Source organism: Strix uralensis, chromosome 16 (genome assembly GCF_047716275.1).
Source record: "Strix uralensis isolate ZFMK-TIS-50842 chromosome 16, bStrUra1, whole genome shotgun sequence".
Lineage (NCBI taxonomy): Eukaryota > Metazoa > Chordata > Aves > Strigiformes > Strigidae > Strix > Strix uralensis.
In genome coordinates, this window is record NC_133987.1 from 16,986,015 (window position 1) to 17,274,372 (window position 288,358).

The 288,358-nt window shown below is 42.3% G+C and overlaps 7 protein-coding genes across 21 annotated transcripts; 3 read left to right on the forward strand and 4 right to left on the reverse strand.

The window, feature by feature from the left end:
• Positions 1-3,544: 3,544 nt before the first annotated feature.
• On the forward strand, positions 3,545-76,821 carry CARHSP1 (calcium regulated heat stable protein 1). Of its 7 annotated transcripts, XM_074886147.1 has the most exons (11): positions 3,545-4,014; positions 4,564-4,640; positions 7,616-7,788; positions 19,356-19,533; positions 29,636-29,704; positions 30,267-30,518; positions 38,575-38,816; positions 39,828-39,936; positions 58,841-59,033; positions 61,747-61,869; positions 75,383-76,821. In XM_074886147.1, the coding sequence occupies exons 9-11, from the start codon at positions 58,861-58,863 to the stop codon at positions 75,543-75,545; spliced, it is 459 nt and encodes a 152-aa protein (XP_074742248.1). In that variant the 5' UTR covers positions 3,545-4,014; positions 4,564-4,640; positions 7,616-7,788; positions 19,356-19,533; positions 29,636-29,704; positions 30,267-30,518; positions 38,575-38,816; positions 39,828-39,936; positions 58,841-58,860; the 3' UTR covers positions 75,546-76,821. The 7 variants fall into 7 exon arrangements, with proteins under 7 accessions (XP_074742248.1, XP_074742250.1, XP_074742249.1 ...); XM_074886149.1 differs by lacking the exons at positions 3,545-4,014; positions 7,616-7,788 and having other exon boundaries at positions 4,606-4,640; XM_074886148.1 differs by lacking the exons at positions 3,545-4,014; positions 4,564-4,640; positions 7,616-7,788; ... (3 more) ...; positions 38,575-38,816; positions 39,828-39,936 and adding an exon at positions 40,593-40,701.
• On the reverse strand, positions 5,018-17,388 carry LITAFD (LITAF domain containing). The gene is made up of 5 exons (XM_074886155.1): positions 17,318-17,388; positions 9,176-9,294; positions 6,885-6,950; positions 5,599-5,758; positions 5,018-5,126 (listed from the first exon to the last, which is right to left on the reverse strand). Exons 2-5 carry the CDS (start codon positions 9,279-9,281, stop codon positions 5,018-5,020), a joined length of 441 nt encoding a protein of 146 aa, XP_074742256.1. The 5' UTR covers positions 9,282-9,294; positions 17,318-17,388.
• Positions 76,822-78,266: 1,445 nt separating the features above from the next.
• On the reverse strand, positions 78,267-87,059 carry PMM2 (phosphomannomutase 2). Its single transcript, XM_074886440.1, has 8 exons — positions 86,953-87,059; positions 86,489-86,600; positions 85,474-85,550; positions 84,443-84,534; positions 83,629-83,728; positions 82,551-82,626; positions 81,282-81,397; positions 78,267-79,387 (listed from the first exon to the last, which is right to left on the reverse strand). The coding sequence occupies exons 1-8, from the start codon at positions 87,016-87,018 to the stop codon at positions 79,283-79,285; spliced, it is 744 nt and encodes a 247-aa protein (XP_074742541.1). The 5' UTR covers positions 87,019-87,059; the 3' UTR covers positions 78,267-79,282.
• Positions 87,060-87,108: 49 nt separating this feature from the next.
• On the forward strand, positions 87,109-90,981 carry TMEM186 (transmembrane protein 186). Of its 2 annotated transcripts, XR_012631204.1 has the most exons (3): positions 87,109-87,191; positions 88,131-89,517; positions 90,248-90,981. XR_012631204.1 is itself a non-coding variant. In XM_074886439.1 (2 exons), exons 1-2 carry the CDS (start codon positions 87,183-87,185, stop codon positions 88,866-88,868), a joined length of 747 nt encoding a protein of 248 aa, XP_074742540.1. In that variant the 5' UTR covers positions 87,109-87,182; the 3' UTR covers positions 88,869-89,788. The 2 variants fall into 2 exon arrangements, 1 of the variants encoding a protein (XP_074742540.1); XM_074886439.1 differs by lacking the exon at positions 90,248-90,981 and having other exon boundaries at positions 88,131-89,788.
• On the reverse strand, positions 90,672-148,685 carry ABAT (4-aminobutyrate aminotransferase). 2 transcript variants are annotated; one of them, XM_074886437.1, is made up of 16 exons: positions 148,569-148,685; positions 126,122-126,250; positions 114,952-115,049; positions 114,101-114,130; positions 113,416-113,533; positions 107,444-107,493; positions 103,019-103,099; positions 102,413-102,505; positions 101,958-102,020; positions 100,216-100,279; positions 99,378-99,526; positions 97,716-97,853; positions 96,218-96,385; positions 95,366-95,512; positions 94,113-94,224; positions 90,672-92,849 (listed from the first exon to the last, which is right to left on the reverse strand). In XM_074886437.1, the coding sequence occupies exons 2-16, from the start codon at positions 126,189-126,191 to the stop codon at positions 92,728-92,730; spliced, it is 1,503 nt and encodes a 500-aa protein (XP_074742538.1). In that variant the 5' UTR covers positions 126,192-126,250; positions 148,569-148,685; the 3' UTR covers positions 90,672-92,727. The 2 variants fall into 2 exon arrangements, with proteins under 2 accessions (XP_074742538.1, XP_074742539.1); XM_074886438.1 differs by lacking the exon at positions 148,569-148,685 and adding an exon at positions 134,692-134,944.
• A 7,072-nt stretch (positions 148,686-155,757) lies between these two features.
• On the reverse strand, positions 155,758-181,073 carry METTL22 (methyltransferase 22, Kin17 lysine). Of its 4 annotated transcripts, none has more exons than XM_074886115.1 (12): positions 180,974-181,073; positions 180,065-180,352; positions 166,857-167,206; positions 164,811-165,161; positions 164,387-164,427; positions 164,157-164,301; positions 163,605-163,676; positions 162,942-162,995; positions 161,661-161,741; positions 160,559-160,661; positions 159,558-159,726; positions 155,758-158,050 (listed from the first exon to the last, which is right to left on the reverse strand). In XM_074886115.1, the coding sequence occupies exons 3-12, from the start codon at positions 166,984-166,986 to the stop codon at positions 158,015-158,017; spliced, it is 1,182 nt and encodes a 393-aa protein (XP_074742216.1). In that variant the 5' UTR covers positions 166,987-167,206; positions 180,065-180,352; positions 180,974-181,073; the 3' UTR covers positions 155,758-158,014. The 4 variants fall into 4 exon arrangements, with proteins under 4 accessions (XP_074742216.1, XP_074742214.1, XP_074742212.1 ...); XM_074886113.1 differs by lacking the exons at positions 180,065-180,352; positions 180,974-181,073 and adding exons at positions 167,599-167,822; positions 168,580-168,618; XM_074886111.1 differs by lacking the exons at positions 180,065-180,352; positions 180,974-181,073 and adding an exon at positions 168,580-168,634.
• Positions 180,962-198,102, forward strand: TMEM114 (transmembrane protein 114). 4 transcript variants are annotated; one of them, XM_074886119.1, is made up of 7 exons: positions 180,962-181,145; positions 182,252-182,332; positions 191,599-191,736; positions 194,394-194,474; positions 194,550-194,633; positions 197,087-197,136; positions 198,072-198,102. In XM_074886119.1, exons 1-5 carry the CDS (start codon positions 180,962-180,964, stop codon positions 194,624-194,626), a joined length of 561 nt encoding a protein of 186 aa, XP_074742220.1. In that variant the 3' UTR covers positions 194,627-194,633; positions 197,087-197,136; positions 198,072-198,102. The 4 variants fall into 4 exon arrangements, with proteins under 4 accessions (XP_074742220.1, XP_074742217.1, XP_074742219.1 ...); XM_074886116.1 differs by having other exon boundaries at positions 194,394-194,633; XM_074886118.1 differs by having other exon boundaries at positions 194,439-194,633.
• The last annotated feature ends 90,256 nt before the right edge of the window (positions 198,103-288,358 follow it).

Genomic DNA, 288,358 nt, shown 5'->3' on the forward strand with positions numbered 1-288,358 from the left:
ACCAGTTGTTTACTCTTTTTTTTCTTTTGATCATCTGAGTGCATAGGTTACAGGTAGAGGGAGATGCTTAAATGGCATGCCTTAAGTGGATAAAGTTTTCCTTTGATTTATATTTGCATTGAACTGGTGAGAATTACACCACCATCCAGGTGGTGTTTTTACTAGTACTTGGATTGTCTCTACAGGCTTTTTGTCAGGATTTGTATTCAAAATTTTTCTGTAAAATCAGAGATTTTACTGGTCAGCAGCAGTAAGCCCTAATTATATTTTGTGAATTTAATGTTGTGGTAGACTGATATAAAATTGACCTTGTATCTGAATGTCACTAAGTTTTCACATTAATTTATGGGATGTTGTCAGCTTTTAGGAGATACCTTAAGAAATCACCATGCTTCCTATTTCAGAAGAAAATCACGCTAACAAAGTAAATTTTGGGTGCCTTTTGATTTTTAGGTGACTGGTTTTTACATGCTTCAGTATTTGTGCTATTCCCACGCTAGTTTTGAAAGAGGATTCATTAAGGCATTCCATATGCAGTTTTCAATAACTAAAGTTTTATATGAAATTTTTTTTTGGAGCACAAGTAACTTGTTACTCAAATGTGGAAACATACACCTATGAAGAGAAGAGGAAGACAGGAGGTTTTCTCAGGTGCAGTATGTTTAGTTCATTCTAAAAAATTTTCAAGAACAAGAGTCTTCAAAATCACCATGCTTTCCATTTCTTACTCAAATTTTGGAATTATCTGGATAATAGTGAATGCATTAAATTAAGTTAATGGTAATATAAGTGTTAAGCAATAAGGATGTAATTTCATGGTACAGAGCATCAGGGCAACATGATGTTAATGGCCCATCTGAATTCTCCCTACGAAAATAGCAAGCGTTGTTCCTGTAGATTTACATAGTGCCTTTTATCCTAAAGGAGTCCAAAGCATTCTGTGAAATCTAAGCAAATCACACCAGTGACATAGTTGCTGACTAGAGAGTGACAGCCAACAAAAACACCCTTTATACGAGAAGGCTTGCTTAGCAACACCAGGACAAATGCAAGACGCGTCGGAGGGATCGGGCCGATGTCGTGCCGCAGGACGTGCCGAGCGTGCAGTGCCTCCCGCGTACTGGATCTACCTCAGCGGCTGCCCCTCCGGAGCTGGCACCCAGCATCCCGCCCCGGCATCCGCACCGGCACCCCGCCGGAGCTTGGACCAGCCTGTCCTGCGGGCTCTGGGCTGGCTGCAGGCGTCAGTGCCCAGATCTAAGCTACGCCGTGTTTTTGCTATTTAATATCCTTTGTGAGAAATCGTTTTCTGTAGGAACTGTATATATTGTAAATAAAATAGACTAGGATAAACGCTGGATTGGTGTCTTGTCAGTTCATTTTAGAAAAGATTGAGAGCGAAAGCTAACGGGTCGCTCAGGGTGATTTTGGTTAGATCAAAGAGATAAATTTTGCAAAATTCAGCCAAATTATGTGTCAAGAGTGACATTCATAGCATAGGGAGAGCTGGCCAGAAGGTAAATGCTGACTTCTGTGGCAATTTCCAGGTTTTGAACTCTTGTTTTTTCTCAAACAAACTAAACAAGCATTTGGATATTGAGGTGGAGAGTGCCAGTGTTTGGTGTGAGAGCACTGTGGTGTCACTTACACACCAGCCTGGTCTTCAGGGTCAGAAAAAGGGGCAAATGTTCACTTGTAATATGCCTGAATCTGGCTTCAAATCTGTGTTCAACTTCATTTCTGACCCAGATGATGTTGAAGTTAGACGTGTACCAAGCGTGGCAGGAAATTAAATTTGCTAAGCCTCAGGCGGTAGCTGGAATCCTTTATTTTTCATGAAATACTTGTGTAAACTATTGTGCCTCCAAATGCTGGTGTAAAAATGCTCTAAGTACTTCTGTTAAATGTCTCCTACACATCTTAAATAATATAATTTCTTTGTTATGTACATATTCATGTGGTTTTGGTTTTTGCACCTTTCTTCCTAAATGTTACCGGCTTGATGTGTTATTTACCACTACTTAACAGCAAAGCTTGCTGTTTCACAGCCAGATTTTAAAACGGACAAAAATGTTAACATTTTAAAAAATACGTGAAACAGCATGAAACCTGTTGGGCTGACGTCTGCATGGCTGCTTGTGGATTTAATTGTTGTGGTATTATTTTCCATTCAGTCAAAGAAGGTTGGGACACCAGAGGATGTAGAGTTACTGACCTGGGTACCGAGTGGAAGTTGGGGCAGCTGCTCCTGGAGTTGCCTTTGTTGCACCACAGGGCTGAGAAGGCTTTGGGGTGTGGGCTCGGGGCTTCATGCAGGGCTCTGGAGGCATCGTAAAAGCTCCTTTATAGAAACGCCTCACTTGAGAAATTGCACTACCAAGCCTGTATTCCTCTTAGGGGTTGTGAGTTTCTACATCTATAAAATATAAAAATACTTCAAACACAGATAACGGGCAGTTTGTTTCCAAGTGGCTTGCTTTGGCCACCCGCTGTGCCCAGGCCCTGAGGAAGGCCAGGTTTGTTAATGGGATCCTTCTGGCACCAGGTCCTGATTCAGGCTCAGTGATGCTGATCAGCATCAATTTGGGCCTTACAGCTGGAGATGTGTGGAACGCTGCATCACACTGCGCTGGCTCTAAAAAACGAGTTTCTGCTTGGTTTCTAGCAAGAGTTTTCAGCAGTATCTCTTGGCTTTGCTGTTTTCCTCTTCAGTGGAGCAATGTGGCTTCAGTTGGTGGGGTCTGCCAGGCTGAGAGGCCAGCCGCCTGCTCTAGCACACGCTCTGTGCCTTGGTTTGCCTTGAAAAGAGCTGCTCAACAGTTTTTACTCACAAGTGTACTTTTTTCACATCTTGTACTCTTGAACCAAGTAACAAGCGATAGGACAAGAGGTAATGGCCTCAGGTTGTGCCAGGGAAGGTTTAGACAGGCTCTTAGGAAGCATTTCTTTCCAGAATGGGTTGTCAGGCGTTGGAATGGGCTGCCCAGGGCGGTGGTGGAGTCCCCATCCCTGGAGGGGTTTAAGAGTAGGATTGACCCAGTGCTGAGGGATCTGGTGGAGTTGAGAACTGTCAGTGTGAGGTTCATGGTTGGACTAGAGGATCTTCAAGGTCCTTTCCAACCTTGATGATTCTGTGAGTCTGTGCCAGACTTGTTGAAGAAGCAGGCCCTGCACAGGCCTGGCCTAGGTTAGCTAAGGCCATTTTAAAACGTGCTCCCAGCTCAACGGACGCTGTTTGTGTTGCCGGCGAGCTCCGGGCCGCTGGAGCTGGCTGGGCGGTGGGGACCGCCGGTGCGGGAAGGCCGTGGTGTGCCCCGCTCCTCGCCGAGCGCTGCCGCCGCCCTCAGCGGGGCGGGGCGGGCGGCGGGAGCGCGCCTCGAGCCCCGCCAGGGGGCGGGCGCGGGCAGGGCGGCGCGCGCTGTGTGTGTCTCCCTCCGCCGCCCGGCCCGGCCGCGCGGAGGGGGCGCTGCGGCCCGGTGGGCTCTGAGGCTGCGGGGTGTCCCTGACGGTGTGTGGGAGCTGCCGGGAAGGGCGCGGGGGAGCGACGCCTTGCTCCGGAGGGAGAACGAGCAACGGCTCTGGGCTGCGCGCTGCCCGCCGACCCTCCCTGGAGCGGCGCGGAGGGTCCCGGCCGCGGGCGGGCTCTGGCGGGGCGGCCGGTAGCGCCCGGCTGCTCCTCTGGCGGCTCCCTTAGGGCTGGGCGGGACGGGCCCGGCGTCGTCAGACCGCTCCCACGGCTCAGCGCGGCCTCCAGGACCCCCGGGATGCTGGGGCTGCTAAACAGCTCTTTAGGGTCACACCCTTCTTCTTCCGGCTCAAATTGACCAAACCGCTAAAACAAAGAGTGCGCTCAAACTTAACGTCAGGTTAAGTGGGAACTTTGAAAGTTCTTTTAGCTCTGTGGTATCTCCAGACCCTTCAGCGCGCGGGCAGGGCACCTCAGCCACGATAAACCGCGGCGGTGGGGGAGCAGCCCGAGTGCCGTGTGCCACGCATCCCAGTTTCCCACAACAGGTACGGTACTAATGTGAAATTATTGGTGTTAAATGGTTGAAATATAGGGGTTTTTTCTATCCTGTTTATCATTCCAGCCAGCAGTGAACAGCAGCAAGTGCTGCTGCTGTCAGTGCCGAGGAGGGTCTAGGCACCAAGTAATTACGGAGATTGGATTTTACAAGTGACTTTGGATGAAAACTGGAAGAGTTCTCTGTACAGTGTACAGCCTAGTTAAGTCCTTGTTTGGGAGATGATGCCCTGCCTGTGGGAAGGCAGAGGGGTAAAATGAGGGCCTTGTGTTGTGCTTTTGGTGACTTTTTTCAAGCTGCGCTTGCTGATTTTTCTTTATACATTTGCCCTTTGGTTCTTGGTTTGTTCATGTAAAGGAGGTGCCCCAGTCTGACCTGCGTCTCTGCTCTGGATGCAACAGGCAATGCAGACAGGAGATATGTTGCCAGTATTAACAATAACAGGTTTATTTTCTTAACTCATATATAACACAGTAAAGACAATCTCATAACTTAGTATTTCATTAATAAATAATCAGCTGTGCTGTACCACCCACAGCCCTGCAGGGGTAGGTCCCATATGAAGAAGAGCAGAGAGCAATGAAATCCCGACCAGTCAGTTCAAGTGCATAGAAGGTAAGTGCTTCCCTAAAATGTGCATGTCCAAACCTTTTGGTTACTGATGGGTTGAAAAGTTCAGAAGAGTGTGTCCCAGCAGGGTTGGAGATTTAAGAGGAGGAGTACTGAAGTACTCACTAGCTGGTCATTTCACAGCTCAGGACAACGATTCAAATAGAGGATGAATTCAAGTGACACTGTAAATTAGTCTTTGAGGCTTTTTGTTTTAAAGTCAGTCCAACCACGTGATGGTAAACTCCAGGTGGATTCACCAGCCAGGGAGCTGCAGAACCTAGGCCTACTCCTATACGTTTCTTAGCAGTAGTTTTATGTGTAGAATCTTATGCCATTAAGAAACAGAGATTTGACATCATCTGGTTGCATAAACTATGTTTCTATAGTCTTTTGTATCTATAAATATGAAATTGGCAGCATGGGCAGTAATGGTCTGCATCCTTGAAGATCCTCACGAAGAAAGGTACGAAGCAGCATCCAAAACAGCACCTACACCCAAAGAGGAGATGGACATGCATGGAATGATTTACTGACTTTTCTTTCTGCTGATTACACCTGTGCTTTTTCTCTGCCTTATTTTGCCTGCCTTTTCACTGCATGAGTCCAGTTCTTTACCAAGTCTTCTAATGTTTAAAGTGTCTTCCAAAAATTAAGTGTCTTCGCTGCTAACCTCTTATGCGTTAGTCTGATTCTGAGCTTGATTCTAAATTACGGTAGGGAAGTAGGCAATCTTGTACTAATTTTTGCTTGTCTTATGAAAAGTAATAACATGGTTAAAATTAGTAAGTTTTCATCCTCTGTAGCCATGATGATACTGTATCTAGAATGGACAGAATGACTTCTTACCAAGTAGAGAAGAGCAAACTGTCTATATAAACACTATCTAGAACTTTTTATTTTTTTAATGACTCTTTTTAACCTTCTGCTATGAAGAATCTTCCAAGCATACACGAAAGCTTACCCAACCATACACAAGGTGGTGCACAGAAGGTAGGACAGTCTGCCCAGTCTGTAGGTGACCTGTGTGGTGATGTGCTGGCGGCAGGAAGGGCATATTGTGGATGTTGGTTTGCTTGAGAAGATTCCTGCTACGATGATCGGAGGCTGAGACACCATGTAAACTGAGTTCAAAAGGAAATGAGAAGCAGCAAAATCAGAAGCACGGGAAATCTTTGACAAGTTATGAAGTCTTAATTGGAGAATGTAGGTTCTTAACATGGCTGATCTATGTTACTGTTATTGATTTCAGGTGTATTAATAAGAACCACTGTACTGCTTGTTCTGTGTACCCCAGTATGTTGCTTCTACTAGCAGCTGGTACTTACTCAGATAAGGACATATACGGGGAATTGCCAGTGGGATAATCCCCATAGTGAGGCAGTCTCCACCACTGGCAGGCGTACTCTGACATTGAGAATTTATCTCCTGATATTGAAAATAATATGAAAAAGCATGTTTTCCCTAAAGAAGAGATTTGAAGCATATAGAAGAGCTTCCTGGATCAACTTCTCAGTGGTTAAAGGAAATTCATTGAAGTAATTAACATACAAATGTCATCAGTTGGATGCTGGTGCTGTCCCCAGTTAGTAGAGTCTGTAGCTTCCCTCATGATTTTTCAGTCTGGAGCTGACTACCATACTCCTTGAGGGGCATGCCCCTTGTAGGTACATGAAAGGTATTTTTTCAGAACTGTTCTCAGTAAAAAATACTGTTTTAAGCATCCTAAAACAAGTTAAGGGTACAGTGACACTGTAGCATGAAGCAAAACTTCAGGAGTAGGAAGGTATTGTCTTTTAGATAGGATATAACATATCTGAGTTTAATTGCTTTCTGGTCTTAGGGATTTTAAAAAATGTATGTGTCTCCTTCCCTCCTGTAAGAGATATTATTTGACTGTTCTTTGAGGCCTTTCCTCAAAGTCTCCTTTGACCTTCTCCACTTCCGTAAAGGTGACTAGAACAGGAAGAGGAAAATCCACTGGACTTGAAATTATTTGTTCTGAAAGTTGTAGCTCCTAGCTGCTTTTAAAAAAAGTGGGTACTTCTGTAGATTGGCTAATGCTGGAGAAACAAGTCTGAGTCTCTCAGTTTATCTTTCAACATTTCTAGGGAAATTTTCTAGCCTCTTAGATTGTGATTGGGTCGGAAAACTCCATCTTCTCTGTTGATTTTAAAACTAAAAACATTTCACTTTTCTTAGCACATAGAACTACAAACATTGTTAGAAACACAGTCCCCTGGCACTTACCTGGTTGCTCAAGGGTGGCTGTTTCTCGACAGGAATAAGGTGGGGGAGAAGGATACTCATAAACCCCTATGCAAAGAAAAACAGGGTAAAACGTGAAAATCCATACAGCTTCTGCCTCCTGAAAGCCCTGTTCAGAGTCTGATGAGAAACTGCGTGGGGAGGTGCCTCGCAGGGGAGGCCTGACATGGCTCAGTGAAGTACAAGACAGGATAAAAATGCTACTGGATTGGTTCATATATTTTTTGAAGTCAAAAGAGCCCACAGTGACTAGCTAGTCTCACTTTCTACACAGTGTAAGCTGAGAAACCAAATCCTTTTTTCAACACAAAAGCAGTAACTACATCTATTCCAGCATAACATTGGACTGATATTTGGACTTAAATTAAGGACTCCATTGATAAAGGATTCACAGTACCTCTAACTAATTTCAGTGATTACTCTCCTTACTATTAGTATTTAGAACCTTTTTTCTAGTCTGAATTTTATCTTCCTTCAGCTTCCAGCCAAGTAATTTAATCATACCCTTTGTTCTAGAAAAAAGTTAAAGATCTTTTTCCTTTTGTTGTGGAGAAGGGAAGCTGGTGACTAAGACACCTCATGCTTTTTTAGTTCTTTTACTAATCTTACAAATTAAGAATGCAATCAGCCTACCTGAGCATTAAATAAATGAATGTATTAAAAAATACATTCATGAATACTTTCAAAATAAATTCACGTATAAAACTTTACAGCTAGCTAGCATGGATGTGGATCAAACTACCAGACTGGCCTGCAGCAGGAGGACAGTCCCTGTGAGAAGTCTTGTTTGGTCAAGCCCACACAGCATCAGAGAAGCCCTCACCCTCAAGCAGAGCAGCCCTGACGTGGGAGTCCAACCTGCACCACTGAGCCTTTCAGAAACAATGTGAGTCCAACCAGGGAATAAGCCCACAGGGGTACAAAATGGGACACAAACCTGGAATTTTCCAGAGTGAGACAAAATACAGTGGCAAAGTTGAAAAAATGTTAGCAATATTTCCTTGAATGGCTTGCCAAAAGTGAGAGAGATTTGCAATGGCATTTGGGTTTAATGGTGGTTGTGGTGTGTTTAGTTTTTGGGTTTTCCTTTTGTTTTGGAGGGGGGGTTATTTGTGGTAAAACAGCTCTGTAAAAAATTAAAAAGTAAAGAGTTTCCTTCTGATCTAGAAAAGGAACGTGCTTAGTACAAGTGAGTTATCACTTGGTGTGTTTTTTTGAAGGACCTGCTTCCTGTGCAAGGACAGGACCCTGCAACTTGGTGTTAGATGTGCTGAGTGCCTGTCCCTCGGTTGAGTAGCTCACAAGTGAGACTTTTTCTCTCCAACCTCTTCCAAGCTCTTCTGACTTTAGAAGGAGGCCAGAGAGGTCCTTGAAGACAAAAATATTTAGAGAGAGAGCTGATCAGAGTAAAATGCTCTGAAAATGAGTCAAGTTTAGAGGCCCAGTACTGACACATCTAGACTTATTAATCACCTTCTGACCTGCCATTCTGGTTTCTGCTCCAGTCCTGTCTGAATGGCAATTTCCTCAATAGCAGGAAGATAACAAAGGTAAAATCACTGATATCTCAGTGTGTCTTTCAATGAGCGTGGGCTCGAACAGGCAGAAGACAAAGGAGTGTTGTGAGATACTGGTGTAGGCGTGCGAGCAATGCCTAGTTTCAGAGGGAAAAAGCCAACCCAGCAGAGCAGCAGCTGTCGGTGCCCACTTGCAGTTGTTGAGTTGAATTGCCAGCACTTCAGTCATGACGTTTCACCATGAGACAGCAATGGGTAGAGGTTGTTCATCCCTATAGAATCTGGCTGCAGAACTGACTCATCTAGGGAGGGCAGCTCAGGGCAGCAGGAGCATTTGGGAAAAGGCCCGTCCTCTGCAAAACTAAATTACAGTTTAAGCAAGACATAGCCTGTCCGTGTACAAAGTTTGCTGGCTGAACATTTGCTCATTAGGAATATGAAATTATTGCAATTTCATATTCCTAATGCAATTACTGCAATTCCTTTTCCAATAAAGCATGTGTGTTTTTTTAAAAAACTAAACAAAAATATTTTTTGCCATTTTAAGTGATGTTTCTATTAGGAGATCCTACCAACTTGCCTACCCCAACCCTGGGTTTTGTATGCTGGCACAGGCGCTTTCTAAACTCATCATGTCCTGGCAAAGCTTGGTCCTTTATGAGCTCGCTCAGCTACACTCTGGAAACCAAGCAGCGTTTGCCACACAACCGTCACGAGGGTGCTCTTTCCAAAACCCTCCTGGTGAATTCTGCTTACCCCCTTGGCTGCAGTACTCTGGTGCGGAGGGTTCTTGCATGTAGGGTTCATGGTGCGGTTCATACATAATCATAGGAATTTCCACGCGTCCCTTCTCACTAGGCATCTCCGCAGTTTACCTGCCAAAAGTAGTGCAAAATAAAATCTACTGTAAGTGACTTTCAGTGCCCTGTATTTGTCAATGCCTGCTTCTAATTCATAGTTCTCACACTCAGATTTTACTTAGAGGAAAATCAGCAGTTCTCATATTCTGCCTTTTTTATAGACTGAAGCGCAGTCAGTTCCTGTTACACTTCATGATGAGGAAGATGGGATGGGAGAGCAGAAAATACCATCTTTACATACTTCTTTGTGCTGGAAAGCTAAAAATGTTCCCCCAGAAAACACGCCATTCAAAGTGTGTAAACTCGTGACTGAAAGTGTTACCTTTACAGAAAAGTTAACCTAATTTTTTTCTATGGATTGTCAAAATAATCAAGGAGGGGAAGGGCAGGCTTTGGAGCACCTGTGAAAAACCTTCATCTGTCATTAAGTCAGAGCCTACAACAGTGCAACCAGTGGCAATTTGGATCTGTCTTTCATCGGGTTATTGTGCAACCTTATCATCACCATTACTGTGACCAGTTTTGTACTGTGAAACTATCGTCTCATCACTAGTGTGACACACTTTTGTTGGGCAAGATCATTATTAAATATGACTGCGCTGCCTGAGGCTCTGAACAAGATCAGGTCATGAAATATAGGTGTTTTGCAGGTGTTAGCAAGAACTGTTCCTCACAATAAAGGAGAGTGGGAGTAATAGGACACAGCTGGAGATGTGTGTTTGTATTACTGTAAATGGAATGATGTTAATTATTCCTAGCTGTGCCTTGAACTAGTATTAACTGGTTGATTTCCTACTAACGTTAACCACAGGAGTCCTTTGCAGAAGAAAGTTACAGGCTTTTGCATAGGTCAGCAAAGAAGGGCAGTTTGGGGGGAAAGAGGAGCAAAGATGTTTGTGAGGAGCTGCTAAATTAGTTTGGTGCAGGTTCGCTGGCTGCTTAGGTAACTCCACGTAGCTCCTTGCATTCCAGCTACATGTCCTGTGTCACTGTTCAGACGCCTTCCCTGGTTTGGATCAGGACTGTGCCTACACACTGGTGATGCAAAAGTGAGGGGTCATATTGTTAAGATAAGTAAACAGAGACTGAGAAATGTAACATTTGGCAAGTCAGCACAAGGTGCCTGAATATGTGTGGTCAAACCAGAGTAGGATAGAAATTGCTGAACAAGGCAAGCTGCTCAACAGGTCTGTTTTTAAGGTGTGTTAGAGGACAATATGTATGGGGGAGATCAAAAGAGGAGGGATTAGTAGTGCTGAGCTAAAGCATCAGTCCTTTTAGGGAGGAAGAAAAGAAGGAATTTGAAAATATTACTAAGGAAGAAGTGATGTAATTTTCACAAATCTGAATGAATGGGAAGTGATATAGAAAATGGTAGCAGAATGAATAATAAAGGGACTAGGTAGGATGGTGTGGGAAAAAATGAAAAATACAGCATTGGCCATGTTAAGGCCAAAGATGCTGGAGAAAATTGCTAATGTATGGATTGGAGAGGAGGGATGGAGAAAGGTATACCTTCGTATACTTGTTATAAAGAAGCTCAAACAGGTGATTGGGGGTGTCAGAGGTATTAATAGGCCATTATTGAAGCTTCACGAAGATTCCACTGAGAAGAAAAAAGATGAGAATCAAGATGAAGCTGAGAGCCAAGGGAGAGTAATGATCTACAGAGAAGAAAGACAGTGTGTCAATAGTAACTGGGGGTTCGGGAGTGTGATGATAGACAATATTGCATTAGCCAGTGGTGATCAAGGGCTGTTTCCTTGGCACAAGGATCAGCGGGCAAAATTATAGGGAGTCTCTTCAAGTTTTTGGCCTATTGCTGTCTTGGTACTTAAACACCATGTACGAAATACTGGGTGTTGTCAGTTTGTGACACTTCTGATGAATTCATTTCACTCACTGTGAAACAGGAAAAAGAAGAAACAGCTTTTGAATTTCATCCAGTGACTATAGGTCCAGGCAAAAGGCCTGTCATGAGGCACAGAGTAGGAGGGAATAATAATGGTTAACATAGTGAGAGCATTGCAAGTTAACAGCTGAATGCAGGCAAACACCGACTAATCCTTGCTCCACCCAGTGAGGTATTAGTGTAATATCCCCAGTTAAACGTCTTATAGGACAAGAGATGCAGAAGTGAATCAGCAGCAGAGCCAGGAGTAGTGTGGGAGTCCCACTGGACCGGGTTGAGTTTGATGTACTAGAGCCAGGAAGCACAGAGGCTGTGGACCATAGGCTGTTGATAAAGTTGGTACCCTGGGTTTGCTCACTTTCAGTGTCTTGTTATGTGCCTCTGATAGTGCTGCCAGTAGCTCTGTGTGTTGTGAGGGAGGACCTGCCCCAGAGCAGATGAGCTGGGAGAACTGGATGGGCAGCTGGGCCTCAGCTTCTGCACGAGTTTCTTCAGCCTACCTGGGAGAAAGTACCAGGGGTTTAGATACCCTCTGGGCCGGAATGCTGCAAGGAAAGGCATTCTCGAGGGTGTTTTATGCAACTCAGTAGATCCTTTCATTTGGCCTATAAGTGGTTACTCTCTGTTCTTGGTTGCAACCATGCCTGTGATGCCCGAGAGCTCTTGGGGCTGTGACCCCCAAACTTGTAAGTGTTATTGCTATAGATGAGAGCTAGAGACTGTCAGATGTGATTATCTGCTGGATAGGAAGGTATGGGAGAGAACAGACAGTGCTAGTAACCCTGTAGGAAAAAGTCGTAAGAAGAAATATCAGGCAGCAGTTCCTGAAGCATAGGAAAATGTCCTATAAACTCCCTTCCAGAAACCAGTAACATCTAGGAGGCCCACGCTTAATAGCTGGGGAGGTGATGTAAGTTGTCTTCTCTGCAGTCACACTGAGCAAATGGAGTTCTCTGTGAGGGCAGAGCAGACCCTTGTGCACTCCTGAAGTGGGGGCTTGGTTTATCTGTATAGTCCCAGGGACACCAAAGCAAGTCTGTGCCTTCTCTCCTCTGAAGTCTCAGTCTTTTCTATGTAAGGGTATAATCAGTTTGCACTGGAAAATAAAGCTCACTGAGTCCTGTGGAAATTAGTATTAAAAAAAAAAAAGCAAATCACACCCTGAGGCATATACACAAAGAGCCAGTTCAGGGAAAGGAAGGTGGAAATGACAAAGCCTTTATGTTCCAGGAAGGACATATCCTAGGGGAGAATGGGCAACTGCAGTTTCCATCATCTTCCTCTGGATTTGCTCCAGGCACTTGTGTTCTGGTGTGAAGAGCAGTTGTCATGCGGCCAAGCAAAGCTGCTGAACTGCAAAATTCCACGGCAGGGCCCCACTCTCCAGCTCTCACCAGCACCTCTGCACGTTCCCTCCCAAATGTCCCTGCTAGCTAAATAATCCCACAGATGAGAATAGCTTGACGTGTGCCTGCAAAGAGTCACAGGCACTGCCGTTTGTGCTTTGTAAAGGGGAAACCGAGACACATGGTGGACAGTGTTTTCAGGAGTCCTGACAGAGTTCTTATTTGGCCTCCCATGTATGGTTCAAATACTTGCAAAGAGAATGATGACACTCCTTCCCTCTTTGTGGTATTTTTCAGAAAGGTTTTTCAGGTGCTGCGTGTTTGCAGTGGTGGACAGAGAGACAGCCCTGTCTATGTAAATAATTTTTCACCTTTCAGAAATACTTTTTCCAGTTTGATTTCAAATTCGTTGGAAATATGCTTTTCCCACAAACACTTCTTCAAAGATGACATTGTAGTATTTGAAATAGAAGCGTTCATGAGCCTGGAGAGTCCTGTGGGATTCGTGTCAGTTTTGACCTAGGTACAGCTCAGCAGAACACAAACTGGGAGCTACTCGACAGTTATTTCAGAAATGTCATTACTTGAGTGCTGATGCATCTTTGTTTTAGTCTTGTGAGCCTGTGCCAATGAAGTATTTACGATTTCATTTGAAAATAGAAGTTCACTGCAGTACTTTCTTCTCAATTCAGATTCAGAAATTATAGTGTGAAAAGGAGAGGAGGCAGATGGAATTTGGCAGATGTATGTGTATCAGAGTCCAGGTAACATTTCCCTTACCTTGGTATTCTGTTCTGTTGCAGTTCTTCCTCAGAAGTAGATTGACCTAGTTAAAAAAATGATGTGGTACATCTGTGAAAGCTGATCAAGATTTACAGATTTTTTTTTTTTTTTTTTATTTAACTGAAGCTTGTTTTAGCAAGAATGTTAATTGTTGGCCTCGTACTGCAGACTCCAAATGAAGTTTCTAAAAAGTTTTCAGAAGTGCTTGGCACTGGCCTGTCTTCTATTACAGTTGAAGCAGTGGAGTCACTCCCAGGACCTGGATATGGATGTAACAGCATAAAATACCTAGCACTTCTGGGAGCAGAGGAGAAAAGGGAGGGACAGCTTGGATATGTGAGAGGGGGACTAAAGTTGCAAAGGGCTGTCTCTGTGCCCTGTCTGTTCTACAGCTGGCAATAAGGGCTGGATCATGTCATCTGGCAGGAGGTTATCGTATTTGGCTATCGCGTCATGTACCAGGATGGCATTCAGAATCTTGGGCAGGACAGGAGGCAGTGACTTTATAGGAAAAGTGTTTAATCTCCATTCCAGCTCCAGCTGATATCAGTGTGGGATTTGCCATTGACTTCAGTAAGAGCAGGTTCAGAGACAGAAAAAGGGAACATGGATTTTAGGAGAAAACATTAAGTGATTCAGGTATTTGAAGAAGATAGGGTAATACATTCAAAAGTTTTGTATTTTGGAAGATTAACACTGAAACTTTATAGTAACTGATCTTCAGATGTCGTGGACATTTGGAGATAGAGCAGTTTTCACCAGTGATCTGTTGGCTTGTAGGATACTAGTCCAAAGGCTTTCAGTTTGCTGTAATGTGTTCTTGTTCTCCTGTCATCACTAGTTTAATGTTTTCTTGGGCATTTAGCCCTTCCAGCTGTGTTTATAAGACAAGTTCAATTTCTGCTATTTTAAAGAGTGACCATAAAATGCCATTGCTGGCATGCAATTACATCTGTGGCTTGAACAATATGGAGTGCCTCTGTTTTACTTTATTGAAGCAATTAATGCTAGTTTTTTGGCTAACAATGAAACACTGAATTCCTCAGTGGAGAGATTTTTTCCCTTTAGCCCTGAGTTGGTCGTTTATGGCAACATTCACAATGTGCTGAGGCTTTTCAGATGTTCAGGAAGGAATAGCTCCAGCTCTAATACAGATAAAGAGTTGGGGAGCAGGATTCAGGTATTTGTTTATTCTTATCCTTAAAATAGAGGATAAAGGAGGTGACTGCTGGCAGCAAATTAAAAGTTGGACAGTAAAATGTATTCAGGATGTGTGAAGTAGACAACATTTTCAATGAGATGAAGGATGCTCTGCCAATTCCCTGTTCTTTACTCCTGAATTTAATGTTAATCCTACAGTTATTCTAGCTTTGAAGCCTGTATCAGGCTACCATCTTCCGTTCTCAAATGGAGAGGATGTAGCTATGGGGGATTCAACTGAACATGAACTGTACTTCTTGCAAACTCTTCACCTGGTTCCCTTGGCTTGTCTGTTGACTGCACTGACTCACTAGCCAATATGTAAGGTCACTGCTTGAAGTGGTCAGTGGAAGAAATTGGTGGTTCATCTGTTGAAGTCATCAGGATGTCATTGAGCCAGGGAGCTGGGCAGAACCCTGAAAGTCATTGTGTAGATACTGCTTCTCTTCCTCTCATGTGGGAAGAGAGAGACTTATGTGTAATCCAGGTTCCCCTGGCTTACATGGAAGTTTAGAGTAAAACAAGCATAACTTGTTCACAAAATCAGGAGGGAGAATATACTAAAGAGTGAAATGTTGGTGAACTGAGCTCTACTGAGGAAGAAAGAGCTCTTTGCTTTTTCCATTCTGGAGAAAACCTTTTCTCCTTCATGATATTGTAAATGGTGACACAGACACAAAGAGACTTGGAAGGTTTGGGGGGTTGTTTTTGGTTTGTTTTCGAGAGTGCAACCCAGTGTTCATTTGCCGTGATGGGTGCCCAGAGGGCTGGCTGCCTGGTTACTGGGCTTGCGCAGGCACCCGCAGTACTTGTGCATGCAGATGGAGCCTGGCCCTGCCTATGTGGACTGCTGGATAAGCAGGGACTCCCTGGATCTTCCAGTCCTGTCCCAGGTCAGACATTTATGTCAGGTTATTCCTTCATGAAGGCAGCTCCAGTCTATAATTTAGTACATTTACTGCTCCTGTTGCTCTCACCTCTAAAGCAGTTCAAAATACTGTAAACTTTCACAAACCTTTGAGCCTAAAATTATTCATGGTAGTTCATTGCTGTTTGTTATTGTACCAGCATCATGTTTTTATAGAAAAACCTTCTCCTCCCAAGCCAGCCCAGAGAACATTTCTGTCTGTGCAGCCTTTCCTTCACAGGGCTAAGCAATCTTGCTGAGTCCTTCTCATTTCTGTACAGTGAATTCATCCTTCTTGAGCTCTGTCCTCAGCCTATATAATGGTATGAATGTCATCTTATATTTAATGGAAATGCTGTCTTTAGAATAATCCAGTAGCACTTTTTTCTTTTCCACAGCCGTATCGTGCTGATGGTTTGTATTTATGCTGTCGTTAACCAGCAGTAGGTCTTTCTCCTCCAATGTCATTTTGTACTAATGAACTCCCAGCTTGTAGCTGAAATTCCTGATATAATTTTCTAAATGGACTGCTTTGTAGCATTATAATACATATGAATTCTGTCACAGCAGTTCTCTAGGCTTTCTCATTCTGTGTAATAGATTTTCTGCTTCCATAATTTGTTTCTTCATTCATACATTTTATTAGCCACTCCTATATTTCTGTCAAAGTTATTAATTAAAATACTGAATAAGCTTCATCACTGATTTCTGCCTTAACCTTTGATACAAACCAGATCTATCTCTTGAATCTTGTTCCTTAATTTACTGTTTGAGGTAGAATCCTTTGGTTCCTTTCAGATGACCAACTTCACTCACATTTAAAGGGCCCTTATTCTGAAGGATGAGCACAACTGGGCCCTGGGATTGTGTAAGAACTTGTCCCTCCCTAATTATCATTCAAAAAATAGAGCACTAACCACTAAAAGGAAGTATTGTCCAGTGGTTTGTGCATTAACCTGGACTGGAGAGGGAAAAATGTTGGGCTCAGTTCCTGTTCTGCAACAGTGATGATGAGCAAATTAGTCTTGATTTTGCTCAGCTCTTGTATACAGAGACACTGTATCAGGGAGACACTGCGACCTTTCTGCAGTGACATGGTCCACATTTGGTTATGCCTCATCTTAAAGCTTGAGCAAACAACAGAAGATAGGAAATGACGAGTTTAGATTCAGCCTTTGTCCTCTATTGACACAATTTTGTCTTTCATGTTCCTGTCAGCTGTCGGAATTGAGGGCAGTCTTATGCAATTGCTTCCAGCACTTCATCATTACCTTAAAATGTGATGTTTGCCATCTTTTCATTTAATTCTTTTATGGATTAACATTCCCTTACTGACAGCATTGAAACATGGGTAGCCAGCATTTCATTTATACCCATGTAAAAATAATGTCTATAACTTGTCCTTCAATTGAAAACTGATAGAACCGCTCAAGTAATGTGTCATGTAGCATCTGGACCTGGTTTAGCAACTCTTAACAAAGTTATTATGTTAGTCAAACATTCATTTGAAGGAAGCAGGTGTGTGTGCCCTGCTTTTATGCATGAGCTAAGTGCTTTCCTATGGTGCATTCATTTGACTTTCCATTCTTATTACTGTTCTCATCTTCACCTTATCAGAAAGCTTGTTTTCCTATTTTCCATCTCTGGTCTGTTCTAGGAGAAAGTTAAAATATCCTGAGAAGAGTCTTAGCCTCCAGATTTTAGGGACATTAGAGAGAGCTTGCAGATTTTGAAAGCTTGACAATTTAATCATAAAGAGTTAACATTTACAACCAAGAGCCACAGCTGTCATACTCCTCGAGCTGTCTGTTTTAGTCCTTGCCACCTCCCTTTCCTTATTTCCTAAGGAGTAAACATAGTATTGATCCCAAGTAATTTGAAAGCTCTTACCTTTAGGTAGCTCTGGTAAATCTGGGGAGCAAAAGTGCTTCAAAAGTTGATCACTTCATCCATGTCTTTGGAATGCAGCTGTGTCTAGGAAAGAAAGCAGCACCCATGAGCAGTGACATGACCTGCTGTCATGCCTCAGTAGCTTATCCAGTTGAAGACGCGAGCGAGTCAGGTGGGTAGAGTATATAATTACCCCAGTTCACCAGCAGTCCCAGCCTACTGCTCACACCTGCTCTGCAGGAAAAGGAATGTTGTGTGACAGGCTTGCATCAGAGTTTTTTCACGGATAGTTTTCCAATATCCCAGAAATTTTACTTCATGGTAACCTGAAAGCTACATGAAGACAATCAGAAGAAGCATGGGAATAACAGGACAACCTAAGCCATTGTGCTTCTATACACACCATCACAGAAAATGATGAAAAGTACAGTTGTATATGGGGTTCTGATATTTTGTTATCAAAGTCGATGATTCTTTGATTTTGTTATCAAAGTCAAAGTTAATGATTCCTGACCAATTAAATTTTTGTGCTTAGATCAACAAATATATCTGTGCAAGGTGGTAACCATGGACATTATAGCTAGAATATTCTTGGTAACTAGGTTTGTAGCTAAACTGGACTTTTGGTTAAATAGATGCTTTGTCTCTGTGGTGGGTTGACCTTGGCCAACTGCTGGATGCCCACTCAAACACTGTCAGTCTCCTCCTCAACAGTACAGGGGATGAAAATAAGATGGAATTGTTCTTCAGTTGAGATAAAGGTCACTTATCAATTACCATACTGGGCAAAATAGACTTGACTTGGGGAAAGTTGGTTTAATTTATTGCCAATTAAAATATATTTGGATGGTGAGAAACAAAGACAAAAACTAAAACACCTTCCCCAGATGCACAGATTTGGCATCTCCAAGTGTAACGGTGGCCACATGAACTTCTTAGTAAGGACCGTTCTTGCTTCATCCAAACCCACTGTGAAACTGTCCCGTGCAGACTGTTCTCCACATCAGGAACCCATCTGCAGTGCTCCTGACAAGGAGAGAGCATGATGCATCGGGTTTGCCTAGGGGCCTCACTTCGCCCGTCCAAAACCTGCTGTTCACTCAGCTCCTGGGCAAACAAAGGCTTACTCAAGAAAGGGCTGCAGCAGTGCAGGAAGCCCCTGACCTTGAGAGGTCAGGATTGCACAATAATTAGCAAAATAGTAAGGTACAGCTGAGAAACTGTCAGTGGGTAAAGGAAGAAGAATGTGAACAGTTGAGCACTCCAAGTTTTTATGTTTCTTTTGTCACCATAATTTGCAAAACTCTTTGAAACAGAGATTTTTGTTGTTAATGGATAGTTTCATGTTAATGGTGAAAGCACATCACCTGCAAGCACATGGAATCATCCGGACTTGAAGGACCAGGTACGGAGCACTTGCTCAGATTCGCCTCACCGGCAAGAATGGAGACTCAGCACATGTGCTATGACTTACATTCAACCACCATCAAAGTAGTTGTGGACTCCCCTGACAAGAGACACATCTCTAGGCTAAAATAAAAATATGAAAAGATGGCTGACAGTAACCGTGGCTGATCCTATTTTTGCATTTCAAATCTATGCTCTTTCACAGGTTTCCTGTGTGATATTGGGCAAGTTTTCCACTCCTCCGTGTTCTCTCTGTGTAAAGGGAGTAATAGACTGATCAGAATATTATTACACAACTTAATTTTAATAGAGATGTTAAAACGCTGCTTTACTGAAGCTGAAATTCTTTGGGGAGATATATTATTTTGACATTTTCTCAGGAAAGGGTTTATTTCTGAGGGTTCACTGGTCATTTCTGATGAGGATCACTCCCATGTACATGGCTAAATATGGTAGGATACTGACGATATTTGATGATGTTAAAAGTCAAGAGGTATAGCTATGGTGTTTAAATACAACAGGTAGTAAGAAGGTGTTGAAGAGGCTGAAATATGGGATAAGTCAAAGAAATGAGACTATACTGGGGAGCCACAGATACCAAAAAGTGCGTATGTTTCTCTCTGTTTTCAAGTTAAGTGTCCACAGCATGTGAGACTGGGAAGAGGAATGGCTACCAAGATGTGTGCCACAGGGGCCGTCTGTGCAGGATTGCCTCCCTCCCCTTTCTGCTCCTGCCCAGCAACATGGGGAACCGGGTGGATACTTGGCACAGACTGGATTTTCTTGTCTTCGTGGAATCACTTGATAAGGTAGGTTAAAGATAGATTTTAGGATGGCTGTGGTTGCATATCAGATTAATATTTCTTTGTGGCAGGATATTGTGAGACTATGTATTTTTAATGAAGTATTTTTTTTCTGAACATACACTGGGTGTTCTGGAGGGCACAGTTTAGACTCAGCCACAGTTCCCCTCTTCCATGATGATATATAAAAGTAATTATGTATATTGTTTATGTTGTGAAGATGATAATCACTAGCCCTGAAATCTTTCACTCCTTGCTTTTCAGTGACTGTAACGTTGCAATCAGAGACACTGCCATTAAGCAGGAAATGAATCCGTGGAAGAAAGGGCCCATTTCTTTGGGGAGGGGTGTCTTTTTTTTTTTTTTTTTTTTCCCCTGAAGAGTAGAGGAAAAACAGTGATGAAACCATGAGTGCATCCAAAAGTGTTCATGCACGAGAAATTCTTGCTGTGGTGTAGGGCGGCTTAAGTGCTTAAATATTTACAACAGCTTTAATATGCTTAACATACTGCCAAGTTGACACTCATAAAAGAACCAGAAGTTGTTTCAGCTCCTAGGGCTGTTTACAGGCGTACAGGAGGCAGGCACTCACTTGAGAGGCAGCTCTGTTTCACCTGTTCCAAGTGGCACTGGGCATGCACATGTTCTCACATCTTCAGCCTTTATTATAGGTGAGATGAGAGGATGCAAATATCTTTTTGTCTCCTGCCATACATGCTTTTCTCCCTGCTGTGGTCACCCACCAACCTCACCGTGATTCTTCAGCCTGCAGGGGAAGTGAGTGATTTTATACTTCTGTTTACATGTGTATCACTGGCTTTCTTTTGCAATCTTAATTACACTGTTTGCTCTAAGAGGAACAGTGTGATACTTAGCAAAGAGAAAGATTATATCCATCCCCTTGAATCATTATATCAGTCCCCTGAATATCATGTATGCTATCAGAGAAAAACAAGGGTGTAATAATCATTATAAATGAGTCCATCAAGACCTGATTGCTTTTACTATCATCACAAAAGATAGCCTCTTCTTGTGTGTAGGAGCTACACTGACAATTATTTTGGGGCTTCTTTCTTATTTTTGCTTACAGTCTCTCATACGTGGGACAACTGGATTAAAGATTTTTTTTTTCCTGTGTATAGTTGATAGGCCTAGTTCTGACTGTGGATGCTGTAACCATGGTGTTAAGATCAGAAGGATCACTGTGTATGATAAAGAGTGTAAAACCTCACCTGGGGATTCCTGCATAGCTGCTGGTGGAGCCAGAGCACTTTTGGCTATCGAGCCCTACACAGGCCCATATGTAAAGCAGTATCATAGGGAAGCTGTCCCAGTGAAAGCTCTGGGAGGTTTGGAGCCTGGCCTAGAACCAAGAGCATCCTGAGGATGCACCCGGCAGGGCAGCGCACACGGCAGGGCAGCTCTCCTCCTTGTCCAGGCCTTGTTCACACCACGTATGAGGGTGGAACGGAACACAGTGGAGTTTTCTATATCTCTCCATTGACTTTAGGGGGGACTCAGCCAATTGGCTCATGGTGTGATTCTAACTTGTAGGTAGATGAAACTGTGAGATGTGTTCCTCCCTTTGCTCCCTTTTAAATAGCTCATATGTTATTTGAAGCATGATTGTCTCTTTCTTGCTGTTTTGTGTTCAAGGTCTAGCCCAGTTGACTGAAACCTTTGTTAAAGCATGACAAAAATAAAGTTGAATGGAGATTTTATTACATATAACCCGTATTTTGATATAGCTTCTCTGCTACTGGAAAACTAACAATGAATAAAGGTCCTTTCCTTGGAGGAAAATCTGAACCATCCTTCCAGTTCTAAAAAGCAGAGACCTTGTGCATACAATTCCACTCCTGTTTACACCAGCAGGTATTTGCAGTCAGTGGTACCTGGAGCTGGAATTGTTTTGTAATTCAGGAAACCTCAATGTCTGTGAATATCCCTGCTATTGTCTGCCATAAATATAGTGCAGGCAGAAAAAATTCCTCTCCCAATTAAAACGCCAGTTTACTATAACTGAGCCTACATCTTATTGACTGGGAACTTGCCTGTCCTGTTTGGTATCTGAATGCAACATATTTCTTAGAGCACTGATTACACAGGAAGGATAAGAGTGACTCAAATATGAAACATCATTCTTTTCAGATAAGATCTAGAGATGAGTTGTTTTAATATGCAAAGTAAATATTTGAGTGACACGTGGCACATAGCTCAAACCAAAGCAGAAACCACTTATTTGCAATGGTTTCCAAATGAAAAATGATCTCCAATATGAAAAATTTTCCGTAGGCTTTTTCTAGTAATTTGCCTGTTGAAAAAAGATGTAGAAAAGAGAACCAGCCACGTGCCATGCAGAAATTGAAAAATCACTGTATGCTCTGCAACTAATCTGATCTGAAAGCCCAACCTGCTATAGCTGGATTGTGTGCCTACCCACAGTGGGGAGCATTACTTAGTATTGTTAGTAGCACAAAAGTAATTATTTTAATTTCATTTTTTGTCCTTTTAATATAACAGTTCTAAAAACTCTGAACCTGGTGTCAGAAAGATGGTTGTAGCATTCACATAGTCTTACTCATTGATGATGTAAGGCAGAAAAAGCTTAACAGTTTAATTCAAAGTTAATCACTGAATCAAAGAAAAATTAGTGAACATTTGTTTTGGTTTGCAAGGAATACCTTTATGAAAAATGCTTTATTGTTTCTTTTTTTTAGATGTTAAAAAATATCAACAATCCTAAATTGGTATTTGAAAATCATATTTTTGAAACAGTACATGGAAAAAGTCAGTGAGAACATTTCAAAATTGATGGAGAATTTATTTAAAGTATGTTGTTAATTTTTGCTCTTTTTGACCAGCTTGGCTCTTAATGGTTTTCAAGGTTTTCTGTCCTGTTAGCTCAGAAGTCAAGTCCTCATATTCACAACATGTGAATATTCTACTTTCATGCTAATACATCCTTGCTACCAGCAGTAATATTTGTGCTTCCAACCTGGCACCACACAGTTCGGCTTGGACAAGGCCGGCAAGGCTCCAGGAAGTCAGCTGGGAGCTGCAAGATTACTGCTGAGCTCTTCATGCCTTGGAGTAATGGACCACAGCATGAAACAATACAACAGAGAAATCCTGCTATAAGAATGAAATTGCATCTACTGGTTATTATCACACCTTAACAACTGCTAGAGCCAGAACCATGAAGGGGTAGACTCACAGACTGGAAAAAAATACAGAATCAAGAAATTTCATGCAGAGAGGACAAAGCCCATTCTGCTGGCATGAATGTGGTGCTGACACTGGTGATTATACAGTTGGGCTGTGTTTGACATGTCCAAGAGTTGTAAAATTTTCTGCTTGAATTAATGGGCTTTCTGACTTCTCTAGACAATGGCATTCAACAGGATTTCCATCTACGTGATGCGTATGACAAAACCACCTTATAGATCATCATACTGATCTCAGAAGGAAGAGGGCTGGACCATTAGCCCTCAGGGTCATTTTGAAAATTTTGTTATCCACAACCAAGTAATTAACTTCAATGGTAAGGGCTGAGATGCTGGAAAGAGCTGATCGCTAGAGCTGGCTTGCAAGCCTGAGATGTTCCTGATGTAAGAAAGAGTATGTGGTCAGATGACTGAATTATTATCTAATTACAAACTTTGGTGCAGTCAGGAGAGTAAGTATCTCAGTATTCCAGTTGTCCCTAGAACTCCACTTTTTTTTAGTTATAAAAGTGGAAAAGAGATTGAACATAGTTTAAATAGGCCAAAAATACCTGTTCCTTTGCAAAGAGTGTGCTGACTTTGCACAGGCTTTGCAAGCAATAGTTCCGAGTGCAGTCAAAATATTTTAGAGGTTGCTCCCCCCTCAGGGGAGCCTGCCAGACACAAAAAGGTCAATGTGCACCCATCTGGTACTACAAGGGAAAAGGACATGAAAGGCACAAGTACACAGAATCCCACTGCCTGCTGTCTCTCATGAAGAGGGGCTTCAGGTCCCTGCAGCCAGGAGGAGTCCGAGGTAAGGGAGGTGCTGCAGGGTCCAGTGCCTGCCTGGGGGAGGCTCCCAGAGGCTCTTGAGTCCCCTGATGAACTGGGACAATAATTAGCCTTAGTCCCAGTGCGGGGCGCTGCACTGCCAAATGCACCCTTTTGTCAATTTTCAGCATGTATAACTTATGACCACGTGTAGATTTTTTTCTTTTTTTTTTAGACCTGTGTTTAGTTTTAGGTAGTCCTGTGAGGAGCAGGGAATTGGATTGGATCCTTATGGGTCTCTTCCAACTTGAGATATTCTATGATTGTGTGATACTAATAGTTTCAGCTTCTTGGAAGCAAATAAAATGACCTGAAACTGATTTTTTTTTTCTTCCCTAAGAGAAGAATATAACTTCAAACATTTAATTCCTGTACCTTCCTTCAATTTCTTAACTTGAAAGAAGAGGTATGTTAGAGCATGATATCTAAAAGGAAAAACATGGAGAGAGCCCAGCACAGCTGATATTAGTTGTGGTTGGTTTATGGCTGAACTACTGACATAATCAAAGATACAAATGGTGATCGGTTAACTTGGGGAAATTCTAAGCATTCTTGAAATTCCTATGCTGAGATTTTCTTGGAAGATGACTTTGATTGCTTGGTAAGTAGCGAATGACATTGTATAGGAGAACATATATTCCCTTTTTACAGTAGATGATCACGTCTTTTTTACACCTTTCCCTTGATTGAGCTTCCAAAGCACTTAACAAAAATCTGCCAGAAAAGAGGTTTCACTTAGGGAGAACAGCATTCCCTGTACCTCTGTACTTGGCAGGAAGGATAAAACAGCTTTTCTGTGTGGCTGGTGTGTTGATAAAGACGGCCTTGGGCAAAGAGTAATTTATACAAGTTACCTGTGAAGTATGCAACTACAGTTATACGACAATGTGACAATAATATGTAGAAAGCAAAGTCATAAAGGTCAAAAACTAAAATACAGAACAATGATACATTAATTAGTAGAATCAATACTCTATTAACATGGAAAATTCAGCCTGAAATTGTACAGATACCAAAGCACTCGCAGTAGAGGAGGACATGGATTCAAAACCAACAAACCCCATTACTGGCTTTCATCTGGGCTCAGCTCACCCTGCAACTGGGTTACTGCATGCTGCCACCTGCAGGCTGTGTTGGTCCGGATCTCTCTGATTGTCACTGACAAAACAAATACAAATCTGTCAGGTCTCTTTCTCACTTCTAAAAGCCTCATGTTTAAATGTATTCATATTTGCTATCCTGAAATGTCTGCTTCTAAGTGATTTTACAGAATAATTAACAAAATTGCAGAATTACAAAAACAAACAAAACTCCAAAAAGCCCACAAAACCCCAGAGCCATCTACTTAGATCTTTTACCATTCATTCCATCAAAAATATAAGAAGTAACAGTATTGCTTATTAATGGTCACTCACAAATAGTCTTTAATCCAGTATCTTGTTTCACTATGTGTTACATGAAGACTACCATTTGAAAGCTATGAATCCTTTCCACTGCTGAGTTCAAAATACGCCATTCAAATATCTGTATTGGGACAGAATGAAGGGGTTTTTTTTCCTGACCGAATTTGGGGCTGGGGCCTACAGTCCTCCATAATCCTGTTCCTTATAATTTACATACCTTTAAAGCTATTTTTGGACTTGCTCCCACAGCCCTCTCACATCTCAATGAGCCTATCCTTGAGCCTTGAGCAGCGGCTGAGGTATCGAGTCCTTACTAATGAAAATGATCCCATCTACTTTATATGCAGTGCTTTTCTTGATGGAAACAAAAGACGTGCTAGGTCACTGTAGAGGAAGTTAGAGTCCTCTGCCTCAAATGATTTCCTGAAACCGTTGTCCAGCAATGTTCAAATGTTTATCAGTCTCTATCTGGAACTATGCCAAGAGGAACTTAGAGAGTTAAAGGTGTGCAGAAGTAGTACAGGAGATCAGAGAGGGAATTATCCTGAAATCAGCTGTAAGTAGGATGGTTGTTAAGGTACTTGCTGTACTGTAGAACTTGCTTAACGCTCTCCTGTCAGGCTGTGAAAACACGTCCTTACGTTGGTGTATGTCCCTCCTGAATTTACAAGTCATTTGTGCTCAGTGGAGTAATTTAAAGCAATTTTCTGCTATTTCGGGTTTCAATCCTATTTAACTGCTAAAATTCTACCCTTTTTAATGCAATCCTTATTCTGCAGGCATGATGACATGAAAAAGAAGTCATGTACCCTGGAGAGGTTACTAGTTGTGATCACTATGGTAAAGTAAAAACCATACTGATACACTTTCTTTTTTGGCATGAAGTGACAAGTATTCTGCCTGTGCACAGTGTACCATCCTTGGTACCTAGCTGGCTGGGCTACCATGTCATTCACTTGAACAGTAAACTGTTCTGGCTTACTGAGAGCACCATTAAACATCCCTTTGTTTGGTGATAGTAAAAGAATTGAAAACTGCCACCTAATGACCAGCATTGACCAACAGTTAGTCCAGTAAGTGCAGGAACTGGGAATCATCCTGGTTGTCTCTGTGTGTGCATTTGTATAGAAAGAAAAAGAGAAGATAAAAAATAAGCCAAAGAAAATGTCATTGTGCTCTAAACTCCTTGTTTCTTTTCCTGGTGAGTCTTTCAGCAGATGGAGGTAACACCAGCATAGCACAACAAAAACTAGTTGTTTTGCATGAGTGTTGTTAGGAGGCAGTATCAGAGAGATGAAGATGTCTTTTTACCAGCATAGGGTACCTTGAACACAAGCTGAGTATTCCAGTCATGCGCTTTAGCTTAGTTTTGAAGTCTCTGAAGCTCTGTAATGTCATTTTTATTTTTTAAGTGTTTTTGAGTTGTTAGGCTGAAAAAAGAAGACACAGGGAACTGCTTCAGCATGAAATGCTGACATGAGTCAGCTGCAGCAAGTTGTGCTACGCTGGAGTTTGAAGCTGTTACTCAGGAGTGATTTGAGTTGAAGCAGAGTCCTGAGGAGGGCTCCCTGGCTTTGAGTCACGGCTGAGCAGCCCAGTCCCACTCCCAACACCTGTCTTCAGTCCTCTTCTGATCCCTCTTCAGCTAAAAACGAAATGCTTAGGTAATGGTCCCAGTATACACACACCTGCCCCCTGCTTTAACTGGGAAGTAGTCACTAATTAATGATCATTCCAGAGAGCAGTATTTTCTATGCAGAAAATCAATCAAGAATGTCTCTGCTGCCTGCCTTACATCTGTGGGCAAATAAGGATTGTGAGCAGAGGGATATGGCAAAATCTTTTACTAGGCACTGGTTTTAAGAGGATTTCACTACTGTACATGAGGTGATCTATTTGCTTCTTGTATTTCTGACAGACAAGATGCTCAGTGATTATGTACTGAAGGATCAAAAGACACACTGGTGCTCCTAACCAAATGGTTTCACTTTTGGAGCATAAGGAATTCATGCAAGTGACAGATCAGAGAGCAGGTTAATTTGAACACAGCATGCTTCTCTCAAGCAGCCCTGGCTGGAGTGGGAGTGTTTCTTCTCAAAAAATAATAATTAAGCAAGAGTAAGTTAGATTATGTACCTGTGGAAATACTTTGCACTGTTCTGTCTCTCATTAACTCTTGCAAATTAATTTTATTTCTCAAGAAATGGTCAAATGAATGATTAATAGATCAGCCAGTGTCATTGTTGTGAAATACAGTTTTTTCTGCAGAGTAAATACAAGTATTTCTCTTGCTGTGCTGCTGTTTGAGTGCTGCTCTCAGTGGCTTGTAGTAAAATGGCTAATAATTTCCTGTAGCAGTCAGACAGGCCAGTGCAATGAGAAGCCCAGAAATACTACTTTTTCTTTTCTCTCTTTTTTTTTTTTTTCCCATCTGTCAGCTGTGACACTTTCCCATCTGCCCTTGCAACCTGTCTCTGGATTGTTGTAATGGCATTAATCAGCAGAATCGACAAAAACCAAATTACATGACTGACAGCAGAGAAAGCCCCAGATGTTACCTCATCAGTGCTTTTGCATGGGCTGATCAGCCACATCCTGTCTGATCTCGTCAGCTCACTGCTCTGCTCTTTAACAGTGTTCTTGCATTGGGCCACGGCACAGGGCTTTGGCAGGGAAAAGCAGAGTGTGGAGGGCAGGAAGAGAGAAAGAGAGACTAAGAAAATGAAGAGCAGCTTTACAGATCCGAACAGCCTACTGTTAGATCTTCATGTTTACAGTTTAGGAAGGTACTTCTGGATATTTCAATAGTTCTGTGAGGGAGGAGACACCGGAGTGATCCAGAGTTGGAGCATTCAGATTTGGATCCTCCCTCTGATTCTCTAATAAGGAAAGACTGTAATGAGATCTGATGGAAGGAGGTGTGTTCCTAGCATATGTCTGTCTATGCAGGGGAAGTAGTGAAACTAAACCAGCATGTACTCAAAACACACAAGTGTGAAAAATTATGTCCTTCTCAGTTAATCTGGAAGGATGGTTTATCAGTACCCTGTCCTGCTGTCATCCTTGGAGAGCAAAAGTCACTTTTAAGGCAAAGCCAGGAAGTGTTGACTTAGGCCTTTTACACATACTCCTGACAAAGTCACTCACTGTGACCATAAAAACAAGGCTGATGCAGAAGGAAAATGCAAAGATGGGTTTCTACATTGCTGGGAACCCTGTACCACCAGTCTCCCTTCTGAGCTAGCTAGTAGTAGTGCAGCCTTTCCGGCTTAAATTTGGAACAGGATTTAAAATCTTTTGGACCATTTCTTGAGTAATGTCATTGTACTGTGTTTTAGAATCTGCAGCATCTACTCCTGTCCACCACTTAAATTTAAAAGGGGTTTTAGGTGTAGAGCTGCAACATTCTAATCACTGAGGGATGGCTTGTGTCTAGAACAGACAACACTAAAAGCAAAAGGCAGTTTCTAATGATGATGTACAATAGATAATGTGTTTAGCCTTAATTGTGTTTACTGTAAGTGGAGCCCCTAAGGGAAAACCAACGGAAGCAGTTTCTCAGTCCAAAATGGAGCCACAAGATAGGCATGTTTAAACAAAAGTCACTGCCTGCTAGTGAGCTTTTAAATCTTTTAGAAGGCGGGAACATGGTGTGTGATAGTTGCAGAGTAAATGTTTACCTGGTCCGGTGATGCTGACTACGAAAGGCCTGACAGTAGTACAGAGCATCAGCAGAAATTGAGATGTCCTGGCCTGGTGGCTTCCCAGTTCTTGTGACTGGGAGATCACTGAGCTCTTGGCCCTGGGACAGTGAATTTGCACTAACTGACAATATCTTACTTTTCTCTGTTACTTTAAGAAATAGTCCATAGTATCTCAGCAGGCCACAGACTGAAGAACACTGGTATAGACTAGACTTACAGAGCAACATGAGAAGCCCAAAAATAATACCAAGGCTGCTCTAGTGCAAGAGTGTTTTTCAGGCTCTGTGGAAAGAGTAGCCATGTAGTTAATTAAAAAGAGAAAAGGAGAGAGAGGAAACATCAAAGCTGTGAAGCTGCCTTGTCAAAGGGACATTACTCCTGTGCTCTCTCTCGCTCTCCTTTTCTCCACAGAAAACATACTGATTCTTTTACTCTCTGTACCAAATAACTGGCAGCACCCAGATCTTCTGCTCCAGCAAGAGCACAGTACTTAAAGAGCAGAGAAATGTGGGTAGTTTGAGAAGATGGAAAAACCGCATCAGTCTGTGGCCTGGGATGCGAAGAGAAGGAGTCTTGTATGTTCAGCATGGCTGTTGTTCACATAATGAGCTGTGAGCTGGCCAATTCAAACTCTTCTGCTATTTAAGCTGAAAGATCTTCCTTCTGAGTTCTCCCACATGATGGTCTGAAAAGCTGGAATACACACTGAATATCTTTACCAAATTAAGGAAAATTAGGAGAGTGAATGCTGCAACCCATGACCATACAATGTTTCTGTTGATTCCTAGTTTTAAAGAACAGGTGTTGATAGGGTATCTAAACACTGTCAAGTTTAAATTTCTTTATTTGTAAGTCAGTTTTGTCAGCACATTTTGCTTTGTTATGAAAGCGCATGAGTAAATAATTGTGAACTTGAAAATGCAATTAATATCTGGGGTTTTTTTCTTTTTGTCATGAATAGATTGTGAATAACTTCAAACAACAGTGAAATTTGAGACTCGCCAATTTCTTCAAAAGAATAACTGAGTCTGTAAGCCATCAGTGAACAATTTGGTACCTGGCAACAGAGTGGTAAGGCTGAAGGGCTGTTTTTTCAATAGCATGGACAAAGTGAAAAATTGAAAACAATTTTACTTTGAATCAGCTCAAAACAAACATGAACTGAATTGAAAAATATAGATTGCACCAAATGGAACATTGTATTTGGCATAAAACATCTTTGTCATGATGCAGAATTTAAGATACAAACTATTAACAGTAATTAAACTAAGCTGTCTAAACCTATTACTGAGGTGGTATTGCCAGAGGCTGTTGAATGACAGCATTGGTGCAATTGCAGCCGGTTTAACATCAGAGTGGGAAATCACCTCATTGCTCACTGTAATGACTTCAGTGAGCACTTCATTCTGTGTCAGCCTTAAGATTTTGTCTGTCATGCCCACTGAAACATTTATGTGGCTGGGCTAAATATTGCACCACATACAAAGATTTATATGATTAATAAAAGCATCCTTCATACAGCAAATTCTAGTCTGTCAGTCTGGCATTTGAGGCTGCAGGTGGAGGATTAATGGAAAAACTACTGTCTTTAGCAGGAGAATATTTTAAAAAGAAGCAAAGAGGAGTACTGCATTACTGTTGTCACCTGGATACACCTCTGATACATAGCGGAACACTAGAGAAGAACAGGAGCCCTGTTCTTTCTTTGGTGCTTTTTATGTGTGACATTGATTCTTCTGGTGAGAACACGCCTGTTTACTTCAGCTGAAACTGGAGTAAGTCCTGGGATCATCTTAATCCATAATTGAACTGAATACAGTGTCATTCTGAAAAAATCATAGCTGGTAAGTGTTTCTGCTTCATGTGTATTTTCTCTGTTTTCTTGAGGTTTAAGGTTGTAAAACATCTCTCTTGAAGCTGTCTTCATCATTAATGCATATAAAACTGAGTATGTATGCCTATGGGGTTATTGTTCTTGAACATTATCGTACAGGAGTGCCTATCTATAGACTTACTGTGAAATCTTTTCCAGAGTCGAAAGATATTTAGAGATTAACAGAAAGGAATTAAACACCTGCAAACAGCTATATGGCTGTAAAATGAGATGGATGGGGTGGAAACTGACCTGATGAACTAGTAGGAAGTGTTCAGTTGATTTCCTTTTAAAAAATATAATTTAATTCAAACAATGTATCTGGGAATTTGTTATACTTTCTCACTGATTTTTTTTTCCCCCCTGAGGAAATATGAGTGGTGGAAGGAGAGTAAGTATAGAAAATTCCCTGATCAGAGTACCCTTATCTTGGCCTTTTCCTTGTCAGCTGCCATGATGTTGGCATAAAAAAAATGCAATATTCCCTAAGAAAAGAACAAAGACGTGACATTTCTGCACCACAGTTTCCACCTACTTGAAGCTCATCATAAGCAGAAACCACAACCATTTTTAGGCTACCAGCTTTGTGCAAAGATCTTTCTTATTTTCCCATTTCATACGCTAGTGTGATACAAACACAAAATCCTCCTGTCCTGACATTTATTGTACAAACAGGAATTCATCCTTTTTTTTTTTTTTTTAATGTTGCATTAATGCCTCCAAATTTTCTGAAAACAACGGGAAATTTTTGGCCTGCGTGAAATTCTTTGGGTTTTTTTCAAAAATACAGAGCCAGGGGTTAACTCTCCTCAAATAACTAATGGAATCAGGCACCTGGAATTGTCAGTTTAAAGAACAAAAAAAATACTACTGTGATGTCTGCACCTGCATCCCCAGTTCCCCCTGACAAAGGACCCCAGGCTGTCACTACAGAGAGAATTCTCATGAACTATTTCTCTGTGCTATGAAAAATAGCCCTTAGTTAAAAGGAAGGAAAGGCAGTAACTAAAAGAAGCAGATGTTGTGAACACTCTTGCTTTAATCCTCCTTTTCCTGCTGCCCTTTCCCCCACCATGGGGGTAGGAGGAGGGAGGAGCCAGTGAGATACAGAAGGCTCAAGCTGCCTGTGTAAGCGAAAGCTGAACTTTTGAAGAAGCAATTTTCTTAAACAGTTCTCTCCCAAAATAGGCATAGGCAGGAAGTAGTGAAGTGGATGGCAAAAGACTGGGAGCAAGGTAGCTGAGTACTTCTTGTTTGCTGTATCTGTTCAAAACAAAAGGGTTGGAAAGTATTTCCTCTTGATGATGAGATCATGGTCATTGTTGGGAAATGTGGTATGTTTAACATCATCACAAGGGCCTATCTGGCTAATCAGAGCCGAGAATAACTGTAATCAGCCCACTCTTCTGAAAAATAGTAGCTCATTGGTGCTGTAATAGCTTCTGCAGAAACAAGGTCATACTAACACAGTGCAACTTAGTAAGTACTGACCTTAGGAGGCACCAATTCAAGTAACTGATTAGTTTTCTGGATGAGCCACAGCAGCCTCACAGTTGTTCTAGATCCTTCCCCCAGTAATGACTGTGGGGCAGTCACTACTCCCTTTATCCTTCAGATTTGTACAGAAGATTTTGATTTGTTCTTGGCCCCTCCACCCCCAACATTTTTGAGCAGTTTTTCCAGTATTTGATCTCAGGATGAAGATTCAAATTTAGATGGATGCTTTTTATTCACTTTTCTAATTGTCAAGTTCTCTGTCAGCGTTGTCTTATCCAGTACACAGTCTTGCAGAAAGTACATTGAATTCTTTGCACCGTGGATTGTTTACATTTTCCTGTACCTTATATGAATGTTTCTGCTGACATGAAATACAGAAAGTAAACACATCTGTACTCACTCAGTGCATTACCTGTGCAGTGCAGTACTCCCGTGCATTCAACTAACTATTGACTTACAAGCTTAGATGGTTTGTTATATTGGGACACTCTTCATACAATGATTGGAAAGATTTCCTCCACGGTGGATGCAGCAGCAGTTTAAATGGCGAAGTGTGCAGTTATACAAGAACATGACTGCTAATGTCCCCATGCATTTTCCATCCCAATAAACTAATACCTACTTTCTTATCAGGTATCTGATCTCTAAAAGCACTCTCTGAGGACTGTACATTCATATTTAAGCATGTTCACCTTTATCAGCTCATCCTATTCATCTCCTTGCAAAAAGAGGACATCAGTTGTCACTGTCCTGGACTTAAACCAAAGGACTGTATAATAGTCTTTATTGTACAGCACTCTGAAATAAAGCACAGCTATGTTTTTTCCTAGTCTTTATTCTGTTGTGCAGTAGAGAAATATGAAGTGCCATAAAAAGAACCTGTGAACATTATGGAAAGCATAAACAAGCTTCTTTCATAAGGACAAGTGCAGTTAAAAAAAACAACAGCACCACTGTTTATTGGGTGGGTATAATAAGCCAGATCAATCCTGTTGCTCTGTAAAGAGAGGTTTTCATCCTTGTATACATCATTCACCTCTTCCTGCAAAACAGAATTCTTTCAAACCAATTTTTGATGCCCTTTGAGTCATCACAGAATAAACCCCTTCTATTGTTTAGACATGAATATTTGCATCATGATCTAAGTGTCAAGTACAGAGTATAAAACTCTGGGCCCAAAGGAAAGCTGTGCTAATGAGCTATCAATCACAGTTCAACTTACATCCATGGGGCCCATAAAAGAAATGCAAGGGTAGAGAGCATCATTATCTGTTAACATTGCCATCCTCACAAATTTTTTTCTCTAGCTGTTGAATTCATTATTAGCCTTGCTTGGATCTCATTGAGAGACAATAGAAATTTTATTATTGGCTTCAGTCAGAGCAAAATAATTTCCTAGGAACTATTCTCTGCAATAAAAGATGTCAGCACTTCACCAAAGATATGGGAGAAGTAGGGTTTAGTCCATTCCCTCTGTCTGAACTGATTTGAGCCTACATCTGGCATGTGTGTCTCTTGTGGATCTATGTGGTCTTCAGTCTTGGAGCTCTTTGTTGATGCAGTTCCTTTTGCTAAGAATAATATGATTTTTATGAATCCAGTTGTGAAGGAATTACAGTATCGGTCTACTGATAAGGGGAATTTTCTTGATGAGGGGAGTCCAGTACTCAAGATGACTTGCACAGTCTATTTGGGCCAACAGAGACCAGTTGAGAGACTGGTCTTGTCTCCTCTGGGAATCACCTTAGTTGGAGGTTCCCACGTTCAGCTTGAGTGTCCTGTCCCTTCAGCTACTAAATAAGGGAGAAACACCAACCTTCCTCTGGCTATTGTTTTACAGAAAGGAATGGGATAAATATTGGGCTCCTGAAGGGAGGGAGGGTTAGGAACCCCAATCAGGAAAGGAGAAGCATTTGGCTGAAAATACTCAAGTCCTTCAGGTGACTTCAGACACACTTTTCTGACTTTCTGTCACTTATATTTCTTATATTACATCAGCCCACACATACTCCATGTGGTTCTAAAACAAATGGTGTAGCCTACTGCCTGGCCAAACCCAAACCCCATGCATACTTCTACATGCATCCACTGCCTGGTTTGTATGTGCCAGGTCTGTAAGCAGACATCTCTTTAATGTTCTTCTGCACATGTGGAACTTATACCTGTTCACTGCCTTCCAAGAAAGAATTTTGCCTATTTCAACTTTGTAAAAGTTTCCATTTCATTTAATTCTAAGTAAAAAATGCCACCAACATGAAAGACATAAAGAAAAGGCTTTATAAAAGCCAATTTCTTTCAAGGCAATCTACCCCTTTTATGGCTTCATTGTGCCTCTAATGGAACAGGGCAGAGAATTCTGCCTCCCCTATTCATTTCCTAGCAAGTGTAGCTATTTAGTGTTTGGTGTGAGAAGCCTCTGCAGGTCTCCAGCACTGCCTGATTGCACTTTCTGAGACTCTTCAGACTTGTATCTAAAAAAAGTATTGATTAGGAGGATGAATGCCATGTCTAATCATTAAATATTTAAACCTGGCAGACTTTCAAGAGTGGCAGCCTTGCTAGCCTGTGAAAACACCCTTGTTTCACCAGATCTAACTTGCCATTGTTAGTTTTCAGAAAACTTGAGATAATGTATACATGAGATTTTATATCCATTGTTTTTTAAGAGAAAACGAGGACAGAGATGCAGACAAGGAGTGTGCCTTTAGTTGTGTCTTGTAGATTGGAACAAGTAATCATACATTAAGAAATGTAGCTGGGAGAATGCATTTTTCTCTCCCTGGTGTAGGAAATAGTATCTCGTTACATGGACTGTTTCCACTGCAAATTTCTGTATATAGAAGTACAGAGAATCCTCTAGATGCTAGAACTTTGGAGTCTTGTACTGATCTCTCTCCATCATATTCTTTTCCATCTCTGTTTTCTTTCACTTAATAGTTCTAGCACCATGGGAATTTTTATCTGATAATTTTTTCACTAAAAAAAATCCAGTTGTTGACAGTTTTTTCTTGCGGTGCAGGATGTTGCATTTACAAGCATTTTGGAAGAATCTAGCTGTCCAGGCAATTCATGCAGCTAGTAAGAGCCAGTCTTTTTCCAAAAGAGATAGTAATCTCAGCCCTAGGGATGTAAAGATATTTATACCAGTTTAATCACAGCTATCACACAGGTATAAAGATATTTATACCAGTTTTATCACAGAGAATCAACTGATCATGAACAGAGCTCTTTGCAGGATGTAAAGTTTAAGCACAGACATGACCTCTGTGTGCAGTTTGAGATCTAAACAGAATAAACGAACTGGGAAAAGAGGAGAATGGTGTGTATTCTGAAGACGGGCAGATAGTGAGGGAATAAGGAACATATTACCATAAGCTGCCCATGAAAATCGCCAGCCTTTGTATTTCAGCTCCTGACAGCTACAGTTGTCATGCGTTCAGGTTGCTGCTGTCCACACACTCGATGTTTGTGGTTTTCCTCCAGGCAGTTGCCATCTATTGAGGCAGGTCATGAAAACAACTTGTGTGATAGAATTGTTTTGTAGGCTCTTTTTCACAATAAAGATTTTGCTCCGTGTTCATTTGGAGAGACCATAGCTTCCGTTTTCGTTTTTTTGCTATAACTATCTATCAGCATGTCATAATTATGAATTATGTGATCATTATCATCATTATTCATCCTTGTGAATGATGAATATTATCATCCAGTGTGTGGTAAAACAAATGTATTTAAATAACAGCAGATAACACAACATGATATATATGCTACATTTGTCAAAGACTGGCTTAGTAGTCTGACTGGTTAACTAGCAGCCATCTTTTGATCATGACATTTGTCAGAAATAGTAAAATATGAGTCAGTTTGATCTCCGTTCCACTTTAAAATTGGAAATCTGTATAAATGCCATAGTAATATGTTTGTTAAGCAGCTGCTTTTATATTTTGTATTCCAAAAAGTAGTTTCCCAGTTCAATGCTGTATGCTAGTGAGGCGTAGTGCGTTGGTGTCTCTGGTGGCATGCTGTAGTTTGTACACTCACAAGGGTAACCACTGTTCAGTGCTTAATGATTGCTTTGTGCCCTGCATCGCTCTTGTGGATTAACTTCTCCGTAATACACTGTACCTTAGAAAGGAAACTTCAGCTGTGATGCTGCATCTTGTCTTCAAATGTTAATGCTCTTTGCATATCAGTTCCTGGCCTGACCCTCCAGCATGCATAATGCAAAACTTGGCACAAGCTCACATGTGGATCCCTGTAAAGAACAGAAATGAAGCTGGCTTCTTGACTTCTTATGGCAAATAGGCCTGATGGTGAATGCAATGCTGAGTCTGCTAGGGCATCAACTGAAAATATAGGTGAAGCTTTCAGGGAGGACAGAGGCTGAGGCAGCTTGAGGATGTGAGTCTTCATGGAGCAGCTGGGCAAATAGAGTGGTCAGTGAGGCAACATGTGATAACGATTGAGAGTAAATGATAACAGGAGTAAGTGATAGAAGTTGCTAACTGAAGAGGGAGCAGAAGAGAATATTTCTGATAGGTTGTCAGTATTTACAAAATAAAAAGCAAATGACAGAGTAAACAGTTCTTCTTTAAGGCCTTGTTTTCCTACTAGAATGGGGTTTGGGTTATTTTAAGGATGCCTATTGCATGTGAAGTAAAAACACACAGAAGACATGCTGGTCTTAAAACACCACAATTTCAATGGAGCTTACCTTGCTGAAAAGCTCAGCTTTTCTGTGTTTCCACTTCAGCACAATCCATACACATTATTTTTCCTGAAGTAAAAAAATATGCTTTTGACTGGGAAGACGAGTGATCTGAAAGAACAGGTTTGAGAGCTGAATATTAGGTGACTGGCTTGGGACCAATGGACAGACAACCTGACTGACCCTAAAATATTTGGTAACTGTCTAGCCTCTGTCTGATTTCATGCATTAAAAGATTCCTCTGCTTATTATAAGCATAATCTTTCTTTAGAAGGAGTGGAACCTGAAGACATGCTAGTCAAGAGAAAAAATTATCTTCAGTGACTAGATGGATTATGCCTTCTGCCAAACTGTTCACGGGTGATTCCTGCACTGGTATGAAGTCCATTGCTTCCTAATAAAGACAACTAAATTTCACCTAAATCATGGGAGGAGATAAGAAGATAAGCCTGCTAAAGGCCAGCTCATGACAGCTCTCAGTGTATCACTAGCCAAGTGAAATAGCCAGCTGGCCAAATTAAGAGTTAAACAATACCTGTTTGTTAGGGTTTTGGTACACCTTCTAGGAGTACAAAATGGGAGGTGATTACAACCTGGAGCTGACTTCTCCTTGTCCATGACATAGTGTCCCAAGTTTGGCTGTGAGGCTCTGGAACTCATTTCTCACCCTACTCTACTGTTGAGAATGCTCTGTTTGATAACTAAGTCTGGGGGCTAAATCTTCCCCCTGAGGGAAAGATGGAAAGATATTTGATGCAGTTCTTGTTGAGAAGGTTGTGTTAGTGCTACTTTTACTACACTGCGTTAATGATGACTATATGGCGATTTGGGACTTTGTTTTTATTATTTCAAATCTCTGTAAAGTATTTGCAAGGTTATTTGTATCTGTAATTAGCATTAACTGAATTCTAAACCCTAACCACAGAGGGAGATTTGTTTGTTTATGACCATTTGTTTTTCCCCTGGTCTTGCTGCTATGATTTATCTGAGAACGGCAAAGATGTCCTCAATTCCTATGCTTTGCAAACTGAACAGAACTCATCTGAAGTATGATTCAAAATTACAGATGATTAAGATAGTGAGGGCACACAATAACTTGTCAGATACGTGGTATGAAAAAATTGATCTTATAAAATAGAATGACTGTATCTTGTATAGTAAACAGCTTTAAGTGAAAGGCAGATCACAGGCTTTTGGTTTGGCACATTGGTGTTGCATTGCTTGATTTCCAGTCAGGATTGCGACTGGACATGAGAACATAAAGTGCAGTGGAGCACTCTGGACTGAAGCATACTTAATATGCCACATATTCAAGGAGTTAAGGGTATTTTTCCTCCTATTATTCTCTGCTACAATCTCATTTCTCTAATCACTAAGTGCCTGCTTCTAATTTCCAGGCACAGTTCATTCATGTCCAGCCTACGCTCTTTGTGCTTGTGCCAACCATATCTTTTAGATTAAATAGTTCCAAAAGCCAGTCCAGAAGCCAAAATTGGTAATCAGGATTGCCTTTGCCATGTGTGGAGCTGCCCTAGACTAATTCATGCCTTTCTAATAGACATGGGCAGTATTTGCCCTATGTCGAGTACCAGCACCCATCTAATTATTTAAGTGGTGTTCAAGCCACCTCATCCTTGCTGCTGCGCAGGATTGTGTATCACCCACCGTTACTAATGAATCACGTTAGCTGATACATTTCCCCCCTACACGCTCATTTCCTTGACTCAAATTGTGTAAGTAATTGTACTTTCAATACTTTAAATGAATGAAAAGTTGTATGATGATGCTATGCTATCAAGAAATCCTTCTGTTTTTTCCCTGTCAGGACTTCAACAGCCCAGAGCTGTGTCTGAGTAAGCAGGGGACCAGCCAGCAGGAAAGGGGAGAGGCAGGAGAGCCCCGCACTCTGGACCACTCCTGCCCTCCTCCCACCTGTGAGGTGCCCCTTGCTGGCCCAACCCAACAACAGTGGCCTTGAGGAGGCTTCCCAGCCCGGCCCGCATCCTGGGAAGGAGCCGATGCCACCCTGCTGCCGGCCACCCTGCGCCAGGGGACAGAGAGGGCAAGGTAGGCACATGTGCTGAAGATGATTAACTGGGCATGAGTAATTGTGCTGAGGGAAAGGAGGGGAGGGAGGCAACTTGGAATTTAGGGGGAGGCTGGAACCTCTCTTGTCTCCAGCAGCTGGTGAAAAAAGCAGCAGGCAAAATCACATTTCCTAACTGTGATACCAGGGGACACACACGCCCACTCCCATGGACAGTTCCCCAAGCCCATGGTCTAGTGTTGAAAACCAGCCTCATGACTGTGGACATGCCTTGTCATGTATCTCCCATAGGGTGTGCATTTCTGTTTGGGAAGAGGGAGAGAGGGGAAGAGGGATGGTGACTCATGAGTGCTGAATTTTTAAGGAAAGCACAGCTGTAATCCCAGACCATGTGAACGGGGAGATTGCTCTGAACACTGTTTACTTATGTAGTGCTTTTCCTTCATCCTCCTCCACCTCGAAAAAACAGTCAGTTTTGCCACACAAAGCGAAAGAGAAAAGATTTCCAGGAATAAAATTAATATTTGAAGCAGGAGAAGTCATCAATCCTATTGCTGTGTACCTTACAAAGTGGTAGGATCTTGTGTGGAACAGAGAGGTAAGGTACTTTGGAAGGTGACCATGGGGTTGATGTAGAAAGCCGGTTACTTCATATTGTGTGACCTCTTCTAGATCCCCTCTGTCTCAGATCAAACACTGTGTTATAGGGATTCTGTTTCTTTTTCCTCATGAAAAAAAGCCCTGCTGAAATCTGTTTCTGGCAATTTTACCAGAAGTTGCACAGTGCTGTTTCTTACATGATTATGGCTGGCTAAAAGAGCGTATACTTCTGTATACACTCTTTGTATACATTTATATTTATATTATACATTATACATTTTACATTTATATTGTATACATGTATATTTACCTTTGTAATGGTATGAGGACATGCTCGTCTGGTACCTGTGACTGGAAAAGAACCAGAAAGAATTCAGTGCCTAAGCTATGTTTTCAAAACTATGTTCTAAAATCCTGTGGTTTATTACCAGATAGGAGAATTGCACACAGATGAAAGCATTGCTAAAATTCCGCTGACTGGATACTGGATGAAGACAGCTCTCTCAGCCCTAACATCTCTCAGTGATTCACCCGTTCCTGGTAAGGTCCGTGCCAATTAACCAAGAGTTTGCCCTCATCACTGTCCTGTACTGTCTCACCAGTTGTCCTGCTGCAGCTTCCACTTCAGGCCCTGTTGTGGCAGCTCTGGCTTACGCAGGAGATGCCAAACACATGCCGATGATGGAGCACATGCCTGGGCTTTCTCATCACCTTGTGCTGCAGCTCAGTTCCTCGTCCTTCCTCATTGCAAAATTCGGGAAAATTTACCAGCAGTATTCTTCTGTAACTTCAGCTGGTTTTACTGAGCTCTCTGACCACGCCATCCCTTCTTCAACCACCGTTTTCACTTGGCCAGCGTAATTTTGGTTTTTGACGGAGGGGCTCTGGGCCGACCCTGGGGGTCTCTGCGGCGGTTACTAGGAGACGAGCTGTGTGCCGCGCCTGTGCCCTCCGCCGGGGGAACTGCGTGGGGAGGGGGAATAAAATTAAACACAGAAAAGCGAAGCTCTGCAGTTAGTAGCGGCTAATCGCTACCGCGGCTCGGCGCCCCCAGCCCCGCGCTGCCCGCCGCCGGGGACCGCTCCCCGGCCCGGGGCCGCCCGGAGAGGCGGTGGCTGGGGCGGAGCGGGGCTGCCGGGGCGGAGCGGGGCTACCGGGGCTGCCGGCCCGGCCCACCCGCCTTATAGCGCGGGGCGCGCCGCGGCAGCGCCAGCGCCGCCCGCCAGCCCGGCCCGCCGCGGCCGTCGCGCTGCCCTGCCTGCCCTGCCCGGCCCTGCCTGCCCTGCCCGGCCCTGCCTGCCCGAGGTGAGCGGGGCCGCGCCGGGCCGCTGCGGCTGCTGGTTGCGGTTCTTCCCGGGGGGACGCGGGGCCGGGGGTCGGGCAGGGCCGGTGGGACAGCGCGGCTCGGGCCGAGAGCCCGGCACGGGAGCAGAGCCGGCTGCGCCCGCTCTCGCCTCTTCCGTCTCGGTGGGTTTATTTCAGATACCAGGGCTAGTTTGGTTGCTTATTTTTTTTTTTTTTCAACACTTATCTGTGCTTTATTTATTTATTTTTTCATTTAGGAAGTGGGGATGTGTCATTTGTTACACTCAGAATTGCTTCTTTTATAAATCACGAGAAAGACAAAACATGCTAAACAAGAGCTTTCTCCCACTAGGAATAAAAAGGTCTAACAGCACTGGTTGCTTAGAGGGATACTTCAAAACTTTGTAGAGAGTCTTGCTAGAGAGTCTGTTGCGGCGTGCACAGTTTGCTTTTATAGTCAGCACCTCTATTCATTAAAACTGGGAAAACAACTCTTATTTTGTGTTCTTTCTGCCTGTTGGATGTGTGTGCGTGTCACTTCTGCCTTTGTAGAGAAGCCTCTGAGCTTAATTTTTGGCTATGTGCCTCTGAATTTGGCTTTTAGGGAGGGGATTTGAAGTTCTTTTTCTGACTGTTTTTGCTAGAACCAAGAGCTACTTCTGAGAAATGTTTGCAAAACCTTCTGTGATGCTAGATTTGATTTCTTGGAGAGTCTGAGAAAATTTTAAGGCTGCTCTGACGTCACCCTCCTGATCATTATTTTTTGTGAGGTTGAGAAGGGGTTTTTTGAACTGCTGTTCTTAACCTTTACCTTCTGATTATTATATTGTTTTGCAGATGCATAATATGTTTGGGAAACATTTTGTTTCCTTCTGTTGATTATTTATAATAGAACGTAGCAAGTGCCATGAATGTAGCTGAGAGGGCTTGCACTTTCACAAATGCAGCTTAGTATCTTGTTAAATCTGAAGAGGCTTAACTAACATGTAGTAGGAATTTTTTTTAAGTATGCATATATGAAGACTTTGTGTGTTTACAGAAGAAAATTGTGTGTGCCAAAGAAAATGTAGGAAAGATGTGACTGTTGGCAATGGGTACATTTTCACATGCTATGTGGGGGTGTAAAAGAAGAGAAAACACATTTCTTGAGAGTGGCCCTTTGCAAGGGCAGAGCTGAGGCTGGAGCTCATCCCACAGGCCTGTGTGCGTTGTGACACCCACATGTGACGTGACCAACCTCGTGGTTGTGCTGCCTCGCAGTCCCCCGTGTCCTGCACACCTGCGTCTGGCTACAGCCACGCTCTCGGCTGCCCTGAGCTTCTGTCACCAGGATCATCCCCTCCTGTACTTGCATGCATGTAAGCACAGAAATATTTGCATACAAGTAATTTGAAAGTAGCCAGATAAGGCCAGGTAATGCTGACTTCTGTCTTCTCTTATGATTGTTATTTTTTGTGTAGTAATGGTGTACTTTTGGTGAATCCAGTCTTTATATACACTTGAAGAGCTAAACACACTGTGAATGTGAGCATCTACTGCTAGTAAAGCTCCCTTACAGCAAACCGCCAGACCATGCTGGTATTACACTACATGAAATATAGTTCTTTGGATGAAATATGGTCTGGGGGGTTATTTCTGGGTGATGGGACCAGCGGGCAATGGCCAGGGTTGTTCTTGGTGCTAAGCCTGGCAGTGGCAGAAGTACGGAAATCCTTCCCCTGCTTCCATTTCACAGTAGGTGGGTTGTGGGGTGCAGAAGCACCTGACTGTAGCTAGGGTAGCTTCAGGTTGAAAGCTGTTGCTGATTTCACCTTTTCATCTATTTTTGACTCATGTTTCTATCAAGAACTGGTTTTGGATCACTGCCCATGGGTTAGACTTGGCAGGGATGGGAACTGCTTGAAACTTGGAAGAAGGCTGTTCAGGATCATCATTAGCAAAATGTAATGAGATTGTAGCTGTTCAAGTCTATGCTGATAAATATTCTAGATGTTGGTGGCGAGAGCTGATGGCTAATCTGCCCCTCATCTGGAAGGTTTCTAACAGAGACTAAGGAGAGGAACTGAGTTTGAAAAGTGCAAAACCCATCAACTTCCGCCTTGGAGCAGGGGAGGGGGGTGAGTCCCTGACAGTGGGGACAACATCCCTTCCCTGGGGTGGGGAGCTGCCTTCATCCCTTTTCCTGGGGGCTGGCAGGCAGTGGGGCTGGGAACAGCACTGCACAGCAATCTTTGAGGAGGAAAAGGAGTGAAATGGCATATTTGGGTTTTTTTCTGCACAACAGTTTTAAAAAGCCAAACCTCAAATCCTGCTTTTTGCAACAGGTTGATGTGGAGAACCAAATAAAAAGAAACAGCTGAAACACTGTGTAGAGAAACGAGCGATGCAGAGTGGTGATTTGCGTTTGCATGATGTGTCACTCCCCAGCGTAGTTCCGATAAAATGAGAAGGAGAAAGCTTTCATCTGACTAACCGCTTTCTCTTTTCTCTCAGGGCAGGGTAAAGACAGTTGTTTTGATTCCTTCTATCTCAGTCTAATATTGCCTTTTCCTCGTGTCCGAGGCAGCCCCTGGACACATCACTGATCTTCATCTCCTCTGCCTCCCGCACCCATCTCCGACCGTGTCTGTCGCTCTGTCCGGATGGTCTCAGGGGGCTGCGGGGGTCGCTCACTCAGAGCCGTTGCTGTGCGCTGCTCTCTGCCCTTTCAGTTCTGTAACTGTGTTCCTCTGAGCCAACCTCTGTTAGCTAGGTAGCAGTTTCAGGATTTTTGTTTGTGCCTGTTCTCCTTTTTTGTGACATGGGTGTGGATGTAGCTTGTGTGGTAGAGCTGACGCTGTCAGGGAGAGCACGGAAGGAGGCAGCGAGTGGTGGCTGTGCAGCTATCGCACACAGTGCTGCACGCAGGGTGTGGATCTCCCTGCTGCTGCATTGCTTCTTGCACAGTCTTCCCTTTCTGTGAATAAACAGCTGCCTCTTGGTTTTTGTAAACAGGAACGGCTGAGATCACTTTGAAGGAAGACTTTGCTTTTTTCCCCTCAGCTTGGTTACTAAGAAAAAAAAACCATTAAGGAACAGAAGATGCAGGGATGGGAACCACTCTGTCATGAGGTGGCACCTCAGAGCACCGTCCCCGCCTCTGTGGCAGCTGTGAGGTGCGTCTGGGAGAGGAACCAAACCGACACTTTCTTTGTCTCTGTGTGGTGCAGAAAGACACTTACTTAGCTTTCATTTCTGTCTTTTTTGGGGGCATGTGGAGTACATTAAAGTGGTGCTTCTGTTGTTTGCTCTCCCCCAGGGAAGCTGTAAAATACCATGCGAGTCAAGTCGTATCTGCTGAGGCTTGGCCGTAGGGCTTACGGGTAAATTGGGTGTGGGTTCTGCCCTGGGAGCCTGACCTCGTGCTAATGGACAGGGCTTCAACAGCCTGCAAACCCCCCTCCCACTTCCCTTAAGTCAGGTTTCATTTGTGTGGTTCCTGTGATGCTACTGTCTTACTGATTTCAGAGGTTTACTGGTTCTTTGTTTGCCGTTGGTTTGAGGCTGTTGCACAGCTGCTTTTTTCATTGGGTCAATTTAAAATATAGATAAATGAAGTAACCTATGAAATCCTTTTTAGATAACGATTATCTTGGGGGTAATGACACTCACATTAAGAGGTTGCTGCATTATTAATGTAATTTGGAAACTGAATAGAAGTCTAAAGGAAACGAACATTAAATTTTTGACCCATTATCCGTGGTGTGAGTGTTAGGCTCTGCAGGCTAATCTAGCACTTGCCTTGAATTCTGCATTCCTCCAGGGAGGAGCTGGAGATAGGGTGAAGGTCTCAACAGATGTTTAAATATAGGGTGTTTCAAGGACAGCAAATGTGAATTTAGCCTTTAGGTTCTCGCTGAGCTGGTTGGGCAATAATTCTGTTTGGTGCCTTGTGACCACACATTTCGCCTTGCAACAGGGTCTGGGAAGTTAAACTTGGGGTTGAGCTGCAGCCTCCCTTTGAAAGGTGATCAGATAGTGGAGGGATAAAGGCACAGAGAAAACAAACTAACTTGCAGTTAAATCCCTGGGTGGTTTTCCACTGCGAACAGCACTGCTGGGAAAGGCTCTATTACAGTTTTCTGGAAAAAGCAAGTAAGCCTGCGTGCACCATGTTGCACGACCGTGTTCCTTACCCTGATGGCTCTGTGCCTGATCTGATCACAGACCGCTTTGTGCGGAACGAAGGAAAACAGAGAACATTGACCTGGTAGTTTCTCTTGAATATTAAACCACGCTGGTCCTTTGCCATGCCTCATGAGCAGCATATGACTTCGGAAGTGGCAGAGCATTAAGAGCTAAGGTTGATCCCAAGAAGGAAAGCAAAGTACGTGTTGGTGCTACTTTGAGTGGGAGCTTGTGAGCTAATGCGCTGGGGACTGCTGTGAAAGTGGGGTGGGAAGCCAAGCTGGATTGAGCGTTGATGATGCTGCAGCCATGAGACACCGCTGAGCTGTAGGAGCCTGTAGCAATGGGTCTCTGTCTTGCTCAGCTGTGTGTAACGTGCTACATGTCACATCAGCAGTGGTGTATTTGTCCCGTGGTGGAGGACAGGCTGCCAGTTGGCGTGGAGACACAGCTGCCTGCTGCAGTTGCAGTGTTTTGATGACTAACAGTAAGAAAAGAAATAAAATTTTCTGAGAATCAGAGTGTGAGCCTCTGCTTCCAAAGGGCTGTTTGTGCAGTTGACTGTTGGGATAAGGAGTAAAGAGGTTTGTAGTCAACCCATCATCTGATGTTCACCTTGCCTGCCCAGTGCTGGTTTTGGGCAGGGTGGGAAGGATGGTGTATTCTGTCGTGGCCGCTCTGCTATGGGGAGTCACACTGCTTTCCTTCAGGCACAACTCTGCATCTTAAAACTTTTCCAGGAGCAATGCTTTTCCCAAGCTTTCACATTCTTTGCCATTTGCTATTTAAGAGACTGTCCAGACAAAGAGTAGTCTCTGTCCAGGAAATAAACATTTGATCTTGCCTGTCCAGTTGGGGAGGAGTTTTCTTTTTATGTTAGTACTCATTTAATGTTTGGTTTGTTTGCAATGTGCAGGCAGTCAGGTTGGCCAAGGCACTCTAGTGATGTAAACTATACTGTTTTATGAGCTCCTGCCTTCTCAGTGATTACTGTTTGGTGACTTTCTCTTCATGATATGGTTTCAGAATGCTGGTCAAAGGCATTTGCTTGTTTTCAGTTATGTCAGTTACTTGATTAAATCATGGTCACTATTGCAACTTCTTGACAATTACTTAAAAGTGTAAATGAAACTGCCAACCTAAAAGAATTTACTGTTTACAAAATTTACACCTATTACTACATTGTAAATAAATGATTCAGATCTCTTCACCCAGCTCAGCAAGGCAGTGCCTGTCTGTGCAGTGGCATGTCCAGACCAGGAGCTCTGCTGACAGCAGCCAGGAAAGGCAGAATTTACTTGGCTGCGTAGACTGTGACTCTTATTTCCTCCAATATCTAGAGAAAATCTAGCAGTGGGGATTATGAAATGTGATGATAGCCTTTTCATAGAGCCTCTTTGTGATGGAGACTGGTGGGAGGAGTTCTTAAAGTATTTCATGTGGTGTGTTTTTCATTCTACAGGCAGGGGAGAGAGTAAATAGAGTGAATGTTTGTGTTCACTTTCTGCTTTATGGTGGTATGGAAAGTGCATCTGAAAAGTGATCTTACACAAGTCTCAGTTTCTGAATAAACATGTGCTTTGTTTCCATGCAGAAAGGCTGCTTTTCCCTTTCCCAGGAACTCTGGCAGAGTCTTAAAAATTATTCTCACTGATGTTTAGAAAACACAGGTTCCAGAGGAGAAAAATGTATCTTTATATATATATATCTGTGCAGCTCCACTGCCTTCTGATACATTATTTTTTTAAATTTTATTTTTACTTTTCCTTAATACCAGGTTTAGGCAAGAAAGGTCTCTCTCCCTGCGGACATGAGATGTACTGCAGTGTCTTTTACCCACAGTAGAAGGGACTTCAGGAAGGAAATTCACTGCTGGAACTGGGCCAGGCTGAATCTGGCAGAGCTGCTGCGCAGGCACTGCCGGCAGCATCCTGGGGTCATGATGTCAACATACTGCTGCCTGCACTGTCAGTTTTTCACACACTGACCTTTCCCACCCTTCCATCCCTCAGGTTTTTCATGTAGACAAACCTCTCCTGAAAATCCTCCCAGAACAATAAAATAAGAAACAAAGGTAGTGTAGAGCTGTCTTGGTGTTTATCACAGCCTCATGGGGAGAAATGTGTTTTTGCTGGACACTTGCTAGGCTGGTATAATTGGGGCCTGGGATGCTAACTGAATTTGATTTTAAACATTTTAGTGTGGCTGGGTTGCAGAGTTGCCTCTTCTGTGGCACAGATCCTGAGGATGACTCCCTCTCTCTGGAGCCCCACCGATGTGAAGCCATGCAGCCTGGGATCTCCTGGCCACCAAGACCAGGGTGAACCCACCAGACGTGCACGTACCTGGTTTCCCAGTGCCATGACATGACTTGTTCCGGACTTATGGCTTGCTCCTGAGGCAGGGAGACGTGCAAGCTTACCTGAGGTTTCTTAGGGGTGTAACACCAGGTTTCATACAAAACTTTGGTCTAGATAAAAGTAACAAAGGCACTGTTACACATTTCCCTGTCTTTTTCTCGCTGATCTCGAATTATCTCTTGAATGTGAGTCAGTTCCATCTTCGTGTCACTCCTGCACAGGCCCTTTGTGCGTTGTGTTAAATCCTCGTGGGAAGGACTGTACCCCAGTGCATGGGGCTACTGTAGGAAAGAGGACCCCAGCAGCCCTTTCCTCCTGGCTGCAAGTGTGACTCCTGCCTGCTTTTGGCAGGAGAAACGGTGGGTCCCAGCTCGCAGGGTAGGGTGTTGGGCTGCGGATCTTGGATGTATGAAAACGCTTCCCTGGAGAGCCCTGTGTGAGACGCATTGAAGATGCATGTCCATCCTCGGCGTGTCCCGTGGTATGTGCTCAGGGCTTGTTCCCAGCTGGGCTGCTTGCCCTGCGCTCTGGGTGTCTGTGGCAGGCAGAAGCCCAGCCTGCTTTTGGGTTTCATCCGTCCCTGTCAAGGCTGCCAGCTGGCTCTTGGTGCCCCCCCTGCTTGCCAACTCCCAGCCCTCAGTACATATGGTTTTCTAGGTTTGGCTGTTTTCTTAGCTCCTTCCACCAGGCTTCATACTGGAGCCCTGGCACTAGCAAGTAGGTCTGGTTACCCTGTTGTGCTGCTGGTGTGTGGCTACGTGCATTGTGGGAGGCTACTATCAGCTCCCAGTGAGCAAATCTGGAAAATGTTAACTTCTTAAGCTCAGGTAATTGTTAGCACGTGACCAAACAGGTAAATTGAATCAAAATGATCTTTCATGAAGGTACTCACCGCCATTGCTGTGTGCAGTGTTTGTTCTGCTTGTGTGTCCCATTCCCTCTGGGCTTGCAATTGAAGTAGATACAGCTCTTTGGGGTAGTGACTGCTGTAATAAAATGCTTAGTACAATTTTCTATTAAACAAGTGCTTCTATATTGATTTTTAGTTTATACCTGAAGAACATACATGCCTCAGGATTCATCTGCTGTTTTTCAACTGTGTTTTTAGCTTCCCTGAAAAGCTTGTGTTGCCTTTTCCTTTGCTTTGGCCTGTGTTTGCTTTTGAGCATTAACACATAGACATAAATAACAGCAACAGCATCTGTGATTCTGGACAGCTCTGTCCTGTTCCGTACACTTCCAGCACATCACTGGAGCCATGGCTCTCGAAATCACAGCGTGGTAAATAGTTTTGTTGACGTGTAAGTAGGCACGAAATCCAGCCTCGCACATGTGCCCATGCTGGCGCTGCAGTTTTGCAGGCAGTAAAACACAATATGACTCCTTTTGCCATTTAACTGGCTCTGAACACAGAGAGTGGATGTGCTGAGCAAGAAAGACTAGTTTGTGCACACATGGTAATCGGGGAAAGCAATCAAACTCCCTGTAGGTCCATTTTCTCATTAGTTGGCTAAGAACAATGCATTGCCTACAGTAGACTTGCTGGACTATTTGTATTTTAAGCCATTTTTTGAGACTAAAAAGAACTTTTTTCCTAAAAGTCTAAAGCTTATTATCAGTGATGTTTTCCAGACTGTCACACAAGAGGACGTGATGGAGGGTTTGTATGATGTGTAGTTTCCAAAGGGTTCAGAGTGTTCACTGAAGTGGCTGCTGTCCCTGAAGCAGTTCTGGAGGCTGTGAGCAGTGGGAGTGTGCTTTGGCTGTATTACTATTCACGCAATCACAGATTTGATTACACCATATAGGGACGACCTGTTTGTCAGTGCAGTAGACCACACAGATCCATCTAAAGCTGCAGCTCGCAGTGGGGATAGTTGTGCTGCCAGGACTGCGCTGAGGAGAGGTCTAACGAGACGTAAGGTAAAATAGCAACATTTTCTATTTTGCAAGTAGTTTGGTTGTGTGTGCTTGCTTATGTTTTCTGTTTTGCAAGTAGTTTGGTTATATAAGAAAAAACAGATTTGTGCAATATTGTATTTACGTGGTGCTTGTCCTATAGGCTTTAGTTAAATTAAGAGAATTTCAGTTTAAGAGTCAAGGACTAACCATTAATTTTGTGGATGAAACACTTTCCTCCCAGTGGAGCGTGAGTATGACTTTTGCTTGTGAGTGGCATTCACAAATGCAGAGCGTGAAGAACCTTTGCCTCAATCTCCTTTTCACCAAAAGCAGAATGGGATTTCTTGCAGAGAGGTTTTTTTGCTCTTGGGACAGGCACCTTGGCGGTGGGTGTGCTGCACTCTGCTTGCTGCTGCAGGACAGAGACGTCGGCCTCAAGAAGGGCAGGTGCTGGGATGGGCTCAGCAGTAATGAAGCCTTGCCACAATCCAGACACAGGCTGAGGAGGCACAGCACACTTCCCGCTGGCGGAGAAAGGTGAGGGAGCGTTACCTCCCTCTGTTAAGCTGGTTTGCAAGAAGTCTGTTTTCAGGTCTGGTTCCTCTGCAGCGGTGTGATCCAGACTGGAGTGAGACTGACCCTGGCTTTGAGCAGGGAACCAAGGCTGGCTATCATCAGCCTGATGAACCTCTGCGGCTCAGTCAGGGTTTTGTATGCAAAGTACAGACACAGCTGGTCCTCACCGTGCTGCTACAAAGGAGGTTGTTATCTTTGCTTTAGAGCTGAAGAAATGAGGACGCTGAGGGGAAGGTCTCAGGGTCACAAGCACAAGCTTGCGTACAGCATGGTGAGATATATTGTAAATTGGGTTGAGAAATAGGGTGGAGAGAAGGAAAACAGAAATGCAGTTGTTAAATGGGCCAGTGATCTATAAGCACATACATATATATATATATATGAACCTTCTCCATTAAAATTTAGGCCTGTCAACCCATCTCCTCTCTTTAAGTGTGTATGTATGTGTGTAAAAATATTCCCTTTTGTTTGATTTTAATGGAATGTGCATTTCTGCACCTCTGAGTGCTCTGTCAGCACAGGCTGAATATGTTTCATCAAGCTGTCTTTGGAGTGATGAAGCCTGTTGTTAACCTTTTTATGCAGGTGGAACGTAGTTTTAAAACTTTGCTGTGGTAGAAAAACCTATTGCGGGTGCAGCTGCTTATGTAGGGAAGCAGTTGTGCCGCTGAAGCCTGGGAAGTAGGATGCAGGTAGGAGTCTGTGGGACAGGATAGAAAGGAGGCGGCTTTAATGGAAATCAAGAGCATTTCTTTGTTCCTCAACAGAAGGTGAGAATTTTCTTCACTCTTGTGTCAGATACAGAGGATTTTCTGTTTCCTAAAGTATTTCAGTAAATTGTATATCTGTCGCTCATTAATTGATATTGATGCAGGTTCCTAATGACATCTCAATCACAAACCTTTTGTTTAATTGATTTCTGAGAAATCTAATTGAAATATACTGGGGTTATTAGACTAGGATGCTTAAAAATATGCATAGGTGTCAGGCAGCGAGACTGGGAGATGGCCTGTGCATTGGGATAGCCAGAAAATAGAGCCGGGCCTGGCAAAAAGGAGTCTGGGGTCTATGGGTGCCTCATGGTACTGGTGTAAGGATCAAGTTATTTGTGAGCGGTTTCTGACTCTGCGCCCTGCCATCTGCATCTTGCTGTAATGCTGACAGATGAAATATCCTTGGAGGATTATTTTTTCCTTTGCCAGTACTTGTATGCCTCATAAATTTCCATGGTTATAGATCTCCGTAATGTGAACTGTTTTTCTTTATTGAAAATGTTGATTAGGGAGGAAACACAGTGAACTAATTGTTCTGAGTAACACTTGAGCCACATAAATATTTCAGGGGATTTCAGTAGCCTTAAAAGGCTCAAAGTTGCACATGAACAAACTTACCCATAATTGTGGCTGAAGTTTTGTGATGTGAGAGGAGGCTGAAAAAGGGAGAACTTCTCAAAAGTGCCTAGAGATTTACATATGTATAACTACTCTTCATAATAGTATGACCCTGTATAAGCCCATTTGCCTTGTAGATGAGCCCTAAGACGTTTAGACACAAGACACATGAAATATTTCTCGTGTTTTGGTATAAATATTTTCTGCCAAAACGAAATAAATTCTGGAATAAATTCACATGGGATGTGCCAGCATGGAAATAATGGCAGAGGGAGAGCTTCAGACTTGCAAAAGCACTGAAGGAAGAGCTGAGTTGCAGAGCTTGAGAGCAAGTGCTGGAAGGGACAGTTTGTTCCCTGTTCAGTACTTGATATGGGAAATACGTAAGTTTACTGTGATTGAGCGTGTTTAGCAAGAATAGGATGAGATGTATTAAATGTTGCCTCTGCTATCCAAGAAGAGAGTTCCCAGCCTTGGCTAATGGAGGAATGATGAAGGAACAGGAGTCTGGAGTGATCAGAAACAACAGGGTTTGTGGACTGGTAGCTCATGCAGAAAGCAGTTTGCAGACTGAAAGCAAGGCAAGATGCTGGGCGTCACCCCCCAGGCTTGTGCTGGCTCAGCATAGTGATCTTGCTGGTCCCGGAGTGATGATTCATGATCTGCCTGGAGCCGTGCCTGGGGCTGGCTCAGGTCTGGGCAGTTAGCTGCCCAGCAGCCTGTGGATGGGTGTAACAGCTCTTTCCCACCGTGTTTGGTAGGTGAGAGGCTGTTGTGTCCTGCCCAGCCAGGTACAGGCAATCAGTGCAGGGGCTGGTGGGCAGCTCTGTCTCCCAGACTTACATCAAGCCTGGTGCTCTGTAACCTGTGGATTTGCATGAGCAAGAAATTGAAGCTGTGTGCACAATCTTTAGACTTATTGTGGGCTTACATTTCAGGTAAGGTTACATCTCCACTATAGAGTGTGTCTTGGTGCTGGAGGGGCTGCGCTTGCCCCACCGGAGTGGGGCACAGGACAGGCCAACGCTGTGCAGACAGCAGCTCCGATGCAGAGCACAGCTCCGTCCCTTCCAGCCTTTAGCCTTGGCAATGCTGTGGGCCCGCTCTTCACAGCACCATGGACTTTCCCCCCCACTGATAAGGTAGGGTTTCCCAGTGCCACTACAACAGCACTTCGGCCATGTTTCCATGCCCTTCTCATACTGTTCTCATGGCCTTATGCCTGCAGCCGTGATAGTGTGGGCATGGTGGGTGCTTGTGAGAATCCGCCCCTCTTCCTGCTGTCCCTGTCATGTGGACGTTTTGGTTTGTACTAGAGATAACCAAAGCAGAGTGAACAGCATTGTGGGTGATGGTCATTTAAATACTTGATTGCATTAGCCAATAATATATGTGCACAGGAACTTAAGTCACTGGGCAACAGTTGGACCTGATTAGATGCACTAATTATCATCATCATCTTCAACCATCATCTTCATCATTGCTTGGGAAGAGCTCCCAGAGGATACTTGCCTGGGACCTGTTATTGCTTGTCCAGGCTCACTGTGAGCTGGGAGAGTTTTCCATCTCTTTTAATCTGTTCTTTAAACAAAAAGAGTTAGATAAAGCGAGATTTTGTAAGCAGGTTGAAGTCTTGGGCTTTTGCTGTGACAGAGTGTGAGGGGAGGCGTGCTGGTCTCGGGATAGCTCTGTGCTCTTCCCGGCTCAGCAATTGCTGCCCACCATCATCCCAAGGAAGTTACCTTACCACTGGGTGCTGTTGGGTTCTGCTCCCACTGAAATACTTTTTGACAAGATGCAAGATGAAATACGGTTGTCCTCATATTGTTATGCACACTCTCTCTTTAGGCAAATCCTAGTGAGTGCTATCACCTGGGGCAGCCAACACACTACAGCTGGTTACAGCCACCTGTGGTTGCTTACAAGCGAAGGACCCTGGCTAACTGTTCTGGGCAATTGGGAGCTAGAAGTTTATGCAGCATCAATTGCGGCAAATACCGGATCTCCAATGAGAGAGGATCTTGATTCCTTTGTATTTTCCATGAACCACAGGATATCACCTTATATCCTTAAGTATAACCATAAACCAGTTGAAACGTACCTAATCTGTCCACTCTGTTCCTTAACCTAAATGCATTTTTTTAAGTGCATCTGGCAGCTTACATGAACAGTGGAAAACACAGGACTGTAAGAAATCCTCACCTTTATCAATGTACTATACAGGCTGCTGCTGACTGAGTTCCCCTCCCACCCCTTTCTGTGGTCTCTGCCGTGCAGGGCTGTTTGTGCTGCTCGAGCAGCTTTGCTTTCAGACGCAGCAGGCTGCTCACTAGAGGAGCAGAGGGGCAGCCACAGCGTTTGGGGAAAAGGTGTTCACTGCTCAGACTGTGTGGAAATAGCTGTTGCTGCTTAAACTCAAGCCTGTTTTAATCCAAATTAATTTGTATGCACAGACAAGCAATAGGAATTTTCCTTGTTGTATTTTGCTTACCTTATAATTAGGCTTTTACTGGGCATGGGAATGGTTGGGCAATGTCCTGGTCTCCATTAACTGCCAAATGGCTACAGTGTGTGGGCACACCTCTGCAGCCTCCAGGAGCGTAATGTTTATACCGTAATCCTTTGTGTTGACACGTCACATGCATGTTGCAACTCCTCTGAGTTTCAGTATTAATTGAAATACCAGTATTAATTGTGGAAAGTTAGTCATGCAAACTAAGCTGGAAGGGGAAGCTTTTTGAATCAGCTGTTTGGTGGTTGTGTGCGTTTTGTAAGTGCTTGACGCAGGAGGAGTGCTGTGATGCTCTGTGGTGCTGGGATCCTTGTGGACACTGGGGTCCGAGTGCCAGAAAGTGCTTTGGAAAGAAACTGCAGGTGGGGGCAGTACTGTGGCCTGGTGCTCAGGTGCCTCAGAGAGCTGCCAGGGAGCTGGGAGCTTCTAGAAGAACTGGGGGCACCCTTGGGAGCCAGGCACCCAGTGCCTCTCCTTCAGGGCCAGGTAAGTAATGCGTGGAGCAGAGGGTCCTGGTGTCTTCACTTTCTCAGTAGATGAGAGCAAGGGACACAATGTTGGGAGAGGGCACTTTGGAGCAGTATCAGTGTCTAGTGCTCAGCGTGTGCCATCGAGCCGTGTTTTTTCTCTCGCTGAAAGAGCTTGTAGCTGTCAGCAGAAGAGCAGGCAAAGCTCAGGGGTTTATCTGCATGGCTTCCTTAGAGAAGGAAAGAAATGTGGCTGTGTAGAATAAATTTGGAAACCAGGAGATTTCAAAGTGAATCACTTAAAAAGAATTCTTGACATTGTTTCTAAATTCAAGGAAAGCCCAGAAAACAAACATTTTCAGATGTCCACATTCCTCGTAGAGGTTGAAATGGAAGAGCTAACTTCCAGAAGAATCCAGCTGAAAGCAGCTGCTCTCGGGGTACAGAAACCTCACTCTCCCTTTGAGGAAAGGTCTGGGTTTCCAGGCATGCATGGCCAGTGCTGTCCTGTTCATAGACTGTCATGGTACCTTCTGAAAGCAGCTCCTCCAGACAGTGTCTTCCAGGCTAAGGAGGCTAGAAAGCTTTTTCTCTGTGCTGGAGCACTGAAACATGCAGAGCATTTCCTGGGGATGAGCTCTGTGCCTGCTGGAGATATTGCAGTGTCTGTTGTGTGAAAAAGAAACTGTTCATAGACAGAGAGTTTTCCTGGAGTCTGTCACCCTGCCCTGTCTGTTTGGACTTTTCTCCAGGCATTTTCTTTAATTAAAAGTGAGGCTAGGTTTTTGTGGTAGTGTTGTGCTGGTCAGGATGGATAACTTCCCCAAAGCTGCTATTTTTTTTATGGTATTTTTAGTGGTATGGGGTAGACTTGAAGAATGGAAAAAGAGTGTATAGATATATAGAGAAATGATGGTACCACTTACATACCCCCAACCTTAATGACCTCAGTAGATTTTTTTGCGTAGTATTTTATGGAGAATTTCAGAAACTTCTGCATATATTGCACTCTGTGCTTTATAGGTCACCTGTTACAGATGACATTTTGGGGTCTCTTTTGTGTACACATTGGCCAATTGTTCTGAAAAAAATATGGTAGAAGAAGTATATCTTTTTTGCTTTGAAATGTTAAATTAGTCTATTGTTTCCATGATGCTTCTGTGATTTATTTATATTTCAGTTTGGTGCACACTTACAGTTGAAAAAAAAAAAAATCACATTGGTTAAAGATAGATGATTCATGTTAAAATATGGCCAGACTTAAGGGTAATGTAGTACGTGGTTCGAGTTTCCTGAAGAGCCTGAAAATATCACCACCTTGCATCCTGTTACATTCATTCTGTAAATACCAGGCAGCAAATATTTTGCTGGCTCAAGCAGAAGAGAGACTGTTTTGTCCCTCATCTCTGTTGTAGTTGGTATCTCATGCTGCTGGACTTTTTGTAGCTATGATTTGCTGCTGTGAAGTCCTGGCTGCCTTCACAAGGCACAGCAAGCGGGATGCTGGGGGGGAGCTCAGGGCAGGGTGCTCTGTTAGTGCTGTCTGGGGTTCGTGTGATGCCTTCCTTGCCATGGGGAGGTGGAGAGTGGTGGCTGGACTGGAGACAGGGGAAAACTAATGGAAACAGGCTGGGACATGGTGGGCTTGTGTAAGAAAGTAGGTTTGTCCAGCTAATCACAAAGAGGCGAAGGTATTTGTGGCTGCTGAGGAAGGGCTGGTAGGCAGCTGTCTGAGTCCCAAGGGTGATTCTTGATTTGCAGAGGGTCAGTTCAGAACACAGGATAACATCTGAAAAGCATCTTTGAAGACTGCCAGTAACTGCATTAGGAAAGCAAAACTTGTGTGAAGGGGAAGGCTGGGAGGGCTGGAGGCGTGGGATTTCAGTTTGAGTGTTTGCTGTAGGCTTCCTGCATAAGCACTGCCCAGGCTCCGAGTGCCTCCAGCTGTGCGTACAAGTGGGGACGGCGTTCTGCTCCTTCAAGCGTGCTGCCAGTGGAAATGAGTTAATCCCTGTATGAACAACGTCAAGTCAGTGGCCACATCAGAACAAACTGAAATAGCTAAACTCCACCTTTGTCTTCAGAAAGGTTCAGATGAAGTGATCTTCTGCACTGAGAAAGCTGAGCGGAGGTTCGCAGGAGGCAGGAGCTGCTGTCATCCCACTGTACGCAGTGCACACGGTAAAACTTGGTAATTCAGTGTCCAATCTTTTTTATTGCATCTGATTTTTATGATTGTCGGAGAAGCCCAAGAGGCAAACGGATGTGCCGGTGCGCTTGCCCATGCAGTGGTACAACATCCATGCCCATATGGGCTGTTGCTGAGCTGTAGTGTAGCCACAGGCTTCCTATCGCTCGTTTACATCCACTCCTCTTCTCAGCTGTGCTTGTTTGCTGCAGCGGGTGTGAAGTCGAGCATAGCTGCTCCTGGCTGCCTCCAGCTGTGTGCATTTGTGTGTGAGCTCTCACCGAGCTCTGATCGCGATTTAGGACTTGTGTAATAGAAATTATGAGAGGCAAGGCCATTCATCCACTTTGCCCGTGGGCAGAGAACAAAAAGGGTATTTGTACAGTGAAATGGCACTGAATGTTCTACATCACTATTTTATTTTATGTTTACAGAGCAGAGGGCACAAAAATAGCATAAATGGGAACAATAACGTATGTTAGCACACTTCTAGCTCCATTTAGCCTTCTTTATTTGTAACTATTTTTGTGGTTCATCTGTGTTTTAAAGAAAGGAGGGAAAATTCTCCTGCCTCTCTACCCTTGTTTGAGGAAGGGGATGGGCAGTACTTTGTGGTTGGCTCTGCTGCATTGCTGTGGATGGGTGAATAGCTCTGCATTTTGCTTGTCACCTGACAAGCTGGTTTATATTTAGATTATGCGAGAAAGAGTGTGATTCTGAAAGCTGCATTTTCACTTGTGCAAAGGCCAGACCATGCGTGCTGAGTTACCGGGATAAGATTTTAATTGTTTGCACTTATTTTTCCTTTATTATAGTCCCGCTATGTCAAACATGCATTCCTGGAAAGCAAGACACCCAAGGGAGAAGTCTTTCAAAATCCGAGGAGACTTCCTCAGTACCAGCCAGCACAGCAGATCTCTGGAGGAACAGGAAGTTTGGAAAACCCTGTCCCTTTGGTGTCCCATCTCAGTCTCAGCTGAACACTGTGCCATGGTGCTGATCCGGGCATTAGCTCGTGCGTGGCAAACACCAACCATAAAGCTGTGGTTTTGTTTTCAGCTGAGTTGTTGCTCTTCAGAACAGTGTGGAAAGCTCAAGCTGGTACATGAGGGAATATAACTATCCACTTCTACCTTCTCAGCACCCTGAGCAATTAAACACAAAAGCTTTTGTTCCCTAGTGACTTCATTCTTAAGAGGCCTTTTTTAATTTTAGTCCTTAGTTTCGGGAAGAAATAATGGGAATTTGTCATTGACAAGAAGGCTGCATCTCTCAAATGTCATGTGAAGGATCCACTCCATAATTCATGGGCTGGGGAGTGTGGGTGTCAAAAGGAGGGTGCATAATGGATATGAGAGATTTCAGTTCAATTAAACTATTGATCTTAAAGGCAGCTTTTCTTGCCATCATGATATTTTCTTGACCCAGATCGCCGCACTTTTTGCTAACTCCAGATATCCAGATAACCAGATATTTTTAGATTTTCTGAAGTAAGCGTGGTGGGTTATTGGTTGATTTCGTACAGCTTGTTCCCTTTCCAATGTGGATGGGGACTTGCACAGGAGTACCAGAGCAGTGCTGATTGATTTATCTTCTTTCTGTCACTGCTGCACCTGTAGGCCATGCCTTTGTGTGTGTAGAAGTGCTGCTGTTTCTTATCAGTCCTTCTCTTTTTGTGGATTCTGTGAGTTTTGCTTGTTGTGTGATGTGTGTTGCTGTTGGTGTGCTGAGAAAGGGACCTTCTGCCTCCTCTGCTGTAGGGGGTGAATAACAGCAAATCTGACTTGGGCAGCAGGGGATCTGAACGCAAATGAGGACTATTTTGCTTCCTAGTTGCTGGAAGATTGTAGCAGACTCAGATCTACCAACGGGGGCTGCTGGGTCTGCCAGATCTTTACAGGCTGGAGGGGCCACCTCCATGCAGTCAGCCACTGCCTCCCAGCTTTGTCCATGTTTCTGTCCTTGGCAGAGTCAGACAGTTAATTTACGCTGTCTAAAGTGAATTAAGGAGGACTTGTATGATTTTCTTCTTGCAGTCAAGCAGAAGGTGTTACAAACTCTGACAGAGCTGTGCTAATAGCTGAGCAGCAGCAACGAAGTTAGCGTTGGTGATTGCGCCGCGAAACTAACCTCCAGCAGTGGAGGTGCAGCCTTTATTTCAGTATTTCTTCTTCTAGTGTTTCTTTCCTGTAACATGTGTTTGTGTGCAGATGCAGGAGACTCCTCTGTGCTGTCAGTGGTCAAACCCCATCTGCCTGGGAGCTGCATGGGGCACACTGATATCTGGTATTGGGGCTGAGCTCTGCTTCAGGAGCCATTGCCTGTGAGTGAGGCAGGAGTAAGCAAATAAGTGTTAGTTGTGGAGTAATCTGTTTTCAGTGGAGCTTCCTAGAACAGCTTACAAAAGCTGTGAGATTTAAAAATTAACTCAGTGACACAGAGCTTTTGGTGCAACTGTGTCCGTGTGTACGTCTGCAGGAAGTGAGTCGTATTCTTACAAAATCATCAGCTGAAGAATTTGTGACTTCTGCGACAGTTCCCATTTTGGGCTAAGTCAGATGTCTTCCTCTCTCTAGGCTTTTCTTAGGCATCAGGAATGTCTTCTGAGCCCACTTCCTCCGCCTCGCAGCAGACCCCCACCTCTCCATCCTCACCCAGTTCTCTCCATTTGCCTGAAAACCGCAGGGCAAGAGATCGCTCCCCGTCGCCCATGAGAGGGTACCTCATCCCCAGTCCGCTGCCCACCCGACGGACCAGGACATTTTCAGCGTGAGTACTGGGAAACCTGCATTTCATAGTCACAACCAAACGTTTGCCTTTGGGCAGAATGATCAGCCCCTGCCGAGGTGAAGGGAGTTGGGGCGGGGGGGTGTGTGTGTGTGGTTGTATCTGGAAGTTTATTTGGTATTTTACTGTTATCTCTTCTCCAATAAATTCTGATGCCACTAGACTTTTAGTCCAAATTGCCTGTAGTTTTTCAATGCTCTGTTTGCATAAAGGCTGTTCAAAGTCCTTTCCATTCTTTAAGACCAGCGTTTTACAGGGAGGGGAAAATACACTGAGATTTTTTCAAAACAGAGTTTCTTGTCTGAAGCTTTGCTTCACTTTAGACACTGGGTTGTGGCTTTCAGGACAAGTTCCTGTTGGTCTTTCTTCCTCAGCTCCACCTCCTCTTTTGGCATGACCTCTCTTCTCACTGCCCCTGGAGCACTGGACCAGACCTTACTGGAGGTTTTAGTTCTTTCAGTCCTGACACCTATGCTACCATCAGCTAGGTTACATTTTAGGGATGGTCCATGACCCTGTCACTTTTCAGAGGACTTGTTTCCTTTTCCTATTCAAGCTTTCTTATCTCCATCTTAAGATTGCTCAAATAGACCTGTAAAAGAGTATGTTGATTTTCAAGGTATAAACTCTAATCTCTGATTCTCCAAGGTTATATGAGTTTTTCCATAAAATTGCTATTTGTACTTGAGGTAGTGATCCTACAGCAGAGCTGTCTTTCCCTGAGCTTTCCTGTCGTGCTGTGCAGGCTCCTGGAAGCCCCCCACTCCCCAAAGGGACTCCTCCACAGCCAAGGATGGTGTTGCAAGGTTTGGCCATTGCAAGAAGTTCCCAGTGCCTGTGATAGGCCTCCCAGTGAGGTGCTGACCTGCAGAAGGCAATGCAGGCTTCTTTGTTAATCTCAGTGGCCTTTGAATAAGTGTCTGAGGGTGTAACTTGTTACTGTGGTCAATCTATTGCATTTCTGCCACAGTCTTGCAATTACTTCTGTGTAAGTGAGGTCTGGCAGTGCTGAGTGAAACATTGTGGAAATAAAATCTCAAGCCTGCAGCTAGCCTATTTTGTGCCACTTAATCTAGTTGGCATGCTTTTTCCTTTTTGCTTCTTACAATGTTACCCAGAGCTCTTTTCTTCAAGAGTTAATCCATGCAGATTTAAATAGCATCAATCTCGATGATGCTTCATATTATTACTTCTTTATTCAAAACGAGGCAAAAAAGAACAGCAGCAGAAGAAAAATTTATATGTTGTCAGTTCCAAAAGCCTTCAAATGCCCTAAAGTTTGTAATGGAAGTAGATTGCTAAAAGGATCATAATTGACTTGATAATTGGCATTGCCCTTGAAAAGCAATTCCAAGATAGCTTGCCTCAGTGCTGTGTTAATAATGAACTCTTTGTAATGCTCAACTGTTAATCCTAGTCTGGTTCTTACAAAACTAAAGAATTTATTATTTGTCTTCCAGAGGTCTTTAATCGTTAATTAGTGTAGGAATCTTGCTGTATTTGTTTGCCCTGAAAATCAAAATTGCTTAAATTTTTACTTTTTTGTTTTTTGTTTTTTTTTTTTTTTTAGTTAGTGTCCTCTTTAATCAAGAGGAGCTCTAGGTGAGCTCTGGCCCCACAGTTGTATACAAAAGATGGATGTGACAGGCAGGGGCTTGTTCAGTGGGATTATTTAACTTTAGTTCATTGAAAGTATGGGGCCTTATCCCCTACAGTGCTTTATCTCCTTGAAAGACACAATTGAACTTTAATGGCTTATTTAGGGCAGTGAGAGCTTTTCTGTGTAACAAGCACTTGTGGGGTCAGGTGTGTCAACAGCTTTACAGAGCTGGAAATTAAGTGATTTAATGGAGACTTCTTCTTTCTTTAACACTTTCAACTGTATTTCCTTAGTGTTAGTTTGACTTAAGGACAGAGCTAAGGAACAGAGCTGTTACCACATATTTTAATGATTTTATTTAGACTTCAGTAAACTTCTAAACATTTGGGAAAGCAGTGTCAAAGTTGCCATGATGCATGTAACCAAATGGCAACACAATCACTGAGTTTGAAGAATTGCATCAAAATCCTCTTCTAACATGGAAGCAACCTACTGGATAGTCATCGGCATGAGAAGGTCCTGATCTAGTAACTCCTCTGTGTAAACCCCATAAGGTGTCTAAGAGGTGAAATACTGGCTTCACTGGATCCTACTCTGGCAGGATAATGATAGACATGCATGCAGAAGGGGTGTGTGTATATGTATAAACCTACATATTTATACATGTCTTCATGCACTGCATTCTCTCAATACCTCGTGCACACGCTTACTGTTAAATTTGTGCAAGCACATACAACACCTAGCTGTACACTGGTACTCCTGAACTCATGAAAGGTATAAGATGCTTACATTTGATATAGTGTCCAAAAGAAAATTTGGCAGGGTGATACAGCAGATGGATTAAAGATGGCAACTGATGGTTTATAATGCCAGCAAACATCTTCATCATCTTTATCTCCCTTAAAAAGGCTACAGGCAAAACATGTGCAGTGTATGAAACTGGGTATTAAGCAGTTGCTACAGAGGAGTATAGTCACTGGGAGTGAGTATTTGGACCATTGTGCCCATTTGCTTAGTGTGCTCTGGCTGACACACCTGGAAGCGGTCACATCTGTGCTCAGCAATGAACCCCTCTTTTTGTGCTTTCTTTTGCAGAACCGTGAGAGCATCGGAGGGTCCCATCTACAAAGGTGTCTGTAAATGCTTCTGTCGCTCCAAAGGCCATGGCTTCATTACCCCTGCAGATGGAGGGCCTGACATCTTCGTACATATCTCTGAGTAAGTCGTCTGGGTGGCCAAGGAAGGCTGGAGGTTTGGTTTGCCTTAATTACTGAATGCTTTTGACATTTCAGATACAAGAATGGTTTATCATCTGTCACCCTTATCTCAGCAAAGAGTTATGCAGATGTTACTGGCAGCAATAGATTATGCTGTTCTTTTCCTGTTATACTATAAATCTGTTGAGTTAAAAACTAGATGATCCTGTCAAACCTTAGTATAAGTTGTGCAGTTTCACCCAGACCCAGAAACTTGCATTTACCTGAAACAAATCTATGCAGTATTCAGTTTTAATTTAAAGATTTATAACACTGAAAATTCACCACTTTTACTTTGCACTGCTTGTACCAAAGGTTAATTACCTTTACTGTTAAGAAAAGTTGCACTTTGTTACTTCCTTGAATTTATCTGGCTTCAGTTTTGAGCAGTTTATAACTAAAGCTTTCTCTCTTAAAGGGTTCATTAGTACCTCCACTTTTTTGCCTTGAACACACTGAGAACCATCACCTCTGAATCTGCCTTTTGATAAACTAAACAGATTAACCTCTTCAGGTCCCTCACTGAGAATTTTTTCTCCAGTCTAAAAGAGTCTTTCTAGTCTCTTTTCTAAGTGTGCTGTAGAATTTAAATATAATTTTAAAACAATAAACTGCACACATACTTTCAGTATATAGAGATAAAATCTCCTCTGGATTCCCACTCTTATTTCTCTTTCTGTACATCCCATAATCGCATTAGCCCTCTCGTCCCTAGTCCTTTGCTGAGTTGTTTATCTGCTCTGACCTCGGCATCCTTTGCAGCGTCAGAGTTTGGTGCAGTCCCAGATACAGTCTGGCATCCCCGACAGCAGCGTTTGCATTCCTAGATGTATGACTTCATATTTGGTTGCACTGCAGCACGTCTTCCTTGAACAGGCCCTGCCTGCCAGGGGATCCAGATCACGCTCCGTGACTGCACTGTCTTTGTTATTTATTGCTTGGCTAATCTGCAAGGTTTAATAGCCAATTTTGTATTTGTTTCTAGATTGAGATGTCGACCAGCATTGGGGCTGAAACTGGTCTCTGAGGGCATGTATTAAGATTGCTCGATGTTTATTCTCGAATAATCTCTTTTAGATCTGTCACCAGTTTTTAGTCTACATATTGTTTACAGTGTTGAAGCTGTATAATCCTTATTTGTTGTTTGGAGTCGTTATCCAGTGACAAGTCAACAAAAGTCTTACCAAAGTTACTGACATTGCCCCAGTTCTCTTTCCTGCTTGTGTGTGTAGCGTGTGTCCTTGGAGAAGGAGTACATTGGCCTTCTGTCCAGTTTTATGAAATGTTACTGCATGATGGGTGTTGGCAAGTCAAAGCTTTTTAGGTCTCATGGGTGCAAGTGGGCTGAGTGGTCTGACTTACGTGTTCAACTCAAGGAAATGTTATTTAACATCTTTTTCTTTCATCTAATACAAATGCACAATTTCTTCTTACTTCCTGCATAACTTAAACATAACGCTTCTTATATCACAATTTAAAAATTCTACTGTGAACATCTAGTCTGACCTGACCTATACAGTTACTGATTAGCAAGGGTTTAGTTAAAACAGCCCTCTCACAGAAACATGAATTCGCAGCCCTCTAATGAATTCTTTTTAAAGAACTGTCTATTTTCTGTCTTGTTTTTTTTCCTCTACATTTTCTCTTCTAATTAGTTTGGTAAAATTTTCTTCAGTTATGTGAAATTAACCCTTTTAAAACCCTGGAGATAACTTTTTGATTGGGGCTGCCCTTTGTCTGTACAAAATGTGAACTAATCTTTCAGGTGTTCCCCAATTCCTATCCTATGGCCCAACACATCTTTCTGGGCCCAAACTGCAGTACTTGATACTGGATGCACTAACTGCTCCAACCCCCCTCCAATCGGCGATAATTCTTAGAAACTCCAGTGGTGTTTTTCTGTTTGGCTATTTAAGACTCCCATTTGTCTCCTATACTGAAATCCTTTATCACATTATGAAGAACATTTTTTTGGTCTGCTGTGATTTTGGTGGTTGGTGCCAGAGGCTCCCTCTCACAGGAGTCCCCTCTCATGGACTGTGCTAGTTATTGTATCGATCCCGTATGCTTTCAGAATGCTTTACCTGTGAGCCATCAATAAGGTGTATTTGAGTAATTGTGCCCTGAGTGTGGCATGCCGCCCTCCTCTTTCTTCCACGCACTCAATCTATCCTAAAAACACTATTGAATATGTCACCAAGGTTGTAAAAGTTCATGGGCAACCACACTCCTTGATGTATTTTCAGTGTGTTTATTTTGCTGAGGTGTGTCCGGTTCTCTGCTTGCTCTGGCCCTCACCCAGCCGTGCCTTCAGGCCACCCCTGCACGGGAAGGCTTCAGCAGAGAAAGGGTGAGAGCCCCTGCGTGGGCTCTGGCCCGCCCAGGTACAAGCTCCAGCTTGAGCCCCAGCTTCCCAGGTCTCAACTTAGTGCCCTACCTGCTGGACCAGGCTGCTGCTCTTCATTTTTAGTTTCTTCATTTCAGGCTGAGGCGGGTGGGGAGCTGTCTCTGTACGCCGTGCTGCAGTACGCCGCAGTCTTCCTCCAGCACGGCAGCTGACTTAAGTTCACTGTAGATGAGAAGGTGGGAGAGGCTCTGCTCTGCCCTGTCTGCTGCTGGAAGGCACCTGTGCCTTTCTGGCAGATGCTTTACCCAATGCACTCTTGACAATTTGAGTGCTGGGGATCCACTGCCTCCCTGGGCAATCTCTTCCTGTAATGAACACACCTGGCTTTTATTTGTTTCTGATATTTAACTGAGATCTCCCTCGCTTTCAATATGGCCCTTTGCTCCTTCTTCCATCTCTGCAGCAGGTAAATGAAGTCTTTCCTCTTTTTAAGCTTATCATTTATCTGCTCAAATCTGTTTTTCTTGCTCTTTCAGAAATATTTTAGCAAGATTAGTTCGTATCAGTTTTGTAGGACTGACAGATGTGCTTTATGCAGCTTGTCTAGCCTCAAGTCTGCTCCTTTGAAGCCAACAGGATTTTTTTTTTTTTTTTTTTTCCTGTAGAACCAGGACTGGGCGACTGTTTTAAATGTTTCTTACATAGGTACTGTCTTGGAACTTAAATTCAGAAATAGCTGATGTTTCTGCCTCAACCTGTTAGTAAAAAGTGCTATTACTGAAGTACTGAAGGTTTCAGCACCTCGTGTTCTTTAACTACTCTGAGTGTTGGAATGGGCTGCCCAGGGCAGGGGAGGAGTCCCCATCCCTGGAGGGGTTTAAGAGTCGGGTTGACCCAGCGCTGAGGGATCTGGTGGAGTTGAGAATGGTCAGTATGAGGTTAATGGTTGGACTAGATGCTTGATGATTCTGTGATTCTGTGTTTGAGTTGTTGGAAACGTTTTTTTAGTGCTAGAGGGTGATGGCATCACTGTCTTAATTCTGATGCAAGGCAGCACTGGAAAGACAAATTAGTAATGCCTTTCATTTCAGTTTATTTCACAGTGAATTAGAAACATTGCTCTTTATTAACAGGAATTGCTTATTGCAGCAGCATTCTGTAACCATCACTGTGGCTCAGGGGACTCCAATGACTGGTTTGTGTAGTGTGAGTTTTGAGATACTGCCTATCTTTATCATGTGATTCTTTTCTACCTATTTTACTCAGTTAAACCTGGATGTGAGAGAGACATCAATCTGTTCACTGTCTCAGTGCAGTATAGGCATCCATTTGTGAAATGAAAGAGGATTGCTTCTCTTGAATCAGTTTTGCCTGAAAGCTAGGATTTCAGGAACGTGGATAAAATGGTACACTAGTTTGGATTCAGCAAGATAGACTGTTCCTCTGTGTTCATCATTAAGCTGTGATAATTAGTGAAGGTTTTGCGTATTGGGACCAGTTGCCTATCTTGCAGATGAATATGATTTTAAACATAAAAATTTAATTTGTGGAATTAATTTTCTTTTTTCCCTAAGCATTGGGGAGCTGTAAGGTGACACTTCAATGAAAATGTCTTCTGTAAAAGGGGATGTATGTTTCCCATACCTCTCCATTTGTTTTTGTAAGATAGTAACACTTAGAATGGTGTTTCCATTTCCATAAGTGAGCATTAGCCTAAAAATAAGGTCAAACATATGTGGCATTCAAAAGCTGCTTCACTTGACATCCATAAAACTTTAGATTTCAGTATCTGTGTGAGAGTTTAAGGTGAATGCGGGCATGTGGACGTGTTTGGAACTTGCAGCAAAGCTGCATTACTGTGAAACTGAACTTGTCAGGTATGGGTATACAGTATAATAAATGCTAGTGTGAAATGCAGGTTTTAAAAGTGGTTTTTGTCTGTGTGGCTTTGTCCGTTTTAACGAGTGGCTCTGAAGACTGCAGAGAAGATTTGGTTTGGGTTTTGATAACACTTGTGTGGAGCCAATTCTCGTTTTTAACTGATGAGCTACAAATGTACAAAACTGTACAATTAACCAGGGCAGCCTGGAGTTCTCTGGAAATGCTGACACTGATAGGTGGTAGTGTTTCTTTCTTTTTGAGCTGTCCTTGTGGGGCAGGTAGAGGCATGGTGGCAGCTCTGGTGGCAGTCACCACAGGTGGCAGCAGTTTTCTGACAGTGCTCATGGCACCTTCTTGGGTCAGTCTGCAGGTAAAGCTGTTGTGGTTTGAGTCCAGAGGGCAAGTGAGCACCATGCAGCTGGTCATTCACCTCTTCCGCCTCAGGAATGGGAATGAAAAAATAAAGCAAAAGGCTTGGGAACCAAGATAAGGGCAGGGAGGGATGACTCGCCCATTGCAGTCATGGGCAAAAGACAGACTCATTAGGAGAAGAAAACATAAGTTTAATTCAAACGCTAACACCACCACCACTCAACAGAGTAGGACAGTGAGAAGCATTATTGCTTCTTAAAAACACCTTCCCCCACCTCTCCCCTCTTCCTGGGCTCAGCTTTGATTTCTCTACCTCCTCCCCCTCAGCAGTGCAGGGGGCAGGGAATGGGGGGGGTGCAGTCAGTCCCCCCACTCCTTCCTCCTCAGGGGGAGGGCTCCTCACACTCTTCCCCTGCTCCAGCGTGGGGTCCCTCTCACGGGAGACAGTCCTCCATGAACTTCTCCAACACGAGTCCTTCCCACAGGCCGCAGCCCTTCCCGAGCTGCTCCAGTGTGGGTCCCTCCCACGTGTTGCAGTCCTCGCAGCACTGAACTACAGTGGTGGGTCTGACTTGCAGCCAGGGGAGCTTCAAGAAGCTTCTCACAAGGGGCCACCACCATAACTCCTTCCCCCACTACCAAAAACCCCACCACGCACAAACCCAGCACAAAAGCATCTGCGGCTGAAACCCTGTACCACAACTGCAATGCCATCAGTGCTCGAGCTGGACGGGTTAGAGCCAGCTCACACACACCGACCTGAGTGGCTGTTCCTGCCTGCAGACACGTGGCCTGGCGCAGTGAGGAGGCTGTCACACCCTGGCCACCCCGCCGAAGGCACCGGCCACAGGCTCACTGCTGCTTTCCACGTTGCATGCACAGCGAGTCCTGCTTCCTTGTCTTTATTGGAAACACTTCTCAAGTTGGTATAAACAATAGTACTAGGAAAACATTATGGCTCGTTGAATGTGGTGAGATTTTGTTTTTCTCAGTTTAATACTTCGCCCTTCTCCAGAACAGAAAACAAAATGTGCTTGCTAGTAGAGAGTGTAAAACCCTAGTTGGCAAGCACCGGGATGGGGGAGTTGCTGAGATGGTAATTCCACATAATGTCTATGGAAAGCTGGAAGCAAATGCAAATTTATTTGCCTGGAGTGAAATTTTTTTAAAAGCCCTTGATTACCTTTTTAATAGTGACGTGTACTGTTAATGCTTTCATTTCCACCAGCCTGTATCATGATCCACTGTCACCAAATTGATGGTGTTATTGTAGGATCCATTCTGAGGACTGTATCCTTCTCGTTATCTTACCTCCTCCGCTGTTGTTTCACAGCAGGAGTAAGTCAACTCTCACAAATACGGGCTGGTTTGGTTGTTACTCAAATGTACAACTCTGGTGGCTTCAGTTTCGCTCTTGCCACTCTTCCTGTAGACGTGACACATTCCCAGAGCGGATGGGGAATCCCTGCCGTTCTGGGTGCTGAGGTCCCCTGCCTTGTGCGGGGGGCTGCTGTCTGTACAGCCAGGTTCATATCAGCCTTCCAAAGGGGGTCCTGAGGGCACGGACCAAGGAGGGGGGGTGTGTGCCTGCCTGTAGCAGCAGATCAAATGATGTGCTTTAGAGCACTGCCTAAGAATCCCACTCTTCTGCTTTCCCAGTGTGTTTGGGAGTGGCACACTCTGGGCATTTGCATTTGATTGGGATTTGGCCTGAAGCCTGTGTAGCTGCAAGGGCAAGGCAAGGAGGTAGTTCACCGGAGAGCAGTGACAAATGACCGACCACACTTTTTTTTTTTTTCTTTAAAAAGATTTTATTTTGCAAAAGCAGCTGATTTAATGGAACAGAAAAAACATGGGCAGTGCTTGTGGGTTTTCTGCAGTTTGCTAGTACTTGGCTCTGAAGGGGAAAACGCTGCATTGCAGAGGCCTTGAGGCTGTTGTTCAGGCTGGATTCCTGACGCTGTGCTTAAAGATGGCTTTGGAGAATTGATGCTATACTTCCTGTGGGAGGTTGACACACAGCACCCTTGGGTCCCTGGAGTTTGCTTTGCTTTGCTTGTGCGTTGTGTTGTGATCTTGGGAGATTATAGTGCCTGTAACTCAGGAGTACTGAACAGAGGTGGTCTCTCAGTGGGCTCCTGGGTGGGGATATGGTCCCGTTCTGCTGTTGCATCTCAGTTTCTGACTATGCTGGAGGTGCCCCATCAGCTGCAGGGAGGAATCCAGCTGCGTCCCTGCCACTGTCCTGCTGCACTGAGGAGCTGGCTTTGAGCTTTTCATGTCTGTTGAGAGATCATCTTTTCACACTCCTTTCTTTCCTCTGATTTTCTGCCAGGTTACTATGTTTAATGCAAAGCATTAATGCCACGTCTCTTCTTCTGGCTCTTCTGTGATGCTCTTCTTCTGGTGGACTGTAAAAATATGGGTTGGAAATGAACTGATAATTATAAACAGAGAGCTGAATCTGAGGTGAGAGAATGAACCTTGCGGCCTCTCTGCCTTTTCTGTGAACTAGCAGCAAAAGAGAGTCTGCAACTGACTGGTGCTGGGAAGCCAAATCTGAGCTTTCTGATTTCCTTCAAAATGCTTAAACTTCTTGACGACATACCTGCTTTGGGCTGCACACTTCCTTCCTGACGTGCTCTCTTTCTGGTGCCTTTCTGCATCTGTTGAAGTGTCTGAAATAAGTAGATTATCTGGCGTGGGGGGGAGGAGAGGCAGCAGAATAACAGATCTTACTTGAGAGGAGTTTGGAAATGAATAGGACATGAATAGCCTTTCCTAAGGGTTCCTCACACCCCCCCCGAGCTGGCTCAGAAAACTCACATTGCACTGGTGCATGCGGGAGACCCCGCTTGCTGTGGTCGTGACTGTAGCAAAACCTTCCCAGAATCTCCACCTAAATGGTATAAACAGATCAAAACCAAGACTTACACTCTACCTGCAAGCCAGGCAGTGGGCATTGGAAAAGACTCTGGCCACCTGAGGATGGATGTTCTTTGTGGTTAGTGAGCACAGAACATAACTGTCCTGGGCTTTGGTTTCCAGATGCAAACAGTAGGTATTATCGTGACAGGATTCAAGTTGGATGCTTGCAGGAACAAGCATTTTCTGTACCTCTGACTGAGTCCACACAGGCATCATTGGAAAGCTCTGCCTCTTGTGATGACCAGTTTCTTCCTCATGGTGTGTGGTGTGCTGCTTGGTGTTGAACTAGCTGTTGAAAGTGGATATAGAGCCATAACTATCCCTGGATATGGACTAAAGACCCAAGACTAGGCATCTCAGTAGAGAACTGGGCAAGAGGATGATGCATCCCCTATACTAGGAGGGAAGCGCAGCTTCTGTCCTAGACAAGGCAGCTTCTGGGAAGATCTCTCTGCAATGGCACAGAGACCGGGGCAGTCCCGTAGCAGAGAGCTTGGATATTAACAGCTAGCATTCTTCCTTGTTCAGACCTCTTTCACACTTGTCTGTCCCAGTTACGAGTGTGACTGGTGGGTGAGAGGCAGCCCTGGTTCTGCTTTGCCTTACCAGCTGGCTTGGTAAGGTCATCGCTGGCTTTGCTGATGAATGCTGGAGCTGTCAGCTTACCCTGGGACTGCATGGGAGGGCATTCAGGATTAGTAACTCATAATAGTTCGTTACTCTGTCGTGTCCTGCTGTTTAATAAAAATACAGGTTTCCTGGGAGGTGTGTTGAGGTGTTAAATGAGCTTTGAGAAGCCCACAAGATAATATGGCCCATTGATCCATGGGAAGCAGCTACATGGTGTGATTGTAGCAGGCTTGTTGACCAGCAAGGCTCTGAATTCACTGAAAACTCTTGTTCAGAAATGTTTCCATGTGACTTAGTTTTTGTCTCAAGAGGTTTAACTAGAGCCCTGGAATATGAATAGCAGCTGTGAGAAGGAAGAACTAGAACATTCCTTATTTAGGTAATTTCCTAATAACCTCCCAGTGCCCTAAAAATAGTGCAGGATAAATGCTCCACTGTACCCGACTGGCGCTGAGCTGGGAAATGGGAGTTGCTGGATAATCTAAAACTCACTCTATTGTGTCTCACTCCGACACTAACATCAGGAAAGCATTTATTTTTAGCTTAATTTGTTGAAGTGTCTTAAAGTTCCTGGATACATAGATACCCGTTATTTTGAATAGAACATGCATACAAGTCTCTTAAATAGCAGTGAAAATCTTCACTTTTCTCTAGATCAACATTTAATATATAGTTAGGGTAAAACTAAAAAATACAGATCTAAAAATATTTAATCAATGTATAACATTAAAAAAGTCCGTATTTAACTTCCTCCACCAAATTATCAAGGTAACTTATACTGTATACAGCGTGGCTGTTGTAGGCTGAATCTGTTCCAAGATCTCTGTTTACTGTCTCAGATCTTTTCCAGTTCATTTCCCTCCCAGCGCTTAAGGCAATTGCTTCCTGATGGAGGATCTTCCCGCAGCTTTGTGTAGGGCTCTGCCTCCAGTGCCATATCATCTCATCATCTTTCGAGTGTCATTATATTGTGCTTTCTTGACACCACCAGAAGTACTGCACGATCTGGATGTTGTTTGTTCCTGCTTCCAAGCATCGTGTAGTGATAACAATGCTGGAGTAAGGCTGCATCTATGCCAGAAGTAGCATTTGGTGGGCAAACACTATGCTGGGAACACTGTTCGCAACAGGTTTACTCAGGCTGCAAACTAAGACCTTTGTCCCCTTGCTTTTCATGTGCACTGGGGGCAATGAGTTAATAGTCTCCTATTCAGTAGGCACCAAGAATAACTGGTAATCAGAAAGCTGCCGGGAAGAAAAGAATATCTGATCTGTGGGAGAAAAGTTTAAAGGCCAAAAGCAGAAAATGAAATTCAAGCTGTTTGTGGCCACAACCTTTTTACACAGCTATGCAAAGAACAGGCCTGGTCTTGATGGGGTAAGGTCACCTCAACAAGCAGGGAAAGAAATAAGACAAACTAGGGCATGACAAGAAGCCATTATTGGGGTTGAATGAGGTTTTATCACAAGCTTCAGTCTCTTTTAGTTAGTTTGGTTAAGGAAAGAAACCAAGAAAGCATCTGATGCTGTCAGCGTGATGCTCAGCCCTGTAGGAAGTGCTTTCTGGTGGAGAAAAGTATAATTTTATGAGTAATGTTTAGGGCTTAGCAGACTTTAGGGCTAATGTGATCTGTTTAGTGGAAAGGACAGGAGTAATTAACCTCATGATTCAAGTCTAAGAAATTTGGGTCAGCAAATGTTTTGGGTTTGGTTTTTTTTTCCCCCCTCTGTGCAGACCCTAGCCAGTACCCTGAACAGTCATCTAACAAGTGCTGAGGGATGCAGTGGCTTTCAGTGATAGCTGAGACTCCTCCAGTGTGGGCTAGTCTCTTTGCTTCTCCTCTCTCTGACTGCAGCCTGTCATACATTAGGCATACCATTTCTGTGTGTATTGATGCAGTTGTTCTTAATTTCTTGGAAAAACAGGACTGCTTTGGTTACCAGTACATCTACAACCCCCTTCTTACCAGAACTCATCCAGGTATATATTCATATTTCAATTTTAAACCAAACTCACCCCAACAAAATGCTCATCCTTTTTTTAGCACTTAAGCTGTACTTCTCACTTGAATGTGAAGATTCAAGTGATACCTAATTTATCTCTGTTTTTCAGGAGATTAAAACCCTGCCTTTGTTGCTTCAGGAGACAGTGTGAATCCACTTTCCTTCTACATTGACCATACCCACTGATATCTTTTGCAGATTTCGATGTTTATTTCGCTAACTGCATCTCATCCTGTTTTACCGGAGCGTTTAAAGAACACGTAAGGTTCCTGTTTGTTAGAAAAAACCTTTCAGCCAAACATGAGATCCCTTCCTGGGCAGGGCATCCGTTTCATTTGATGCCGGCAGAGTGGTGACTCTGAGCTTACCGCTCACTGTGCGTGTTCAGCCTCTGTGCAGGGATCAAAGGCAGTACCTGGGGCTGTGAAGTGGGTGGCTATAATGTCAAGAGGAGATGCTGCCTTAGTTGCAGCCCCATGTAACTACTCTGCCTGGGCTCCCCAAAACACTGTCTGCAGCTGGTCCCAGTGCTTGAGGCCACATGAAGAAACATGTTTCATTACGACTTGTTTTGGTGGCTCAGCTGTACTTGAGTCAGTGTAGACTTTCCGCTTCAGCTGGTATTGTCTACATTCATTACATCTGAGCTGGGAGATGTTTCTGCTCACTGTGTTTTGCTAGTCCTGTGTTCCTTTGTACGGATAAAATGCCTGTTGCTGTATTGCCTTCCACTGAAGGAGGCGGTCTTGCTCAGGTGGACTGACATCCTGCATGGCTTGTGTTGTGAGTTAGCGCTCATGGCAATGTGGTTTTAGCTCAATAGCAACAATTTTTTTGGCATCATGGGATCATTCAAGAGATTCAAGTTGGAAAAATGTCTTTTTTTTTTTTTACATGGCATTCCTATTTTCCCTCGTGGTTTGACCCTCTCCTGTGTTTCTTCTTGGGCCTTCATGTTCACTTGTCAGGCTCTGTGACAGTACAAGTAGCATCTTCTCATCCTTGCTTGAAATCTTCTGTTTCAAAGTTAAGATAAACTGCAGAGAATTTGGTGGCAATACAGTAAGTATTAAATCTGTTAAAAATGGGGGAAGTGGAATATAAATGAAGGCAATAACTGAAGAGGACAGCCACAGCAAGAGTATAGATGTGGGAGCTTGAACATAGTCTGTCCAGTGTGATGCAGGGCTGGGCTGACAGGTTGGCCTGGAGACTTTGAAAGTAAATAAGGGTCAGTCTGATCAGCCTGTGTGGGGAGGAGAGGGCTGTCAGATCTGATAAAGGAGGCTTTATCTTGACTTCTCTGTAAATATTTTTTCGGCCTTCCATTTACTGCCATTTTCCCAGGCACTGCTCTGAAGAGTTCAGCTTGGGACATGCCCTCTTGGGTCTGATTCCTGCAGTCACAGGCAGCGCTGGAGTAGGGGTTTAGCCCAGGGAAATAAAGCCTGAAGGACATGTTTCAAGTCCCAGGCCTTGGGAATGCTTTTAACTCCGCTTAGCAGGTTTTAGATCCATATTTAGATACAGGAGCATTTTCAATATCATGTTGATACAATCAGTTAGCAAACAATGACTTTTCTTCTGAATTTCCCATGGGAGAAGTTATAATTTATGGGTCAGTTTTAGCTTCCCTTGTACATGTGTGCTTACCCTGTCTCACCCCTGAGTACAGGCTGCTTCTGCTCAGCTGCAGCCCGGTGCATCAGCTCCCTGAGCAGCAGTCGTGATGCACAAGTCCAAGGGGAGCAGAAGCTGAGGCAGCCCTCAAAGGGGGAATGGTGGGGGAGAGGGAGTGCAGGAGATGAAGCTGAAGAAGTTCTGCATAACTGGGGGGGGAAACAAAATGTGGTATGAAGTTACAACTGGCAGTAAGGGCCAGTATATTTACTTGCTGTCAGTCCTACCAGTCTTTCCTGCAGTAGAGAAGCTGTAGCAGTAATGGATCAAAACATAAGAGTGGATATGAAGGGCACTGCTAAAATCTTGCAATTAACAGAAACGTGTAGGGTAAAATTCCTGGGTGGTGTATGTTCCCAGTATGCTCTCAACAAAGGCAAATAACAAACCCAACGGTGCGTGCCAAATTTCTGACCTGGAAGACTTCCCCGCCCTGCCCCCTGAACCCAAGTCTTACCCCCAGTGTAATATGAGTACACAAGCAAGTCATACCAATTAGGCATCCGGTAGAATTTATAATTAGCATTTATCTGTTCACAAATACAAAGGCTGATGAAAAACACTGGAAAAAAAACCCCCTCAAACAAGAAATCTAGAGCCTAGGAGGTTGTCAGAGCAGGGGAACCTGAGCATGGGATTTTGTAGGTATATTTAAAGAAAGGTGAAGTAGCATCCTTTCAACTGTCAGAGAATCTTGGTAATGCAGGTTGGAAGGCATCGCTACCTGTCTTCATTGCTGCATGCTGGGATGTTTATTAAAAAGCTTTGATCTTGAACACAGTGGTAGAGGCGAGGAAGGCTGTTGCCCTTTGCAGTTCTCTGTTTCATCAGTACATCATTCTGAACAGAAGGTGACAGCCCTTTTGCCGTTTCCCAGTGTTTCCAGAGAAGGACTCGCATCCCACGTCATCACGCTGATAGAGGCTAGGTAGGAGTGAGCGACTCTTGGAAATATTCCTGATTGCTGGATGAGTTTCTGTGACCCTGATGCGTTACACTGCAGAACTCTCTTTTCACAGCAAGTAATTTTGAAATATTTGACACTGTGTCTTACTGGGGCTCTTTTTTTTCATACCACAGACAAACTGTGTTATGGTGGAGTAACATAAAGGTAAAAATCAATGACTGGCATGATATAATCCTTCTTTAAAAAAAAAGAAAAAAACCCCACTCAAACTTCAAAAGCTTAAGTGAGAGGAGATTTAAAAAAAAAAAAAAACAACACAACTTCTTATAGTTTAAAAAAACAAATCCCCAAATGAAGTGCTGAAGAGTGTCAGCCCTGCCCTCTAGTGCTGCCAGTGAGCAAGAGGTTATGGCATGGTTCACAGCAATGTTGTCCAAGGCTGGGCTCACCTGATTAATTTTTAAGGCATATTAGAGAGTGAGTTTTTTGTATTTGTTTTTTTTTTTTTTTTTTTCTGGTTGGTTAATATTTTAGCGTGGTGGTGGTGTTTATAGTGTTTTCCATGGATTTTTCTGCAAGACAAGTGCTTTGGTGGATGATGGGCTCTATAAACAAACTTGGAGTATCTTGAGCACCTAAGATAATCATTATGATAAAAATTTTAAAAAGCTGCAAAAGAGTAAGTGTTTATGTGATTTATGATTAACTGAAGCTTCCCATCCACAGTATTGAAGGCGAATATGTTCCTGTGGCAGGCGACGAGGTCACCTACAAGATGTGCACCATCCCTCCGAAGAACGAGAAGCTGCAGGCGGTGGAGGTGGTGATTACCCATCTAGCTCCTGGAACCAAGCACGAGACCTGGTCGGGGCATGTCGTCAGCTCCTGAGGCGTCCCAGAGGGAGCGCGGCTGCTGCCTGCGTGGTCACTGCTTAACAACTGGCTGCGGGGGACTTGTCCTAAGAATATTCTACGTATTGTGTGGGAGGAAATACTGCATTGTCAATAAAGCAGAAGCAGGCCAAAATTACCATTTTTACAGCTGGCCTGGAAAAAAAAAAAAGGCAATTCAAATGCTAATGAAAAAAATCTAGCGTAATGTGTTTACAAAAAATGTATTTTAAAGAGACCTAGTTTGTGTGCTCGGTGGAGGAGGGGAGGTTTGGTGTTGTTTTTTTATCTTGTGAACTGATTCCAGGAAATGCCCAGGGGAATCAGGGAGAGGTGTGAAGGAGAGCTCTTCTAGCGCAGACAGCCATAGCAGAGGCACAACTCCAAGGCCCTGGCGGTGTGTGAACACTGTGTTCCCTTGAGCTGCTCTTCTCTAAGGGTTGGAGTACGCTTTCTGCCGATAACAGTGCCTGAATGCCTTGCCTTGGGAGAGAGAAAGCGTGTTCGTTGCTGCCATTTGTTTTCCTCGTGGAAGGAAGTTCACAAACAGAGCAGCTGCCGCAGGGTGTAAAATCTCCATCTGGTGGTTACGCTCGGATGGCCACGGCTGGGTGCCCTTCAGGTACACCGTTTGCAAACGGCATGTCTGCGGATGTGTGGAATACTGTGGTTTTAAAGCCTGGATTGTTTGTGAATTTACTTAGGTGCCTTGATGGTTGATTAGCAACAGATTTTATAGGCCAGTATTTAAAAAAAAAAAAAAAAAAAGGCAAAAAGCAAACCAAAATTTAAAAAATGTGCTTCAAGGTAAGTCGTAGAAAGCTGTAGAGTAGTAGAGTGGATACTTCATAGCCTCTGACTGTGTCTGAATTTAGACAAAGCTGAAGATGACCTTCTTGATTGCATATAGTTGAATGTCTGCTATGGTATTCCACTGGGCAGGCAGTGTAACTGTGCTTCTGAAAAGCAAGTTGTATGCTGTTCAGATGACTGTGTATAAAATACTGTGTGTTACTTAGTAGGCTCAGCTGTCTCAGTGAAGTAGCTTCTCCAGCTGTTTCCCTGGAAAACTTGCTTGGTAGGATGTGATATGGTCACCCTTGCTCTGACTCTTCTCTGCCTGCAAGATTTTGTGTAGTTGTAGTGCAACTAACTTAGCTCTGTTCCTATTTGCTTTCCACATCTTTTTTTCAAATGAAGTGTTTTTCTCTATGTTCCTAACTGGATTTTTATTGACTTTGCAAATAAAAAACAATAAAAAAGATGGCATGATACTTTTCTGTTAGTTGTCTGAAACAGTATAATTTCAGTTGCCTATTTGCAGTGCTCGCTGCCATGAAATGTGTTTAAGGCTCTTTCATGGCAGATGATCTGTTCCGAGCTCTGACCTGGGGAGAGCACAGATGTACCGAGGCTGGTGACTGCTGCCATGGCTTGTTTTACCTTAGCTGTACCTGTATTACACCATAGTGTGCTATAATGACCAGCCTGTAGTGGGGTTTTGGGGTTTTGTTTGGTTTTTATTAACCGTAAGACTTAGTAGTGGTGGATTTAACACTATCCAGCTTGTTGAAATATCACACACTGCTTTCTTTAAAATAAATGCGACCATTATAATGCTTTAACGTACGTCTTCAGTCTGCTCTCTGCGCAGTTTGGCATTGAAGATGATTAGCATTGAAGACGGGAGAATGCAGGTTCCTGCATATGCACACGTGTATGATGATATTGAGTGTTTTAAAAAGGATTCTGGTATCAACTGACTGGCATTTCCAGAACTATTATGGAGTAATTCAGCAAGTTCTCTAGCTGCTTAATAGGTTAGTGTGTAATATATACTACTACTTCTGTACATTTACTTTCATTATATAACATTTAATATTGGCTATTACTTGTATTAGCATGTAGCAGGGGGGAACAGGGAGGTGTAGCATAGCCTGGTCATTTCAGCTGAAACTCTGGGAAGGGAGGCCAGAACATTTCAGAAGGGGCTCCCCTGAGAGAGCAGCCAGCAGTCGAAACTCACAGCAGAGATTTAGCTGGGCCTCAGGGGAGGGGACCCAGGCAGAGGCTGCCCAAGGCAGGAAGGGCTGTGCCTGCCCCTGGTTTAAACTCCTGCTAGAGACGGTAAGAGGGGAGCCAGGGACTAGGCACTGTGGGTTGCTTTGCTTTGTTGTCTGGTTTTTCTCGCCTCAGAGACAGAAAGTTTGCTCGTCCTCTGCTGGCATGAGATGCAGGAGATAAACCTTAGCTCTTGGCAGTGGCTGCGCAAGGCTGACCAGCAGGCTTTTAAGACGGGAACGTATGCAGGTATGTGCATGCAGGTGTTTGTTTGAGGCTGAAAACAATCTGGGTTTGGTCTGGCACAGCGTGTTCTGCACAGGGAGCTTTCTGCTAATACATGCAACAGCCATGCAGGACAGTAACCAAACACTCGGGTACCTCTGGTGTGTGCACCCAGAGCCCCAGCTCTGACAGCCTGGCACCTTCCGCTGGCTCTGCCCCGTCACCCTGTGGAAGCAGGCACAGCAGGACTGCTGGAAAATGAGAGTCCTGATGCATCACAGCTCCCCCTCCTTCTTCAGAAGCCCTTTTAGGGATTTCAGTTTGTACACAAAAAGGGATTCTCCCCTTTTTACTGTGTGAGTATCACATAAACTTGGAATTGGAAAGATTTGAGTCAGTCATTTCCTTGTAGAGACAGGCAGCATACAACAGGTCTGGTTTATGTATTTTATTTGCCAAAATGACACATTGAAGTAGTAGTTTTTCCATGATGAGATTATTTTTCTTTACTGTATTAAACTGTTCATACACAAGATTACTTTCCTAATGCCAGATGAGAAAAGTAACATTAAGTTACACTGATTTTCATGCTTCAACTTGAATTTTAATAGAAACATAGTTTAGGTCATTTTCCTTAGTACTTAAAATCTCATCTACCCTTCATGTCTTACCAGGAAAATCAGAAATGGAATTAGTGACAAATACATTTTGCTACTGTGCTCAAGTTGTTTTAATTTTTATAAATTTATTTTTTAGAATTAAAAAGCCTGCAAAAAGTGCAGGTACTATGAACTGTACTGTGTATTGGCACCTCATCTGTACCGAGGAGGTAACTTTGGCACCAGCTGGCCCAGCCTCTCCTGTGGTGGGAGACTCTGAGCATGCACTGGAACAGGGGTGAGGTCAGGGACTTCTGGCTCAGTTCCATCTTCCCACCCCTAGAAGGAAATAAAACCTGCCTCTTTTACTCATCTTCCAGTTTTAAACAAGAAAATCCCAACTGTCTTATAATTAATTCATGTCTTTGTAGCACAAGGTACGATTTTGAAAAAAACGGCTCTTAAAACGTTCATCTTCTGAATAGCAGCTTCAAAATAAAAACTAGGTACAGAGCCTTGCAGGCCAATTTTGAGACCGTAAGTCATGTAATTAATTAGCTAAGGAATGTTACTGATGACTTAAAAACCAACCCAAAAAATACAACCAACTAAAAAGAAAACAAAGTACTTGTGTGAATGGAAACAGTGAAGGACAGTGCTAAATGAGTTCTGCTGTATTCCATGGTCAGCAAGGTTCTCTTCAATTAAAACGTTTCCCTTCAGTAATGACTGACCTGCAAAGCACTTGCTATTCATGACCAATTACAAAAACCAATACAGAATGAAGGAAGATGTTTTGAGTTATAAAGCTGTCTTAACCGTTTTGTAAGTGTGAATTCTAAAAAGTCTTTTATTTAAAAAATAGCTCTTCACAGATTCTTCTTGTATCCTGTGGGGATGTGACGCTGTGGCCTTCTGTTCTGGAGTCTGTGAAAATTTCATAGTCATTCCCTCCCTGAAAACAGAAAAGGAAAAAAGCAGAAGAGAATTTTATTTAACTTAAGGTATAGTCACAGTCTTGGAGTGGAAGAGGGACACACAAAGGAAATTACAGAAAGAAGGGACATAACAGTTACAGAAAGAAGGGATTTTTCACAAGGGCATGTAGTGATAGGATGCGGAGTAGGGGTTTTAAACTGACAGAGGGTAGATTTAGATTAGATACGAGGAAGAAATTCTTCCCTGTGAGGGTGGTGAGACACTGGCACAGGTTGCCCAGAGAAGCTGTGGCTGCCCCCTCCCTGGAAGGGTTCAAGGCCAGGTTGGACGAGGCTTTGAGCAACCTGGGCTAGTGGAAGGTGTCCCTGCCCACGGCAGGGGGGTGGAACTAGATGAGCTTTAAGGTCCCTTCTAACCCAAACCATTCTGTGGTAACACAATCATGTCTAAGATGTCTTCCAAAAAGCTAAAAAAACGGGAACCACCATTTTGAGATTTTGCATAATGTGTTTCTATTCTAGCACACCTGTACTGAAACTTCTGCTGAACACCACAACCACATGCATGAGAACTTCCTGACCCACACGGCAGTGGTGGTAATGAAGGAGTAGAGCTCTCAGTGTAAGTTTAGCCATGTTCCTAGTTTTGTATAGCAACCCAGTACTGACTTTTAAAAGTTGTTTACTTGTTAATATTAGGGAGTAAAGCTTGTTACAGAACACTACACCAGCACGTGGTATTTGTAACTCACTTGCATTACCCTCTTCCTTCCAACTTGGTTTTCTTTCCTTTTAGTTAAATCATTAAGACTGTCGCTCCTTCAGTACTGCACTAGTGTTTTGGTCTTGCTAGCTACTGGTCTGATGTGACATTTGTAACTGGTTTCTAATCACAGGAGAGCAATGAAAGATCCTTTCACAGCTGGCTCAGGGAACAAAGGTGCTGCCACCTGCGTGAGCAGAGATCCCCGAAAGCCACAGCTTCGTGCACTACAGGAAGCAGTTATCTGCTTTTTGTAGGTTGCTTGCCATGCTGCCTTCCAGTGAGTCAGCAGCGACTCCTGCTACTTCAAAACCCTGAAAATGCTGCACTGCCAATTACAGGGTTTAAAATCAACTGTCCGTAAACTCTATGCCAGAGGGACTGGTGATTACAACAGGTGATTACTTCTGCAGCTGGTGTCAAGGGGGGAAAAAACACTTTAATTTAAAGCCTGTCTTTTTCTTATAAAACTTGGCCTTTTTAAATTTATTAAGCAATAGTTTTTTGTAATTTATAAAACTGTAAGTTCCTATAAAACTAAGCCTATTCATGTAAAACTTAGCCTGACACCGTCCCTTGGCCATGTTCAGACAGCTTTGATTTCCTCCAAGTCCGTGTGCTTGGAGCTCTGGTCAGGTCTCTGCTCAGTGTGTTCAAAAGCCTCTGAATCACCCACCCTGTGGAGTTGTTTAGCTGTGACACAGGACAGGGATTACGTACAACTCCAGCTCCTCAACATGGAGACAGAGTGGTTAGCAAAAGAACAGTATTAAATCCAATGGAAAACAAATACATTTAATAAACACCAGCCACCAAGAAGCATCAATCTACAGTAACCAAACAGGATAATCAGTTTTATGTAGTCACATCACCTAGGTTTCTAATATAATTACAGAAGTTCAGTTTAAAAACACGCTCTATCAAGTCTGTCAGGAACACTGTGTTCACGTCAGGAAGCAGAATAAAAATCTGTGCTCGTGGCTATGTCCCAGCATTACGCTGACCAGTAACACACAGCCACTTAAACACGGACACGTAGTATGGTCTGACTTCAATTCTTGTCAGGCAGAAGGCGACTGTTTAGAACCTAGAGTGCTTGTGGTTTAAAACTGAAGCTCTGAAATGTATATACAAAACAACGTACTCACTGGCATAGTCTTATCTCCAAAGAAATAAATAGTCTTGTATCCATCATCGGCAATGACTCCTAAGCAGTACCTCTTATCCCAGCCATCTGGGAACACATCGAAGCTTATCTGGCCTCCTAGGATAGACATGAACCAAGCAAACTTTGTTTTATTGTAAGAACATATTTCTGAGGGGAGAGTAAGTGAGAAAACCTAAACTGGGTAAGATTTTTGGTAGAGGGAGCTTTGCAGAAGTCACAGAAATGTTACGAGACCCTGGAGTTAAGCCTTACGAGTACAGAAAGTGTTTTATTGGGTATCAGTTATTGCAGTTGTGATTTACAGATTATTATTTACCCATTAAACAAATGTGAAAGTCTAAGCATGCTCCCAAACACTCACTGCTCTCAAACGGAACCTATTTTTAAAAATTACACTTAATCTTTCTACTTTTAGAAAGAAACTACATGAATGAATACAGGCATCAGTGTATGTACAGCCATAAAGTCTTATGCAAAGACTTTCTAAAGCTTTCAGAACAGAAAAAGGAGGAAATCAGCCTTTTTAACACAGCCTAACAGGAGTTGTCCTGTTCCAGTTCTGATCCTTGGACTTCACTGATACACAAAAACGTGATTCCCAGTTGAAGCGGGTGTCAAAAAGGTATTTACAACATGCTTTAGGAGAGCCATAGCGCAGTTCATTCCTGCTTAGTGCCTCAATACCACAGCACTAACAGCAACCATGCTTGTTTATAATTCTGAAAAATAATAAAAGGCAAGAATGCAGTAATATATTGGGGGAGAGGGGAAAAAAATACATGGAAAATTAATTCCCCCTTATTATCACTTTTCTCTTTAAGCTTGCGCTTGCTTTTGGATTTTCTTTCCTTCCTCCCACACAATGCAGCTAGAGAGCTGAAGAACCAAGGGAACAGTACTGATGTAGTATTTCTGATCAAAATTGATTCGCAGGAACAACTCTTGACTAATCAGAAGCATGTAATATGTTTCAGAATGAGCAGAATCAGTCACACAACTGACATTAAAGGACAATTGAACTGAAGACAAGCAATGAAGTTCTCTTTGTTGATGGATTTCAATTAAAATGTACCAAATGAAAGCCTAAGAGGAAAGAAGAGGCTTAGTCCTGCATGCAATGTCTGCAACCACCCCCAGAGAGATAACTGTCACACAAAGGAGATAGGACATGTCATAGCTGTAAGAGGATATGACTTAAGTAAAATTTAAATTAAATGATGTTTAAAATTAAATTCTTTTAATGTGATACCTATAGAAAATGTGAGGCCTTTTCCTGCAAATTCTCTTCGTAAATCAGCTACAAATTTCTCTCTTATATGTTCCTTCTGTTAAAAAAAAAACCAAAACCAAAACAAAACACCAGTTACATGCTGTGTTAATTCATCAATAAAAAGATAACCTAAAAAAAAAATCCAAAGGTCTAAGTACCAGGACTAGGGTGACATAGATACATTTTATTATTACTGAAAGCATGCTGAGAATATTTCCACTTTAATGTGTTACTGACTTGTAAAAATGAGAGCAAGACTTCACATACATCTGCTTTTCTATCTGAAAATCTTAGAATACTAAGGAAGTATGCTTCAACTCCTGGTAAAATTCAGTTTGACAAATGGGGAGACTGAGCCATAGAAGAATCTCAAAACCGGTACCCATCTTCTGATGCCATATACTCCAGAAAGGGTATTTTCAGAATGCCTTGGGCCTAGCTATCTTTCAGCATCCGTTAACTGAGTCACAGAAAAAAGTTGCTTTTGAGGAATTAGATTTCAGTTTTTCTATCAGGTCAGAAACAGTTGTTATGGTATAGCAGGGAACAGAACTCTGATACCATGGCTCAGATTCTGAACAGTCTCGCACATTTAGCTGTGTACCAATGAAAATAAATGGTGGATAGTTTGACCTCAGTTTTTAAATTCTGCTTTAAAAGGCTTTAAAAGAGTTGACAAGAAAAGGAATATTTTTTTGTTGATTTGAACGGATAGAGGCTGGTATACTGAAAAGCACCCAAGTGTGGTTTTATCTACAACAGGGTTTTTCAGGAACCCCATGTATAGAGGGTAGGATGGTCAGTACTCTGGATATAGGGTTAAAAGAAACATGAGCCAAACCCACCCCTTCTGCAAGTAATCATCCTTAGCTATTGCAACAAAAAAACCCCTATTATATATTTCCTGAAGTCTGAATGAAGAAGTTTTAGTTAAACCACATGGAAGTGATTAAAACGAGAAAAACTGCACAATGTATAGAAGCTTTTTAAAATTCATAACCTGGCCATAACTGCCTCTTCCAGAAGAGTTGGATAGTTTTCAAGAGTTGTAACTCACTTTATCAAGTTCATAGAACTCAACTCGTTCTTCCTGGCTGCAGCTTCTTCCAATGGGGGACACATTTAACATCCCGTTTCGGAACTCAATGAAAGTGCCCCTGAAAAAGAATCGATTAATGAAACAGAAAACAATGAAAAATTGCTCAAAATACTATCACAATGAATTTTCATTTAATTCTGAAGACAATGGGCATCAGATGTCTCCTTCAGCCTCATTGTATGCAAAAACCCCCAAACACATAGGAACCTCTGGCATCAAGGAGTCTTTTGGACTTTTATTTGAATCTGGCAACGTCAACATCATCCTTACCGCCTTTTAAAAGTATGATTTGGTTTTAAAAGTATGACTGGAGCATCCTGTCAACCCGATTCTCAGACCCTGACAAGCCAGCCTGTCAGCTTTGGGGTGAAGCAGCGAAATGGAGAGCGACCTTGGCGGTGTTTCTAGGTGGCCTGGCAGACAGTCCGTGTCAACCGCATTAATGTCTTGTGCAGCTGCACCCTCTCGTGTCACATAATGCTGAGCTGACTGCACACTCCTCATCTCTGGAAAACGTTATGCTGCTGAATTCCAAACACGCCAAGGAAATACTCCTGCTTCAAAACTGAACTTCCTTCCCTCTTAAATAAAAATGCTGAATCAGTATTTCAAACCCTGTGCTCCAGCTGGGATCTTGTCTTTGTATGCCTAGACTGAGCTGTTTCACGTATACAGTGTTCCTAAAACACGAATTACTCGGTTTCTGCTGAGCAGATGCTCAACACTACAACATGGAGAATATGGTGACACCGAGATGTGTGTATGCACAGACCTTTTCTTTGGCAGTTTAATCTTCGCAATGTAACTCAGGCAGTAGTTGATTACATCTTGAAGTATGTCCTCGCCCAGGTAGCCCTGAATGTTCTAACAAAATAAACAGCATTCAACCAAAGGTCCAAAATTTGAGATTCTAAAAACAAGTCACAAGGAAAACACCAACAGTGGATAATCAGGCATAGGTAGTACCACAAAGAAACATGCCTTCAGGAAGTAACTCGCAGTGGATGCACACATGGTACTAACTAAAGGCTCTCATTTTTAATTTTGTTTACTTTGGGTTTTTTAAACCGTAACTCCAAACTCTCATTTAATAAGCTCCCTACTAGTACCTGCTTTAGAAGGAAACAGTGTGGCCCAAAGACAGCAGACCTAAACAAAAAACTGCAGTTAATGTCTACCGTAGCCAAGCGTGAAGAAATGGAGATCATTACTGCAGTAAACTGGAAACCACTGCTCAAATCAGCAATTTCAGCCAGGTTCTCTTATATTTTTAATCATCTCCATTACTTATGTTGAACCAATGAAGATGATTAGGGTATCTAGAATCAGATGTATATTAATTTAGAGTATTTACCTTCTAGCTTATACAACACATCACAGTGTGCACCCTGAATTAATACTAAAAAGCAGCTACAAGAGATCTACCATAAACTTCTGAACCCTAAGGCCCAACAGACATCAGCTGTGAAATGCCATATTCCACAGGACCTCCAGGAGCAGAGGGCTTGGCCACATTTCCTAGGGGTAAGCTGAGGGAAAGGCTGTTCCAGGATTTTCACTGTTCTTTTTTGATCAGACACTCCAATAGCTTTTGGTTTGGAGAATACCCCAAAGAATAAAGCCCAAGGTGCAGATTGTCATTACATGAATCAGAGCGCCAAATGAATGATCTGCTACAGAAGTAACCCATGAAAACAGCAGCAATTAGTTAGAAGGGTGATCACAGAGGACTGCAGTATAGTGACAAAGCAAAATCTTGTTTAGAAAACTTCTCTTTCACATTACTGGAAATTTCACACTTACCTGCTTGCTCAAGAATTTCCCATCTTTGTAAGCTACAAGACCGTTTTCTGGGAAAACGTAGTCAAATTTTTCAACCACTACAACCAAACAAAAAGACAGTAACTAGTAACTTCCCCTGTATGTTAAATGCAGAATTAGGTTAAAAGACAGCAAACATTACATCATAAAGCATGAAAGATTCAGCAGCATAACACCGAGCACAAGATCAAAGCCACTCTCATTTCTCTCCAAGATTAACACACACCTCAAATCACATGAAGTCTTTCCATTAAGTTATCTTTTTGCTTAAAGGCTCCTCCTCTCCTGCAAGTACATCTTTACATTAAATGTAAGGAAGTGACCGGACACTTCAAATGTACAAAAACCTGGCACACAGCCTGGCTAGAGAGCAAATCAAATACCACCACTGTAGGTTGGTTTTCTCGATGTTACTAATCTACAGTAGATGTATGAGAGTTGTGAGACTCTTAGCGCAATGCGAGATGATGTGGCTTACTGGAGACCACCTGTAAGCCAAACAAATTGTGAGTTATTTGGGCATTACAGAAGGCTAGCAGTGGCATCAATTAAGTAAAGACCATTAAAGATAGCTTTTTATACAGAAAAGGAAATGCCTCTCAAAGGACTAAAGCAAGAGTCCATCTCTGCATTGTAACCCCAGTTAATAAGATCCTTCAGGGATGCGCTTGACAGCTGAGCAGCCTGCACACCTATCTTATGTACAGAATTCCATTTTAAAAAGACAATGTTAAAATGCCCTCCTTCACAAAGTCGGGATTTCACTTTAATAACTTCACGTTAATAAGACACCGAGATATCTGTAAAACGCAAACACGGGTTGCAGTTTCTAAATGCTTGTAAAAACCTTTTAATAGATTGAGTGCAACAACAAAAACAGGGGAAAAGTTAAAAAGCAAGGAAGGAGGAGAACAAACAGGGTTTAACCTACATTTACCCTTCACAACTTCCTGGTAAGCAATTCAGTGCAAGGGATTGCATCAGCTGCTGTCCTTACCGTCATCGCCAAGCTGCTCCTTAATCTTTTCAAAATCTGAACCACCCACGACTCCAACTTTCACCTTCTGACGCAACTTCTGCAGAAACGCGGCCATCTCTGCCGTGATTTTCTGGATTCCAAAATAAAATAATTAGCCTTGTCAGCATTCTAATCAGGAGACCAGCATCTCTATTCCGCAGTCATTATTACAGACCAGCCGTTCTGTGCAGATCTTTAAGAAAAGGGGAGGAATTTTTTTTGCCTTAAACGGCAAAGTTTGCACATCAAGCATCGCGGAAACGGATGGGGAATCCGCCGCGCCGGCTAACAGCCCGTAACGCGGGCCTGTGCCGCTCAGTGCCGGGCCGCGCTCCGGGCCCGGGCCGCCGGCACCAACACCCCTGGACTAGGCCCCGCCCGCCGAGAGCCGCCCCTCAGCACCCCGCAGCCCCGGCCCCGGCCCCGCCGCCCCCGGGACCGGCCTGTCGCGGGGCGGTGAGGGTCCCGTCCACGTCGAAGAGGCAGAGCGCGGCGCGCGGCGGCGCCATGGCGCCCGCCCGGGGCAGCGGAAGCGGGGCCGCGCGCTCCCGCCGCGGGGGACGCCGGGAAGAGGGAGGGGTGGGGTTCGCCCCCTGCCGCCGGGCCGCGCGGGGGCGCTCGCGGGAGGCGCCGCGCGGCGGCTGGAGGTGGCGGCGCGGAGGCCGGCGGGGCCATGGCGATGGTGAGCGGCGCGGGCGCGGCGCCGGGGGGGGCCCTGCCGCCGGGGGGGGGCTGCCCCCGCCTTCCCCTCCTTCCCCTCCTTCCCCTCCTTCCCCTCCTTCCCCTCCTTCCCCTCCTCTTCCCGTGCGCCGGGGCCGCCCGTGGGGCGCCGGCAGCACGTGTGGGCCGCGAGCGGCTGCGGCCGCCTCTGTGGGGAGCTGCGGGCCCCGCGCGCGGCGCGTAACGGCCGAGCGAGGGCCTCGGGGAGGGCGGGCGGCGCCCGCGGCAGCGCCGTGTCGGCGGCGGGGCCGGGAGCTGGCGAGCCCGTGCGCCGCGTTCGCCGTCCCGCCAGGCCCGGCGCTGGCCCCCGGCGGGCTCCCGAGCGGTGGCTCCCGGGCCGTGAGCGCCGCCGCCCGCGGCAGGGCTTGGCCTCGCACCGCCCGGCGGCGGCGGGTGTGCTGCAGCGGGCCGGCAGCGCGCGGCTCCCCACTGCCTGCTGCCCGCTCTCCTGCTTCGGGTTGCTCACGCTCTCCTCCCCTTCATCGGGCTTAGTCCACTTCTTTCCGTTTCCCTGAAATTGTCACGGAGGCGGTTATGTAACGTTTCGCTGCCTAGCAGCCCCAGGCTCTCTTCCCCTCTTCACTTAGAAGTAACCTGTGGTGCTGCTGCGTTTGCGTCGATGCTGCCCCGAAGGAGGCAGGGGATGCCGCAAGGCTGCGTTCAGTAAGCCGGCTGTGCTCTCATCAGCTGTGTTATCAGAAGTATTTTCCCTCTTCGTCTGCAGGGAGGGATGCGAGCACGAATACCAGTTTCCTAATGTAACACTAGTTTTAAGTATAAGGTTACAGTGAGCTGGGGCTTATGCTTCCTGTCTTTAAGTGCCTAAGGAACAGTCTGAGTTTAATGTGATTCAGTTATAAAGAACACTCAAGTGATGACCTGTGGGAATATTTCCTTATAGGCTAGGCTCTGCAGAATTCGGACTAAAGTCTGCTTGGCACCATCTTTTGGGAGATGTCTACAAAAGGAGCTCTGGACAAGGCCATGGATAAAGGAAGATGTTCGCCCACCCTGTTCTTTGGGTACATGGGAGTGTTTGCAGTCACAAAGCCAGCGAGTTAATGGTGTTCATAATCATCTCAGGAGACAGCGAGAGCCATCTGTGCGTCTGTGCCATTCAGCCCCTGCTGCTGTGGTCCAACAAAAGGCTGTAGATGAGAAAACAGAAGAGTTCAAGCTGGTCTACAGGTTTCCGGGGATTAAGTACTGCCGGGTACTGTCCAGGCTGAAGCTGTTACAGACTGCCACCACCATGGTCATGCTGCCACCCATCTGCTACCTCTATCTGCAAGACCAGGTTTCTCTGAATATCTTCTTATATACAACTGGCATTGCGGTCTTTGCTGGTGCAATGCTGTATGGTATGAGCTACTTTTTCAGACGAATTATTGGATTAATCTACTTAAATGAAACTGGCCGTACTGTCAAAGTGGCTCACTTGACATTTTGGGGAAGACGGAACGACATTTACTGCCCCACAGAGTCAGTGATGACTTTGGATGAAGTTGGAGATAGCAAGAGGGAGCTACTTCTTCAGTTCAAACGCTATAATAGTACAGATATTTTATATTTTACAATTAAGTTTGGCCAGATTGTAGACAGACAGAAGTTTAGTCAAATATTTGGAGAACTTGAGTGATACAGCAGCTAATTTCAAGTGATTTTCCATGTTGCATGTTCATTGTGCTTATTGTGTGACATTTAATTAGTTTACCAAACTGACATACTTCTGTCATTTTACTATGCAAAGCCTGCCAGTAAGTGCACTCAGTGTAGAACATAAAAATGGTAAAGAACAATCCAACAGACTAAATGTCTTTGCAGCTTAAGGTGCGAGCAGTGTCTGTTCCGTGTCGCAGTCAGTGATGTGCATGGTACAGTGTCACCAGCAGCTCTGAGACTGAACTGTCCCCCTGGGAAGGTGCAGTAGGAGGCCGAGTTACCGATGCTGACCCTGACTGCTTCAGCTGGCCTCTTAGATTGTTTTGAAACAGGAAGAACTCTTGGAGTGACATGCACTAACTCTACCAGAGCATGCTCACTTTAAATTAATTGTTTCTTTTAGTGAATTTTAGGTTGACTGGGAAGCCTTTCGAAATTGAAACTTGTCTTATACCTACATATAATAACGCTGGATATGAGAGACATGCTCATGCATTAATGGAATCAAGATAACTGGCAAGAAGGTATAAAAGGCGTGAGGTGTGTGGGGTCTCTTGGCAAGGACTTCCAGGATGTGAACCTAACGGAGCAAAGCAAGGGTCCATGTTGACAGTTCAGCTGTAAGGGTAAGTTAGAGACTGGGACAGCATTTCAGGAGCCTCTCATAGAAATTGCTTTCCCATTGGAAAAGGAAAAACATACCTAAACGATGGTGCTGTGAATTACAGGGACAGTCTGTGATCCTTGGTCAGTTTGGATCCTAATGATCATCTGAAAATTTGGAACTACTTGTCCTTCTTGGCATATATTCGTGTTTGTTTTGTATGTGCAAAATGATGTTTAATCAATGCTGTAACACTTGAGTTGCAAAAGCTTCAGTAAACGTTACCAAAATTATCTTAGGCTATGTGAATTAAACTGTCTTCTGTGAAGATTACCATATAGCCTGGGAAACAAGTCATCTGTGTCCCTTGGTGTGTTTACTGATTTGAGCATATTTGAACATCAAAAGCTCTGTTGCCAACTACACTTTCCACTCCCCACTCCTCCAATCTGGGTTTACCTAGAATGAAAAAAGGTAAGACATCTAAAAGCTGTGTTGAATTAAGGCTGAAAATATGTGTACTTTGTATTCTGTTGAACTTGCAGGGTTGGCCACCTCAGCACCCATGTCTGTGAAGGACAGTGGTCTTAGCTGAGGTGTTAGTGTGACTCATTCTTTTCTAAAACCAAAACCTCAGTAGAAAGGAAGAGCAGGATTTAAACCCGGGAAAGAATCAAACCTGATCACTTGTAACATGTAAAACTTTTTTTGAATTGTCAGAAGCAAGTTAACTCCTTACACTGCTCTTCTAGCTGCTGCTTCATTTGAAACTGGCGAATAAACTGACCCCCACCAGTAGAGGTTTGGAGTGTTCTTCTCCCTGTTTCTTCCTCACGTGTATTGAAACCTCTGTCTCTTGGCAGAGCAGCAGATGCAGGTAAGTAAAGTCGCTGTTTAAGTGCACGGGCTAATAACCCTGATTTACTATTTATTCGTGTTGAACTTTTCCTAATGGGGGCTCCACTAGTTTAAATTTTGGCCGATAGTGTGTGGTACAGCAATATCGAAAGGAAAAGAGAAATGGTCCTTGGCTTAAACACTACGGCAGCAAAATACAGTGGACTGTATGCATACACCATGTTTTTTGGAGGCTTATCTTCATAAGAATGTATTTAATATGCACTAATGATTCAGTTTAGACATGTACTAGGTGTAAAATAAAAAGCCCTGGAGAAGTTCAATTATAAATATTTTATTTAATAATATTGATTACACATGAGATGTCATTCGTTATGAATCTGTGTACAGTTACTAGTTACACCATGACGTGTAGTTAAGTATTTGTTTAAACATTTATTTGGCACTGTCCACAGTATGCTGTAAACAATATTAACTTTATATGCTTCGGCTGCAGTGCTTTCTATGTATTCTCTAACATGATTTCATCAACATGTTGTACACAATTATACAGTTACTGAGTGTCAGTAAAAATTATAAAAACACCTAGAGTATTCATAATAAAAGTGAAGATGTGGTAAGACTTCAACTTACTGGACCTTTGCTTCTGTAAAAGTACAAGACTTGCTAGAGACATTTACTAAAACTACTGCACTGATATGTTGAACAAAGTAATTCCCAAAATGCTGTCGGATACAGTTCTTGGTTTGACTCTCCTCTTGCTGATAATACGCTTAGGAGGACAGCGATGACAGTGAGGTTTTGTTGAACACCAGTTTACCAGTCCTTCCCCCCAACTTCTACAGCCTCTGTTCAAAAACCTGCTCAGGTTCTGACCAGCTGGTACCAGAATTCTGGTTTCTGTAGAGAGGTTTACAGAGGTATTATTTTTAAGCTAGCAGAAGTGAGCGTACTTGAGTTTCCCAATACCAGCACTCAAGTTGGGAAAAACATGATTAACACTTCTCAAAGCAGGTAAGAAACCTTTCACATTTTGGTAGCTGTGCTCTGTCTCTTATTATGTACTTAAAAATTGTGGTCAGATCCTAATAGGGCGACTGTAAAGTCCACTGTGGTCCCTGGTTTTTGGTGCACAACATAAAGTTAAACTTAGTAAGCAAAATTCAGATGCTTGCTAGCCAAGAAAAAAAAAAAGGCACCAGACCTAGTTCAAGTCAGCCTTAAGCAAACAGCAAAGAGCACATAGTAAAGAGATGTCTCAATTCTCTGAAGAGAAACAAATTAATGAACTATTGACACTTTTTGATCCTGTGGCTTTCTAGAAGATCTCTGAAATGTCAATGATTTAGAATAAACTATTAGAACAAAAATAGAATTACTTTGCATTATAAGTGTGCAATTAGAACTAGGCCTTCACTGTAGCGGCTCTGATGTCAGGTAATGGCTAAGGTCAAGCAGTTCTGCTGTAGTTTTACAAAATACCTCAGTATTCATGTAGAACTTGTAATAGATAAATTAATGGCTATTGTGTGTTACAGGCAGATGGTAAAACATCAAATCATCCTAGATGGCTGACAGGTGGAAATAATGTGCTTCACATGATTCTCTAAGCTCTGTCAAGTTACATACTTCAGGGTATAATTTTCTCTGTACAAGTCTGATTGTAAGAGAAGTCAAAAGTTTTAAAATCCAGGATGAGGAAAAAAGTACTTCAGTTCCACTTAGAGCGCTGCACCTGTGGCTGGGTGCATTAGTGCCTCTGAAGCAGGGTGGGAGGCTGAAGGCTGGGCACAGAGTAGCTGATGGCATCCTGATCCAGTTGGTGGGGCAGACGTCTGTATTCAAGGGAATACAGCTGGAAGTTATTCTGTAAAATACCATACATGGCAGTGGTGGAAAGCAGAGCTTTCCTTGAAACACCGATTTTATTCCAGCTACCATTAGAGAGTGGCACGTTCTGTATGGCAGGTGTGTGGCTGTAAGTGTTATGCTGTACTTGTTGCTGCTTCTGGACACGAGAGTAAATCCGCTGGGATTACCTGTGAAAACAGACTGTACCAGGTCATATTTAGACAATCAGATAGTCAGGGCCATGAATGTAGAGAGGACTCTGCAATTGATATGGCCCAAGCCAGAAGATGGAGGGCCACAGCTCCTACAAATGCACAGTGTGGGACAGCTGTGGGTACCTGCTGGTGACCAGTACCACCGCTCTGCCTGGGTCGAGTTTGCATGGAGCAGCTTGCCTTGGGCAGGATTACAGACAGAACACAAACCTTAGTCTATGACTTTACAGTTATCTTTTAAGTAGAGAAGACATGAATTAATGCAAACTAATTTCATAATCAGCTGTTCAGTGTGAGGGAACTGCTTTTTACTTGAAGTTTGCTAAGATGTCACTGAAAATGTTCAGAAAGAGGTGTGCGTGATGATCCTTGAAGATCAGTGTTGGACGAAAACGAATTGATCTGTCGCCGCAGCCTCCCAGCACAACACCTAAAACGAGAACAGAACACGTCCTCTAGTCATTGCCATCTTTGACAAATATCCAGATAACGCAGGTCTCCAAATGAGGCTCACTCACTGCGGAGGGGCAGCAGAAGCTCCCCAAATCAGTGCTAACCACACAGTGATGCAGCACTGCTCAGTGGTGCCAAGGGGCCTCAAGCCTCCCAGCAGCTCAGAGGAACACTGCCGGTGCCTGCAGCTGTCCTCTGAAACAGGGGAATGCTGGGACTAACCCCAACGCCAGTGGAAAGACTCCACCCAGCGCAGAGCTCAAAGAGCATCCGAAAAGCTGCAACACTCGACTGGTTAAGTACCTCAGTGCCAGAACAAGACACAGTAGTTTCTTTGCAATTTTGTTTTTAAACCACTTCAGTTTTAATTACAAAAAGTTAAAATATCTCAGTGCTGGCAGACTTCTTCCTGCAGTACTTTAAATGCATGGTATTATTTTTATGCCTTAATCAATTATTTCTTTGAAACGTCTGTGGTCAACGAAGATCTGTACTATTGAGCTGAGCTTACTTTGCCTCTAAGCATAGCCTCAGTTTACCATGAAACAAACTGCTTGCCTTCTCTCCCTGCTGGCTCAGTTTCCAAGAACAAAAAATATCAATGTCTTTTACATTCTAAAATTTTGGATTCACTATAGTTTGGATGCATCATGCCTGCTTCTTTCAAGAGATACGAGTAATGACAAAAGCTGACAGCAGCAAACCCAGGGCCCACACAGTTAAATTCCCCTCCTGATGCCTGAACTTGTTACAGCAAGAGTTCTGCAGTAAAAGAGGGATGATGTAGATCTGGGCCAATTTTAGGCAACTCATTATAGTTCACTATTAGGTATTCCATAAAACTCATAGTTTTTCTCCCTGTTTTCCTGAGTGACAGTTACATTAACTTTCCTCTAATTTCCCTGATCTGTTCCTGAAGTAAACCATCCCTAGGTGCACCTGAGGTTACTGCAGGGCAGTATGAATGTGATGTCACAAAAACTCATGCCCTACGTAGATCTCTTCCAGTAATGTTACACCCACAGAGAAAGGTAGATGTACACACCGTGCAACGGAATGGTCTGATGTCTCTGAAAACACAAGTATTTCCAGAGAAGTCTAAATCCATCTTTGTTCATCATTTCATTTCTGTCCTCTGGTATTGTAGTACACATACACCATACGAAAAAGGAAAAGTTAAAGCATCACATATGCTACTGTTTGTCATTTGAAGCTAATCCACACACGCAGACCTTCTTACCTTTGTTTCTGGCTATTGTAATTAACTTGTTTCTAGTTGCATCACTTGGAGTGTCAAATGAACAGAATGTTCCTCTTCCTCTCACTCTGCTGATAAGATGGGGGTAACGAGCCTGCAAAGAGAGGAGGAAGTGTGCACGGGGCCGCTGCACCAGAGGGCCCCTGGTGCCCAGCTCCGCTCTGCCCGGCCGGGCATTCTGCCGTGTGGAAACCTGCTGGAGCAGGGCTGTTGCACAGGCTGGATTTCCCACATAACCTGGTGTCCTGCTCACCCCTTGCTGACCAAGGTCTGCCCAGCCACAGACTGCAGAGCCCAACAGCAGGCTGGGTCTCTCCCTCACAAAGCAGATAAACCTTTGAGCAGGAAGTGAGAATGAATTTGCACCCCTGAGCTGGGTCAAGTAGAATCTTACTTGGCACTTCCTGAAGCGAGCGTTAAGCACCTTACATCTAAAATTCACTCCAGGAAAACCTGAGCATAAATAGTCTGGAATGGGGCTAGATAGCATCTCATTCTTATGCTGTATAAGACCCTTGCTAGTAGTACCTGCTTCACTTACTACCAATTACAATCCTCATCGTATATAAGAGCAACCTTCGGATAGTACTAGTTGTATTCTGGCCCTCCACAAAGTACGAGTAATACAATTTGTTGTGTTCTCCTGCCTGCTATGCCTTGAGATTGTGGAGAGAGCAGAGACTGTGTGTGGGTTTATCCTGCACAAAATGCCTTTTGGGAGGCGAGCATCTGCAAGCCTACCCTTAAATGCCTGTCTGACTTTCCTTCTCATGTGCAGCTCTGTAGTTGAAGCTGTGAGGAATCTCCCTTAGTCAAGGGAAAGCTACAGGTTTCTTGTTTCAACAGCCCAGTGGAATTGTAACAAAATATGAAGGCACTTTCCTTTAAAAAGAACTTTTGGGCAAATGAAATACTAGCTACTTGTGGTAACAGAGACTTCTAGCAAAATTTAACTAGCTGCAGTTCATACCTTCAAATATTTTGGGGGGTCACCCTTTATATTGCATTAAGGTACATTAAACCAGCATTCTTAAGTCAGTAAAAGAAAGTGTACTTCAATTCCAATGGGACACAGTTATTCAAGGCTTGCATAGAAGTACCTAAACCAGCAAGTTATGATTATGGTTTAGTCCCCAGCTGGAGTTCCTCAGTCCAAGTATTTAAACTGGATGAGGTCAGATCCTACCTGATGAGCAAATTTCCCCTTCTTATCTATAATCCTTCCAGATGTTTACCTGTAAATCCAGCAGCCCAGTCAGTAGTGCTTTCCCAGCATGGGTTGCATTGTTTAGAAGGTCTTCTCTTTTAATAACCTTAATGACTTCAGCAAGCATAAGGTTCTTGGATGGATCTCCAAGCCAGGTATTAAAAATCCGATAGGGCTTGGGAAAGCATGGGAAGAGAGTTGTGGAACATGTTAGCAGACAAACCACTATAATAAAGAGCAGCAAGCCATCAAACCAGTAATGCAAACTGGTGTATGAAAAAGCATGCACTGATCTCACCAACCCCCTTTTTTTGTTGTAAGAGCAAAATACAGCTGCCCTGCTGAGCAGAAACAAAGGGCAACTACTTCATGCCACAAATTTAGTGCATTCTGCCTTGCTGCTCTGACATCTCATTGAAACACGGCAACAGATGACATGGAAACCAGCATCATCTATACAGGTTTTACATTCGAGCTTTATGTTCTCCCCCTTAATTTTTTTTTTCATTTATTACATCTGTCATTAATATGAAGAAGAAATCTTGCTGACAGAATCTGTAATTCTGACATACAAGCTCTAAAGATACCAAGTTGTCCTACGGAAAAAGGTGTCAGTGGTTGGATTTTGTACTGAGGGTCAGTTCATTAGGCGAAACCCAGTTCTCCACTCCCACCAGCTTTATGACCTTTGTGACTGACAGCAACTGGAGTAACAGTGAAGAAGTGACAACAACTCTTGTGTAAGCATGAATCAAGTATCTATGAACTGGCAGCTCCATCTGGCTGAACCTGCATTACCGAAGGAAAGCTCTTCCATGGACATGACAGTTCCTCATGGGTCACCACTAACACAGAGTTCAAGTTTCATTGAAAATCTTACAGCATTTGGCCTGAACTCCTCTTTGTGGAAAAATCCTCCTGTCATCATCTTCTTACTGAATGTCACCACATCAGCTGGGTCATCCAGGCCCCAGTGTTCATGTGCCCAGAATTTTCCTGTGCAGCCACCTCCTGTCTGCACCTCGTCCACCAAGAACGCGCAGCCATGCTGCAGAGACAGATGTAAGGAGCGGGGAGTGTGAGCCCTCATTTCCAAAACAAAAATACCTCTCTTAGTGAACAGATAAATAAAAGCCAATTACATGCACCACCCCTCCTTCCTCTCCCTTCACTGCTCCAGATCTCCCCTCCTCAACCCCCGTACCAATGCCACTGACTGCGCGTTAGATTTCACAGTGAAAAATTCAGCTATTTTTTCAGAAAGGTGCTAGAAATGTATTTTCTACCTAAATTCACAAAGCATGGTTTTTATATAGTCTTCAACATTTTTACAGATACCTAAAAACATCTGGGAGGAGTCTAGGTGGGATTTTCAAAGCCCCTGAGGAAAGTAGAACATCATTTCTGGGAGTTTTGTTAGTTTTAAATAAGCAGTGTCTGTCTTCAATCTGAGTCAGGCATTTGTGGCACAAAGGCAATACCAGCAAGCATGACCTGTTCAGTCTAGGGGCCTAAAATGATCCTGGAGGAGCCGCCTTTTCAGATGAGTCTGCTGAAAGAGCTACTCATTTTAGCTGGCAACATGGTTTTGTTATGTGAAGGACTATTTTGTTGAAACTTTCGGACAGGGAGATCAAGCTATACCATGATACTGTAATTAAAAACGATTGGTAAGTACTTTTGGCAGCATCTTGTTTTAGACAAGGCAAACCTTTTCATTTCACTTTTACTGTATCACCCTTGCACGAGCAGCTGTTAACAATGGAAAAAGCTGCTTTTTCTCATGGCAGAACAGTTTTCCAAATGTCACCTGCGTGCTTCTCTGCAAGCACACAAATGTTTTGAGGGTGAAAAAAGCACAGAGCAGGTCTTATTGAGGGTCATCACTTCTAAACGGGTAACTTCACATTCCAAGTATCAAGACATCTGTCCTTTTCATTGTTTCACTGGAACATCAGCACTACAGTTGGACTCAATTTGTGTTTCAGCTTTTTTTTTTTACAATTAAAAACAAGTATTTCAACAAAAAATTACCCTTTTCCAAACCTGCCTCTTTGTTTGAACCCCCTCAACAAATTGGTATTATCATTTAAAGAACAGTACTGCAAAATCCATAGTTAATGAATCAGAGTGATTTCTCTCTCAGACATCAGAAGATTTATTGGACTGAGGAGACAACTAGGCGTGCATTGAATGGAAAATACTGTGCTGACAGGGGATTGCTTGTATCTGAATACATGTACATGACTACCCCAGCTGCTACTAAGGAGGCCTGTGAAGGTCTCAAAGTGCCTGGGGCAGGGGGAAGGCCTTTGGAGACACCAGGAAGTATTTGCATGTTTAGCTACCACTGAGTAAACAGTGAAATATTTTATTACCTTTCTGGCAATGTCTCGTAGCTTTCTGAAGAAGTCATCTGAAGCATGGTTGTCCCCACCCTCTGACTGTATTGGTTCTATAATGATTCCAGCCACAATCTTCTTCTTTTTCCTGTACTTTACAATCAGGTCTTCCACCTATAAATCAAACATTTATGGTACATTCTCCCTTCAGGACATTTGCACATTTCCTCCCAAAAAGATTAAATCTCAGCTACAGAACTTCAACTTTTCACAGACACTCCTGGCTATAAAGGTGTCAGGAAGCGCAAGGAATTAACAAGTACTTTCTCCTGCATTTAACATTGCCCTCTTGTTCCTGAATAATGCCTAAGTCATACCCTAAACACATTATAACTACTTGCACGTTTACCTACAATGGTGTGAAAGCTCTAGCAAATTTCAGCTGTAAGTATGGTGGAAAGCACTGTAGCTTACTATGCCTTTGCTGTCATTCCACCTAAGCAATACAGAAGAAAACAGATTTTGTGTCAGAAAACAAAACTCAGCTAATGTATTAAGGTAATCCAGTAAATTTGCTTTTTCTGGTCACCCACTTGAGATACCTTAAAATTAATCAGATGAAATAGTGCAGAAATCCTGTTGCTGATAAGGGGCTCACAAGAGAAGTTTTAATTAACCTTGTAGTGCCAGTTGCTGCGATTAGTAGTGTCATTTGTACCTGAAATACCCCTTACAGCTTTCAGGGCCCACAACCCGTGTAGGCTGTATAAAGCACTGGTTTCCAAAGGGTGCCAGTAAGCCAATGCACAGACTTTCACAGAACCTTCAGCTTTTTATGCTTCAGGTCTGTGGATTGATTTTTTGCATCACAATTCCCTCATCCCAGGCTATTGTGGAGCAAACCCAGGGAAGCGATTTGCTAAGCATTTTTGTTTTCTCTGAGGTTAGGCAGGTTTGAGTAGGAAGTCCCTTGGATCCAGCTCTGCGCAGCCATCCAGGGTGCTGCTGTGCTCCGTCCAGCACACCACGGGCCCCTCCTCTGCAGTTGGTTATGATGCTCCGAACCCTGCACTGCTTCGGTTCCAGTCACAGGACACACCATGCCTTGCTCCCCACCACCGTCTCAGGAGTGAGCCCTTGCAAGTGACAGATCCTGGATCCCACCGAGCCCAACAGGAAGTCTCATGGTTCTGGTACCTGGAGACAGTTTTCCTCCCTTAAACTGTTCTGCCCACCTTTCCTTTCTCCTGGGCCAGGGAAGGCACAGAGTCCCTGCCCACTCACTCCCCGCAGCCACAGGCAGGATCAGAGCTTTATGGCAGAAGACTACCCCAGAAAAGCTGCAAAACCTGAAATAGCATTACAGGTTCTCTTTGCAGAGGATTATACACACTGTGCTCTCTCTTAGTCCATGTCCCTTTGCAAGATCTGGCAGACAAGTTCACTGTGATATAACGAACTTCTCTTGAATGTGAAATTTCACTTTGGTATGATTCATGTAGACCTGTAATTCACAGTAAGCTGGCTGTTCTGAAAGGCAGGGACAAACTTCTGACCGTAAACAACAGTGAATGCTGTTTTAATCACATGCTGTTCCAATCCCTGAAAACACTGCTTTAGTGAAAAGCAGCTAATCCTACTAACACTATTCATTATTTCAAACCAAAGCCAACAGAAAGCTGCCAGCAAATTTTTTACCTCCTCTAAACAGCGGGCTTCTTCCTGTTGATTCTCTTTCACAAAGTCTTCCAGAGGATACTTTAGCCTTGGAAATGGAGCAATAGGCCAGTCCAGCGATGGAATGTCCAATTTGTGAACTGCTTTAGAGTGAGTTGTAGCTAAGCAACCTAAACCCAGAAAAGCAAAAATTGAAATAATACTTGTCTAGTAACAATACAGGGAAAAAACTATGAAGTGGTGAAAAATTGCCTGTCACCAGGACTGTAGAATTCTCTTAACTGCTCTATGTTCTTACTTTATTTTCTGCAATACTGGGTAATTGGATTTCGTCAGGCTTAAGTGGATTGCTCTAGCTTTTAAGCATCAGTTTCCACATGCACTGTTCCAGGAGAACAGGGGAACCTCTGTCAATCGAAAGAGGTTGCTCAGACAAGATGGGTTTCACCTGTCCAAAGCTGCTCACAAAGCTCAGAATTGCAGCACTCTTGGGTAACATGTTTAGAAGAGGATTGAGCCAATATGAAATGGTAAAAATGAGTGACATCTTGTTTGTATATTGTGGTGATTTTACCCCAGGAGTTAGATTTTTACTAGCATAGACAGGAAACCTTGGATTCAGAATGAAAGTAAGAGACCTTCTGAGAATATATTTTTAAAAAATGTAAAATGAATTCCCACTGTCACTCAATATTGGTGGGGCTTCCAAGGCAAACCTTCAATAAACCTACAGCTGCTCCACTGGTACCATTTGTCTAAGGAAAAAACCACTTTTCAGAAACTCCAGTGAGAAGACAGTTACTGCTGCAGCCGAGAGGAGGGAAAGCAAGGGATGTGTTGCCGGCAGTGCTTTTCTTACCCAGGGTCCTTCCGTGGAAGCCGCCCATGAAGGAGAGCATGGCGTAGTCGGGGCAGCCGGGGGGCTGCAAGCAGAGCAGACAGCGGGCAGTCAGCGTGCGGCGCGCGGCAGGCGGCCCTGCCGCCACCCCGCCACGAGCCCACGGCCAGAGCACAGCGGGGTGGCTGCTCCAAGCTGCTGCCTCTCGCAGCATGCTGGTCGCTTTCCTCTTCAACCATCAGGCACCACAAATTGTTACATTTACCCATTTAAACAAATACATTTGCCATCCCCTAAGAACTGCCTAAAATACATCATTAATGCTAATGAATACTTGGCAATTTATACTGTATCATAGTATCACTCCACACATGAGCTCACACAAGGGCTGATCATTGAGTACGATCAGCCCCTTTTTGTACAAACTCGGAGCACATGTGTAGGGGGTGGCCGTGCCCAGGTGCGGCACCAGGGGCTGCGGTGCAGCACTGGGGGCTCTGTGAGGAGAGCCAGGGCTGCCCATGACGGACACCCCGTGTGTTTCTGATGGGTCACTGTACCAAGGATGAGCAGGAACCATGACAAAAGACATGCAAACTGTAAACTATCTGGAATTTAATAAAAGGATATACTTGGGGTAAGACCCCACCCTGTCTAAAAACACAAATTCTCTTTCTTTATGCCTCTCTCTTATCCTGCAAGTGAGAGAGGACTGTCACCACTTACTCCATTTACACCTTTAGTCTTGTACCCTACACTCAGCTACAGTGTGACTGAATTCTGGAGGATCCCCCCCAAAAGGGGGATGGAGTTGCCTTCTCAAATCTGTCCCCTCCCCCAACTGTACAAAGAACTCAGACAATTAGCTCAAAGAGGAATCCTACTGTTTAGATAGCTGAACTTGGACAAAAAGTGATCATTAGTTTTACAAGTCTTTGGTCATCTTATAAATTTCCTGCTCCTTCAGGTCACGATGTGCCATCCTCTTATTTGTGGTGTCACAGCCACCTGTCTGACCATGCTGTAAGCATCACCTCAGAACTTAGAAAATAATTCTGAAGACAAACAAAACAAAACAACCCTATAAGAACCCTCCTCATTTTTAAAGCCAAATGAGTTCCTTAATCCCATGTGAATGAATTGAATGCTCATCACTACAGAAGTACCAAAGATCAGGCTGGGACCAGCAGGTTATTAATTTCTAACATGTTTATCTCGAAGAGATAAAATATTCTGTTTTCTGCTATTGTTGTATGTTAAGATTTGTGACTGGCAAGAGGAAGACCACCTCAACTGAAGGTGAATAGGACTTCAGAGGTTTATCAGCTGCATCTCAATTTCCTCATCCTGCCTGTTGTTAACGTTTAGTTGGACAAATTTTAACCAACCCTTTGATCAGTTCTAAGCCATAAAATCACAACTTCTGAAAAAAAAAATCAGAAGGTCTGTTGTTATTATTTGTAAACTTTTCCATGTGTTAATGATCTCCATGGACCCATCCATCATATGGACCCCTCTCTAGCAAATGATATGTCAAGAAAAAAAGGGAGATCTTCCCAAGATCCACAATCTGGGAAGGATGCAAAAGAATACAAGCAGCAGGTCTTGATATATGCTGGGAGCAGTTTGTATTTCACCATTTCCTAAATTTACAAAACCAAGATTCCACTGCAGAGACAGTAAAGCCAATTTTTCCTCCCAATCTTCCCTTAGAAACCCAAGCCAATGGTACATCTGTAGGTGTGGTAAAGAACAAATGTTACCTGGTTAATCATGCAAGATTCCAGTTCCTCTTTTGTGACATTATTATGGCCCCTCTCCTTGTTCTGGGGAAAAAAACCAACACAACCCAACAGATCATTTTCCTGTAATTGTAACCAATTCATTTATGGCCGAACCACAAATTAGTAATGCTGGTATTCCAAATTAGAGCCTGACTGTGGCTCTTACGTACTGACTGCGGCTCTTACGTACTGACTGCAATCTGAATTTTACTTCCTTTTCTTTATAATTTCTAGTGTTGTGTCAATATAAAGTGAAAGCTTAGATGAAGACTTTTTAATAAAGATTTTATACTAGGTTGAATATAAATAACATCATACAAGACAACCTCCAAGCCTTACTTTGTTTTACAGTAACACTTCTGATGATGAACAAATATTCATTTCTACATCTAAATCTAAAAAAAAAAATCAAAAAATCTTAGTATTTTACTCACTCTGTACCACATAAATATTGCTTTAAAGGCATTTTCATTAGAGCAGGATCCGCAAGACATGGTGATCACTTGTGGCAGGCCCTTAGGAGCCACCTGTCAATGAAGACAGAAAATTACTCCAAAATATTAAGCACAAGTATAGTGCAAAGTGATGATAATACTGATCAGTCCTTAACATCATCAGCTTCAGTGTAAGGGAGACTGGCCGTGCCTAGGATGAAGAAAGCCAATTTCAACTGCAGATGAGAAGACTCAACTCAGTTTCTGTCCCAAGGATCTTCAAATTTAAATCAAGACAAACAGAAGCCACTCATTCCACTATCTCTTATGAAAGCACAGTGAACAGAAGTTAGTGAAAATGCATTTTCTCATCAGTTCCTGAACCCAGAATGAAAGAGGCAGTATCTGTGTAGAGCAGACACGTCACCCTCGCACATTCAGCTGTCAAGTTAGGGAAAAAGGTTCAATCTCATTACTTGCAGCGGGGAGGCAGGAGGACAAACACCTAATCCATAATGTTCCCTATTAAAATCCCTAACATCCTTTGATGTGCCCATGTCCCTAAACACAGAACATGGTAACTCGTCACTCCTATCTCAAACTTACTGATAACAGAGATTCCTTCAGTCTTTCTGCAAAGTTCTCTGGAGGTAAAATCCCTAGGGCAGGTCTGTTGATAAAAGTGCTCTACAAAGACAAAGGAAGAAAAATTGTTAGATTTTACCATCACATGAAAAATATCATCTTGATATCAAGGCAGTTACATTTTATTCTAATTACAAATACCAGCCAGAAATTTGTAATCATGGCACAAGGAGCTTTAAAACCAGGGAATAATATTCATGTCTTAGAATATGTTTTTCTGTCTAATCCTTAATACTTTATTGTTGCAGAACACCTTAGAAAAAGTGCATGCTAACTGGCACTGACACTTCCTCTTCGATATTGCCATTTTAGTTGCTCAATCTCAATTTTCCTTATACACAGGAAATACACTTTAATATCTTAATTACTTGCCTTCAGTTTGAGTAGCTAAATCTAAATTCAATAAAGATAGCAGCACTTTCTTCCTTACTGAGTTTCAAGACAGACTATTTCAGAACGCTGTGGTTGTAAACATCCTCCAGATACTATTACGATGGGGTTTGGGGGAACAAGGCAAAGGTAAACTTAAAGGATAAGGGCTACATCTGAGAAAGATAACACACATGCAAGGATCAGCAACAGAATGCTACAATAAAATAGATTTCTGACAAAAAAACTTGTGCACACAGGCATGCTGTCTCCCTTCTAGACTCCCCTGGCATGTACAGTAATGGGCAGTGCAGCAAGGAAACCAGTGAGAAGCTACCCTGCATGTTACTACCTCACTACTCAGCAACATGCATTCAATCAAGCTCAAGAACATTGACTATGATATATCCAGAGATGTTGGTGAAATTCCTTTTCAACCATGAACTGTTTTCATGAAGCTTGCTGATTTGCAGGTAAATATTTCCTGTTCTAGGGCCTTCAGTTTGTACTGTCACCCTTCTCAGTGTCTCCTGAATTATAGGTACATTCTTCATTGTGCATTACAACAGCAGATTCCTAGCTTCCCAGTTTTCTCCTTTCCATTTCCTGATAGAGGTCTGACATGAACCAAGAGCCACTCATGCGGAAATAGTCTGGGGATGCAATGCGATCTCCTAACTTGAATTCCACAGCCTTCTGGGAAGCTACCTGGCTGAACTCCTGTCTGCTTTCCAGATTCCTTTCTCCAACCATTCCCCTTCCCTGGCTGTCAGCAGAGCTGAGCCTGTGCTGCTGCAAGAGCCCTGGTAATCCCAGAAGTGACTACAAGAATGCAGCTTCCCCATACCTGTGTGGAGGTTGCTGAGAAGATGGAGCCATGCTCCAGGCTCTTCAGTGGGAAGATGAGAAGCAATAGGCATAAATCAAAACACAAGAGGTACTGATTTGGGTATAAGGAAAAGCTTTTTCACCAAGGGAACAGCAAAGCAGTGGAACAGGTTGCCCCAAGAGGTCGTGCAGCCTCCCTCCCTGGAGGTTTTCAACACCCCAGAGAAAGCCCTGAGCAACCTGGTCTGATCTCACAGCTGACCCTCTCCGAGCAAGAGGCTGGGCAAGAGACCACCTGAGCTCCCTTCCAACTTCAGCGGTCCCATCGGTCCTATGAACTGGCCACACCAGGATTCACACCGTTGAGAAAGGTAATTTTGGTGTCAGTGAACAGCAGCTGGTGGGAAAGTTGAGCCTGCTGCCCACCCAGGTGTTTCTAATGAGCAGCTCTGGAAAAACCCCCCTCAGTCTCCCCAGTCTATGTTTATGCGATTAATTTAAATTAAGTGTCATGGATTAAAATTGATTCATCATTGCTCTTAGTCTTTGTAGGTAATCTTAGTTGATTCACAATATGCTACTTTTAATTTTAAATTAAATTTGCTCAGAAAATGACAAGCTCAATAAATTTGACAACTGCGAGGCACCATTATTTGCTTTTTTGCTTGTTTGGTTGTTGTTTTTATTGTTGTTGTAACAAGTCATCATTGAAATCAAAGGCTGAGCTTTGATGACTTAAGTCTTTATGGGTCTCCAGAGGGGACAGACTGCCTCCCCCAAAACATTCGTATTTTCAGTACAACTCAAGCTTGCACATTTATCAGCATCCTTCCGTCTTTTTCCTCAATACAAGTACTCATTTATTCAGATGTGTGGACCACAGCAAGAGGTGTGAGTGGTCACACTGTACCTGTAAGAACACTTAATCAGAATTCTTAGGGAAAACCAAATTTCACACAAGATATAACAGAGTATAAGATAGGACTTTGTAACTTGTACAAGTGTGTTATTTCCAGAACAATGTTTGTTTCAACAGACCCAAACTTAAAAAAAAAAACTAAGTAAGGATGTTACTGACAGATTAATACAGTTTTTGTTTAGTATATATGAGAAATCTTATTTATATCAGTTTAGAAGTAAATTTTCATATAAAGTTAGAGATACAAGACCGTAAATTTGTTGTGAATTTGATTATGCACTGTCACAGTCAATTGACATTTGCCATTAAGCAGAAAAGTGTATTTTTCCTTTGTTGTTAATGAGATACTCAGTACTGAGAAAAACAGAACATTGACATCAAGCTGCTATGGTCTCAAATGAACAGATGCATATTCTGTTCTTTATAGCCGGCTATAAAGAGGGTACATGGAGCATTACAAACAAACCAAACAAAAAAATCCCTACAAGAAAACACTGATCCCATCGTTAACATTAAACAAGGGCCCTACTTCAGTGTGTATTACTCAAAAAAAGTACTTTCACAATAAAGCTGGCACTTTATCTGCAGTCAGACCCCAGCACACACTCCTGTCTGCTGTGAGGTTTGCACAAGTCCTGGCTCTTCACAGCTCTCTGGCCTTCACAGTGCAAAACTGACATCCTACCTGCACCGTGCCCAGGCCAAAGCCTGACAGAAATCCCAAGTGCACAGTCAGGTGCAGACTAATAGGGTTAGTGCCACCCGCTCCTCTGAATTAGTGCAGGTTTCAGAAATCAGAACAGGGTACCAGAAACATCTGCGATGCTTGTATCTGGGACAGATGGGGCCTGGTTGCACCACTCATTTTGGATTCTGGAGGCAGGTCCTTTTACTGCAGGCTTCTAGCTGGCAGCCTGTTAACTTCCCTTTTCCAGTGGACAAATTAGCAACTGCCACCAAAAAAAAGGTTTTTTGGTTTTGTTTTGTTGTTGGTTTTGGGGTTTGTTTGTTTTTTAAATCTGACTTTGCCTACTGCTGCATTATAATGAAGGTATTGTTACCTCCTCAGAAATCATTTTTATGAGTTAATATAAGTATTTAGAAATATTAGTGCTTCTGTAATATCTGGATCTGCCTTTGAGAACTCCAGCATTTCTAGCCCTGGTGATTTTTTAAAAAACTTTAAGTATTTTAGCTCTGGGGAAGGCAGAATTTCTCATCCTGAAGAAATGAGGACTCCATAAAGCAAATCAGCTCAGGGAACTCAAAACTTCTTTGACATGCTGGCTCAGGATTTACACTGCTGGAGTGAGCCAGCAGGCTCTTTTGGAAGGGAAACGCAGGTATGAGAGGGAACTGGCCCACACCTGAGCTATGCTCTTGCAGGCAGCAGGGACACCCACTACTAGTTTGCAGAAACAGTGGCTCAAGTCACTGAAGACAGTACAACCAACAGGGATCTACTGATGTGCAGTCAAAAGCCAGTGAGCACAGTTTATTCATGTACTATACACATGAACTATTGTGCCAAAAGAAAAGTTAACAGTTTTAGAAATTGCACAAAATCATTATGGAATCCAAAACAACTGCCCAAGCAGTGAAAAAAATGAAGCTTTGAAATAGAATGCAATTTCATTTCAACAATTTCCATCATTTGATCCAGTTTATTTCCAATCACTATCAGTATACCGCTAGGGAAAAGAGGAAGATACTTCATTTAAGAAGCATATACTCTGTTTTGAAATAATCCTGTTGCTCTAGTCTAATGATTTTAATTTTTCAAGGACATTGTCAGTGGTTTAGTCAACTCTGTACTTAAGAGATGGGAACCAGCCACTACCTACCCCCTGCCAAAAATCCCAAACAAACGCACCCACAGCATTCCAGATTTAGAGCACCATTTTCATATTCAGAAGATTATATTCTCTCTCAAGGACTGTGCTTGCTTTCACACTCAAAAATCTTCACTCAAGAACGCTGCTACAATGGTTAATTGGAAACACTGTGCTTGAACTATGATTTAAAACTGGATGCAAACATATCAAGTGCTTGCATCACCTGAATGTTTACTTCTTGTAAAGCTTCACAGAGGTTTTGGTGTCGTCTTAAATATTACCAAGCTCTTTTCATCTAGTGAGAAATAAAGAAAGCAGATCCTATCATACTTTAAATTGAGTCATTAAGCATCCATTATCAGTTTAAGAAAAAATAAGACAGACTGCCACAAGGAGGGGGAGGACTTCAAGTACTTAATGTTTTAATTCACTTACCAAGTTTTGTGGCTGCTGTAGAAGCTTTATCAGAGAAGGATGGCTGTAACCTAATTAAAAAGAACAAAGAAAGAGAACAGTTACTTCTGTCTGGTTTCAATAAACTAACCGAAAATAACCTTAACTTAATGCTTGACTGTTTCTGTGTAACTTGTGTATGTTTTAACTAGTAATAACAGAACTTATTTCAAAGTAGGAGAAACTTCTCTTTTACAAAACATTATCTGGAACTTTGGTACAAATTTTGTGTCAGGCAACAGCAAAACATATTTTAGTAGTGAAAGTTAAAAACTGAACACAAAAATTAATGAACATGGCATGGAACTTTTGCCTGGTTAGGGCCTGATTAAAGCATCATAGTTTCTACCAGGTACTGCAGGATTGACATTATTAAATGCTTGCTCGCTCTCCTTCCTAGGTTTCCCACGTGTATTTGGTTTCTCTAGAGCACCACATGCGAACCTCTCCTCTTCCTCAATTCAGAGCAGAAATCACGTTCTGCCAACGCAGCCCACAAGCTGTTGTTTCTGTAGTCACCATTTAGCTGCGGTATAGAAGCGTCTCCAGTTTCTCCTGCCTGAAGCAGGCTGCTTACCGTAACCCCGATCTGCTCGACTTACGTGGCCCTTGCTGAGCACTGACCGCCCACCACGCATTTCAGAAACGGCTTCTGACTCCCTGAACCACAGAGGGAAGCTCCCCACGCAGCTCTGTCCATTTACAGTAGCCAGTGCTACACTTGTAGTCTCATAGCAATTTTTGCCCTCCCTGAATATCAGACTGATTATTTCTAGCACAGTAACAGAGCTTTCCCCCCCGCCCCCCTGTGCTTTTTAACTTATTGGATTTTTCCTCACTGTAAAATCAACTTAGAAACATATTCCCTCCTTTATGCTTTTCTTCCGTGAAGTTCCCCAGTCTTTGCCCGCTGACCATAAGAAACTGACAAGCAAAAATCCACATATTTACCCATTTCCCAAAGAAAGCTCATTTAGCAATTGTAATTTCAGTGCATTGTAATGTACTAACAGAACACCAGCAAGGGCTTTTTGTCCCTCAGCAGATACAGCCGGATGGTGACCTTACTAGCACAGCAGTGCTGCTCTCCGAGATGGTTTTTCATTGCTGATGCGTGCAATGAGCACATGTTATGGCAGACCCAGCAGGGATAAGCCCTGGGACTCCAGCAGAATTTTGCCAATGGCTTGACAGCACTCCTTGACATCTGTCGCAGTTGGATGGCATTCATCAGCACTATCCCCTGCAAGGCCGTGTAAGCACTCTCTCTGTGCAAGATGCTGCCAAACTTGGTTTTGAGATGTGCACGTACTGGCCTCCACATTAGCTAGGGTTTGACATATACATACACTCACATTTATTTGCGCACGTGAAGATGCATATTCCACCCCTGCATACAGCAGACATTCATGCATGATCAGTACCAACCCTACCAGAAGGAAGAGGCTGTTTACACAGATAGCCATACACTTAAAACTCATGGACTAAAAAGCACCCAAATCTCCAACCTACCACAAGCCATTAGCTATTCCAAGACACGTCTGGAAATCTTTCCGTCTCAGTCGTAGATTTACATACCTCAGCTGTGCATCCCATAAAAAAAATCTGTTTGATAAATTGGTGTCTCATATTAAAGGAGATTCTGCACTTTTCACTTTCTCTCATGACCAGCTTTTTTTTCCTTCCCGCTTTCCTTACTTTGACAAACATTTATTTGGGAAAAGATGCAACAATTTGTCCTTTTTACTGAGAAACATCAAGATACCAAGGATGCTTTGGGTTTAACACAATAAAGGTGCTTAATTCATACCCATTGTCGTTCTACAGATTAGCTTACTTGCTTACAGGTAAACCAACGTATCTGATGTAAAAAAAAAAAAAACCATCACCAAAGGAGCCCAGAAAATTCCATTTCAAGCCTTATTTCTAATGTATGAAATGCCAAAGCCAGAGATTAACATCATCTTTTATATTCCCTTGTAGAAGCAGTTGGAAACCTCATCTTCCCTACTGCTCAAGAAGTCAGACCACTCTGATTTTATTACAAAAGCTTATCATGCTTCTGAACTCCGCAGTCTAGTTGAATGACAATAGCCTTGATTATTCTGTCTGAGTAATGGAGCATTAGGCTACTGTGTTAAGAAATCAATTATAAATTCTGTTTTGAATATTTTAGTTTTAACTGCATGTCATGCTGCAAAGAATCTACTAAAATTATTATGAAGATAATCCAAGTGGTTATTTGGGACACAGACAACTAAATCTGCATTGCATCTGCTGTCATGGGAAGAATTCTTGTTAGGCTAGAGGGAATGACACAGTTGAAAGTTGTGTCACTGAGAGCTGTAGCTGTGGCTACCGCTGAGAGCACCTTTGAGAGTATATCTAATGTTTTAGAAATCTCTGAACTAAACCTTAAAGTTTGTTATAAATAGCTTTCATTGCTTAGGAAGCTTAACCATTAACTCTGGTATTGCTTGTAAAAACATGTAATTCTGTTGCTGGTGTTAAAATGCATGACGAATCATAGAATGGTTTGGGTTGGAAGGGACCTTAAAGACCATCTAGTTCCACCCCCCTGCCATGGGCAGGGACACCTTCCACTAGCCCTATAGACTAGCCTCTTCCATCCATCTCTCTACATGTCTATGTGTTTGAATATGAACATTTGCCTTCACGAGTGTGCGTGTCTATATACTTCACTGGCTATCCAAACCACACGGCCTGTGTGTGTATGTTTTGTGTTTATACATATATACACACTTCAATTTAGAATACCCTGTAGTAGGTTAGCATGAATCTTGTCATTCTCAAATCTGCAATTAACTCACTATTTTAATCTTAACATATCCTACCAAATCACAGAATCACAGAATCGTCTAGGTTGGAAAAGACCTTGAAGATCATCCAGTCCAACCAAATCACCAAATTGATCAATCATTAAGTGCGGCTAAAATTCAACTTTTTTTGATCTACTTCACACCATTAATAAACCTTAAATTGCTACTAAATCATTTTCATCCGTGACAGCATCCCTTCCCTCCAGCGTGAGGGATACAGAGCATGCAGAGACCTTTGCATCTTCTCTTATGTAACACAAATTCAAGGCTTCTATTACCCATAGCTTACCCTTTCCCACCCACACACAATGTTTCTCCCATTCTCTTCACTTCAGGCTGAGTGGCCCCGTGTTTCTCCTAACACTCCCTAATCTGCTGGTGCATCCTCAAACAGGCCCCAGTAGAAGAAGAGAATCCTTAAAGCCCGACCATTTCTGAAAGAGTAGGTCAGCATGTAGAAAGATGCTGAACTGGTAACGTGGGTTCATAGTCATAAAACTAACACCAGGAAGAACTAAATGGTTAAATAACTGTTATATAACTATGGTAGACAAAGTCAAAAAGCTCTAGCCTGAAATGGCAAACAGAGTGACTTGTTTCATTGCCATGACCAACACAAGGGTTTGTAGCTTTACGAATCCACTCCCAAACACATTCCTATAAGTGACAGAGCTGGCTCTTAAGAGAAAGGCACCTGCTTCATCACTCTTGCTGTGTGTCTAGATCAGTGCGATGGGAAAGTACATGTCCTCCAGGCTCATGAATGTGCCTGTCTGCAAAAGAAAAAAAACTGGAGGCTGTTAAATAATGAGATGGAGAAAGCCCAAAGAATCCATTTGAACTGAACAGCAGGCTGCTGCCAATAATATCAAACTACACCTCTCCGCATTTCCCCGGAGAAAAACAGACCTTCCCAGCACTGAAAAACAGATTGTTTCATTTGCTATTCCAGGATGTTTGCTAGTAAACATGTCAATAGAATCCCCTCCTGCATTTGGCTCCATGGGGTTTCTAACTCTGTTAGATGGATTAGATACAGGGTTAAAGGAGTATGTTGTGCTACAACCTTCCAAAAACCATGTGGTAAAAAACTGTTTTAATTTTTGTTTTTCAGTAAGAAACAGCTCAGAACATCTTTGCTTGGAGGTTTTTTATACTTTAATTCTTATCTCTCCACACAGGCACTTATTACCTCTCAACCTCTGCTGATAAATATGTTCTAGTGTAGCAGATCATTATTAAATCTTGGGGAGTCCTGACAGATTCATGAAAGGTTTTATTGGATTTACTCGCAGACAGATAAGCACAGATGACTAGCAAGCACCTTATGATCTTGTTTTGGTGCCCCAGTCTAGAAGCTAACTCTGTCACCAAGAGGGACATTATTAGCAACCTCTGCAGCTTCAGAGAGTCAGTCCTGTTATTCAGTACAACTTAAAAAAATACATTAATGCTGTGCATTCAGTTAGATTGAGGTCAGCCTGTAAGCATTAAATTTCCATTTTCTTTTTGCTGCTACACATCATAGAGCCATTATCTGAGAAGGTGCATGAAGCACTGTACTGTAGTTCCTTCGCGACTGAGGAACATGTCCTCTAGGACAAAAAGACACAGCTTATCTTCAAGAAGCCATTGCCACACAGGAAGGAGGAACTGGATTGCTTAGCTGAGGATCAGTTATGGGTACTGGAGTCTTACATCTATGTCACCAGTTTCAATCAACCAGAGAAAATAAACTGCAGAAGCCCCTGCTCACTTCTGCCCCTTAAGAAAATATTTCTCCCTTAAATATTTTATACACAAAAACTGTATTAGAAGAGGTATGCTTGCACCATCAAGCAGTAGAAGGTCAGAAAGCCTCAGTGCACTTCTGTACAACCTTAATTCCATTCCTTTGGAGTATGCACTGACTTTCCTTCAACTACATGACCATGAACTAGTTTCTCCAAATCAGCATTTCTTGTGTGAAGAATGTGAGGTCTTGAACACTAAATGCACTTCCTTTCCTAGAAACCTAAAATCCAATCCCATTTAAGTTAGATAAGCATTGGGGTCCTTTGTCTCACCCTTATTTCCACGTTAGCAATGACAAAGTTATTTCAGTGCGGCTTCTAAAGGATAAAAATATCTAGAACTTGTGTTGATGAAAATAAGCTACAAACACTGAAAAGTTCTGGAATGATTACACATTTATTGAGGTGCCACATGAGAGCAAAAATATTAACTATCTGCAAAGAAGACTGGGATAACTGAAAACCCAATTCAAGTCACAAGGGCTTATATGCCAAAAATTTGGTAACAACCTGAACACCACTAAATTCGGTTTCCCAATAAAGGAGGCCTGCAGGGATGATCTTGAGTCATCACGGTTTCTATACATAGCACAACATCTACCTTTTAAATTACCCCAGCACTTCTCCTCTTTTTGCTTCTGTGAAAATGTATTTTTAAGCAACCAAGAGGAACCGTGGACAAGGAGCAAACAAACTGAACACCTACTGAAATCTATATACCTTGCAGTTGGGGCCTACATCTCTGCCCCCATGAAATATTTCACAAAAAAATCAAGTGACTTTCCCAAGCACTTGGCAAGTCCATCGTTTGGTTCCTCAGCCCAACCAAACTGCCACCTTTACTTTCACTCAGCACCACAGTTCAGTGTTTGGTCTGGAGTCCACATGGCCAACTCTTTTTTTCAGTTCTTTTGAGATAGAAATGTTAACTAAAGCATGTAATTTAATGTCAAAATGTTTAAGTTATGTTTGTTAATGTTTAAAACAGTAACATACTGTTACAGAATCACAAAGTAGACAAATCCAAGCAAAGACAACCTAAATTGTGGAACCTGCATATTCAAATTAATACTAGACCTTCTTCCAGGTACCACTATGTACTTCAAGAGAGCTGTAAGTGTTGACTTTGTAGTTTCTTCAGCTATTCAAACACACCACTACATAATACACAGCAGTGAGGTGCACCCTGATTGCACAAGGCATATGTTACATCAGCTTTGGGTTTTTTTTAGTTAATTAACCAACTTCTCTGGTAGTGGCTGAGATAAGAAAACAACAGCTTGAGGACAAAACAAAAAGCTTTGGTACAACTGTCTCCTACCTATTGGGATGGATGAAATCTGAGAGTAGAGATCCAGCATGCGATTGCCATCTACATCTACTAGGTAGTTCCCTCGGCTCTCTTCGTAATTGCAAAAAAAGTGTACAGCTTCTGCATTCTTACAGGAAAAAACAAACAATAAACACTTTAAAAAGTAGTAGTGTGCATGAAAGTGCAACTAATGGTTATACAGCAAAATCTGATAAAAATTATAAGACACAAAGACATTATATTCATTGCATGGAGATTAACTGTAGAGCGATTTCTATTAAGAGGGACTGTTAAAAGGGCAAGTATGCACTTTTTCTACAGAAATGAAGCACAGACTGAGGAACTGCTCGTCTTGGGAAGGCAATATGCACTGAGGTTGACATACTTTTAAGCTCAAGCTCAACTTTACCTATGTTTTCACTGGCCACTTCGTAACAACTCAAAAGGCACATATAGTGTTTAAAAGAAAATCACTGTTCCTAACAAAATAATTCTGCAGTATTCAAATTATACTAAAAAAGATTTTATTCAAATGCGCCTACATACCATACATAATATACTCAGCGTGAAAACCCAGAGTCAGTATTTCACCTTTTTTTTTGGTATGGAATTAAACTTACAAAACAGGATTTTAAAGCAAGTTCTGAAATCACAGTATTGGCACCCCCCAAACTCAGAAAACTTGACAGATTACCTGAATGCCATTCAGCTGCTTCATTAATTCCTGTAGAAAAACAAACACCAAAGAGTCTCAGGTATGTAATTACCAAATACTGAAGAAGAATGTATGTTTCTTTTTTATGCATAAATCATATGCAAAACTTGCAGTCCTACGTGCTTACCAGGAAACTCTACTTGCCATATGAACTTTCACAGTGTATCTCGCAAATGTTACAGTCAAAACTATTAACTGTGTCATGCAGAGCTATATGGGCTGCAAATACAGTTTAATTATAAATTTCTGAAAAGGGAAAGCTGCCTCTTCTATATTGATCAACTGAACTGAGAAAACAAGAGAGAAATCTGAAAATAAGAGAAGCAGAGACAGACAGAAGGGATACCAGCACACTGGTTCTGGAAAGACAGCTCCCTTTTTTTTTTTTTAAAAAAAAGACCCAAACAAACACCACCACCACCACAGCCAAATACTGACTCTGTCAAAGTAAAACCACGTCCAGCAAATTGACACTCTTGCTCCATTTCAAAACCAAAGCATTATTTCACATCACAAAAAGCCAATTAAGTTTCTGTTTCAGTGGGAGCACAAGTAACCAAGCCTGATGAGATGTTTCATCAAACTGATGCTCTTTTGCTTTCAATGGCTTCATGCGGGAAGTTGGCAGTTGAGATTCAGATCTCTCAGAGAGGGGCATGCCATTCATGAGCTTTTCATTCTCAGCATCTTGATAAAAGTGGGCATAGACTGTTGTGAAATGATGTTTATTCATATCAGATTTAAGGTGTGGAATGAAATTTGTTTTCTAGCAAGTTACACAGCTAAACCAAAAAAAAAAAACCACAAGCTACTATACTTTGGGAACTTACTCTAGATCGTGGTCCAGGAACTTCTGTCTTCATTAGAGGTCCATCATAATCAAAATCCACATCAATTTTAGCTGCAGCTTGACTGATATATCTCTGTCCTGTAAGAAATAATGGAAACCTGAGTACAGACCATATTTTCTGTGCTCTCCTCTTAGAATAAATATCCATACCTTACCTGACTGAGAACATTTGACAGATGAGACCAATTACATTGTACTGTCTGAAGTGAACTAAATATCTCATCTTTGACAAGTGTTAAAATAAAACTAATACCAGTGAGGTGGCTTTCAAAAAAAATAAAATCAAGTGAAATGACAAGGCAACCCTACAGAAAGAGAGAGGCAAATCCAACTGTAAAGGACAGAAGGACTAAGAGCACATCTGTTTCCATCTCTGTTGTTGAGTCTGTCCATTACGCCTTGAGCAAGCCTTTGCTGTAAATTCCCCATTCCTATGCAGAAATGGTTTCATTCACTATCAGTAATAACCGAAAAGCCTGATGTAGTCCACAGCTAAAAAAAATTGTGATGTTCTGCAATAGCTCAAAGAACACCGTTTGGGAAAGATTTGTCTCGGAAAGGCTGTGTTTAAAATGAATTCAAAATCCCACATGAATCCAGCATCTTGCAGTGCAGCTCTGAAATCTGGGCCAAAGATAGTGACAATTTTTCCTCTGATCCTGCCTCTGACCTTACTGTTCTTTATCCACGTGTGTAATTGGGGAATAATAAACTTGACATCTTAAGGAAACCAAAAGGCAAAAATCTCCTGTGCTTCATTAACAGGCTCTGCTTCCATTTCTGAAGTAACCGTTTCAAAATACAGGGCTTCGGCATACTTTATAGGACAGAGACAGTTCTGGTAAGCATATTCCAAATATGTATATATTCCATTAGGGGATTACAGGATAATATGGGAATTGTACATTTGCAACAAAGTAAGTACAGCCTCAAGAGCTCTACCAGGGTGACCAGCAAGAGACTATGAGCTTGCTCTGTACACTGTGGTTAAGTGTTGAACTTAACTAACATTCTTAACAATTAACATTTTTGTCATGGAGCACCTGCAAGCCTCTACCCAGCACGACATCAACAACAAATTAATCTTAATACACTTAACTTAGGGATATCACACTTGGACCAGACCACCACCCAAAAGATGAGGGCATAACTTATTTAGCCTGGGAATCCCAGCCAGCACCGGTCGCCTCCACACATCCATCCAGAGTCACCTCTCACTGCCAGAGTTTTGTTTCAGAAAGGTACTAAAACCATTTTTTGTTTGGAAACAACAGCTGTCAAATAAAACAAGTATTTATCAAGAAAAAAAGAAGGTATGCTATGATACTGCTTGGCAGTGTTTCGAATATAGCCATTTGGCCAAAATTTCCAACAGTGATTAGAGACGTTTGCCTCGGTTTGTGTCAGCCCAAATTGAGATGTCTCAAGCAAGCCTGATTTTGAGAAGCTTCATCTGAAAAAATCACAACCCTCTCTAACTGAGCACTTAATTTCACTGCTCATTTTGGAAAAACTTAGTCTGCAAAGATGATTATTCTCCACAGCTTTAATTCCAGTCGTTATATCTGAGATGCGTCAGTGCCTCTCTGCAAAGCTATTAATAGGTTTCATTACAGCAACACCACTTCATTTTTGTGTCATTCCGTTTAGCATTCATGTAAATTGGAGACTGCATGACAACTGCTCCACTGGAAAAAAAAAACCTACTGCGTATAAAAGATCAAAAGCTACACAGTTCATAGCCAATAAAGCTGCAGATTTAGTAGAGACACTATGAAGTCTAAAAGGGGAAAAGAGACCAAACTAACCCTTTTGTGCACCCTACTCCTTCCCCGATGGAGATCACAGCAAACCAGCATCAAACATTTCTCCTTCTTCTGTGTCCTCTTCTGTCCCTCCCCGCCAGGGTCTGGATGCTACTTAATACGATAAAGGGGAAAGCACCAAGAAAGGCACAGAATATATGTAGGCCATTCTGGTAGTCAGCAGTAACACGAAAGATACGGAAGCCCAGCAGCATACTTGGAATCATTTGACCAAGCTGTGAATTTAAGACAGGTGAACTATAACCTGCATGCATGCTGCTTCTCCTCCTCCTCCCCAGCCCTGCCTGGTGTCTGCTGCCAGAGACCCCGTGCTGCCACGTCCCCCCCGTCCATCTCCCAGGGTCCTCCCATCCGGAGCAGCAGCTTACACAGGCACACTGCCTTCCTTGGTATTTTTAACTGAGTTCTCATTAAAAACGCACTTGTTTAGACAGTGATTAAAGATTTCCTCTTCTGTTAGCAACCAAACCAGTCCTAAAACATGGAAGATGCCTGAGTGCCAGGCTCTGAAACTGAGACCCAACAGTCGAAGACTTCCTGGCCATCAACCATGAGGTGTGGATGACATTTTGCCTCTTACACTTCCCTAAAGGACAATCTGTGAAATATTTTAACAGATGAAGATTCTAAATTAATTTAATTCTTTCTCTAAGAAAGTTTTGTTGTGGATATTGGAAAGGGCACAGAGTCTGCCCTACGAAATCACACATATTTACAGAGCTGTACAACAAGGAATTCATTTGGAGAATATTTACTGTTGTCCTAACTTAGTTCAGTGCCACAAGTCAAGAGGAGGTTGCTTCCATCAGCCACACTGTGTACAAAAAAAGACCAAAACCAGTCAGCCTGCTTCGTAGATCATCATCATCTTTTCGCTACTGTTTATGGCACAGCCTCTTTTGCATCAGTTTGTTGAACTAGATATTTGCTAAGGGCACATACGAGCAATTAAAACCAAACAGAGTACTTTGCTGTGCAGTGCTGCACTAATTCACGCTGGCATAGCTAGTGTCTATCACCAGACAGGCTTTCATATACAGTAAAGATTGGTCAAGTGAAACTAACACATACAGGTCTTCCCGAAGAGCTGATTTAAAGATCATTTTTATCAAATTGGTAATGTTCATCAATTTGTGAGACATTGGTTTTTTTAAACAGCTGCAGGAGCAGCTTATCCAAACCACAATCATCTTCAATAAGTCTGCCATCTAAAAATGAGCAACACAAGGGACAGGTTTCCCTTCATTTGCTTGTTATCTCCTAAGGCATGCTACACGTCATCAGGCTTTACAAGCAAGGGATTTCTAGGCCGATTCACTGATACAAATTTAATTTTATATACTTGTTTTCAGGAGCCCACAGAGTATCTCATTTTATTAACGCCAATATAATGGCAGCTATACTGATTTATTGATCCTTACACTTGCCAAAGAGTCGTTCCACCTCCTAGCTCAGGCAAATGCTATGGTTTGAATTTGAAGGAACAGCTTGCCATAAATAAAATGAAAATGCCCTGTGTTACCAGATCAAAGGATTTTTAAGTGTCTTTTTTTTCCTTCCCCTTAGGTAGAGGATGAAGAACACAGGCTAGAACAGAACCCTCAAAAAACCAAAACCTCAACATACTAACAAAGCCTTTGATAGCAAAAGCTAAAACCAAAGTGAAGTTAATCCTCAAACTTTTTATTTTTTTAATGAAGCTCTTCTCCCTTTGAGAGTGTAACATAAATGATTGGCACAAACTCAACACAATTTCTAGCAAGGTCAACAGATTTATTCCAAATAGCCCACTTCACTACTCATCTGATATGCATACTTGTTCACAGGGTTGGTTAAAAATAAACAAAGCAACCCAAATTTTAAGAACACAAAAACACGGTTCCCCTGCTTTCCCTCTTTTAACTCTTTTTCTTCTTCCCCTACTCTTATTCAAGTAAATTGGGACTGATCAGCAATGTTAATGATAGTCTAAATGGCCAGCTGCTTTGAAGAGCTCAGTCTCTGTATGACTTGCATTGGCCCACACAGCCTGTGCAAGTCACTGGCACACACACATAAAGAGCTCTCCTCAACTAAGAGCATCTTAACAGCAAGAAAACAAACTGTCTTACTGCCACACAGCTGAAGACTTTTGAAGCTTAATGCTCCCTCAGTGCTCAGGGACCTGTCCAAACGCTCATGAAAATGAAACAAAAGGAAGCACAACAGTTTTTATCAGCTAAGGACTCCTGCTCAGCTTAATGCTGCAGAGTTTAACAAACAGAGAGGTATTGCCACAGCACTGCTCCCCTTCAGACAGCCCATTTCATTACAGACTCACAGGCTGCCCAACTTATTGTACAGGCAAAACTTGGAGCTCAGACCACTCTCAAAAGGCACTGATGTCAGAGCTGTGGTGAAAGGTGGCCTGGCCATTCCCTGCATGAAGACTCAACAGCTTTTTGGCATCCCTTGCTCTGGATATGCTGCAACACTTTGTCCTCTGGGTCCTGAATAACCACAGGGTATGGGTGCTGCCTCTGGCTTCCAGGCACCCAAGGCCCTGCACACAGAGCTCAGCTCTGGGAGGTGGCTCACTCTGCTGCAAAGGTTCTTCCAAGCACTTGGACACTGTTTTGCCTCGCGGAGGATTTCAGCCCAGAGGCCATGCTCTGTCTCTCTTGCTTCCCTCCTCCCCAAGTATCAGTATCCAATTCTTCTAATGATGCAAGCAAATGCAAGTAAATCAGATCACTCACTGTAGTGTTTCATCCCCTAGTAAACTGCAGTCTGCTCAGCTCAGCTGGCATTTCTGTCTTGAAGTTACTCAGTGTACTTTACAACTTAGTCCAAATTATTGCTGTTTGACTTTTTAGTATCAACTTACTGTGCAATAGAAACCCTGAAGTCACCCTGTAACTCAGGTTACTCCAACTTAATACTTATGAGTTTAGACATTTGCACGTCAGGTCTTGGTTTTGAACACTGCACTTTGCCTCTCCAAAAGACAGTAGAGATGGGACAGATAAAAACTGAGATTCTTATTATGTCCAAGCAAGGTATTTTCAAGAATTAAGAATCCGTGGTGGCTGGTCCTTCAGTGAACTAACAGCATTACCTTTGTAATAAAAGATCTGGAATACAGAAAATGCCACAAAGGTCAAGTGAGACCCATATGTCCCCAAAGGGGGGAGCTAAAACTCCAACAAATCTCCACAGTGTGTATGTTTATTATGACTCCATCACTGATGGACTGACAGCGTATGCACACAATAACCTGTCACTGTTGACACTGATGCACCCATACTGCTCCAACTCCTTCATGCAGACAGCCTGATGGCTGCATGGCTTTTTTATTTTAAAATTTCTTCAAATGAAAAGATGGAAGCTCAACAAAAATATATTATTGGCCTAAACATCCTCACAGATATTTAAAACAATATAATTTTAGGTTAATATTCTTAAATTCTTATTACACTATAACTTACAGGTAAATCAGTACCTAGATGTTTAATTCAAGTTATGCTCTTGAGCCAACGGACCAAGACAATCCACTGACTTTCTGTTGAGGTCTGTGATCAAACTGCAATAGAAAAAGGGTTTCTTATGTTATATTCGCTTAACTTAAGAACATGACCTCAGCTCTCATCTTAAAAGTGCATAGAGGTAATGGGCTCCAGCAGAATGTCTGTCTCGAGCATTAGAAAAGCTCTTAAGTTACATTTAGCTAATGTGACCAAGAACAACACCCTCTCTTCCCTGGTGAACAAAGCTGTCTCTTCACATCATGGCAAAAGTCAAAGAACAAACATATGTACTAATAACAAAACTAATTATCAGAGAGCGCATCGGCTGAATGATCTGCAGAGAATTTTCTACCCGTCCCATTTAAAGAGGGTGGGTACATTAAGTTAAATTCTGCTTTTCTTGCTTCTTGCAGACTTCTCAAACCTCTATGCAACACACATCATCTTTCTAAACACTTGAGTAACATCAGCAAATCATCACATCCTTCCTTTTCCTCTAGCAGGATGTCATAATTTGCTAGCAGACAGAAAAGCTCATTTTCCAACTTCTCTTTTCTATGCTGCCCTCATCACTCACCAGGTGTCTCACTCAGCAATTTTTAACAAAGTACCACATTGCTATAGCAACATAATTAATATAAGTACACCCTTCTAACATTTTGTGATGTTGGTAGTCACAAAGAGCACTACTGTTAGCAGGTCTCTGTGCTAAGTAGTGATCTCTGCTAAGAAGAGCTAGGTTCAACACAGGGCTACAAAGAAAATGCTTAAAGCTCTGGTATGTCTGACCACAAATAACACTCTCATAAACACAGCTCCTGAGTGTACAATTGGGTATTACCTGGGAGAAACTCCAGTGGAGGCACTGAAATCACATCAGTGTAACTAAGAGAAGGAACTACTCTAAGGAAAAAAAAAGAAAAGAAGATAGGTGAAAATAAATGGTGGCATACCAGATCTCTCAAATGCAAGACTTTTGCTGTGGAAGACTGTAAAGTGAAAGCTCTCCAGTCCCCAGGGAGGCACATTACACGTGCTATGGCACTGCTGCCCTGTGCAAGTGTAGAAAGGCAATCTCCCTTGAATGCCTTTAACTTCCACTCCACGGTGTCTATCAAACCACCTTCCAGACAGAATTTTTAAAGCGTGGAGGCCCTGACAGCCAAAAGTAGGAGGACTGTGACTTCCCCCAAGTCCTCTTTTAGGTGTTGCAAGTAGAATCTGTTACTAACAGATCTTGAAACAGAATGGCAAAAGGCCAGGCTAGCTAGAGATGTTTGGAAAACGAACATCGCTATTGCATAATATTGTGAAAACTGAGATTGCTATTTACAGAGTGCTTACGCTGTAAGATCAGCTCTTCTACATGAGATTGTATGTGTTTCAGTACTCCCACATACACACTGGAGATTTTATTGGAAAAGGATTCTCCAAACACTAAGAAAAACTCCGATACCATACAGGCTGTATAGAAGTGGAAGTTCCTGTAAGAAGGAGTAAGAACAGCTCCCCCTCCCCATCACAGCATAATCCCAAATCAGCTCCTAAACAGAGTTACAGGAGCACCCAACTGCTAGTTTTCTTGTGGATCTTGTGATCTGTATCAGTCATAACATGGTTCCTCATCTGCAGCACAGCAGACCAGAGCAACAGCTATGAGAGCTCATCAGGACACCTCTAGAGATGAACAGCCACAAGGAATGCCCAGGTGGGAAAACACAGCCAGCACTGCCAGAGCCACCCTTTGTGGCACAGAAAGAGCAAGAAAATTAGATAGGAACAAAGGCCTTACATTTACTCCAGGAACTGAGAACTGAAGTCCAAACTTGGCCTTGTAGCAGAGCCTCCTTCCAACAACAGGTGTTTATATGAACATTTTTACGTATCTCAGCTTTTAGTGGGAACATCTGACCAGACAGAAGAGTAAAGGTTCCGCAGTCCCATGAGAGAGGTTACACTCCAGAGTCATCAATGGCCAGTTCCCAGGGCACCAGCTGAAGCTGACCTCAAGTCCATGTTCTCTACAATCCAGAGAAGGGAACTGATCCTTGCTTGTCCCACATATCACTCAAAAATATCCTGATTTCATTCTGATTTCCTAGCGAAGCTCCTAACGTACAAACTGAATAAAAAAAGTCTTAGAAGGGATTAATACTGGAGACAAAAGTAGGAGTAAATCTTTCTCATGGCTTTCCAACCTCTTTCCAGTAACTGTGATGGGGACAAGTCAGTAAATAACATGAACCTCTCTCAGATTTTACTGAGTATACCTGTGAGATAAAACATTATTATCCTTTGTAGAGAGAGAGGAAACAGACTGACACATAGGTGGGGTAAGCCTCAACCTGAGTTAGTCCATTTAGGGCACTGCAATAAAAGTGCAGAGAATCTAGAGGAGAAAAACTGGACCTAGGAGGAGAGACTGAAACAGTATTTAGACCAGTTGAGAAAAAAAGTACGAGGTCTTGGGGTAGGTAGTATGTTTCAAATACATAACAGGTTACTGCACATAAAAAATAAACAGTCCAGCTCCCAAGTCCTTTGAGGGCAGGACAAATTATAAAGATTTTATTTTCTTCCTGTTTTGAAACTTAGGTTAAATATTCAAAAAAAGTTTTAAAGGTAAGGTCAGTTCAGCAGTACAGCAGATTGCCTGGGGAGGCTGCAGAAGCCACACTGCTGGGGGCCTTGAAGAACAGGTCATCATTCTAGAAAGGCATGGGTGTGCACTAATGCAAATTGATGCTACCTTAAGGCAGAAGACTGACCTTTTGGCAGGCTTTCCAGTTCAAGATTCAAAGACTAATTCAACCCCTTAGGGTAAACAGTATGAAACTGAACCTAGATCTCTGGAGTCCCAGCCTGTCCTCATAATTATGGTACTACCCTACCAGCTAACAACCAACTGAATCTTCATCTGCCTCCAAAGCATCGAAAGGGAACAGCTTTCCTACTACAGTGACACAGCTGATAAAACCAAAGCTGGCACAAAGCAGAGTAAGTATTTACATTCAGACCATCAGCTGTGATCACCTTGCAACACACTGGGCTGACAGCAGCAACAGAACTCAATTCAGGTGAGACGTAACACCGAGGTACGTTGTCATTTCTCCAACATCAGCTGCCTCTCCCCGATTTGCCTGGCTGTCACTGACAGCACTACGCAGGACGCCTTGTAAAAAAAAGAGTAAGCTAGCTACTCAGTCTATTGTCGTTCTTCTGTCACCCATCCAATTCTAGTGAACTTTATCTTCAAGCCCAAACTATCAAGTAGATCAAATACGTAAGGAAAATAAAACCATACCTGATTAAATCTTATTTTTAAGGAAGGCGTAAGGACTCCAAATACTGACAGGCTTCACATTTTTGGGAAAGATTTCAGCTGCATATTATTTTCACATGTTTTGCTTAGCTTTTGCATTTCGATCAACTTAAATGGTTTTCATTTTTCCTTTCTAGTTAGCTTGCCACAAGCTGGCTAACTGTGTTAGTAATGAGAACACTACGAGCAATAGTTAAGTAGAAAAAGATTCTTCAACCAGATGCTTACCTCTTGTCCCATGTTCCTTAAAAGACGAGGGCTTGAAATACATCTTAATTAGAATTAAACACTATCCCCCATCTACAACTAGAGAAAAGGTTCCTAGAAATATTTTGATTAATATAAAGCTTAGCTACCTTTGTTCCATGTGTTTTACAACAGTGAACGTGGATGTAATTCTTTGCTGCAGTGAATGCAACCTTGCCAACACCCTTCCTTTCCACATGCCCCTTTTTTTGTCAGTTTATTTCATGCTCAGGGCCAGCACAGTGCTAACTCCCACGTTTGCTTTAAAAATCAGAAATAATCAAGGATGAAAACAATCTCCTTCTGTAAATAAATTTATCATAGATTCAAGCTGAGTAGGATTACTGCGTTTAATGCACACACACAACTGAAACATGACAGCCCACAGAAATAGAGACTTCTACCAAGAGGCAATCTATTCTCTCCCCCTCTCCACCTCCATCTCCCCTTTGCAAACCCTGTCATTTCAGTACCCACAGAAAAAAAATTAGCAGACCAAATGGCACCAGAGGATTTTTGTGGGAGTAATTAATGTACAAGTCTCTTTTTCAGTCTGTAAAGCTCTGAACTTGAGTACTCAAAAATACCTTGGAGGAGAGCACTCTGGAGCAGAGAGCTCCTGGACATTGTCCTCAGCATTTCCCTAAAAGCCAGCAGAGACCAGCAGCACTGCAACCTTAGCTGGGGCTCACCAGAAAAATGGCCTGAAGCTTGGATTGATGCTACACACATCAGAGCCTTCTGCTTATTCTGTCAGCCAAGAATGTTGCAGGCTAAAAAAACTGTCAGGGTACAGTCCCTTCTGGTGAGGGGTTCTCCTCTTGCTCCATCTTTTCTAATTTCTGGACACACACAGAGAGCATTCAGTCCCAAAGGCCACAGGTCTGTTATACAACCTGCAGCCAAGGCTTTGTTTCAGTATTTTAGCGTGCCTTCCCACTTCCTGAAAGCAAGGATGGATTAATGGAGCCCAAAGTTGCTTTCCTTTTTTACTGAAGATCTACACCCCCCATTGCAATGGTGAGAAAGGAAGAGTGAGTTAGTACATCTGCCCTCCAGCGACCTCAAGTGTCTTGCACAACTGCAATGTCTTTGTGGTTGGGAAGCAGCACAGAAGTGTGCAAGACACACATGCGGGACAGGGGGCATTAAGTGATATTGAGGTGACAGATTAGCTCAAAGGACTGACAACTAATGAAGGCCTGGTTGCTGCAAGCGCTTTCCATTGTCCACTATCGACCAAATGATCCCTGCTCTTGCACAGTGCAGATAATCAGTGCGTCACTCCCATAAACAGAAGCGCATCCTGTACTGTAACACTGACCTAATACTTTTCCAATAGTTACGAGACTTTGTGTTCTTTAGCCAAAGGTCAGTTGCTCCCCAAACTGTATTATTTAAACGGAAATCAATCATGTTTAAGTTTCTGAGAAAATGGAAGGGTTTTGTGTTTGCCTGGCAGTGGCAGAAGGAGCACAATGGCACTGCAGAAGAAGGGCTGGAGGGGAGAAGAAACATTAGTATTTACTCAGTCACAGAAAAAGTCATTCAGCTATACTGCATTCAGTATAACAGCACACAAAATGGATGCCAGATCTTAGATTCTACACTGCTTTGTCCAACAAAACCAACAGAAATTTAGTTTTTATATCTATTTCACAGAGATTGAAGGTTCAATATACACATACACATGCTAAATTACAAGCTGGGGCCAAGCAAGAACTTGTCATTACACACTTAGGAGAAAGTAGTTTGATACTGTGTGATAGGTTTTTATTTCACACTACAGCTAACTCCAGGCAGAAACACACATTCCCAGTGAGGGTCACCTCTTCATGTCAGTCACACAAAACCTTTTCCCAAGGGAAGATGGGCAGGGCCATGCTACATAGCACAAAGACAAAAAATGGCTGATTTTGATGGATGGTTGTTTCATCTCTGCACCACATAGCACCAGAAAGTAAAAGTTCCAAGGGCTGAAGACCTTCGTTTCAGTTAGTATGTTTACAGCGCAAATTATTAACCGAGTTCTTGTTTGCAGAATAAAAAAAACCACCAGCCCACAGCACCTTTGTGGGCCACATCTAGACTACAACTGCATCGTTACCTGAGATGCAGAACATCATACTCTTCAAGTTTTGAAAGATTCAACACCAGCGGACAAACCCCAGCAATGTTCAAAATGGCACTTTGTCCACTAGCGTAAACGCTTACCAAATACAAACCAAGAAAATACAAAAAAACACCTACCAAATACAAGTAGTCTGGAGTTTTGCTGCAGGCAACAGGTCAGCTGTCGACTAAGCAACATTGACGCCATTTTATCTTTTCTTTACTCAAAAAGACTCAATCTTGAGAGATTTCTTTCCGACTGATGTTCTGAAAAGAAGAAAAGCAAACACTTATTCGTGTCCCTATGGACGCAGCCACTAGTACTGTGCCATTCATTTCAATTTCCCCTTTCACTAATTCCAATCCAAAGAAAACTGAAAGCAGGCTTTGATGGATTAATGCTGACATTCAGAGCAGTCTCAGGATTGAGAACCAAGTCTGATGCTAGGTCTTGTTAAGGCAAATGACTTCTAGGCTAAATCTGTATCTCCCAGCTTTAGCAGGGCCAGGGGGTAAAGATCATTACTTATTTTCCCTTGCTCTTCTTCTCTACTTTCTCTATGTATGTAGTCCAGTCAGTCTCTCAAGCCATTATGCTATTTCGATTCATCCTAAGTTTATGAGAAAAATCTCATCTAATACAAAAAGACAGCAGGACAGGCATTAGTAAATAAAAGAAAATCAATCCCCTGAAAAAACAGTTCTACCAATTAATTACATCTCTATGAAGACAAACTGTGAGAGCTGGGATTGTTCAGCCTGGAGAAGGCTCAGGTTGCATCCCATCAATGTGTAATAAATACCTGAAGGGAGGGAGTAAAGAAGGAGCCAGGGTCTTCTCAGTGGTGTCCTGTGACTAGATAACAGGCAATGGGCACACCAAAATACAGTAAGCTCCATCTAAATATAGAAAAACCCTGGACAGGTTGCCCAGAGAGGGTGTGGAGTTGCCATGCTTGGAGATATTCAAAGCCCAATTGGACATGGTCCTGCTTTAGGTGATGCTGCTTGAGCAGAGGGTTGGACCAGATGACCTCCAGAGGTCCCTTCCAACCTCAACCGTTGTGTGATTCCACCTCAGCTAGTTAAATGTAAATGACCTTGTAAAGTCAATTCTGGCTCAGCCAGACCCGGTACAATGAACGATAGTATGACTCCTTTTTCACTCTGAATCACCTGTGCAGAAAGCCTGGCTGGAAGTCATAAATAGATAAAACAGGTCATTGAATTGTTATCCAAGTCACAGGTTAAATTCAAACATTACATTTAGAAGTGTGGTACCCTGTGATCTATGTCGGACACTAGAGGCCCTTGTTGCCTGCACAGAGACTATGCTGCTGTTTTTCACCTCACTGTACGTCCCTCCAGCCCAGTGGGTGTAGACCATCTAGTAGCAACGGACTGAGGCTTGCAGTCCAAATGAAATGTCACTATTACCAGAAAGCTCCTGGAAAGAACTACTTAAATATGCTGCGAGAATGGAGCTGATTTTCCAGCAGAAAGAGACCACAGCTTAGTGCTTACATCATTTCTATGCCATCAATAAAATACACAAACAGATGCTGCTGATTAGAGGCAGGGAAGCAGCTGATCTATTGCTACCATGATAGAAAGTATCTCTTACCTAACATTAATATATCAGAAATTTAATTTCGGTATTGTCTTTAGCCAAGATACCATTTGCTTTCCTTCACGCTTGAGCTTTTTCAAAATTGGCAAAAGAAAACAAAAACCTCCTTGCCTACAGATATCTATTAATTCATAGACCTATTAATACTCAGGTACAAAGAAAATTCCCTGTGCCTTCACAGACAATTGACACAGTACTTGGTTTCACTTAGCTTGCTCCAAGTTCAATTTAAAATTTAAGGTATTTTGAAATCTGCCAAGGTGAGCAAATACTTGCACAACGTTTGTGTGCACGCTGGAAAAAGCTAGATTAGCCTTGTAAGGTTGTTGGGTCAGAAGTATAGAAGGAACTAGTTAATTTTTTTCAGAAAAGAGTAACTTATAAGACAAGATTAATTTAATTCATTATTTTTTCACTCTCTTGCTTCTTTCTTCAGTTGTGCTAACTTTTGCATAATCAATGCGTAAAGAAATACCCCAATACCACAAATTTCTTATCTCGTGACCATCCTCTAGCAAAAACCAAATGTGGGTAAGTCAGTGAGACTACCACTGTGGAAAAAAGCTGTTAAAGGATGAATCGGGCCGAGCACCTCTCACAATGAATAACCACCTTGGTTGATGCTCTCTGCTCACAGCTATTTATCTGGTCTGTACTTCTGTAATCTACAACTTCCTCCTTCAGTTTGCTCTGCAAAGTCTCTAGGAGCCTGTTAAAAGCTAACAGGAACACAGCTTTGCAGGAACCAACAAACAGAGCAGTGCAAACCCACCTATGACAGAAGGCTAAAACAACCCAGCGAGGTTCACTTCGTCATTCTAATCCCCTTCAGGCATCTCCCGTGGGTGTTTTGCTACCAAGTGACTAATCCACCTCGCTCGCAATGATGAGATGCCTCTTCACATAAAATCAAACATACCTTCGAGTCGGGCTACGTGGTTGTACCCACCAGTGTCCAGGTTTCCCTTCAGTGGTACCTACTTCTTCTTCCCTAGGTGAACCACTCCTAAGTCTTTGCTCCCAGAATGTTATTTTGTCTTTTACTTACATTTACTGTTTATCTTAAGTCCTTTAATGGTTAAATGACAGTATTCATAAAAGGCTCAAAAGTATATTTGGAAATGGTACTGGCTTTCTGAAATACTCGTAGAAAAAAATTATTGCAAGAGGTTTAAAAATAAAGTAGCTTAGCCCTCATTTTCCTTGACAGTTGTTATATAAAATGTTTTACCATTTCCTAGTCCAGAGTGAGAATATATCATGTAATATCACATGTGAGTATAACTAAAATCAACTTTTCCATCTCCATTATGCACACAAATTCTCACAGGGGATCAGCTGATGTGATTGGTGTATTTGCCTAAGCACATATTATTTGGTTATCATCATAACCAATTGAATTTTGCCTCCATAATCCATCTCTTGATCAATTCCCTCTGGCTTGTTCTAGCACCGCAAGCAGCTGCAGCACAATCTTCGAGACAGCAGAAATCAGCTTTCATGCACATGTCAAAAACCGCAGCAAAGCCACGCTCCATCCCCACTGCTGCTTCGGAGCAACTGCGTACGGTTTCAGAATCTCGACAAAATACATCCACCAATTTCAGATATCAGACTGTAAAGGGGATGCGAAGGACAATGTGTTTGATTTATGACTAAATGCTAGCTACCTTAGACCTCAAAGAAGTGAGACTCTTTCAGAAAAAGAGATTCATAAAAGTCTTATCTAAATATTTTCCGTCTAATCGCAACTGTGTGATCTGGAGAAGGCCATCGTTGCAGATGACTACAAAAGAGCTGTTCTGTAGTGAACGTTCACTACATTAATTTTGCAGATGTATTTGCAAATATATTTGCATATAATTTTGCATTATGTAAACACATGCATTGGCAAATACAGTTTAAGTCATCGTCACATTCTTTTAGTAAGAAAAATTATTTTCAAAGAGGAACCTCAGTACAGTTTATTGACCACATGAAACATAAGGATATGTGGATTTTTTAAATGCACACTGTGAAATTGGATGCATTGTTTTAAACAGCAGCTCTTAAATTTCTGTACTGAGTGATTATTTCTGACAGGCAAAATTAGTTACTAGGAACGACAACAGTCATTCAGCAGCAGTAGCAGCAGCCTGCTGTGAACACACAAAGATGCATTGTTCCTGTGAGCTAACAAGATTATGTTTTTTACAGAGAATCCCTGGAAAAAAAAAAAATTAGAGAGGGACTCCAACACTCAGGGGGGCCTGATCCAGATACAAGAGCAAAATATACAAACTATTCATGTAACATTCTCGCTTGCTAGCAGAGGAGCAAATGCAGCATGATGTCTGTGCCCGCAAAAAACCTGCCTCTGAAAGCATCCCTGGGATAGATGCAAAGGTAAGAAGTGAAACAGAGACACTGCAAGACACGGATGAGAAGTCAGCACTGCAGATTTGCATCTCTTTCTTGCAACTCATGCCAAAGACACAAGAAGCCTGTTTTAAATTCATGGGGGCACATTCATCTGTCCGTCAGCTGCTCCAAATCCATTTAACTGGGAACAATTAAGTGGTTTAGAAACAGCAGCACAAGCTGCACACTTCAATTACTCCACAAGTCTTCGTAACATGTATTTGGGGAGCAGGAAGGTAAAGACAAATGCATTCCTTTTTTGCTGTTTTCCTTGGCTTGACTTTTCTATGATGTGCAGCAGCGAGGGTACTGTCATACTACGTGTTAATTCTGAAATCTGAAGCATCTCAAACTATCTTTTAGTCTTGCTTGCTTGGATCCAACTCGATGTGAAAACAGCACAAGGCTTATTCGCTTGGTGAGCTGCGTGGGGTCTGCTGGCGGGTGCAGGGGCAGCAGCCCAAGGTCCTGAAGCTCTGCCACCCCGCAGAGGCGGTGGCCACTGCCCCACTCTGTTGGGAGCCCACAGCAGCACCAGCATTAGGCCTGCAAGCAAAACCACCCTCTCCACACCCCAGCCTGCCCTGGCATCTTGGAGGTGAGCTGGTAGAGATGGTTTGCAAGGAGGGTGTTTCTCAAACAGGTGAGAAGGCTCTTCAGTTCACAGCTCAGCACACTTTGAGACTGCATTTTCTGCATTTGTTTTTTAACAGTGAAAGAAACTGCAAATTGAGAGACCAAGTCAGCTATGGTTCCTGTGACCAGAACAAAAGAACAATGTTGAAAAGCCTGGCACTAGTTGGGTAGCCCTGCTGGAAGTGGGAAAACACTGCAAAGCTGGTTTTCTTTTGTAATTAAAAGTTGATTTCCTTGGCTTCATAGGATTGTAAGCCCAACTACTGTGAGAAAGACCCACTAGGTGATAAAGAATTAGTGGTCCAGTTTTTTGTGTTATCTTCCATGAGCTCTTGTTTCTCCTTTTCTAACCTCCACAATGCTCCCATACCCACGCATCAGGGCTGGAATGTATCAGAGGCAAGCTGGAAAAAGTCTGGATAATGGAGCCAGGACATGGGCACTAAGAAGAGGGAGTCACAGACGCTATCACATAAGTAGTGACTGCCGTACAGTAAATCAGAGATGAGATAAGCAGCTCTGAAAGAGAGGAAAGATAAAGAGGGTGCCAAAACCAGAGCTCGATGGGGCTGGAGCTTCTGAGCTGAGCTGGGACAAGCCTTCCAGCCTCACTCATGCTGCCCAAGCCCTATCATCTCTTACTCTGCAACAGCCTGACAGGTTCGAAAGGAAAACTCTTAACCAGTCCCATATTCTGTACTCCATAAACTCCTGAAAATCCCTTGTTACTGATTTTTTATTATTTTCATCAACTTCTGGCAGATAAGTGTCCTGTGTCTAGGGCCCACAAAACAGAAAGCTGAAGGGCCCTGTCTTAAAAGAATAATAAAAATCCAAGGCCATTTGTTAAAGGGGGTAAGTCTCCTGGTTTGCAGTGTTCATGAACAAGCATCTTTCATGACTTTGGTGATGCAGCTCAAGTATTTTACTTCTAAAAACATATCAAGGAGATCCCACAGTCTGGAATATCCCTACAATTTCACAAAGAATTACAGGTATGGGTGAGCTGGAAGACAAGTCAAGTCTGCCATCCATTAAACATAATCATGCCCTTCCTTAGTCTGCATTTGAGGAAGAACGGGCAACCTAATGTCATCATGGTATCTACATAAAAAGATTCAATGTATACAGCACTTGCTGTTCGAAAATGCACTGCAATCATCACGTACCACCCCACCTTCCTTTGGGAAGATGGGGAATGTCCACATCCAATAGATCAAAGCAGGAAAAAACTGAATGACTTAACCGGTTGTTATTGACAGAGCGCAGGGTGACATTAGAAATCCTGACTTACTGCTTTAGTCACTTAAATGTAGTAAACAACAAAGTAAACAAAGAAGCCTGCCAGCATGTTGATGTATTTAACTGCAATTCACTTGGTCCCAGAAGCAGTTAAGAGTTCAATATAGACTATGTAGTTATGAAAGTCTGACTGCACACAATGAAATACAACAGGTCCTTTTACTTCGGTTTTTTTTTAAAGGTATAGTTCTGAAAAAAATTTGAATTAGCTTACAACAGCATTTGCGAGAGAAGTTTGTTAGAGTAACACCAAGAATTTCTAGTGATAACTAGACTAAGGCTATCTCAAACCATCAGAGGAACAGGAAGGTCCTGTTAAGGGGTAGTTGCAAGAAAATTAACATCTAGTGTTCAAGGCCAGCATTAGATTTTCCATCCAGCATCTATACAAACTCAGCATAAAACAAAGCAGAAACTCTTGATTTCAGGAAGAACAGTACCTAGCACCATCCTCATGAGATGGCACAGAAAAGAGAAACAAGCTGCTCCTCATCCAACTTGGTCAACCAAAGGCCACAGCATCATACTTCAAAAGCAAAGGTGGTGACAAGCACCCCACATCATCAAGGTCACATACCAGGATCACTACAGTGACTGGCTGGGTCTATGGGACAACCCACACATCAGAAAGGGACCCCCGAGCACTTTGAAGCTCAACACTTATCTGGCACAATTTCACAGGCAGCAGCCGAAAAAGTCAGCGCAAAGAGTGACTCTCACCAACAAATGGTGAGTTTGCCCTTGGAAAGCACAGCTCACCAAGGCGTTTCCCACCAAGCAACACTAACAACAAAGCAAGTGACAGCTATCTGCAAACAGAAACGTGTATCTATCACCAAAATGCATTTTTCCAGAAAATATTTCACGAGCTGACAGTTGCTTTTGCTGTTTATGCCTCTAATAACCTTAACGGCTTCGTGTACAGGATGTAATTGAAAACTCCAGGATTGTACTTAAGTTGTCAAGGACACAGTTGTCATAGTTACAAGTAAAGCTCAAGTGTCTGTTATTCATGTTGCTTATTTATTTAGTGACACCAACAGGACCAAACACTCCCACTACCGTTCAGAAGAACAGAAATGGGGAGACTGGTTTTGTCCTTCAAGGCTTGACAAAACAGTAAATATTGCACATGACAGTGTAAGTCTTCCCCAATAAACTGGCTTTTTGCACAGCTATCTTATCTCCACATTCAGCTGGCATTCAAGTCAGTCTGTTCTGAAAACTGCAGCAAAAGCCCAAAGCAAGGTGCAACACATGAGACAAAAACCCCACATCTATAGCTTGGAAGTACTGTACAGTCAGTGTCCATCATGACATGGCAATACCTACCTGCCTAATGAGACCAACAATCAAGTCAGAGCTGAACCAGCAGCGAGGCTAGAACAGAATCCTTCAGTCCTTCCATCAAGTTTTCACACTTCTGGTTGTAGATGAGTTTTGTAACACTCATGTGTCCAGGTTCTCCTCCTTAGATGTCCTCTAAGCAGGGTTTGGTGGTTGGTTATGAATACATAATAAAATAAATAAACAAATAAAATCTTTCTGCCCTTGTCTCTGTTTTCCCTCTCTCCAACAAGTATCAGACCAAGAAAATATTCCTGGTCCATAATCCAATGAATAAGAACAGGTGGGAACGTTGCAGTTATGTCACACTAGGATTCAGGTGACCCACTAAACTTCTGAGCAGCTCATTTTTGATGCAAGAACTACTAGAACAGCTAAGCTGGGATGAGATGTGCCCACACCTGGCCTGTGAAAAAAACCACATTGTCTCAGGAAAAGAAAAAACGGGGTCGAAAAAGCATCTGTTAGAAATTGGGCAAGTTCCAGATACACAGCTAAAAATACCTACATCAACAGCATAACTGTACATAAATGTTGGTAAAAGACAAGTACAGCTAAACTAATGTTAGCTGAAAATTTTTAATTTTTTTTTTAATTTGTTATTCCTTAATAGTTCCCACTGAAAAAAATTGCACTTTGATATTTCAGTGAACTTTACTAGTGAGCTATGCGTAAGAACCTCTCTTCAAGCCTGCATATTTTGAATCCATTATTTTAAATGCAGATGGCAACAACATATCCAAACCATGCCTGTTAATTTCCACACATTTCCCACCCCAAAACAATCCAGCTCTCAATGGGTTAAACAGCTTAAATTATGACACAGCTGTGCTTTCCAGATTAGTTGCTCCACAAGCATTCTGCAGCACTGGAAAAATTAAAGTACTGCAAAATACCCTCAAGTGGAGTTTCATCCGAGGAAATTCAGTTATACTGCTGGTAAGATTTTATTCCTTGGCATCCTAACATTGCCTCCTCAGAGGTCATGAAAATAGATAAATAGCATCAAATAAAATGCACTGTAAAAGCACAATTTATTCTTCTGCTTCCTAAAGTCATAAAATAGCTCACTTGGAGGCAGCCTGCACCAAACCAAGGGAAGCGTCTCAAACAGGAGCGAGTGCTCTGGTTTCTCAAGGTGACCCCCATTTCAGCGGAGGACACAGAAAAGGAGACGCATGTGGGAGATTTCTTTTACAAGGGGTCCAGCAAACAAACCAGGGAACAGCTAACCATGGCTGTCCATGACACGGACATTTTAACATCACACATGCCTGCACACACATAGACACGCATTCCCCTCTAACAGAACGCACGGGAGCGCAGCCCTCGCAGGCTCGGCTGCAGTCTGTGCTAACCCTACCGCACGCAGGCACAAGGCAAAGACACTTACATGACTTGGATGAAAACTCCCCACAGCCAGCTTGCTGGTTGAAAACGTTGCGCTCTCCTTCACTTTAGAGTCGGCTGCTGTCGGCTGCATTCACGAGAAATGCCATTGCCGTCAGCTCCCTCCAGCAGCCACTCGCGACTGCCGGCAGCGAGGACAGGCATCACCCAGAGGAACCCCCGAGCTGCGATCCCAGCTGGGGGGATTGCCCCAGTTAAGGAAGGTTAATGAAACCAGCTCCTGCAAGCTATACTCTGTGCTCAGCCAAACCCAGTGGAGAGCAATGCCCAACTCGCCTCAAACCAAGATGATCTGGCTCTGCCCATCGGTACTCCAGCATATCTAGCATGTGGGTGTAGCCCATCAGCTCGGACCCCTGGGAGCCCGAGTTCACCTGAATGCCTTCTCAGCAGTTTCTGAAAACCAACTCCTGAGATGCAGAGTCAGACTGTATTAATGTTTGAAATGGCCCCTTAGTTTTCAAGAACTGTGGAAGCTGAAGAACAGGTTTTATCCTTCGTTTTACTCTGGTTTGCAAATACCCTGAGGCTGACACGCAGGCACACAACTACCATAAAATAACCTTGGTTCGGTTCAGTTCCTTCAGGTCGTGCACAGGCGGTACAACAGCCAGCACGCATCCTAACACCACCTCCCGCCACCGCACACTGCTCGAGACGGGGAACGCGAGAGACGTGGACACACGCTGAGAATAACAGCGCCAAGCGCTCAGGCCCGTGGACCCAGGGAAGGCGAGCACAGGGTGCCATCGCGGAGGCAGGAATGCCATCGCCAGGTTGCCATGGTGCCGGGTGGCACGAGGGAAGATGCGCCAGGGCGCAGGAAAAGGCTGAGCTGCTTCTGATTTAAATCCCTGTGACAGTGTTTCGGCCACTGCACAGTTGCTGTGGCAACCGACAAGTGAAAAATCACAGAGGAAATCTGTAATTATTACAAGCGAGATGGTGACTTACCCACTTCAGTAATCAGGACATTAAAACGACTCGAGCAGAGGAAGGGGTGCTCCGCGCCCCCCACCAGGCAGGGCTGCACTGCAGCAGGGAGCCAGGGGCTGGACCCCAGCTGTGGGACGTGCTTGACGCTCTATCTCCCGTAGGCTCCAGCTGTGGGATGCGACGTTTCAGCAGGATGCTTTCCTAAGTGCAGGGCTTGAAGCCTGACTGAGGGGCTGCGACTGAAGCGCCTGCACCCATATGCTGCAAGGAGGGAGACGAGGGAGCAGCCTGGTCCTTGGGGAACCAGAGCCAGCCCGAGACTTGTGCTGCCTTGGTTCAGTACAAGCACAGTGAGGCGTAAGGAATGGTCTAAGACAGAGGGAAGGACAGATATCGGAAGCAAGCGACAAAGATAGAAGATGCAATGCTTATAGGAAGTGGCTGAGGTCCCTGGCAATTTAGTGACTCCAGCTTGCACTGCTGTTCAGCACCACGCTTTCTTCTTCCACCTTCTCTCAGTGCAGTAACAGCAGCAGTATTTATTCGGTACGGGAGGATGTTGTGATGCTTACCATGCTAATACAGGAACAAGGAGGGACAGAAAGTCATTCAGGTAGACCAAACACACTCTGCAATCTCTCTCCATTGTAACATTATCCTGATGCAGATAATTCACACACCAACAGATGCAATGCCAGCATCCACACAACCAATTTCTATCCATTGCAGGAGTATGTCATTTAAAATCACCATGTTGTTCTCCAGAGCTCTTCTATACAAAACGGCTAATTGATCACCATCCAAACTGCTAATGAAAACATCGTTAACACCAATATAGAAGAGTATCAGACGTGGCTGACCCTGTTTCGGTTCCCTTCTCCTTTGCCGTAAGACTGTGACCTGTGATCCCACGTGAGTACTAGCAACTGTCAAGAAGGGAACCTGGACCCCAGTTGTTTAGAGGACAGATAGCATACGTCCTGGTTTCGGCTGGAATAAAGTTAATTTTCTTCCTAGTAGCTGGTACAGTGCTGTGTTTTGGATTTAGGATGAGAATAATGTTGGTAACACGCTGATGTTTTAGCTGTTGCTAAGCAGTGTTTATACTAAGGCAAGGACTTTTCAGCTTCTCCTACTGCCCTGCCAGTGGCTGCTGGGAGCGCACAAGAAGCTGTGAGGGGACACGGCCAGGACAGCTGACCCAAACGAGCCACAGGGATATTCCATACCATAGGACGTCATGCCCAGTATATAAACTGGGGGGAGCTGGCCAGGGGACACCACAGCTTGGGAATTGGCTGGGCATTGGTCAGCAGGTGGTGAGCAATTGTATTGTGCATCACTTGTTCTGTATATTCTATTATTATTATCTTCCCTTCCTTTTCTGTTCTATTAAACTGTCTTTGTCTCATCCCACAAGTTTTACTACATTTTTTTTTTTTCCAATTCTCTCCCCCATCCCACTGCAGGGGTGGAGTGAGTGAGTGGCTGTGTGGTGCTTAGTTGCCAGCTGGGGTCACACAACTACATCATACTACTCCCAAGTAACAAGTTGTTGATTTGATCCAAATTAAAGACTGAAGCTGATCCCTCATCTTCATAATTTAAAATCTGTTATTAATTACATACACAGACTGTAAAAGACATATTTAAACTGGCCTGTACTAGTTGCCAGACAGTAAAACAAACTGCTGATTCTAAACTGAACTTGTTAACTAGCTAATCTAACACAGAGAATGCAGTAATCCTATTCAGACAGATGGTTAGCACAGGGACACATCACAAAGTAGAGGGGGAAGGACTAAGAAAAGTTGTAGGTATTTACACCCACCACACATAAAACATTGGATTCCAAGGCAATGCTTTCTATCAGTGATTTATTACTACACTTATTCAGTGAATAATCAGGATTACAGCTCCTAAGAGTGCACTTCAGGGAGATCACGGTATGGCAAAGAATTCTTGTGCCTTTACTGAGTGCTACCTTACATGATGTGAGGCTAAACTCATTAAAAAAATTATCCTGGATGGAAAGTACTTCTTATTGTGAAGTGCTACAGTGGTGCCAACAATTTATAAGACAACATCATCTAGAGACTCCCGTCAGCCTCGTGTCCCATCACGCTAAGCCGTGTTGTGTCCAACTGCATGGAAACTCATCCTCCAGAGGGAGAGTAATTCAGTAGTAGACTTTTATTTGTAGTGGATTTTTTTGTTTTAACCCTTGCATCAAATGGCTCAACACTGAACTGTAACTTCCTCGGCTGCTTTCAGCCCCTTTGCTGGCAGCTCAGCCCCTCCATATCTATAATTACCCTGCCTGGCAGGCTGGGTGCACAAAGAGGATGACAATGACTCGTGTAAATCCTGTTGCAGGGCAAAGAATGCAGAAGTCCCAGTCATTCTTATGTCAGTGATTTGAAGCAACTGTAACTGCTAAACACTTATTTAAGATGTATTAAAAATGTGCTATTCACCAAACTGTGGATTGTAACAAGAAAGCCATAGACTTCCATTTGATTTAATCAAGAGAACACCTGTAACAAGATCTAGTTGAACAGTCTGGCATTGGAAAGGACCACCAACCACCCACAGTAAGTATACAATCTGCACTGATAGGCAGTTTTCCAAGGAAGACTTCTTACGCAATTTTTCACTGTTAGAGAATAAACTCCTGCTTTAGCAGAATCAAAAGCATGCCTTTCCACTGTTATATGATTTTTATGTATCAATACTATGTACATCCTTCTGAATATATTATGATACAAGGCAAAATGGGTATCAGATTCTGGCCAGGCTGGTTCACAAGACCGAGTGAACAGCACAAGGTTAGTATAAAGGATATTTTGTCTTTATGGAAAATACTGTAAGGTTTAACTATGTTATCAACTGCTGGATTTCACTGCAAATGATGGTGAATTCCGTCAGAAGCAACTCTATAGCCCTCCTTAATCCCTGCCTCACTCTAGAAAGCATCTCCTACAATTTGTTAGGAAAAACAAAGCATTTCAAACAACACAGAACTACAGTACTTGAGAAAAATTCGATATCCAGAAATAGCAGCTCTAGGGTAGAGACAAATGTCAAAATCCTAAACATCACACACACTTGCAAGAAACAGGAACAAAACACGTTAATATGACAAAGCAGAGGGCAAGGCACACCAGGATACTCAGCACCAAGTCTTAAGTCCTCCTTCAAAACGAGTTGACACAAGACTAAAAAGCAGGGTCTTAGGACCCCAAACTTGAATGAAGAGGAAAAGCAACACCTCTCTTAAGGGTTTGCCATGTTTGGAGAAGGAATAAAGCACTAACTGCAGTGTTAAATCAACTTTTGGGTACTGTGAACAGCAGCAGTGATTACTAGGTTCACTTTAAAATACATTAAAAAAAAATCTTTCAATGCAGTTGGAAGAAAACACGAAGTAAGATTATATAGATGTTGACCGCAAGTTAATTATAAAAATCTGAGCAAACAATTTGCAGACAGAAAGATAAACATCTTATTTGGACAAAGAGGATTATCACGAAGGGCAAAACAGAAAATAAAAGGAAAGACTGGGATTGCTCAGCTTTGCTTACCAGGAATGACTGACATATCAAAAACAGATTAAGGTAAGTCTATTGCTGGTGTAATTTTAAACAGCTCCCCAGGTTACACCAGGGTGAATACAGTCAGTATGGAATAACGAGCTAGCAGTTATGTTAAACGCCTAGTTTATTTATTTAACAAAAATCTGTTAATGGAAATATTTATCTTTCTAAGGATAGCTCATGAAAGTAAGCAAAGTTAGCACAATGGGACAGCAAAGCACTTCCCCTCAGAGCGCTGTCCTCCATTCTCCTTCAGTGGTACTTAACCGCTCCCTCTCAAGGGGCCCCAAGAGAGCACTGGTGTAGCATCTCAGAAAAAGAAAAAAAAAGGCAAATTCTTCTCCTTCATAAAACTCAGGGTTTCACTGAATGAATGGAACTTCATGATTTATCAGCAATCAGATAATTCTTCACAGAACTAAATCATGGGCTTTGTTAGCCTTTAGAAGCATTGTATCAGTATTATCACAAGCTGCCCCTTTTCCCTCTTTGCTGTTAACTAGTGACAGTAGCTGAAAGAGATAATCAGAGAGTGAAGTTTCACAACAGATGAGAGGAATGCGGCTGCACGCCTGTGAAGCTTGCCTACCAGTCAGAGCAGAGGATCAGTTATGCAAGACTGCATATGGATGTAACAAACAGTCCCTTTCTCCTCCCTTTTCCATTCAGAGCAGTAACACTGGACCTGTGAGCTATTTCCCATCATTTATTAGATCACTCTGGAATATGATTTTTTCTGCATATTTTCTGAAAAAAGTACAAGTATTGCATCAGAAATTATGTATGGTGTCACACAACCAACCTTGGGTTTGCAAGGGCAGTAGTATCTTCTTAGTCTCTTTTCTGAAGAATTCCACTTTCACCTAGCTCACCTGTCACCTGCATGGCTTGCCCTCCCATTCACACCAGAGATTCCCAGTTTGGAGAAGAGACATCACCAAACTCTTCACAGCATCCAGCGTAGTCGTAAGTTCAGCTCAGTGAAAACAAGGTACACCAGTGAAAGGAAACAACTGAGCAGCGTGAGGAACACAAGGTCCAACCAGAATAGCCACCACACTTGACTCACTGTTGAAACACTACCTACCCACGAACCCATGTTCATCATCAGTCCTACCATTTTGACCAAATAAAGTTCCACTACACCAAAATCTACTGAGAAGCAAAAGAACAAACTCTGAACTCATTCACAATCATGTAACAGTCCAATCTTTATGACCACCAGGAATCTTACAGGTTGCTTCAGAAGAGATATTTTCCAACCACCTTCTTGGCCAAGGAAAAATAAAGATTACTGGTGAGAATTTAAGGAAGTAGTCACTGACCTGCTACTAAAAGCACTTCTAAAAGAACTGACATTTTAGATTTCATAATTGGAAAGAAAAAAGAACAAGATTTGTTAGCTACAGTTAAAGCAACACACAGATGGTTGCTGAGATCACAAAACTTCTTCCCAGTCAAAGGCCCCATAACATCATGAACCCAGCTCCTAGCACTGCTTGTCATTATCTCCATTTGCCTCTACTCCCTCTGTTAATAACAGAAGTTAGCCCTTTTTATGTTTTTCTTCAGCTGCTTTTTACAACAGCCAAGGCAGAAGCATCACGTTACAGTAGCTATGCCAGCCCCTTACAATACCCGCTGCTCAAACCATGGAACAAACTGAAGATTTCCACCCCTAACTCCGTTACCTGGTAAAACTGCACTGCAAACAAGGAGCGTGGAGTTCATCTGAGCCAAGCTCATCCTCTGCTTTCCTACCTCCACCAGCACATTCTGATTGTGTAATCCTATTTCCCTCTCCAGGAAGCTGCATTGCAGCAACAGCTGTGGAGCAAAAAACAAGGTGTGCTTTATACTGGAGCCAGGACGAGAGAATGTTGAGGCGGAGGCAGTATGGTCCGTAAAGGTCAAACACACCCCTCATGCCTGCCTTCTGGGGACCGTCGCTGCCAGCACGCTCAGCAGCTTGCTTCGCCTGAAGTGATGGAATCGGTAAGGATTCAGAAGTCATGGCCTCTGGCCTGTCCACAGCACTGTGTGGCAGGATTACACTCTGGCCTGTTGCCAGGAAGCATCTTATGCCTGAAATCCTGTCATGCCAGAGCAGTTTGTTTTGGTTTCTAAACAGCTTTTTAACCTGCCCTATTCTCAAATTCCCACTGAGGCAATCATTTATATCATCAGATTTACACAGTGAGCGGTTAAAAATGCTTCAATACAAACCTACTCCCTCCATCCTATTCCCGGTGTCCTAATTTTTTTTGGTGTACATGGTAACACTAGTATCAAGCAAGCACCTGGCAAAAAATGTGTCATTCATATCAACTGCAGAAAGAGAGTTAATGGAGAAGAACAAGATGGCTGGTTCCCATTATTTGGCATCTAACACGAAGAATGCCTGACAGATTTGCAGGAAACATAATACAAACAAAAAATATGACTGCTAATAAGTTACACCAAGCTTAATTAAAATACTTAATTTTTATGTTATTTACGTTACTTATTCACATTTCTGTATTATTGCCAGACCAATTTAAAACATACAAGTTGATTTCAGTTGTGTTTACTGTCAAGGGATGCTGCCAAGAACCTCAGCACACTCTATCCTTCGCTAAAAGAGGAAGCCAAAATTGGCATGCTGTTGTGATGTTCAAAGTCTTTAATCAAGATTGAGCCTGATGCGATACAAATACAAATGAGGGGTATTATTCTTTCCTTTCCCTGTAGACTACTATTTTTTTTTTTCCTCTTTTCCTCAGTGGCTTCTGCAAGTCTATATTCGTGCATTACTTCATTCAGAAAGGAGAAGAGCCGGAACAGCAAGAGGTGGCATCTCTTGTGAAAAAATCTGTAGGATTGTTCATTTTCTGGGTAAGGAGGAGGAAAAGGAAGGGGTGATTTAATACTAAGATTACAGGCAAGAAACATCAAATCATCCAGCACTAGGGTACAGACTTCCATCAAGAGCTCGTTGCCTTGTGCTTTGCCTGGTACGAGGCTTACAGGTGGAAGCTGGATACTTTAAAATTGAGACAAACATCAAAAATAGGACATCATGAAAACATCATCACTAATTTATGGCTTCTCCCAACACTCACTGTTTTGTTCTGTGAGAAACCAGTGATGAAACCAAGGTTACAAGGGGAGGAAAAAAACCCAAAAGCCCTCACCCCCCCCACCCCAACAGACAGCTAGAAAGAAAACCTTGAGCTGTAAATCCACACTTTGGTAATACTCTTCCACACCCGTACCTGTATCACAGTGCTTTCTAGCCATCCAACCCGACCCATGAGTAACCTGTGCGCTCCAGGCTGAGATGCCCGCTAACACCACTGGCAGGACTGCACCTCTCTCCTCACTTTTTCTTTCTGTCTTCCAGCTTCCCTTTCCACACGAGCAGGTCTTCCATCCAACAGGCCAGTGTATGTTCTACTATACCTCCTACAGAGCTACAACCGTCTTCTAGTCAAAAGCATTTGCTTTTAGAGCTGACAGGTAAGACCAGGAGCGCTTAAAACAGATCCAAGACACAGAGCAACACAAGGGCTGGAAAGTATGTAGGTAGATGGGGGGAAATAAGAGTACGTCACGCTGACACTGCGGACAGGCTAAAAGGCTTCAGGAAAGAAGATATGGTGCTTGTGACATGCAGATGGCAGAAGAGATGAAAGGAAACACGAGAAAGACAGGCTGAACCTGACGCCAGGATCCATGTTCACAAACATGGCTGATACAGCTGTGAAAGGGGCACTGTCAGCAGGGAATGGAGAACGGACTTTGGCACGGGAACCTGAATCCAAATCTCTCAGCTGATTCTGCAAAATATATCATGAGGGAGTCAGCACAAAATATGAATGCGCTATAAACCAAAGGAAGCATATGCAGATTTCTTCCACAACAGCAGTCTCCTCCTGTAGCCAAGGAAGAGCCTTCTGCTCGGGAAGACCACATCTCAGTGACACACTCCCAGCTCCATCGCCCTTGGGCAGAGGCTCCCAGCAGCTGCCCGCACCCACCAAGCTGGGCAAGGGCACACTGTCGTATCCCAAACCAGCCAAGGCTATATTGGATTCTACTAGTGTATTTTAGCAGGTGCCAGGTAAGAATTGCTCAGAGTGTGATTACTTGGTCTCTTTGCTGTTATCCAGCCAATTTGCTGCCCCAGACCTAGCCAGGAATGTATTCCAAAAAAAAAAAAAAAGTACCTGAACTATGCCAGGTTTCAAACTCCAGGCATTTTGACCATTGCTAAAAAAATCCTACATAAAATAGGATTAAATACGGGTACAATAGTTGCAAAGCAATGTATTTTCACTTGTAAAATTAAGACTGAACTTTGATTGGGGATGGCAAGGAAAATTCCATCTGGAATAAGGAATATTTTTAAGTGCTCGAGACAAGGAAAGCTGGAGACAGGTTTAGAAGTTGGTTTACTCTCAGAATTATAGCTGTACAGCAAAACCAGTAGTTTGGCACTTCATCTTGTCACCCTGAGCGTACTTGAGACACACTGACTTTTCACATGAAATCTTTAGCAACCTGCATTACTCTAAACTGCCCCAGAAACACTATCAGAATTAGATTTTAATTTTTAAACTGAGTTTCACAAGAGTTACAAGAAGATAAACACTTCTTAGAGAGCTCTGCTCTCTGCCAATGCCAAGTTGCATTTCAGTGAAATTGTAAAATCTAAATGGGAAACTCACCAAGTCTGAAGCTTTATTGCCTTATACCTTGCCACAGGAGTTATATACTACACTACTTTTCAGCCAGAGGCCAAACAAGAGTTTGATACAGTACAGATTAGCACTCATCTACACAAACTATTTTCTCCTGCATTAAAACTGAGAGAGATTCACTAAAATAATTGCAGTAGACAATATAAAGGGGAATCACTTAAGTTTGAATAACTAAATTCACATTCCTGTCCCTCTTCTTCAAGCTGGCAGTGTTCGCTTACTAAAGGCAGTACTTTCAGTTGAGTGGTTTTAGTGCCTTCTCACCTCAACCAGCACAGTGCAGCTTTACAATTTTTTAAAAAGTAAGTTCATCACTAGGGCAGACCTGTGTCCTTGACACTGCAGGTGTCAAGCTTTCAGAAGTACACCTTCAGAAGTGACTGCAATATATCTCCACGAAGGCAGCTAGTGAGATCAGCTGCCAGCTGGTGCAGTAAAATAATTAAATGACTACCCAGCCCAAGCTAGAACTTGTATTCATTTCCTGAACAGAATTTACAACTGTAGAAGCTGCCATGCACAAAATGCAAAAATACTCCAGATCCACAAGCTAGGATGGAGGAACATAAACTTCATGCTGCAAAAAGTAGGATTTATTTTCAAAAGAAAATTATACTCTCTGAAACTGTTCTCTCTGCTTCAAACAGACATACTTTCCCTGGACAGCAGGAGAGAGAACCTTCTTCCACATAACCAAGAACTGCAACACATAATCAAGATTCCTACCTGATTCTTCTGCTGAATTTCTAGTATCTGGCCAAAAAATGGGAAATGAACAGTAAAGTATTTTCCAAAAGGAAAGACAAACAATCTAATACAAGGATACAGTACAGAACCCTACGCCCACAGATCGGAAAAGAGTCTGAAAGCCACAGAAGCAGTTTAGGACAATATTCTCTGTTTTATACACTTTGAGTGCTTTGGAAAACCCCCAGAATACTGTTATTTTTGCACAAACACCATATGGCTAAGAAAATACCACTTTCTTTCTTTTCCTGGCCCATAGCCGTCATTTTCAGGAAACAGGACTGTGATCTGATAAAACAGATCACAAAACTCAGAAATAAAGAGGGGACAGAGATATATGACTTTCAAGCCACAGAGCAGTCGCTGGTAAAATTATCTGCTTTAAGTTGGTAGCAGCTCCAACCTCTAAGGTAACCTCTTCTGTTCATAAAGGAGTTTGAAAGCAGATCAGTCTGGAATAAGAAATGGGTTTTTTCAGCCTCCTGAAAGATAAATCTGTTACATAAGTTTGAAAGCATATCCATCCTTCCATAGGTGATAGGCCCACATTGACAATTATCAGTGTAGTGTATTCGTGGTCTTTAAGCTGTAGTGCTCCTGATGTGTGGTTTTTGCATTACTCACGTATAGTTTCACAGCTTCCTACGTATCAGTACTAGCTGTTCTCCTTCCAGTGGAATCCAGCTCTTTTACTTACTCTTTCAAATGGGGTAAGATACCTCACTATTTGATTCAGACTTATCATGCCTGAGAAACTCTTAAGAGCTTATGAAGAACTGTAAGAGTAGGTACTACTGGAAAAGCCTGCCTGAACAAAAATGATGCACACAGACTGACAATTTGCAACATACAAGAAAGAGTCTTTGAAAAAATAAAGAGGATAAATGTCTCACATGAAATCTGACAATTACCCCATCAAGACATATTCCTCCCTTCTCCTTGCTCCCTCTCACAAAAGCAAAGCTAACAGCAAAGGCCATTCATCCAAGTTCAGAGTCACCATTTGATTAAAAGTTTCCAGTATACAGCCAATACAGTGAAATTTTAAGGTACAACAGGGTTATATCTTAACAATATGGATACAACAATGAACGCTATACTGTTCGTGCAGTACATACATGTACTGTTGCTAAACAGCCCTTGTTTCTGAGACATTTCCACAACCTGTTTCCATTTGGATAAGAAAGGAAGAGGATCTTAATTTGTACTTGAAACTGCTAAAATTTTTAAAAAGTGTCTCTGGAATGGACTCTCAATCCTAGAAGTCATAAAACAGAGCTGGGAAGCCAAGAACCAGATCCAGTTTGTCTTTGGTCAGCTGTGACATCTTCCTAATTCTGTGAACCCTGACATTATAATCACTGAAAGTACGAAGTTGTAGAGGTATATGTCATGAGGTAACTTGAGCTGCTTTAATTCAGGCCCAGTGATCAGAGTACAAACCAGAAGGAACACTCTGCAGTTCAAGTTACACCTCCGAGGGCAGGAGTCATCCCTGTGAGCACACCCGGCAGGGCTGAGACCTGTGCAGTTGTACCTAAACACACAGCAGCTCTTGCTAGACACTGACGAATACAGCTGTGGGGGATACCAGCCAGTGTACAAACTGTTCTGAAGCTTCACTGTTAAGCACCACACAAACCCGACAGGGCAAGGGGAACCACCTGAAGACCTCTAAGCCATTGGCAGGTGCAGCATCAACTGGGTTGGATGTCTGTACACACAGCCTGTGAGCTTCTTAATTCCTCTCTGCTTCTGAAAGAAGCCAGATCAGGACATTTTCCTTCTCCGATGACAGCACAGCTGCCAGCAGGACACCTATTGATGTGCTTGGTGTTTATCTGCATGCTGTGCTTGCCTACTGCCTCCTGGGCATAAATACCCAATTTTATCCACTTATTTCAGTTTATTTTGTATGTGAATGCACAAGACACCTCCCCATACAGTACGCCTCAGAAGACCAGATGTCTGGGCTTTGGAGAAAGAAGTTCTATTGCATCTTTTTCCCCATGCATTTTAAAAGCAGTCAGCTTGTCTAATAGGATCATACACTTACAGACTCAGGTCTCCATTATCTGGGGATGTCTGCATCACAGTCTTTTGCACTCCAGATTGTTCAGGAGGTACAGCACAGTGTAATGGCAGAGCACTGGCTGACTGCAGACATGGAAAACCTGAACACTGATCCGGAGTCCAAAAGGCTACCCAGCAGGTTACTTGCAATAACAGCTTTCTTTCCTTCTATCTCTCTCAGTTTCACTATCTGTACAGTCAGTCCAGTGATGTTTATCTCATTTGCGAAGTGCTTTAAACACTAAGGATGAGAAACACTGTGACATCCAGATATTTTTTGCATATGCTGTGCTTTAGTGCTACGAGCTATGATCCAGCATTTGAACCACTGACCTCCAAGTCTGCATATATAACTCCAGTCAGACACGACACACTGACCCCAAACACAATTTGCCCAACACTCACACTACTCAAGTACGCAGAAAGATCAATTACAGTAAAAAAACCCCAATGCCACAAGAGCTGCAAAAAAGTCCTCAATTCAATTTATAATACAATAATCGACTATAATAGGATTCAATAGGTAATTTCCTTACTGCAGAGCTTCCAGAAGGTAACCCTACTAGTAGCCTCCTTTTATACCAGTTGGCTTTCATCCTTTACTGAATCCCTTGCCTCAAATTATAGGAGCAAAGACTCTTAAGAGTCCACGCCCATGGGCCGTGCCTTTGAACCACAGGGCAAAATCCAATTTTTGTAAACCTGAACATTCATTACTGATTACAAAATTACTTGGAAATCTTCCCCAATAGTTCAGTTCCTTTGCATATCATTCCCTTCACTATATTTTATAAACAAAGAAGGAGAATCACTGAGGCAAAAGCCAATCTAGGCAAAGGCAAAGCTCTGGCTAAACAGCCACACACTACTTCAGAGCACTAATGAAGGAAAGTGAAGCCAGGGGGGGTCTCAAGGGAAAGCCTGAGGTAGTGGCTTGGGTTTTGCATCACAAGCATTCTCTGGAGAACAGGAAACTGAAAAGAACTGGCGAATCTCAGCTGGAAGCGCAGCAGCAGGCCTCCATAAACACCATCACTGAAGATTTCCTTCCACTCATCTGGCTGCAACATCCTAAGAAGGGGAGAGCTGTACGCGAAGCCAATCGTGTTTTCCGCACGGTGCACATACATTTCTCAGGCACAAGTGCCCTCGCGTTCCCTTCTTTTCCCCTTCCCTTTCTGCAGGTCTGTGCCAGGGTCTGGGGGACAGGAGCCCACCGGGCCGGCGCGGCCGCCCACCGGTGACGGCAAACCCTCCCGCTGAGGCCGGTCCCCCGACCCGCACCCGCGGGGTCCAGAACCAGGCTCAGGTCTGACAACAAGCGGACGCCCCGCGGATGTCAGCACCCCGACAGCGGGCGGGCACAGCAGCAGCCCCCCCGCGGCACCCCTGCCGCTCAGCCCACGCGTGCGCGCCAGACCCGCCGGAGCCGAGGGGAGAGGGGCCACGGCCGGACCCCCCGGGAGGCCTCAGCGACACCCCCCCTGACCGCAGGCGAGCCCCGGGGCGGAGACGGCGGCGGAGGGACGCCTGGCAGCCTCCCGCCGCGGGACGCGCATCAGAAGGGGGCGGTGAGGGAGCCCCGCCGGGTCGGGGCGGCCCGGCAGCCTGCGGGCTCCTGGCCCGGCGAGGCCCGCGGCGAGTCCCGCTCGTCGGGCAGGAGCGGGTCCCCGCCAGGGGAGCGCGGGTGGGGGAGAAGGCTCACGCAGGCCCCCCCCCCGCCCCTAGCGGCCCGGCCGCCGACCCCGCGCGGTTCCGCCGCTCACCGGGAAGTGCGGGGCTGCGTCGCCTCCGGCCGCCGCGCTGGGGCTGAGCCGCGCTGGGGCTGAGCCGCCGCAGGCCCCCGCGCGCGCTGCCCGCTGCCTGCGCGGCCCCGCCGCCGCTCCCCGCCCCGCTCCGCGCGCCGCAGCCAATCCGCGCCGCCGCCCGCAGCCCCGCGCCCAGCGCGGCCAATGGGAGCGCGCGGCTCGGGCTGGCCCCGGCGGGGCGGGGCGAGCAGCCCCAGTCAGTGCCCCGCGGAGCGAGCCAGGACCGAGGGGAGGAGGAGGAGGAGGAGGAGGAGGAGGAAGAGGAGGGAGGGGCGGCCTCGCCCGCGGGTGGCTTCTGGCCGAAACCCCGGTGATGCTGGAACGCGGGGCTACCGATGGACCCGACCTGCAGCCGCCGTCACGGCGCACGGCCGTGGAGCAGCGATCGCCCACGCTGGCTACCTGTCACCTCCGGCAGGCAACACGAGAGAAACCAGAGTCCTGCTGCTGGCACTCGCAGCTCATTTCTTCTTGCAAAAGGAGCTGCCAGCCCTTCCTGGGGCTGCTCTGCTCCATTCCGCTCTGTAGGCCCTGGTGCACCTCAGAGAAGGGCCGGGGAGCCTGTTCGCTGATTGTGATGGGAATGGGTCTGCACTACCACAGCTGCACAAAGACCTACTCTCCTTTCACTATTTCCTAATATTTACCTGCAGCCACTTGGGACATACTTATTTGAGCAAACACTGCAACAGGGAAAGCCATTTGGGCTTTTAACTGATTAGAAATTCAAATCAAACCTAGCATTGATGTCAAACTCCAGATTTAAAATCCAAGGCTTCACTAATATTTAAGCCTGACCTAGAACAAACACCTTTTTCTTACAGACAGTAGTGGATCGAAGCAGCCGGGTGCGACACACAGGGCAGTCAGATGCAGATGGCACAGGAACCCTCCTACCCAACACCACGCGTGTCCCTGTCACTGAACAGTCCAGCATTCAGGTGAGATTAACTCAGTACAGAGCTGATGCATCAGTAAATTTACAGCCAGGATTCAATCCTCTCTGAAGACATCAGCAATCAGTCAACTCTCTGTAGTGTGGGAGTGGGACTGCTCACCAATATTAAGCTTTCCCAATAGCTTCTCTATAAGGAATAATGACCCTTTCTTCTGTCGCTGCTTAGTTCATCTACAGCAAGGTGGTATTTGCAGACACAAAACTACCCTTGAAATTCCTACAAAATAATAAATATTATTATGTATCTCAGCTCCAACAAAAGCTCTTGCAAGCACACTGAATCCTACCTGGACTCTCACCTCACAGAATTCTAGGTCTCATTCACAGTCTGGGTTTTCTTCAGAAAAAAAAGCAAGCAGAAGGCCAACACAAACTTCTGAAGCATATACCTCCCTCCCCTCTCCCGTGACCAACATGCAGGCATCTGTTCCCTTTTCAGAGGACTTCACAAGAGAACTCTTGCACTAGGATTCATAACAGATGCACACTTCAGTCACGAGAGAGAGGAGCTGTCAGATCCTGCTCAGCCCTCAAGTGCCTCCACTGAAGGCTCCAGGGAGTATCCTGCAGCAGATATCATGGCAGAGCTGCTGGAGGTCCCTAGACAGAAGAGCTCAGCAGGACACAAGCAAGGCAGGAACCCTGCAGGCTCTGAGCTGCCAAAGCTGTTCTTTTTGCTGCAAACACCACTGATTTGCAGATACTGCTACAGGACCCTTCTGCCCCTGCACACATCGCTTGAGGCTGAGCCATCTACGCTACTTCATTTCCACTTATCCTGGGTAGAACTCTTACTTCTGTCACAGTTTATTACAATAAGAAAGATTTAATGGTCCAAAATTGCAAGAAAGGCAGCCATTTAGCCGTTAAGAAAACCTTTGTATCAGAAAGGATAAGGAAGCACTAGAACAGATTACTGGGAGAAATACAGACCTCTATCATGAGAGCCTTTAGTAAGAAGCAAGACAAACACTTATCAGGATTCTCGGATGAGTATGATTCTGCTTTGAGAGGAAAACTGAGCAGATAATTTCTTGGTGTCCCTTCTGATCCATCGACAATGTGAAACTGCCACTGGTATCCCATCGAACAGGAATTGAGTTAAGCTATTACAGAGCAGTAAATTTTACTTTTCTCATGACTTTTCTGTCCAACTCACTGTTGACTTCCTTGCCTAACCCATTACATGTATTCTTCCTCATCTCTGAAGCAAGAGTTAATATTACTTTTTAATTATTATTAATTAACATCTTACTTGTCACTATCTGATCCACTATCAAATATACCCAGTATTCAAAGGGAAAAACACCATCACTTTAAGAATGGAGAGATAGTCCAACTTGACAAGTTCCCAAGGGATCACCTGGTACAGTCACTTGTGCTAGCACCGAACTGCATTCAGAGACTGCCAAGGCATTTTTCGATCATATATTCCCACAATAAACAACCTTCTCCTTCATTTTCCAATTAACTTGTTTTCTTTACAGTTGGTGCTAGTGTATTATTTTCATTGCCTGATCAGCTCAATCCTAAAAGTATAAACATGAAACAAGATTCCCGTCTTTCAGAATAATTATTAGTTATAAGAAACTGGAGAGGACAAATTCCATCAAATAAAGAAAGTTTTTATAGAGTATAATTTACTGTCACTACCCCTATTACAAAAGAAAATCCCTCATACAAAGTAAGCAGGAGCTTAGAGAACATGCTGACCTTGCTGAAGAGCTAGGGATGTTCCTTGGCATCTCCTCTTCCCAGCACCACTGGGACTGGTTTAGGCATGCAATCTGTAAACACACACACATATCCGCAGATATGATGTTACTTCATTTGGGTGTTGGTATTGTTAAAAGAAACTCCGTATGCCACCTGCTGGAAGAAACCTTCTCAGGCAACGTGTGGTACCAACACATCTGACTGCACTCTGTTGGCAGCCTGAAGAGGTGGTATTTTTCAAGATGTACCTTTACCCTGTTAATGCACCAACTTTCAGCACAGATGCACAGGACACGCAGAAAGTCAGGGTCAGGATAAGTGAAACAAAAGCAGGATGAACAATGTCAGAAAAAACAAGCCTTTGGACCTATGTCACATGAGAAAGCACATGACAGCCTAGCAGTAAGAAGTAGCTAATTTTTAAATCCTACTACCTGACTTGAACCTCCGAAGTCTTTTTGTCTCCTTCCATTGCTTTCTTTTAGCTACACACATCACACTGTGCTTACCCGGTCAGTCTGGTGTAACTTTCTAGGTAACAGCACATTAATCAATAATTCATACTTTGTCCTATGAAAAACACTGCATAATCTTCTCTTTAGAAGGTAGAGGAAAGCAAGGGGCAGGATTTGTAACCGGATGCTGGAAAATCTGAAAAGAAACAGCTTCTTTCCAGCAGCTGTGGCAGATCCCATTCAAGACTAGAACCTGATTGGTTTTGGTTAATGATAATTAGTTTGTCTCTGACAATGTTTTCAAATAAATGAAAACAAGTTTCAGAATGCAGGAAGAAATGAAGAATTCTTACTCTCTAACTCCATTGCTTCCCATTTTCTATTTCTTCTCCTGTCTCTAACCTTTGGGATTAATCTACAGGAGAGCACTTTTCTGCCAACCGTATTTTTCAGGTTACGAACACCATAATCACACTCAGGAGGTGAACTGCATTTTAAAGACATGTTGCTAAGCATTAAGTGAGTAATTCTCAATTTACTTTCAGACTGAAAAACCTCTACAAGTTTATGAGGCAGGCAGCTATCCTTGACATTTCACAATAAGCAGATACACAGGAATTCAGCAGCCACTTTTCAGAAGCAACACTTAGCACCAACAACTGCCCTTAAAATCAACAGCAGCATTCAGCCTTAACACTTCTGGCAACCTGACTACAAGTAATCGTGGTCTCAGGCACATGACTGAGATAAATCAGCTTGCTAAAATGCCATGCACTGCCACATGTGTTAAGAGTACAGTTTCATATAACCCCAAAGTGGACCCAACTATCCATTGCCATCAAAAGAGCTGGTCTGCTCTCTCTTTACACCCCCAGCAACAAAACTCTACTGATGGCCTTGTATTGGATCACAGGTGTCAGTTGGATTAGATCTCATTGGTCCAATGGAGAAATACACTTGCAATTAGATTTCCTTGGAATCAAAAAAATCTGACTCAGATTGCAAAATTGCTATAACCAACATTATGGAAGGGGAAAATATGCAACTAGAATATAAAATAAGCACAGAAGGTTGAAAGCAGGACTGCTTCTACAGCAGCTGCCTATTCTTTTATTAAAATAAAGCATAATGCAAAATGATACCCTTCACCTGTGGCCCACATAGAGAAAAACATATTATATATGCTTCAGTGATCAAAGTTTAGATGGACAGATTGTGATTCAGCTACAGCACAGTAGCCCATGAGCTTGACTCAGACTCTTAGGGCTCTTCAGAGATGGGCAGCCAAAACCCAGCCCACATGAAAGACTGCTTTGAAAACACATTGCTCAATGCAAGAAATAGGGCAACTGTGCAGATGTAATAAAACTGAGGACCTGCGTCCTCATTCTGCTGCAAGAATCTGACTTTTATTTCTCTATAAGCATTATAACTTGTACCTTCATCTTTTGACAGGCCAGTACCTCTACATAAAAGGACATTAAAGAAAACAAAAACAAACATAAATACATCATGATCAAGCTTACTTGTTTGTATCACCTAGACATTGGGGCTCCTGAATTTCCCCTATTGCTTTCCAGGAGTTACTTCCTGAGAACTAGCCCCCACCCCCCATTACTTTCTTGGAGTTTCCTGTGCTGCTTCCAGACAATCCCCAGACTGCTGTGCAGGACTGCACCTCCCTGCAATTCCTGGCATTCCAAAAAAACCCCCACGCTACTTTCTAGGATTTCCCTCAGCTTTGTAGGAATGCCCCTGCCCCTCCAAATCCTTCTGGATTTCCAGGAAGTACTTGTGCTGCTTTCTAGGACCACCACGGATAGCTCCCCCCACCCCTACCCTTTTCAGGGAATCTCATTTTCTATCCAGGATTTCTCCCTTTTCTATTTTGTAATTAATATGATTTGCTTGTATAGCACTAGGAAAAGTACAATAATCTTGTTATTTTTTCCCCTTATACTATTTAAGGCCTCTAGCAAGACATGGGTCTGTGCTTCAGAAACAGTGTAATGAATGTTCATAAAATCATGTAATACTGCAAGGTCACTGGTAAAGTGCATTTAAGTCTTTCCAAAATTGACTCTAATCACTTTTACTGTTGTGAAATAATCAATTTCATAGTTTACTTTAAACACATTGTGCTACCCCACTAGAGATAGGCAAGTATTATACTGGTTCCTTAAAGAAAGTTGCTGGAGTCCATTGGTTTATTGATCTTGCCATGCAAGACAGCAGAAATCTCAAACACACAAAATTATTTCTTCAAGTTTCAAGATGTCTGCCAGAATGAAAAAAAACAACCAACCAACCCACCTCCAGAAATTCAACTGCCAGGGACAAAGCCCTTAATTGTCTGGTGAAAATGAGGAAGGACTGAAGCTAGTGGTGTATGTAGAAGTTCATGAGAACAGTCAAGTCAATGACTAGGCAATCTCATGAGATTTATCTGCTATGTCTTCGAGATCCAATTTAAGTCCTGATTTTCTAATGAATGAGAAGTCCCTACCACACACACAAAGTTACATCCACTTCTTCCTAGAATGTTTCCTGAAAATCCAAAACCGCTGGAGGCAGCCTTCTAAAGCTACTGTTAAAAAGTAGGTAATTAAACATAACTTTTGGTAAAGATTATTTCCATGGTGACTTCATCTCCAATACACACATCTGCAAGTCTAGTGAGAAATGCAGAACTACATAGTCAATCTAAACTGTTTCTCCAAAATACAATATTGTTAAAACAGAAAGGAACAGCGTGTTTAACAAACTGTAAAATGTTTTGACTCAAAGTGTTGTACAGCAGATGGAGCTACAAGTATGGTCTATGAATAGCCACCTACACATGAGAACATACAGAGATAATAAATATACATAATGTATCCCATCAAGTGATTATCTTAACTTTTCTTTCTACTACAAAATGACACACAGAAGTTCACTTTTGTGAACAGAAGTTCACAACAAAGCAGCTTTCCACGTTTCACATCAACAAAGATTGAAAATAAATAAATGTAGTCAGCTTGCAATGCTCATTCAAATGTCACACAAGTTCAAGGTCTTCTTTTGACCAATATCTACAATTATGTCATCCACATTCCTCTTAAGAGAAGATAAAAGCAGGACAGAGATGCCTGCCATCTTCCTCTGAAGTGTGGGGACTGAGAAAGGACACGTGTTACTTCACCATACACCAGTGACAAAAGTAAAAATCAGTTTGTTTCAAGTAAGATTCCTCCTGGAAGATCACGTGTTCATCCATTACTGCACTTCAAGAAAATTGTGACACTCCTCTCCTTTATCAGAAATAAGTGCACTGCAAGCATTCCACAGGTTCCTCTCCACCTCTCCCCTGTGTTCCTCTCTCCCCAAGACAATCCATCTGGCTGACCAACCAGACTATGCCAACCAGATCTGGAAGTGCTCCCAAGTGCACAATGACTTCATTTAGCAGAGGAGAAAGTCAGTTTTCCCAACGAAATCTTTCCAACCTCAGCTCCACAGCAGAGTAGAAACATTAATAAATTTAAATTAAGCACCTACCTTCTCTTCCTTCCCCCTCACAGAAATAAAGGACTTGCAGAAATGGGCAATATTGCTAGAAACATTTACTAATTCCCCTTTTTTCCCTACTAGCTATGAGGTGGTCAAAAAGAAGTATGTGAATAGGTCAGCAGAGTTCTTAAGGGTTTTACAATGAAATATGCAAACTCTTTGCCAGTAGCTCACAAGTCCAAGACCATCCAACCTGATGGTGAATCTTTTGACTTTTCCTTTAAGTTGGTATGAATTGAAAGCCTCACACAATTTAGACTGGACTCTTGTATACATGCTAATATCTTCTCCCCCTCACAATCACATTTTCTCCTTTCCATCTGGCTAAAAATCATGGCAAATTGTGTCTAACACACAGCAAAAAAAACAGGTATAAGACAGAACTGCCAAAGGAAAAAAAAAAAAAAAATCTAACAACATTACCTGTTACAGTTTTTCAAAATTTAGATACATCACCAGAGGAGCATACTATCTTTCAAATTATGCTTTATTAGGAAAAAATCCTTCTTGATGGCATAAATACAGATAACATGCTCAAGACATTATCATTTTAGGCACTAACTTGATTTTGAATCATAATCTGTATGCTCAAGACTAAACAATTTCCCACTTTTAACCCTCTTAACAAACAACGAACTGCTAAAGGTGTTAATTTGCATGATGAGTTCTGAAAACAACTACCATGTATGACATATTTAAAGTATGATTGAAGTCAAAATGGAGAAGGTGGCATCCATACTCAATATCCCTAAGTAGCAGTGGACAATTCTCTGGCAAGACAGGCTGTATTACCTCATTAACACCTCAAAGCTGAGGCATTGTGAGACTCTCTGTGTTCTTAGAATTGTTGCCTATTTTTGACTATTCCTTATCATCAGTGAAAAAGGTCATATCCAAATTTGCAATTTGGCGTTTAGATCTCAGTCACTGAACCCTCAAAGCTGTTGTTTCTCTTCAACAGAAAGATTAACTTTTGTTTCGTTAGGAGGAAATTCCACTTCAGCTTGCTTCCCAAGCAGGCATAGTATTTTTGTTTACTCAACCAAAGATACAAGTATAAAAATCTTTTTTCAGATGTTAATTTAAGCCAGCTGTGGTAAAATGGCTTTTAATTCTACGTTTAAAAGATCTACAATATCCCTCTACCCGGATGAGTTTCTGTTGATAATTCCAAACACTTTCAGAAGTCCCGTGTAGATGTAAAAATCTACATGCTATTACACATCAATTTAAACTAATTTCTTGCTACAGGCTTCAAAAAATTATCACTTAAATAAGCAACTACATTCAAAAACAATTGTTTGCAGTTAATCTATTCCGTTAATAACATTACAGAAGAAACAAACAAAAGAACACTAGTTTGGGAATCTTTGGACTAAAATACAGTTTCATAGAACCATAGAATACCAGGTCGGAAGGGACCTCAAGGATCATCTGGTCCAACAGTTTTATATCTTTGAAATTCAAATGAGGGTTCAAAGAGAGAAGTTCTGTATTAATCTAGGCAGATATATGCTAACATAATGTAATTTTTACTTTGACTATACTCACAGGAAAAGGCCATCATCATCTAATAACCTTTCATCTCATTAAAGATGAATTAAAGAACATGAAAAAAAGTTTTCATACACGTAAGCAGGTTATGAAATAACTGACCTAAACCAACTGAACTTAACCAAAACAGACTTTCAAGAAGTCAACCAGATGCTTCTAATATAATGTATACACAGTCCCACGAGTCACAGGCCACAACAGCTTCATCACTGATACTCTCATAATGCTGAAGAATCCAGCAGGCACAAGATTCTCCATGACAGTGTACATATGGCAAGTGACAAACATAATAGCACACATAAAATTTATAAAAAGATTTTTGGTTTCATTAATAACACAGGAGAGATTTGACCAATATGTTGTACTTTAATCCAAAAGCCCATTTGTATGGGCAAGACATTCTTGGTCACCTCCTCCTCCCCAGCCTCACACGTATACATTGAGGGTAGAATTCCAAACATTTCAAGAGTGGTAGCACATCACTTCACATGGTACCTTTCCACCCTCAGAGACAGAATAGCTTAAAATTCCAGCAGGACAATATAGCTCCAAGACCTCTGTAGAGTATTTTTAGAGGATCAAACAAAATGCATCTTGTCTCCTTTCAGTTCAGAGAGTAGCCCTAAACTAGAATGATTTAGATAGGACAAACTGAAAATTAAGGACTACGCTTCATGAACAGATTGCTTAAAGAAAAGTCCATGAAAGACAAACAGGTCTTGCCCAGAACACTGTTTTACAAATGTCCATAAATACAAATAATGTGGAACTGGGATGAGACCAAGAACAGTGTCCATGTTCAGAAAACTAAAAAGGAAAATGCATGACATCTGCAAATCAGCCACATGGAAAAGGTTAACTACCTCTTTGTCAGACTCTAAAACCTAAGTCATCAATCCCAAAGTGCAAGTCTCTGTGTCACTGCTGTGTGGCATCCAGCACATACTCTGAAGAACAACATCAAGCAGTTTTGCAAAAGAAACATCAAAGAAACCATGTCCTAAGTGCCAAAACCAAAACTTACTGAAGTGAAGCAAATCTGCATAGCAATACTTTCTGAGAACACAGTTCCCCCAGGAAAATGCTTTTCTTGGGATGAAAATCCTTTTTTAATAAAACATCAAAAAAGCCTTTATCTGTCGAAAAAGATCTTCTATTTCCTCATGTCCTTGTCATGTTAGCTGTTCAGCAATGATCTTCCACAATTCCTGTAGGAGTGGAAAAAAGTACATACAGGTATTTTCTCAGATCAGTAGGTTGCAATTATAAAAAAGTTCAACATGCCCACTTGAAGACAAGTTTTAAGACACACCCTCTACCTCCATCTCTAGAATCTCTATGTAATCTCCTAGAACAACCACCAAATTATCTTTGAGACAGAGCAACAGAATAGATTTCTTCATTCTTTTGCATGATTTTTAAAAAACAGTTAATATCATTCAAATAATGTTTTAAAATAATTTCATTGGTCTGCATGACCTTCTGCAGTATTTTGACTGATAATCTTGCTCTTTTTCTTAGCCTGTGTTGACAAATGTTTTCCATAATGCCAGTAAAAATGCAACTGAAAAAATACTCAATTTACTGAGGAATCAAGGTCTCACAAATGCATGTCTTATACAGACACACACACCCTTCTCAATCTGTTGGACGATGAAGATGAGAAACAAACAACTTTATTCCTGTAGAATAAATTAGCATATGCTTTGTCTGCTGCACAAGACTCACATACTCTTCACCATGACATCCTGAATTGTGGCAATACACCTCATGATAAATAAAAAACTTAGGCGTTTTAAAAATGCATATATTTCAAAGACAAGTAGCCTTCCACAAAAAGGCTAGGGAATGAGTTTACACATTTAGGTATAATCCAGGTCACATTTACATACTTGTAAAAATTTAAAACAAGTTTTGCATGCATGTTTTATGCCTGAAGGTATAGCATTAAGTAAAATAAATCAGTCTCGTGAAATAACTTGTGGCCCCCGTAATCTTGCTGCGCATACATACTGCAGAAGACACAGCAATAGTAAGTTGACTACAGGAACATCACTTCTTGGTAACAGATTTGCAATCCAATACAAGATTTGCAAATTCTCTAAAAAGATCTGTTAGATTGTGTTGTTCTAGAAGCTAGCAAGCCATCAGCTACCCTGCATAATATCCGTGAGAGCAGACAATTAGAAAAAACAAATAGAGAAAGAGAACTGTAAGTGCTTGGGAGGTAATTTCATAACTACCAACATTGTATCCGACATGTTTCTGAACAACAGAAGTTTACAGCTAATCAACTTCTTCATAGATACTAGAACATTATTTCCTGAACCCTGAACCGGGAAAGGAATTTACTAAAACTATGAAATTAATGCTCTTCTACAAGCAAATAAATGAAAAGAGATATCGGTCCCATTTTCTAGTCAATCGCAAAAATTGTGTTTTACAAAGTAATGGAGATTGTTTCTTAACCTTTGAGGAAATGAGTGCAATATAAGCCACTGTACTGCTACTGATAGAAAAGGGTGTTATGTCAATCTAGTATAGATTATGTAAGCATAAACAAGAATCATTTTAAAACAACAAAAAGCTAAATGGAAATGAATGAAAAGGTAATGTCTATTCTCCTGTTCTTACTTCATGTTAAGTAAACAGCTGAAAACTAATTTTAGATGATTAGCCCAACACATTACATTTATTTTAATGAATGCCACTTACCAACTGCTCAATTCGTTCATAAACGAGAAACTGGCAGAAATCAAGCTTAATGGGCTCCACAGTATATTTCATTTTTCTATCTTGGAGGTTCTCCAAATCATTTAGATTATTTCTAAAATGACTGTAGGCTTCACATGTAACATCCATATGTCTTAAAGTGAAGTTCAGCCTGGCAAGAGAATATTTCATTTAAAATGTCTCTCCTATACTGGCATCTTAAACAGCTATGTAACTTTCCTCAGCTAATAGAAAATGTGGGTCTTCTCAGCGTAATTAACTAACTTCAGCAGCCAAAAAAAAGTAACACCCCTCCCATCATTCCTGAAAGCAGACAAGACTTACGATAGCATCAATACACAGTAACTCTTGCATGAATCTTTCCATTGATTTTAATGCATTTTGCTGCAGAATCATTAGTTTGGCTTGGCTTGGCTTCCTGGACAGCACTTGGCAACAAATCACATGAATAGCTATTGCTAACATATCTCCAGAGATTTAAGCAAAGCCTATTTATATATTAGTTTATGAATGGACTGCAACACATGACTACTTAAAAACATTCAACGATTCCTTGAAAAAAACACAAGAGAAATTGTTATAGAGGTATTCAAGCTAGGAAACATATACACTAATTCTAGGCCCCTTCATTCCACTCTATGACCTCAAAAATGTATAGCAAATGTTGTCAAGCATTATAGAATACATCAGCCTAGCCACCTATTTATTCTTACTTGCACAGAGGTTATCTGATGCAAGACAAAGGTAGGACAAGGACAACAAAAGCCAAACTCCTGTGGAAGTCAAATTGTGAACTGATAAAAATTAAGCACGTATAAAAACAAATGCTTGTCCTGAGCGTATACTGCAGCCTGTGATCAACTAACACAATGAAAATCAGAAGCCAACCTTCAATCAGATCAGATGTTTCTTCCAAATAAAGAAAGCAAGTGAAGTTTTGAAGTTTTTAGTGCTTTTTATTTGAAGTTCTTGGTAATACTTACCTCTTTTCTAATGCCAGGTAAATCGTGCAAGATTTGCTCAAGTTGTGTGTGATTCTATACAGTGTTCTGAACAAGGCATCTGTCAGGTCATCATCATAGAACACTACCAAACAAGATTAAGAGCATAAAATATGTATGTTTAAGTGTATTATTTAAGTCTCACATATGAAATAACAACAGGCCTTAGTTTGATTATTCTAATCAAACAAGTCACTATTGTAACTAAATCCCAAAGTATATTTTTAATGGCAACAACCAACCCTGTAACAGTATCCTCTGCTGCTGCTTATGTCAGGCTTTCTTTAAGATTTGTCTCCTATCAATGGGAATCACTTCTGTCAGACAACTTACAGAACTTTGACAAGATTTCTGTCAGCCTGGAAGTATCTTACTGCAAAGCTAAAAAAGACAGGATATTACAATGTATAGGAACTCATTTCTTACAAAAATACAAAAAAGGCAGTAACTAATATACCATTATAACCACATCTCCTTGGAAACTGCTTGCAACACTTTTCAATATCATAACATATAAAACCAATGCTCCTTTATTTATATATCAAAACAACAATGGTTTTCCTATACAGCCAACTTACCTAGCCTGTCATTTTTCAGTCTTTCATGTAAGCAAGAGCAGAAAAAAAGACAGAGATATCCCAAGGCATAGACTCTATGGGCAAATGTAGCATCTGAAACTGTTTTCCACATTATAGAATATATTAGTCTAATGACCTATTTGTCATTATTTGCATAGAGGGTATCTGCTGCAAGACAAAGGTAGGACAACAAAACTCTTTTGAAAGTCAAATTCATCACTTACTTGTGCTTGTGTTCTTTGAGTAATTTATTTAGTCACAAATAATTACCACATCAAAGGAAAGATAAAGCTGGTGGTTTTCAACATCTGTTCCCCTATTGCTAATTCAGCATGTAAATACAATAGTTTAAAAAAAAAAAAATGCAGGCAGGAATACTTAAGGCAGAAATCTGACAAATTAGGTAAAGATCTGACCTATTAGATTTTAAAAGCAAACTAGGTATGTTTAGGTTATTACTCATAATGCTCAAATGTTTAAAACATGTACTGTTTACACTTTCCTACCATCAGCTGCCATTATCACAGTACAGTGGTCATGCAAATCAGCAATCTCTTCTTCCGACCAGCTATAAGGAGCTTCAGGATCTGTAACAAAGAATATGGCTTTGGTGTACATGATTAAATGTCTCAAATGATTGACAGCTGGAAAAAAGCAGCTTCTTAACTCCTGTGATCATCTGCTACTTGATAAATGGAGCACCCCACTGAAGGTAAACCAAAACCTCCCTCTATTCATTCCCTGAAGTTCCCTACAGTTCTTTGCTTTCTCTGTGTTATGCTCAATCCTCCCAAGGCTGACTGGCAAAAGTAAGTTTTGACTTTAGAATTTACAACCAATTACTCCCCTGTAGTGAGATCACAGATTTAACTAGGTTAAAATAAATACTGCTTTAAATAAAAAACCAAATGCATCTCCGTATAAGTTTTGATTAAGCTTCCTACTTCATCACGCTTTTTAAAATTTAGACTTTGTTAAAATACAGAAACTTTCTCTGAAATTCCAAAAAACAGCCTCTTCAACTGGCAGTATCAAATATTTTCATTAACCAGAATTTTTGGAGATTCAAGAGAGGCTTTTGAATGTGTAAAGGATGTTTCCACTTGCTTAAATAGTTGTTCTATTTTTAAGAAGCATCAGATCCAACTGATGATATAAAAATCTATAAAGCTGGCTTCATATAACCTAGCGCTACAATTTTGTGTTGACCTTGCACTCATTAGAAAGAAAGTTTTAGGGATCTGCTTGCACTTTAAATGTTACTCAAGTTAGTTGCCTTTATTTTGCTAAAAGGAGCAGAACACATTTCCTTGGCAAATATTTAAAATATAAAACATTCGCCACTACATTTGGAACAAGTATTTATACATCTTCAAATCAGCACCTCCCCTCCCTACCACCTTTTTGTAATTTTGTATTCATGCAGTCATAAGCCTCACAATACCATCGCATCAGACAAATCCACGGCACTGTGCCTGGATTCCATTATCACCACATAACAGACACATCTTGTTTGCACCTCTGGACCTTGATCTAAATAAAGGACAAACACCACTTGTCTATTCTCAACCTACCAGTAAACCCTTCCTTACTCATTCACATGACAATGATGCACCCTAAGAAAACTGTGTACTTTCAGCTATTTTTCCAGAGGCATATGTGCTGGAGGACTTACTTCATAAACAACAGAATAAGCTTTTCTTGATGGCTCTGAAGGGAAAAAAAAAAAAAAACAAACCAAACCAAAACACCAACCCTATCTGGAAGGACCCATTATAACCACCTACCAGTGCAGAATTCATCTTTCAGCCAGTCCAGTTCTTTTACTTTAACTTCCCCTCCTGTGGGTGAAGAAAGACCACGTGTCACAAATGGCCTTTCAGACAGTGCCTAAGCAAAACTAAAAAGTCACAATCTGTACTGAAACAAGTGATGAAGATCTATTATGAGGAAATACAAAACAAGTAAAGTTGAACATCAACTCATGTGCTGCACAAAGCCAATTACTCACTCACTAGAGAACAGGATGAACTTAAGGGTCAGAAAGACAATCTGTGTTCTCTTTTACATGTCTCACTTGCAAAATACTTCTCCTTTCCAGAGTTCTACCTCTGTCATTTACACTGTTTATGTGACCCTTGGCACCTGGGTATCTGTGATTCTCCCAAGTACCTCAGTGAAACTCACACAACGACTGTGTAGGAACTACAGCTGCTCTTAAATGATGACCAGAGAAACAGTAAGTATTTTGCTCTTCTCAAAAGGAAGCTGTCCCATTACGGACCACATATATAGATATCTTGCGTCTTTCTTTTTAGATGAGTCACTTTTAATCAAGACAAAAATTTAATTTTACTTGTGAATATGGGAGGTAGTCAATGACTGTGCTGTTTAATCCCAAAGTAGTTCATACATAGGCAATTGTACAAACACTGACGTATAGCACTTACTTCCCAGCTTCAGCAGGTGTTTGTTTAATGCAACATTTTGCTCACACATGGCCAGAAGATCTTCACCAACATCTGGAAAAAAGGTACAATGATGCCCAAAATAAGAATATTTTGCATGGGCCATGCAGGTCCCTGACTTCTCAGACTAATATTCTAAGTTTCTGTCAAGATGACGAGATCAAGGAAAATTCAGAACAACTCTATCCACTGATGACTGCTTCCCTAGTATCCTCCTTGCTTTTGTCTTTCAGTGCTAAGCTTCGAGCCACCCCTGAAGAAAGAAGTTAGATCCCCCTACTACCTATATTAATCTAGGCACACTACCTTGAATTCACAGCAATGCATCTTGCTTTTAAACTGTTGCACTTAAAAGTAGTATTGCTTTTTCAATCTGTTGAGAAAGTTCTTGTTATTTTTCAGTAAACATGACTTTAATACACATTAATAAAAATTTATTAATGAAAACTGAACAGGTGAGGATGAAAATGCCATGATGAAAGCACTGCTTCTTGAAGTTTCATGAAAATATTTAATTGAAAATAACTGACTTACCTGTGCAATAAACTCTCTTGGCAACTGTTCCCATGATAATGCCTGTAATTCCAGTGCCACCTCCAAGCTCTAGCACCAAGCAACACTTGAATGTGTCCCGTTTAAACAGAATGTAATCAGCAAGAAGAAAGGCTGCACGCCAGACCTGTGGATAAGAGAAACAATTAAAACTGAGCAAATTCTGAAGCCCAATCCACGAACAGCAAGATACGACAAGGCAGAACACATACTTGTTTACCGACATCTTCTAAGGGGGTTGCCATAGTATGTTCTGTGAAAATCAAAGCAGAGCAGAAACAATTATCTCAAAATGTTGTTCAAATCAAGTTCCATAGTGGCAAATTTGAAAATGAAGACATGCTTCTTTTTCAGATACAGAACTGAACACTCTTAATTCTATATAATAATGCTAGATAATGCCAAAAACCCCACTCTAAGGAGCACCGGGTTTCCCATTGTATACTATTGCCCAAATCACTTCTGGAGAGAACTGGTAAATTTTAAAAATATTTATAGTATCACAGTATTATGTTTGTTTTACTATCTCCTTTCAGTTAACAACTTCTGTTCCATTTCTAAAGAAAACCCGGTTTTCTTTTGTTTTACACAAACATATTTATTCCATTTCTCTTCGACTGTAAGCCTACTATTTACCTATTTTAACAACATCACTGCAAGTGCATTCTTGCTCTTCATCTTCAAAAGCATCTTCTTTCCCTTTCATCAGAATTACAGGATACACTCTATCCCTCAAAAGACCCTCCGCTTCTAGATCAGAGGCGCTTCGAGGTCTTCTGACCACTTCCAAGTCTCCATCATCATCCAGCAGAGCTTCTAATCCTTCACTATTTAATTCTCTTTCTTTTTTTAGATTATTCCTATCCTTGTCACACTGTTCATCTCCACTTCTGTACTGATGCTCTCTTTCTGTTGTAGCTTCTCTCACATGTTTCTCAGATGCCAAATCTTCTGCGTTCCAAAGGAGTTTGAAATATGACAGGAATACTGTAAGAACACAGAGGGAGGGAAAAAGTTAAACACCAGGTAAGAATAGAATCTATGCATAACTTCCACATGCATGAAACTGTGGTAAGCATCTCACATATTAAAACTCTAGAGGATAAAAAATTATATATAAATAACTTGAAATATAGTTCAATTTGCTACAGAAATATTTCTGTCAGTAGAAATAAATGAAGCACTTTCAGAGTCTACTGGCTGACTCAGCATCTATGCAGTCACAGTGCACACTTACATCTGAATTAGTAACACTTATTTCACAGTTTACGGAGTTCAATTCCAGTCTCTTTAGAAAGCAAGATATCCAAAGTTGGTCTACTGTAAACTGAGAGTTTTCCTCTAGAGAGACCATTTTCAGCTAGATCTAAAAAAATCTTCATTGCCTATCCTAGCATGAGAAATTTTTAAAGTCATCTACTGTTTGCATGACATCCAGATTAAGCTGATTTGAATATTTAACAAATTAGAGGATGCCATGAGTGAATGAAATGCTTTTGTTCAAGTCCATTCTGAACCTCTGCATGTTCTATGGCATTTCAAAAGGTGTAAGGTAAAACTGACCCAAACCAGCAGACGCTAAATCCCCATGACGTTCCCTAAAAACCAGCAAAGCAACAGTGGTAGATTGTCACTGTATTTAGTAGAGTAAAAGCTGTCATACTACAATCCAATTCTTAATAAAGGAATTTCCCAGACCAAGTACATTCAGAGTAGACAGCATATGCTGTCATTTCATTCTGTTGAAAGGTTCTTTGCATCAAGCAAAATCACAGCAAACAAATGTCGAACAGCATGAAGACACAACGCAGCATTAATTACCTGGTTTTGACCTGATCAGGGTCAAAATTATTATCCACTCCTTTGTCAAGCCTACTTTTATCATGTTATACGTTGTCATATGCTAGAACAGCTGTAAAAGTTATTCTTTTTATGTCACAGCCAGGTTTGAAAACAACTAACACTTCTGTCCCAGCAGGAGCAGTACTTTTCTACAGAATGTTTTACTAGCAGCTTCAAGGTCAGTCTCCCTGACAACTTTATAGAAACCTACAAGCTGGCAATCAGCCAGAGGCATTTGCCAATTCACTTCCACTACAGCCTGGACCCTTCAAATTATGTAAGTCAGTCAAAGCTTTCTTGTTGCCAATTTTTTTAAAACAAAAAAAACCCCGGAACCAAACAAAGCTGTTAGGTTCCTCTGGAATAGATGGTAAGTCATCACATAAAATTTTATAAAAATTCATAAATTAATTACTGATAATTTTTGTTTTAAACTTAAGTTACACTATTTAAAATCCCTAGCTCCTCACCTTTTGTTTGTACGCAAGAAACATCCCAACTTTTTATCGTGATTCCCAAAGTGCTATATGGAGCTATATATAGCTAAATGAACAAATAAATAAATAAATTTAAACCTGCAAGCAAGTTAATTTGGTTACTACTTCTCAGAAAGTAATTAGGCTGTCTACAAATTCTCCATTAATAGTTTTCATTTCTGTAGTTAACTTCCTGAGGAGAATCCAGCTAGCCCTCTTCCTGAAGACTGAGTAGGCAGTGATTATGCTTCTAACTGGAATAAAATATCTAATGATTAATATCAACCACTGAAAGGAGGATTCAGATATTACAAAGATATGAATACACTTAAAATACAGCTCCATCAGTCTAAACATACATTACCTGGTTGTCCAACCGCATTCAGTCGTACCATGAGATGTCTTTTGTTCGGACAGTGTAAGTGAACATCAGAAAGTACAGTGTCACTTTTAAATGTGGGTTTATCCATCTTCTCCTCTGTTACATCTACCATGACGTGTTGGCGAGAGGAACATCTGTAGCACCCAAGCAGTCCCCTATGAAGTGCTGTCACAAGTGATTTGATACTCTTCTATTAACAGGCATCAAGTAACAGTCTTGCTTAGCAAGATAACCTCATGACATAGTTTCTGAGAAGACCTCAGGCAAGATGTGACCATACAAGCTCCACCATGCTCCAGTAAGACAGCAAGTTGCACTTCAGGATATTTAACCTAAAAGCAAACACAGACAGCTTTTAGTGACATCCTGACACTGAACATTGCTCCAGCAATATTTTAGAAGATAAAAATCAGATTACACTGAAAGTTGCAATGCTCCAATGCTCTTTTACAATGCTTCAAAGAGTCATCAAATACATAATTGCTAGTAGCTCACTGGCAGACATCACATATTTTAGGAAGAGTTACTAATTAGCTTGTGCTAAAAACACCACCCCACCCCACCCCTGCAAAAAAACCCAGATGTTACCATGAATGCACAGACCTACAATGCTAAGTCAAAGTCTACAAAGGAACATAAGGCCTTGTATGTACAATGTCACCATTTTAAGGGATCTCATTCTTTATAAGAATCTCTGAATTTTCTTAGAAATGGACACAATTACCGAATGTGTTATCATAGGTTAGTTGCCCAAATTTTGTAAAAGGAGTATCTGCCCTTCCTGGAGAAAATTCAGCTTTTATATGCCTCATTGGGTAATTAATGTCTCCTGTCTTCGGTGCTCTTTATTCTTCCCCAGAAAAAAACCATATAAACACATGAAATCATCCTCATTACTTAACATTCAAGGCTGAGTTGTCTCTCTGTCCCAAGGCACAAATTAATTACCTCTTGTGAACAGAAAAATAAAGAGGACGTTTATTTCCCTACGCTCTACAAAACTTGACATTTTGTGAAGGGTATGTGCAATACTGATGAACCACAGATCTGAAAACAAAGTTTATGTCTTTAAAAACTGAGATGACAAGCTTAGATCACACACACACAAAAATCATCAAGTTTTACATGGCTGATTTAGTTAAGAAAGACACCCAGGTCTCACCAGCTATGAACACCCCTCATACTCCTTACGTAGAAACTGTTGGCATTAACATCTTGGAAGATTAAGCTAATTTTTTTATTATCTGCTTGTGCTCGAACAAGATCATAAATATATAATGCTTCAAGTTATACAGGCAGCCTTGATAACTTTAGTTATGAAGTTCTATCAGCTTCTGCAAAACCCACTCCAGCCTCCAAACCTGCCCCTTGCCAGCAGAAATCTCCCACAAGCCGCATCCACGCTCGACGCGTGGCAACAAGCTGCTGCACTCCGGCAGGACGGCCGGGCCGGCGGGGGGGGCGGCTGGGCCGGCGAGGGGGGGAAGCCGGGCCGGCGGGGCGGCAGCCGCCCAGCGCCGGGCGCCGTCCCGCGGTCAGGGCAGCGCCCGCAGCCGCGCGTTTCGGCCTGTCCGGCGCAGAGCCCGCAGCCCCCGCCGCCTCTGCCCGAGGAGCCGCCGCCCCGACTCGGGCAGGGCCGCGTGGCTGCGGAGGGCACGAAGGCGCCGAGGCGAGCGCGTCCCCTCGGCCTCTCCCCGGGCCCCACCTGCCGCCGCAGGGCGCCTCCCGCCGCCATTTCGGAGGCGACGGCTCCTTCCGGCGCGCGGTGACGCCGCGCCCGCGCCTGCTGCCCGGCAGCCCCCGCGCTGCGCGGCCCGGCCGGCGGGGCGGAGAGGCGGGCAGCGGGGCCCGGGCAGGGTGTCCTGCCGTGTCGGGGGGCTGGGCCGCTCCCTCTGCAGCCGCCGAGCGCCAACAGCAGCCGTGCCCTGCGGCCTCGCGTGGTGCCGTGGGCTCCCCCGTGCGCGTGGGGCTGTGTCACGGCCCACTCGGACGAGGCAGACAAGTGACTTAGACTCGTAAATCCCCAACGGAGTGGACAACGGTGAGACAAGTCTCGAAGTCCGGACATTTATTAGCTTCCCACAATGTGCTAATTGGATACACGATAATTGGCTAAGTGTATAACGACTTGTGGCAGGCAATACAGTGTGCCTTGCATTGCTTAATGGTCGTGAAGGAAAAGGGGGAAGAGGAAAGGAGGCAGATGGGGAGAAGCGAGGAATAGAGATCACCGGTTTGGGTTCCTGTGTCGATCCCACCAGCAAGGGTTCCAGGAGGCATCTGTCCACTTCCACTTCACTCTCCAGACAGCCCCCCACCCTCCTTGCCCTCAATTTATACGCAATTTCCTTGGCTTCATCCCCTAGGTCAACCTACGTATCCCATGTATGGGGAGGGGCAAGGATTTTCATGGGATGATGTAATTAGCAAGATCTTGTTAGTCTTTGTTAGCATATTCAGGGGTGTTTAATATGCATTTCATGGATAACAAAGCAGAAGTCATTCACCGGACAGACGGCCCTTCAAACTTGGCCAGGTGCCCCAGGGCAGAGCCGTCCTGTCTCCACAGGGCTCCCCCTCCAGCTGCACCCTGTGTTATTGGGGCAGCCTGATCAGCTTTGACCTCCACACTATCCACCCCGCCACTATAGTTTCATTACTTGCAAGTGTTTGAGACATTCCTTAGCTCAGAGGGCCTCCACTCCCCCTGCTATGCTTTATCTCTTTCTCAAGCTGTTTTTCTCAGTCTTTGTTTCTCGCAGGCCTGTTTCTTTCAGGACCTGTTTTTACAAGTCATCTCTCACAGGGTGCTCCGTTGAAGACCTACCCGGCACTAAACCCTGGTGAAAGTCTCTCTGGGGAGTCAGTAAAAGGAAACAGCAGCGGCTAAGTTTAGTCTTGCTACTCAGGCATCCACCGCAGTTGCCCAGAGTTGGAACCTACGTACCTTACCCCCATTCTTTTGTTGGTTTCACCCTGTCTCAGTTCATGTGTAATTGCATGCAAAACCTCCGAACGGCTTCAAAAAAAATACGGAAATGCCTGTATAGAGGTAAGTGGGCATTTCTTCCTTAACCCAAGTAATGTCAGAACTCAACTACCACCGTAAGGTTAGATGAAGCAACAGCAGTATCTGATCACTTACTTGGGGGATACGGGGTTTAGCTGCTAATTTTGCAGAGTTTTTAACTAGGTATCATGAACCAGGTGACATAAACAGAAGACTCTGTTAGGTGGTTGAGCAGGAACACCATACCAGAGTGCTTGGGGAAACTTTAATACCACAAGTTTATCTAACTTGCTGAGCTAGGCAACAGCTGACTGGCAGATTTTAGTACCTACATTCTGGATTTCAGTGTCATCAGTAGTCCTTGCACAGCTGAGCTCCTCTGCAGCTGAGCGCTGCTGCTGCCGTGGTGCCGGCTGCGGGGCTGCGGGGCCGTGCAGCCCGGCCGCGCTGGCCGGAGGCCGCGGGTGCTGTGGGGGCACAGTGCACCGCAGCTGCTGGACACGCCGTGGCTGGCCCTAGCTCTGCAATCCAATCTCTGTGCGAAATCGTAGACAGATGTCTTCCAAACTCCCGTCTCTATGCTAGTTAAATTCCTCTGCAAGTCTGCAAGGACTATTGAAGTTGTTTGTGTCTTTCAGCAGGAGGATCCAGTTCAAAAGCGGGCATTTACATATTAATTACTTGTTATATGATACTAATGTCAATTGCTACAGATGATCCTTGTATTTTTCTTGAGTGGATGCTTGTGGGGAAGGAGGAATTACAGAATTAATGCTGGAAAAAACCTTGGAATGTAATGCATGGTCTATATTTCTAGATGTCTGTTTCTCATCATCTGCATCCTTCTATAAAGGCTAAGAATTATTAAGAGAATGAAGTAATCTCTCCCTAATTTTACAGTCTGGAGTGTTGAGTGGTAATGAAATGGAAAACACAGCGAGCCATTCAGATCTCTCATTGGAATTTCTCTGGAGAATTCTATTGGATGAACAACTGATAAAAATGCTTTGCAGATTTGTTTTCCTTTTATCTGGCTCCTGTGAAAGAGCAGAATATTATTTTACTTCCTGTGGTGATACGCTGGCACATAAATTATTACTGTAGTCTCTCTCTGCTGGCATATTTCCCACTGCTATAAAGTGCTAACAATATGCAGACAAAGCAGATTATATTTGTCACAAAATCTTACCAGTTTGCACCAAGAGACTTACTGGTATGCAGACTGAGTATTACTAGAGGAGTAGCTAAAAAGCAAGGTGTTTAACTACACGGGATCTTTTAAACACAAAGGTACATTATATGAGAAATGGAGCTGCTGTAATTTATTTTCTAAAAAATGCAGATACCAAAGCAGAAATATCTTGTGGCTGCAGAAGGTCAAGGAGCCAGTGTGGCTGCAGACATTATAATGTGGGTGATAAGCTAATGATAGTTGTTTAGGGATAATCTAGCACTGGAGATGCAGTTTCTGTACCACATACAAGAGGGATTTGGCAGCAAATTCCTGAGATCTACCCCTTTTTAAAGACTTTAGGATGCACCTCAGTTACATTTCCTATCTTCCTCACAGCCATGTAAGCTTAAAGAAAGCAATGCAAGAGTATCCCTTAGTCACATCACACCAGGAATTAGGGGACTGCTTCCCACATGATTTTTGCCTATCCTTTCATGGCCCAAAGGATATTGCTAGGACGAGGCCTTACAGAGTGCTTTCTAAAATGCCAGCACTGCTGCAGGAGGCTCAGAGAAGAAGAAAACTATACAGACAACCCTGAAAAATTTGTATTACAGGGAAAATCTAATTCCTTAGGAATAGATAAGAGTACAGAGCTAATTCTAAGCAGACAGGAATAACCAGATGAATTAATACACCACCACATATTTGTTCTTGTACTGTGCAGTAGTATATCCCTGATAGCTCATGGTATCTTTCCAGTACGTACTGTACTGTCTCTTTGCTTGTCTTCTTTTCTTTCATTATATGTCTACCAGACAGAAGCACATTCTGTGCTTTCATTAGGTCAGTAAAAACAAAAAATAAAACAAAAAACAAACTGAAGGCTGTCAGGAAGAAAAAATGTATAGCCTTCATCATTTCAATCCTACTGTAGCGGGGCTGTTGAAAGGAGATAATGCTGAACTAGTTTTCACTTCATCTTGTTTACTGGTATGCTGATATGCAAAGTACTTGAGACAAGTTCCTTAAGCTGCCAGAGCAGCACGGAGAAATGTCAGACAACACAGCAAATAAAAGGACTATTGGTGTAGATGATAAATCAGTGAAGAATTTTGCTCTGTGCTCCAAGCACGTAAGGTACCTCAGTGTTGGTCACCAGGTTGAAAATTCCTAAATAACTGCTTCAAGTTGAAAAGTGCATGAGAGGAATAACTGAAAAATAATTTAAAAGGACAACTGCAGCTGTCAGCTTTTTTGTCGCCACATTTCCTGAATATCCATTTCTCTTTCTCAGGGTAAGCTAAGAATCATACTGCCTCACCAGCAAGAAAACTGAATTACAAAGCACTAACATTAGCAGCACAGAGCTAAAATCCACAGTGATTTCATTTTCATTAACTGTTTTGTGGTTGTTTATCAGATGCATTCACACTCTTTGACTATAGCATTTTTCTCCATGGGCTTATTCAGAACAACTATTTGCATGCCTTTGACATCACCCCATCATGCTTTCTCATGTCCAACACAAGCTGATTGGTACAGAAGTTTTACTGAGAGTCATGTATGTAATGTCTCAGGTGATTCTTAGAACAATGTCAACCCAGTGACTATGACTGCAAACACCAAAAATATCTCTCTTTAGTCAGGAGAGAAGGAACAAAATTAAGGTAAATGTAAAGCCCTCCCTCACTCCCAAGCACATCAAACCCACAAAATACAAAAGCCACTCTGATTCTTCAGCAGCAATCAGGGGTCATCAGCTGTCTTTTAAATCAGTATTTCTACACTAGATTACAGTGAAGAACTGCAGAAAAGTATTTTATATTTATGTGCTCCATACCAAAATGCTCTCTAAAATTTTAGCAAAGACTTTAACATTGATCAGTGCTCCAGAAAGTAAGAGAAAGTTCCATCCATCCATTCTGCTCAGCACTACTTCCCATTACTTTTTCAAGCGTGTCAGCCTAACAAGGCAGTGAATCAGCTTCAGGCATTTCCTTAGACAGCCTTAGACCTGTAGTGTATGAAAAAGAGGAAGGTAAAGACTTTAATTTACCTCACATACCAGACAGCTTTACAGAGGTTTAACTGCTTGTTTTAAATGATGAATTGGGCCAATTTAATCCATTGACTGAGTCCAAGAAGTCTATGCTAGACATAAAGTGGGCCTATTCAAGACAGAGTAATAATTAGATAATATTGCAGTTTATTCCAGGCTGTTCACATCATCATCATCACTGGTCATTTAATCTCAGTTTAGATTCTCATTAGACCTGCTCTTCTCTGCTATCCCGTACTTCTCACCTGCCCCTCATTGCGTCTCCTCTGTATTTGCCTGCATATACCATGGCAGACATCCTCTTTTGAGCTAGCTGGGCTAACCAGAAAATGCTACTGTTCCTGTTGCTTAATACCATCCACCATCTTGTCTACTAGTATTAAGACTGTAAGTGTCCCGTAATCTCCTTGAAGCAAACTCATACAGACGAGGTCACCTTTATCATCTGCTTCAAGTGGGCAGTATTTCACTTACTCTGTAACAAATCATAACTGTGCAATGGAAATGAGACACTTTTATTAAACTAAGCACTTTAGCATCACCATTGACCTTGAGACTATGAAAAGGTTTTGTATCCCATCCACCTCATTCATTTCTTCCCTGATCTGTTTTAGAGGCAGGCTGTTAATATAACCTTTGTTCACAGTTTGAGGATTCAGATGAGGCTATTCTCTAAGACTCCTATAATTCTCATCCATATACTGAGCACTTGGGGGCTTATTATCTTAAAAAAAAGCCTGGATAATTCATGTCTGGATAACGCCCAAGAAAGAAGGTTTCAGTGTTGCTACATGTCTGTCTGGTTTTCCTCGCTGTATATGCACCATTAGATCTTGTGGAAGAAGCAGGAGACTGCAGCCTTTCAGAGACCAAATGGACGTGCTCAGCTGGCAATCACAGAGGTTGGACAAACTGTGACTGAAAGACACACGTAGGGAACTTCCTTCCTGGGTATGGATGGAGAACAGAGCCTGACTGGGTGGCAGAGCTGATGGAGGGACAGACTCAGGGACCTAGAAAAGGCTGTGCAAAGTGTTGCGATGCAGGAGGCCACTTCGAGATGTCATGGCAAGGCAAAAGGCCCACCCTATGAAAGCCTCAGTGGGCAAGACGGAAAATAAAAGTCCCATATTTTAACATGATTTTTTTGTTTTAAAAGCTGCTTTGCTCCATTTTTTTTTTCTTGATAGGTCTTAGAGACCAAAGCTAATGCATCCTGCAAGTTAGGGTGCTGAGACACTAAGGGGGAATTTCTCTTAAGCTCTTTTTTTCCACATAGCTCTTCAGCAGTCAAAAATACTTCTGTGGATTGGTTCCTTCCTGTTTTTCCTGCACTGCCTTTGTGTTGTGCCCTCTTTTCCCTAGTCTTCCTGAGCAGTATTTGTCCCTGTCAGGCCTGTCACTTCCAGTGTTTGAGCTTATCAGCATCTGTTCTACCTGCTCAATACACTCTTATTAGCTATATATCTTCTGCTTGACGTGCTACATAAATACTTGCTTGACTAAGATTAAGTAACACAAACTTCCTTTTTCACTTTGTGTTTCCTACAGCAATTTCCAGTAAATCAAATTATGCTTCTCAGAGTTTTATGCAGTTCTTTGTACATAGCCATGTCAGAATTCAAACCAGTGCTCCGTAAATCAATTTCCTGAGTGCACAACTTTCAAGAGAAGAGAAATGAGACCAGCTGTTGTTTTTTACTTTCAATACTCATTTCTTTTTTGTCTGGCATCTTTCTTGTGTATCTGAGGGATATGAGGCTAAGGCAACTTTTTTGGGTATGTTTAAATAAAATATTGGAGCTGAGATGCCCCACAGTGAAACACGGTGCCACTACTGCTGGGGATTGCCATGTGGATGGCTTGGAGGCCTTATTACTAACTGAGAAAGTGACACATAAGAACAGCCTTGATTTTTGGGTGTTTTACAGTGATGGAGATCAAACCCAGAAGAAAATGTTAGGAAACGTTATATTCAATAGAGCAACGAGATCATTTTCAGATGTCATTAGGCAGGATTAAAAGCGGAGTGCCTAAACCAGGAGCTCTTTTTTCATATCCTTGAGCTAACACTTTGTATGTTCAGAGCACTGGATTAACAGTCTTGCATACTTCACAGCTACTGGCTCCCTATTCAAAGAAAAGCTAGATTAAAAAAATTTATTTTTTTTTTTGGCTCTAGACAAGGAACTTTCAAAAGGATGAGAGGTGGCTAATCCCTTTATTGAGTGTTTTGTACTGCCTTTCAAGCAGAAAAGTATTTGGAAAAATCTTAACTACAAAGCTGCTTATCTGAGCCAGCGTCTTGAGATCCTTCTTCAGTTTTTGTTCATGGTATCACCAAGTATAAGCATGGATAATCAGAGCTTTCCCACACTCTATATTGTCACACAGTGAAAACAGGAAAATGTGAGACTTACAGTGCACCCCAGTCCAAAGGAGGAAGCCTATGTACCATGTGACAAAACACAGAAATACATTAAGAACGAATGCCAAGGGAGCTTATTCAGCATGTTTTGAACCTTCTTTATATTCTTTGCTTATAACTTGTGTGAAAGCTAAACCCTCTAAAGATAACAAAATACTAAGTTTTGGTACATATAGTCAAAGCAACTTCCTGAGATCCTGTGTGTCACACCATAAATTGGTAATGTTCTTAGCTGATCCAGTATGGAGTTTACAGGACTTAGTGGCATATTTTTCCTTCTTTGCACCAAAACACGAGCCTGTATTGTATGCAGCAGCAGTAACTTATTACACACCATAGTTTTGCCAGATAATCCTAAAGCCCAGAATGGCTTTGCCAGAACTTTGTCTATATCCAACGTACATGCCATAGTAACATCAATATTTTTTTTTCTTTAGGAAACCACTCTGATATAAACTAACATGGCATAACATTAGAAAAGAAGGTTTTGAGCTGCACTGTAAGGCAGCATTTGATCAGTGACTGCAGATGGCTTACAGTAGTCTTTTTCGTTGTTCTTGTGACTCCAGTAGGAAGGTTTGCTATAACTGAGTAGGAAAGTTAGTTTCTGATAGTATGATATTAGATTTTGCCTAAAGATTGGTATTTTTCAATAGAACTGCAACTTCTTTTAGTGGCATGACCAGAATAGAGAATTACAGGAGCTACAGCTCCAGCAGATACACACAAGACAAATTCTAGTTCATAAAATATTTCAGTTGAACACTTGCACAAAGAATTCACCAATGCTCCTATACCTATCAAATGCTAGCACTTGCTAACGGGACAAGCAGCTACTGCACAAAGCGTTTCACTTCCCAGCACTTTCCCTCTCTGTACATGGTTAAGCGTTAGAACCTGAACTTTGTAAAGAAAAGCACATACTTGGTTTGTGCCATTCAAAAATATTGTTTCTAATACTCCACAAAGTCATCTCCTTTTCTGTATCAGAAAGCCCAATAATTGTATTTCTTCATTTTTCCACAGCATGTTCTGCAATCTTTATCTAAAAGCAATTACTTTATTCAAATAAGCTTTCTTAGGTATCCTTAGCAGTGTACTTCCTAAGTGGTTTGGAGAAAAGCTATTCCTGTATCACAGTGGAACTAAGCCTGAGACTAAAACATTTACACTTAACATCATGAAAAAGATCACAGGGCATCCAAATGAAAACTGAACACTAACCATGGATTGTTTACAATCCATGCAAGCTTCGCAGTAGAGAGATTAGTATTCTACCTACATTTAGAAATGGATGGTGGTGTGTATGTGTAGACGGAAGATGCTTCCCTGGTGAATGGTAAGCAAAAATATAAATGCTACTACAGAAATTTTTGTTGCTGTAATTTGCTAGAATAAAATTGCTAAAATTTGTTGCAGTAAGGTCACAGATTATAATCTAGCCGGCTGGCCGAAAAGGAGATATCTCTGCTACTATAACCTCAACAACTAGTTTTCCATCAAAACAATTTACAACAGGACTTGAAAAAAAACCCCAAAGCTGGCTGTGATAATCTGTGCTGGGTACTTCAGGCATGTCCCTTCTGTAATTCCCCTTTAATTCAATATGACATACCTACACTCCATGGGTTTCTTTGGCAGATCAAGTAATACTGAGTAAGAGTCAGGGCACCGTGATATTATGCCCCGTAATCTCTCGTCAGAGATAAATTGTGACTGGTCCTTTAAATTCACTGCAGGTTGTGGCTGTTCAAAAAATGGACGTGTATAACTGCATAATGCAGAGATTAAATCTGAGAAGTAGCGGTCAAACTTCCAATCAACCAGCCAAAAGTTAGTAATTTCAAAGGGCAGCGAATCTGAAAATTGTAATATTGTACATTGCCTTTCAGCTTTTCTTTTCAGAGCCACGGGGGAAGTAATTGTAATCTTTTAATTGTTTAAAAGAACAATAAATTTCAGAATCCAATTAGCTTTACTGGAATGCTGAACGGTAAACTGGTTCTCTATGTAATTCTTCAGTCAATGAAAAAAAAAAACAAGGGGAAAAAATGTGTTATGTCCCAGGAAAAGATTGTGAATGATATCAGGTGTGTTGATAGTACTTGTTTCTGTGGCAGTAACTAATTACAGTCATCGGTGCACATTTATGCTGACAGGCTTTTACTTTCCAGCAGTTGTAAGGGTAAACATTGCGGAAATCCCTCCCTTCCTCAGGTTACATGTAATTTACTTCTAGTAACTCAGTCACCTCTTTCACAAATGCAAACAGAGCAGGGGAAATGAAATAAAATAAACATTGGGGAAAACTGAGGAATTCATCTTGTAAGAAGAGTCTTCTTTAAAAAGAAAGGTTTTGATGAATGTCTTAAAAAGTATACGTGCTTGCTGAACTTACATGGATAGTTTATACAGTTTAAAAAGACAAACACCGGGCCTATGAGAGGAAATGCTCTTTTCAATCCAGACAGAAGTTAAATCCAGAGAGAAGGTGGATGTTTTGCTGATAGCAAGCGCGTTTGTAAGAGGATTAATGACATGCTGTTTCCTACTCTGAGCGCTGATATTCAGTAAACCATTTAGAATGATTGACCACAAAGTGCCAAATCACTTTCTCTGGCTTTCAGTCACTCCTTTCCAGTATTAACGCAAGTAGTATAGTACTTCACTTTACTTCAAGGATCTCATTTGGACTTAGCTCTCATATCATTAAACGTAACTGGGCTGGAGCCTTTGCTGCACCAGTACAGTGCAGGTTCAGAACAGCTCCGAAGGAACTATATTATAGATGCATTTTACCCAGGAAGAGTCCCAGGAAGCCACGCTGGTGATTTCCAGAGCACAATGCCCTCTGAATCCTTCAGCACACAAGTAATCTTGCAAGCAGAAAGGATAGGGTGAAAGTTACTTACACAAGCTCTGCTGTGCTCAGGCTGGAAGACTGCTAATTTTGCTGCATCACACTCTGTGGGCTATTAATTGTCTGCAACTTTGGGAGCATTTTCTGAATTATCTCTGATATTCTGAGTAGCAGATTGATGTTAGCAGGTCTAACCGACGCCTACTCTGTCTATGCAAAGTGAATTACTCCTTCTCCACAAAGATAAATCTAGATTAAAACTTTGAATCTTTTATGCTGAAAATCCTAGTTTAACTTTCACAGTCTCGTGGTCTTTTTAGAGACCTCAGTTAATTGGAAATTTCGTTTCATTACAAACCTTTGCTAATGAATACATGAAGATGTTTTGATGGACTCTGCTTTTTTAGTTTTCTGACTTTGTAGGAAGTAACTTTTCCTCAGCATGAGAATGAATGCCTGAATAGATTATGCTGATGTGGAAATCAAACCACCATGTAGACTTGATTTATTCTTCACAAACTTTTCTATCATCAGAGTCTGGTCACAAAAGGATCAGAGGTTAGCAAGCTCTAACTTTTCTTACTGTAAAGTTAGTCTAGACAGATTCTAGAAGGAACTCCACATACCTTGATGGCTAGAAATAAGCGCATGTCCAGAACTTTGTGGGCCCCAAGATGAGGACAAGAACTCTCTGGGACACAGATCATCACTGGTAAGCTTTTTGTCTAATACCTGATTAACAGCTTGGACCCAACTGCATTAAATGTTCCTGCAGCTTGACACCCTTTGTTTTCCCTTGATTTTAATTGGGAGATGACAATGGCTGATCATTACAGTGGCATGATGGTTTTGATGTATGAATGCCTCTGCTTTAGATTTATGAGAAGAGAGCTGATAAAACAACTGTGCAATACACAGTGTTTGTGGGGCTAAGTAAAACTTTCAGGTGACTGCAAAGATAGTTGGAAAAGACAGGCAAGCTTGGGGTCCCAGTTCAGACTCATGCGCCAAAGCTCATTTGTTTTTTCTTACTGCATCAGTTAGTGTAACAAAACATTTCACCTTGCTTCATAAACCTTGTAGGGCTTCTATCACCCCACCATCACAATTGCAACGAGGTAACACCTGCCTAGTTTGTAAAACTACACAGGCAGGCACTTTCATATATTAAAAGTGGAATTTGGAGATTTAAGAGATGGCAAAAGCTCAGAATAACTCTCTAGCAGCTTAACAGTGTATTTCTGAATGGAAAGACTATTACAGTCCCAGCAATATACACCTTTTGATACTTTTGCAGAGCAAAATGTGTCTGTAGTGCTGAGGATTACTGTGTTTAAATAAACACTCAGAATATTTTCCTTTTAACTGATCCTACTGCTGAAACCCTACTGGTTCATGATAGCTTGTTGCCATGGATGGGTAGTGATGTCACACATTCTGTCCTGTGTCCATGCCAGAAAATAAATGAGAATGATGTTTTTAATGACTGGGAGTTACTTAGCAATTCCCTGGAAGGCCTTAAGTGACTTAGAAGTAAGAAAAGATGCCCTGTTGACCCTACCTGCACTGTATCTTTATGCCACTGAAGTGATGCAGTAAAACTCCATAGTAAACGCTCTGCAGATTTAAAAACAAGGTTGTGTTAGTGCACTTTACCTTGTTATCCGACAGGTTTCAGTGGGCTGAGATCAGCAGGAGGCTGGCTGAAGCGTGGGTCGGGGACTCACACATGTGCCCTTGGAAACTACGTAACCGTGTGTCCTTCTGAGGTTTTTGGCGGAGGGAATACTGCTTGTGTCCTTGCCTCCATCAGGGATACTTTGGCAGGAAAATGATCCTGAGCAGGGTACAGACATGACTGCATCAGGCAGCAGTTGCCACGCTACTGCCTTCTCTCACACCACCTTTCAAATTAGGATAAATCTATCCTTTTGAGGTCGGCATCTGGAAAGCAAAGAGCAAGAGGAAATCTCTCGTAAATACAGGCAACAGCAAGGCTGTAGGAACACCCGCACTGTTACTGCTCGCCAGACCTTGGCTTCTGCTCCCTTGGCATAAGGGAGCTTTTGTCGTTCGGAGGTGAGCCCAGCCGAGAGTGTCGCGGCTGCCTGAGCTGCCCGGGTGCCCCCTCCCCGTATGCTCTGACAGGGGCCCCGTTCCAGGACGGCAGCCTCGCCTTCCAGCGCTGCCCTACCCGCGCCTGGCCGCGCAGGGCTCCGCGCCCCGCCGCCCGCAGGCGTTCGCCCACAGCCCGCCGGGAGGCAGCGAGGCCGGGCGGGAAAGCGAACCGGGCGGGAAAGCGAACCGGCGGCACCGCGGGGCCGGGGTGTGGCGGCGGGACCCCCGCCCCGCCCGGCGGCAGGCGAGGAGCGGAGGGAGGCAGACAGCGCTGCCCGCCGGGCGGGGCGGGGCTCGAGGCGGGCAACCTGCGGCGGGCGCCGCTGGCCTGGCCCGGCCCGGCCCGGCGAGGCGAGGCGCGGCGGCAGCGTCGCGCGGCCGCTGTGGAGACGCCGCGGGCGCGACCGCTGGGTCTGTGTGAGGCGGGGCGGCGGGATGAGGGTTAACCTGGGCGCCGTCTCCCTCGTCGTGGCCCTGGTGGGAGTTTCGAGCTTCGTCTTCCTCGTGGTGGCCATCGCCACGGACTTCTGGTACATCATCGATGCCTCCAAGCTGGAGACGTCCCGCAACGGCACGGACGCGCTCAGCTCGCACTCGGGGCTGTGGCGGACCTGCCGCGGTGAGTGCCCCGCCGGGCAGCGCTGCCCCTGCCCGCCCCACGCGTGTCCGCCCGCGGCGGGGGGCGGCGGCTCCGGGCCGGGACCGGGCGGGGGCGGCGGGGGCAGCGCTGGCGGGGGGCGGCCGCTGCGGGGCGGGAGCGGGGGCCCGGGGCCGGCGGGCGCGGCGGCGCCTTGTCCTGGCTCTGCGCCTTGGGAAGAGCCGCCCGCGGCCCTGCCGGTGCGGGCCGGCCATCGGCGGGACTTGCCAGAGGGGACGGACAGCGAATCTTCCGCTGCTGTAACCCAATTTTTGCATTAACTTTTAACGCAAAGTAATTTAATAAACGTTAACTATTTAGAAGGAAAGAGATGTCTTTTCATTTGACTCAGGAGGAATTAAGGGGCGAAAGTTCTGGGCTAAAGCCGTCCAAATGATAGATAATAATATAAAGAATGTAACTATAAATAACATTAAACTATATATAGTTTATATACGTACGTAATATTACTACAAATGATATCAATAGAAATATTATTAGTTTGAAATGTATATCTTCTATAAATAATACAAATAAAATTAACTCAATCCCATACTAACTACAGGTAAGTGACTAAAGACTCACCAAGTTCACCCAGTAGTTGTATTGCATTTGGTCTTGCTTGGTATTTCACAGTTCTGGATTTAATGAAAGATCCATAAACCCTCTGTGGATATAATAGGATTTTCCCCATTTAGTTTAATTTGTGTGCCAGACATATTACTTTTGGTTTTGATTCCACCATTAAAAATAAGGAGTCAGTATTGTTCATCACAGGCAAGAAAGGATGTTGTTTGCAGGGGAGAAAGGAGCAGGTTAGAGGAATTCTCCCCTTTGCTGTAGCCTGAGCCCCGCTGAAATAAGCAGCTGTTTCCCTCTTGACTTCAGTGGACAGAACCATGGGAGCAGAATTTGGCCAACGCTGGGTACTGAAAATCCCCTCCTTTCCTTCCCTACCTAGGAATGACTGTTTTAAAAGCAGATAACATTATATGAATTATATGTACACACACACAAAAAAGAGCATATATTGTAATAAGATACTATAGTGTATTTTTTTTCTATTTGTTTTTTCCCTTCTCTGTTAGTGAGGAGCGAATGTTACCCTTTGATAAACCCCTTCTGGCATGAGAATGCAAACATCACCGATTCACACAGACAGCTTTTGTGTGAGTAACTTTTCTATTATTTCTGTACTTCCATCCACCCTTCCCTCCCTCCTTGGCCACTTCCAAGGTCCCATTTCTGATTCAGAAGGGGAGCTCTGAGTGTTTTGACTCTGCTTCTGTGCAATATTTGTCACTGCATGTGGTCTTTAATTGGGATTACTGTTGAAATAACCATCTATTTGATGTCAAGTTCAGCTAATTTCTTCCACAGAAGCAAGATGTTTCTGCCTGGAATGGCTCAGGAAGTTACACAGTTGTTAAAAATAAAAGGCAAAAATGTTCAAAATCCCCTCGAAAGAGTTTGATCACTGAAAATGCTAGGCACACATTTAAACTAATCTTAAACTAAGACACCTACTTGTCTACCCTTTCAGTGGGATTCTTTGCACTGAAAAAAACCTTAAGTATGTGGGAATTTAAGAAAATAATGACTAAAACCAGTGTTCAAAGTCTTTGAAGAACATCATGTTCAAAAAGATTAAGTTTCTAACTGTGTTGGTTGATATTTACTTCTTTTTCTTTAGATTCATTTGTCAATGTCAGAATGTTTTCAGAAGGTCCAAACCAAACATTTTCAAATACTTTTAGGCTTCTCCTAGAAGATGATTTATCTTCTTTGCATCATATTCTGCACAATGCTCCATTCATACACGCTTGTATATGAGCTTGCTTTTTAAAATTTTTTTATCTGCCTACCCCTCTTGACTCTGGCTGCTTTACCCTTGCAAGCAGAATATAGGCATTTGTCCTGTGTCTTAAAATGGTACTTTTTCCCTCAAAACCGGCCATTTCCCTGAGCAATCCTTCAGAGAGGCTTGGAGTGTCTTTAGTCTCTTGGAGCAGCATCTCATGATACAGCTGAAAGTGCAGCAAATAAGGTGAAGTAAGCCTATGAGGTGCTAGTGGTAATGTAGCTGTGTCGCAACAGTAACTGGAAAGTTAAGGTAGGAATAAGATCCCAGTGGGCTACTGAAACAGCTGTATAAACATGTTGGCAGGTTCAAGACTAACAGCACAGATTGTCTCTCTGTGCTTTCAGATTGAAAGGTGCCATTTCATTAATCTTCCTTGCTTAAGACAAAGGACCTTAGCTGCTTGATGCTGCTGAAAACTGTGAGGATCAGTGAAAATGATTGTCTGCTGGATCACTTAGCCTTTGAGGGTTCAAAGTTAATTGAACCTAACCAGACTGATCGCATCTTAAGTGTGGACACCTCAACCATTTATGTTGGGGATAGTCTAAAATTTCAGAATAAAATTATTAGCATTTCAAAAGTTGTGTTCATATTTGCAAAAGATACATCTATAATTTTTCTCAGGTGAGGAGATTTTAGATTACAGCTCTTCAGTAAAGCTGAATTCTGCAAAAACAAAAGCAGAGATTATACAGAGCTCTTGGTTATAGAAATGATGTTGGCTTGGAAACAAAGGACAGCTCTTTGGTAGACATGAAGTGTTAGAAAACAGTTCATATGAGTAAAATATGAGTAAAAATTGGATTCATAACTATGTTTACAGACTCTTCAGAGCCTCAGAGAAATTTTTTCTCTCTCACTCATATCAAGTACTATTTTTAGGTTCCTTCAGGTCTGCAAGACACTTGCAGATTTTATTATAAGCCAGCATAGTCTGCCTAAAAATGATGAGGTAAGAAATCAAAGATACTTTCATTGAAAGAACCTACTAGGTTTGATTAGAATGCCTTACAGAGTGAACTTTTTGATATTTTAGATGTCCAGCTTCAATGCAGTTTCAGTGTGGTGAGGCTACAGAACTACAGCAACAGAAGCTGAACATAGGAACTGCCATGTCGGTACTTCTTACTTCTAGGAAATACAGATATTTCTAAGTGACATCTAGGTTTGTTAAATACTGGCATATTACCTTCTACTTCAGCCTTGCACTTCTGTCTTAAATATTTTCTGACTGTTGTCACTGAATCATATTTAGACAGATCAGGGCAAACCTTCATCTTCATCTACAACACATTTTGACTAGAATTTTAGAGGACAATTCTGGGATTGTGGATTGCAGTGTGGTTACAGTAATTTCTTCATGTGTTGCTATATGGGGCAAACAGGCTAATTGCACAGCTTTAATCAGTTACTTCAAAAAATAATTTTTTTCTCTGTGTGTGCCTGTGCAGGTGTCTGTGTGAGGCACATTCACATGGAATTAATCTCATTCTGTCTAGCTGTACACCCGTATTTCTCACTGTCTGATTGGCAGACTGAATTTCAGGAGCTCTGGCAACATCAAACATATTTCTTGCCAATTTTTCCTAAAAAGATTTAGAAGGGCTGCGTCCTAATCTAGGCACTTAAGTAACAGATTGGGAATCCCGTCCCCCATTCTTCAGAGTTCCCATACTCTTCCTGGCATGTCTTAACTAGACACAAGTGCCCAGAAGATGTGAGAAAGTCTATACCTGAGTGCAGAGAGCTGGGTCTTAGTGGAAACAGAAGCCTTCAGTAGAGAATGAAAAGGCTTCACATTCCCTCCCTCCACATTTCCAATCTCTCTCCTGTTCATCCCCAGCCGGTTCCTTTTAGGCTTATTGCGTACTTCAAATAAAGCTCCTGGCAAATTGAAAGAATTGGGCGTACAAATTAAAGTTCTGTGCTACCAGCAATATTACTCAGGCAATCAACCCAGGTCTTGTTAAGCCTGAGATCAGTATGATGTATTTCACATCACGGGAGTACTCTAGAGCAGTTTCTCTAATGGATTAGACACAAGCATGCCTTCTCCTGTACATTAAACTTCCATTTCTTTTCTTGCCACTCCCTCCAGCTGAACATATGGCATATTCCCTCTCTCTCCCTCAAACCCACGATGTATGAAATATTTTCCTACCACATATCACATTATGGCATGGTTATATGTTTGTTTAAAATGTCAGCCACTGCCTAAAGAAATATACCGCTAGACTACCTACCACTAGCTTTTCTGAAATTTCTGCATTTAAAAAAAAGCTTTTTACTAGAGATGTACATTTTCCTCTGTCCCATACAGGATTAAAAAGAAAGAGTCACTTTTCACAATTTAGACAGTTATTAGGGTCTCTTGGTCACTAGCATTAAAGCTAGTCCTCTGAAAGTCACCTTTAAAGCTGAAATCTGTCAGCAAAGACACCCCAGAAATCTTGTCTTGCCATGCATTCTCCTGTGCCAGCTACGGGAGACAAGCAGAAAGAACAACTTTTTTTTCATGATGAGCTGAATCCATCTCTCACTAAAATGGTAAAAGAAGGATGTCACTCTGACTTCAACGGAAGCTGCATCAGGAGTTCTTGCCATTTTGCAGTAGAAGAAACATAACATTCAAAATCACATCTAAATATTGAGGGTCACATACAGAGAGAGGGAAGTTGGTGCATAGAAGGAATGGCTGTGTTTAGTTGACTGAAAATTTTTCCCAAAGAGTTGCAGCTTTGTAAAATAATTTCTTTCCAAAAAACCCTCCAAAAACCAACAAGTTACACTGGGGAAAGGTTACTCTTGGGCATTCTTGTAATATAAATATTTTTCATTTACCAAAGTCTGTATTGTTAATAATTAGTAAATACCAGTATAGATTTAGCTAAAGACAGCACCAGTGTAATTGTTTCAAAATGAACAATTTCGTAAATATTTCTTATCAAAATCAGTTTGTACTCTGGACTTGGTTTAAGTACTTCTTGCAGGACAGATGAGCTGTCAAAAGAAGGAAGTAATGTGTTTGCTGGATACTAATGTATCCTGTCAAAACTCTTCTACCAGCTTTTCTTTTTGGAAACGCAAGTAACCTGTTCCTATGTGTCTTAAGTTACAGCTGGATGGTGACCCCTGCTAGGTAACACAAAAATTACTTCCATCTGCATTCTTCTGAACTAAATGCTGTATGATTTGCTGATCCTAGAAAGCTGTGGCTAAGGTTTTTTCAAAGCATGGTGAAATTTGTTAAAATGTGGAGATTTTTTTGGTCTGACTTCTCCCCCTCCTCTTATAGTTTAAAACCAAATTGCCACAAAGCTGCTTTTTTTTTTTTTTTCTTTTTTTTCTTTCCCTTTTGGCACATCAAAGCAACATGTTATTTGGACAAAATGTAAGATGCCATTTTGGTCCAAAGATGCAAACAGATGCAAAATTACAAAACAGATAATTTCTCTGGAATCTTAGTTTTGCACCCCAGACTGGTGCAGGATCCCATCTACACTGCAGAGCTGGGGTTAGTGTTATGAAAAACAATGTGAGAGGAACTACTGTTATTTCTTAATGGCTGCCTGGTTTGCCCCTGACACAAACCAGCTGCATAAGATACCTACAAGGTATGATTAAGCCTCTGACAATTCTGATTTTTTGTTAGTAACATGAACAGCATGGCCAGTCATTGATTTCCTGTTACAAGTCACTTTTTAGTGCTCTCCTCTATTCCCGAGCCATCCAGAAGATGTGGTTTTCACTTACATATGGCTGGAAGAAAGTATCTTTCTTGTTATAAACCCAAGACTGGAGTGTGCAGCTGCCCATGCACAACTGCTTAAATTATTCTCCCCAGAGTATTTTTATCTTTTCTTTTTAGACATCAGTGTGGCTGGAACCATGAGGCTGCAAGCAAGTTAGTGCTTCCTGCAGGGAAACAATCTTTGCAATAGGGGCAGCTACTGATACCTCTCAGTCGTTATAATGGAACAGATGCTTTGGTTTCTTCCTCAAAAAAAATTAGTTTAATAGTACTGTTAAACTAGACTGGATTTCTTTACAGCATGTGGACCCTGTAACAGTCACTAAGCAGCTGCTCTCACACTTCACCCCACTCTATGGGCCTGCTTCATTTTTACTGAGTTACATGATTATAATGTTATAATCCCAGAATGCCTTATTCTTTGGCTGCCGTTACATTTTTTCCGGAGGGTTTTACAGTTCTTCACAGTTTTTCCTTTTAGTTTTAACAGAAGGAAACAGCTGGTGCAGGAATACCTGGCAAGAGCCAGTTCAGAGGCCAAGTGAAATAAGACCCAAATGATGTATATAGAAATTCTAACTTAATTGATACAGTAGGTGTGTACCTAAACGGACCTGCTGTGTTTCTGAGCAACAGTGCAGTGCAGAGGTTCCAGTGGACATTTGCTTCAGTACTTACAGTAGATATTACAATAAATGTATACAGAAATTCGAGATAACTTTAGCATCATTGCAGCTGAGACCTAATGAGTGACAACTTCTGATGAATGTTCTCATTTTCAAATTCATTGGTATTGTAGCAATAGAACGTGAACCACAGTGCATTGCTTACGTTTCTCATTCCATCCATTCCTAGTATTGAAGGTTTTAGTCAGTGCCTACCTGTACCAAGTCTAGCATCATTTTATTTCTACTATCTGCAATTTGTCTTCCAGTTTAGCTCAGAGACTTGTTGCATGAGAAGAGCACAAAGCCAAAACATGTAACACAAAGTCCAGAGCTCAACTGTTTATCCTGGGGTACCCTAATCCTGTGAGCTCTCCTCCACCATCATCTTTTCTCTACTGAACAGGAGGGAATCCAGGCCTTCATGTCCCTGGGGTTCAAGCCCAGAAATCTCACATTTAGCCAACGACAGCAGTTCTTTTCTGTTGCTCGTTGTTTCCCTAAGTTGTTTCCTTCCTTCCTTGCAAGAGGGTCAGTCTTTCTGAGTGCAGTTTGTTCCTGGCTTTGCCAAGTAGCCTTCCAGAGCGGCCCCACTGGTTTTAGTGACTGCCAGCATTCTGTTTCAGCTAGAGGCTTTTGTCTTTCTAACTGGCTATTTAGTTACTGCTGAGGAAGATAAACAGATCCTTAATTAAGCTCTTCTGAGCTGCTGCCATTTGGAGTATTTCTGATGAGGTGACTATTACAGATTTCTAGAGACTATTTGCTATAATAAGCTGTGCAAATGAATCCAAAGTTAGTTTGAAATAATTAAGCTCCAGCATGTTAACAGGAAATGTCTAACAAGACTGTTAGACCTGCAGTTGGTTACTTTTGAAACCATTCAGTTTTTCTAGTTCATTTCACGGATTTGTGTTACAAACAACTCATCAACAACTGTGTTGGGTGGTAGCGTAGAAATGTCTGCCAGATTCACAGATCTGGACACACAGTGCAGATGTCATTCTTACAAATATTTGGTCAGTCCTCTAGTAAAACAACGTTGTCTAGCTGGTGTAAAACTTCATTAACTCAGATCAAGTAATTAAAGTATGTTTTTCTACAAAAAAAATGTTTTTTTTTTTAAATGTTCGTCAGCTTGTTTCAGTATTTTCAAGATTAAACTGTTGGGTCTTTCATATTGGACTTGACAGGGAACTTGGCTGTTGAGAAGTAGGTGTGGGAAACTGAATTCTGTTTTACAGGAAGGTGCACATACCTCTTGAACAAAATGCTTAGGTTGTTGGGTTTTTTTCAATACTAGATTAATTTCATCAAAATGAAGACAGTTATATTATAATACATAATTTATAGATATGTATTTCAACACAACCTAAAAAACACTACAGTGACTGTAATAATAATGTTTTACGTTCTTTCACAGATGATTACTGAAGACAAAAACACAGTAAGATATTTTAAGTCGTGCCCTTCTATAAACTAATTCTGTCCCTCTAATCAAGGACTATAATGGCATAATACCATAGGCCAGACGGCACGAATTCAGATTCCTGAGTGGTTTCCATGGCAGCATTTTAGAATAAGTTTCCCAGGCAGTTGCAGATTTCATAGAAGAAGGACAAATGGGTATTAGGTATTGAACTAGAACACTGGAGGTGATAAAAGTAACGTTTAACCAAATACAGTCCATTAAATATTTGATTTTTGAAAAGCTGCAGGTGATTCATGAGAAATGTGATCCCAGCTGTGTGTAGGAAAAGTAAGGCTGTCACAGTGGAATTTGTGGGTTTCGGCTGGGATATCCCTAAAACCTGTATTTTCACTGAAGATGGCATGAAAATCAGAGTTATTCTGATATTGCATGCAACTGTCACAGTTCATTAATATAATCTATGGCACTCCCCAGGAGAATACTCTGGTATGGATTTGTTTTCCCTGTGCTTCAAAAGGTTACATTCAGAGCCTTATCTTCTTCACCTGCACTTGTCCTGGGTAAGGTTACACTCCTAGCTGCAATAGCTGAAATCCACCATGAAAAGGAAAGTCAAAGAAATAGCAGCTGTTAGTGGTACTGTCCTGACGTATAGTTTGTTAGCAGCAGCTTTGACTGGTGAATGACACCTGGAAAATCACAAAGCACAGGCCCAGTAGTGAACTTGTTTATGATTCTTCCCTCCCAGGAAAGCCAGGTCTGAGGACAGAGTTGCACCATTCTTACATTCTTACTTTTAAAATGTTAATGGCATCAGATTTTATCCCCCCTCCAAGGCCTTTTCACCTCTTACACGCAAGACCAGATCTAAGAGGACACATGGATATCAAAATGGTGGAGAATAAAAATCAGGCCTAATACCCTCAGGAAGCACAAATGGGGCAGAAGACTAGCCTGTTCCTGCTGCCTCTGTAGAATATAAGAACTAAATTGTGTGCCAAATATCTATTCTGTCACATCATGTTGCATCACATCCCTGACAACCACTTCTAACTATATAAAACTTCTGACCTAAGTTCCAAGGCTATTTCTCCTCTTGGTATTCAACTAAGATTTGCAAACAGTTTTGACATGCTGGTTTATATGCAGTAAGCTGAAGACTGATTTGACTGTTAGCATCTGAGAGTTGCTATATGTCTGGGTTTCTTAGCCAGCAATGGCAGCCATGGCTAGCTTTGCTGAAGGAAAGCCTAGGGAGTATCCTCAGGTTTAGAAGCAAGGAGAGAAAGTGCTCCCTTCAATGCAGAATGCTGAATTCCTGCTTTCTGAGCATCAGCTGATCCTGATGCAGGCATGTGTGGGACTGAATATGAGAATATAATACCGGTGTAAATAAACAGAAATGGAAGAACAATTGAGCCACCTCCCAAAACTTTGTCATTTGCCGTATTTTTCCTTGTGAGCATGTTCTGTACTACACAAAACAAATAGTTATGTCTTGAAACCACATTCCACTCAAGAAATTAACAGTGTCTGCCTGCATCCCATGCAGAGTCTTCCTAACCTTCCAAGGTTCTAGAGCTGAACAGAGATATGTACATGATTGTGTCTTATCTTTATAATGATATTGAAGAGGACAAGCTGGATCCTCAGCCAGTAGCAGGTGGAATACCTCCAATTCAGTGGGCAGTTACAGTGGCTTAAAAAAATTGATCATCTGATGACACGCAAACTGATCTTTTAACTGACCCCTTTTTCTTGGGCACCAACTAATGGTGCATTGTTGTTCCTCAGTGAAATTAAATGAGACACTGAAGCCTAGAGCCCTTCAGAAAATGGATATTAAGTTTTCCTTTCTCAGTAACTCTGCACTTCACTCGGGTATGAAATAAATTGATACTGGAAGCTGGAATTACTTTTTTTTTTGGTTATTCTAGTAAAGTTTGGGTTGAAGGTTGTGGGTAGATTGCGTGAGAGGGAACAATGACACAAAGATGGTTTATGATGGAAAAAACAGTGTGGTATGAAAAAATACATAGCAACCCTCTGTTTACCCAGCCATTAAAATGTTATAGGGATCAAGAAAGACTAATGTAAAACATTTAGCATGGAAGGAAGCAACCAGGATAGGTTAATGTACTTAGTGAAGCTGCTGTAGAAAAAAATGACAGACAGAGAATCAGAGCTGGATGGGAAAATTTACCTCTAGCTGATGGTCGGCTGCAACAAAGGAAAAGGTCAACAATTTACTAGATCAGTTCAGCAGAGGACATGTGACAGAAAAGAAAACATTTAACCAAAGCATCTGCTAGATCTCACCACCCAAATAGAACAATGCCTCTCTCTGTGATCTGTACGATCCAGATAACTAGGTCTACTTTTTATTGAGGTTGTCAGTGACTACCTGATTTGCAGTGCATCACCTGTTATCCAGCTAGGCTTAATATCTGAGAGCAGTTTAATTGCTTAAGTATATCCAGGTAGACATATCCTTCATATTTGTGGTCTCTGTTTGAAACACAGGCTGTGATCCTGTGAAGGGCTTTCTCTGTACGTTACCTTTTTCTCCGTACCATATATTTGTCCTGCCTGAAAATCCAACTCCTTGTTTGTGCAACACAGAATAAGGCTTTGATCCTGATCAGGGGCTCTGCACACTATTAGTACATCCAATGACACCATAATGAAATTTTAAAATATTAACATTCTTAATTTTTCTTCAGACATGCATGGAACATTTGTCATCCTGATGCCTCTCAGCCTGATATTGATGATTTTTGGAGGAATGACTGGATTCATCAGTATTCTTGCCAGGGCCTACCTACTGCTTCTAATGACGGGACTGCTTTTTCTTTTTGGAGGTACTATATCAAACTCGCATCTTAACTGTTGTAAATAATAAGAGATTATATCTGGGAAACATCACACTGTCTTCCAGGGGAAAAAAGCTAAGCAAGAGTTTGCTTTCAGAATAATGCTGGTGTTCATTCACTTGGTGTCTGCTCAGCTCCTGACGGGATTCTGGAATAGAAAATTGCCACTTAGAGTCAGGAAAGACAGATAATCACACACAACCATACATCCTTGTGGAGTGAGTCACACTTTGAACACAATGTATTTGCCCTGCCATTAACACAAAAGATTTAATACCTTCTCAGCACAGTGCCCAAATTCTTTACAGACTGGGTAATGAAGTAATGGAGAAGTGACTCTGGAATTAGTAAAGCATAGGGTTCAATAGCCTTGCACAGATCTTAAAACTATTAATAAAACTGTCATTTTTTCAAAGGCATTTGCATTGAGTTCCTGAAAAGGGTTTTGCTAAGCGTTCCTGGGTTAGCTTCACTGTTAGTTTTGAACTAGAGTGGTGTCCCCAAACTGTGGGTCACAAAAGGTAACCCCAAAGAGTTATTTTAGTTGGGAGTGTAACATTTGAATTTGAAGCTAGTAAAATTCTTTTACGTTTTGTTTTCTATTGTTTTTGCTGTAACCAATATCTCTGTGTTTTAGAAAGTAATTTATGAATTAAAAAGAAAAACATTCTGTCAAAGTAGGAAAGCTGGGTTTAAATCCATTTTAATTTTCTTCTCCAAATAGATTTTCAGTACTGTTTCACAACGTAACTTGAAATAAATTTTCCCCAAGAGAAAAGGGGATGCTCAGTTTTGGCCCTCATCACCTGATCATACAGTCCTGTTTCTAAGAAGAGAATGCTAAGAGATTGCTGGAAGCAAATGCTGCTGTCTCAAAGTCTTGTCTGACCTTTTTAGTCTGAAATGCTCTTACAAAGACCAACCATCCCCCATTATGCTTTTCTTCTGAAAAAAAAAAAAGTTCTATTTCCTTAGAACATCAGAAAGCTGTATTCACTAAAAAGGCTCAGGCTATTCAAAAACTACTCCAAATAGTAAGTGAAAGATGAAAAGCTGTTAAGTGCAAAGCATGATTATCCTGCTGAGGAGTGGAGAACTGTGTCCTTCTAAGACACTTGGAGTTGCAAAGAGGGAAAGGAAACACAAAGACAATATTAGGAGAGGGGTGCTTGAATATGTTCTGAAGATGCAACTAGTGCTGTTTCCCAGGACAACATGAACAGACTGGAGGGTGGCCTCTGGTGTGAGACCAGACCCTCCTCCTGCTCAGGCAATATTGTTCAGCTGTTTCAGCTATGTAACGGCCATGCACAGTTTTATAGGATATTACAGTTTGTGAAGTTTGGTATTGATTAGATAGTTCTATCTCAACAGAAAGAAATACTTTATGATGGAATTCCAGAAGCCTGGGGTTTTTTGAAAATACCAGAGCTGATGTGTTCCACATCCCAGGACATCCTATATGCTTCCCCATTCTTTTGAAATGCAGCCACATTTAAGGGGAATAATAGAACTTGGCATACCTTGTTGAAAATGTCATCAAAACAGTCATTTCCATTTCTGCTGGCAAAAGGTACAAAGTAAATATTTTCCCCACCCTTGTAGAGGACTAGAATAAGGTACAGGCATCATAGCATCGTTAAAATTTTGACTGTTGGATAACCCAATACTCTTCTGTCTTGGTGTGCCTCTACTCAAACTTGTCTTTCTAGCAAAAATGAAGCCTCATCTAGACTTACGCTGTGATTTAACAGAAAGCCAGACCAAAATTTTTCTCCCTCAGAATCAGATAAGACTTGTCCTACAAGTGTTGCAGTATCTACTTTCCCTGGACTGCTGGGCCTTTCTGTCACATCTTTCCTGCCACTGATCCAGTAAAGTTATGGCTTTAGTTTAGCATACATCCTTTGAGTGACATAGATGCCAGGCCCAGGATGTAGCATGTACTTGTGCTAGATGTGTCATTCTCTAAGTTTGCTAGCTTCTGTACAGTCCTTTCATTCTGAAAACATCTGGCTTCATGTTTGAGTGCCTTTATTAATTTATTTTTAGTCTGCTCCAAGGATGTCTTTGGCTTAATTATTTGGAAGTCATGAATAGTCATGGCTCCACCACACTTGATGGGAGGTGACAGTAAAGACTAACCCATATACATTGAACACTCAAAACTTACAATACTCAAAATTAGAAAACAGCCTAAATTCAGGTCACTGACCTGAAATGTGAGAATTCTCTGTCTCTGCGGGCTTTCTTGCATAGAGGTAGACAACTGTATGTAGCGCACAGCAGTGAGAAATTAGGATGCATTATAATACAGTATTAAAACCAGACGTGCATACATTAGATATCTGTAAAAGACATGACTAGATTTTTATTGTAGGAGGCTTGCTGCTATATGTTTTAATTCAGGATTTAATAGTGAGAGCATGTTAAACTCAGTGGACAGAAATAACCCTCCCTTTACTTCCCTCTCAGCCTTCCCCAAAACCAGCCTCAACTAGATTTCAAAGGTGAAGAGAGGCTAACCAGTAATCTGGCCTGGGTAGATAGGAAGGAGTGGCAAAGAAGCTCTAAGAGATATCCAATTAATTATTTTTAATTTCTGCAGTGGATGCTAACTAGCTGAATATGTTTTTCTTTCTCAGCTCTTGTTACACTTACTGGGATCAGTGTCTATATTGCATATTCAGCTGCTGCCTTCGAAGAAGCTCTCTGCCTCCTGAGGAGTAAGGATCTTCTGGTAGAAATTGACATCAGGTTTGGCTGGTCGCTGGCACTCGTTTGGGTCTCCTTTGTCACAGAAGTGCTCACCGGGGCTGTGTTTCTCCTGGCAGCAAGAGTTGTGGGTCTGAAGCGGCGACGTGAGCAGGTGTTGTGATCAACAGGTATCATTGCAACAACAGAACCCCGCCGAGCCTGAAAATGTGGATTGCTTGGTCCATCTGGTCAGTAGGGGTAATAAAAGTGGCAAGGCTCTGACTGAGTATTTTCTCAGCTGCCTTAAACGTTTTTCCTCACAGTTAGCTATAAAACACAAAGATGCTGATAAATCGGTAAAACATTTCAAGTGTTGTCAATAAGGAATCCCTTCTGACTTTAGAAGAAAGTACACCGTAGTGTTAGTGTTTCCAAAATAATTTCGGCTGGCAGCTCTTAAGACATCTCCATTCATTGTTTAGACCAAGGCAGTTTTCTTGCTTTCTCTTCTCCTTTCTGCTGTTCCAGCAAAGTGCCTTGGAGTACCTTGCAGGCCAGTGTGCACAGTCCACTTAGCTTTTGGTTTCTCCTCTGAGACTCCTGATAAGTATGCCCAGGATTCCAGTCGTGCTGGCAGCCTCCACCAGCAGCGCTGCTCCGAGATGGCTGCTTTGTGGTAGGTAGTGTGATCTTCCTGCTGCCTTTGGAGCACCATAGGGATATATGATATCTATACACCTGAATCCAGGGAAAGACTGTGAGGCGTAAATATCCTCAGTTAATATTGCATACTTAACATGGCTTTGTTGCACAAAGTGAAGTAGAAAATAAAGATCTAGAATAGGAAGAACTTCAGAGTATTTGGAGAACTTCAGTGATAATTCCCAACATTAGGGCATCTAAGTGAGGTGAATATTAATCTTTACCGTGGTGTACACTTTCGGTATAGGATCTTTCTTTCCCTCATGTCTCCCCAAAGAGTCCATCCTTTCTCCTGTACCACAATCACACTATTTCTTTGTGACAACACAGAAAAATGGGATGATTTGAGAAACCAGAGAAGCCCAGAAGCCTAATCCATGTAATCGATATGTAATGTCTAAGAAGAGACATAGCATCATGTTTTCGTTCCTAACTTTCTAAAAATGTGCTTTGGTGCTGTGATAAAATGAAAAGATATAGGTCATAGATACTGTGAATGACTTGATATTAGTTCTCTGGCAGACAGTAGTGACTATGATGGTGAAGCTCTCAAGTGCGGTGCAATGGTGAGTGTACTGCAAGAGAAAGATACAGCTGCTTTTCCAGATGTTTTAACTAGCTACTGTAGCCAGCCCCAGTCTGTCAGATGCTCAGGCTACATACTTACCTCTTTCACGTTGTTACTAGCTGCTTTTTCAGTTCTGTAATGCAGAAGATGTATCTGATGCATTTCGCAGTTTTTACTTACCAATTTTGATGATGCTTCCTTTTCATGAAATTCGTGCAAATGCTTTGTGATAGAATATGTTTAACTTGTGCTGAAAACTGCTGAGTAAAACTGAACAGACAGGATACCTGAATTTCATCTTAGGTGCCAAGCAATCTAGTTTTTCTTTATTAGTTTTTCCTCTGGGTTTAGCAGAAAATTTGCTTCAGTGCCCACTGAAGTTAATGAAGAAATTTTCCCCTGACTGCTGTGGCTTTGAATAAAGACTTGAATGTGTTAACAGCTCTACTACATTTCTGTTAGATCATGTATTTCTGGAGGACTTCAGCATATTACAGTTCAAGACTGTGGCTCAGGAGCTGTGTCAGCAAGGCACACTGTGTCGTTGGGCAAGTCCCTTGTACTTTCTCCAGTAGTGCAAAGGGCATCATTTACCTACCTCTGTTAAATATCAGAACAATTTTATCATTGTGTCTTGTGTTAAAGATTGCACATTTACTGAGCTCAGCTCTAGTCTTAGTCCCACACTACCAATTACTTTACAAAAAATAGTGTCAGGGAGCTTCCGAGAGCTTTCAGTCTTTGGAGATAGAAGGAAATATTATTACTACCATGCTGTGAATGGAGAACTGAGGCAGAAATCTGTCCAAGGTCACATGAAACCAGAGTTTCTGAATCCCCGTCTAAGACCTTAGTTGGCAGACCTTGCTTGTTATCAGAATGAAATAAGGCTAGAAATCCTGAATAGACTGAGCACTAGAAATTCTGTGAATAGCCAGTACAATTTGGTAATTCTCATTTGCTCCCACATTGGTTTTCACATATTTTTCATGTTGCCTTATGTTGGGACTACGTAATTGAGTTATTTTCCAAGTTGAAGCATACCAAATCAGCTCTATAAGAAGAGTAAGAAATAAATCCTTTGTAGCCAAAATTCCATGTGCTTAAGTGAATTATGTAAAATGTAATATTTCTATGGTTTGGTGCTGGTGAAGCTATTTATAATACAATTTGTATGATGTTACTCAGACATTACTGTAAGCTGTAACAGTAAAATATAATCTGAGTTATTTTTGAATATTTATCACAGATGTTATTTTACAGTGGTTTTGAATGTTGTAAAATTAAATAAAATGACATCTCAGAGCTGGGAATTATTTATCAAGACAGGGAAGAACTAAGATATATATTTTTATTTAACTTTTTCTGCAGATCTATTCTACAGTTTATATGATGCTTTTGAAGTGCCTGTGTCACATGTGGTAGGTATTTATAAGATACTTATGCAGCTACAATATAAAATACTCAAGTGATCAAACCTAATTAGAAAGCCAATGAATCTGTTATTGAATTAGAGCAGTTCTCATTTCAATAGCTTTCCTAAATTTCTCATTCTGTCCTCCTGCAATATCTGGCACAATGGTAATAAAGAGTATCTTCTGCTCCTGAATATTTGTATAACCCCTGAATTTCTCTGAAATTCCTTCTGAATACAAAGAAAAAAAGACGGTTTGGAATTGTCAAATAAGCCTTGAATGTTTTGAAGAATTATGCTAGAAAGAGAAAACATCCTAGAAAGGACGTTTATGTAATTTGATACAAGTGACCTTATCAGGTTCTTCCTCTTACTGAAACTAATGTTTATTTAATAGCCAGTTCTTTGCTGTATTTTCCCCAAAATGTGTTACTGAGATGAGGACGCTGACTGTTACCATTACTTTCTGGTGAATTGCAAACTCATAGGTAATTGGCCGCATTTAAAGTGAAGCAAAACAGATGTACTGAGCAGAGCAGTACTGTCTTGAGTGGGTAGTGCACAGAGCTACTGGCCAATATAGTCACTAATGTAAAGGCTTCCTCAAGGGATGGCAAAGAAGGATAGGGGAAATCAAAGGCATCCTTGAGGATATACAGAATCCTGCAGATATACAAGACATTTAGGGGAGATGCTGGTGAATATAATGTAGATATGAAACCACAAGGATTCACTGGGTCTGTGCTGTTCCTGAGCTGGCTCCTGCAGGGCAGCTTGGATGTGTCTGTCTACCCGCCTCTGATGTCCGAGGGGACATTGTTGGTTCAGACACAGCTTCAGTTAAAGTAGCTCCATACGTTTGTTGATCACTGATCCAAGGCCAATAGACCTGACTGACTATGCAGACACGCATGTTTCATAATATCCTTCTTCCAAATTTAGAAGGATGGCGACGGGACATGCTCTGTCCATTCCTGGTCCGTGAGCAGCAGGGGAGAGCCAGAACCTGCCCAGAAGCTTTCCACTGAGGTGAGCACAGCAAGACACGGCGTGCCTGTCCACTGAAGCCCTTAAGGAAGACTGGAACTGGCCCATGAGACAGATCCAGAAGACTTAGATTTTCCCAAGCTTGATTGACACCTTGGGATCTCAAGTAATCTTGGCCTCTGATTTATCACTTGTTTGGCATTGTTTGCAAATTAAATCCAATGGTTTCAACTATTTGAAAACCAAAATCTGAAGAAATCTGAGCCTACTTCATGAATACAACTATCCTTTTCTCTGGTTCATTCTGTAAATTCCTTGCAGTGAAGCAGTTCATAGTTAGCCAAGATATATCAGTAAGAACACATGTCCCTTGGCCTCCTGACTGTCATTTTCATATTAACGGATTAAATTGCCCCAGCTCAGGACCAAAAAGGTTAGAATAAATGCTCTGGCTTTGTACTAGAGAATCAAACTGTCCCCAGAATTGGTATAACCATGCTCAAGAGAGACTCCCCCTCAGTACTCCTGGTTTGTTTGCTAAGTGGGCACAATTGTTGGCCCAGCAATTGCAAGCTGACAGGAATTTAGTCAGATGTCAGAGGCCAGACAAAACTACCTCGAAGACCAGGTTCAACCCTCAGAGCTTTAGCCATTCCTGGTTTAGGTTACAGGTCTTTAACTACTGGATTGCATTCTAGTTAGGTTACAAAAAGGTTAGATCTTTTTACTTTTACTAAAACATTATAGTGCTATTTCACTGTAATAGCTTTCCCCTATGTTTTATACATCAGCTTTAACTCTAACTAGGCCCTTAAACTTTTCCCTCCCTTTTTGCCAGTCCTTTCAGCAGTCATATCACTGTCACGTTCAATCTTTGGATGCGTATTAGCAGTGGCAGTATGTACTGCTGGGTCACATCCCACTTTGGCGTTTTTATGGCCAGTAATCATAATTTGGAAGCTCTGACTTGAGAGACCTTTTCTGTTTTATAATGGCTTGCACAGAAACAGTGGTCTCTACTGACATCTCATGGCTACACTAAGCAGTTGACTGTATTTGGAAAGACACCATTCATTTCCATATATACTGCTTTTTGTATGGTTTGAAGAGCAGAGGAAACAGTCAACGCTCACCAGGCCCTAGCTCCTGTATTTTATAGCCCAGAGAATCTCATCTAGAAACTGCTGAATTGCAGTCAGTAACATCTCCCAGCCACTGGCCATCTTAAATGTTAAAATGTCAGGTGATGGACAATGTACTGTTAAACTTCCTTGTTTTTTTTAAAAAAATAATCACAAAACAGTCTTAAAGGTGTTTACTGCTTCTGTTCCTAGGAGATAGATGCTATAGCCATTCCACTGATGTTATGTTTCAATTAGATCAACCAGTATTGTTTTTTGTTTACATTTGTGGCATAAATGTCGATACTATCAAGCTGAAACTAATCAAATTGAATATCTGAGGATGCAAATAATAAGAAAAAAACTAGATAGCTTTATATCATGGCTTGTTTCCTCAGTATGACAGACTGTCTAAGAATTGAACAGTTGAGCGTGACAGACTTCAGGATTGGTCCAGAAAATATAAGAGGAGTTCTGAAGGAAACAGCATGCTGCATTTTTCTATGGCTCTTAATTTCTTTACCCTCTCTCAATAAAACCATTTTTTCCAAGAAAATCAGGGAGCTCTGCTCTCAGTATGAGCTGAGCAACTTCAGTGAGATGCACCAAGACATTGTTGAATTTTGAAACTATGCAACTGTCAAAGTAGAAGAGACCAACTCTAACCTCTCACATTTATTAGATTCAATCTTCCTTTCCTGGGAACTGTGGCAGCATTGTCCACTCCAGAGCTATGAATATACCTCTGTGTAGACTACTCAGACACACCTGTAAATCTTACAAGCCAAACTACTAGGGTAGAGCATCTCCTGTAAAAAAATGTTCTTAGCTGTGGTGCAGGATTGAGTTGCTAGACTTATATGTTGGATGAACACTATCTGGGGATAGTTCCTTCATCCCTGAGCTGTAGTCCCCAAACAGATGAAGAGCAGTTGGTTAACAATCTGCAAGTATGTGAAGTCAGGTATTAGAGGGAAAGGAAGAGGGATGCAATGCCATACCCCACCGTAACTAAAGTGGCACTGACTGAAATCTCTTGTTACGTGTGACCTAGTTTCTCAGCCTATTACCTAAGAAAACCCATCTCTGTGATCTTACAGGAACATTTTGGGTTCCATCACCATTGAGGACAAGGCACTAAAGTTAATACTTGTAAAACTGTCGGGAAGGAAGGGATATGAGACCGTAAGTAGGCAAGTTATCATCAGTTAATGAGTTAGTGCTTATCAGCCAAGTGTCACAACTGAATGGATTTATATTCTCAAGTCATCTCCCACCACTCTTGAGAATCAAAATGCAGAACACCACCTCTACAGCCTGGTCCCATTCACATGATGGTTTAAGCTATTGGATTTAGTATTTCATTTGGAGCAGACAAGAGCGATGAACAGTGAAGTATTAAAAAGTAGCATCTTAGTCCTTGTGATAGTCTGCTTATACTACTCATTTCAAAGCTAGCTGAAAGACTCCTTGGTTGGGATTGGAGGGATGACAGGCAGTTCCCTGAAGAGCTTTTGGCTCATTATTTTACTGTTTTCATTTTTGCCAAGGACAAGGCAAACACTTATCATGGAAGGCTGGGATTCTCTCAGTGTAATGCTCCCTAGGTGTTGAAAGGAATTTGTCTGCCAGTAGCGGAACAGCATTTGCTAATCGCTTATGCTTCTGGACAACACATCTGGCTGCTGAAGGAGCTAACATATTTCTCCATCCAACCTGGCCTTCTCAAATATTTATAAGCTAATGTTGTATGTAATGCCTGCAGCATACAGAGAGGCTGAACTGAATTGCACTATGGAGGAGTCTCTATTTCCACAGCCTTTTGGAGTTGGCTGCATCAGCACTGTGAAAACCCTTTGGCATCATAAACCTTTTATTGCCACAGCTCCCACTTGACTAGTATTGTACAGTGAAGCATTTAATTATGTAAAAAAATGCATAAAAAGAATTTTATAACTGTCAGGCAAAATCCATAGAAGGAACAAAGTTTGTAGGAGTTGCAATAACAAGTCTTTTGAGCTATCTGCCTTTCTGTTTATAAACAGGACATTACAGGCATGGCAACAGCTGTAGTCAGCAGACTTGGAAGCTGTATCTCCTTCCTGTCTGTGACAAACTTCACATATGACAGGACCTTAATTTGGTCCAGGGCACTTCTGATAAAATGGAGAAGTTCTACATAAGTAACTGAGAAGACCAGGCCTGTTTCATTCAGTGACGAGACAGATAAGAGACGTGTTTAATACAGTGTGCAACATGGAAGTATTAATATTTCTTTCTCAAAACTCAGGAATAATGCAGTATTTAATGAAAACAAAAGAAGAAAGAAATAGCTACAGGGTTCTTTCTCAGCCAACAGAAATCAAGACATTCACAAGCCTATCTTTTAGACTCAGACCTTCAGGATCACCTCATGCTCAGATATTAATTTATGCAAACACCCAAGTGACAGGGCTTACTACTGTGAGTTTCATTTTGCTGAACAGGTGACAATTAAAAACCCCCCATCTTTACTTGAATCATTCGGCCCCCCTGGTCATATGCATCAACAAGACACACTGGTGTCATTCTTGAGGTACTCAGCACACAGTAGCAATGAGGGTTTGAACCAGCTGTAGCTGACCTGCAGGCGTCACTGAAATAACAGGCAAGGAAGTAGAAGAAACCTCACCGGTGACCATGTCTTAAAGAGAACTGTTCTGACTTCTGTGGCTTGCCACAGATGAACCTGTAAGTGCAAACTGGTGTTGATAATCCAGCTGAATAGCAATATCTTTGCTGAATGGGCTGATTAACAAAAAAGGCACAGTACAGCGTCTTTATTGTCCTACTTCAGTGAACACTTGCTTGTCACATTAGCATCCAGAGACACGTGACTGTAACTGTATGCAGGGAGCTCTGCTGGGTTGGCTTCCTCTTGAAAGTAAGATTTGTTATTCCCCCTTGGGGGTCTCTGGCTTGCTCTTTGGGTAGCCAGGAGGCTATTACATCAGCAACATAAATGAGAAAAGAGTCCACTTCCAATACAGATATCCAATATAAAGACCATGCTCCTGCTCCCAGGCCCCTCCTGGGCACAGACCTGCCCTTCAGAGTCTGTCTTGGGCTCACTTTCCTGCTCTCCTGTTCGCCAGAAAGTCCTTGTACTCCACCTTGGCAGTAATAGCAGTGCATCAGGACCCTCTGTCACCATAACAACTGGGATATCTGATTTATAATTCAAACTGCCCTCTAACTTCAAGGGCCTCTTCCTACACACCGTCTAGAGCTCATCAATCCTTCCCTGAGCAATTCTACATTCTTTATTGGAGCTGTAACTCCCACACCCACTCTTTCTAAAGCTGCTTCTCTGCCATTTTATTTCCAAAAGCCTGATGAACCATATACTCACCAATTTGGGAAGAGGATTGAATTTGATACAGGTAAGCCCTAGTCTTTTCAAAGACCAGCTAACCCTGTGATTAACCCCATTGTCTTGGGTTTGCCTGTGGGAACAGTTGCCCCAAGGAGTTCAGAAAGTAATCCCACAGAGAGCAAACCACTCACACAGCAAATCCCTTTGTAACTCCTAATTCCGTTGGAATTTAGACATGACAAGCATTAAAACACTAAAGGCTCTTAGAAAGCAGCATGTTCCTCCAAGATGACAAATGCCTCCTCAAAATCTTACTTAGCCACTAACTTTGTGACATTGGACTAACTGATATCTGTTTCTGTACTGCACCATCTTCAGTGGCAGTGTTCCTACCCAATTGCCTCAAGTTTACCTTTTAGATGTAAAATGACTTTATAAACCTCCCCAAGCTCACTTAGAGATTGAATCATTTTCATCAGTTTTTCTTTCATTATATGCAGAGATTTTAGCCTGCACTGTCAGTTGCAACCCATACAAGCACTGCAAATATTTTCTACTAATTTGGTTAAAATGTTATTAGCCTCTAAATAGTGCTGTTACATGAGAAATAAGGATACAGTATAAATTAGTGCTTGAAATGGCTTTTGCAATACACATAATCATAAGTTGGCATTTCACCAAACTCATTTATAAACCGTTATCATGACATGGGCACCCAACTAAGTGGTAGCTGTATGAATGTAATTTTACCGTACAGAAGCAGTCCTTGTGATAACAGCATTCCTGGTTCTATATTGCTGTGCTTTGCCTGAGCAGCCACTGCACGTCACTATTGTTCCACACAGAAGAGTCAAAAGGCACTCATTTATGTGAGCAGGTAGCAAGAGTCTCTGCCTTTTCAATCAAGGGAAGAAAATGTGCTACAAACCAAGGGGTGGAGCTTACTGAAGTCAAGGGGGATTTTTTCCCCAGGACTGAAGGGAGGTCATACCTGTTTTTTGTTTTTTCATTTGCCTGTGCAAAAAGGCTTTATCCATCTTTTCTCTTTAAAGGTGTGAAAAGAGAATGGTCATTAGACAGACACAAAGATCCTGAGGGAATTGCCTGCTTTTCACAGGCCCTACGTGAACTGTGACAAGTCACTAAACTTGTTGATGCTCAAGTTCTGCGGCAATGACACCATACCCTGACTCATGGCATTACTGTGAGGACTGAAACTAAAGATGAGATGCTCAGATATAACCGTAAGAGCAACATTATGTATACCTTCTTAGATTTGGAGCATTTCTTCCTTCCAAGCAAAGGGGAAATTTTGGAGTCACATAAGCTGACTAAGCTTCTCCTTCCGGTACTTGCCACTAAAAATACTGAAATATTCCCAGTTTCTCACATGACTTTTTTTTCAGGTTTTCAGCAACTGCCACATTGTCTGAGTGCAATGGGAAGGCTTAATTCGTTTTTCAATAAAGTTTCATATGAAACAATTCAAGAGGAATGAAGCTGCCACTGTAGACAATTCCAGTAGAGGGTAGGAAGGGACTGAAGGATAAAATAAAAAATAAAAGAAAAACATGAGAAGATGTTGAGGGAAATTAACAACAGAAGAGATATATAAATTTAACAGAAAATGCTTTAGCACGTAGGGACCTTGTGGGATCTTCTGGAACACTCAGCACATTAAAAGCAATAGTTCCCCATCCATGGGCTTCTGTATGGTGCTTGCAGTGCATCAGTGACAGTTGTACTTACCAGATCCTACTGTTGCAGCCCAACTTGGCTGCCGCTGGCGTATTAATTGATCACATGGCTGGCAATCCATGGATCTGGGATCATAAGGAGGAAGTGACATTTCAGCTGCAGGCGGCACTGAGGTGCCACGTAGACGTACTCAAGCTGGGTTTACTCATCTAACTCCAGTTTCAGCAACAAAGCAGAGGGACAAATTTCAGTATGGAGTAGCTGTGTTCCTGCCAGCCTTGGTGGCGCATGATGACTCCCATGCCACTGTGTTTTTCCTGATCACAGAATCACAGAATCACAGCATTGTCTAGGTTGGAAAAGACCTTGAAGATCATCCAGTCCAACCATCAACCCAACATTAACAGTTCCCAACTACACCATATCCCTCAGCGCTCCACCACTTCCCTGGGCAGCCCATTCCAACGCCTGACAGCCCGTTCTGTAAAGAAATGTGTCCTAATATCCAGTCTAAACCTTCCCTGGCACAACTTGAGGCCGTTATCTGTTGTCCTATCGCTTGCTACTTGGTTAAAGAGACTCATCCTCCCTTTCTGCACCCTCCTTTCAGGTAGCTGTAGAGGGCGATGAGGTCTCCACTCAGCCTCCTCTTCTCCAGACTAAACCCCCCCAGTTCCCTCAGCTGCTCCTCCTACGACATGTGCTCCAGACCCTTCACCAGATTCGTTGCCCTTCTTTGGACAGGCTCGAGTCATTCAATGTCCTTTTTGTAGTTGATATTACTACCCTGATTTGTGATGATTACAGTTATTTCACAGATGCTTTTCCACATCTCCAGTCTGCGAAAGAGAATCAACCTGAGAAAAACATTCTTCTTTTCTTCTCTAGCACCCTGTTAAAAGTAGCAGGAATCAGATCCCAACTTTGTACGGTTGAGCCCTGGCATTTCCCGCGCTGGGAATGCTCACACAGGCACAGAAATACCTGCATCTCTCTGGCTGTATGAAGAAGCTAAGCCTCTGTACACTCGACCTGAGTGCTGCTGTAGATTCTGTGTCACGGAAAGGAAGAAAATTCCAAAAAGAAATTATCCTGCAACCTCCAGTCGTGATCTTAATCCTTTGAGAGGCCTAAAATCAGGCCAGAATTCTTCATGCAGCACAAGAACAAGGAGGTTTGTTTCTGAGGTTATGAAACCAATGTTTATTTCATAAGACCCGATCCACAAACATGAGAGGAGAAGAGATCATACTGCCAGAGGGAAGGAAACCCTTTCCTGAAGCAAATGACTGGGCTGTAACACTGCATCCTACTGAGACAGGGATGATTTATAAAAGAGAAAACACACACGACTTGACGATCAAAACAGTTGCCTCAAGATTGCTGAGCTGAGTGAAGAAGTGAAGGGACACAGAAGTGAATCAAAGTGTAGAATCGAAGGCAGAGGACTGAAAATGTCTGCCCTTCTTCAGACTTTGTGGGAAAATAGCATTAGCTTTGCCTGCAATTTTGTTCTCCATTTTGTGTGTTACCCCTGTGCTGCTGAGGGATGTGTAATTTCAGATGTCTTGGTCTCTACCTCACGGTAGCATGCATTGGTCAAGATGATCCCTGCTGCTGTACTGCCCTAAGTATACTTGACCTGCAGCTGTTTTCTTTCCTACAAATAACAGATGAAAGAAATCTGACAGAAACGATGGGCCAGATTCTCCTCTTAAGCAGAAGCCTTGGCAGAGAAAGTGGGGCCTTGGGGAGTCACAGCTGCTGTGTAATAATGTCCTGGTGCCCACTGGCTTTTGAGACTAATTGTCTGCAAGTTCATTCCCCAGGCAGGGCTAAGGAAGAGCTGTGCTTTGCCTTGCCCATTGGCTGAGCTAAGAATTATCGTTTAAACCAGTAATAACCTGATTTTTGTTGGACAAAAATTTTAGCAGTCTTTGCTGGTGCAGTTTTTAACAAGGCAGCTCTGAACAGATTCAAGTTCTTTGTGTGACTAAAATACTGCTGAATGGTTGGAGCCAGAGAAGCCAAGTCTGGCTCTGACCTGACACCATAAATTGTTTTTGTCTGTATAATTGCAAGATTTGCTTGTAGTTTGTTTGCTGCATGAGCCCAAATGGAAGCTTGAGGATCTATTTGCAGACTCAGTTATCTAAAGCTTTTCAGCATACATACTTGTAGGTCCAGCTTTGTATTATTTAGAGTTTTTGCTTGTTGTTTTAGGTTTAATGTGTTTGCTCTCTTGATGGCTCCGTCAATATACATTCTGCAATGAAAAAGTTAAATGTCAATATATAAAAAAAGATAGGGCCAAAAATACCCGTCCAGAGTTTGGAGATGGAAGGCAAATTGCAGGTTTGTCAATAGTGTGTTTGGGAGCATTTTAAATAGTGAATCACTTGATGCTAGCTATTGTAAATATTGGTTTAAAGGTGCTATAAAATTGATGGTGTACAGTTAAACCTTCCTCCAAATCCTGATCTATTTATGCTGCTTCACTGTCAGATCCAAAGACCACTGAAGGTAATAGGAGTCTTTACCAAGTCGTTAACAAGCACAGTGTAGTTTCAGCAAATGCACATAATCTTGCAGTAGGAGCACAGTACATTTTCTTACAGTTTTTGTTAAATTAGGCATACTATACTCCAGAACATGCCTTTCATTTTTTTTTTTTTATATGTGACAGCAGAGAAAAATGGCATAGAGTGACATTCAAAGAAGAATATCACTCTCTACTGTAGCTGCACAGCTTTTTGTGACGTAAGGTTAGACAATGAAAATAGTATTCAACTCCCACCACAAATCATAGTGTGGGACATGGTGATTGAGGTCTGAATCCTGAGCAGACCTGGACTGAATATTATTTTGAGTAGCAATTGAGTGAGGTTTGCTGTTTTTGCAAGTCCTTCATTGAATGCTGGATCTGATCAGAGTAAAACATTTGAGCTGTGGTGCCAAAACAGTGAACCTGAAAAATGATTAATGTAACTTCTACCCAGTCCAACCCCCACTCTGTGAAATGTGAAGGACTTCTTTATCACATTGGCCCTAGTCTCTACAAAATCATAGAATCAAAGAATGGTTTGGGTGGAAGGACCTTAAAGATCATCTAGTCCAACCCCCCTGCCCTGGGCAGGGCCACCTTCCACTAGCCCAGGTTGCTCAAAGCCCCGTCCAACCTGGCCTTGAACCCTTCCAGGGAGGGGGCAGCCACGGCTTCTCTGGGCAACCTGTGCCAGTGTCTCACCACCCTCACAGGGAAGAATTTCTTCCCTATATCTAATCTAAATCTACCCTTTTTCAGTTTAAAACCATTACCCCTGGTCCTATCCCTACACTCGGCTGCACCACACAGCTTGGTGTCATTGGTGAACTTGCTGAGGGTGCCTCGATCCCACTGTCCATGGCACCGACAAAGATGTTAAACAGCGCCGGTCCCAACCCCCACCCCTGAGGAACGGCACTCGTCACCGCTCTCCACTTGGACACTGAACTGTTGACCGCAACTCTTTGAGTGCGGCCATCCAGCCAGTTCCTTACCCACTGAGTGGTCCATCCATCAAATCCTTGTCTCCTCTGTTTAGAGACAAGGATGTCATGCAGGACAGTGTCAGATGCTTTGCGCAAGTCTGAGTAGATGACATGAGTTGCTCTGTGGGGACTCTAAAGGAGTCCCTGCGAGAAAATGGACGTGTGAGCAATCCTGCGTATGAGCAAGACTGGTAAAGCCTCAGCATCGGCAAGGACATAACCCAGAAAGAATGAAGAAGAACATAGGAAGTTAAACAACTTCAGGGTGTGGGTTTGGGCAGAGAAGGAAGTTTGTACAATGTCAATGTGGCAGTTTTCATCCAATCAGAAGAGAGAGCTTAAGGAGCATGTGCAAAGCTAACTGTCCAATCAGAAAGAATTATACCATGTGATTACATCATGTGATTCTTGCTAGCATTATAAAAGGCTTGCTTCACCACAATAAAATTGGCATTGCTAAATCATGTTGATTGTCTGCATGCCCATATCTCCCGCATTGCTCTTCCCTTATCTGTACTTGCTGTAACCCTGTTGTGAAAGGCCACCAAATTTGCCAGGCACAAATTGCCCTTAGTGAAGCCATGTTGGCTGTGCCCAGCCACCTCCTTATTTTCTGTGTGCCCTAGAAGTTTCCAGGAGGATCAGCTCCATGATCTTATTGGGCACAGGGGTGAGACTGACTTATTCTTATTTCATCTTCTCAGAGGCATGTAACTGTCTCAATATCTGTACATTAGATTAAGTCCTAATTTAAAAGCAATGAATTATTATTGAGGGCTAGATTTCACAAAATGCTTAACATCAGCAGCACAGCCATATTTTCCAAGGATTTAATGTATTGAATGTATATGGAAGAGTCTGGCCAGCACTGTCCTAACACTGGCTTTTGTTTTTTATTTTTGTTTTCATGTAGATACCCAAATGAAAGAAAATGTGTTATGTATGGTGAGCACCTTAAAATCTGGCTGAAAGAGTTCTGAAGAATAAATGGGAATTCAGGCTCCACAAAGGTAAATCAGTTTTGCTATTGACCTGAGTGGAACTGGCATACGTAGATTTGGAGATCTTTGAATGGAAATCCATTTCTCAGTCTTGCAAAGACAAGTACTTAATTCAGCCCAAACTTTATGACACCGTGATCCTTGCCTGGAGTATTAGTATACCTGAACTGCACATGGAGAAAGGAATTAATGAGGAAGAAAATCCAACAGGAGAGTTATTTATGCTCATTTTCTTTTGGTGTAGCTGTCTATTGTAGTACATCTGCATTTTTGCCCTTGTCTCCCCACTTTTTCCCCATTCTTTCCCAGGGAATAAATTGAAAACAATTCTGCTGTGGGCAAGTCTGGAACCTGTCTGGTTCTTCACCTGTGGTTTCCATCACAAAGAAAACTGTGATTAAGGGTGACAGGGCCCTTAGGAGACTGGAAGGTGAGATGGCAGCTGGAGAAGAAAATGACAGGCCTCTAGAATTATCTGTTGCCATAGAACAGGTGTCAGCAATCGCAGATAAGGCAATGCCTGAAAGTTTCAGTGCTCCAGGCGGCACTGAGAGGGGAAGATGTGTTTGCAAAAGGGCATGTTCACTCAGTTATAGAGTGCATGTGTTGTGCTAAATGTCCTTAAATCCCTCTGGTAATGCAGCCGTCTGTAACAATAAATAGCAAATAACTATTGTCTCCTCTGGGACTACAGCTATCATGCTTCCAAATAGGAGTCATCCCGCTCTGTGTTGAGGTGTAAGAGACCATACATTTACTATGAGTTCTGGGGAAAACCACTGAAACACACATAATTTAACCTGAAATCTTAGACTATTTCTGTTAACAGAGTTTTGCATTAAAGCAAAACTTTAACACTTTTAAAATCCCAAGCAGCCCACTCCTCCCAATTATTCTAGGTTCACAACACCTGTTAGGTAAGAAATGTTTGTGTGTTAGTACTGAAAAATGTTATTAGTTGTCTGTCTTTCCATTCCACTTCCTGCCCCCCTGTTTCCAAGGACATTCTCATTTAAAATCTCCTCCTGAAAAGATACCATTGAAAATCTCTCATTGTGCAATTTTTTGTGATTGGTAGGAGTATAAGAAAGTCGATAGATCAGCTGAGAAGTGAAGAATCTAGCAGATTATGTACATACATAATCCTTTAAAAAGTGAGTAGCAGCTCGCCCTCTTTGTTTTAAAATGTTCATGTATATTTCTGGAAAAGAGGATAACAGAACATCTATTAATAGCAAAGGGTTTTATAAACCAAAGCCAAGACCGTCAGTGTCTTGAAAGTATTTTACAAACATGAGCATAAATATACTTCATGACTCATCTGTAAGGCAGCTATCATTATTTCTGTTGTTCAGATGGGGGAAATCCAGAGAGACCAAGAAACTCAAATAAGTAGCTCATGTTAAAAGACTGGTGGCGATTAAAACAAAAAAAATTACTAGCAGATGATGTTGTTACTTCAGCTCACTGTCTGAAATTATTGAAATAGTAACACCCCAAAAAAATCCAGGACCATATTTCACACCAAAATACACAGAACCAGAACACCCAAAGAAAGATACAAGTAGTTCAGAGGCTGTAAAGAACACTGAGGTTTTCTGAGCTGATCACAAATCTCAGACCAGGCTCAATTGTAATATAACATCTGGAAACCCTCCAACAGCTAACATTCTTCCCCACTGCAATACCCATGCCCAGTTATTTGGCAGTTTCTTTCACATGTAAACCGATATTTCTCTCCTGGCTCTGGGAACAGAATTTAACAATGCTACCTGCTTGCTGTTTTCCAAATAGGTACTTAAACCCTCAAAAGGTTGCAGTTATTTAAAATCTGCATGGGAACATACAGATTTCCATGGTTTTGAAGCAGTCTTTTAGAAAGGCAAAACCTGTTAGATTAATTACTAGTAAAGAATGTACTGCTGATCACTGAGCAATAGTATATTATGAAAGGTCCTTGAGAAGCCTGTCACACCGTTAAAAGCTGAATTTTGCAGCTGAGTTTGGTGAAGGACAAAACTGGTCTTCCTAGAAGTTGCTAAAACCTTCTAAGGCCTGAAGAGACTTCAGATTAAGCTAATTATCTGCATCCTTCTTAAAAAAAATGGTTTTGCACTTAGTCTTGAGCTCTAGAATCACATCCTAGATAACAGTCACAGACTGTGGGGAGTGGGACTTAGAACTGCTGTGCACTTCATCAACGTAATACGTGCAACACTCACAAATCTAAAATTAGGATTTAGCAGCTCATCAATAGAGAGGTCAAGGCCTACCCAGTATCTTCCCTTTATGAGAGAACCGAAAAATGGTTTCCTTCTGGCTAGAAGTCTAGCATGCCCACTGTCATGTTTATCTCAGCCAGCCACATAACCCATAACTTCTTCCTTTCCATGGAACCTTAAAAGGACATCCTTTCCACTAACTGCCTCCAGGACTGGATTTCCCAAATGATACTTTCACCTTTTATGAAAGTTCTTTTTTCTGTAGTTGTATGGAAGCATTGAGCATTTGTTTCTTCATCACACAGCTTGTGATCAGCCAGAATATCTACCTTTTGCCAAAAGCCACAAGTCACAGAATGGTTCCATTTCAGAGTGCTGCCAAGAACTCCTTTTCTATCTGTCCCCTTTCTGTAGTTGTCAAGGCATTTGGAGCCAATGCTTTTGGCTCCTCATCTGCACCACTGTGACTCCTAGTCTTCTGCTATATCACTCTGCATCTGTAACTGCTCTGCACTTAACCAGCAGTGAGCTGCAGCAGCATTGCCTCTTCACTGCAGACTCGGTTCTCCGTAACCTGATGAGAATGACTTACTGCATTCTCGTTGTTTCATGTGCGGTCTGCTTCTAATTTCAGCTTGTCCTTTAGCTCTTCACATTCTTCCAAGAAATCTTGCTCTACTATTAGAAAACATCTAGTCTGTATGATGCTTGGTGCTCAGCTTGACTTTCTCCTTCACCCCAAAGAAATGTTGGTGTTGCACTCGTATCAGCCAAGCTTACCTGTTCATGCTATGTAGCAGTGAACAATGCTTCTGTTACTCAAGTACTTCAAAGTGCCAGCAATAACATCTCTTCATTTTCATAGCTACTGACCAGTTAGTAGCCTCTGTTTATTCACTGGGCTCAGCACTGTTCTGTACCTTTCCAACATCTGGTTACATTTCTCCAGCCCAACACTGTTGTTTATCCCTGCTGCTTGAATTTTATAGAGCTGGAATTGAACTGGTCGTTGCCTTATCAACACAGCTGAAAATATGGCAGTGGAATGACTGACAGCCGTCTTCAGTAGTGCATATAATCGGTACTTCAGTAGTTCTTCACAGGTCCCTATATCTAGGTCCACAGAAAAGGCTTTTGAGGAGGACTGTGCTTTCGTGTAAGATTCATGGAGTAGCAGGAGGCAGAGAGGGGCCAGACTACACCCAGAGATTTTTTTTCTGACTGCACAGGCTGTCAACACTCTGATTCTTCTTGGGCTTCTGAAAACACCTCATTTACAAGGGGTGTGCTGAGAGGCTTCGCAGGGGTATTAGCACAGTCAGTTCCATTACAAGAACATGACATCTGTCTTTCCCTCCCATGTCCTCCTTGTCTTTCTGCTGATCACTCTTAAACTCAGCAGAATCACTTTCTATTTTCAGCTTTTTCCATTATTCTTGCACATACCTTCCATCTCCTGTCCTGTTCACATTCTAGTTGCTTTCCCTTGCACTTTCAGTGGCATCTTTCTCCACTCGCTTTCGGTGTTACATCTCAGTGTTTATCTAATTGATTTTATTTTTTCCTTATAAAATTTTAATTCTCTCTGTGCTTTGCATTTCTCTTCTTCTTCACTTCTATTATAACTTATTAGGTTTTGAACTACATAGGTCTTAAAAATCTTACAAAAGGGATTAAATTATATCCATATTATGATTAAACTCAGATGAAAACTGAATATTGTAATGTTTGAATGTAAATGGACTGACAATGGTATTAAAGAGATCAGTTATATCTCAAAGTACATTATTCAGTGCTACAGTTTGGAAAGAGAGTAATCATACAAAAAGATTCAGAGGTGCATGTGTGTATATGTACACATACATGTATGCACAGACACACTCAGAAATAAAACACATGCAGTAGACATAACCGAGTCAACTGCTAAACTGATGGGTTTAAGACACTTTCCCAAAGGTTTACAGTACATTGAAGTATCCACATAGCCAATTATGCACATCTGTGTGCTGTCTGGAAGCTGCACTTCTACTGTGTGGGCCTTTGTAAGCAAGAGGTCTGTTATGTGCAAGAGAGGAGACAAAGCCTTGGTGAATTTTTTCTAGTTCTGCTTTGCTTTTCAGTTACTTCGTTTAAAAATAGGCCAATTTACAATGTTACCAAGTATCACAGCCCATTTTAGAATCGAAACAGGCTTGATTTTCCAGTTAGCTGCAATTACCGGTAAAGGCAAGGCATGTTGCCTCAGAAAATGACCCTCCATCAGAGGTATATAATTCTTCACAGATGCCAAAACAAGTGCTCAAACACTAAAATCAGTGAAATAAACACAAATACAAGTATTATTTAATGTCTTATTTTAATGGGCAAGAACTGTTTCTGTCCTTTAAAACACAGGGACAACCATTTTCCTTTGGTTGTTCACTGAGCAACTGAGGTTTATTATAGGCTGCAGGGAGGATATGTTACTATGTACACAGGAGCTGGTGAGATGTTTGAAGTATTGACATATTCAAGAGTTCAAGCAAGGTATTTAGTTTAATAACAATTGAGTTTCTTAGTTACTTTGATTTATCTGTTTTTCACATTGCTCTCAAAATCCCCATTCTTTTCTGATCCACCATGTTTAAGATCAAAACCAAATAGAAACATCCAATCCAGTTTCATAAGGCTTCCAAAACATGGAGACCAACAACCCTGGGATGAGATGTGGCCTGAATGGAGTTCATTAGCCATGTACATAAGGAAAAGTAAACCCCACTGCTCCTTGCTTACTGTGGGCAGATGCTGGTTTCCAGAGTCAGTAGCAGGGACATAATAGGTCTAGATCCTCCCATATTTTGCCTCAAAGAGCTTTTCCAAATATTTCATGTTGATTTCCCCTTATGCATAAGCAGTTATACAGTTGACTTGCCTAATGTCTATATTAATTTTGGAACGTTGTTAATTAGCAGATAGCTAATTAACATAGTATAAGGTTATCTTGTTAAATGTTAATTGGATATGTAAACATTCTTTACAAGTTAATATTCAGAGGAAAAATATGTAATATGCATTTGTTGCCTGTGTCATTCTGAATTAATTACATGACAGCCAGATTTATCCCTTCCCAACTTGAGAACCCTCAATAAGTACTCTTTTAAGAATCAATTGATACTTAATTAATATGTACTGGCTGTCCTATTTAATTTAAATTAGTTCTTTCAACAAGTTACAGCATCGCTGAAAGACACAGCATTCCCCCTGTGACACAGAGCATTTTCTGCGGAGAGCACACGAGGGTGCTGTGAGAAAAGGCTTGGTGCTGCTGGCCCATATTTCATGACTGCACTCACAACCTCCTCCTTTCTTCTTATTAAAAGCAAAAACTACCCACACGGAAATCTTTATGAAAGTTGCATGTACTGTACTGTATCTCATTCCATGGGGCTTCATATTGCTCAGGGCTCTGTGATAGCTCCCTACCTGGATGGTGTTTATTACATTAGATGATGAGGTCAGTAACCTTCTCCCCCGATCAGGTAGGGAGCGAGGTCCACATTCCTTCACTCCCCTTTTATGTTATCTTCATAACATCCACTGATGAGATACACGTAGATTTAGCTCATTGTTTCAGTGCATTGATATTCCTAGCTACAGGAGAACAGCATGATTGAGTCCCCGAGGGGCTGAATTCTGGGATGGATGCATGGCAACAATGTTCACGTATAATTTATTATGTGTATGAAATCCTTAACATCAGCAAAATGGTTGCAGAGTTTGCCTTTCCTTTCATCACACAATAAGGCTGTTAATGAATAAGAAACATCTCTGCATGTTGCAGTTTAACACATTCTGTGCCCAAGAAGCGGCAACAGGGATCTGAACAGCTTTTCTGTCTGCCCGGACAGCGATTCCCTTTTCTGTACCTTTGCTGCAAATGACTGTGGTTTTAATTTTTGGATGATTATATCTTCAGTGATCCCCCAGCACTTTATAAATAACAATTATCACCACGCTCAGGTGATGTAAGTATTACAGGCAGGTTAACTGAAAGACAGAGGTGAAGCCTCTTGCCCAAAGCCACAATGTGATATAATAGCAGCTCCCAAGAGCTCTGGCTCTCAGTTTCTCCCTCTAAACACAACATCACACTTCCTTTCTCAGGTAGCTGCACTAACTGACCTCTTTCTGGACAGGTGATCTGTCATCATATGAAAAATAAAACCCCTTGAATTCAGACTGGACCCTGTAAGTGAGGGTCTGGTCTGACTCTCTGAGGTCAATACAAAAAAATCCCCTTTACCCTTGTGTGGTAGCAGAATGACAAATGGTGAAGATTAAAGGGTCTGATTTTCATAGGTGCTTAGACCCTGGGCCTGCTAGTAACTTCAGAAGGAGTTTTAAATGCTCAACCTTTCTAAAACCACATCTGAAGGCTTGCCCAAGGTCACACAGGCAGCCTTTTGCAGTGCTATGGCAGCAGTAAATTTGTCCAATTGTCTTGTCTCTGAGTTTGCTGGTGTTACTAAATTTTCCTCTAAGGAGGTTTGCCCCATTTGTTGCAGCTGAAAAAGCTGTTCTTTCAGCTTGAAGCAGCTGAAAGAATCTGAATACATTGTATTGTAATCATTAAATACCAGTTTTCTACTGGATATAAGCAGAACACCTATTTTTAGTTTAAAAGCTGCTGTTAGGTTACACAATATCTTTTATGGCTGAAGTAATGCAGCAAGCTGGCACAAACCAAATGGTACTTGACTGTTTGCAAATTGAGCATCAACACAACCAGCAGGTGGTCACTCGGCTCTAGACTTTCATGCCGATTGTTATAATAATCGCTCTAGCAATAATACTAAATAAATAACATTCAGCAATCTACGTGTGTTTTTTCATGGAGGGTTTGAATACTGAAGATCCACTTTTACAATTTACACTCAGGCAATTATTACCTGCAGCTTTATTTTTATCATTACTTTCTCCATTTTCCTATTGTTGAAAGTTAGGATTAGTATCCCTGTAGTCAAGACCTTCAGATCAGATAGATACCTTCCTGAAGCTCCAGGGTGCCTTTTATTGTACATGACTGCTGCACCAAGTTTTGTCTAGAGAGAATTTTTTAGTCTTGTAAACCCTAAATGTAGGAACACATGACCCACTTTAAATCATAACTAAAAATTTCTAAAATAGGCTTGTATGACAGCAGTATTCTTACTGCATTTCTCCTAGCTTCTCTAAACATTAACTGATCTAGTTAGCTTCCCTATGTCCATCTCTCTGGGCAGGGGGAAGAACTGAATAGTCATTCACTTCAGAGCATTTTATGATACTGTGTCTGTGTAGATACATGTGAAGAATTCAGATTATCATGTAGCAGCCAGGAATTTTAAACTGGAAACCAGAAGTTAGGCTAAGAAAATCTCCTGGTGTCCAGAAATTCTGAAAACTTGCAGATATCCATCACTATTGGCATACCTTCTTATTTATTTATTTATTTATTAATTATTATTATTATTATTACATATAGCCAAACTTCTATTTCCTTGTCCCCACTAAAGAGTGCTAGTGGCCACGAGGACTACTTGTGGAAGATGCTAATTGATACAGAGATGGTCCAGCCTGTCCCCGAATCAGGCTGAATGCAGTTTTTGTAACTCTCGGTATTAGGCACTTAAAATGTCTGCTGTTATATTTACTGTGAGGAGAGTTTGCCTCTACAGCCCTTTGTGCTAACAGGACACTGGGAATGTACCGGTTACAGACCAACAGACACTGGTCCCTGTGTGACAGTTCCCATGTGCTTGTCAGACTCCCAGCCTTGCTGATGCTGATGCGCCCTAGCACAGTCTGGTACGGGAGGATCCAACAATGTAATAGCATTAACTGCTTGGTTAAGTCCACCCATGTGGTGAGGATGACACTGGTGCAGGATGAAAGGTCCGAGATAAACGGTAACTCATATGCAGAAGGAATAAAAAAAGCTGACAAAGGGAAATTCTGAAAGAATCTTGCGGGTCTCGAGGAATAAGTGAAAGCGAACATTATGAAAATGAAACCAACAGAGGCTTTATCTCAAGAAAATTTAGTTTTATGTATACAGTAATATTTATCTTGTGCATAAAAGTCCTCCCAGGGGTGCTGCAAGGCATACTCTAGAGTAATGCAACACCTAATTATCACTATTAGAAAACAATGAAAGGCAATGTTAATGATGAACATATAAAGCAGATACAAAGTTTAAGTTTTAATCATTTTCTGTGCATTCCCATGAAATTTCAGATCCCCAGAAGCAAGCAATATACAAATGCAGCTTTACAAGTATAACACAGCAGTTCACTTCTGCTAGAAACAGGATAGTCTTCATCCGAATAATCTGGTTGCCTCAAACTGTAATTTGAGGAGACCCATGACTATCTACGAATTCATGTCAAATATTTTTGGTGGAACAAAAGCAAAAAGACTGTATTGAAACATTCCAGTGTTTTTTGAACTGTCTGAAACTAGAGTTCCCTGATCAACTGAAAATTAGAAGCAACACAAAACAAGTTAATATGGGATTTCTAGTCTGAGTTCCTGAAGCATGAGCAATCTGAGATGAAGTTGCAGAGACCGTGGACAGGACACATCCTCATGTGACACAACTCCTGCTTTTGCACATACCTGGTTGGCATAATGAGCACTTAGCACTAGACACTATGAGCACTTGGAACGAGACACTATAAAGCAGGGAAAGCATGAAAAAGATTTAGCAACCACTCTTGCAAGTAGATGTCACGTTCTGCCAGATTATCAGCAGGCCAGCCTGAAAAAGAAGCAGGCATTGTACTTTTACAGGTGTAACATACAGGGAGATTGCCAAAACTGCTCTCAAAGAACTGCAATTCCCAGAACTGACAACCCCAAAGATCATACAAATACTTAAAGTGAAGCATTAAACAGGGTCTTGTCGGCTGAGTGGCATGTCTGTTAAACCTTCTAAAGCAACACAATCAACTACTGTCAGAAAATTCAGATTCATATTTGTGTCAACATTTGTGCTCTCCAGTGTCAGCTGAGATATCCTCTTCTATGCTTGTCTCCTGAAATGATTAGTAGACCTTGGGAGAGTGAAAGCTATTTTTTTGAGCAGCTGGTTCTGATATTGTAAAATGAATCCACTCTACATTCCTCTGAAATCTGGTGACAGGTGGGATTTTAATCAAAAATGGCTGGCATTTCATGGAGAAGGGGAAAAAGTAGGGACTCTACACCAAAGGCTACATTTTCAAAGGCACTTCAATCTCTGTGGCAGGATGGATCCACAGTGCCCACATAAACTCCTTATTCTAATCCAGCAGTTTGTTCCAGGAGGTGGGCGTTGTGTTGCTTGCCCAGCCTTAGTGTACACCGTCACATTTGGTCCTTGTCTCCAGAGGAGGATAACGTGGCGTGGGGTTGGCACAGGGGCTGGGCTGGAGGCGTGTGGATGTCTGCACGTGCAAAGCTGTGGGAGCAGACCTGGCGAGGCTGACTTTGCAGACCTACCATCACCTACTCAACGTGGTCTTCACAGCACAATGCCAGCTTGAGGAGGCTTCCAGGACTAAAGCAGGCAGAGTGAGCTAGAAAACTAGAAAGCGTGAGCTGGGTGCAGGCAGGACCTAACACTGGAGCAGAGCGGTTGCCACCCTGGTTTGGAAAGGGAGGCTGTGTGGCCATGGGTGTGCAAGGCAAGCCTGGGCTGCCTGGCTGGTGCTAATGAGGGGAGAGCCATGCTCCTTGTGCCTGCTTTACTGGCTGTGACAACACAGAAGCTCTTTAAGTGGAATTAAAAGCCCTTCCTGCCCTTAATATGCGTGAGAACAAAATGAGTTTCTTCAGCAAGATACTCTCTTTTTGTGAAACTTCAAAGAAAGCTCAGACTCCCTGTTTCTTCACGAATAACCCAGTTTGAGTATTCTAATATTAATAAATGCATTAGAACTATTTTTAAGTAAGCAAAGACTGGATGATAGTCATCCAAATTAATGAAGGGTATGAACTTAAAATTGATTATATAAACTGCGCTAAATCCCTGCGCAGATTTAATGATTTAAATTCAAATTTAATTTAGATTTAGCTCAAACACTAACTTGAATTAAAGCCACTTTAATTCTGAATGAGGGTGCCCAGAATGGGCTTTAGTATAGGTCAACAAATCTGCTCTGTACAAAGATTTTCTTAAACTGCGTTATTTTTTCTTAATGCCATTAAGTCAGTAGTCAGTAGATTGAATACACTGGGCTCTAAAGAGAGCCGGTGCTTGGAAGTAGAGTATGACTCACCAAAATGCATAAGCAGCCCCCAGCTATAAGTATAGGAGAAAACTCACATTTTTTAGGCTAATTAAATCCCTCAATGAGGGCTTAGTCTTGCACCTTTCAAAGGAAGAGGAATTCCCTTCTCTGGTGTGCAGGACAGTGGGCTGGGGTCTTGAATCTCCCCCTCCTACCAGTATGCTCCCCCCTAAGGACAGAACTGAAAAGGAAGGAAAGTTCCCCGGCTACTGACTCCCTTTATTGGAGTGCGTCAAAAACCAAAGGAAAACGTGGCTGTTGCAAAGGAGACAGAAGCTCCAGGTTTTCCTCTGTTGCAAGACATTGGTTTCTATTAATTAAATCCCTGTATTTATCACAGATATTTATCACACCCACTTTGAGTTCACTGACCGGGGAAGGCCATCGGTGTGTTTCTAACAAGTTCCTCACTGGGTGCACACTGGATGTTGTTCCAGTTCATTTCGTGTTGGACATGTAGCACTCTGCGGGGTGCCCGTGCCCAGGGGCTGCAGGGCCGCTGTGAGGAGGGGCTGGGGCTGCCCCGTGCCGGACACAACCGGTTCCAGCTGGTTCCAGCCAGTTCCAATCACCCCAGCACAGGGCACAGCTGAGCCCCTCAGAGAGGCTGCAGGTGCCTCTGGGAAAACACATTTAAGAAAGGGGCAAACCACTGCTAAGGTAGTGAGGAGAAGGGTGTGAGGTGTTGGAGTAGAGATTCTCCTGCAGCCCTTGAGGAGACCATGGTGGAGCAGGGGCAAAGTGTGAGGGGAAGGAGCAGCAGAGAGGAGCTCTATGGGCTGAGCACAGCCCCCAGTGCCATTCCCCTGTGCTGCCTGAGTCGGAGGGACAGGAGGTAGAGGAGTCCAGGATGAAGGAGTGAGGTTGGTGAAGAAGGGGGTTATGGGATGTGTGTGTATTTTAGTTTTTGTCTTTGTTTCTCACAATCCTACTCTATTTTTAATTGGCAATATATATTAATTTTTCCCAAGTGAGGTCTGTTTTGCCTGTGATGGTAATTGGTAAGTGATCTCCCTTCTTTATCTTGACCCATGAGCTTTTCCGTCTTATTTTCTCCCCCTGGGCTGCTGAGAATGGGGAGTGTGAGAGTGGCTGAGTGGGCACCTGGCTGAGCCCAGCCCACAGCTGGGCCTTATCATGGCTAGATCAGTGCAAGTTTGAAGAAATGCTGTGACAACTGCTGGGGTTTAAACACATGCACACTTCTGTCTTGTAAAAAAGACATTGGACAGCAGTCTGACAGACATCAAGAACATCTTCCTGAGGCAGCAGGGGGTCTGTTACATCTGGCTATGTGTCCTGTGTTTCTGCTAGGGACTGCTCAGCCCAGGTGGGTGCCACAAGTGAAGCTTGTACCCCTCAGCTAAGTCTAATCAAAATGGGTATGGCAACAAGAGATGGAAAGGATCCAGGTGAGTTGCAAGTTCACTCATTCTAGGCAACTGTGGATGTGACAGTTTCCCCTCTTAAGTTTCTGGGGCCAGAACACAGGCTGTCTCGGGTGCTGTTGGAAACTGCCTACCCTGAGCAGGCTGGGTTTCTCTTTAAGAAAGCACATGGCGTACTCCAGCTTAATGGTACATGTTAAGCAAGAACATCTGCTTATGAGGAGATAGATATGCTGAAACATTTACTGATGTTTTGCTTCCTCCCCTTGTGTCACCTGAAATCTATCATCTCACTATGGTATCCCAGCACAGTCCTGCTTGCAAATCCAGGGAAGCAGGGCAGTGGTGCACAGCTTTTAGGAAATGATTAGTGATCTGTCAGGCTAATGTCTAAACATGGGCACTGACTCAGATGTGTTACCTATAAATCTGTTCATCAGCAGCTGAGGAACATATGTGCCTCCTCTTCCTTAAACATAAAAACATTAATTACATTATATTGTACCACAGTAATGGGCAATGTAGTGACAGAGGCTTGCCAAAACTTTAATTTTAACCATAAATCTGGAAGGTCTGAAATGGCCATTCGAGCTGCTTTAAAAGATGAAGATAAAGCTGAAGTCAGGTGTGTAGGAGCAGGAGTTGATGGGGGTGGGGAAGAAGGCATGGAGAATTAGCATAGACTGGCTGAAACACTTGAGACTAAGCTAATAAAACTAAAATCTCCCTGGATAAGGAATAAGAGAGAACAAATTGGAATTCAGTAGCAGCTCCTCTTCTGACTTTCTGCACTAGCTGTGGGATAAAAAGGTCTCTTCTCTGCTACGATTTGGTCTTGGCTTTCTACTATTTGGTTTTGCTGTCCCTCCTTTTCTCTTCCCCAGTGCGATCATCTAATCACAGACAGAATACTGAACAAGCAGCCCTTGGTGTCCTTCCTCTGGCTGGATTTTCATTTTCAATAGAGCTGCTCAGGAGAAAAGATGAGGCACAGCGTGTAGCTTGCACTGTCCTTTGTACCTGGATAAGAGCAATAGGAAGGAGCATCCAGGTTATTTATCAACAGAAACAGGAGGAATATGGAAGTCTGTGCGTACCTTTAAATATGAAAGGCACCAGGAATAGGTTCTCCTATTGCATTAGGTGCTGTACCACTGACTGTTCAAAGGGTTTATCAGATGAAACGGTCCTGCTCATTTGAACAAGAGAGATTAAAAGGCAGCAGCTGCCAGCGCCCCATGCCACTGCTTGTCCCATGCGTGCTCCTCCCAGCTCTGACCCAGTCCTGCCTGGCTGCTACTGTGAACCAGCTGATGCCCCTGAAATCAGTGCAAAGATGGGCCCTTTGGCAGCCAGAAACCTCCGCTGCGATTGCCCCAGTCTGCCACAAGCAAAAGGGCTTCTCTTTCTGAAATTAAGGAGATTCCTTCTGAACTCTCTGCCTTCATTTTGGGATTTGCCTGCAGTGTTGCAGAGCCATCTGGCCATGCTCAGGTTATAAATCTAAAATGTTGCAGCAACCTGCATCAGATAGAGGGTTGGTTTTGGTGCTAGGTCTTTAAAGGTTTGTCTCTCCTGGGCACTTGTGTCCACTCTTTAAGGAGAAGGAGGAAATTATACTGGAGATGGGACTCTACTGAAGGGAAAACTACCCCTTGTCATTTGTTTATTCTCTAATTCTTCTCTCTCTCATAACAAATTCATGTCCATGGGAGTGATAAAGATGATGCTACTTGTCTGCATAAGAAAGCAAGCACAATAAAAGCAGAACAAACTGTTCAGAGTAATACTTCTTGTGGGAACAAATCCAGAAGGAAATTTTCCCTTTGGAAAGGCAGCAGTTTTTCAGAAACTATGTAACCACTATTATTCTACAGTCCTGTTCTACTTTACTATATTTTTGCTGGTCAGTTTTCTTGGGTAAAAAGCCCTGAACTGGTTTACTGTTTCAGTAGTTTGTGAAAGTTTTGCTCTATTTCAAATAGAGCATTATATGTTTTTAAAACAACACGAACCTATGGATGACTTATATTCTACTCACAGTCTGTTTCCCTGCTCTTGCTCCAGTGTCTCTTACATGTATGTATGTTCCTCTGATCTTCTGTAAGTAGTAACTCAACCCTTTCAATGCCTCTTCTCCCTTCTGATGTAAGAAAGCTTTCAGAAACTCAGCATTTGAACAATAGATACACTAGCCCTGGCTGAGCAGTGCTTTAATCCATCTAGGTCCAGCTTCAACTGGCAAGGTTTTCACAGGTATTAAAAGGGCAAAAATCTGGAGTACCATGTACAAATAATCCAGGCTTGGACTGCAGAGGTCCCAGATAAAGATATGTAGTTGTTTAGAAATTCTGTAAGGTCCATGACTTTTGTTTTCCCAAAGCAGGAACCATGACATGGAAAATGCTTTCTATTTGCCTCTTGGCTAAAGGAATTTAACTCCCTGCCAGATGTATTAGCCTAGAGAAGAGTGTGTAGCAGCAGAAGATAGCAACCCATTTGACCCAAAGTATGGGCTGGGGCGCAGGGAGTTTCTCCCCTGTCAGATCAGCACAGGATGTATCTATCACAGAGCAGAACATTGAATATTCACTGTGCACTGGACAGCAATATTTCATTTCACGCATCATTAAGAACCTGCATTGATTCCAACTTGTCATATAACCTCATCCTGCACTCACTTTAAAGCAAAAGGGGGGAAAAACAAGTCTCTCCTTCCCAAGTCATCTAGATAACTTTAAAACTTGGGTACTTGAAGAAATAGTCTTTGTTAGTGTCATCTCTTGGGGACCAAGATGCCAAATGCAGTACCCTAAGACTTGGAAAACAGCAAGGACTCCAGTGAGGGTCTGGGTTTCAGTGTAACGTTGGTTTGTTTAGCACACATTCACTTTGCAGTCATGTATTTGCAGGAGGTCTTATCTCCCTGTCAGCGTTGGAATCAGTTTGATTTGGAGTAAAGCTCAGTTCAAATACAATAAAAAAAGAGGAAAAATATCAGAAGAGAATAAATGGGCAGGGTAGCTAACGTTAGTCTCTGCAGCCAGCTGAGCTGGCTGTGAAGCATGTGCTCCTGGGCAGCTTGCTTTGGTGCTCTCCGGTACAACCATGTAACGGCGCTGTGGGCCAGCACTGTTAGTAAGAGAACCATGTCAGCTTAAAAAAATAACATCTTTGTACATATTTCAGTTTGAAGGCATTTAGTGGATTTAGCTCAATCTACTGTCGGTGTCTAGAGCTATATCTGAATTTGCAGTCTGGATCTAGATTAAGAACAAGAAAAATTCTGTGATACTAAGGCTGAGTTGTCCAATGCTAACACTTCCATGCTGGAGCAGGCAGAGTGCCCCTCTGCTAGAAGCATAGAGACGTTAGAGGATGCTTCCTCTCTTTCCAGGCTGTAGCAAGATGGTTGGGCCATGCATGATGGTCTTCCCTAGGGTTGTCTGGGCTGTGATGGGGTGGTTGGCCCCATTGTGAACTCAGTTTGAGGTGAAAAGGTGCCAAGCAGAGTGATTTGGGAAGACTCAAACAGCTCTTACTGTCTCTTTTCAATGGCCGTTGCTCATTTCTAACCATTGTCTTTGGCATGTTACTAACATTTCTAACTGAATTTTCCAAGAATCACATGCACCTGTCACTCTCAAAGGGAACCTACAAATGTTTATCAGTTAAAAGAAGGAGCCCTGAAGGCTGAAAGTGCTGTACGAATTTGCCAAACTCACGGTATTTAAGAGGAATGTTATTGTTTGTTTACACTAACAGTCCCTCCTCCTCAGCTTCAGAAGAGGAAAGGGGGAAAAAATGAAAGTTTAACTGGCATCATTACCAGCTACTGTTACTGGCATCCATCTTCCCAGCAAGAAACACTCTCTGAAGGCTTATTAGCTGTCTTCAACAGCAGACACTGCCTCTTTGCCACTAATCTGTACACCAACCTGTCCCAGGATGTGGGGCAATGCACTACCAAAAAAAAAAAATCATGTTAATATATTATTTACTGTTTGAATGAGACACAATGTCCTTCATAAGGTATGTGGCAAAGACTGTCAGGGTGCTTACTCTCCATGAATAGGCTGGGTTTATTGTACATGACATAATCCAGAGTAGAATAAGAGCCTTGCATTCATTTCTGACCATAATTTCACAACAAAACTTGCCTTTTCCTTGTATTTTAGTCTCTCATTGCCACTGTTTGACTTTTTCCCCCCCCCCCCGTATCTTCAGATCCCACAGCATCTGGTGGCAAATCAAACATCATAAAATGTTTTTGAGCTTAATAATATTTTCCAAGTCATTTATTTACCAAATGCTCTTGGTGGAAGTGTTTTGTTCTGTATGTTAACAGGTGGTGCAGACTCAATCTGAATGTATGGGTAATCAAATCATAGCAATAGGCGAGTGAGTCTCTCAGGGTGTGGTGTTGAAGTTGGACAAGTCCTCATAAATTCAGAGGCTGCATATTTTGACTGTCTGAGCTTCTTGGTCACTCCTTCTCCCAAACATGGGTGTAGATTTTGCTATCACATTACTTTAACTGTTATGGTTTGCTTTTCTGTACCCGTTGTATTTATATTGCAAGGCAGTGATGGCCTCTAGCAGGGAGAACAGTAAATGGGCTTATCCAGTACAAAACTTCAGCTAAAAATTCAGGATTCAGCTAGAAAGTTGCCACCTCATCTTTCTTCAGACCCAAGCCAGACCTTAGCACTCTGCGCTCTCTCCTTGGCAGGCTGAGCTTATCTTTAGAGCTTGCCAGATGTGTCTCACTCTTCAGGGGGTTTACTTCATATTCTCCCATTTTCAGTGACTACAGATCTCAAAGGCAACAGAAATAGCAGTATAAAGGTATAATTGCTGTTCTATACATTGCCTTTGGATGAGTTCACAGCCCAGTTTAAGATTAGTCACCTAAATTCTATAGGAAAAAGAAAATGAATAGAGAAACACTGTAAGTAAAGTAACTCCCCCCTTCTTTTTTTCTTCATTAGAAAACCACATCTTTCTTTCAAAGAATCATAATTTTAACCTGATTTTATATTCTTAGAGTACCTGCAGAAATGTGGAGTTATCCATCATAACCTCTGTGACACCAAAACATAAGGGGCCTTTGCAATATGATACTGTTTATAAAAAAAAAAAAAAAAAAGCACTAGAAAAGTTGTATGTCTCTGTTATTCAACAAAAGAGAAATTCTTTATAATGGTATCAGAGGGGACTGTCCAAAATCATGACCCTTCAAACTTCAGAGCATTGGGTAGATTCAAACTGTAAACTTAGACATGAAAGTTGTTGGGGTTTTTTTCAATCCACCAAACAACAGGAGCAGATGCAGATTATTTTTTGGATAAGACATCCCTCTTTTGGAGTGATTTCACATGCTAACTTTGCTTGGGAACTGCTCCTGTTGGTGACCATGTGTTCAGCACATCTGCTTTGGCTTGTTGTTTTCTCTGAGAATGACAATATTGTGGCAAGACGTCAGAGTGAATTGAGGTGAAGAAAAAGGAAAAGGAAAATTAACATGAAAGAGCTGCATTGCAAGTCCAAATGAACCCTGAGAGACTTTCCATCCCTTGATCCTTCATGTGTATATTAGGATACGTGTAGAGGGATTTGAAGAGGTGGGAGGAACTGACAGGCTTGAAGTAATACCTGGGCTTGTGTTGTCACAGTCAAAAACTGAGCTTGAGCAGACATTCTGGGAGGACATTTCTGACTTCTAGCCCATGGGAGAGGATGCCTTCAAAAAGTTGGGAAAATCCTGCCAATGACTCATCAAGGCTAGTTTCACTGTTCACTGCATAATGCACTCATTCATCAAACTGAAAGGTTTTCAATCAATATTGTCAAACTAAAAAGTTATGTATTAAATACACATGCACACACAAGTTCACTCAGTTATGCATAAAATGTGGTGGTCATCATCAAATTACAGAGCCGGGTTCCAAGCTGAATTTACTAAAAATCCCTATCTCTACCTGTCCCTTATTTGCACAGAGATTCCCACATAAAACTCAATATTTTTTCATCTGCTTGAGACAACCATCAATTAATAAAAACATTTGAAAAATAAAAAAATCAGGAACCTTTTTCCTTTTTCCTTTTTCCTTTTTCCTTTTTCCTTTTTCCTTTTTCCTTTTTCCTTTTTCCTTTTTCCTTTTTCCTTTTTCCTTTTTCCTTTTTCCTTTTTCCTTTTTCCTTTTTCCTTTTTCCTTTTTCCTTTTTCCTTTTTCCTTTTTCCTTTTTCCTTTTTCCTTTTTCCTTTTTCCTTTTTCCTTTTTCCTTTTTCCTTTTTCCTTCTGCAAAGAGGGAAGTGATGAGAATAAACATTAATTCTCTTAACACTCCCCTCCTTTGGACTACAGATAAAGCTGGTTGGAAAGAGAGGAAAAAGGTAAAATAGGGATGTTCTGTGGCCATTAGCCAATTCAATAAAATTTAAAGAGTGCATGGAAGTAATCTGATTTTGTAAAATAGAGGCCAGAGTTATAGATCTCTGCCTTGATCCCTGACACCTCAGCAACTCTGCTTCATGGCAACCTGCCTGGTAAGTGAGAACCTGGAGAACTTGTTTTCACCATTTCTGGCTTCTCAGCCACCTAGATGTCTGGGCCCTGGGGGCACTAATAGTCCTTAATGGCCTTGAGTATCCTCATCTGTGGCCTCCACCCTCCCCCTCTGCCCATGGTTTAGGCTTTCCCTGGTCTGGGACTTTTCATGGACCCCGTTACCAGCGCTCAGCTCTGCCTGCTGTGCACAGGCACTGCAGGTCTGTGGCTGCTGCTGCAGGTGCAGCCTGGCTGCTCTGCCTTGCCTTCTGGTTGCCCTTCCCTCCTGGAGCAGCCCTGCTCTTGCAGGTCCCTGACACTAGTGTTTGTGGTCTGATACAGCCAGTTAGGCTGTCATTCAGGGTTTCATGCAAGAAGTTTGAAGCTTGGAGTGTTAATTGTGAATTGAATCAAATTTTGGTATATTGCTGCTATTCATGAACTGGAATTGCTACCCTTCTGTGAACTAATCATACATCAGGCGACACGGTCCTAGATACCAACATGTCTTCCCTTGTAATTATCAAGTGTCTATGAAAACTGTTAAGAGCTGGTTGGCTTAACAGCATAATTCTGCTGGGTTCTGCCCACACACCAACTCCAAGAGCATTCATTGGGCAGGAGGCTCCTTGCTGACTTCTCGCAGTGTCAGTTGGTAGCTTCTGCCACATGGGCAGGTGCCATACAGTCATGTCCACGTGGCATCACTCTCTAGAGGTACACAACAGAAGAGTAGCCTAATGGCTGGCTTCTAAGGCCAACCATTGATGCAGACAAGGACTGAGTAAAGAATTTGCCTGTCAGGTTGAAATCTCACTCATATGAAGCTTTTTATAGGGGGATCTCAAAGAATCTTATAGATATATAAAAATGTAAAAAGACATGAGAGTTGAAGGGATTTTTTTTTAATATGCACAAACTGGAGCAGCAAATCATGTAGTAAAGATTTGATTTGACATGGGATATGCACTCCAGTGCTCAGTCTAGAAAAGTACTTATATAGTACTCACTAGAGGACTTATATAGGCTCACTAGAGTTAATATTAAGCCAGTAAGTAAGAATTTTATTGGTTCAGGGATGGGTGCACTGAGCATCCTCCAGGAAAAATACCCTCCATTTGCTTATGGGCTTGGACGAATGAGGCAGGCTAAGCTCAGCTGCCTTGTGCTTTCTGTGGAGGAAACTACTCTGATGTACATGTCTGCAATTTTCTGAATTGCCAATCCAGACATCTCAACCAATAAAAACAATACCTGGCATCACCGAAGGAGTGGCACAGTACTACAAGTCATGTAAAATTAGAATTGGGCAGGCTTTAAACCATGACACCAAACTATTCTGTTGTGGCCACCATAGAATGAACACTGTTTTAATGGGATAATTATTTTCATTGTTCTTATTAAATGTAGAGGGGAAAAAGAGGTCCTCTTTCCTGCAACGCTGGGTTAACCCTCTGTTTTATTAATTTAGGTGTCTTTGTAGGGACAGTTTCTCTCTCTCCCCTACAGCGGTTCTCCCTTTTCAGAACTTGTTCCTCATTGCCATTTGTTTGGCTTTCCTGGTGTTCCTGATCTCTCTCTTCAGCTCGGAAGCTCCTGGCCCTTTCACCTTTGTGTCTTACTTCTAGTAACACTTGTGAGGCTCCTGTTGAATCTGTGCATCCCTCCCTGCTAGGTGGAGGCTGTGCGCTTGCTGCCAGGGGAAGCAACTTTCACTCCAGATATGCTGGGGTCCCTCCAGCCCTGGGGCAGGCGTGTGTGGAGGGGTCTGAGATGTAATCTCAGCGTGATTCTAGCTCTGTAACTGATGTATTAACCAGCAACATCAGGGAATAGTGTGATCTGCTCGCTTCCTGTTGCTGGTAGTTGTTGGTCTCTATGCCACAGCTCATCTCTGTGTTGAGTGAGTGAATCTGGTGGCTGGATTCTCAGCTGAGGTGGTGGTACTAGGATGAGCTCAAGCCCTCCTTCCAAGGCTGGAAAGAAGGCCGCCATCTTTACCTCTCTGAAGTTAAATACAGGTCTCCCAACACTTTGTGAAGAGCCATGCACTGCTGAGTCAGACTCTCAAACAGCATCAGCAATATTTCCCTCCATCCTTCAACACATCCAGTATAAACACATGGAGTCTGCACTATGCCTTAGAAAGAATATCTTTCAGTCTTCCCTTAACAGTAATTGAGTACCAAACACTGAGACAGCTTTTTTCAGATTATTGTCTAGGCAATTTGGTAGCCTTTTAGCAAAAATAGAGTGCATTACCATCCACAGGCTTTGGAGGTCTTACTTTCTGGAGTATTTAGTTACTAAAAAAACTAATCCTTGCCTGCTCATTCTACTTTGAGAGACAGAGTCAGCAATTTTCCTGCTAAATGGATTGAGTACTTTATAATATCAAAGCATTTGTGCCAGGGTCGACCTTATTGTGACTTGAGTTCCCTCCTTGGAGAAGGTTGAAAACTGTATCGGCAGGCACAGATGGGAGAGTTTATTGCAGGTATGGGAACCCACATGATGAACTGCAGTGCTAGGTGAGGTATTTTATTTAGCATTTAGCTTTGCCTCACATGTCTGCGGCCTATTAATTCATTCCCAGGAGACCTATTGTAATTTTCCAGACACCTGAAAATTTTCAAGCAGATGTCACTTTAAACAAAACCAAAAAACTTGGAGACGTCTCTGCTGATTCTTACTGGTGTCTGCAAGCAGTAATTTCTACACTAAAGTTGCTCATTCTTAAGATAAGAGAGGGACAGGCTCCAATATCTGACTAGCAGCAATATTTTTTACATTTAAAAACAGAAGTGTGGAAAAGGGACGTCTGTTATGTTGGAGGAGAAGGAAAGGTTGGGAGTGAGCACTTGGCTTTAATCCTGGAAAGGGCTGGAATAGTCAGCTTCAAACTGGATGTGTCTAGATATGAGAAACCTTCATATAAGTCTTTCTTTGAGCCTCACTCAGGCAGATAATGAAATTATCTGGAAGACGAATAGGGAAATACACCTAGGAAAACACCAATGCCAAAACCATTGCTAAATGACAGTTTAAGTAGGGAGCTTGTCAGCAGATGGCTAACACCTGAAGAATTTTAAAGCTTTGTTGTTATAGTATGATTATAACCTCCACCTTGCCCAGTTCTATATAATAAAGTTTCAAACTGAATTATCAGTGTATCCAGCTCCTTTGCAATCTAATAGATTTCCACCGCTCACCCAGTTTTCTACACTGTTTAAGGACAACTACAGAGGTAACAGCATCAAGGTGAGTATCCGTGACTTTCATTACCTGCAAGTATAGGTGACAGATGAATACACTAATTTTTCCAGTTACTCCAGTTCTAGCTGTTCCTGCGGGAAGATTCCGGATGGTGATTGCTCAGTGTGGGGAGAGCTGTTGGGAAGCTGGAGGTGGTGCTGTCTAGCAGGTTGCCTTGTCTCCCTGCACAGCATCAGGTCAGATGTAGGAGGACTGAACAAGAGCACAGGAAGGCTGACAGATCTACTTCAGCCACGCTCAGACTGTGTGCCATTAAGCCTGCTCAGGAGGGTGTTCCTTCACCCCTTTTGTCAAAGAAAAGAAGAGCATAAGCAGTACTGTTTTTCTTTCACTAAACAGTTAAGAAAACAAAAACACATTTAAAAGCTCAATGCCTGAATCTTTTCCTGGATGCCAAGGTGGTGAAATATTAAGAACTTTGCTAGCTCAGTCAGGTCACTCCATGAGCATCAGAAAATCAGGCAGTGGACTGTGTTACCCATCTGTCAAGAAAGTTACCAAACAGCTTTCAATTAATTATTTTTAGGAGGAATGCAAATTGTTGCCGCTTAGGACAGCTCCACTGCAGGCCAGAGTCTGTGCTCCATAAAGCAATGTTGTTCCAGTGAAATTGGTGCAACTTTGTTGGCTTGTAATAGCTGAGAATATGGCCTATGCTAATTTTTGCTTAAACCTTGTACAATAAAATGTTTTAGCACATGATGAATGTTAGGTTTCTTGGTACTTCCAGGTAATAATGAGATTCTGATTGCTTGGGTTAACTCTTCAGTGTTTGAGTCTTCATCAGCAAACTTGAACAGTTCCAATTAAACGAGCTGTGTATTTAATGCCTTTTCCTCTGAGCTGGAGAAAATGGTTTGCAGTAGTTATAGGAATACAAAAGACTGACATAATAGGATTAATGTATAAAATCAAACCCTGTACCTGTAAATATGTGAGAAGACATTGAGTTGAGAGGAAATACTGATTGTACAGAGCACTGCACGTGCATGGCAAGCTCGTGTAACACGACCCTATTTATGATAGGAGCTTCCCAAGACATGATGTTTTCAAGGTTCTCTTCCCTTGCACTGTCATTCTCAACCTCTCCCTTTCTCATAGGCAGGCCAATTACTGGGATAGCTCAGAAGTTTCTGTCACAACTCGAGCAGTTTCTCAAAACAAGTATCAGCTTAAAAAAGCATAGACGGAGGAAACCGAAAAAAGCTACAGGGATATAGCTAGAGGGGGAAAAGGGAGGGAACGTCAGTTGTCTACTTCCAAAGCAATTGTGGATATGGATTGCATGGAAGCCTTCTCATCAGCAGGGAGTCTGACAGGTCTATCAGGGGAGAGTTCATCTACTTCTATAATAGTAGTTATTTGAACAACTAGAGATCGATATAGTTTCTAGGGGAGATGCTGCTATTTATTGGGAAATAAGAGAGAAACATTGGTGAAAGTTTCCTTTTTGTTTCTACAGTAACCACCATCAGGAGGACTGTGTACATGTTTACTCTAGCTGGGGTTCACGCTTAGTGGTTCAAAATCATGTGGCTACAGAGCAAAAGCAGTCTATGCATGTCACGTACGGAGCGCCACTTGCTTTGCCTCGAACTTTCCAAAGCTCAGAGTGGTCAGACACTGGGCATTAAAGTGATGAGTTAGCACCTGAAGGAGATCACTTGTGAAATAAAAATTGGCGTTGAATTTGCATCTGCCTCTGGCCAGTGACAGAATGTTTGGACAGGGGCCCACCCATACCTGCCTGCAAGTGGTTCTTGCAGCCTCTTCTGCTTCCCAGCTTTCTGAGAATAGCTTGTGTGCAGAAGGCAGCATGTTACAAGGCCAGGAAACACGCAGTGCTCAAGGTCAGCAGCTCATTTCTGTGTAGAAAGCAGAAATATCCTGATAGGTGGTGGGCAAAAGGTTTAGATTTAGCTCTGAATTTCCTTGAGAAAGGGAATCATTCGTTGTATCATTCATCATCCATCTCATTCATTGTATGTAAAACAGACATTGCATATCTGTTACCCCACATGAAGGGGGCGGGTGGGTGACATGCGCTGGTGCCCTCCACCACCTCAGACCCCTTACAGAAAAGTCATTTCTACAAGTACCCATCACAAAAAAGCAACACACTTTAGGGTGTGGGCACTTAAGGACTGGGATTTGGTTAAGTAATGAATAGGGAGACAATAAATACTACTGCGTGGTACATTGTCAAAGCCAGGCAGGAATACTTCTACTCTGTTAGCAAACATACCTGCAATATCTTTACCTTAAATGAGCTATAAAGTTGTCTGCCTCTCCTTCACTGTTTACTTTGTGTTACCATTTTCTGCATATGCTGCAGTATTTTGCTCCTTAAGAGGTGTGTGTGATAAGCTCATGAATAACAAATGAGGATTTATGTTTGTGGATTGTGAAATAATATTAACGTGACTATTACTTTTAATCTTTGCTTTTGAACGATCTATTGAGCTGCAGGTAATCCCAGAGGGATATTATTAGGGTCTGAGTATTGAAAATGTCTCCTTCTTTTGTCTTCCTTACCATTAAGTGTGGAATTGAATGTAGAAAAGTGAAGAAAGTAGGACAAACACAGGCTCTCTGATTTAATGTCTTATTTTATAGTCTAAGAGCCCCCCCATCTGTATAATATAATGGGGGGGGTGGGGGTGGGGGGAGGACAGAAGAAAGATGAGAAATTCTGAAAATCTGAACACAAGCTACCTTTTTTGAGAGAAATGATGAAAGTCTTTCCACGCTAAATCTTGATCTCCAGTAATGAAGACTGAAATTAGCTGTTTCCAAGAAGCGTTCATTCATTTAAAAACCTAAATCTTCCTTACTGTTTGGAAATGAACAAATACATTTTCTTTGCAGCTTCTGAGTACCAGAACTGGAAACTGGACTGAATTTTGCAGCCCAACATTTGAAATAATAGTAGAAAAAAGTAAAGTGCTTGCAATTCTGTTGGAACAAAATTGAATAGACTGTCTCTTCAAATTTACCCTTCTTTAGCTGACTGTGATAAGATGCTGTTTCTTTAAGAGGATGGATCTCTGAAAACATTCTCCAGGACTGTAAATATGAGAGGAAAAATACACTGTCTGGGATGGTTTCATGCAAATATACACCCCCATACATATTTGTAAGTAAACAGAAGATCTTGCTAGCTCTATAAATCTACTGTTCATTTCACGACATCAAACAAATATTGTTTGTTATCTTTGCATATCAGTAATACTGCTATTAACTTCCATTTGTACATTATTGTATCTCTGTTGATAAAGCTGGCTGGACAAAAGAGGAAATTCGGGGGCAGAAGGAGAAATACTTGCTATTATTTTAATTCTCATTCAGATACACTTCTACTGAATATCTTTCCAGGATATACATCAGAAAAACCTCCAGCCAGCCTGCAGGTGTGGTTCAAACTTCCTAGCCATGAGAATTGTACCTGGGGTTTGTACCGGGCCACAGGCAGCAGCAGGGCTGAGCTCATGCTTGTGCATCTGCCCCAGGGAGCAAGACTGCTCCTGGAAAGGACAGGGAGTAGAATGGCTGCTCTCCCATGCGTGGCCTGACACGGGGATGGGGAGAGCAAACAGGAGGATGAAAGCAGAGTGACAAGTATGGGTGGACTTCAGGTACTCAAAAGGACCAACCCCCTGTCTCTTCCAGAGGCAACTGCTATCCCCTGCCTGTGACATGGCAGCAGCGTGTGGGCGAGAGGAAGGTGCTCAGCTGTCAGGTCAAGCTTCTCTGAGTGACTGGTAGGTTCCTATCTTCTCTGGGGCAATGTTGGCTGCAGGGAAGTCTTCTGCTGGCTTGATCTAACATAGGCCACCAAGCCACACCACCGCATTGCATCAACTGCTCTTAATCCCCCTAAGGACAGAAATGCAGAGAGGTCACAACATGCACAAGATCAACTACCAGCTCTTTGTCTTGCACAGTATCGTAATGCAAAATCTACCAAACACTGTTGAGAAGGTGAGCACAGACTCCTGTGTCCCCCTCCTGAGGGATCTTCTAGCAAAAATGTTGTAGATGGCTCAGCTGAAGGCAATGCAGGTTTGCAAAAAACTGAATGAAAAGCCTGCAATATTGAGAAGCCTGAAGTGTGTAGAAATTTAAATGTGGTCCCTGCTGTAGGGCAGATCAGAACTGAAGGAAGCTGTGGTGCAAGGCTGGTTGGGAAGGAGCAGTGTCCATTTTCAGGAGCAAAGTGACTGCAGGTCTGCAGGTCTCGTGTACTCACAACTCTGAGGCCAGTAAAAATGACAGGTGGATAAGGGGTGAAGATTAGGTCCCTTTGTCCTTTTTAACTTTACTCTGGGAAACAGTTTAAATTGCAGTGGGAATTCTTATTCTTAAAGCTAAGACAGTCCTGTCCTTGAAAGCTGGTAGACCTAATTATGAGAGGCTTATAGGGATGGTGAATAGATCATCTTTGCTTCTTGAGTTAATCTTGATATATAATGCATGGCAAATATTGTCTTGTTTCTTTTAAAAACCATCAGTGAAAGGAAATTCCAGAGACGGGAAATGCAATCTTTCAAAGGATTAAGAGAGAACTAACTAACATGAACCAGATCATTAGCTTTGTATTTTCTGTTCCACCTTCTGATGCCCATATTTCACTCATGAGGATGAGTTGGAACGACTCCAAAAACTAAGTGGAAATTAATTTCTCAAAGGCTGATCTGGAAGTTAAGATGCATTTCAAAATCACTTGCTTTACAGATCCCATCCATTTGCCCTGAAGAAAGAAAAAATAATGCTTTATGTAGCAACACGAAGTACAAGTTAAAATGAATATGGGTGAGCCACTACAGGAGGCTCAGGGGGGAAACCATCCAGCAATCCAGCACTGCCGTGAAATGCTACATCAGCCATTGTGAGGGTGCATTTAACATGTTTAAAACAGATCTGTAAAACAGAGGATTTTTTAAGGAAGCTGGGAGGACAATGCAAGGAGGATTGTACACACTATGATTTCACAGAAGATTGAAATTAGGTTTATGAAGAGACCCCCTATATTATGAAAATTACAGAAAATTCAGGAAAAAAGGTTTGATTTTGCATTCAACATTGTGTTCTCTAATATAGACTATTTAAGAACCTATTTTCAAAATGAAAGTAACTGATAAAATGTTAAAGCTCTTTTCTTCCTCTAAAGCATTATTTTTAGGATACAAAAATTGCAATTTTTATGAAATATCAAACTTATGGAAGATTTAATTACTAAAAGAATAATTCTTTTCATGACAAAAACCTGCTTTGCCGAAGGTTCTGCAGAGCTGTTTTGCAACTAGCTTTAACATAAGCAATTTCAATTGCAAACAAAAAACAGCGAGGAAATTAATCGGGTGTTCTTCATTGTTTGAAAGATTCTCTTCTGAACGCATCTGAGCTTCAGATAAACACAGCAGAATTAAAGAAAAATAGGGATCTTGTGAGATCTGATTCTAGGCTCAGCCTCAAATTATGTCCCTAATTTTAAGGCTGAGAAGTAAAGGATAAAATACTGGTGCTTTGAGTTATGAATACACTTACGGTCTTTGCTGAACTATGATATGAGACTAATGATGATAAATATTGTGAAAGTGATTAAAGCATGATTGCACAGAAATGCATTTGTATTACTAATATGAGGTAATTAAGGTCCTTGCATTCTTCCTAGCTATGCTTACATATAGGTAAGAGGAATCCCAGTGAAACTGATACCTTCATTTTCAGAAGTGCTGAAAAACTCTCTTCTGCCACTCTTTTCTGTGTGCCATGATTATATTTAGCATCTCCAGACATCTTGCTTAAAGTCACAGGACAGCTGAGCAGTGGCATAAGTCATCTGGTTTCATATCTAACCTGCAGATCATTTTGGAAGGGATTTCTCCTGTCACAGGATGGGGAAGAAAGGATCAAGTACTGCAAATATGGTGCAAATCATTTAATCCTGACACTTTGTACCTTGATTCACATTGCAAGCGAAAGTATGCCTTGGGGTAAATAAAATGCTGACTCTGCAAAAGGAAGTGTCAAAATCAGTGTGGATTTTAATAGCACGGGATGTTAGCACTGACATTTCAGTGTGATGGACTTGTGAGATGAGTTAGCACGTGCCAATCTAATTGAGAAAAGTACCCTCCTAAATGAGAGCTAAAGGCTGAATGGGAGTGACTTGTTCCTTCCTGCTTTGGGGAAGCACCAAAGAGCAAGGCTGCAAGCTGGCTGAACTCTATGGAGAAATTTTTTGCATAAATGCAGAACTGAGGTTTCCAAAGCTGCTGTGTAAACTTCTTTTCTAAGGCTTAAATTAATGCAGTACCCATGAAAAAGCTTCCCTTTGTTCCAGTCTTAAAATGTGCCTTTTCATCCAGTTGAACCTATTTGCACTGACTTAAAGCAGTAATTGCTAATGATTCTTTTGGTTCAATGTTATTCTGGACAAATTATGGCAATTATCTAGATCACAAATATATGTAACAGTCTTTGATACTTTCTGTAATTGCGCTTGAAGTTCAAATGCCTGATGTTTAATATGGCCTATTCCATTAAGGATTGTTCCAAGTAAAGTCAATGGCAAAAGTCCCAGTGACTTCAGTGATGAAGGTTCACACCCTTAGATACAGTTCATCTTACTTCAGAGGAAGGTTTTGTTTTCTTTTAATTCACTAGATGGTAGCAGTGTACAAATTGTGTTGTGTGTGTATTTTTTTTTTAAATTCTAATCAGACTAATTCAGAACCTTCTTTCATTTCCCAACCCATCCTTTCTTAGTCTTGTACTAGGGTCTTGAGGGGAAAGAAGACAAAAAGTTTTAAACATCCTTCTGAAGGGATGCCAAAATTTGTGCTGTCCTCCAGATGTTTTCTTGCGATGGCAGAAGCCACACTGCGTTGTGAGAGTACAGCTACTGATGGTCAGAGGATGAATCAACGTCTAAGGCTGAGCTTAAACACTTTCATACAGCCAACATATACAAAAAGAAGAAAGAGACACTAAATCTCCATTAGTTCTGTATCCTTTCCACCAGTTTTTACTGAATTCTCTGCAGCGTATCAGGCAGCACGATTAAATGAATATCTGTTATGACAGTAGTTGGTCCTGGGAAAGTCACTGAGTTGAGCAAGGGACAATCTAATTGACAATAGGCAAGAGGACTTAGGCTTCCAAACTACTAATCTAGGGTAGGGTTGTTGCTGGGTGTAGTCCATTTTTGTCAACAGTGGATGTGCAGATAAACAAGAAACAGTCATTTGAAATGGATGTTGCTGTTTTGTCCTACCTAATACATTGCACTTAGTAGGGTTAGACTCCTGATCTACATGCTGCTACGTGAGCATTAACCATTTCTTGGGAAGGAGGAAGGGAAAATTTAAAATAAAATGTTGGCAGTCTTTCTCCAGCAACAAGAAATTGTTTTCTGACATGTTGGTATAACCTTTAACGTTTCACTTTTATCACTAGCATGCTCTGTGCTTTCAGTGACGGTGGCCAGCGCTGAGTGGTGCTCTTAGGGAGCTGGTCACAGCCAAATGTGCCACTAAAAGGGCTGTTTCCTGCCAAGGGGCTTCTCAGCATCTCTGCAGAGAGTCTGTATCCCTCTGGTTTCTCATCTACTCCTCTCCACCTTTTCTCTCACAGTTTGCTCTACTATTCAGGATCTTCTGGGGTATGGGGTTTATTACCGTTATCATGTTGCTAGGTTTAGCCAAAAATTAATTCCAGAGAAGGTGCTGTGCTGTTATGGCTTACCTCTAGTTTGGTGTTACATCTTACCAACCACATAAGTGGCTCCTCTCCAAGCTTGACTGTTTCTGCATGTCTGTGTCTTGAACAATCATGGTCAAGCAAGCTGACTGCCTTGGTTACTGCAGCAACTTGAAACTAGCTCAGTATTTTTTAAAAATATACAGCCCTCATAGCTCTAAATTTCATTCCTAATAGTTCTACTACAATATATCAGAGATGAACGATGAAAATTTGAAGTAGTCTATCAGTGAGATTTTTTTTAGCCTAAAAATACATGATGCTAAAAAAGATGAAGATATTTATGTACTGATAGATAATGGCCAGAAGTAGCAGAGGTATGATTAATGCAACCCTCCAGTGAGTAGCTAGAACTAACTGTAGTTATCCAATATCCCCATCTGATCCCAGTGGGATGCAGATAGGAGCCTTATCACTAACTAGAACAGAGTCCTCCTGACTGAATCAGACAGGCTGATACTGAGATCACTTTGCAGAAGTTGCTCTATATAAAGCTTGCAGAAAACATAGTTTTCTGGTGGTACAATGAAATAAATCCAGGGGACATTTGCAGGAGAGTTTTCAGAATTCCTTCAGGCAATAACTGAGGAAGAGAGACTGTAATATAAGTACACTCTTGCTTTGTGAAAAGCACGGTGAGATAGGCAGAATTAAACATTGATGGGAGAAAGCACACTCAGTTTTCACGAAGATGTTTAAATATCTGATATAGTTTTGCCAATTGGAGTGGTTGAGTGGCAGGAATATACTGGGTTTTACACTTTATCTCTGGCAACAATTGAGATTCTGAATTTTAAAATGCGCATGCAGATGCAAAAAAAAAAAAAAGAATCATTGTAAATGGGTATCATACCTTAATGCCTTGTTCATTTTATAAGTCTTTGTATAACACCTTGGGTAATATGAAATAATTTCCTAGTCAGGGGCACAAAAATCATCCTAAAATATATGATAGAAAATGATGATAAAACAAGACAGTCAACATCAAATTTCCATTTTCTTTTGGTTCTTGTTATTTCATAATCACTAGCAAAACCTTCAAAATGAGGGTCCCAATCTAAAATTTCAGCAAGGAAATGCTTCACGCCTGGAAAATAACAGGCTATGCTGAAAATAGCAAACAAAATATACCAGTTCGTGTTGCAAGTATGCGAATGGGAGGAAAGCAGGGTATATGCTGATTCCGTGTCATACTAATTCTACAACTATCACTTAGGAATTAATAAAACATATAACATGACTCTCTTGCAGCTACATTCCTGCTGGCTGCTGCTGTGGTGATACATTGAAATAATATGCCAGTGATGATATTCCCGTAATAAATGATGGTAATATACCATCAGAATGTCATCACTCCAGTGATGTACTATTGCCATACATCATCAGGCAATGGAGTTTAAGCATTAGTGGAAGAGGCAAACTTCAATATACGTATACTGAAGACAGTGTACGACATAATGTACCGTAGGCACTGGGGGGGTGTGTTCAACAGTAACGGCATATGAGATGTATACTGCATATATGGGCTTTTCCTACTCATTTGAATACTTAAAATCTAAAGGGACTGTGAGTAGAATAGAATCATAGAGTCATTTAGGTTGGAAAAGACCCCTAAGACCATCGAGTGATGGAGCTGCTTGGGAATCAGCGCTCCAGATTTTCACCTCCCTGCATTGCAATGTGAGTGTGTTGGGTGATTGTCTCTTGTAGCATTTATACACCAGAATGATATGTAGAACTTTGGCATGATAGGCCAGGGTCAGCAGGATTTCGATTTAATTTGCGACTGCTTCTCAGCTTGTTCCTAAGACGGTGATTACTGCCGGAGGGGGCTCAAACTATTTTGTGAATACCAACCAACTCTTCTGCAATAATGGGATAATATTACACCTGATATGCATGCAAATGGACCAAATAATTGGAGGGGAAAATTGAAGTTAGTTCTCATTCTTCATTCCTATTCCTTATTTCTTTCATTTGGCAGCTGTCTTCATGTGAAGCTTATCACATGTAAGACCTCACAGCGGTGACATGTTCACTGAAGTCTTCTCAGATGACATAATTCATAGATTAATCTCCAGTGAAGTTTCCTGAAGAACTGATGCATCCTAGCTCCCAAACAGGGATGTGAGTTTGGGGAGTCAAGCTGAGTCACCTGCCTACAAGTAGGTTTCAAAGGAAGGGAAGATTTTAGTTTGGAAGACCTGAGGGTCAAGGGAAGAGACTCCTTTTTAGTTAGTAAAGTGCAGTTTCAGAGGTTCAGTTTTGATGACAACAGACCAGAGAATTAAGCTATGCACTTTAAAGATTTTTCTTAGCCTTTGTGATACTGAATTTCTCCAGAGGAATTCAGCACCAGCCAGCTCTGTGATCAATAAATATGCCATTGATGGAAAATGAGGGAAGGACTTAAAGAATCATTAAAGGTCAGCTGATTTGTCCCTAAAGCTCATATGCTCAGCATCTGTTTACTACTTAAGAGTCACAGACTGAGACAGTGAAATTCACCTGGGAAAGAGGTTTGATTTTTGTATGGCTGGCTGAAATTTATATCTCCTAACATTAAAGAATATTAATTTCTAGGAATTGGTGTGAGTAGCTTCTGCATGAGCAATCAAATTAGTCACTTCTGTTTCCACTGTTCTTTGATGTAAAACAAGTAAGATCATTCTATTTAAGTTGAAATAAAAAAACTCCAAGGCAAGTAAAGCATCACTCAGAAAGCTTGGAGCACTGCAGCTTCATCACCCAAAATGCTGCCACTGTAAATTTGGTTCAGCTACAAAGATTGCATCTTTTAGTACATTATAAATAAACTTTTTAGGATACTATTGCAAGAGTCATTGCCACATGCTGGAAAAAAAGCAATTAGAAGGAAAGAAAGGTAGGAGAGGTGAGGATCTCCAAGTGTAATATACGTGTTGTAACCCAACAGAGCATCCAGAGCCACAGGGGCAAACTGCGTTTCCTGCTGGGCTTGAAACATTTTGTCTGCTTTATTAACTTCCAGTAGTGATAGTGGAACTATAGCCTCAGATGGAAAAAATACCCACCTTTAATATAAAGATTCCTAGAAAACTATCACAACCTTCATTAAATTGTTCCTCTGCTTACGAAGCTTCACTGTTAGCAACTTGAAATATATGTCTGGTATATACACAATTTGACTTGCTTAAAGTTGAAGCAATTTGGCTTCTACTATAGATTTCCTTGTTCAGCAGAGGTTCCTGCTTTCCGGTGGCTTTTACCTTTCCAGTCACTTACTCTATAGCCCAGTTATTGTGTATCTTTCTATTCTGTTTGACCTTTTAGTACACCTATTGATTTATTTTCTTTTAAACTTTCTAAGTTCATAGTTTTATTTCGTCAGCTGTACAGCAAGGTTTTACTGAAGCCTAAGTATATTTATTAAATGCTCTTCCCATTTCAACCAGGTTAATAATCTCTCTAAGAAGATTAAAGTTACTTCAAGAAGATATATTTTCCGTACTTTGTTGATCAGCATTAACAGTAGCACGCACCTTTCAGTCTCTGTTAATTGAATTAAATATGAGCTTTTCCTTTGTTTTCCCATACTGATGTCAGCCTGACAACCTCTGTTATCTCAGCCATCTTGCCCATTCTTTTTAACGAACTAACAAGGAACAAACATTCTTATAGTTTTCTGGAATTCTCCCCTGTCCACGGGTTACTGAAAAAATCGGCATTAGCTGCCAAAAAGCTCCTCAGCCAGCTGCTTTAAAATTCCTTGATGCAAATTACCCAGAACTTCTGATTTAAGTATGTCTAACTACAGTAGCTGTTGATTAATATCCTCTTTAGTTACAGTAGGAATAGACAGTATATTACCATCATCATATAACAAATACATCATCCTTTCTCCCCAGTACAGAACAGACATCTTTATTGAATTCTCTTGCATTGTTACTAAATAAAAAAGAAGTAACTATTGTTTCTGTTTGGGAACAGACCTATTGGTCCGTTTCAAGGGTTTTGTTTCCATTCCAGAAATGTCTTGCTAAAACTGTTCCCTTATTAATGTTCTCAACTACACATTTTTGGTTTTCTTGTCAATTATCTATCCTCTTTTACTATCAAATTCGTCTTTTTCCTCCTTATCAGTAAGTCTTACTTTTATGGCTGCATTCCCTTCCTTCCTGCTGCAGAGGTTTCTGATTTATTATGCTGAGCTTATTCTGTTGTTTTTTTACACAGATACAACCTTCTTTCTCCTGTTAAAATAAGATATTCTTAATCAGTTCTTACAAAGCTCTGGTATTTTATGCCTTATTTCCTTCTTCTAGTTGATTTTGCTCATAATGGTTTTTGGCCTTATAAAGCCAACTTTATTGAGGCACCACTGTATACTGTACTGGTTCATACTTCATTTTGCTTGCATATAGAAACATTAGTTGAATTATTATCACTCATATGTCAATAATGAAGTCAAGACTGGTCCTTGGTGCAGATATTTTCCCTTTATTCAAGAGCACATCAAAGATAAGCAAAAATCACACATAAAACTGATTCATTCACTCCTGACACTGAAGTCTTCCTTTCTGGTAAAGGTCCCTCATCTTTCCTACAGGAAAGACCTGGCTGCTGAGTTAAACCAGGAGATATGCCAGCCTCACCAGAGGAGTTTTATAGCTCCCTGTGGGATATGGCAACTCGCTCCATCTGGGCCCGGGCACAAATTCCCCCTCCCTCCTCTTTCCCCCATGGCAGGGTTCCCTGGCAGCCCCTGAAATGAGGACAGGCAGCTGTGAGGTGTCCTCTGCCAAGGCAAGGAGCATTAACCCTCTTCTTATCATGCAGGACTTATGAAGGAATCATTCAACCATGGGCTCTGCCCCAAAGTTGCCTGGCATCAAGGGGGAGCTTTCCCCAAGTGAATTCTGTGCTGGGCTGGCTTCAAGCCTGTGCTAATGCTGGAGGTAAAGTATCAGAGTGTGGCTTCTTAATAGGCTGCATTTTGCAAGTTTCTTTGCAGCACTCCTAGTCACTCAGCTGCTGGCTGAGAGAAGTAACTGCTTTAAGTGTTTGTGTCTATTTGGAGCAGGTTCAGGCTGCTCGCTGCTTCAGTCTGAGGGAGTGAACGAGTGGTACTCCCCACTGCTCCCTCGCCTTGAAGCCCAATGTTATGCTCTCAAAACAATACCCCTATTTAGTTTGGTTCCCTGGACTAAAATGTCTGCACACCGTTTTCCTCACTTGCACTTGTGTTTGGATCTTTACTCATAGCTGCTGTAATTGAAAATGGTTAATGTGCAACGGCTTCGCTAGGTGGTTAACACATCCAATTAGGGCTGAGTTCAATATCTGTTATGTTGCTTTGCAGAGGACCAAAACTGACTTACATCTTAACTTCAAACCTGATTAGAGAAAAAAAATCCTTCAGAAGTTCCTTCCCATTTTATCTCCTCCATCTCTGACAGTATTTGGACTTATGTGTGTGTCTTCAGCAGCTGAATGGCAATGCAAACAAGCAAAATAGCCAGCAAAGGCAAAGTGCTCTTGCAAAGAGGCTGGCCGTGCCGTGCAGGCTGCCATGAAGTGGCATTTCTGTGGTCGCATCGCTAGCCCGTTCCAGCCCCTGCTGGCCTTAACAAACACACACTTCATGACAGTGTGCTGTGGCTCCAGCGGTCTGTAAAGCTGCCTGCAGGTCACCATGCGCCCAGCTTGGTGCTGAGCTCCGTGGGAGTGCTGGGGCTGGGGTGGGCACCGGCACCGGGGGCCTTTGCCCGCTCACTCTGCGCAGCTGGAACTTCTCATCCCACAGAAAGGCTGAAGTCAGGCTCTGCATCCAAATATGACTGACGGCGTGGTATGTCAAATACGTTAACAGAGCTTCTTTATAGCTGCTCTTCCCCCTCTTCATCCAAAAAAAGAAACAAAGAATTCTTTCTATTTTGGAGCTTAGGCTGTAGGCTTAAATACTATATATACACGAACTTTCAACACGCAATATCGTATTTTATAAAACCATGGCAAAGGAAATATATTGAATGCTTGCCAGAGTCCTCCCCCTCAGTCCTGCTCCTGACACTAGTCACCTATTGTAGAGCTAGGAATATTCTCTCCCCATATCTAGGTTTTGACAGTAGCTTGCTTTTGTGATTCCAAGTGAGCTGTAAAAAAAAAAAAAAAAAAAGAGAAAGAAGAGAGTTACAGCAAATTAATAAGTCTCCTCTGCTGAATATGTTATTTCTATTAAAATTTTAAAAGAGTTTGAAGTGACAGTAAATGTGGTCTTATTTTAGAATGGTTTCCATAACACTACACAACAGTTGCCAATGGCACTTATGCCTTCTCGTACATATACACACAGCTATTTAGCTGACAACAGTGTTTAAGCCATTAAACAAGATAATATTGCAACTGTTATGCAATGGTGAAGCTCGCTCTTGAAAGAAGTATTTGGTGTTTTAAGCTGAAAGTCGACATTTGTTCCATATTCATTTATATTTTCTTTATTAGAAATGTATAATTTAATGTAATATTCAAGGCCCTTAGGGTATACACTCTGTTACCTATAAAACATTCATGCACATTGAACACTTTTTTGGTGCCAGTTCTTGGCTTTGTACATCTGCTATACAATACTGAGTATTCTAACAACATGCCTTAATTGAGTTTAGGTGTTCGAGTCATTTATTTAAATTTAGTAGTGTGAATAATTTATTTCAATTTACATTTTAATTATTTTACCACTTTTTTGGGAGTAACCTCATTTTCTAGCCTCTAAAAAAATAATCGGCATATGTTTACTGCAGCAACATTCACACTTACTAAATTCTCTGAGAAGTTTAGTTCCAAACTGAGAAATACTAATGAATTATTCATATGTCAGGCATTAGCTGGAATTAAATTAGGATGTCCAGATCTAGAAGAAACCTGACCTTCCAGTACTCAACAGACCCTAAAGCTCCCTAAGGATTGTTCATCTGCCATGGCAAGTTGGACTAAGCTCCATTTTAGTTTGGCAAAATTTGAATATTTCTGCAGTCAATGTGGGTTTATATGTTTTTTATTTATTGTTATATCATTATTTATTATCTGTAATTGAATAGTTTATTGGGACATCATGTATGGCATGGTCTTCCTTGTCCTCTTTGCGCAGGAACATTTATAATCCAAAGGAAACTGTTTTGCTTTTGGTTTTTGGTGGTTTTTTTTGGTTTTTGGTGGTTTTTTTTTAATAGTACTAGTTGACTTTGCAAAAATGGGCTAAACAAGGTGATTTTTCTTTTTTTTTTTCCCCCCATGTAACTAATAGAAAGTGAAGGTCTGAGATAAGGCATTCCATTTCCAGACGGTGCTCATTGTATTTAGGGGCCTCACAAGTGAAGGAAGCAGATACATACCCATACATGCAAGCATCTAATCTGTGGCACCCTCAGAAGTTCACTAGTGTGCCCAGAGCTCAGCTCAATTTACAGAAGCTGCAGTGTGGTGTATTGGTTGTGTGTTTGCTGGGAGACTGCAAGGAAATCCAAGCTCAAAGGACTTATGTCCCAGAAATAAATGGGGACTTTGGTGGGAAACCAGCGACAATTTAGAAAGCATTATGTATTTATTCACTGACAACAAAAGGTAATTGCTCATTGCCTGAAAAAATCTGCTTTCTTTAAAGGTGGGTCTGAAAAATGGAGTCACCCAAAAAGAGACCAAACTAAAAAAGTGCCCAACTGATTAAAACGCTGAGCTTGCAGGGCGAAGCCTTACTGTTGCCAGCCCCAGGCCGAGGATCGCCGAGGCACACGGGCTGCCTGATCTGCTGCCCTCTCCGAGTCCCACAGGGCTGGGGTGAGCACAAATGTCCTTCCCCTGAGCCAGTGTAATTTCCTTGTAGCATGTGGAAAACTTGGAAAGCAGCTAATTTTGTTTGCAGAATTATGTAAGACTTTTTAAAGGCTTCTGCTCTCTCTGAAGTACAAGCCCTGAGCAGTTATTACCAGGGAGCTGTAGGCAGGCGTGGCTTTACCTTCTTCTCTTGCTGTTTCCTGGGTATTAGCCGCAGACCTTTTTCTTGCCACCACATGTGTCAATAGTTTAACTCCTTTCACTGGAGCTATTTGGATACATCATTATTGGCATGGCTTAGTCTTCAGGACTCATCAGTTTAACCCATGAAGTGCTGCAGCTGTTTTAACTGCTGCTGCTCCGCTGCACACAGAGATGAATCAAGGTTGCTCATCCCGGGCATGGCTTGGTAATTTGTTCACCAAACAGCATCTGTAACAGTTGTCTCCAACTCTTTCACGGGTTTCTAGTGCATTCAGCCTCAGGATCTAACTGAGTCCTAATGTTAAGACATACAGTATGAGCTGATTTTAGAGGAGTTTAGGATCTAAGAAAATATCTAACGTCTGACCCCAGCTCGTACAGAACAGGTTTCAAAGTGTTAGCAGGAGAAACACTGTCCCAATTTCATAGACACTTGTTAATGACTGAGATGGCTAAAATAGTTTTATACCCATAAAAAGATGCCTTCAACAAAGGGCAATGAAAACCACTCAGCCTTAAATACGTGAGGATTTTTCTTTAGTGGCAAAGTCAATTTGTGACATCTGGCCATCAGTCCTGCGTGCAGGCATGCATACACACATGCACCTGTGTTTCTTGAATTGTCTGGGTTTTTTTTTTTAATGACCTTTTCCAAATACAATGTAAATATAAGCAAAAAATGTATGCATTGGTTTCAGCCTGAATGTCTTTGTTCATTGGATTTCTATGTATACATATACATATTATTCAGCACTGTCTTTTTTTACTCATGCATATTTTTTCACACACACAAGTGTGCCCTGAGATGTTATGATCTCCCTTGCCTGTCGATCTATAGCTACATAAATGTTTCTCTGGGTAAATAAATTTCACCACATTTTACTTTAAAATGTAATTTTTTTCAAATCCACTTTTACTGCTAAATATAGTACATAATGGCCTGTCCATAAATGAACACCTTGAAAATGGAAAATGGTAAGCTGGAAATATTTTTAATAATAAATGTGTTGTAGCCTTTAGCTACAACAAACTACATGCATATCTTTGTTTTGAATATCAATTGAGATGCTATTCAAAATAAGCCTTTTTTTCAGCTGTAGAAAAAAAATCGCAGCTGAGCAGAATAAGGGTGTAGAGAAGTCTGCAGAGAAGCAGTGATCCGGTGGGTTGTGATTCATGTGCAGCGACAGTCGTCTTAGCTGAAAATATGAACCGCAGCTTTGCAGAGCTAAAAGCACAGTTTGCGGCTTCAGCCGAAGAGGTGGCGGCGCTGCTGAGAGCTGCACTGCCTGGGACTTCCCACTGACCAGGCGGCTGCCCCGGAGGTGACACTAAACTCATTTTGAAGTCGGCAAGTTCTCTGCTTGGGAAAGGTTTGATATTAGTTGTTGTGGGGTGCAGTGAATGCTCAGGCTGCTTTCTCTGCATCGCAGTCTGCAAATTCCAGCTGAAGGAGCTGATTAGTTCAGCAGATGGTTAAATACCTTGTTGAACCAGAGCCATATCCAATCCCTACACATGGGGAAATAACTTGGGGAATGATTATGACAAGCACAAGGCTATGAACTTCTGAGAAGCGAGGGGTCCCAGAGCCGTGTGCGGGCGGTGATGGGGACAGTGCCAGCCTGGACACAGGGCTGCTGCGGGACGGGGAGCCCGCGGCTGGGGCTGCGGGGGGCAGCTGCCCCAGGCACTGCAGGGAGGCACGGGCCGCGGGGAGCAGAGCCCCACGGGGACTTCGGCGTGTGAAGGGTGGAAGGTCCATCTGTGCTGCTCTGGCACCAGCAAGCAGCAGAGCAGGAGTATCCGGAGAGGCATCGCACCATGAAACAAGCTATAGGGACCACGAGCTGCTGCAAATTCATGGTATTGTAAAATCTGCTCCACAGTCATCTTTCAATGTTTATTCCTCAAGCTACATGCTAACAGGCAGCTTTTCACTCAGACCCTTACAAACCCCTGTCCTAAACCACTCTCTTGTAGTAATGCTGGTATGCAGTGCTGCCAGGAAGCTACTGGCGAGCCGTGGTGAATATGCAATATACACAGCTTTCCATATTACAGACCTGCATGTGTCCTACAAGTAAAAGGATTAAAATAATTTTTGGACAACATGACCTCTGTTTTGAAGGTCACAAGCAAAAGGCCTTCCTGAAAGCTAGTCAGAACCTTTCGCAGATGACAAGGAGTAATTTCTATAAGTAAAAAAATCTGCCTTTGAGCAAAGAGCTTAATAAAAAATATAAGCAAAAGGTAGAAAACCAGCATTGGTTGCTGAAAAAAAAAAAAAAAAAGAAAAAAACCCCCTTGTTTCACAGAATATATTTATAAATACCTTTTTTTTATAGTGGTCCAAATTTTTAGGCATTTTGTGGGCAACTCTGAGACTAGTTCTTTGTCCCATTGCAGTTACTGTGCAATACTGCACATATGCAACAAATGAGCAGGTGGTAAGACTGGGGGTGACGGACACAACTGTGAAAACAGTTTTGGCCTTGTTTGACTGTGAATGGCTTTTCAGGTGCAGATTGATTTGAAAAAGGACTAATATGAGAAGGATGGCTTCTTATTTGATGGCTCAGAACCTACCCCCTCTCCTCACCTTCTTTATGCTAGTGGCACAGTGGATAAGCTGGGAGAAGGATCATGCCATACTTTTCCTCTAAGCCTCCACTGTTGGAAACAGGATATTAACTGCTTGGCAATAAAGCAGGTTCTGCTTGTTGTTCAGTAACCTTGTAGCCTTCAGCTCTGCTCTAAAATCTTATAGGAGCCGAGTACCCAAGCAGGAATCAATGATTTGTATCAGAGAGGAAGGAGGATATTAAAGACACACCGGAGGAAACAAAAAAAGCGAAGCTAACCTTGGAGCAGCCAAATGGGTAGAGACCCATCGGTTCAACTTCTAACCCTCATTACTTGTCCCTTCCCACTGCTGAGTTTAATCTTCTTTACATGATTCTTGCCAGCCCCAGGCCCCTCCTCTGGCACTGCAAGCTGGCTGTTTCACTTGATTAGTGGCTTTTGTGCACAGCCTCTCCTGGGCGGGGAGCTGAGGCGGTTGGGGTAATGGTGCTGCTTTTCCATCTGGGCTCCAGCAGGGCCCGGTGGATGGAACCTATCAATCATGGGAAAAAGGTTCCTCAGCACTGCTAGAGCTGAGGAAAGCATATGTTTCTTCCCACCTTTGTTATTAGTCCACCCCCCTACTCCAGGGCGGCATGCTCATTAGCAGCCACCTCTTTCTTTGTAATGCCCAGGAGGAGCTTTGCTGCTGATCCTGATGGGAGGGAAGGCGGCAGCGGGCGGGGGGCAGTGAGCGAGGCCACGCCAGCGCCGAGCTGCTGAGCCACTGCTCCCGGCGGCTGCAGGTGATGGTGTCTGCAGGTCTCCTGGGTGGTGCTGGAGGTGCGGGGCAGGGAGCAGAGCACCACAGGAGCAGCACCTGGGCACGGCTCAATACCATGGTTTGCATATTCCCCGCCAGCTCAACTGTCAGCTATCAACCACTTCTAACAGTCCTCGTCTGCCTCCACTCTTCCTTCCTCATCTTTCTATAAAAATTTTCCAGACTTTTAAACTTGCAATACCCAGAGAGCTGTCCCTGCGGAATGAGCTCTGCCCCTTGGCCTCTGCTTTTCATGTAATGGCCAAACCAGTTGTCATGGTTTAAGCCCAGAGGGCAACTGAGCACCATGCAGCTGCTCGCTCATCCTCCCCGCGGTGGGATGGGGAGAAGAAAATAGAACAACAGGCTTGGGGGTGTCAAGACAAACACAGGGAGGGCTCACTCACCAGTTACGGTCACAGGCAAAAGACAAACTTTTTTAGGGGAAGAAAACCCCATCAATTTAATTTAAACACCACCACCACGCGTAGTCACCATCCAGCTCCCTGCAGAGTCCACTGGGTTAAGCCTTCCTGTCCGCCCGCACATGCGGAGCTGCTCCCCAGACCCCCTGCAGCTGAAGGGACACCAGAGGCCCCTTGCGTGACGGTGGCTTATTCTGCTGTTTGAAACAGAGAGCCTCTTTCACATTGCCTCTTAATTTTGATCTGGAATGACTACTCATTCTCATGTCTCGCCGTAAAATCAATCTGGAATGCTAGATTCATTCCAATTAAATACCAAGCTTCCAGATTAGTCCAAGTGTAATACAAGAATCATTAACTAATTCTGAGCACTCACGTTCTCCTGGCCCTAGCAGAAGGCTGCGAGAGAGGCTCAGTGCTTTTAAATCACTCCACTGTGCTCTCTTATTAAATGCCACACTTTTCAGCCCCATATCGCATTATTACCATTGTTGTCCTTTAGGGGTTGATGTTAATGACGACTGAAAAAGCTTAATGAGCATGTGCCTTGAATAAGCTCTTTATACACCTTATAAAATAATTACTCACATTTTATTGAAAACTCCACAGGGCCAAGCTCACAGAAGCAGTCAGGGGTGCCAATTTAATACGATATGGTACACTGCCTTACTCAAATAAGGCCTGATCCCACAAAAGTTCACCTTCATTGCCACAAAGGACAGCAGAATCACACCTGCGGCTGCTGAGCACAGGGCTCAGGATACCTGCCGTTCTCCACCCCCAGACACTGAGGAAAAGCAATTGAATGTAAGGATCACAAAACACCTTCTTAGACTGGAAGTGGTGTTGTATGGCAAGAGAAATAGGATTTGGGTTCTAACAGCACAAAGACACCTGATGATCTCTGATGAAAAGTGACTTGTCAATAGCGTGTTAAACATTCTTTAAATAGCACTACTAAGCTCCTTTTTCCTGTCTTGTTCCCATCCAGCACAGATCAAAATTGTTGACCTATTAAAAGAAGGAAGGATATTCACAAGGGAATGACTTGCGGTGTCTTCTGGGATGCAGTGCGGTCTCTGCCTTTAACAACGCACAGCCGCAGCAGCTCTCCTAAGGGCTATAGAAAGTTCTTAAACAGGGATGAGTGACAAACAAAGATCCTATTGAGTCTGTGATAGGGTAAGTCTCTCATCATGTAAGTGTTTTGTCTTTGTCAGAGGAAAATTGCTACATGATTCGCAGTAGGTGAATTGCTTGTAATACATTTGGTTGGAAAAGTAAAATTCGGAAATTTATTTTTCATCTTTAAACAAAAAGCTTCCGCATCTATCATTGAGGAAATATTCTTTGAGTCTGAACAAAATAAAAGAAGGAAGACCAAATGAAGTACTCGCTTAACATGCTTTGACTGTTATGAAATATCATTTTCTGGATGAAATTAAAACCCTTATGAAAACTTTTTCAACCAGTGCCAGGTTTTAATTATTTATAGTGCACAAATGCTTCAGGATCTCACCATTTCAAAAACAGACCCTTCAACAAAATGTGCCTTTTTTACTGATGGGCCTATGAAAACTCCTTTCAAAATATTTACTAAATGTGCTCAAGAGAGTATCAGACCCCACAATGACCAATGTGTCAGTGAAGCTCCTTCCTATCTGCGTCTCTCAAGGCAGGGAGGCTGCAGCTACCGATGAGATTTGAACTACAGCAGACCGGACCAAAAAGCAAGGGAAGTCTTCAGCATCCAGATCCCAAACTCCTTTGTGGGCAAAATTCTGAATTTTGTGTTAACACAAAGTCAATGCAGAAAATCATGGCATGCTTAGGGAAGGTGAAAGTCTGGCATATTTTTTCTCTGCCTCATGGTTTCTGAGTCCTTACAGTAGACTACTGTCATGTTTTCCAAATTCTCCTTTGCAACTGTGGAGGTTAAAAGTGTGTTTTAAAATGTCGTATGCATGAATAATTATCGATTTCCTACTATTCCCGCAACATTTCCAGGCTCCCATCCGTGGCTGCTCATTTCTACCCAGCCGACCAGAGCTTCCGAGCCCTCAGCTAAGGAACACCCCCCCCCCCCCCATATAATCACTTTAGCTCTGGGCAGAGGATCAGGCTGGGATGAGGAGCAGGGAACAGGAGGAACCTCCCAGAAGGGATCAGCATCAAGGAGAACAGAAAGGTTTTCAGCCCGTGCAGGATGCACTTTAGGGGGTTTCACCCACTCCTCTTCTTCAGCATCTTATGGGCTCATCACGATTCACTGCAAGCTTCTCCCCAGCCACGGTGCTGCAGGTGTCAGGAGGAATCCACCCCTGATGGGAAAGAAGTGTCCAGCATGGACCCCTGCTTAGTTACGTGTCTTGCTCAAAGCAACTACTAGAAGAGAAAGTGTCAAGAAGTAAAGAAGGTGATAAAAAGGAAGGTAAAAGAAAAAAGGCTCTTTGAGCAAAGCAAGGCACGAGCACTACCCACGTTTCACCCCTACAGTTTACAACAGGGAGTCAAAACAAACCAAGGGAGGGCACTGAGGATGTCCCTGATCTGCTCAGTGACTGTACGCAGGGACGTCTGTCACGGGCAGCCACGCGGGACCACCAAGGCCGAGCCTCGTACGTGCTCAGTTAAACACTGAACTCTGAAGCCAGCGTCTCCAAACGCGCTCCTCGCCTGTATTCCGTGCCAGGGGTTACACTCGGGCGTCTGTCTGCAGTTTATAACCAGAGGAGCTCTATGAAATCATGTCATTAGGCAGGTGTGAGGTAAATGTACAGTGTAATCCAGTACAACACAATCATCATCACATTTTGATTCCCCTGCCCATCACCTTCCACATTTATCTTCAGAGACCTCTTGATGAAACAGCTGCTTAGATTTAATTAAACAACAGCATTATATAAACAAGTTCTTTTGTTTTGTGCGCTGAACAGGGTATTCATCTTCAAAAGCTTTTCTGCCAGAGCTGGCCTTGCTGCCCCTTGACTTGTCTTTACTCCAATTACCACTCCAGTTTAGCTGATTAATTTGTAGCCACTGGCAAACATGCACAGTTGGCAGGACATCATTCCATTTCAGTGACAAGCACTATAAAAAGATCATTATTTTCATTAGCATAAATAACTGCGTGTTGATAGAACTCTGGTTTCTGAAAATAGGTTAAAGTCTTAACTGTCTTTATTCATTACCCAGATATAATTGGAAGTAAAATTATCACATAAGTGAACAATAAGCTATCAGTGTATAATGCTTAAAGTCTGCACTCAGTCCAGTAACAGTCTGGAATGATTTTCTTTCTTAAAATGAGACATTTTAATGCAAATGTCTGCATAGACACACGCTAATTTTTTACAGAACCATGCATATTTGATGGTATATAAGAAGAGTCAGTAGAAAAAAGAATCACGTGGCAAATAAAGATGTTTTCTACTGCATAGCTTCTGTTTTGACAGGGCATACGGATATTATTTTTCCAGTCCCCGGCCCACGTTGGATGCTTTGAAAGCTCTCTGGCTGCAGCCTTCTAGTCAATCATCTTCCTAATAGTTTTTCCCTTACTGGGTTTTTAGGAGTTAATATTGCATAACATGGTCCTTTGAGATTAAAGGCTTAGTTTTCTCTTTCATTCTCTTTTCTCTACCATGCTGACTCCACATTCTTGGTGGCAGTTTTATGCTGGCTTGGAAATGCAGCACCTGAGTCACACTGGTTATAGCACTGTCTGTGCTTGCGAAGCAATTGTCCCCAGTGGGACCCTGCTCTGTGATGATACCTCGTACATGCCAAGACAACAACAATAATAAAAGAAACCAGCAGTAATAAAAAACTGTGTTTGAAAGGTAGATGTTTCAAGAGCTTTAGACTCATTTGTAGCTTAGCAGCTCTTCAGATGAAAAAGTATATCAATACACAGGATGTGACCATCTAGATGGTTTTAAACCACCAAAGAGAAAGTTTGAAATGAGATTTCTGCTTTCAGCACTTACGGAGTATTTGATTTTATTTCACTCAGAAAACTTTACAAAGTTTATATATATACCTTCTGTGTATATATACGCCTTCTGATGCTGTTTCTGTAGCAATGGTCTAGGGTAAACTCCAGCAAGTGTTGGACCAGCAGGAATTTTAGTGACTCTAGTGCCCATGTTCAGGATTAAGAGAAGAGCAGCCCTTGGAAGATACTGCTGTTGATTTTTTACTTAATTCACTACTCATAGGAAGTATTAGTGGTAAAATAAATTTTCCTTTGTGTTATACAGCAAAACAAAACAAGGGGTACTGCAAGATGGAAGAACGAGAGAGGCTGCCTTTACTTTGCTGCCATCCAGAAGCCTTGCCACTGGTTTGAAAAGTTGCCCAGAATGTTTTTGTGCCCAGCTTGTATCTCTGTACATGTCAGAAGATGACTTTGAAAATTAGCTGGTGTTTAGAGAAGAGCTAAGGGTAATAAATATGAAAGCAAATGATTGCCTCAGTATTGAATATTGTCCAGGAAAAAAATGTAGAGGAGTGAAAGGTGGAAACAAGATTTGGACTCCAACAAACCTGTGACATCCGTCAGATCCCCCGGTACTGGATGCAGGTCCCCGCAGCTGGCCCCAGCCCTGGGCGGAGCGGGCACCTGTAGAGAGAGTGAAGAACCCGTTACCTTGCCAGAAGATAATCAAACTGAAAACCTCTTGCAAAACGCTGTGCAGCTTTTGCTGAAATTTCACACTCAGAGTGGGATACAGGGGAGAGGAGGGTGGAAGGTCTGACAGCACTGGTGAACATTCAGTTCCATGGGAATGGAATGATATGAGTAGGTGCTAAAATGGGTTTTTTTCCTTTTGAAATGACTCTTGTGAAATGCTTATTTTGCAACAAGTATCTCATAAAACTTTTAAAAAAAGGCATTGAAACATGCCTTTATTTTGTCAAAAAACCAAACAACCCACACATCAGCGGAGTTTCTTCAGTTTTTGCTTGTACTTAGAACAAACGCTGCGAATTAAAGCACATCAGGCCACAGCATCCGTCTGCATGCCATGAGTCCTGCGGCACCAGCACACTCCCTGGGACGGGCTGGGGCTGGCAAAATCCACTGCTGGACAGAGCTGGGGCTGGTGACGGCAGGGCCCCAGGACCAGCTCTGCCCTGGGATGCGATGGAGCGGGCACCGGCGGGGTGGGCGAGGCCCTGCCTCACCCGCTCCTGTGAGCAGCAGCAAGAATCCCCATCGCCATCAGCTCAGGTGAGCGATAGGTGGGTCACAGGCATCGGGGCTTGGACACCTCGTCGTGGCAGCGAGCAGGCTACTAGAGAGGGAGCAGAAGACTCTCTTCAGACATGAGCAGGGGAACCCCCTGCCTGCATCCTGCAGCGCATGGACATGCCTGGGAAATGCCTTGCAACACCAGTGATTTACTGAGCCATGGTGTTTGCTGATGACAGCAGGAGCCAGAACAGCAGCAAACTGTGGTTACCTGTCTGGGGGGGGGGGGACGAAGAGGTTCAGGATTGTTTGAGGTAGACAACAACCTGCAGAGAGGAGCAAACAGGGTTTTTTGTTTGTTTGGTTGTTTTTTTTTAAGTTACTGCAAAACATCCTTGGAGGGTCATAGTAAATAAATAACATTTTGGACCTAACTGCTTGGGGTGGTGCTGAATTGCATGCATTGTATGAACAGGACAAAAGGCTCTAACAAGTCAACAAAAGTCAGGCATTAAGGTGGAATAAGAGCTTGCCTATTTCATGTGTGGAGAAAACCGGATATTTAAAATGCAGTGCAACTGCTGGTGAATTGTGGTGGTTTAGAAAATGCTACTGTAATTCTGAAAAACCATGACAGGAAGTAGATACAGTCTCAAGGAATGACTTTTACTTGCTGTAGCAGAGTTCACCTGGGCTGGTGCTGTGTGGACGCAGGAGAGGAGCTTTGTGCAGAGCAAGGACTGCGGGTTAAAGCAAGCAAGCTGCCTGCCTGCCAGATTAGCACTAAACGTGCCCTACCACCATTTAGGGAAGTGCTGCTTTCACAGTGGCAGCAAACTTGGAAAAAACAGCTCGCCTGAACTTAATGAAACAAAAAGACTCTATTTTAGACTGGTAGGCACCTTTGAGTTTTGGTAAACATGAAAATTCATTTACCTGAACTATCACCTGTAAATGGTTTTATAATACCAATTAGCAGCTATGAGAAAAAAATTAAAAGAGACCAGAACAGTTTTTTATAAAAGATAAAAAACATCATCTTGAAGTGAATTCAATGCCATTTACCTGGAATAGAGCTGTAATGTCTTGTTAAACTCACTGACTGGCCAACGTGCCCTCGAAACCACCTGCCTCAATCAGCTGGCAGAGTTAGTAGCTGTTTTGTTTTCTGTAAGTCCATGGCAAATTACAGTTGGGACTTTGTGCTAGATGCTCAAACACCCAGCAAACAGACATGCTGCTGGTGCCCATGCTGGAGATGGATTTTTTTCCTTTGAACGACTGTTTCTGTTACACCACCATTATCGTAGAAATTGTCCCAGAAAGCACAACAAACGCAGGTTTTAACCTCTCAAGTCAGCGCTGAGGACTCATTCCGGTGTCCTGTTCCTTTGCTGGGCAGAAAATGCTTGTGTTTGCACCTTCTTCAGCTGTCGCTATCCTGGCTGCCAACACGGCTAAACTCATGATGGATCAGACTCGCTGCTGCAAGATGGCTTGCTTGGAGCGAAAGACTCAAAATGCTTTGAGAGGCATCCATGCTGCTCTCTATCACTCTACTGGCTGCCCTCCAGTAGCCTTATCTGGCTAACATAATAGTGCAGAAACAAAGTTGTAGAGACAAAAAAGCGATGTGTGTGGACGTGTATTGTAAAAACCCCGACCAGGGAGAACACATTTTTAATGTAACGCAGGTGACCTGGAATATCGTTCATTCCTGTGTCCATTTCCCTATACATAATACAGCAGATTTAAACACTTTTTAGTCCTTTGAGCATGGATTTCTGGGCTGAAAGATCACAATGAAGTTTTATAGCCCTTTCTTATGAAGTGTGGCATTTCTGACATTATTTGATGTGCAAGAGCAACTGCATTAGTCAAAGGCTATGCTTGAATAGTTATCGCTTTAAGCCCATGCCCTGGGAGTATTGTATTCAGTTCCCTCATTATTTCCAGCCCTGCAGGTTATACCAAGAGTTGCTATTAGTACATTACAAACATAAAATGAAGGTAGTCACTTTCTATAAGGGTCAAGTTTACTCCTAGAAGCAGGCAGACTTCATTTCGTTGCTTGGATGGACTGGCAGTGCCCTGTTCCAAGCTTTTCGGCCACCCAGCTGTTTTGCGTGCAGCCTTGCTCTACCTTCTTGGGTCCAAGACTCGGTTGGACAATACCAAAAAACATTTTACAAAATCTAAGACTACAGCATCTATATGTCACAGCCAATCAGCCTGTTCACCTTACACAAGCTCCTATGTCATTTACCAAACATACAGACCATGGTATCTGAGGAGTGCTTGGGTCAGAGTCATGGATATTGCACATCGCTATGAGAGAGAAGCATTTTGGATATATTTAGCACTTGATAATACTGAGGAACAGCAGTTTTCAAGTGGGTAGCATCTTGTGTTTGGTGAAGTCAATGTGCCTTCCAAGTAGTCTAAACCTTCGCAGCATCTTGTTGGATATCATGGACAGATAAAGAAACTGAGACAGTGTCCTTCAGTGAGGCACCCGGCCCTGTGCTTCACTCCTGTCTGCCAGGCTCTGTGAGCTACTGATACTGGTGTTGGTTCGCTGAGGAATCATGGTGATCGAGGTCACCAAATCTGGAGGAAGATGTTCAGAAAGAGACATAATCATGACATGCAGGTCCACCTCTTAACTGTCATTCCTTCTCCTCCAGCTCCTGACCCAGATTGCAGGTGGAGTAACCACCAGCTGCGTGCTGCAGGCAAGGCAGCATGGACTCACACTGCCTCTGGGCTTTTCTCCAGCTGTTGGTAGGCAGCAGTGGTGTAGGTGCTGGTGACTGTGCCTAAGGGAGTGAAACTGCTCCTAATCCGGCTGGTATAAGGGTGTAACTTCCCACAGCCTGGCAAAACACTGCTGTTTGACTGAATACACCCCCGATGGCAAAAAGATAGGCAGGTTCCTTGGGCACATCTGAGTGCAGATCTACTGCTGAAAAAGTCCTGATAGATTTTAAGCCTGAAAGAAACAGCTGAAATTGAAAAAATGTTTTCCAGGAGAAGAATTTCCTTGATCCCAATTCTCTATGTGGTACAACAAGCAAGACACAGATCTGAGGGGCATACAAAATCAAATAGAGAAGAACAAGGATCCCCGTCCTCATTTGAGCCACATGCTTACTTGGTTGAGCTTTGCTGTTGTGCTGTAGCACACAGGTCATGCGTCCACACCATGCCTTTCATTCGAGAATTACTTTTTGCAAGAGCAGGGAGATCGCTTTTGCTAAAGCAGTGTTTAACAGGGGTGCCTCACATCTGATCAACATTAATCAGTGAAATGAAAGCCATTAACTTAATGATAAAATGATAGGATAAAATCTTAATGCATCTCATTGATGGTGCTTCGCCTCAGAGGCACAGGAAAGTGCCTTACTTGGCTGTTTGTTGTCTACGTTCAACAGTGCTTTGAAGCCTGGTCTTTAAATGTGGCACCTTTCCCTATAAATAACCCCGATGCTTACCTTAATTACAGTCCTAACCAAAACCAGTAAAAGAGTAACACCACAACTGCACCCCAAATAGTTTTTTATGATCCTCTGTGGAAACACAGTTTCAGCAATACATAAGAAAGATTTTAATCAACTATTTTCTTGGATGCTTTCTGAGAAAAGACCAGTCTTTAAGAAATCTCAGATCTGTGGCATGAACTCCTAAAGCAGCAATAAACTTTTTATGACCCTGCCTTCCCCCCCGAGAATTTACAGTAGTATATTTAAAAAAACCCCAACAAAATCCAAATTCCAAAATATTCCCCTGCACAATTTTTTTCTGAGAAAAAGTTAAAAAAATATGTGATGGGTGTTAACCACACCACTTAAAAGTATTTAAATGCTGTGGTGTTAGGCAGGGTATAACAACATAAATAGAATATCAGGATTACATAGTTAACATTATACACATGTTTATTTATAGATGTCTTTCTAAAATGTATATACAGACTACAAATATGTCTAGTACACACAGAGATAGTCAGTGGAGATAACCTGAGGGATTTTCTTTGTTATGTTTTGGGTTTGGTAAAGTTTCTTATTCAAAGCATAGCCAGAGCGATTTCGAAAGGTTAAGGAAAGACATTCTGGCCACTCTCTAAGATGCTGTTATAATGGCCAACTAGGTCACCAGATTATTTACTGCAGTGGCTTATGGTCTATCATCTGCTGATGGGCTTGTAACTATCTGTCAGTAAGGCATATTGTTTATGCTGAGTATATTTACACCTTCTAGGAATCAGGTATTAACCCCAACATCGCACGTGCGGATGTAACCTCCCTGTGAAGTACAATCCCTTCACTACAGGCTGCAAAGCCCTGGTTTCAGGAAAGCTGTTCTTCAAAGACCAAGAATCCCCAAACTGGAGCATATACTAAGATTGGCACTAACGGCACCAGGAGCAGAGAACGAATGGAGCATTCACACTTTAAATATGACTTCAGTTGAACTAATTGACTCACGGTGCTAGGAGAGCTAAAACAGCACGAAGCTCTGCCCCTGCTAACGTGTGCGTAGGAGAGGAGAAGCCCAGAACAGCAACACTGCATAACGACCCAGGAGCAGTAAAATGATGTATGAGCACTCTTCTCGTTTTCACAAGGCAGCAGTGGAACACTAACTTGTTTCCATGGCAACCCTGAAAAAGAATTACAGCTTTAAAATTGACTGAATGGTAGCCCCATGAAAAAGTAAAGGGCAGACCATATCTTTCTAAAATATAATTTAGTACTAAGTCACCTGAACAGTATTAGCTAAAAGGATTTCAGCACTAGACTTGGGAAGTGACCCATTTGGGATATGGAGTGTTAGGTTTTTCTAATGGTGTGCTTTAGATCTGAAGGGCCTGGCAGACACACCATAGCGTACAGCATAAAAGAAGAGGAAAAAACCTTTCTGCCTGAAATCTCTTATCAGAAAAACAAGAAATTATTGAGGTGAAGGGGAGGGGAATAGCCTGATAGATAACTGGCACTTTGGTAAAGAAACAGTAACACACATGTTGAGTGCCTAGTACAAAAATACATGGGGAAGGGAAGAGAAATGTGGTGGAAATTAAACAATCCTTGGGGTGAGTAAGGGGAAGCTTCTATATTTAGACTGGAAACACATGCAGTTAGACTAGGAGGCTAGCATCTGCCTGTAGCGTGAGGCATTATCCTGCCCTCAGAAGGCTTCTCAAATCTAATCCTGAAGTCCCTGAACATTTCAGAAAGTTTTCAGGCAGGAAAAACTCCCATTAACTTCAGCATGAGTTGAGCAAAATGCTCAGGATTTGGTCCTTTACTTGAAATCTGAGGGCTGGAGTGAGGGGAATAGAGCACTAATTTGTACATGCAAGATGACATTTTTTACATGACAAAAGTTAAAAGAAAAAATCAAATTTATTATGGGAGAAAAATTTGGGAAAGCAGAAATCTACATATAGGCAAAGAGTTTCCTTTGCAAACAAGAAAAAATGAGTTACCTGAAAAGTCCCATGTACATTAGTTACAGACTTAGCACTAGCCCAACATTTGGGACGTGTGGTTAGATCAATTTAGAGAGGCAGGTCTGTGGCTGTTACAAACTGACAACAGACAACTGTAGAGTTCAGGATTTAATCAGGCAAATGCCACTGCATATTACAGAAATCGGTATTTTACCACGAAATATGGCCAATACGCTACTGGGAACAGTGTAATACCATGAAACTAGACTTTCACTCAGGAGTAGGGCCCCGTTCAGCTCCTCCCACAGCCAGGTATTACCGTGTGAGTTGTGCTGAAATCCTGGTGCCCCTGCTCTCTTTCCATGGTTTACAACAAGCAGCTGCCTGTAAAACCACATGGAAAAGTCTTGTTCAAAAAGCAAGTACAATCATTGACCTTGGTTTCTAGAAATGGCCACAGGAAGGAATTATTTCTGTGTTTGGGTAAACAAGGGCTTCAGTCTGCAGCCTTTTTTTTTTTTTTTCCCCAGCAGAAACCTACATAGATCCCATTTTCACAAAACCACTGCTTGTGAGTCTTAGCAAAACAGGTGTCCTGATTCTCAAGAATGATCAACATCGTTAATCCCTTAGGCTGGGATTTTCAACAGAATCTCAAAAGAAAACCTCAGTGATAGAAAAATGCACTCTCAGGTACCTTGGCCATCCCTGTCTGTGGGCCCCAGCGCTGGCACCCAGCAGCGGAGAAGCCCGAGGCTGCAGCTGGGTCCCCTGTGTACAGGCTCCCTTTGCCCTCTTCTGGGAACACTGACGTAAAACATCACATTAAGGTATAGGTTGAAACAAATCACAAGTGTGCTTAATAACGTATAAAATAGCTTAGTAAAATTGTCATGAAAATTTAAAAGCTTGGGCAAAAAACCTACACCTCTGCCATTTATACTGATGACAATGATAATGAAAAAAATAATGATGTTTTAACTCACCCATCAAAAAAATTTATTCACCCTGAGAGAGTAGAACTGTGCAAAGCTGGTGGAAAGATATACTTACCTTGAATTTATAAACTGCTCTTCAGATAAAGAAATACAGGATGAAGAGTTACCTCATTTACATTCATTCAGTCACCCTTAGCCATTTTTTTAGCCAAGTGGATGCAAATTCTTTGAAGTCATTAGAGCTTATAAGAGAGAAGCCCTAAACCTGAGCCTGGTTTCACTGTCCATATATACACATCCATATATCTGAGGCAATGATGCCGCCTTGTGCACACCAACTGCCAGAGGGGACCTACAGCATTGCTGGGTACCACCACAGCAGCCTTCAGGTCACTGACTGCAGCCCATCCAATGCTCAAAGTGTGAGGTAAGGAGTCAGGACCAGGAGGAAAGAAATATTTCCTTGTGATAGTGGTATGGCCTGCCTTGCCTAAGACTGCTTAACAATCTTTCTGCTTAATAAAAGGTGAAGAATTTTTCCTTACTTCAGTAGCTACATGGCAGATGAAAAAAACAGAAATTACATTAACATTATTAAACTGAAAAGGCAATTCCAATGCACCTTGCTGGTTGATGTCCAGAGAAATTCCATATCCTGAGCTAGAGCTTTGACATCAATTAAGGCTATAAAAAAAAAAAAAAAAAAAATTGTTTACTCTTGAAATCACACGCTGAAAGACCCTAAAGGAACAAAAGGCAGCAGGGGAATTGAACAATAAGGGTTATGGCAAGGAGGTCAGACAATTTCACAAGGTAGATGTTTCTATTTAAGAACTGTTCCGTATCACGGGAGAGGTCCAAGCTGGTCAACTTGGCTGGACATGGCAAAGCAGAAGTGGTACTTAAGCAGGACATAAAGAAGAAAGCATGGCTTCTTAAAGATTAGTCTGAAGAAGGCATTTCTCTTTTATAGGGTAAAGCAGAAGGCATTTGCAATCAGAACACACAAGTGGGCATTCAGCCTTAGATTTACTGAAGACAGTGGTACAACAAGAGAAAAAGGAGAGAGGACACCCTGAGCTGTGGATGGCTTTGCTTTGTGGACAGTCACAGCTTAGGGAAACGGAGGTACGAGTAAGGACTTCTGGGAAGGTTGCTGTGCTCCAAGACATGTTCCTCTGAGTGTTTAAGGTTGCTCTTCCCTAGCCATAGGTAAATGAAAATGAAGCAGGTCTTCCACGACCTTGTCTGGCATTAGCCCTCTGACCTCCCCAGGGTATCATGAGGTATGCTTCAATGTAAATAGATACACATATTTAGCATTTAGCCACATCAGGTCTAAATTCCAGCTTTTTATTCCTGTGGAAAATGGTATGGTGATCTTATGCAATTTACCATTGCAAAGAATGAGAATCCCATCAGCAAGATGCTCCTTGCAGCGCCCAGCAGCAGACCTTGTAAATGACTATGATTGAATCTATTCTAAATTAATTTAGAAGCATGTGGGATTTTAAGACAGAAGAACTGATCACAGTGCAGTTAATTGGGCCTGCCCTCTTAGCCCCGTGCCCTGTCAGCCCAGCTAAGCAGCTGTCCCAGCAAAGGGAGATGGGAAGTTGAGGAGGCGAGCAAAAGGCTCTGACAAGAATTTAAATGAAATAAAATAGACAAATTCTCCGCTTTATTGACTTTGTTGGGGTTAGGTCTGCAGAGAGCTTGAACCAAGTGCCATAACAAATACAAATACAAGCACAAGCCCGATCCACACGGCATTTCTGCTGTGCCCATCTCTCTGAATGCTCCTGCTCTCGACTCCTTGAGAAGCTGCGAGCAGGGACTCAGCTCTCCACACTGCAAAACGTGTCTGCTGCTGCCTCTGCCCACGCTTCTGTCAACAACAGGGTTTTGGGTCCATTTACCCTGCTAGAAATGAGGACTGAATGGGGCTAACGCGCTGTGTGAGGCACCGTCCCCTCCCGCGCTCAGCCGCAGATGTGCTCGGTACCTCCTGGCCGTTCACACCATGTGAGCCGAGGGCTGCCCTGCTCACACGGTGCAGAGCTGGGAAAGAGGTCCCTAATTACAAATAATTACTACAAATCCCAAACAAGTGCTGCGGTGTGACAGACGCAGTAGCGCGGATTCCTGCGCAGCAGGAAAGCGTCAGGCATTTTGGGACTTTTACTGTCAAAGCGATAGGTGCAAACAGTCCCCCTGCGGCTGCTGGGAGGGGAGCTCTGAGCAGCCCTCGAGGAGCCGCAGTGCTTTATGTGCACTGCACTCCTGGAGAACGCTCCCAGTAACGACTTGCCCAGCGGAGCCTTTAAAACAGATTATGGATGGCAAAGCAGGAATCCAAGGTAAATTTTCAGAGCTGATGAGTGAAAAAGAGCTCACATCTTTATATACCGGCTGAGCACATTTAGGAGAGAGTCACTGGGGTGCAATAAGCATGATTCTACATTATGTCACTTTTAAGAGTAAAACTTCATAATCCCTGGCAACTTCTGCATCTTAAAAAGCAGAGTTTGAAAAGTTACCACACACTGAAACACCTCGTATATCCAGGAGATCATTATTGCTCAACTAACTCATCCCTCAGGTGAGACACAGTTGTCCAAACGCTCACCTGCCGTGCGAGGCAGGTCGGGGGAGCGAGAGGAGGACAAGATGGGGCTGGCTCAAACGGGGTCAGCCGACCAGCACCCCCCCCTCTGGCCACGCTAACTTGGGGGGCACCATAAACGCAGTCCCTACATGAGCCATGCTTGCATGGGTCTTTACTATTGACTCCTCCGGCGTGGTGTTTACAGGAACTAATATCAATTAAATATTCTTGAATTCTTAATTTTAGGCAGCAGCTCATCCTGCACTAATTAGTGCAAATGGGAGGGTGGGCAGAGGCAGGGGAGAGCAGAGTTTAAACACTACAGTGACAGATGCATTTTATAGGATTTAATGATTCATTCTGAGGCACAATCATCTTTTCAAATAATTAGTAGCTACTATTCAAGGACTGTCTGTTTTCACGGTTGTACTCATCACAGGTCAGATCCAAAAACTATTGAAGATATTGCAAAGACTTCTATGCCTTTGATGTGGGACATAGCTGACATGTTAAGAAATAAATCTAATTAAACGCCCTGTTATATGGATATGTATATATGAATACAGGTATATGAAATGTTCTGTAAGGTGGATGTGATATTGGTTCAAACCTACCTGTCTTCTGTGACTGTTGATGAGCCATTGGTTACGTTTCTGCTTAGAATAAAGCAAGATTTCCAAATAGCAACTCATGCTCTTGGTTATCTGGTCCACTCTGAGAGATGTTCTAGCAGCCGGTGTGGCAGAGGGTGCTGAACATCCATCTCTTGCACACTAGGACATTGCTATACTTCATAGTGACTTTTCAGACATGAACTCAGCTAAAACCCTTGAATTATTTTTGAAGATTTTAACCATATTAGAGCAACGTATTAAATTTCTTACCCGTGCTTCACATGAGGTTCTTACAGACACTAGCAAAACACTCTAAGGCACAAAATCCAGAATCCTTAGAATACAGCTGCTCTGTAAAATCTATTGATCAAACAGCGATTTCAGAGGAGAAATCCAGATCTTCTTCAGTTCAGGCCAATTATCATCTTACTTTCTCTGCCTTGCCAGTAGTCTGTTGGTATCTTGCATGCAATAGTAAAAAGCCCACAATCAAGCCTGTTTATGCAAATTACAGCACAGGGAAAGTCTTACACTTTGGGTATCTCAAACACTCCTAGAGCTGTATAGCAGAGTCCTTCAAAAACCAAAAAGATAATGTAGCCAGCATTTCAGTATAAGTGACAGAAAGTTCATCTCTTTCATTCCATTCTTTATTAATGAGCATTTTTAGATGGGATCAGACCCCAAATCCACTTAGTCCAGCTTGCTGTCTCCGAGAATAGCAAGCAAGAGGTGAACAGAAGAGAAAGTGAGAGCCGGAGGTCATGAGTATAATGTGTCATCACATAAGTCTCCTCATAATTTCCAATAAAAAGACAGAGACTAAAGCCAGCTCTAAGGTAAGCTGCTATTCCACGGCTGCAAACAAAGTGAGCATCCTCCCAGGGTGGAAATTCCACATCCAGAGCCTGCCTTGTTTTCTGTGTGGCACCTGGGCCCAAAACAACCTTTGGCAAATGCAACGTAATGTATGTAAGCTGGTCTTTCCTCCAATTTCATCTGCAGTGATAATTAATGAATCTGACAAGCACCAGACACTCTCTCTTTGCATCGTCTTTGAATGATTTGCCACACAGAGGGTACATCACTGCCTGAACACCTCGCCTACCACCGTGGTGAATACTTATACAGATTTGTCACCATGAGCTAGCATGATTTTGCAGTAATCATTAATCTGCTATCTAGTGTTTAATTGCTCTTATCTGCTGCTGCAGAGAAAAGGAGCAGTTCATTAGGCAGAAGCAGTTCACTGGCAACATCTCTCCTCTAACTCTGGCCTGGAGCCGGAGGGTGTCGGACCCCACTCCCTCCCTTCTATGACTGTAGGGATCCATGGTCTGTGGATCCTTGTGCTGGAGTCTGGGGGTGTCTGTGTGGCGTCCCCCAGGCTGGGGCTGCGGACTGTGCGGGCAGGGCTACCGCGTGCTGCAGCGGTGCGGTCACTCTGGCGGCAGCGGGGTGCGGGATTAAGGTACGTGCAGTACTGACCACACACCTCCCCAGCACTCTGGCCGAGCATTTGGCCGCCAGGTAGCATAAAGGTTCAGCCAAGCCCTGCCTTTGCCCAAGCCTGCCCAGCCTTGTCCCACCCTCCCCTTTTCTCCCCGCGTCCCTTGGCCCTCTCTGCTCGGGGCTGCCCGGCTCCCTGGGCCGCCTGCGTGCTCTCCCCCGCAGCCTTGCGATGCATCACCCTGACACGCGCTTTCCCCGAGGACTTGGCTTATGGCAAAAAACAAAACATGAGGGGCTAGTTAATGTGATTGGCTGCCAGCTCTTGTTCTTCATGCTAAGAATGTGAAGTATGTGCCTGCCAAAAATAACAATACCATATACACAGATACAACTTAGCCATCAGATAGGAAAAACCCAGCAGCTTCCCGGTGAGAGATGCGAATACAGCTCTTCTGGAACAGAAGGAGCAGAAAAACGTAATATCTACATAACCGAGTTTTCTCTGCTGTGTGCTCCAAATGACACCTTTTGCTCAGAGGCCCTTAGGCACAAAGAATCAGGGTAGCTAGGATGTGTAAAATAATATGTTTAGTTTTGGGGTAATAATATGTCTTTCAAATGAGAATGGCCTATTGCTGCAAGCTTCAAAGAAGCAGTCAGTGCACTTTTTAAAGCCCAAATAGGCATTTTATGATGCAAAGGATAAATCTGTCAGTAAAGATACTCGTAAGTCAAGTAAATACAGCTGTTCTCTTACATGTACAGCTAGATATTACTATTGTGGGGAAAATTCTGCCCTCTCTTAAAAGGGAGCAAAGAAAAAGGGAAAAACAGAAAGGCACAGAGGTGGGGAGTTTTTTTCTACACCCGGCTGCAGTGAGCTGCAACCAGCTATACGTTGACTGGGGATGGGCTCTGGCACCAGCGCTTCAGCACCAGCGGGGTGTGTGGTGGGGGAGGAGGATGTGCAAGCTGCTACCCCCCTGAAAACACGGCCTGTTTGCTCCATCTGAGCATCAGCTGGTCTTTCAGATCAGCTCCTTTGCAAGTTGCTAATTCCTCACATCTGTGGCAAACAGGGAAACGTGGGTGTGATATGAGAGTCATGTGTACACATTCATGTGACACATAATAGAAAGAAATAATGTTGCGGGAGAAAGGGACAATTTAACACTGGCTTAGTTAAACAACAGTTGGACAGTAGCCATGAAGACACAACTAGCTGGTCCCAACCATGGGCAATTGCTGAAATCCTGAAACAAGCAGTTGAAGAAGCAGAGTGGGGATCGGTTTTCCTACGTCGTGCTTAATCTTTTAACTTGTCCCATGTTTTAATGACCTCCCACCCTCCTCTCATTGCACTCCCCGCCAAAGCTGACTTCTCTGCTGCTCCCAGCGTAAACACCAGCACTTCAATTGTTGCCAGGAGGCTTTCACAGAAAAGGCTACTTTCTCTGGCACAGCACATAAGGGATTTACGTTGGATTGCGAAGGAATGATAAAGCGTATCATTATAATTACAGAAACAGGCTTATTCTGTAGATTTCCCCTTCATAAAGTAAGATGCCGAGGGAGCGGTGCTCTTGCGAGGACTGAAGCGGTGGGGGCTCCTCCGCCATCGGCCGTGCTGCCCTGCGGCGAGGCAGTGGCAGGCCAAGCTCGGGCTTTCGGGGCGCTGAGCCCCGCGGGTGGCCATGCCACCCATGCCCTCGCCATCAGCTACTGCCATCCTCCTGCCTGCCCCTGCACGTGGGAGGAGGGGGCAAGCGGGGCTGGATGCGGTGCTTCGTTTGTAGAGGAGGTTCTCAGGAGTAAGGTTTTAGCAGAGGTTTATTCAGCGTTAGTCTGCCTGTAACTGAATGTGTTTCAGTGCTGCAGGGTTTGCTCCTCCAGAACAACTCTGGAATAATTAAATAATAAGAGAGAGGAGACAAAAAAGCTGTGGAGTTAAGTGAGCTTTGGATGTGTGCTGTCCCTGTGCTTTTTTGCAGCCCCAGTGCTTCATAAGCGGGTTCAGCAGCTGCCCAGCCTGCGGTAGCAGGCAGGTGAGGACACTTTAAATCCTCACTTGTGACTGGTGCTCCCAGACGCTCTGATGTGCTGATGCTTCAAAAGCAAAAGATGAGATAATGACAACTCACTTCCATCAGGAAGCAATTCAGTTCGTGTGGTTTTGAATTGTGTCTGCAACAAAGAACTCACATCACAAAGCAGCTTTAAGCACAAAGAGCAATGGAGGAGCTGGAAAAATAAGCAAACTCTAACTGATCTACTGCAACTTTTCCAGGCATGCTCTTTTAGAGAGATGCCCAGGTAATAAATTATCATAATTTTGAAATTGAGGTATCTTATAAATATTTACCGGTTATAGTTCTCGATAGCAAACAAACAGTAGTTAAAATCACCAACTCCATCTTCTTCATTTGCTCAGCAGTCTTTCAACTGAACAAATTCCTGCTGGGTTGTATGTCCTGTCTGTAGCTTCCACCCAAAGATAATAATTTCTGAAGAGCTTCAGAAAAATCAGGGTAGCGGTTTTTGAGTTATGCGAGGGAAGGGAAAAAAATATGCTTTTCCCATATGTTGTGATTGAAATGTTGCATTTGCATAAGTCAAAACCAGCTGTAGCTATAAAATTTTTAACTTAGTGTGATTTATTGCCCTTATTGAGGAAGGAAAAACAAAAGATGTCTCAAGACGATCCGTTCAGTGTATTTTGAGTGAGGATATGAAATGAATGGTTAGACCTGGCATATGTGCAACTGCAGTATTTTCTAGTAGGGTTTTCCAAAACCTCTTGAACAAGGACATTTTAGCTCGCATGGCATGCGCAGATCCAGGAGTCCTAGCTGAGGATGACAAAAGTATACTCAGCATTAGTTTGCTCTTAGAAATAATATTATTGCTTACAATTGTTTATTCTTCAGTAGCATTAAAATGCTCCGTAGTCACTTGGCTGTGAGTTGTGGGGATATCTTTACTTGAACAGCATCAGTAATAGCCTAGCTGGCTTCAGTGGGACCTCTGACAGAGTAAGATGCTACGGAACCTGACTCAAAAGTATCAGTGTGACCCATCGAATGCCCTGCCCCAGAGATCTTAAGCTGCTAAAAGCAGATACGTGGAGGAATGTGGCAAATAAGACAGGGAACAGAGACAGATACAGAGAACACAAGGCACTTGAATGAAACCATTTCCTGTGCAAACACAGGAATTGTTTAATAATGACTAACTAATTTTCAAAATGAATGTCAATAGATAGGCTTAAAACCATTCTGGCTTTTCACAGAGAGGAGCATATTTTACTCTCAGGTTTTTGTTTTGGGTCTTGATTTTTAGTTCCCTCTCCCCTTCTTGTCTTCCATTTTTCATCTTAGATGCAATAAGATAAACTCCCTTGGAACTGGTGTTCCTTTCCCCTCTTCATGTACCGTCAGAGGAGACACCATGCAAGTAAGAGATCATATCTTGCTCTCCTCTGCCTGGCATTGCAGTGAGATAGGAAATGGAGCTATACTTTACTGCACAGCAGCTGAAATTTGGTCCTGGTGAAGTAAGAGACAAAAATTTCCATGCATTTTGATGGGGTGAGCAAATCACACAGAAATGGCTGAGTCACTTGTCTCTGTAGAGTGCTTTGAGTTCCTTAGGGAGACTAGTTTATTAGTGCAACATATGCATTTGTTTACCTGTGCACCGAAAAGCTTGTCTAATTTTTTTCAGCTATACCAGTTGGTCTAATGAAAGATATCATCGCTACTTACAAACCCTGTCCTACCTATGTCCTTAAGATCATGGAAGCTGCAGCAAGATACCGGTTTTTTATCAGTAGGAGTCAAAGGTTGACACTGGGATAATGCTGAAAGTAGGGGTTAAAGGATGATATGGTTGTTGTCAGCAGGAAGATTACAGAATCACAATTGCATCTTGCTTGAGAAATTTCAAGAAGCGAAGCAGCCCATCACACAGCTGTTAAAGAAAATATTAGGTTAACGCTGAATTGAATGAAACCATACTGAGCTACAGCCACTGAAATGGGGTGCACTTGTCCTTGCAGTGTGTCAGGCTTTGACAGCCCTTGTCACCTTCTTGCCTCCAAGATCTCTTCCGCAAATAAAATCTTGCTGAGGTTTGAGAAGCAGTTGGGGTCTGCATGAGGCAATGTGGCCGCCCTCACTGCGGTGGTCAGGGTACACAGGGCACACACGATTGGTCCTGGGACTGCAGCTAGTGCAACTCTATCTGTTTGGCTTTCTGTTCCCCACCCCATGCTCTGCAGGTTTTGCTTTTGCTGGCAAAAGTTGTTTTCTCAGTGTCAAAAAATGAGCCAAAGTCTACAGTGCAAAATGATTTTTTTCACCTCTCTCACCTTTCCGTGGCAATTGGCAGGATTTGCAGGTTTCACATTACGTGTCAAGCTGCTTCCAGAGGCTCCAAACTCCCAGACTCTTAAAAATCAATGAGCTAGACACAGTGAAAGCTCAGGAATTTCTTGCTTCATCACGTACCATACAGCATATAATGGTGTTTTAAAAGAAACAAAACATGTATACAAAAACCTACCTAGAATTACAGCTTCTCTACATTTTGGAGGGCTGAGATTTTGGGGAACTTGACAACATGTCTGCCTGCATTAAGGTCAGATCTCATCAACATTGGGTTACCAGAGCTATTTGTGGGGAAGAGGTAGCAAACATACCCCTAATCTTACAGCTTTCCTCAAAATTTAGGATCTGTGGCTCGAGTGGAAATGAAGTAATCTGACAGGATTAAGTGTGATACCAGCATTAAGGTTGCTTTCGTCAGCATAAAGGACCCACTTGTCCTGGAGAAGTCTTGGGGAGGATCATGGTACAACGGTGACAGTGGGAATGCACTTGAAGGGAAGCAAAAAAATAAAAACCAAAGGTAATACGGTAAACTGTGGGGTAGAGCTGAGTCTGCTCAGCTCCAAGTCATCTAAGGTTGATTCCAAACCTGAATTTCATAGTGGAAAAAAGCAAATGGGCGCTACTCCTATGCTTATTCAGCAGCACTGAGCCTTGTGGAGACCCAGATCTTGAGGGAGCTGTGGTGGAGGAGGGTGCAGGCAGGTGCTCTCCTGCCTGGAGGTCACCCCCCTCTGTACCCTACCAAGGATGGAATTGGGCGTTTCCTATCTACCTCTCTCTTCTGATACACTGGAGGGGGGACAGGAAAATAAACATGCAAGTGACTTGAAAAAACCCCAACTACCAGACATGAAAATGTTTATTCATTCGCCTAGAAAACCAGAACAATCTATTCATACATTTCAACAAAATCTGTTTTCCTCTGTTGGTGGACTAATGAACCACCATTTATTTACGTACAGAAAGTAGCACCTTACAGTAAATAGATGGAAATGGAGACTAATTTGAAAGTGTCATTTTGTGAAGGGCACCAGTAACATTTGTGACACATTCTAGTTTTTGACCATCTGGCAATGTTGAGGGCTAAGCTAATGTATAAACCTTGAGAGACCCCATTTGTAGCAGGAACTGCTTTAGACTTCAAATTTTAATGGAGTGAGGTCTCAAATCAATGCCACCCTAATAATGCAGAATGGATGTGGGCCAAGACACTGTGCTGTTTATACTGGCTTTCTCTGAAAGGCCAGAATTACAAATACAGAGACTAAATCTTTCTCATCTAAATTGAAAAAGATCTGTTAATAATTATTGTGAGCCAAGAGAAAAATCTAGACCTCTAGAGACAAAGAAACAGGCAAATACAACATATACAGGTCATGAGCTTAAGCTCTGCAATTGCTGTCCAAAGGGGTTCTTTTTCAAACCTGTCAGGAATTTCTTTCTAACAATTCAGTTATTCAAAAAGTGTCTGCTCAGATATTGCAAAAGTCAGAGTCATACACAAAGAAAGGACACAGAGAAGACGACACGAAATTTAGCAGTGAATCCTAATCTGAGTCCAATGATTAGCGTATCAGGAATAATTCGTGGAGTGCTGAAGTGGTGTGGGATGATGAGACCGGAGCCGAATTGCTAGTGCTGGAGCAAGCCTATGCCCTTGCCTGCCTCAGTTTCTCCTTTGCAAAGCAGGAGTAATGGCAGCGACCTTGTAAAGACTTTCCCTTGACTCCGGCACACACCACAGATGGAAACTGCTTGCAAAAGGAAAGTGCCGCTATTTCGGGATGAGAGAGGTGAGGCACTGAGCAGCTGAGCGACTTATCTGCAGGCACACAGCGAGTCAGCAGCAGCTCCAGGAATAGCACATGGGTCTCTCGGCTCAATGGGAACAGATAATGCTTAATAAAGAATTTAAAGCAGCAATTAAGGGTGCACTTCTACCAACTTTACATTAAACGAGGAATCCCCTGACCTCCTTGGGAAGTAAATACAGCTCAGAGTGAATTAGGGGTGCAGACCTGGGACCTAGAGAACTGCTTCGGATGAACAGTGTCACTTGAAGTGTTTTAGCAAGTGAAAACCAAAGTCAGTGCTGAGGATTAAGATTTGAAAGCAAGTGCTGACATACCGAGGTCCTTGGAAATTTTGTCTGTGAGGAAATCTACTGTATAATTAAATTTGCAGTTTCCTTAGTGGGACCATCATTTCCTTCCATGAACAAAAAGATAAATTTCTTAGATATTCTGTCATGGAGTCTTCTAATATAACAAGGCTTGACAGACTGAATAAGTAAGTCCACAGCTTTTAAGAATAATCTTTTTGATAGCAGCGATTCCCTGAGATGATAACCTTCCTAAAGACAACTAAGGAGTCTACCAATGAGCTGAGAAGCGTGGTTTCGCCAGCCACAGAGGAATTGCAGTCATGACCTTGTCCAGACTCTCTGACAGGATTTTGGCAACGACTGCAGGAATCGGAGGCTCAGGAGGAAACGCAAACTTCCTGGTTGAAACGCCAGTTGATAAGTAATTCAGCGGGAGTCCCTGGGCCACGCTGGAGGGGGTGTGGATGCCAGCAGTACATTCAGATGAGCTGAGAGTAGTGTTATCATCAGAAAGGTGTCCCACACCTGAGGCAGCCTGAGAAGAGGTCTTTCAGAAAGACCCCTTCTGAAATATGGCTTGCTTGCGACAAAATACCTGTAAATCATTTTGTTCTTTCTGTGATGCAAGTTAGCCTACAACTTTTCAAAAATTAACCTATTTGCAGGTTAGAAGATATCAAAGACTACTCTTGCTTCCTCTGGTATCCCCCATCTGTAGCTGCCATTTATACGGGGCTGTTGCCCTCCAGGCACCAGAGCAATGGTTGTTGTCTTTAGGTTTTTTTTCTAATTCTAGTTTATTGAGACTGGATGAGCAGCCTTAAGTCTTTGAGTGAGAAGGTTTAGTAGTCTAGGTTTTCCTTTTACAGGAATTAATTATAACCAAATTCAAACCTGCATGCTGTCAACACATCAACAACAGTTATACAAATCATCTTTATCAAGGAGTGTATAGTTATGGGGTTACAAAAATACAGGGCATGGGGTTCCCAGACTGGCCTTTTATTTCAACAGTAATTCACAGCTACAGAGAGAAACCAGACTGCTCTGCATCTCCTCTGCCTCTCCTCTCCCTGTCTCACTTTAAGGTCACACCAAGAGGCAAAGCAAATGGATGAGTATATCCACGTTCCTCCACATCTAGGCAGGAAGTATTTTTCTGCAAGTGCAAACTAGAAGCATCTATAAAGAAACAAGCTATGAAAAAGCCCATTTATATGCCAGGTTTTAAACAAGATTAAGCCCAGATTCACAAGTCCTTTAGTTATGCTTAGAGGAACGTCCTACTCTCAATTGACCCTGGTGTCAAGAAAGGCAGCTACTGCACTTTGGGGCATTTAAAGGTGTCTTTGGCAGACAAATGACTCTCAGAGCACTGGAGGAATATCAAGATTTGTCAAGTTTGAACATCTTCTCTGCTGTAGCTGGAAATCATACTTCTGCCTGCATTTCACTGCTACTAGGCGAGAAGGGTGCTCTGCTCCCTACAGACAATCTTCTGTGGTGCAGCCAAGCTCTGGAAGTTAAATACCCCACTAGTGATGTTTGCACTTATGGTTCAGTGTGCAAGGAGCTATGCAGGAATGAGCCATTTTTTTCTACTGCATTTCTCTTAGTCTGCCTATCCTAAAGTAAAGAAGGCAGAGTTTCCTGAATCATAGTTTCTATTCGCTTCAATGCAAAACCAATCCTAAATTGGTCTGCACTGAACTCTGATTATGTGACAATTGGCTCCGGGCCGACCTGTGCAACCCGGCATCAGAAATGCTCAGTACTGCAGCTGAGAACAGACTTTCAGAAGAGCTGATACCCAGCTTTTCAGCAGGCATTTTAGCATCTGGATCCAACTGACATTAAAAGGAGTCCAGCCCCAGATATGTTTTAAAAGCTGGGTGTAAAGTCTTATAGAATTGCCTGCATAAAGCAGACAGATCTTGAGAAAATGGGCATTCTCTTTGGGAACTAGGCTAGTTTGAATAACTGTCCAGTTTTTTAAAATGTCTGAATGGGTGCTGCATGTATGACAAACACTTTCAAAGCCGGTTTCCCCCTTTTGACATCTGTTTGGAAGCTTATATGAAATAAACCATAGTTTTTTTTGCTAATTGAGTTCATGTAATAAATTTTAGTTAAAATGGAATTCTTTTAGGGAAATGAATGAAGTTACCTACGTGAACTAAACAGCTGAATCCCAGGAGAAAATACTTTCTACATCTGAATAGTGTTTTCTGACAGTCTGCAGTGGTGCATTCTCTTGGCAGGGGTCCCTCCATAAATCACATACTACAGAGTGTAAAAAAATGAATGTTTGGTATGTTACCATGAGATTACTTGGCAAATCTACGTGAGAGAGAGCTACTTCATGTGCCTTGGCAGCTACCTAGTGAAAAAGAATGAAAGATAAGTTCACAACAAGGGCCCTCAGGAACTTCAGAGGGACAAATGGTCCTCTGATGACTGTGAAGCCGCTTGAGGATAAGGAAAAAAATCATCAACAAATTTCCGTGAGCCAGAAATACATTCCAAGAAAATCTGAAACATTTCTGTAACCTCATCCTGCCAGAGTGTGAAGGATTCAGATTTAAGCCTGTATCCAGCAAAACACATAAGAGCGAATATGAACTGAAAGCATACTGCAACTTCAGGGCTGTGGAAAGGGGCACATAGCATAAAAAAAGGAAACCACATGATCCTTTCTGCCTTCTTCCCATAGCCGGAGAGCTGGAAGTATGGTCATCAAAGAGAAAGCAAAAAATTTCTAACAGCTACTAGCAAACACGTAGTCACTCAACACCTAATTAGACCTTTGGGCCTTATAGCAGTAAAACATGAAACAAGCCAAAATATTACTGAATTTTGAAGAAAATTGTCAGGTTTGGGATTTTTTTGGTGGACAAAGTATTCACAGTTACATCAGTGGCTTACAGACCAGCATGCCTTGAAGTATCAAGCTATTGTGATACTAATCCTACCTTCCAAGTGACTGTGAGAAACCCTTTCCTGTAGTCACTGCCTTCCTGTGTCTTGGCCAGAAGCAGAAGGCAGTATTAGAAAGACCATACAAATAATCCAAATGACTGCTTTTGCACTCATAGGAGGAACAAAATTCCGGTACATGACCTTCACATGCGATGTTCCGCACAGCTCGATAGTTGCAGTAACACTGTTTCCCTAACTTCATTTTGAGTCAGTACCGTCACTCCCATTAAGGATCTTCATTGTAGTTAGGAATGAATAATCTGCTGTTATTGTACCACAAAAGTAAGTGTGTGCCATGGTACACCAGATGTTAATGGCATTGTTGTATGGGAATATATGGGAGCATAACAGCACCTCCCTGGCTCCACCAGCAGTTGGCAGTCCATATGGTGGTGGCACACACCCCATACTGATGGATGCTCAGCAGATGCTCTTCAAGAGCTAAATAATGCAAGCAGAGGCTGGTGTGATCAATATACAGCCCTCATAGTTCAGGCACTGTCACAGCCAACACAAGCAGTAATTGGGGGGGGGGGGGGGGGGGGGGCGCGCGGGGGAGAGGGAGCAGGCAGGTTTTTAAAGAAAAGAACAGTCTTTTAAAAAAATCCAGTAAATCTTTCGGCATTTAAAAAAATAGTTCAGGTGCTGCTGAAGAGTTTTACTTTGTTACCAAGTTCTGCACCTTCATTAAAAATATATATATTTTGGAGAAACTTATTTAAATTAAATGATTTCTTAGCCTTCAGGAATCTGTATTTGTCTACCTTTATCTGGGATTGTCCTCAAGACATCCACGCATGTGTGTGCGTGCACGTGTGTATGCTTATGCATTCATAATGTCCTTATTCTCTCCTCAGAAAATATTGGGTCCCTCAAGACCAGGAACATCCACTGGAGTGTATATAATTTCTCAGTTCCTCTGTACTGCTTAGATGGTTACATGAAACTATCAGAATCTGGATCTTCCTAGGATAATGCTAGACTTATTTTTATTGTCATGGTTAAAGAAAAATAACCTTTCTGCTCATATCAATATTTCAGAGCATCTTCAGTGGTTGAAATTAGGTCAGGCGCAGCAAAACTGCTGGTAGTTGAGGTGAAATAAAGATCAATAAGGTTACCTGATACAGAGACAGCACAGCCAGCAGCAATCATAATATTAGCACAATATGCATCAAAATCCGCTTATATGTGGGAGTCGCAAGAAATGGAAACAAATACTAAAACCCACACAGAAGACATAATTTATGATTCATGGGATGAGACAGGAATGCAATTTTCAGAACACCACTGAAAACAAAACAATCTAAAGGAAAATGCATTAGGTATCACTCCATTTGAAGGAAAAAGGCATAAGAGCTGCCAACATTGCCCTGTACCTCCTCCATTTTGATAGAGCAAGCAGCCGCAGGGAAATAAAAGTTAAACTTAATATCCAAGGTCGTTAGTGCTCTCAATAACAGATTATCCTCAAAAACACGTTAAAGAAGAAAACTATTTTAAATATAAAATTGGAATAAGCCAAAATTAGCCCATAAACTTGAAATAAAAAACCCCCACTTCTATGCATTGCTAATACTTGTTAAAAAGAGCAAAAACTGTGAGGAGTTTAATGCTTAATGTGAATTAACTCAGCCATGTGTATTACATAACCAAAGCCACAGAAATGGCCATCTAAATTGATTCTGGAACTGGTAAGCCTGCAGCAGATTTGCAAATGATAATGCATATATTAACAGATACTTTCACTAATTTCACTAATGACCAATTTTAATGAGAAATTTGGATTTGTAGATGAACAGAAACATTCCCATTCCATCATTTGTACACATGCAAAGAACTCCGCATCCCAGGACAGAGACTGAGCCAGCCACAACACAGACCTATCCCTCCAAACCCACGTCCAGTACAGCACAAAGGGTCGCTCACTGCCCTCATGGAGCTGGTCCTCCTCAAGCACCTTCATAGATCTATGTCTTGCAAAGTGCTGCTTGGTTCCAGAAGATGGATCCCTTTCAGCTTTAAGGACTAGATAGCTAATGACATAGGCTTGTGGAGCTGCTGGGGAAGGAGTCACATATTACCAACTAGCTGACAAACCGAATGCAGACTGTTCAGAGAACGCCAGAAAGCAGTCCCTGACCTGCATGCACAAACTAGGAGCTTGTGCAGTCACAGCAGATGTGCCCTGCTCCTTGCATGATGCTGTTATACTGCAGGCAGCTGGACTCTGTGTTGCATGGAGGAAAGAACCACCAAGTAGCGTGGTGCGGCTCAGTCTGATTTATTAAGCAGGCAAAGTGAGGGATTGGCTGCGTCAGGAAAAAGCCCCTCAGTTACCGCCTCACCCCCTGACTCCATCAGCTGACATCTCCCACCTTCACAGTCCAGCGAGTAAGGACATGGAAACCCCTGATAAACCCCCTGTTTCAGGGTCCAGAGGAAAGCTATCAGAAATACTCCAGGGACTTTTGAAAAGAGCAGCCTCATGCACTGGAAGAGAGTGATCCTGCAGACAATCTCTTGATTCCTACAAGGCACTGTTAAACCCAAACGCCAAAGAAATTTCCAGTGTGTAAGACTGGTTTACCAGTTACCACACGGCCATTCAAATATCCTGTCAGATATCCTTCACTACCATTTCAGTCTTGTCTTCCGACACCTCAAAGATTCATTGGGCACCCTATCTCTGAATGAATGGAGAAATTATTTCAGCTGCAACATTAACTCTAGGGGTTTAAAGTTTTTTTTTTTCTAAATTTGATTTATCTTGCAACTAAAACAGCTTAACAGTGAACACATGCAGAGATTCATTATCTCTGCCTCTGGCTTCAAAAGGCTCTGGAGTTCCTTGGACCCGTTCAAAACCTCTTCCACTTTCAAGTGCCATCAAACATTACACATTAACTGTTATGTAAATATCCAGACACAGTCTCTGTGTCTGATCTTTGTGGCCACCAAACTGTTACTCCTTTTCTCTCCACATTCTCTCTATTGTATTTTTATGTGTTGGGTTTTTTTGTTGTTTGTTTGGGGTTTTTTTAAATATCGCTGATTTCATGTTTCCTTCTAACTAGGAACTTTTTATGTTCAGCATAATTTTGTACATGTTTGACCGTGTGCCTTCCTGGGCATTCAATAAACCATTCTTGAAAATTTCCAGTTTTTATTACATTAGTGTGACTTGTCATGAATGCTGACAACTGCTGCAAGCTTTAAAAAAAAAGCAGACAGATAGAGCCATAGAATAATTCAGGTTGGAAGGGACCACAAGAGGTCATCCAGTCCAACCTTCCACTCAAAGCAGGGTCAACAAGGAGTCAGAGTACTCATGCCTAAGAGGTGCCTTACTCTGTGTGCACTGAGGAAGCATTCAGATTATGAATACCTAGGCAGCAGCTACATCATCGAGTAACTCCTTTTGTTCCTCATGACAAAGTTCAATATTTCTCTCTCCAGTGGAAATCTTTCTCCTAACAAAGGTATCCCTCTCTTGCCCCCCTGCCCCCCTCCTCGAACTTTAGAAACTAAACATATAGCTGGGCTTGAATTGACCCATGATGAGTTTTTCTCCCCGTTCTTTGTAGATATATACTCAAGGAGCATCAAGCAGCATGCCCTCCTTTAGTCTACTAGATGAAAATTTAACCTAATCCAGAGTGTTAGACATGAGGTGGAGGAAATTAACCTGTCATTGCCTTTTCCCCACATTGTACCCATGCAAAATGTATTCTAACATTTTTTCCTGCTTAGGCATTAGATGTTTTTCACATCTAAGTTCACATACAATTCCTCTAACTATTTAGATGCTAACATTACCCTACAGATAGCCAAAGCTATGTCCTTTACATCTCCATTTGTGCTTGAATTTGTCACAGCCCCAATGTTTAATTTGTAAAACACTCCAGTGGAGCTAGTTGCTAGTTTTTCACATAAATACAGATCATGGTGCAAGCTTTCAACAAGAAACCACGTGGGAAAGACATACTTCAGAGAAGCAGTGGGGTCTCCCCTCTTCATTCTTCCCACATCCCTCCCAAAGATCATTCCCGTAACTATGAAGCATAATCCTATAAATCAGCAGAGAATTTGGTCTTGACAGCTGTGCCATCTTGTTTTATGTATTACCTTGAAATGCTTTCAGCTAATTTTAGTTTTATGAAAAAATCAAAAGAAGTCTTTACAGGCCTCATATATTGACCTAGTCACTTACATATATCTTTTCTTTTTGGTAGATTGTGGTCTTGCTTTCCTCCTTCCCTGTGAAATAAATCAGTAACTAAATTTCCTTTAAGAGGTGAGGTGGTAAACTTTCTTTGCTCCGTACATCTAGTATGATACCAGCTTCACACAAGCAGGACGCTAGCACAAACACACACACACACATATGTAGAGGGGTATTTTGAAGACACATATAGTCCAAACACTACAGAGTAGTTTATGTGCACAAGTAAAGGATTGAAGTTTTCCTCTAACATGATCTTCATCAGTTCTGGGTGTTCTTGAGTCCCAGGGAAACCATCCTGCTGCTCTCTGAAGCTGCTGCCCCCACCACAGCTGGTGATCCCCTGGGAAAGAGTCTTGTTCCTAGTCATTGGACAAGAACTTAAATTGAATCTGTCAGGGACAGCACTATGCTAAGTTGATTGTTGATGCTGGTATTAAACTCTATACTCACAACCTTGCAAAAGTTTCCATCGCGGGCGCAGCAGCACAGTGTACCAAGACTGCAAGGACTTGGGTTCTTTCTATTTATCTGCATGGACTACCCATATTCCTAGATCCTTCTAGGATGCTTTCCTCTCTTAAACTGGTAGCAGAGGGGTCAGAGAAGGTCAAATGTGTACCAAGGAAGGGTGATCTCACATAGATGATTTTTTTTTTTCAGAAAAATTAGGAAGCAGAAGTTTGGAACAAGCTTCATGATGATATGTTTCTTAGAACCTGAAGATACCAGTTTCATTGGTATAGTCACACCAAACAGAAGTGGAATTGAGGCTAACAAGCCCTTAAATCGATAGTTTATCCTTTTAAAGACAAGGACATTAAAGACATCTTAAGTTAAAAACATATAAAGCTATGTTGGTCATGAGCAACTGGAGAACATGATGGTTGTCTAGATTTGGGGAAAGACAAATGGCATTAGGAAAATTTTCTACCAGGATAATCACTAAAAACACAGTACAACAGAGAGTTCTGATTAGCTCTTTTCAGATTTTTTTGTCTGAATCTCTCAGTGATGGACAACATGTAGGAGACTATTTGAACTTGTTTAGTTTTGAGGATGCTCTTAAAAATCATCCCTGATAAGCCAAAAAAACCCCACCCCACGCAGAGTGGGTTAATGTTAGCTGTGGCCTTCTGAGAATAGAATCACGGAATGGTTTGGGTTGGAAGGGACCTTAAAGATCATCTAGTTCCACCCCCCTGCCATGGGCAGGGACACCTTCCACTAGCCCAGGTTGCTCAAAGCCCTGTCCAACCTGGCCTTGAACACTGCCAGGGAGGGGGCAGCCACAGCTTCTCTGGGCAACCTGTGCCAGTGTCTCACCACCCTCACAGTAAAGAATTTCTTCCTCATATCTAATCTAAATCTATCCTCTGTCAGTTTAAAACCCCTACTCCTCATCCTATCCCTACACTCCCTGATCAAGAGTCCCTCCCCACCTTTCCTGTAGCCCCTTTAAGTACTGGGAGGCCGCTATAAGGTCTCCCCGGAGCCTTCTGTTCTCCAGGCTGAAGACCCCCAACTCTCTCAGCCTGTCCTCACAGGGGAGGTGCTCCAGCCCCCTGATCATCTTCGTGGTCTCCTCTGAACCCACTCCAACAGAGCTATCATGTGCAAGCACACTGCTGAGCATAAATCTGAAGGATCACGCCACTCTCTTCTTACACAAGCGTGGGTTTAGGCATCATGGGCTCTAGACATTTCCCAAGGAAAATATTCCAGATTTCCTATATGAATGCTATTACCATTGTTGCAGCAGTATAAGATATACAGAAGCCAACTCGTAAATGCTGTGTGGAAGACTGCACACTAATAAAAGTGGCTTGTGCAGTGTCCAACACAATTGAGAAACATGGCATCTTGACCAAACATTCCAGGTTTATCACAAGACTGCTTTTATGCAGGAAGAGAACTTTAATTCCATATGCAGAACAGACAGGCCCTTGTTTTCCAGTCAGGCATGAAAGACCTACAGCTGCAAGGAATTCTGTTTATTAAGAACAAAAGGATGAAGGAAAGACTTGTCCATTCTGGGACTCTTATCTATGTATTTTAAACCTAAGACTCAAGTTGAGACTATTAAATCATCCACTTGTTCTTACAAATGCTGCACTGCAAATTGTCTTTGATCTGCAGTTTATGACACCAAAGTGGTACTGAAGTTCTTCCTTAGCATAAGATCTTGGAGCAATAGCCCAGTTTTCATCTCACAGTACCTTAGCTGTTGTCACAGTGGCAACGTGCAGTTGAGTTTAGCAGCAAATCTTGGTCCGTACCAACGTTTCCAAAACCAGAGTCAGGTTGCTAGACATGTCAGTCAAGGACTTAGTACAGGTCATAAAAAACAGAATGTAAAAAGGTGAAGCATTCAGAGTAAAAGCTCTTTGGAATAAAACATGTGAATTGCTTTATTAGAGACATGCCATGAAGAGAAACACTAATTTGAGAGAATGGCTTAATAAGACAAGGTTTTGGAAATCTGAATCAAAAGATTAAAGAGGACACCAAAAAATATATTACTCACTTGAACCGAGACATGCCCAACCTTGTGATCAATAGCTTGAAAATTCTACAAAGACAACTGGCAAGAGATCAGCAGCAGACTCTTCCCTTAAGCACCAGTACCTTTCAAGATACCAAAGCAAGCAATTTCTAAAAAGATGAAAGATATTTCTAATAAACAACTGGCAAAGTAAATATTGAAAATTGGAAAGGATAACAAGCACACTCTAAATTCAAGTTTACACATGAGAAAGTTCAAGTTGTGCTGGTTCCTGCTGCTGCATAGTAGAATAGAGGAGATTAAGGTAAGGGTAATTCTTTATGGGACTAGCACCCGAGTCAAAGGTATGTAATATAAAAGAGTATTTTGGGTAAAAGACAGCACAGAGTCTGCACTCCAATACAGTTAGAATCGTAACCTGGGAATGATGGAAGAGTACAGAAAAATAACTATAACAAACACAATGAACGAGATCAGAAGAAACGCTCTTTGCTGGAAGATCTGACAGTATCGGATGGATGCCAAAACCCCCTCTAAAATAATCTATAACAGGAAACCAAGCAGGGTGCAGGTAACCCTGGAGAAGCCCTAGCAGACTTCTGTTCAATGAATTCTGTTACCCAGATATTCCTTTGTAGTTCTCAAAAACCTTTAAGGCTCCTGGTCAGTAAAAAAGTTTGGAAAAGATTCAAACTTCAGCTCTGCAGTGTCAGCATATATTCCTATCTGTGCTAACTAAAGCACAGTGTTAGCAAAAAAAGCAATTCTGTAAAACAATGCCATGAAATTCCACTTTCATTCTCTCTGTATGATTGCCAGATCAAGCACTTAATCCCTCCCTGAAACCTTCCTCTTATAAGTGTCTCTTACTGGTGCCAATGGGGATTACCCAGTTGCCTGGGAGCTGTTTGTATGCAACACTGGAGACCCAAAGCGTGATTCATGTGAAAGGAACTGAACTTTCAAGTGAGAAATACTCCTAAGAAGGGTGAAGAGTGGACAAGGACCGAAGGATTAGCTACAAGGACTCCTCAGTTCTGGGAAGACCTTAAAACCCAGACTTGCCTTTACAGCTGTCTGACTCAATGGGATATAACATTTGCACCAACGTCTGACTTGGCTCAGCTCATTTAAACAACTGAAAAGCACAACTGGAAATCTTGCTGCTTGCTTGTTATGGGGAGGGTGATAGTGTCTATATGAAAAATTAAACTTGGTTTAAAAAACAAACAACCATAAACCTGCAAACTGCCACCAATAATGAAAGTATAACAGCACTTTGTCATTCCTGCTGCAAATCCTTTGATTTGGGGTTTTCCTGTCCATTCATCTCACCAAACTCTGTCCTTGGCTACATATACAATTTGCACTAGCTTTCCTGGAAGTGGTATGTGTATGTCATAACCACTGCTTCACGGCTGAATATCCCATCAGAGTTAAAAAAATGACATCCTGTGATGGCAGCTAAAGAACCCAAACTGCCTTGTATCACCCCGGTACTCTCCCAAATGACAGCAAGACCATGTTGCTGAGACCATGGGGACACAGGCACGTAAGTAATATTTCATCTTGGCATTAAGTGAGGAGTAACTCACTTCAGGCCACGGATGCTGCAAGTCCACATAGTAGTGCATCTTCACATGTGTTCACACCTGTATAGCAAGAATCATTAAAAAAAAGAGCCAGGTAGCAGTGATGCATCATTTGCATTATGAAATCATGAGCCCTGACCACCTACAAAATGTGCTATTTTGGCTTATAACCAGACTGAATTATGGGTAAAATTAATGCACCCAAAAAGAAATAGGCAATATTTAAACATAGGCAGGAAAGAAAAACTATTTGAGAGAAGAAAAGCTACAGAGGGATGCATAACGTGATGGCAATAAAAATGTTACGGTGTTTGGAGACCTGAAGCATGACCCCCTGCCTTTCCCCACACATCCTTTTATTGAAATAACTGTGTATTTCGAGCCTTTCCAACAGATACAGTAATGGTCTTCAGGATGTTTTTATGATCTTTTCTAATCTTAATCTATTTTTCACTTTAGAGATGGCAAATAGTGTTTACCAACATATAGTTATCTCACAATTGCAGTACCTCATGAGCAAATCAATATAACGTTTAAGTGCATTTTGTTGCTTGTATTACAACTAGTTAACGGAAAACTTTTGGAAGGGGTAAAAGCATATCCAGAAATACACACGAAGTAGAGGCATTCAGCAGGACTGGAAGAAGAGATCAGACGTGCAGGAATAGGGCAGGTATCTGAAGTATGAGATTTATATTGGATCAATTATTTCCAAATCTCTTTGACTATCTCAAATGGCAGAGGAATACATCCAAATAATAGACAAAGGTTTCTTAACATTCAAAGTCTGACTGCATTTGTGTCTTATTTAGAATTTGTATAACCCACCACAATCCCTGTTATATTGCAAGACTTCACAATTAGTAGCTTGCAAATGGAGATAAGTCCTTGGTCCATCAGTGTGCATGTCTACTGGTGTTGTGGGGAGAGTATTATAGTTTTTACTTAAGTTCCTTGCTTTATGAAAATCAAAACTGTTATGAAACAGCATGTTGTAGCAAGGCAGAATTAAATGGCTCTAATTTCTGGACTCCCACCGCACATAGCAAGTAATGGAGGCTAGGAGGTTAGCATGGATTGGAGAGCCAGGAATGCAGCAAACAGAATTTCCACTGTCTTCACAAGAAGCACTGGTCAAGTGGGGTTTAGAGTTAATTTGGTTTCCACCCATTAAAATTATATGTTCCAAACATAAGAGTCATAAAATGCCTATAAAAAGTGAGAGCACTTACACACTGAATAACTTTGGAAATGGGGTTGGCTCACAGCTGAGAAGCAGCAGGCACAAGGGCAGCACAGGCAGTTTTCCTGACTGGTGGCACGAGGGCTGTTGAGTGTGCAGGCTCCCCAGATTTCACCCTCACTCTACTATTTCACATTAGCTGAGCAAAGCAACACACAAAACAGGACACAAAAAGTGGTGCTTGCCCTCCTTCACCAAGTATTACCTGGTGATCAGAACAGTCCAGTTGTGGATTTGCACGTGCAGTAGAAGACGAGCTGTAAATGCTATAAGCGGCACACTAACTGCCACATCCTTAAAAAGCAGGCTGCTACAACATGCCAAGGACTGTGTCTTCAGATGATGTAAATCTGCTCAGCTTCACTGAGCTGTGGTAATTTACACCAGCTGAGGGATGGACCAGAGGCATTTATTAAGGCTGCAGTGTATTTAAGAACAAGCACAGATCAATAGTCCAACAAATATTCATTTCACATCACTACTTTTCAGAAGTGAGGTCAAATGGATCCTTACACTTTTTCTTTTTTTTTTTTTTTTCTAAAATTTCAGGCAGAGACCAGTGAAAGTCTAATTAAATCCCCTTTGAAGGATAGGCAAGAGCTGGTACTGCACAGAAGCAGTAGTTCAGGCTCACAGGTGGCATTAAGGGCTATGAGAGAGCATGACTTACCCCTTGAACTGTCTTCTGGGAAGCCTGGTATCTCATCAGTGAAAGGCCAGTTGGAATGAATGTAACAAATGAACAGTTCAGTATGTTGGTCCCAAAATAAACCAAACTGAACTCTGGAAATTTAGAAATCAGTACCTTTCTCTTGTTATTTTTCATTTTAATGTACATGACTTCAGTAAGCTTTGTATCGGTATTGCTCTCTGCCTGGTTATAAGTAAGAAATATAAGCAGCATCGCAGGGAAAAATATTCTCATGAGATTTCCATCCTAATTACGCAAACCCAAGACAACGTTAAGATTTTAATGAAATTTCCAAGTGTACTGACATTTCCAAATACAGCACAACAAACCTGACTTTAGGAAGGGATGCAGTGCTTACCGGGAAGAGGGCACACACAGCCTACAATGAAGCAATCATGCCAGACCTTGGGACCACTTGTATCAACAATCTGCCTCACCAGAATGATACAAGGAACTGTATAATCAAAATGCCTCCCTTCTTAGTGAAAGAAAAAGAGAAGAAAGAGCATCGTATGTTGGATCTTAAAAATCAGGGGTGTCAGTGATGGTAATTTTCTGAAGCTATAGTGAACATGTGAGTGATGATTTTAGGTCAGGCTGTATTCCAAAATATGAAAAATTATTTGTCTCGCAGGTTGATTTTAAATTACTATCACCACCAGACCACTCTGTTTTGCTGTATATTGGTCTGTTCTCTCCATCTTTTTCAGAGCAGAGCCCCGGCAGCTCTCCTTACAGCTTACAGCAGTGAAAAAAACCTCATAGGGCTTTAAATTTTTAAGTCGGTGTTTTGAAAATACTGCTGTATGTATTAGGCTTCTCCTGTTTTAGAGGCCCTTTCCTGGAGAGTCTTCCAACAGGAATATCATTTACATCAGCAAGGCTTTTTGGCAGTTTTTCTTTTTTTCCTTTTTATAACCATGTTGCAGTGAGACATCAGTTTAGGCAGCCAGCTCTGCAATAAAACTGACAACAGGTTTATTCTCCTGCTCCTCATGGGACCGATAGGAATTTTAGAAAAGAAAGCAGGAGGGAAGGAACAGCAACAACATGTGCGTATGATCTGCTTTGTCCCAGCATACCAATTCTGCTGTTTTCAGAGTGATTCTCATTTGCAAATCCAATGTTTTTCTTATATTTCATTAGATATTTTATTCATTTGGGTTACTCTGCAGGGGCAATATATCTAGAGCAGAGGTATTTGGAGGTCCTATCAACTTCAAAACTTCTAGAATTTTACCTTTGGGGTCAAACTGTCCATTGCCTTGTTCTTGTCACAACTATGGAAACCACTGTGAGACACCAGTGCCCTGGAGCTCTTCTGCCAGAAAGAATCCCCACAAAAGCATTGAAAAGTTTACAAAGAGGCAAACCAAACCCAGTCTTATCAGTTCACTGTGGAAGGGACTTTTATCTCAGAAAGATTTTATCTCAGAAGGAAATTGCTGAAACCTGGCCTGGCTGCTATGCCTGAAGTCACACAAGTTCAACCTCTCCTGTCCCAGGAAGGAGCAGTGGCACTGGGAGCAAGGACTTTTTTTGCACCAAGTGCACAAAGAGTCATTTTTTGACCACAAAAGGATGGTCTTCCCTTCCTCACTATCTGATAAATGACTGAAACTCCTTAGCATGCAACGATGGTCTGGGTTTCCACTTACCCCTATTTCATTCTCCAACAGATACTTGTGAAAAAAACAGTGAGCGCAATACCCAAAAGGCTAGAAGATGAATCAACAGTCTAGGAAGGTCTCATGGCCGTGCGTGGGCATTTGCTTCCACACTGCCTGGAGCCAGGGGGTCATATCTCACTGATCAGCTAGCTGTGGTGCAGACCAGCATGCTTGGAATAGACATGTTGATAGATTAGAAATTCCATCGTGATCTAGTGGATTTAGCTGCAACAGTCTTGGATGTAATTAAATCTTTTAAAAAAGATTAATCTGTCTTTACTACCTGGCATTTATCATCTCTAAACACTCATAGACTGAGTGTGTGTGTTGGGGAGTAAGTGCACATATATTTATTTAGAGAAAAATGCTATTTTATTAGTAGGAACAATTTTCAGGTTTGGCTAGTCTTGAAAAAGTTTATAATATCTTACGTGATTCCATTTATTCCAGTTGCAAACAGACGTTATGCCCAGATGGTGGCGCCTACAAATCACAGATCACTTCTACATAATTATTAGGTAATTCATTCCTGGCGAGTTATACATTGTGGGCTTTG

Bases quoted from the DNA above. Each gene is read 5' to 3' on its own strand.
- LITAFD (XM_074886155.1), bottom strand. From the start codon at position 9,281: ATGCCTAGTGAGAAGGGACGCGTGGAAATTCCTATGATTATGTATGAA. The intron at 6,951-9,175 runs GTAAGCAGAATT...TTCTTTGCATAG, and splicing joins AGAGTACTGCAGCCAAGGGG to GGGTTTATGAGTATCCTTCT. The intron at 5,127-5,598 runs GTAAGCTTTCGT...CTTTGGGTGTAG, and splicing joins ACCACCTTGTGTATGGTTGG to GTGCTGTTTTGGATGCTGCT.
- CARHSP1 (XM_074886147.1), top strand. From the start codon at position 58,861: ATGTCTTCTGAGCCCACTTCCTCCGCCTCGCAGCAGACCCCCACCTCT. The intron at 59,034-61,746 runs GTGAGTACTGGG...TTTCTTTTGCAG, and splicing joins CGGACCAGGACATTTTCAGC to AACCGTGAGAGCATCGGAGG. The intron at 61,870-75,382 runs GTAAGTCGTCTG...TCCCATCCACAG, and splicing joins ATCTTCGTACATATCTCTGA to TATTGAAGGCGAATATGTTC.
- PMM2 (XM_074886440.1), bottom strand. From the start codon at position 87,018: ATGGCGCCGCCGCGCGCCGCGCTCTGCCTCTTCGACGTGGACGGGACC. The intron at 86,601-86,952 runs GCCGGTCCCGGG...TTTGGAATCCAG, and splicing joins CCCTCACCGCCCCGCGACAG to AAAATCACGGCAGAGATGGC. The intron at 84,535-85,473 runs GTAAGTGTGAAA...TTATTTTGTTAG, and splicing joins GGAAATTCTTGAGCAAGCAG to AACATTCAGGGCTACCTGGG.
- ABAT (XM_074886437.1), bottom strand. From the start codon at position 126,191: ATGGCGTCAATGTTGCTTAGTCGACAGCTGACCTGTTGCCTGCAGCAA. The intron at 115,050-126,121 runs GTAGGTGTTTTT...TATTTCTTACAG, and splicing joins CTCCAGACTACTTGTATTTG to GACAGAGATATATCAGTCAA. The intron at 95,513-96,217 runs GTAAGATTTTCA...TGCTTTCCCAAG, and splicing joins AGGAGTTCAGGCCAAATGCT to CCCTATCGGATTTTTAATAC.
- METTL22 (XM_074886115.1), bottom strand. From the start codon at position 166,986: ATGGTAGATGTAACAGAGGAGAAGATGGATAAACCCACATTTAAAAGT. The intron at 162,996-163,604 runs GTAAGTGCTATA...CTTCACCCACAG, and splicing joins ACACCTGCTGAAGCTGGGAA to GAGGGGAAGTTAAAGTAAAA. The intron at 161,742-162,941 runs GTAGGTGGTTAT...TCTTTGTTACAG, and splicing joins GAAAGATGAATTCTGCACTG to ATCCTGAAGCTCCTTATAGC.
- TMEM114 (XM_074886116.1), top strand. From the start codon at position 180,962: ATGAGGGTTAACCTGGGCGCCGTCTCCCTCGTCGTGGCCCTGGTGGGA. The intron at 181,146-182,251 runs GTGAGTGCCCCG...CTTCTCTGTTAG, and splicing joins GCTGTGGCGGACCTGCCGCG to TGAGGAGCGAATGTTACCCT. The intron at 182,333-191,598 runs GTGAGTAACTTT...ATTTTTCTTCAG, and splicing joins TTCACACAGACAGCTTTTGT to ACATGCATGGAACATTTGTC.